The 243,793-nt window shown below is 38.0% G+C and overlaps 2 protein-coding genes across 7 annotated transcripts; both read right to left on the reverse strand.

Annotated features, from left to right (window-relative positions):
• Positions 1–13,701: 13,701 nt before the first annotated feature.
• AKAP11 (A-kinase anchoring protein 11) lies at positions 13,702–56,469 on the reverse strand. 5 transcript variants are annotated; one of them, XM_053934657.1, is made up of 12 exons: positions 56,445–56,469; positions 47,686–47,793; positions 41,930–42,046; positions 38,727–38,774; positions 37,976–38,110; positions 36,880–37,144; positions 31,779–36,435; positions 29,845–30,000; positions 25,993–26,076; positions 25,238–25,284; positions 22,628–22,788; positions 13,702–18,106 (listed from the first exon to the last, which is right to left on the reverse strand). In XM_053934657.1, the coding sequence occupies exons 2-12, from the start codon at positions 47,743–47,745 to the stop codon at positions 17,960–17,962; spliced, it is 5,877 nt and encodes a 1,958-aa protein (XP_053790632.1). In that variant the 5' UTR covers positions 47,746–47,793; positions 56,445–56,469; the 3' UTR covers positions 13,702–17,959. The 5 variants fall into 5 exon arrangements, with proteins under 5 accessions (XP_053790632.1, XP_053790631.1, XP_053790634.1 ...); XM_053934656.1 differs by having other exon boundaries at positions 25,993–26,106; XM_053934659.1 differs by lacking the exon at positions 29,845–30,000.
• Positions 56,470–81,489: 25,020 nt separating this feature from the next.
• Positions 81,490–230,738, reverse strand: DGKH (diacylglycerol kinase eta). Of its 2 annotated transcripts, XM_053934309.1 has the most exons (31): positions 230,614–230,738; positions 224,115–224,300; positions 150,538–150,648; positions 148,260–148,340; positions 132,632–132,736; positions 132,172–132,304; positions 125,605–125,711; positions 124,380–124,505; positions 123,137–123,239; positions 121,277–121,439; positions 118,754–118,862; positions 118,310–118,449; positions 116,650–116,734; positions 114,196–114,281; positions 112,690–112,789; positions 111,171–111,444; positions 110,591–110,719; positions 107,063–107,197; positions 105,153–105,270; positions 104,608–104,718; positions 104,355–104,451; positions 101,750–101,857; positions 98,770–98,883; positions 98,346–98,480; positions 97,107–97,273; positions 95,869–95,974; positions 94,931–95,023; positions 90,622–90,741; positions 90,100–90,208; positions 88,547–88,677; positions 81,490–82,753 (listed from the first exon to the last, which is right to left on the reverse strand). In XM_053934309.1, the coding sequence occupies exons 1-31, from the start codon at positions 230,668–230,670 to the stop codon at positions 82,664–82,666; spliced, it is 3,729 nt and encodes a 1,242-aa protein (XP_053790284.1). In that variant the 5' UTR covers positions 230,671–230,738; the 3' UTR covers positions 81,490–82,663. The 2 variants fall into 2 exon arrangements, with proteins under 2 accessions (XP_053790284.1, XP_053790285.1); XM_053934310.1 differs by lacking the exons at positions 88,547–88,677; positions 124,380–124,505; positions 125,605–125,711; ... (3 more) ...; positions 224,115–224,300; positions 230,614–230,738 and having other exon boundaries at positions 82,630–82,753; positions 132,172–132,291.
• Positions 230,739–243,793: the final 13,055 nt, after the last annotated feature.

The raw sequence follows: 243,793 nt of genomic DNA on the forward strand, positions 1-243,793 counted from the left end.
TTTCATAAATAATCTATCCATCATGACAAATTAGACAAATGCTCAGAAAAATTTGATTAGAAGAAAAGTGCATTGTTGATACAGCACAAATAGGGGTTTCCTTGTATTTGGATTTTCAAAGAGCATTGATTTTTGCAACATTTCTGTGTTAGATTTTTACCTCTTCTGTACAATTTGGTGTCTTAAGAGATAAATGAAAAAAGGTGAATGCCTGAACTGGGATCCAGATGGGCCTTTGTCCTCACTGCGCAAATCTAACCCCCTTTTTATAGAAGGCTTATCCTGGAGACAGCCTCTGTGGGAAGTCTGAAACTGTGATGGAGAGCAAACCAGCTCTTCAGCATTGTGGATAACTGGGCCTCACTTCCCAGCCCTTTTTTATTTGACAGTGTAAACATACCCTTAGAATCCTTCCACTCTTCCAGTTGCCTCTGCAACTGGACAAGTACATCCAGAAGCCAATTCAAACTTTGGGAGAGTTGCCTTATCTTCTTTTGGATATGCCTCTATGACTCCATTGTGTATAGTGAGAACCAAGGCAATTCGGTAACTACATCATCTTGTAAATCTAGCCACTTTAAAAAGAGAGAAACAAACTGAGATTCTTGTGGGACTTATTTTTTCTTTTCCTTTCCAAAATATTTGAAGATTGTTGAGGAATACATTTGGTCCAGGTAGCTCAGTGTCAACATACAGTGGGCGCTGCAGGTTGAGCTCTGGATGGTGGGAGCCCGAGGCAAGAGGCCATGCACTGCAGACTCTTTGCACAACAAAAGGGCACAGGGACCTGTGGCACCAGCCAGGTGACCAATCACTCAGACACGTAGCAGGAGACAAGGATTCAACTGGAAGAATCCAGATTTTTGTGCACATTGACGCTGTGGGTATAAAAACCCAGGATTTCTTTTGTTCAGGATCCCTTCTCGAAGGTACCAGCTCAAGTTATTGCTGCATCATGATAAAATTTCTTAAAGGAACCAGAGGCTTGAGACTCTGCTGTGGGAAACCTGGGGTCAAACCGGTGAGGAAACCTGGTCTGACTGTGGAGTGGGTCTGTGGGGAGCCAATTGGGACACATCAGTCACTGGAAGCACACCATTTTGTGTAACAAAACTCTATTGTGAAGAGGCAAAATGAACCTTTTCTCAACAATCTATATGCAGAAGTGCTTTTATGCAAACAGATTCAATAGCACCTATGAACACAGCTAATGAAAAAGAGGAATTTCTCTCTAGTGAGAATATGGAGTAGGTCCAAATCTCATCACACTTCCTAATACAGGAAGAAGTGTGAATTCTGTATTTTAGGGAAGTTATAGCTCAGGCAGCTATTTAGGCTATCAGGTCAGATGACACCTCCATGCTGTATGACAGCCACAGATATCTGTGATGCATCTCATAGAGAAGATGTATGTCAAAAGCCTGGAATGGCAACTGGAGAGTTCTACTCTTTAAAAAAACAATGAGGCTCTAGAACCCAAGAATCCTTTAGAACTTCAGAGGATATGGGTTAATATTAATACTAAATTAATCTTTTTTTCTTCCATTTGGATTCTGTCAAGCAACTCACCAAGTATCCTGCATCCTCCCAACCTGAGGGAACAAATGTTACATGTTGATGGAAAGATGTCAGAAGAAAAAAAATTAAACCATCTTCCTGTGGTAAATTTTGATTTTGTTGAGAACCACATTTTCCATTTTTAAGATAGAATTTCCAAGCAACTCTTAAGTATGGCTAAAAAACATATCCACAACCATCAGGAGTCGTTGGTTAGCAAATGGAAAGAAAGCTCAGGTTCAAAACAAACAATGTGGGTTTGCAACCTTTTGAGGTTTCATTGTAGGTATCACAATAAACACCCCTTTTACCCCTAACACCCAACAGCAAGAATTTGTTCATTGTCTCAAATCTCACAAAGAAAACAAAAATGTGAGCTCTGAATGTTCAACCACCAGCAAGAAAATAAAAACAACACAGAACACATTCTTTGCACATCTCTCAGTTTTGACTGGTTGGGGTCCTGACTCATGAGTGTTGAAAGTTTGGGGTTGCCAAAACTGCTTTTGTTTGTCACTAATAATCACTCATCCCAGGGAACATGTGGTTTACTGTCTCATGCCAGGCCTCCAATGCTTGGGGCTGAGGTTCCTTGGTGAGACAGCCTCTCCCAGCTCCAAGACATGTTCTTCCGCATTATCAGAATATTTTATTTTTTTAAGCATCAACTGTAAAACAAATAGGTCTTTCCCTTGATAGACATTATGATTTTTATTTTTTTTAAGATTAACTTTGTTAGCCACAGAACTTTTGCAATGTTTCAAGACCACTGATAACTGACCAGGATGGAAAAGAACACAAGTACATGCAGCCTGCTGTTTATTTGGTTTTAATTACTTTCTCTGCTATGGCTAGAGACTTCTGGAATTATCCTCTTTGTGGAAATAAAGTTAGGCAGTTGTGCTTTTCTATCAAAATAACTAGCTTAGTCATAAGGCTTGGGGAAAAAGTAACACAGGGTGAGCTTAGAGTTGTATTGAGTTGTCTGGTAAGCAAAGGTACATGCTTCAGAAGTGCCCAGGTAAATTGCATTTTCTAATGTGTTTTCATTCTCTACACACTCTCTGATAGAACAGTCTCGAGATTAGTAATTTGGTTTTCTATATTGCCTCTTATAGGCAGATTCAGGCAGTCCACAAATACCATCTGGCCCAGAGAAGGCAATGCAGAGTTCTTTTATGGCAGCCATTCTAAGAAACTCCCACAAGAAAATACTCCAGTTCTTTTTTTGCTTGGCAGTATCTCTGCACAAACAAGCAATTCCATTTCAAGCTCTGACTACAACTGATGTCCATTCCCTGCTCCCAGTTTCTTCCAGGAATATGCTGATCTCAGAACTACTCCAAAAAAAGCCCTTCAAGATGGTCATATAGACAGAAATTTAGTGCAAATATCTTATGGGACTGAGCACTTAATCCAAAGGCCCAGATGCCCAGAGTGGGACTCAACTCTACTAATATCAAACAACTACTGTATAATCATCCCAGTACAAGAAAGAAAAAAATTACAGTGTTGTCATTCATTGGAACAACCTCCACAGGGGCATGGTGGTGTTGCCATCACTGGAGGTTTTCCAATTAAGACCAGACAGGGTGCTAGATAACCTCATTAAGGCTCCCTTCCCCCCAAAATATTGGACTAGATGATCTTTTGAGTTCTCTTTCAGCCTGGACTGTTCCATGATTCTGTGATACATATCAACAAATCAGCTAGTAATCCAGACTCCTTCATGGTTTTAAGCTAGTGAAAGGACTGAAAAACAACTTTTATGGGAAGTGACTGAGAGAGTTGGGGCTCTTTAATTTGGAGAAAAGGAGGCCCAAGGAAGACCTTATCACTCTCTAAAACCACCTTAAAGGAGGCTGTATGAAGGTGGGACTCTCATCTCCCAGGTAACAAGTGACAGGACAAGAGTAAATGGCCTGAAGTTGTGCCTGGAAAGGTTTAGACTGGATATGAGGATAATTTTCTCCACTGGAAGGATGGTCAAGCATTAGAAGAGGTCGCTCGGGGAAGTGGTAGAATCTCCATCCTTGGAAGCATTCAAAAATATGTGGATCTGGCACTTAGGGACATCATTTAGTGCTGGACTTGACAGTACTGGGTTAATGTTTGGACTCTGGGATGTTAGAGGTCTTTTTCAATCTTAACAATTCTATGATTCTCTGTTGCTCTGATTGTTAAAAGAAATAGAGACATTTACTCTGTTTTCAAATGTCTCCAAGAAATGAAACATATCATGCTCCAGAAGGAGGTTTTGTTTCCCCTGAGTCCTACAGAGAACTTAGAGCAGCTGATTCCAAAATAAGTGCAAGGTGAATCACCTTATGTGCATGTATTTCTCATAAATGACATTTCAGCTCTGACAGAGACTTTGCTTGTGGAGTAGGAGTCTTCTATTACATTGCAGGTTTTATGGTTGGGGTTTCAGCTATACCCCAAATCTCTGCTGTAATTCCAGACTGGAGAGGGAAGGGATTCAGAACCTTATTAAATTCAATGGGAAGGCTAGTACAATTCTGCTTAAGCAATGTCTAAAGGATGTTGACTCACAGGAGATCTGTAGACAACTGAGACACCTCTTGCTGTTCCCACACTTGCTTCTTGGTAGGAACATTGCTCCCAGAAAGAATGCACTTGCTTCTATGCCTGTCTCTTCTGAGGGGGGTTTAAACCACCAAGGCACTTACACTGCTACAGCAAAATTTGACTTTACAGTTCTAACCAAGCCTTGCTGCAAAATACCCTGTGAATGTCAGAGTGAGCAACAGAAATAAGAGGAGCGTTCTGACTGGAGTACTATAAATTGGCTTCTTCCCTGAAGACAGAGAATGTCTTGGCCTCCCTTCTAGGTCTGCTTGTTAGGTATTTTACACATCTCATTTAAGCTGCTTTGGAGAAAATGCATAACAGTTGTGTTAGAGCTGACAAAAGGGGGTCCCAGGCCCATTCCTGGAATGAAGCATTAAATGCTTTGGAAAATGTCTTTCCAGGTCCACCTTAGCATACAGATCTTAGCCTTACTCTTCATTGGCTGGAGCTTTATGTTGTCAGCCATGCTAAAAGGAATGGAGGGGGGATTTTATTAGAAAATAAAGATATCCAGCAGCAGATCAGGTATTTCACCCTCTCAGCCATTCAGAAGTTCACTGCAGAAGTTTGCAGTGGGCACACAACAGGACTCATGGCAGGTCCTCAGCCTGTCCATCAGTGGTCTCAAGCTGCCTTCACACCTGCGGACAGGCAAACCAAGAGAGGTAGTCAGCAGTGGGCTTTGGGCTGAGAGATGTCTGCATTCCTCTAATGGGCTGATAAGACCACTTTCAGCATGAAGCAGTACATGCTAATATATTGTCAAATACTGGTTTTTATACACAGGCCAAGGACATTGTCCTGCATATTTCTGGGAAGTTAAAGTTAAGTGCTGTAAAATTAGAGTCTAACAGAAGAAATAGATTTTGTCTTCATAAACACACTGATTTTAAATTCTGATAGTAATTTCTTGGTCTCATAAAGTAAATCTAATGACACCACTGTGTGTTTATTTTTGACTCTGAAACCTAAAAAAAGCCAATAACCCCGTAAGGAGTCCTAGCTATTTATTTTCCTCTTGATTCATACCCATTAGTGTATCAAAGTGGCAATTTTCCAAACAGGCACTCATTTTGACAAATGCATTTTACTGACCCCTTTTACAGAGGGCAAAACTTGGAGGGTATGTAGAAGTTTCTGTAGAAAATGACCTCACTGTTAAGTAGCAAAGATGCCAGATATCTCCATCTCAGCCATCCATAAGTCATCTTGATTTGTCAGATGCATTGGCTTTTATAAAAACTCAAGGTAAGAACAGCCATGGGAATAACAAGCCCCAACAGCTTCATTTTATGTTTCTAGCAGCAGTCAATAGCAAAGGTGTCATCTTCCCACATGATTCTTGTACTTCCAAAAATCTTCCTTTATTTACATAATGCCATCAGTCTTAAAAGACTTTCCAATAACTATAAATTTCAGTTTAAATAATTGCCTAACTGGAAATTAGGACCAGGATTTTCAGCATTAAAATCCTTAGACTGCAGCCATCTGTGATGCTTACACAAATGCATCTCTCCAAGTAACTCAAAAGCCTTGTGAAACTGCAAACTTAACACTCTTCCTTCTCTCTCCATCTAAAAAATCCTGCCAAAAGCTGGGATTGGTGGCACTGCACACATCCTCTAAAGAGCTAAAAATTGTGGACTGACAAGCTTCCAGCAGCAGAGTCCATATCCTGGAGCTAGATATGCAGAACTCTGTTTATACCATGCACACATCTTCAGCTGGGCTTAAACCTGGGCGTTTGCACATTCTTGGGCAGTTTAGGTGTTCAGCTAAATGTAAGCTAATGCTTATAGCCAATTTAAGGAACAAGCAGACAGGCACAGAGTAGATAATGCCAAATTTGATGATGTAAGTAGTAAGCACGTCCATCTTTGACATGCTTACTGTCAAATCTGTTACTACTATTGGACTTCACTAGGCCTGTAGTTTTACCTCTATCTGGACTTTTATTTCTGGTTCTGCAAAGTGTGACCTTTTCTTCTTTGGTTGCACACTGGCTGGAGGTGCACGTGCACAAGCTAGGAGATCCATACCTTTCTCCAAAGATTTATTATCAAGCACTCACCTTACCAGCAAAGTTGTCTGGTTTCATTTTTTGCATTAAAACTATGACACGTTATGTTGTCTATTTTTGCTGCTACTTAGAATTCCCCAGCTCCAACACCTCTTTGCTTTTCCAGTAATCTCTTCCTCTTCACTGACCCATATACCCACAGTTCAGCAACTGAACCATATTGGGTGCACCACTGGTGCCTGTGGGTAACCTCATTCACCTCTTGGCCAATTGCTCTTCTCACTCTCTTGCAACACTTATCAAATGGGAAAATCCCCTTTGCAGTAACCCACCTCTATCATCTTCACAGCTGGGTAAATCTGCATTTTCTTTAATTCTAGCATTGACATAACAAATTTCCTACAATCTGGAATTGCCACTCCTACTGTGGTGAAGAGAAAGGTGACAGGGTTTTAAAGCAAAGCAAAGATTTTTGAAAGTAAATTCAATTATGAGCCAGGTTTTACTCTGGAAATTCAATTTCCAGAGCAAAGTTATTAAAAGTTATTTATTTATGCAGAAAAATTTAAAGAACTAAAAATGGGCCAATATCCTCTAAATGGTCCCAGGACATTACTTATGGGATATTGCAGACGCTGAGTCTCTCTGACAGTGTTTTTGATCAAGTGAGCATGGGAGGCAGGTGGAAGATGTGGAAGATCACTTAAGGCTACTGAAAATAAAGACACATCTATCTCACAGATACAGTTCACAATAAGGACCTGATAGGAAAGATTTAGTTCACAAAATGTCAAAACCCACAATTTTACTTGTTGCACCCAGGGTTCTATGTTCATCCTTAATGTAAAAGATGTAACAATTAAAACTTCTTACCTACTAGGAGAATACATCTCCAAAGGAAAAAAAAATAGATCTGAGTATAGACAATTTTCTTAGCATATAAAAGCCTTATTTTTGTGTCATTCTTTTCCTTAAAAGGCTGTTGGAATTGTCAGTGATTAGTACAAAGATTAAAGCTGAGCAGAAGAACCGGTATAAAACTATGTGTAAGCTAGAGAGGTACAGAAAAAGGGAGTAAAATAAAACAGCAATAAAAACAGGACCGGATGTACTCACTCATCACTAGACATGTTATATGATTAATCACTTGTCCTCATTGTAACAACGAAGCCAGGAAATCCACAAAACCTCAGTATGTATGTAACAGTGCATTTCTAGCTAACAAATTACAGCTATCAAGCTACAGAGAGAAGCATGCACTACATTTAGTATAATTTAACATACTGGCCTTGCCTGAAAACCTGGCAAAGTCTGCTATCATGCAAGCCTATAGCATCAAAGCTCTGTATTTCTGTGAGGGTGAAAATTCAAGCATTTAGCATTTACATGAGATTCAGCCAGAAAGACCAATGACCGGGGCAATTTGCACAAAGTAGTTCATCGCGAAGGTGCTTGTGATGGTCCAGTCTGGCCAAAACATCCATGGCTAACCATAAACACAGCAAACATTCTAAACAGGTTGTGGTGGCGTTACCTGGAGCCAAAGCACAAGCCTGGCTGCATTTTATGTCAAACCACTGACCAGCCCTGCTGCCGCTTGGAAAGTATGGCCGACATCCGATTGTGGGCCGCCCCGTGAGGTTCACCAAACCACCAGCAGGAGAGTGGTTATGCTGCTTTCTTCAAAACATTTTTGTGGCTTTCTTGAGGGCATGGTATTTGTCAGGTGAGTAGCACAGCCAGGATGGTTTTATCTCCTTGTTGCCATTATATGTGCTTCAGTACCATCCCAGAGGCCTCTCTTCTGCTCAGCTGTGAATAGTGTATGAAGAACCATTCTCTGGAGGGGCTGCAAGCATCAGAACACATTCTAAGGCTAACAAGGAGTATTTTCAGTCTGAACTCCCATACACCAAGAGGAAATACCCAGTTATTTATGTAACTCTACCTAAGGTTTTTTTTTTTTTTTTTATTTCAAACATAACATGAAGAACATTTTTACCTTTTATACTGCAATTTTCAATCACGTCAACCCCTTACCAATACATTCTCAGTGGGAGAGGACTACAATTCTGAAATGGTTACTTCAGGTCTTCTCAAGGGGTGGTTAATTAGCTGTTAAATTAGCTCTCTGCACCTAAATTAACACATCACCACCTGCCATACATCATCCTCTGCCAAGGAACTCTTTCCCTGGAGCCTCATCAATCAAATTCAGCTTGGCAGGAGACTTCTTGTTTTCGTAGAGGAGAGAGGGAGACAATTCCCACCACCTCCCTGAGCAAAGGGCAGGAGGCAACAGTCAGCTTCACAAAATAAGAAACAAAGAAGAATAAGACAGTAGACCTACCCAAAAGATCTTCCAGAAGCCCCCTGTCAGAGCTGAGCAGAGAATTCCCTTATTCCAGGCAATCACAGTGTTATAAACATCATATATCTAAATGCAGTCTTTAGTGTTGTGGCTTTTATTAAAAAGTCATGCCTTTGGGAAAACAAAACAAAGAGGGATAATATCATGTGAAATGTTAGGTCCATTTATTTCTAGTGTTATCTTTGGGAATTCCTAGACTTTCAAGTAGCCACGGGCTTGCTACTGCCTTGAAGGTGAGTCATCATTTAGAACAGTGCAAGACTTTTTATCCTTTCAACTCCCTACAGAAAGGTAAAAAAATCAGTCAGGTACTTCAAAGGATAGGATGGTTTGGGTCAGAAGGGACCTTAAAATTCATCCAGTTTCAACCCCTCTGCTGCAGGTAGGAACACCTTCCACTAGACCAGGTTGCTCAACCTGACCTTGAACAATTCCAGGGATAGGGCATCCACAGATTCTCTGGGCAACCTGTTCCAGCACCTCACCATTCTCAGAGTGGAAAATTTCTTCCAGATATCTGATTAAAATATCTGATTAAATCTCTCCTCTTTCAGTTTAAAGCCATTCCCCTCTTTCCTATCACTACATGTCCTTGTAAAAAGCCCCCCTCCCAGCTCTCTGGCAGACCCCTTTAGGTACTGGAAGATGCTGTAAATGCCTCCCCAGAGCCTTCTCTTCTCTAGGCTGAACAGCCACAGCTCTCTCAGTCTGTCTTCACAGGAGAGGTGCTCCAGCCATCTGATCATGTCAGTGGCCTCTTCTGCATCCACTCCAGCAGGTCCATGTCCTTATGTTGGGGGGCCCAGAGATGAACTTACAAAGTGATTAACTTCCAAATGATGAGGATTTTTCTCATCAACCAGTTTGGGACAGTCCCTGAGTGATTTTCACATTTGCCTGAAAAGGTCCACAGTTTGCAAGCATTATTACAGGAAAGTATTTGAAATTGTAAAGTATTAGTTTTATAATATTTGGGAGAGTAATAAAAACGCTAACTGTTACGGGATTTGGTAAGTACAAGAAGTCACTGTGAATGTCCAAAACTCTTCAGAAGAGCCCAGGATCATTGTTCCATTTTACAGACTGACTCCTTCCAACAGATTTCACCTTCTTTGAGAGTATCAAACCTTCTTCAGGGTCAATGAAGTGTCTGCAGCATAGGACTTGAGATTGGGAGACCTTTTAGGAACAGAGAGTAGTATAAAAACCAAGTCAGTGAAGCAAAATGCAGAAATACCATGGAATAGGTGCCAAGGATGCTATGTGGGGTCAATGCAATCCATAACCCCTGCTGAAAGGTACTAGTTAGACTGAGAAGGTGGACTAGTTAAAAAGTCCCACCCAGTAAGGACACTACAACCAAAAAGAAAGAAAACCTTGGCAGCCTTTACTCTTCTCAACAACCCAAAACTGTAGAAATTGCACATTTAAAAACAGATACGGAATTTAGGACACAACTGTGTTTGAACATTTGACTTGCAAACAAACATGCAAACTGTCTTTTGACAGTTGGTAGGAAATGAATTTAAGTTCAAATTATGTGAGGTCCGGGGTCAAGACTGTGTGGCGACCACAGTTCATTCTCTTTCATTTTCTCCTTGTTAATTAGAGACAATTTCATGAGCTTTAGCTTTACTGCACTTCCAATCTAATTACTGGAAAATGTTTACATTTTAAGAAAGAAAATTGAAAATGAACGATGGAAACAATGAACCTTCTCATTGCTGCCATGTATTCAGATTAATGGTTATTTCCCAACTTAATCTAAATCATTCATCCAGTGTAATTTGGATGGCAGCAAGAAGGATGACTTTTTTGTGTACTTAATTTTTTTCTTAACAGTTGTGGCAAGCTAATACATGGAGAAAAAGAAAGTAAATCATATTTTAAACACACAGACTACAAGATGGGCATATACCATAAGCAGTGCCATTCCAACACTTGCAGAAGACCAAAGAAAGAAATCTCACAAGATAATTTTAAACAAAAATTACCAAATTCTGTGAAACCATGTCTCTAGGAGCCTCTTACAAGCACTTTGATCATACTGATGAGGACTCCTTGGGGAATTTCCAACACCCACCTCTTTATTTCCTCAGGCAGTCATAAGAAAAGAGGTTTTGTTGAAGATGCCAGCATGTACTAAGCTTGTCAGGATGTTTCAGGCTTAACTGTCTGAAGACTCTGATTGCCCTGAAGATAAACTATTCACATCGTGGTTTACAGCAATAAATTAGGACGCAAGCCAAATTCTGAACCTCCTAAGCTAAAAGAATGAAAAATGTGTATGATCTGTTGCCACAGAAATATTAGTTAAGCATCTCACAGTCCTGTAACAGCTTGGATGCTCTCTTATTCCCAGTGCTTTTTAACTCCAATGGATTTAGCTGTGAACTGCAACTCTCTGATACATACTGCATAACATACTGTGAAGAGTTCAACAGGACACCTGAGTATCACCATTTCTCTTGACATAATTTCTCTGCTTCTACAACTTGCTTTCTACCATGCCATATTCTAATTTTCTACAGAAACATCATGCATCTCCTCTGAGCTACAACTTCCAGAAGAAGCAGATGGTTCTTTGTTAAATTTCTGTCCATATTGATAGCATTTTCACAGCATCATGTCTGATTTTGTGTGGTTATCAGTCCAGTTGCAGCATTTGTTCACAGCAAAATACTATGGGGCAATAATATGAAAACATGACCTTCTTACCTCTTGAGTATTTGCTATTAAAGGTTACTATCTATCTAAATTGAGACCTGATGCAACTGGGTGACACAACAGGGATTTTGCCAGCTTTCCAAAGGACTGAGTTCTGCCCTGTGTCTGGAAGCCAAGCAGCAGCACACTACACATAGAGCAGCACGAATTATGGAGTATGTTTGAGTTACATTATTCTTCAGTATCAACTTAAAAGTTACTTTTAGATCAGCATAAAATCCAAGGGTTTTGCAAGCAGTAAATTGGGTTCCAAACCAAAGCAACCACAGATTACTTTCCTACAGGAGTGAAAAACTCAGCCAAAAGCAAGTTTAGCTCTTCTTCACTGCTTGATGATTTCTGGTAGGCAAGCCTTGTTCCATAGCCTCACAGCTAAGACTCCCCTTGCTGGTTTTTAACCACTTCCACCAGACAAGAATAAGAAGGCCAGAAGTCACATCAGGACAACAGAGAAGGGTCAAAAGAGAAGCTGAAGATGACAGCTGCACTACAAGACTTGACAAGGGACAGAAAAAAGGTAGAAACCAGCAACAGCCACAAGGGAAGTGTAGGAAGAGCCTCTGGTTTAACTTAGAAGTTAAATGAGGTGGAGGCTGTACAAAATAAGAGATTGGAATTGAGTGGGCTACAGGGACAAATAGCAGAAAGAAGTACCATATTATCACACACATTCTTTTCTCAATATTCCTCTGATTCCTGGTTGAAGCACTGGAATTCCAAAATCCTAAGTCAAATGAGTTGCACAAGTGTTCTCTTCTGCCCTTTATTAATCAAATACAAACAAACCAACCCAAGTAAATGCATGCAAAGCTCCCTCACAGTCCTAACAAGCAGCAACAATTTTCACAGGCATAAAGGCAATGCAGACTATATGTCCTGACTACATAAAGGTCCTAATTTCAGTTTCTGCAATTTCTGTGGAAAGGTGCTGCCTGGTCATGTACTAGATAGCCAGTGCTCTGACCACAGACATGGCCTCATGCTTGTCACTGTTGGTTCCCTTGCCCCAAGCAGTCACACGCTTCATGGTTTGCCTCAACAGCAGGGGAAAGAGACAGCATTTGATTAATATGGTGCTCAATAACCAGTAAGGTCAATGATCTGGGTACATTTCTGCAGCCTTGGCATGACTCACTTTCTGTAGCCACCTTCCAATCAGAGGCTCAGAGCAATAGCCAGCATGGAATTCAGTCACACCAGAAGCTCAGGCTAGGGACTGAGAGGAAGGTCTGACCAACAGCAGCAAGAGATGGAGTAGCACACATGTTGGCCGAAGACTATGGACAAGCTGGAGACTTAACTCTCAATTTAATACACCAAGGTTAAACAAAGTGCATGGATACTGTTCTGTGGTTGAATGAAGCCAGCCAGATCCAGACTGCTGAATGAAAGAAAAATAAAGTCCAAGGCAGGAAGAAAAAAGCTCAAGATTTATCCTCCACATGAATATCTTCTTTCCCTTTATGAAAATTTTTTCCTTGATTCCAACTCACTACTTGCCTTTTTTCACACATACAGTATTTGAAGAGTAAGTTATTTGCTTGCTTCAGTTAACATATATTTTCCATGTGATTGACCATGGGGCACTACCCAAACAAAAAATCTTTGAAACAGATATGGTAATGAAACACAAGAGTGCTCCTTTTGGAAACAATCTCAAAATACTAAAGAAACCTCCTTAAACAACCATTGCAAAAATAATCAAGGAGAGTTACTCATGCTTACTGGTTTTAATGTAACTTCAGCAAAAATTTCCTAATTCTTGAAATAAAACCCAGCTGAGAACAGTAGACTCACAAGTTATACATCAAAAGACATTAGGACAGCTATCTGCAACAGCAGGACTTCTAAATCTTAGAAATGGTACTGTGCACATCATCTCTGCTCAGCATTACTATTTTAGGGTACTTGACAATATGCTGTTTGGGGCATTTCACAAATTCCAAAACACTTGAGGATAGTAAAGAGGCCTGCAAAATGTCCTGTTTCATACATTTTCACTAGCAGAATACTCTTGGATTTGTCCAGAAGACTAAAGCTGAGTTTGAAGCTAGTGTCCCAAATATTGGACAAAGCAACCTCAGTCCACACGGAAATATCAAGGCAACCTTACTAACCCAGCTTCCAGGCAAGATGGAGCTGACTAGTTCTTACATCCCCCTTGTGAGGTGAGTAGAGTCCATGTGACACTTTACTGCATGTCAGTGGAACTGTGGGCTCACCTTTCAATCCAAAGTCAGTAAAGCAGGGTCCTCACCCCTTGCAGGACTCCAATTTAACTCTGTAAGAAGTATGCCATCTACTGATGCACTATTTACTACACCCTCCCTCAAGTGCCTTCCTCACACAGCCAGCGACCAAGACTGCTCATAGCTGTGTTCACTGAAAGAAAAATAATATCCATGAATTTACAAGAAACGACAGCACTCTCCAAGCCAGTGAAATGTGTTTTATTTTAAGCCACTGCTAAAACAAGGATGAATTTAGTGCAACCTGGAGTTCATAATCTGAAAACTGAATATAGTTAAATTACTAAAATGGCAAAACTTGTCACCATTATACAGTACAAGACCTTCATATTCATTGAGTACAGTTACATAAACATTTAGTTATTCAAACTGCTTTTGGTATACAATTGCATCACTAACTGGGCTGTGAATTACTGTAACACTGCACAAATAAGCAGCAGTTCCAGCAAATTATAATAAATTTTATTATTAAATACTGTTCAGACATTAGAACAAAGGCCCTCTAAAACTACAACACCAGCTATACAACAGGAATGTACAAAGATGGTACAAAATAAAGTGACTACAGTGGCTGGGCTCTGTACCTGCCTCTTCAGAGCTCAAGTACAGTAAATGCTTGACAGTAGTGGCTCTTGCTGAAAAGCCAAATTTCTTACAATAAAAATCATTCCTGAATCTCGTATTTTTCTTTGCAAATTGACTGTCTAGAACTACAGGGGTTTGCGCTGGTGTTTATTACTCACTGTGTTCCCATCTCCAACAATTTGTCTCTCTTCATAGAAAAGGTCCCAGACAAAGTTACATTAGAAAATGTAACACCCAAAATCTGATACCATTTTTGAGAGACCTAATTAGTCTCGGAATGTGGGTTTCTGTGTTTTGGTTGGCTTTTTTCTAAAAAGTTTACACAATCTTCTAAAACTCAAGAACAAAGATACTACAGAAATTGTATTCACGTACATTGTCTGAGCTGCCTTTTCACATCTTTGTTTTGAGACAGCAAATCCTCTTTAATTTAGAATATGGGTTTGAGTTTTGTTGTGTTTTTATTTTAAGGCTTTATGCATACTTTGTATTATTTATGCACCCCGTTCTGAGTATTTAAACTAGTATTTAAGTATGGCCACTTATAACTTGCTTTACAGAGGGACTGTTTCTCAAAGTGCTTTTTCTACAGAATCTTACAAAACACCACAACACTTCCATTTTTTTAGAACACCAAATGTATTTATAAAGTGTTTGGGTGATTTCTGAAACAATAATATCCTAGTCTATATTTTCCTCAACATAAAAATTAAATTACCAGGGTTTCCCATACAGAAAAAATGCAAGATGAAACAAACTCTACCTTATTATGTTTGTTTATAAGCATAGCTGTATGCTTTAAAGGGACCAGAATGTGGCCCTTCATGTTTTTACAGTTTTCACTTACGTTTCTGTATTTGTGGTCAGGAGTTTTAAACAAACTCAGTAAAAGTATAATTTAATTCCTTGCATTAGCAAGGAACAGCTTTCTCACTAATATGGCAGACAGTACCAGTTAGATACAGTAAGACTACAGTTTTCAAAGATTATTAAAATTATTCAATTGTAATGATTTTGCCAGGCTAGATTAATGCTTTTTAACTTCATACAGAAGGAAGAAAGTCAAGTCATTCCGAACAAATTTAAAACAATTTGCGTAGAAAACGGGTTTGGGTTTTTTTTGGCTTGTTTTCAGTAAAAATGAAGTATTTTATAACATTTTTCTCATGAAAATTTGGAAACTATGCTACTTTCCTCAGAGGATAATAAAACCATTTCTTCCTTAATGTTACACCAATCTATAGTTACACAACATATTTGATCCAGTCTGAAAACAGGATTCCATTTATAAAAAAAAATTTCATTGTAACTGTTGTCCACTTAACTTTCTGAATAGTTGTAAGCTTTGTGAATAGCGCAATCTTCTGCCTTTCTCCAAAAAAGGAAATGAAATGAAAAAGCACTGCACCAGTTTACAAAATCCATCATTCCTGGATTTGAATAAATGAGTTTAAAAAATGGCTGTTCCTGCAGTGTTTTTTGTTGGTTGTGTTGTAGGCTTTTTAAAAGGTATGGTTTTGTACATTTGCAATACCTTCAATATCTTTCTCACTGTACAGAAACACTTTACTATACTGTACTGTATCCTCATGTCTTGAAATTCCACTTGGTGAGAAAAATTTAGTCATGAGGCACTGCTTTTAGCATTTTATTTCCTTGACATTTCAATTTTATAGGTAAATTTGAACAAGTATATTATTGGTGTGTTATGGGTAAGGTGTTATAGCCAAGGAATTATTTCAAATTTTTGTCTAAAACAATACTGAAAATCAACCTTAAAAAGAAAAGAAAGAAAAAAAAAAAAAAAAAAAAAAAAGGGGAAAAAGGAATACAGGGGGTTTGGGAGAAGAAAAAATCCAGACAACCTTTGTACCATTCTTAAAAAATACTTGCTACTAGAACTATCTTCCAAATATAGGAATTAAATAACTTCCCCTGACATGCTTGGGCTCTGGAGAAAAATCATTCCTGATGCCTGGATTATATTACCTATAACAATACAAAAGACCTTGAAGTGGCTTTTGGTCTTTTTGTCACATACATGGATTTTTCAATCAGTGAAATTATATATGAAGTGAGGAAATAAACTGAGCATAACAGAACTTTAATTTAGTGGTAGCAGTTTGCACCAGGAGTTCACAGCAGTGAGATCTCATACACATACAGATAAATAAACCCTGTGTGTGTTCACATGTGTGAACACATATATGTGCAAAAACATGAAAAATCTTTGGCTCTGTAAGAAAGGTGAACTTTGTGAGATCCAAGGCAGAAATCCAGATGACAAAAGAGGACCAAAACCAACCATGTCTCTGCATAGAGGACAGTGGAATACTTTCCTGAAACACAAAGACACTGCACGAACAGTGCTCTTCAGTTTACCAGTGTGACACTTCATAGCAATTCATGGGGTAGGGGTAATCAGAACTGTACATATGCCATTAAAAATCAGGAATAGATTTGGAGACCATATCTCTCCTTGTTTGGGATCACAAAACTGTGCACCACAACAACAGTATATTTTTATGTGAAAAAACTATTAAGATTTTTTTGTTCATCCAAAATCAGTAACGCTCTGTGATTATTTGCCAAGTTTTAGGTGGCAACCTGGTAATCACTAGCATGTGCCTTTGTCTCTCAAAGGATATATAAAAAACAAATGCCAAAAAACATTTTCAAACCACAGGATAAGTGAAGGCTCAGATTTCCCTTCACACAGAAAGGCAAATCAGCAGCATTGGTGAGAAACCTGACAAGACTGCTAAAAATATTCAATTAAAAGTGCCTTTAAAAAAAATTCAGTGAAGGTAGTTAACAAAAATGAAAAATCAATTTGCAAGAAATTTCCCCTTTACATTTTATTAGCTTTCTTTACCAAACACTTCTGTGCTCACTGAGTAACAAAACTGTCTGTATTCATGAAAAGAAAATTCATATGTGGCTGCTTTGAAATAAAGAATTAAAACTATTCAAAAAGATGGCCAAAATCCTCAGAAATTTCTATCTCCTACTTTTAACACATCTGCATGAGAGACGAATGTACAAATTCTTTGACACAGAACTAGTGTCATAAAAGTATCTGCATACAAAAGCCTCAGTAAAAAATTTAGCAATTTAAATCTGATTGGCAAGCTTCAGGAAACCTTGCTGAAGAATTACATAAGAAATTATGCTCAACTTCTCACTCTGCCCTTCTACCAGAAGTTACCAGCTCTACATGAGTCAACAAATTCATGCATTTGCACCTCAGCAATTTCAGAGCAGACTCTCCCATCTTTACATAAAGTTAAAACTGATAAAGGCAGCTATGAAGCCAGGCTGTATTAAGGGGCTGCTTGGGCAGGTCACAATTTCCTTCTTGGCAATGCTGCTCTTGGGCACGTAACACCTGGCCAAGCTAAATAATTTTTCCACTGTCTGCAGCAAGGTATTCCAGAGCAGATTCTTGCTGAAATCAGTGCTCTTCGTCCTGCTGTGAATATAGCACACATAGGATTGAGAGAAAGAGCTATCCTGGGGTAAGGGGAATCCTGAATATCATGTCTGAGACTGTCTCCTGTGGACTACGATCAAAGGTTGTTGATAGACAAGGGTTGTTCATAAATATCTCAGTGGTATGAACACAGCAGTAAATACAAGTTATGCATGGGTGGACAACACCGACTATGGACTGAATAAACATACCATGTGCACAGTATCACAAAGCACAGCACAGCTATTTTGACTTTCTCCTCAAAGTCTTTTAATGCTGACTACTACTTAAACATTCACTAGTTTAATTTTACTTTACACATCTGTGTTCCTTCTATCTCCTTTCAGAAGAGGAATGAAGTGAAGAGTGTTGCATCTTTGGATTTTTCAGACATTTTCCAGAAGCCAACTGACCAGAGATTTACTCAGAGCTTGCTCTCCATCAGATGCCATCTCTATAATTTCACAATATTTCAGCACTGCTTGCAAGAGATCTCCAACTTTCCAATCTCTTTCTCTCAGTCTTCTGGAAAGCTAAAGGGGAAACAGGGGAACACAAAGCAAAATATTTTGACTGGGACATCCTGATTAAGTTACAGAAGTTATTCTTGAAACATTAGGTCATAAGAGATCAGTTTTAATGAGTTAATCATTATTCCCACATCTATAAAAACAAAAACTTCCGCAAGAATCAAGCACTTTTCTTTAGTGCAGTCTTCACAAAACTTTCTTCTGGAGGGAGCACCATTTTCAAATTATGTGGTGCCACAGGTATGAGGGCTGTGGTTCATCAAGACTGCAGAAAACAGGAAATTCTGAACACAAGATTAAGACATTTGCCACCCCTCCCATGCCAATAATGCATGTATAAAAAGACAAAACTCTGTCTTAATAAAAGGATGTGGATTTTCCTTTCACAACATATAGTGTGGTTGGGGTGGCACAGACACTACCCTCAATGAAAACAGTTTCTTCAGAGTTGGGAAATTATAACATCTTGGGGAACAGGAAAAGGTGATGATTAAGTTAAACTACTACTCAGGAGCAGAGATCAGTGTAGCTGAAAACATTTCTTTTCCCCCAGGATCCAAAGAAAAAAATCTTCCATTGCTGATGTGTCAAGCTCAACTGTATGTGTAAGAAAGCCTGCCCTAAGGAAAGAATGAATTTGACAGCTTGCCCAGGAGTAAAAAACCTAACAATTTTTAGTTTAAATAAATAAACAAATACCCACACAAAGTATTCTCTGTAGCTTTCTGGACACCTGTCAGTGCTGAATTTTGTAAACACAGTTTAGATAGCCTACTTATTCTTTGGAGCTGTAAATTTTTACCCCCTTTTATAGTCCCTACCAAGACATTCCATATATTAAGTTTAAAAAAAATAATACAGTCTTCAGGGAAATATTTTTCACAGCTACAAAATTAAAAATTCATATAGTTTCTACTATGAGACCTGTCAGATCGCAATATAAAGTTCTAAAAAAAAATAAAAAGGAAGACAATCTTTCCCTGCTTCTTTACCTAGCTGATGTTCCAACTGCAACAAGGCAGGTGATAGGACTGACAGAAAGAATATGGGCATAAAAACATGTATCAAGCAATTAACTTCTTGAGAAAATCATTAACCTGAACAAGCAAATATCCTCTCTAATCCTGAGCATAATTTATTCTGAACACTGGAAACTTTTCTCAGTGGAAATTAAGGACATCTTTTCTATACAAGAAGAGACTGAAATCTGTAGTATTCCTGTGAATTTTAAAGCAGGGCACAGGAAGTAGGAGTTTTATAGTCTACAACATGCAATTTTGTAAATTATGTTTGTTGGTTTATAAAAGAAGTTTTTTATTTCCTCTGCCAGAGGAAAGTGTGGCTAATGTCCAAATACCTACCTCAGCAAATACAATATAAAAATTTGGTCCAAATAGGTTTTCCACCATGGTAAAACTACAGAACTGGCACCTAAATTTTAATTTTAGGTTTAATCTCACTATTTCTTTAGATGACCAATCTGTTTCTTACTGTTAGACAAGTGAAATATTAGAGTTTACTCAAAATAGAAATCTTAAAACAGGTAGGTAAGGTCTCATTAAAAATGGAATACATATTAGTTTCTAATCCAGGCACTTGCATATCCACATTGTCAGGCATCTCACAGAAATCAAGATCTATTCTAATTTACTGGTTTCTTGTTATCCTCCTAACAAATGTATTTTGTTCCATACACAGCTATTTAACGTCTTTCTGCCTTGCTGAGCATAACAAGTACCCTTAAGTAAGAGTTCATACCCAGCTGCAGCAAGTAATACCCTGCCTGATACACGCCAGGAGCACTTCTGCCTTTTCTGCAGCCACATCACATCAGCGGCTCATTACCCTGCTGCGATCAGCTAACACAAGCCTTTCCTCCCTTCCAGAACTCACCAACTGCTTATACAGCAGATGGCTGTTTCCGACGAGCTCTAAGCCCCGGCGGGCTCCCCAGGAGTCCGAGGTAACTCCCGAGGCTCCTCAGGAGATGCCCCAACCCCGCGGCTGCCGAGGGACCAGGACCGCGGCCATGGTTTCCTGCTGGGCTGCAGCGCCCTCTGGAGGGGCTCGCTCAGCTTTACAAGAGCCGGGAATGACTATTTCCAATTTAATTCCGTCTGCGTCGGACATTCCAATTGGGAAGTGGGATGGAATAAAAATTAGGTAATCATTCTCTCCCTCCGGGGAGGGAAACAAAATTTCAATTTATTTTAACATAACTGCATCTGGACAACTGAAAATAATCTATCTAACTAACTGAAACGATTAACTACTGTAGCATTTTCAGGACTGCATGACTACTGCCTGCCCCGAAGGTCTCACATTCAAGTGTCAACTCAGTATCAATTTATGACTGAAGTGTCAAGTAGAAAAATATTATCATTTTTTAGGAGGGCACACTGCTATTTTCCAGAGTGCTCTTCTTGGTATGTCCTCTTGTTAAGGTAGCTGAAGTCATGCTCAGATGCATAGCCAGTTAATATCCTTCCTGTGTGTCCTGGAGCATTGCCTCAAGTATCAGCACCACAGCTCTGTAGTCTCTTAACTCAGAGCTGGCCAAAGAATGAGAGACTCATGGAAAAATTTAAGTAAGAGGTGCCTGCCATCTCTTTTGTGTCTTTCATATTATACTGTTAGATACACGTGTCTCAGATACACAGAAAATAAGCTATTATTAACACTTGTGGGTCCTACCACTATTCTACCTGAGTATTTGCAATATGCACGGAACAGATGAACAGATCTTCAACAGAAGGCAAAAACCTTCTTGAGGTGAGAATGACTGTTATCCTTAACCCCGACTCGTTGAAAAACAACTTCAAAAACCTCCAGAGAATGCTCAGCCAAGCATGTGAGAACAGAAAAAGTAATGTATTTTCTTTGTGTTAATGCACTTATAAACGGTAACAAAGAAGAAACATATTAATATAAGGAATAAACCCAACAATTTCAAATAGCACAGAAATGGAGTAAAGTATTCTCAAACTGCCTTCCAGTTTACAGAAGCACAAAGTCCACTCTGTCAGAACTAATGTACAGCCAAATATATTCTTGAAATAATTCTAAATCAAACATACCAAGCTCCAGAAAAGGAGCATAGGGCATATATTTCTTATGCCAAAATAACATTTCCAAACTTTCTGGGTTATTTCAAATAAGAATGCAAAACTTCCTACTCTTAAAATCAAATACACATTCCATACAGTTACATAGGCAGAAAAGCACTTCAAAATTATCATTCTCTTTGTGTGAGGAAGGCAGGAGCCTCTCTCAGGAGAAGGCAGACCAGGCACAATCCGGGTTGGTCTCTAGGCCCCTTTCACATTCTTACCAGTCTCCAATAACTAAGCACTGTCAGTGCACACATCCATCCAGCTCTGGGAGGCTGTTTTGTCATACTGACCTTTACCTCCCAGTAACTCCACTTTTTTCCTGAACTGATGATGTAAGCTTTGGGAAGCCCCAAGCTAAAGAGTCAATATTAAATTTGAGAACTGAGAGCAAGCTTTTTCTTCCTTAATATACTGGTAAGTACAGTAAGTCATTTTTGCCAATATCTTAATTGTTAAAATGCTATTAATGGCATCACATTACCAGTTTTTCACATTATCAGGTTACAAACTACAAATATTTTATAATTACCATTCTTATGAACCTCATCATTATTGACAATGCCTATATATCTATTAAGTTAGCCTTTCCATAACAAGGTAATGTTAAAGTCATTTCTTGGTTGATTAAATAATATAGGTTTAATGTAAGAAAATCCAGATTATCATGTGTAGTTTGATGTGCAGCCATGAAAGAATCATTTTTATGATTTTATTTTATTGAAATAATAAGTTTCTCTCATGTGTTTCTGATGGAAATACTCAGGACAGTATTCACACCAAAATACTGAGCCTTTCCAAAGACACGCAAATTGCTAATGCCCAGTTCTTTGAAAGTCTGATTAATAAAACAAAAGTAAAGGCACCTAACAATAAAACAATCTTATTGAGAGTTCTTTGTAGTAGTTTTGGATTTAGTAGCTTACAGAATAAAGACATAATATTTACTTCAAAACTAAATTTCCTTCTCACAAGAAAATGCATCTTAGCTATTAAAAAAAACCCCAACAAAACATAAACAAAAAAACCAACCCTAAGAAGAACACATTAAGTTAGAAAAAAATCTGCATGACCAAGTTCTCAGAAATATTCAATTTATAAACAATTAAATACTAAGTAAAAAATGCTTGAAAAAGTATAATTTTCACCAAACAGAAATGATATAATTGCATCCTTTTTGGAGTAAAACACTTGTAAGTGAAGAAGTGAAACAATCAGCTTTGATGACTACTGGTTTATGTATGATTTATACACAGGTGAAATATGCTGTTCCATTTTGACCTCTCAGGATTTAAATAATGGTTTTCCTCAGCAGTGAACAGCAAATGAAGTAATAGCAGCTGGTATATCACAGCAAATGGATGTCAAGGAAATCCTTTCCCTTTCCCACCACCCATTAAGCCTCAGTACTTACAAAGACAAATTCCCTTGCAGCAGTGTCACGAAAGTGAAGATCAGACACCTCTGTTTCAGAAGCTGCCAGCCACTGGAGTGCTGCTCTGAGCTGTGGGTCCACTAGATTTGGTTCCAGATCAATATTCATTATTGATAAAGTTTTTCGTACTTGCTCCAAACCTAACATTAAATATAAAATAAGCAAATCTATAGCTTCAGATTGTTTCAAAAAAATCTCTGTAACTCACTGTTTATAGACTGTATTATCTAATAAAACCTTTGATTTAGTATACACAGATAATATGAAAGGAAAAAAATAGTATTGGTCTCAAGTGTTTCAAAATTTTCCCCTTAGGAAGTACTGCTTATCTCATTTCCAACTGTGTGCAAACATAGCTACATATTAAAAGATACCTAAACTATAATGTATATTCCAATGCCAAGAAATTTAGCATAGACTTTCATAAAGTGAACAGCAATGGCTCTCACGTGGTCCATCAGCTCCTTCCATTTCCAGCTGCTATTTTTTGCCATGCCTTCATCTAACTCATTTTAAGAAGTGTGTATTTCTGAATTCTTTCCTGCACTGATCAGACTGCTTCTTGAACTTTTCCAAAATATACAGCTGGTTTTACTGAGGCATATCCAGTTTTTTAACATTTCTTTTACAGCGTAAGTTCCAAAAATTTTACAGCATTGCAAGAGTAGTTGTGTTAATAACACTTAGGAACTACAGTCAACTTCTGTTCCCAAACTGAGTTTCTGTATCCAGCTACCACAGAGATCCTCTGTCACACTCCCAGAAACAACTAGGCACGTATGTAGTGCTCTTCAAGCTGGAGTCACTGCTTCCAGACTACTGAACTTGACTCTAGAAACATGGAATATAATAGCAACAAAAACATATATTCATGTTGAGTTTACCTCAATCTCAATACTCTTCCAACTAAAGTTATGAAAATTGAGGTACATAAGGTATTAATTTCCAAGTGGCAAAGTCAAGCAAGTTGAAACAGATTCCCCAGAAGTAAAAGCAAGAGAAAATTTAGAAAATTTAAAAAGAGCAAAACTGTAAAACAAAACAGTGCTTTCCGTGGCTAACAGATTATTTGTCTAGGAGCCCCTAAATTTAACTTCTTTAGAGGAGAAAGAACAATTTTAGAAAAAATTATGATAGTGGGTGAAAAACATTGTGGTAACACTGCTGGGAAATTTTTGTACAGTTTTTAGTCTTATAAAATCGATGTACATTTGATAATAAGGCTTTGATTCAAATTCTTTGGTGACCAAGGCACAGTCAGCTTAGAAAAAGCTAGACATTTCCAGGTATGACATGAACAGAACTTCCAAATGTACAAGACCAGGAACAAAGTGTTCTACCCAGCACACTGTTTAAACAGTCCTACAATTGCACAACAGAAAGAGCCTTTTCAAAACAATACTGAGAAGGTGAGGAACTTACACTGGAAAAATTTCACTAGAAAATCCTTAATACAGTATAAAGCAGTCTACTGCACTACAGACAGTAGGTGACACCTAAACCACGTAAAGAAAAAAATCCAATCACTATCCTAATTGAGCAATTTGAGTATTTGAGATGCCAGAGCTTTTTAAAGTTGAGATCAAAGAAAACAAAAACATATTAATAAAGCAGATGAAACCTACAGAGCAGAACATATTTTAATTACAATTATTCTGAGAAAAGAAATACTCATTAATATAGCTTTATTTTCTTATATCCTTAGAGTCACATCTCATTTAATACAATGAAGAGATGTTGGTTACTTATATACATTTTCCAGGAGCTTAAAAAGAGAGAAAAAAACTCCAAACCAACCAAAACCCCACATATCTTTCTGCTTACACTACGACTACTTGAAGATGTGCAACAAAGCAGAATATCCTCTGTAAGGAAGTAGCAGAGGTTTCTGTAAATGCTTATTTTATCTTCAGAACATACCCAACACAAAAAAGAGCTCTGTTACAACTTGTTCTAACATCAGCTCATCTTAAAACAGTCTTCACACACTGTGTGTTCAGGCTGTTCTCAGTTAACAAACTTTGGTGCATCAATCACACTGGAACCAGAGCATAGAGACCTTCTAACAAACCACAAAGTTGTAACAAGATTCTGGATAGACCTTATGTTATACCTCACCAAGAAGAAAGAGAAAATAGCAAATGCATCAAATCCAAGATTTTTATTGTTTTTTCGTGACTCTCTCCCAAGATTAATCTGCCCAGTTTGAGTAACTTCTTCAGCATTTTGAACACAGCCATGCAGATGCATTGCCATGGCTCCTAAACAAATATTTTTTTAAAAAGTTAAGCTCTGCATATAAATTCACACTTTCAACAAGCTGATCAAAGTTCCCTACCTTATGTTAATAAATTCATGTAAGCATCAGTAAGTAACTAGCACTTCCCAAAGGCTGCAAATTTCAGCGTATTAAGAGGATTATGTAGGGCATTAATCAAACATTCTGACGCTTGACTGACATTCATTATGATGAATAGGGATAATAGAGTTGTCACCTTGTTTTGCAGACTACAAAGGCAAAGAATTAACAAAAAATTAATGTACAGTGCACAGGATAACAACACTAGTATATGCAGGAACTGACAGTACCTTCTACAGCATCCTTAGAATCTTCATCTTTATCTTCTGTTCCATCACTGTATTTTAATTAAGAAAACAAAAATTTGAATACAATCCAATATATGCAGTAAACATAGTAAATTCTAAGACTGTAATGAACGTTAAACAACAAGAAAATCATAAAAGAATTAAGGAGTGATCATGAAAAGCAGCTTTGCTTCTCACACCATTTCATGTTGTAAACAGACTTATCATCAATGTCACAAGATTTTCTCTTAGGAAAAGAAGAGAGAAGAGAGAAATGAGAAAGGTGTTAAAGGTGCTACTTATTGATTTTAATAGTTTTGCTTTGTATGTGAAAAGGTTCAGCCACCTTATATCATAGATATGAATAGCTATAGGTAAGCCTAAGTGGTCTATAAAAACCAATTACTATGCAATTCTGAAAGTTTACACAAGCTAAAGGGAAAAAAACCCAGAAATCCTGTAGGAAGCAATCTCTAGTCTGCATGAAAAAAAGTAAATCTAAAGACTTATAAAATGCAGGCAAGAACATGCAAAAAAGGGACCCTTTTGCAAGCAAAATACATTAATCAGTTTTAGCACAGAAAAATTTAATCATCAGGGTGGATTAATTAATGAAAAACTCATATTGTGATTAAGTGACAAGAGTGTGAATAATGTATCAGCATAAAAAATGTACTGTATTTTTATTTTCAAAAATGATGATTTCATGCATTAATTATGAGGAACCCATCTGGTTTATATTTCTCAACTCAACCAACCTGTCTGATGTTGGAAAGGATAAATTCTCCTCATACATATCCCCTTCTAAACCAAGACTGCTCCAGCTACTGCTGTTACCATTACTGCCAGGAGAAGAAGAGAAGACAGCTGAACTAGAAAAGAACAATAGCTCAAACTAGAACCTTCATTTTCCTTACAACTCTTTTGTTAAGACATTTAATGCAAGAGCACTGAAACCTTCTAGGTTTACAGGAACAAACATGACTCTCATTGCTATCCAGAGCAGCAATGTGCACAATAATGCAAAACTAGCAGGTTTCAGTACACTGGTGAAAGTATTAATTTGTACTCATTAATTTTTCAGATCAGTGCTAGCAGGAGTTCTGTCCTCAGGTCTAAGCACATTGCTTATTATTTCTAAAAGCTAACAATCTCAAAAGGATTACTCATAAGAAAATAGATTACATCTGTATTATTTGCTTAAGGAGCAGCTAACAGTTAATAAAATTATGCATTGTGAAGACAACTTCACATACAAAATCCTTCCATCTCACTCCAAAAACCCAGAGAGAAGGAATTCCTAGAATAAAGAATTTTTTTTAAAAAAATTAATACTGTTCTGCAAGTTGATCTTTTAAAAAAAGGAGGTTTATAAATCTATGAAAACAATACTGAAGAGATTACTTCACTCACAGTTCACAAAAATACTGCATTTATTCTATGACTACATTCAACCTAATGCAAAAAACTGAAAAAACTAAACATGTTCTTACACTCATTAATTTCAGTCAATATAAATAGGACAATTTGTTAAGCCTGTCAATATGTGCAACACTGAGCAACTCATATGATTAAATCTCATTCCCCAACTTCATACCTCCCCCAGAGCATGTCTGGAAGCCTTCCAAGAACAGGACTTCCAAATATCCAGCATTCTTCAACAAAGTAGACTGTCTACTGGAGATGGCATGAGAAGTCGTGGAGTAACTGCAGAGAACAACTGCAAGAAGATGCTTTCTCCACCTAAGTTTTATGTGACTGTTGAAGCTCATTTCCACTCATGGCAAACAGCAGAATGATGGAAGAAAACATTTCAAGAGGCAGACACTGATCTATTTCAAGTGTTTGCCAGTAACATTATCACCTATCAGTGTCCCTTGTTCTCCAGCATGCCTGCTTGGATCCCAATTTCAAAACTGAACAGCAGGTTAGCAAGTCTACAATACAAACACACTCAAATAACATGAAAAAAGTTTAAGAAGTTTCAAGTGCCTTATTCAGTACATTATTGCTTATTTAGACTACATGTCCAAAGAAAATTCAAAGAGTTCTCTTGTTAACAAGAAAAAAGAAAATTACAGAGCAGAAGCTTCTGAAGAAACCAACTTGCAGTGAATGCAATCCTGGTCTAAAAAACATTTCTCAATCTATTGTGTGAGACTATCACACTTTATAAGAAATATTAAATTTGTCTTAAAATTGTTAAATTACAGGTATAAAAAATTAATATATCAGTATTAAATACTTTGCACTCACAGTGCCTCTTTCACCGGAAGTTACAAATGCAAAACAAAAACAGAAGTAAGAGCTGCACTGGTCTACAGACTAAAAGGTAAAGAATTCATAATCTAACAGAGTAACCTCTGCACCCTACTGTTCTGATTAGCTAAGAGACAATGCACTTTACAGAGCTCAATCTTGGTCTGAAACAATCATATATCTTGAACCATATGATTACAGTGAGGTATGAGAAAGGGATGAGACCTTTTCCTAATTAACAGCCAAATTAGCAGTCTTTAAAATAAACCCCTGTTCCACAAAACAAGCAAGAAACAGACAAAGGCATTATAATGCCTCTGTAATGGTTCATGCAGCTCTTCAACAACAGCCAGCAGAAGAATCATGAGAAAAGCAAGATGCTTCTGCTCTGAGTTATAAACCAACCTGAATGCTGAATGAAAAGCCTATGTCTACGTCTATGCTTATACCTACAAATCAACTAGAGAGAAAGCTCAAGAACTTTTTAATTCTAAATTTAAGTCACCAAATTTAGCATGAAAAGCAGAAGACACAAGCACTTCCCTGCATAACTAACTAGCAAGTTCTCTAAATACTTTTGATCTTAATAGAGCTGCCCACAGGATGCAGTGAATTAATTTCTTGTTTTGCTTTGCCTGTGCATGGCTTTTGCTTTACCTGTTAAACCATCTTTAACTCAACACATGAGTGTTCTCACTTAAACTCTTCCAATTCTCACCCCCATCCACCTTGGCAGAAGTGACTCACTGGCTGCATGGGACTTAGTTGTCAGCTGGGGTTAAACCACAACAGAATATTATTACTGAATCTGGTCTTGTTACAGATCTCCCCCTGGCTATCTTTGTTTACACAGGGCAACAAGCCCAGATCCTTCCTTCCACCTGATAAACCTCAGCAACACAGATGAACACACGTGCTGTGACCAAGCCACAATTAGTTCTGTAAAACCAGCTGATCAATTTGCACATGCCTGTTTCCACCATCAACACCTTACTATCCAAATTATGCCTCCCCTTCTATGACTAACATGTTAACTCAGGTCATTCCTCCTCAAATGAGCCACAGATTTTCTTCCAAGTTATAAAAATTACCTTCTTTTCATTTACATCTGTTTTGGGAATGATAAACAAATAACAAAGACAACACAGGCACTACTGGTCCAGATTTTTTTTTATACTTTTCCCCTTTATCAACTAATCTATATTTTATTGTGTAACTGGCAATATAGCGAATATTATCCCTTATACATGATTTTCATCATCATTTTCACTTCTTCAAGAGATGATGTTTTACTAAAATAATTGAGTTAATGCATTCTTTTACAAAATTATTAAGGTGTATGAGTGATAAATTGTAGTAGTGGTTTGATTAAATTATTTAGTTAAGCAAAACATGAAAAATACTGCAGACATTTAACTGAGTAGTTTCACATTGGTACCAAATAACTTAATTAGATATTACTTAAACAAGCATGTCTCCCATACTTTCTTTAATCTCAGCAATACTGGAAGTACTAACTAAAGAAAAAAATCTCCCATTTCTGCTATTCTTCAACAGAAATTCTGAATTTTGTTATATCAATCATAAAAAACTAAGTTTACTCATTTCTCATACATTCCTTATATAGAAGCTCGGGCCACAACTCTCAGTATAATTCTCCCTGGAAACAGGCAGAGACATTGTAAATTTTAGACCTGCCATTCTAATCTTTGTTAGTTATCAGGCAGCCAGGAACCAGTGGAATCAGTGAGAATCTCTCTAGAAAAAGTTACTACCCTGAACAGGTAAGTTCCAGTATTACAGACCTGCAAGCGCATGGTTGGCAGTATATAAATACTCCACCAATGTCAGTTAGAGCAGCTTATAAATTCCAGTCCCAAAAAAGACAAAAATAGCTGTAAAAGCTCATTATGCAAATTAAGCTATTACATTTTTTCAAAAATAAATGAATTTACAGAAAACATTTTCTCAAGGATTAAGTTTTAATATTTTAGAGCACAACTTATAAACTCTATTTTCAAGCGGTATTTTACATAGGGTGGTTGTTTTTAAAATGTTTACATCTTTTGATAATACTTAAATTTTATATGTACAGTTTTACTTGATGTGATTCCCTGGCATCAATGACAATGCACTCTTCATATATTTTACAAAGTATGAACATTCATGGCCAACAATATTTTGTAAGAAAACAAAATCATGATATTAGAGCCATTTTTAATAAAAAAGCCATTGTGTGTTCAACACAAAAATAATCTCTTCTCCCCCAAACCCTAGGAGAAATATCAGTTGATGACAAGTTATTTGATGTCAAGGTAACTTTTTAACTATACTAGCATCTTTATAATTACCTGTCACTTAGGTGAAGAAAACTGCTGCTCTCATCAGGATGTTCATCTTCAAAACTTAGATTGGACCAACTCCCAGTGCTATCATCACCAATACTAAGACTCATTTGCTGGCTAACAACAGATTCAACAGAGTGAAATCCTTCTCTTCCAACAGAGCTAAACAAAAATTTAAGACAAAAACATCACTGCATTTCATGCTGATCTGTGTTTAGTTCATTCACAGCAATTTAACTCCATTCCAAAGACATTAAATTCCACTGGAAAAGAAAAGGTGGGAAATCCCTTAATTTTTGCCCTATTTTTAACACAAGAAATAGTGCAACCAAATTAATCTGAAACATCAATAGGCTTATATCAGGGATTGCTATTTGGAATTCTTTCATTAGAAAACAGAGTGGTACAAAGAATTCTCTCATTTGGAATATTATTTGCCATGAAGCACAGAAGTCACTGTAGCCTTGCTGACTGTGTATCAAGGTACAATTGTCAAGCAGAAGATTTACCATTTCTGAACTTGCTCACCCTAGGACAGCTTGGCTATTCCCCCTGACCTGCCTTCAGTACAAGCATTTAAGTGGTCTGCTACTGAGGGCAAAGTGCTTAAATATAAACTGGTGACTAAAATATTAGGATTCCATTTTTTACAAAGTTTTCTGCAAAAAAAAGATTTGTTTTTCTCCTTCAAGAAAGTGTAGCAATGCATGACTTGTACAGAATTTTTCCCCTCAGGAAGTAAGTTTAATTTTTCTATTCAAAAACCAGTCAAGCAACCATACCCCATAGAAGTCAATCTTTAGAAGACACTTTAAAAAACTCATTTAAAGAAGTTTGAATTCCTTATTAAAACAAACACACAAACAAACAAAAAAAAAGTGCCATCTTTGATACCATAGGTAGAGGAAAACATCACCACCACTTTCTTATTTCATCACACATCAAGTAAAGACTCAACCCTGTTGTGCAAAGACCAAAAATATACTCAAGAGCACTTTTATGTTGTTAGTATGTATGTGTTCCATATCAAACCTTGAAAAATTTAGTTCAGTCCCACTGTGGCCTTTAGCCACTGAACATACAAAAATCAATTTATTGTTCATCATGATACCCCTCAAGAAACCAGTGTGAGGAATTCCCCTCCAAAAAAAAAAGTATTAGGAATATAAGTATTACTTCAAAATGAAAAAAAAAGAAAAAGGTACAGATTGCTCTGAAACCTGAAAAGATTTCACTCTGATCACAGCACAATCTGTTTCAGGAAACAGCTGTTTGTCACAAATTTACTGTGGCAAATAGTTCCTACTTATAGACTTAGTAAATGAAACAGTATGTTACTCTTTGCTAAATACACAAGAATTTAAAAGTCAATTCCTTCGTTATTGTATTACTATTTTATAAGCTGAAGTGTGGTTTAGTAATTTGATTTTTCTTAAAGTAACAGGTTATTTTTTCTTTTACTTTTTTCCTAGGAGTAAAGACACTATCACAACACAGCCATAATAAAAAAAAATGAAGTCTTAATACTACAAAGCAATGGCTCATTTGACCAGCATCAGATGCTGAAGAGGAAGTATGAACAGGGAACAAACCTGGATTCTGTCACGGCTCATAGATCAACAAAACCTGTAAGGGCTAGTATATGCAACTGTAGGTACTATTTTGAAGTTGAAACAAAAAGTTCCACTTATTAGTCACCTACTGGAACATATGTGTGCTAATATACATAGCATCCTTGATTTCAAGCTCAAATAGGTGAAAAAAAATCATTTTTTCCCTAGTTCTGAGTCATTTAAATATAAGAAGAAAAAGAAGACATTCAGAGCATAAAGTGTATCTTTCTAAGAAAATATATATTAAAATTCCTTCTGAGCACATATTTGTATTAACAATTCTTTTTCTGGTACAAAATTCAAAAAATAAGAGAAAAATAGTATTACCTTATGGTAACTGCCTGACCAATATTAGTCATAGCTGATGTCATTATTTCAGTAGTAAGGCTTTCAGCAAAACTGACTCCATCTTGTCCAATACCACTGTCAGCTGTCAGACTTGTGTAACTCAGCTCTCTTTCTGCTTTCTCTGTGGCTGCAGTAGCCCCCTTGTCAGCAAACACTGTCCTCTGTTCTACATCAACGTGAATTTTGGGAATATCGAGTTGATACACTCTTGAATTTTGACAGGCACCACCCAATCCAGAATGAAGAAAATGCCTCACTGGACTGCAGGATCCTTGTGCAGGTAGATGATGGGACATATTTTCTCTACAGTACCGATGTTCCTTCATACTGCAGCATCTACACACAGTTCCAGAAAAAGGAGACAGTTTCTCTGTGTACAAGAGCTTATCCCCATTTTTTCTGGTTCCAGACACATGGAGAACAGCTGACTCTAAACTCATTTCTAGAGTATCATCTGCTACTTTCCTAGCATATTGTTCTATAGCTTGAATTATACCTTCACTGTAGCCATTTTCATTTATATTACCTGTACTATGATAGAGTTTATGATCTGGGGAGAAAGGAAGAAATGTTCTAGAAAACCGTGTTTTAATGAGATCCCCTGTGACTTCATCAAATTCAGTCTTTTTATACAGACAGGAATCTGTAAGAGACTTTGGCAAACACGCTCCAGACATTTTCAGTTTCTTCCTGACATCACAAGTGATACTGTGAGCAAGGGATTCGGAAAAATGTAACAACTCTGTACATTCCATTCTCTGTGCGCAGACACTCCTCTCCAACATTTGGCTTTCACAGCGATGAATGCTGCTTTTCAGCTGCTCAACTGCATCTTTATTCCCTGCTTTGATCAACTCCAGCTTACCATTTACCTGTGCATTTTGCCCAGGAAATGTCTTTTTGCTGTATCTGAATTTGGTTTTTCTAGCAGCTTGCTGCAAGCCTGATTTGATAGACCTGTAAGCAAGTCTGCTGGCGTACTGATCCACTAACAGCTCAGCATTACCTCCTTCTCTTTTCAGAACCCGGATAACATGATCTGCGTACTCGTCAGTCACACTTTCACAGCTCGGGTACTTGGAAGTCAAACCTGTCGTGCCTGAACCTTGTGGTAAAGGAAGCCCAGGTGAATCTCTCCCCCCCAGCCACTGGTCCTGTACTGGGCCACACCATTCTTTTGAATTACCATCTCTATCACCTTTACTCAAATAAAAGCAATCCACCTGGCAGTTAACCCGCTTCAACCTCAACAGCTTGCAATGCCTTGATTTCACTACTTTCTTGGCCTCATTGATGACTTTTCCTGCCATATCCCCTGCATAATTCCACAATGAACTGCATGTCTCTTCTGGGATATTTACAAATGCAGTATATCTGCATCTTTTCTTTTGCATCCCTAACTGAGCCTGCCTGCCAGCTTCTCTTTCACTTGTTTTACCACCTAAATGGGAAGCAGCCATTTCAGTCGCTACTGAAATTATGTGGCTAGCTAAGCAATCTGCATACTGAATTGTTTTTGCTGAATGCTCCTCTTTCTCAACAGCCATTTCAGAATGATCTTCATCTTCACTACTCTCCACTTCTTCAGAAAGCGACCACATGAGTTTCAGCATAAATTCCTCATTTTCCAAAGAGTCATGTTCAGTTTCAGACGAATCAGTAGTGGATGGATTGTAGGGTGTAGAAGGTGGTGTTGCGGGCGCAAATTCCTTTGCTAATTCTCCCTTGAGTTTCTTGGACAGTTTTTTTAGGTTCCTTTCAGAACTACCTTGACATGGTACTAGAGGAGTCGGTGGGGGTGTATCGGGCATTAAACAGGTATTTCCATGTTTCAGACTTGATTTTTCTTCTATCTGCAAAGCACCTTCACTGACAAACATCTCTGAAGGAAAGCTATTTGCATGCAGAAAACAATCAGTCAGCCTATAATTCAAAGCTCCTGCTGATGGTTTCTGGGTATCGCTTTTTTTGGAAGGCTTGTTTAAGCATGTTATTGAACAGCTTCCTGCGTCAGTACAGTCCTCTAGAACACGCGTAGCCGAAGTTACAGTGGAACAAGGAGGTGGTGATTTTGAAGAAAAATTGTTTCCTTTTTGATCCTGCCAAGAATCTTTAGATTCTAAAATACACTGAAAAGAGTGAGTTGGAGTAAGAAATTTACACGGATTATTCAAAGGCAACTGTTGTTGTTCCACAATTATAGAAACATTACTTTGTTTCTCAGCTTCTTGCTTCTTTATCACACATTGTTCTTTTCGATTGGTATCTCTATAAGTCTGTGAGCTCACATTACATGTTAAACTCTCACTGGTGTTGCATAACACAGTTTTACTTTCTTCCACAGATTGTTTTATAACATACTTGGCCAAATGATCTGCAAACATGCTCTTGGGGGAGCCTTCACCAGTATCTTGCACATAAGGCTTTTTATCTATTACTTTTCTTGTTAAAAAATCTGAATACTCTTCTACTGCTTTTGTTACTCTGGATGAGGTTATGGTTTCATAAGCTTCATTTACTATCATATCTACCATAGTTCCAGAGAAAGTATTAATGCCTTTTGACCCACTTGTTAATTCTGAATTACTGTTCATTCCAGATCTGTTATTTGTTAGTTTGGTATCATTCTGGTTACAGAAAAGGGATGGAGTATTTTCCGTACTTTGACTGTGATCAGAAGTTAGATAAATATTTCTGAAAGAAGCCAATTCCTCCTCTCTCGTTCTGCTTGTGAAAAATGGATGAGCGGAGTCTTTGAATATTTTTGTACTGTCATCAGCATCTGGAACAGTGGATACTTTCACTTTGTAAGCATCAGAGGAAACCTGTTGTTGACAAAGGGCTCTTCCAGCTAAGGGCACAGGTATTGAACTCACAACACCAGAGGTACAAAATAGAGCTTGCTGTACTGTATATTCTTTCTTGGAGTCTTGGATTGGCTTTTGTGCTACCCTATCATTAAAATTAGGAGAAACTGTGGACGTCTGTGTTGACTCTAACATACTTTCTGCACTTACATATTTGATATTGTCCATGGAAACACTAATGGCTGCTTGTGTTGTGAAGGTCACATCAACCTGAGATAGTTCAATAAATGCCTCCTGAATGACAGATTCAGACAAATCTCGGGCATAGGATCTTACCACTTTGTTTTCATAATCAAATGATGAGGACTGTGCATTAGGTGTTGATGGATATGAAAACTGGCATACTTCCATGATTCCTTCAAACACAAGTTCTTCAGCGAGGTCTGCTGCAAACCGTGCAACAGTGTTGTTAAATATTTGTTTCTTTACCTGATGCAATTCTTTCAAAGCACCAGTTATAGCTTCGCTCACCAAAAAGTTTGCTATGCCATTAATGGCACGCTCCTTCAGCGAGATTGCTCTACGTCTTCCAATCTCATAAAAAGCCATTTGAAAGACTGAAGAAGTCAACCTAGAAGCCAAATGGCAAAGTGCATTTGTGCATGAAGAAACACCTTTCTGGAGGTCCTTAAATGCACTGCCAAAACTTTTTTCAACCAATTCAGTTGCAAACTTTTGAATGCTATCTCTTATCATTAGTGACTTATGTTTAGATTTTGTTTGCTTCTCTGGTTCCTTACTAGTTTTCATTTTGAGATCTGCAGCTTGCCTCTTCTTCCCTTTTAAAGTCACCCTTTTGTGTTTTGAATCATTCTCTGCACACATTTGTTCTGATGAGGACTCAGAAAAAAGAACAGAACCCAGTATTTCACATGAAACACTGTCAGCATATGCTGAATAACTGTCATAAGCTGCATCACGGTGACTTTGACCTGTCCCATCTCCACCAAGATTAATTCGACACAAGCATTTGGAAGAACCGCAACTCCCCAGGGGGCTGAAGGCCGATGTTCGAATGGGGCTGAAGAAGCCTCCGTTCTCTTCCGCTGATGTTTGAACTGGGCGAGGGGAATCCGGCACCTCGAAGATGCTGCTGTACGGTGATTCTGGCTTACGAGGAGTTGGTTTCTTTACATTGGCTGGAAGAGTGGGACGATCAAACTTGAATTTCTGAGGATTCATTGTAATGCCTGCAGAAGACAATTTTTCATGTGCAGTCCTCCTTTTCTGGGCAGGATTCCCTAGGATTGGATCCTTAATAATTTTACAAGCGTTTTCCAAGGCTTGTTCCAGCTCATCAAACTGATCAAAACTATCAAAAAATTCACTCACTTCTGAGTCTGAATCCTCTATACCATCTTTTACTACTGGAATTTTTGGCAGCTGAAGTTTTGCCTTCAAGCTTTTTTGATACCCTTCTTCATCTAAGAAGATGATGGGGCTTGGGCTGGAGCAATCTGACTCAGAGGATTCAGCTGGAGAGGAAGAAAACAATGTTTTACGTAAAAAATTAACACTTTGATCAGAAGGATTATATGGCTTATAGAAACTCCTTTGTATCCAAGGATCAGAAATTGAGGTTGTAACTGAATTCTTTACTGAGGACAGCTCCTTAAGTCCCAAAATATCAATCAAGGTAGAAGATCTGGCAGATGATTTTCGTTGTGCAGAACCCACAACCATCTTTGAGTCAACAGCTTCTAAACATTGAGCAGGGATAGTCTGTGAAGCAGCATCTCGATGGTTTTGAGAAGTAAAGCTGCACGTACCTGAACAAAAAAAAGAAAAAAGGTAAAAAGAGATTGCTTCAAAACCAAGAATTTCCACAGAACAACAGCAAACAGATTTTAATGGCAACTTCTGGGTTTACTATTGTTGCAAAATGATAGCTCATCATTCATGATTAAAGCAATCTTTCATTTTCTTTAAATCCTATTATACAAATCTAATCATTGACAAATTAATGTATTTTTTAGCACACAAAGTAGAACAAGATTTTATTTGATATCCATCTGACACTGATATTAGAATCTTTTGTTCATGAGTAAACTGTTGTGAAAAGAGCAAAAAATTAATTTTTCAGTTGCATAATATCCCTTTAAAAAGCATGATTAATGTAAAAATAAATTACAATTTATTTACATTTACTTTTTTATTAAATCCTAACAGCCTAAATTTCAAATACCAACTTCTACAAGTGTGCAAGAACTTACCAGCACTTAGGATCTTTGAAGGTTCGTCTTCATCTAACTGTTCAAAAGCAGTGACAAAATCATCTTCAATTGAAGAAACTGACTGATTGGTGTCATCATCTTCTCCATGAGTTGTCTCCGTTTGATGTTTTTGTGAAGAGTTTATTTCCACTGCATAACTTATGCCTGCGGTATACTTGCTTAGCAAGGTGAATATATAATCAACTTTGATCCTTGGGAATGAAGGAGACAGTCTCATCACACAAAACACTTCAGGAAGCTGATTCTTGAAAAAGAGAGCAACAAGAAAACAAACACAGCAATCTTCAAGGGATTCATTCGATGCATTTTTATGAAGAGTAAGTAATTTTAAAATATTTTAAATACAAGGAAATTAATTCAGCAGTTTGTGTAGAGTGATAGCTAGAATGACTTCTTCATTCTTGTAAGGTCTGCATTCTGAATAAATCATTGCAATAATGTAACACAACCATGATAACATGTACTCAATAATCTATTAAAGAATTCATGTTAAAAATTTGTGGAGGAACACAGTATTCCAGAGCATGTTGATGCCATATAGTATTTCAGTTTATAGGATATCTGTTTCTTCGAGTTACCTTTAATCTTACATGCAATATTTGTAATTGGAAAGAATATAATTAGCATGGTAATAATGGGAACAATATAGAAATAAAAAGAATGGAAATTATATCATTAACAGCATTTATATATATTTTTTTTTTAAGAAAAGCGATCACTGAGTTTTATGAACACTGGACATTCCCTTAATTTTGGGCACCTCTTTTTCCAAAAAAACAGTCTGCTGAAGACAAAAGGTCTCTGAGCAGAGCAAATTTCATATTCTTTCCAAATTGCCAGTGAACAGGACCATAGCATAGCAGAAGCACAGGATCAGCACCATAATTAAATATTTGTTAAGTATTTTCTGTAAACAATACAACACAGTTTATTTTCATGAAACAACAGAAATATAATATTAATACTACTGTGGCTAAGATGGCCCAAAACCAAAAGCAAGACAGGGTGTAGTAAGTCTAAACTCTTTAGGCAAAATGTAATGCTTCTGACATGCAAGAAGACACAAAAAGTTTACCTGATGTTTCATGACATAAGGTTTTCCTGAGGTTTTCTTTAAGTCTTTTAGAAACACAGCCTCATTTTCTTTTAGTTTGCGCAACTGGAGTGATTTCAGAACATCTGAAAGCTCTACAGAAACAGCTGACAGCTCCTGAATTTAAATAAAAACCATTGAGAATACAAAATCAAAAAAAGAGAATGCAAATGACAATGGGGATGATTTCATACCTCCCCTAAATCCTAACAGCTGCTAATTCTAATAAAGTTTTTCTTTTCTTACCTGTATCTTACTCTATCCCTCACTTACTCTCTCAAACCGTAAAGCTTGTGTACGCAAGATTTAATTCAGTCCATATTTGGAAGATGACTAAAAGTCATAAAGCAGAACCTTGAAAGTGCTGAAAAGCAGCTGAACGTCCTACAAAATACCCAATTACACTGACCTCAGCTCATGATGATTTTCAGTGGGTCTCTACATAATCTTTGTGTGCTTTATTGGAACAGTATTCTAGCTCCCTATCACAAAAACATGAACAAGGCACTTCTTTAACATGACCTTGGACAATCTTTAGATTTATGAGAGAGTATATAAAACACTGATTATCATATTAAAATAATTACTTTCAAATTTCAATGACATTTGAAATTTAGGCTTTTAAATACTCAAGATACATCTATTCCATTTCTTGAACACCAAATTTCCTCCATCTAAAAATCTAGGTGCTACTTAGAAGAAATTTTCCAATATAGACAGATATATACTGTACCTGCAAGTGAGCAGTATCCATCCCTTCCACAAAACCTATAAACGTAATCTGTAAAATAAATACATGAATACATTCAAGTACAGTAAATTTTTTTTGTTGTTCCCTGCAGATATTTAAGAGTTAAAAATTCAGCAGACTTTAAGTTAAAGCTTCATTCTATTGCCACAAAAACCATACCTTAGGGCAGCACAGCTTGCTCAAACAGTAGCACACAGTCACACATAAAGAATGGTAATGCTATTCTATTTGACTTGAGAAAGGTTAGATCAGACTGAAGAGCATATACAACATTTCAAACTCACTACACAGGAATTATTCTAGTGGCTGGTATATACAGAGCAACACATAAAAGCTTCATTACATCTGTTAAAATAAAGACAATTTTGCAAAGATCAGTGCTCATCCATCCTTGCTTCAGGCTGGGCACATATAAAACAGTTTCAGTCAGAAATCTGTCCATGCTGATAAACTGTTATACATTTGGATATACTGAATAGAGTATAGTGCCAACACATTATGCAATTTACCAAGTAAACTGATTAGCCTGAGGCCAAAACACAACAGATTACTTAAGCCACATGTTTGCATGCCATTGCCAAGTAAAGAAACCCTAACATAAAAGAATTAAAATATTCAACCTACAAAAAAAAAAAAAAAAAAAAAAAAAAAAGGTCTTACCAGGCTCAGGAACCTAAAGCATGCCAGAAATATCAGTTTTACCTCAGGTTTTTGTGCTTGTGGACAAGGGAGATGTTTTATCACATATTGTCCCTCTTTTCTGTCTACAGGTGTTTTGTGGCATTCAAAACAAACAGACTAAAGAGCATCAGTCATTGCTCAAACTTTGTTTCAGACATCAGATTTCCTTAGTTCTCATTATTATTTCCCTAATAACAAATCCGGAGGCCATCTGCATACTCGAAAAATACCAAGACGTTTATTTTCAAAACAAGGGTGTCAGAAAATAAGCTTTGCTTCCATTTTGTAGATACGGAATAAAGCACAGAGACGAAATACTTCCACTGATGTTAGAAATTTAGTTTTATATGCTTTCCATTTTTTCAGAGCACTATGCAATAAACTGTTTTTAAGCCATAACTCATAAATTTGCAGCAGCTACTCCAGTTACTCCAAAGAACGTCACTATGTTTATACTGATATATTATTAAATGGTTCGGCTACCTGCTTTTATAATACACAGAATCTAAGTACAGAGCTAGAAAAAAGAAATGGCCAGAATTCTATTTTGAACTTTTTTTTTTGTTTTGAATTTGTCCTTTCAAAGTGTGAGTAAAAAAGAAACCCCAAACTTTATTTTCAACTGAAATCATGAAAATTTTTCAACATGAAAAATTCTGTCTTGTTTATATCAGGGGGTATCATGCTGGAAAAAAGATCTTATTCTTCCAGTTAATATCTTCCTGCTTACATCCACTTATCCTTATGTCAGGTATGACAAGATCATAAGAGAAATAATGCTTCTCCATAGCACTCCAAATAGCTCCAGACAAATTACATGCAGCACTGTATTCACTGTGTTAGCTGTGAAACTGCTGTTTGAGCATTGTTACTCTTCAACTCCTACACCTGCTCTTCAATTCCTACACAATTCATCTGCACAACATCTGCAAGACATTCTTCAACTTCTACATTTTTTAACTGTACAGCTGTCTAAGAGACCACTACTGACTCCATCTATTTTTGCCTCGATGATGAGGCTAATCTGGATCTCTTTATTGTGGTCAAACTCCAGTTTTCACAGAAAAAAAAAATCACCTTTTAATACCTTGAACATGTCAGAAGTTAATACATCAGTTCAAAAGTTGTTGGGGAGTAGACCAAGGAAATAAAAAGGTCATTACAAGTCCTTTCTTTAAACTAAAAATAAGTGTATGAGACACTGTATTCGAAGCTTAAGCCATGGGTACAAAGGAAATGGTACAGGAAAAACAGTTCTGCTTTTCTCAAGTCTGAGTTCTTCTAACGTCATCTTCCATATAAGTATCTTTTTTCTATATTTTCATAAGGAAAAAATATGTGTTCTGTGACAGGATATTGACCCTCTTACATTTTAACCAGAGGGCTCTTAATTGCTTGATCTCCTAAGGTAGCTAAATATAGTCAACTATCTTTCTCCACAGGGACTACCACTGCAGGCATATAAAACATGTTCCCAGCTATTTGTCAGGTATTTTCTACAAGACAAAAAAACTTGCATTGATTCTAAAGCATGGTCTGCCTGATCAGATAAAGACAAGGTTTTGCTCACACCTCCACTGCATAACTCTTCCTCTTTACCTTAATCTGTCATAGCTTTCATCCTTCACAAATTCAGTTTCTTGCCTGTTCCCCAAATGTCTCAACCTGACTGTATCCATTCAGTTGCACAACCTTTGCTGTTATCCAGGCAACCCTAACTCATCAACCTGCCTTTGCTACTGCTTTATGCAATTATCACTCTCCCCATACCACCTCCTCAGTTGTCTTTGCTTCAATTCTCCCTATCTCAGCTTCTCTGCATGGCTCATTCAGGTCAGCCTCTCCTTCTCTAAGCTCCTTGTTTGACCTGTCAACTACTAATTAGAAGTCTTCTAAAACCCATAATCCAAGTTACATGGTATACACTGCTTTTACTTTTTTCTTTTCCCTTTGGGGAAGTTGTTGTTAGCCTTGTAACTCAAACAGTTCTAGGAATTCCTCCTCACAGCTTCAGATTTACCTATACAGTCCCACATTCTGTCAGGTCTACCTCATCCAGACCTTGTCCAGCTTTCAGACCATTCATAATCACATAAAGTAAGTCTAGACCTGCAATTCTGAGGCTTCAGCTTTTATCTTCACATCTGAATCAAAGTGTTCTGCTACTTTGTTAGGATATCATCTATACATTGCAGATCACAGCAGTGCTCACAAACACAGTACACCCAAGTCATCTATTTACACACCCTGGTTTTCTAGTTTCATAAATCCTCTAAAGCAGAGAAATGTCACCTTGACATTTCAAATGTCACCTTGAAATGTTACAGCCTTTTTAAGACTTCAGTGACTAAATTCAAGAATGACAACAGGGGGCATAGATTTTAAGGCCAGTAACTTGCAGCATTGTTCCTATTTACTATCCTGCAGCTTTCCATACTGTTTCAAGAGACATTGTTTTCTATCATAGCCAAAAAATATATATAAGTGGAAATATTATGGCAAACCTCAATAAAATTTTCTTGCTTTTCCTGATTTAAGCATTCCTCTGCCGATACGTTGCATAACTCTTTCCTGCTGTGTAGCAGTGACTTCATAGAGTGCAGGATACTTTCACCAAAACTCTGAAAAACAATGAAAAAAAATTTAAGAAAAAATGCATGTTCTGTTTCAATATATGGTCCATCAATCTATTCCCTGCTCCCCACAAGTTTTGCTATTCTGATTATTATTTAGAATATTTTGTACATAAATCACCAGGTTTGAAGTTTAAAGTTACTTCAGGACATGAAGCTGAAGCAGATACATTTTCTTCAAGCAATACTTTTATTCCAAAATAGTCTGACATTCTGTATTTAAAAAAAAGGAAAGATGAGAACACACAGAAAAAAAAAAGAACAGATAAATCCAAGAAGCAATTCAAATCCCATCTATTCATTGCATTGTAGCCTCTATATGGAACTTTTCCATCACCTTTTCCTTAAATAGGATGAAAATCAAATTTAGCCAAGAAAAGTGGTAGAGGTGGTTCAGAAGTCAGAGGGGAAGAAAACTAACTAACAAACAAAAACACCTGAGAAAATCCACATACATTCTTTCCCATTCCATGAAGAATATAAAACAACAGTAGCTTAATCCCATGTTAATACTTCTTGCAACATTTCTGGAAATTACACTTATGGTGACATGCAAGCACCCAGGGATGGCAAAAAAAGGCTGAAGAATCCAAGACTTTCTCCCAGCATAACAAACCATAGCAGAACAAAAGAATCAACACTATGAAGGCAAATAAGACTACAGAACAACAAAAGCTGGTTCACTCAGCTTGTAAAAAAGACATTATCATCTCAATTGTTTTGATGAAGTCCACAATCTCTTCTTTTTTTAATTTAAAATTTTCATCTTCTCTAGCAAATTGGAAGGTTAAGAAGACAAATAAGAACATCAGATGGTTAAAAATTATTAACCCAATAATTATTCTCTACAAGACTGCCCAGTTAAAAATGGCATGAGAAATCAGTTTGTCCAACTTATGACAAAGTATTTCAAATTTGCCTAGCTTCTCAAACAATAGCAGAAGTGCTAGATAGCCAAATTTGGACAGAGAATGTTTTGCATTTCTGGTACTCCCACAACAAAAACAATCCCTTTATAGTAAAAAGTGATTTTACATATTACAGTTGAACCTCAATAAAGATTTTATTTTTCCTCTGTATAAAAAGCAGTATCAAATGCTACCATGTTGAAAGCCAAATTATTAGAGCAGGGCCAGTGACACTGTGGTTGTGCTCATGGCAACACAAAATTAGGAAAGCAGTTCTAGAATGAACAGACAAAAGCAAAACAGAACTTCAGGGTCTTTGAAATTGCCAAAATAAATTTCAGAATGCTAGCCAACAAGGCTCGGACTGCCACACTGACAGTGTGGTCAAGTGACATTAAATAAGTCAAAACAGGAATTTTTATAGAAAAGTAACAGCTGAACTATTTCTTAAAGTATTTTAGGCAGTTATTGGGTCATCTGAAATAAATTAATGATGTGCTCACCTAATTTCCACTTTTATCTATTCCCTTGCCCCCACATGTTCAGCTACAATTTGCTCCCACTTTGTACTTTCCTAAGAATGCTGTCAGTGCCTTTCTCTAATTCTCTGGGTCTTCCAAATTTATAGGAGGCTACAATACCAATTGTTGCTCAAAGACTGTTCCCCGGTAATTCTTTAATTCATCTTGTACAAAGTAATTTGTGAAGCCAAACAAGCATGTTGAAATGTCTCATTTTCAGCTTTTACAATTATTCAGTCAGTCACAACATTCAAAACAATAATTAGGGAAAAAAAGAAATTCATATTACATGATCTGCTAATCTTCTGCAAGCCAGCACTGCTCCAGTTTGAGCACTGAAGGGATCATTGTTATTCTCTAGTTGGCTTTTCTAAAGCTACAAACTATTACACACACCTTGTTTATAAACAAGTACCTTTCCCTAGTTCAACATCTGAAAGGCAGAATGGGTAACTAAGAACAAGAGCATGATATGAGGAACTACTGAGGTGAAGTACAATTCAACATTTTGTAGACTATTAAGTTGAAGTGAGAGAAAAAGAAAGATGAAGCAACTGGAAAAATGTCCCTAAGGTTTGGAAGGACCAGCATTCAAGACTATATGCAGTTCTGGTAGCCCATGGTGGCACTATGCAACTGAAGAGATAAAATATCCATAGCTAAAATGAGGAGGAATTAAGTGACATATGTTCTTCAGATCATATTAATGAATATAAAAAAAACTCAGAATGTGAAAATAATAACCATATGGAAATTAACAGCCACACTACGTACACAGAAGAAAAAATCCCATCTCTTTGGACTTCCATAGATCACTTAAATATATGAAGCATTAACAAAACCAGACAAAGAATTAACCAAAAGAGCTGGTTTTGGAAATGAAGACTTTGCCTGGATGGAGATAATAAAGGGAGGGTTTTGAGAAGAGTTGATATAGGTCAGTAAGTAACTTCTTCAAAATTTATCTTGAGACTGATGTCAAGCATAATCATCATTAATAAATTTAATAAGGAAAATAAGTAAATATGAAATAAAGACTGTTGATAATTTGAAGTAAGCAGGTGTCATCATCTAAGAAGGAGAACAGCAAATCATACAGAAAGAACTTGCTCAACATGACTGTTTTAAAAAACAACCGTAAGAAATACAAAGTTGTGTCCTTAAAAACTAAAAGCAGCCTTTAAAATAGAATTGCAAATTCACAAGCTGGGAAATAAAATACCTTAACTGACTTCCTGATCATGGTATAGCAATGAATGAACAGTCAGTATGATACTGCACTGAAAATAGCAAACATGCATCCTTTAGTGAAAGAACTGACATCGGAATCACTGAGAAGGACATCCTGTGTAATTGCACATACAGTATTATCCACATGTAAAAAGAAGATTAACTCATAACAAGCAGAGAAACTAGGACTATGAAGGATAATCACTGGAATGCAGAGGCTTTCATACAAAAGCAGACTAAAACCTTAGTTTACAGAGTTTCCAAAAACCAAGGCTAACAGAGGACAGATCATCAATTGTAAAAAAATAAGAAGGGTGAACATCAGCAAATGAATAGAAATTATTCAAGCAGAAGAATAAGGATATCCATAAACAAACAGGTATCAATTTGCTGTGAGTAGCTTCAGCCTGAAATTTTTAAGTCTCAGTTATTACTGTAGTGTGGCTCAAAAAGACAAAACCAGCGGTAGGTTTGGGGGAAGGTGTTTTAAAGCCCTCATTAACTGAGAGGCTATATTTAGTAACCTTTTGATATTCTTATTGTTATCAAAATTTTGCTTGTGAGAGCAGAGGACTGGACCCTAAATTTCAGAGAAATCCTCCTATCCAACAGGCAACGACACAAGCTCTCTCACAATCCCGAACTAGGAGACAAAACTACATTAAAAACTGAAAACTAGCAAGCTCCCAAGACTATCAGCTCAGTTTAGGTAAGGACAAGAGGTCACCTTCAATGAAAGGATGTAATTTTTTAATAACTATTACACTTCCAACGTACATCAACATATGGGCAAAGAACACCCAAGCAATCTATAAAGCTCTACTTGGTAGGCCTATAGGACTTAGTATTCTTTCCTCACATAAATTCTTGCAAGAAATCCTATTTCATTCACAAGCACAGATTTCAAATTTACTAATTTTTGCCAGGGGAAAATCAAAAGTACTGTCAAGGTGCTTCGACATGAACAGTGGAAATCCTTGTCACACCTCTAGCTCAGCTGAGCAAAAAAGATTTGCATTGTTTCAGCAAATAGAGAAGTCATTATCAACATATCCATCACAGTACATTGGAGGAGACATTTCGTCTCATGAAATGTTTTATAAAACAACTGCTTTCTAATATTTCAAACAACCTTTAAGATGCCACCATCTCTAGAGAAATGAAGTGCAGTACTGGACAGTCACACTTCCTGTGCTCTTAAGTAACAAAGCAGTTCTTCCTGATTTCATCTGTTCTAAGATTTAAAGGGACTGAATATTCTGAGGTAATTTTGTAAAAATAGAAACTAAGGCTTTAAATATGCACACCATAACTGTACTCTGACTTTAAAGAGCTACTACTGCAACAATTCCTGTTAGCTGTGGCAAAGTATTACAGAGAGGACAGGAATCAGACTGCAATCTTCTGTAAATCAACAGAAAGTGAAACACAGTGCAGTTCTGACCACCCTACTGCCTGGCTCTATGAGAATGAGAGTTCCACACCATAATCTAAATAGACACCTCACAGGTAAACATCAAGAGGAGGCAGCCACAGATCAAAACAATGGAGTTTGGCTGCAGGAAGATGCAGAATTCTGCAGGAAGGGTTGAATTAACGTTTCCAGAACCACGCAGTCCAGAAAGCTTAATAGCAATTAATGGAGCATATCACAGAGGTAATATTTTAAGCAACTGTTAGAATCAGTGAGGAATCACTGGTCACTGTCATTATTAGAGAGATGCTTCTGTAACCCACAGGTCTAAAAACCTGGTGAGGCAGGGAGGGTGGTATTTGTTTTGTTTAGTAAATTGAAACAGAAAAACAAATAAAGGGCAGATTTTTAAAAGTAAAGGGCAGTCCTTTAAAAGTAAGTTTATGTTCAGTTTAAGGATGCAAAATTATTTGACTGTAGTTAAAGATTTCTATTGGAGACGGAGAGCCCTCATAAACCAATAAAATACCAGGTTTTATACCATGTGTCTTAAAGTGAAAGATTATCATTCATAATTACAAACTGCTTAATGTATGGCAGTTAACATTCCATGTCAGGACCTAGAACAACTGACTAGCAGCCTGGTTGTCTCACAACACCTTCCCTCTGCCTTCAAACAGGACATACACCACAGACACTGTTTCTTTAAAACAACAAAATCTGCTCTTGAAATAAAATAATGTAATTTTCACATGATGAGATGCTTCCTTGCTCAGTTTCTCCTCTTACTGTTGCAGCAACTTGTAAATAAGGAAGTTATTAATAACCAAAGAAGACGTAGAAAATTACTCATCTGTGTTCAACTATCTAGAGAAATACAGTTAGATAAATAAATTTGTTCCTTCAGGATAAGCTGCAACTTTCACTTTATTAAGAGCTCATAGAAGTTGCAAGAAAATTTTAGGAACGGTATTTATGTTCTCCAGTTGAAGTGACAAAATTTAAAAAAATAAATAAACTTAATTTAATATTAGAAATCCCCACTAATATCTTTTGTAAGTGCTAGATACATTTTTTTTTCACCAAGGCACTTTCTAAATGTTCATGCAAAAAGAAGGATAAACCAGACAAGACACCAAGATCTAACGATATTATAAGTAAGCTCCAATACAGGCTTCACAGAATTCAATAAGACTATATAGTCATATTTTAATTTATTACATATAAACTCAAAAAATCTGCTCTAAAATAAAAGCTATATTCTAATAAACAAGGTGAATTCTAGGAAATTAATACATCACAATGTTATCACATCATCCTGAAAGACAAAAGCACCCTTTCCTTAAAAGATGCTGTCTCTTTAGTTCAATGACACTAAATATACCAGAATGCAAAGCAAAAGCAATTTCTTTGTCTCCCTGAAATGTCAAACAACCAAAATTAAAACATATTAAACCCCCCCCACAGAAAAAACCCAAATAAACCAGTTCACTTGCTTCATTATTAGATCAAAAAACTCTGAAATACTATATTTATTTAAATACAGATAATTACCTTTTCAACAGATATTCTTGATTTCATGCGATTGCCCTGAGCCCTGGCGTACATGTCCATGATCTTACCAATCTTGGTATTTGATGAAATATGTCAGCTCAAAAATGCCTGCAAAAACCATTTATATTTGATTACTTTATATTTATCCATTTAGTTCACATCTACTCTAAAAATGCAAGTAGACAAAAGAAGAACCAATAAAAACAATAAAAAGCATTTAAAGATTAAACAGTACACCATCCATACTGACAGCTGCCTTTAAAAAAGTACTGCCTTAATGACCTTCAAAACACGGCATGAAATGCAGAACACAGACACTTAGCAGTAAGTTTCAATGTTTTCCTTTAACTAGAATTTCAAGGCTGCATTGGGGGTGGGGAGGAACATTACATTAAATATTGATTCACTGTCACTCACATGCTGGAAGGTTTTTCAGCAGGTTCCTGTACAATACAATGCACTGCAACCACCCTTTAACTATCGTGGAAGGCAAATGTACAACTCAGCCACCCAGCCAATGGGCCCAGCCATGTCTGTCACCCTGAGGTACTACAGGCTAACGTGGATCGTCACTCTTGTTCCCTGGCTCTGCTCTGGGCAGCCCAGGCTCTGCTGGCAAAACACAGCAGACCACATGCATTTACCAGCACTCTCAACTGAGTAGGTCACAAGAGTTTCTGCTCCAGTCAGCTGCCCTTATTTACCCTAAGTCTAATTCTAACAACAAGAAGAAAAAAAAACAGTTATGGACGTATTTTTTTCAAGTTTCCCTCTTTAATCAGCAGGAATGGATCCAGTTTGTTTCATTCATCTTTGAAGCCACCAAAATAGGCAATACATATAGAGTGTTAATAAAGATAGAAAGCATGTGGTGAGCTTTTAAGTTCTATGGAAGTTTTAATACTTAATCTTTTCCCATGGTCACACAATTTAATCAGGAAAAAGAACTCCTAGGCTATATAAAATAAATGAGTCAAGGAGCAAGTACATGTAAAAATGACTGTAAAGATAAAGAAAATAAACGTCACAACATCAGAGTATGGGTCTTCACACAACTGACCAGACTGGTTTTCTTGATCTCATCTCAAGCACATACTTAACCTTTATATGGGAAATAAAGTTTTATATGGGTTTGGTCTTGAGCATAAGTCATTTAAATAAGAAAATCAGTAGTGTCATCAAGTAACTACCTTCCTCCATCCCAGCTCCTCTAAAAGTAAAACTTCTTCAAGAATACAATAGCAAGAGATCATTACTAGCTACATCTGTACCTAAGAGATTATTATTAGGTACAATGTGAATACATTTCACTTCTGTTTCTGCTTTCCTTCACAAAGATGAACTTGCTAGAATCTTAACAAAAGAAGTACACTTAGGCAAATAAACTGCAACATTTTCATCTCTAAAGCACAGCTTCTCTCAATTGGATGCTTAAAGTTCGGAAAATTCAGATAATTGCATGAAGCAGCCAGGTGCATGATCCACAGATTACAGATATATAAGTATAATAAATACAAATAAAAATTAATTTCACAGTAAACTATGGCTAGAAGACTAAACACAACAATGATTCTGCGAAAAGTCACATGTTGAAATGAAAAAATCCACAAAACAGTATTGGGCAATAAAAAGATATCCACTTCACCTGTCCCTACTGCTCTATCTTAAATGGCTAATCCAGTAAAAATCCAAAGCATATTGGGGAAATACTCTTAGACATTCCTTGTCCTAAGAAAAAGCCATCTACAGAAAAAGTTGGGTTTTCACACAGATACTTCAGCTCTACAGTTTTGCATGGATCCCTCCTTGCAGCAATTTTAACAAAGCTCAACACAGCACGCTATGGAGCTGACCTTCTAACTTTGTTGGGTGCTGCCGTGTTTACTCGGGTATGGCAGTGCACAGTTACAATGTAAACTGCCTTCAGGTTAAGCATTTTCCTGTGTCATCTGCTACTAAACTCTGGAGACCTGAACATCAACCTGTAGGGTCCCCTACCTACAAAACAAACAGACTTGTAAATCACGGTATGAAGACTGAAAAATCCTGGACAGAAACCATACAGGTTTATCGCCGTAACACCACAATGTTTTGTCTTCTCTGCATCCTGTCCTTCAGTACTTGAATAATACAGGTCCTAATATATACACCTATAGTATACCACCTACAGCTTCTCTGCTCTCTGTCACACACGTCAGAGAAATCTGAAGAGTCCCACTTGTCCAACAATGCAGCAAAACCTGAAGGTTTTCTTTTTAATATGTAAAATTATTATCCATTTTCAATACAACAGTGGTTCAATCACGTGAGAAGTACACAAACATTAATACTAAATGAAAAGGAAGTGAAAGCACTGACAACAAAACAGCCTGGAAGTAGCTGATCTGTATAAATAAAACCTACCATTGCTTTTACTTCTGGATATTGAATTTGACTATTAAATCTAATTTCCTTCCATTGTTAACTGAAAAAAGGGAATAAATGGCAGGAGCATCAGATATAAGAGGAACAGGACTTTCCTGTTACTGAGTAACTATTGTCAGACACCAAAAAATGGGAAAAAATTGATCACACAATTAATGTGGGATGGAACACTTGTACCATCTTTACCTTTTTAGCAAGTTGGATCACTTTAAATGCACACAGCATGGGCAACACACAAGAGGAGTTGGAAGCCTCTGTGCTGCTAGGAAGCTACAACTTAGTTGCCATTACTGAAACTTGGAGGGAAAAATCCCACAGCTGGAGTGTGGTTGTGGATGGCTAAAGGCTGTTAAGAAAGAAGGGACAGGCTAGGAAGGAGGAGCTGAATGTTGCTCTCTACAAGAAATGGACAGAGTGTGAAGAGCTGTCTCTGAAAAACAGCCATGAGCAGGCTGAAAGCATATTGGCAAAAGAAACAAAATCAGGTATCAAGTCAACCTGGTGGTCGATCCAGGGAAGCCTATTGAGGAAGCCTTCTTGCTCCAGCCACAAGGAGGCATCGTGCTCACAGGCTCTTGTCCTGCTGGAGGCCTTCAACCACCCCAAAATCTACTGAAAAAGTAGCACAGAAAGCTGTTTTAGGAGAAGACTCCTGGAATGCATGGAGGATAGCTTCTTAAGACACACAATAAGACAATCCTGACCAGAAGGGATGCAACACTGGACCTGTTAGTCACCAACCCAAGTGATCTAATCAGCAGTGACAAGCTTGGTGGAAGCCTGGGCCATAGGAGTCACACACTGGTGGTGTTTGCAGCCCTGAGGGACATGGAACAGGCAAAGAGTACGTTCAGGATCCTAAATTTTGGAAGAGCACACTTCTGGTGTTCAAGGAGCTAAATCCATAGGATCACCTGGGAAACTGTCCTCAGAGATATGGGAGCAGGACAGAGCTGGCAGACTTTAAGGATGCTTTCAATAAAGCCCAAGAGATACCAACCCCTGGGTGTAAGAAATCAGGAAAGGAAGGCATTGGACTGGCATTGCTGAGTTGAGACCAAACTAAGAGCAGCTGAGCTCAAACTACAGGGCAAGGAGATGAACAGACAGCAGAAGCAGGGACAGGTATTCTGGGAAGAGTACAAGGACACTGCCTAGTTTTGCAGGGATGAGATCAGAAGGCCAAGATGAGGCTGAAGCTGAACTTGGCAAGGGATGCGAAGAATAAGAAGGGCTTCTACAGGTATGTCAGAGAGAAATGGAAGGTCAAAGAAAATGCACTCCCACCACAGAACACAACCAGCAAACTGGTAACAACAGATGAGATGGCTGAGGTACTCATCAACTTTTTTGCCTCAGTCTTCACTGGCAACCTTTCTTCTCACACCTCTCCAGAGGATGGACTGGAGGAGCAAAGAGATCATGTTTGCAACCACCTGAGGAACCTGAATGTACTTAAGTCTATATGATCTGTGGAGACACATCCCAGAGTTCTGAGAGAATTGGCTGATGTAGTTACCAAGTCACTCCATCATATCTGAAAAGTCATGGCAATCAGGTGACTGGAAAATGGGAAACATTGTACCCACCCTAACAAAGGGTAGAAAGGTAGATCCTGGGAGCTACTGACCTGTTGGTCTCACCTCTGTGCCTGAGATGATCATGGAACAGATGCTCCTAGAAGCTGTGCTAAGACACATGGAGACAGGGAAGTGATTCAGGACAACCTACACAAGGGCAAGTCCTGCCTAACCAGCCTGGTGGCCTCCTATGATGGAGTCATTGCATCAGGGGACAATGAAAGAGCTACAGGTGTTCTCTATCTGGACATCCATAAAGGCTTTTGACATAATCCCCCAAAACATCCTTCTCTCCAAATTGGAGAGATATGGATTTGATGGATGGAATGTTCAGTGGATAAGAAGCTGATTGGGTGGACCCATCCAGAAGAGAGTAGTCAATAATTCAGTGTCCAGATGGACACTGGTGACAAGTGGTGTCCCGCAGCAGTTCACAGCAGGACCAGTGCTATTTAGTATCTTCATTAATGACATAGACCAAGTGAATCAAGCGCACCCTCAGCAAACTTGCAGATGACACCAAGCTGAGTGGTGTGGTTGACATGCCTGAGGGATAGGATATTATCCAGGAGGACATGGATAAGCTCAAGCAGTGGATCCATATGAAATTCATCAGGTTCAACAAGACCACACTCAAGGTCCTGCACCTGCGTTGGGAAAATTTCCAGTGTCAATACAAGCTGTAGAATGAACTGATTAAGAGCAGCCCTGAGAAGAATGACTTGGGGGTGGTGGTGGACAGGAAGATGGACATGACCCAGTAATGTGCAAGCACAACCCAAAAAGCCAACCACGTCCTGGGCTGCAGGAGTAGCCAGCAGGGTGGTTCTCTGATCTGGTGAAACCCCACCTGCAGTGCTCTTCATCCCACCTGCATCCAGCTCTGGGGTCCTCAGTGTGGGAAACACGTGGACCTGCTGGAGCAGGTCCAAAGCAGGGTCACAAAAATGATCAGAGGGATGGAGCATCTCTGCTATGAATACAGGATGGGAGAGTGGGAGTTGTTCAGCCTAGAGAAGGCTCTGGAAGACCTTACAGCAGTGTTTCAATACTTAAATGCACCTTATAAGAATGACAGGGACAAACTTTTTAGCAGCACCCGTTGTAATAGAACAAGGAGGAGTGACTTTAGACTACTAGAGGGTAGGTTTAGTTTAGATACAAGAAATCTTCTACAATTAAGGTGGTGAGGCACAAACACAGGCTGTCCGGAGGTTGTCGGTGCCCCATCCCTGGAAACATTCAAAATCAGGCTGGGCAGAGCTCCGAGCAACCTGATCTAACTGTAGATGTCCCTGCTCTCTGCAGGGTAATTGGACAAGATGGGCTTTAAAGATCCCTTCTAGACCAAAGAACTCTATAAATTTATAAACCCATTTTTCCAGTGATTTGCTGAAGAACACTCTTCTCATCAGAGCATGCAATAACCATTTAGCTAGCTTTTCCATATACATGTATCCTTGTTTGAATATATGTAAGGAGCAAAATTAAATAATCAGCTTAAGGGAATCCAACAGGAAATTTGCTATGGATTTAATCTCTTTGTGTAAGTCTATCCCATGCCTAAATTTACTTTAAGTCAGTGTGTATTGACAAACCTTAGCTGGCAGAAAAGAAGAAACTTTATCTTTTTTCTGTAAATGTGCTGAGTAAATCTCTTCAATTGCTACAGAGACATAACTGGATATGTGCACACCTATGTTAAACACATACAGGTTATGACAAATTTGAACAATAAATTTAAAATATATGTAATATGGCCTTATTAAAATTAAATTTCAAATAAAAGGTTCTAGGCAATGACAATAGTATATCTATATTATGTTTTAAAAAGGAGGTGTTTTTAGTAGTACTAGAGCAAAAATAAACATCTTTCTTTTAAAGAAAAAGTACTTTTTTTTTTTCAGCACATGGACCTGAATTATCCTAGAAAACTCTGATGATGATTTGCAAAAGCCAGGCTTAATGAAACACTAAGCTTTGAATGATTCATTCTAAATATGAAATCTAAAAATACCTTAAGAACAACACTCTTTCAGAATCATTAAATCATCCAGGTTGGAAGAGGCCTACATCATTATCTAGCCTAACCATCCATTTCCTCTGGTCCTGTCACTGCAGGCATGGCAGGCAGAAGAGACTGACCCCCACCTCACTACACCCTTGTTTTAGGTGGTTATGGAGAGCAATGAGGTCTCCTCCATGCCTCCTTTTCTCCAGACTAAGCACCCTCAGCCACTCCTCATAAGATGTGTTCTACACCTCTCACGAGCCTTGTTACCCTTCTCTAGATGTGCTCCAGTGTCTCAATGTCCTTTTGGAAATGAGGGGCACAAAACTGAACACAGGATGCAAGGTGTGGCTTACCAGTGCCAAGTACACGGGGACAATCCCTGCCCTGGCCCTGCTGGCCACACTATTGCTGTTACAGGCCAGGATACCATTGGCCTTCTTGGCCACCTGGGGACACTCAGGCTCATGTTCAGCTACTGTCAACCAGAGCGCTCAAGTCCCTTTCTGCCAAACAGTTTTACAGCCACTCTTCCCCCAGCCTGCAGCATGGAGGGGGGTTGTTGTGACCAAAGTGCAAGACCCGGCACTCAGCCTTGTTGAACCTCACACCACTGGCCTCAGGCCATTGATCCAGCCTGTCCAGGTCTCCACAAAGAGCCCTCCTACTCTCAACTAGATCAACACTCCCATCCAACTTGGTGCTGTCAGCAAACTTCCTGAGGGTGCACTCAATCCCCATGTCCAGATCATCAATAAATGCTAAACAGGACTTGCCCCAGAACTGGCCCCTGGGGACACCACTAGTGACTGGCCTCCAGCAGGGTTTAGCTCCATTCACCACCACTCTCTGGGCCCAGACATGCAGCCAGTTTTTTATCCACAGAAGAGTACTCCCATCCAAGCCACGAGCAGCCAGGTTTTCCAGCAGGATGCTGTGGGAGATGGTGTCAAACACTTTACTGAAGTCAAGATAGAGACCATCCACAGCCTTTCCCTCATCTAAGCAGGTCACTTTGTCGTAGAAGGAGATCAGAATGGCCAAGCAGAACCTTCCTTTTGTAAATCTGTATTGGTTGGGCCTGATTCCCTGGTTGTCCTGCATGTGCATTTATAACCTTACCAAACAATTGCTATTAAAAACCAAATTAAGCAAGTGTACACTGATAAGCAGGAAGAATAGTCTAATGAATCCTTTCTCATTTCTAATGATTTATCAGTTTCATCGATCAGGTCAGCAGTCTTGAAAGTCCAGGTATGAAACACAAGTTGTCTTAACCACAGCCACCCACATGAACAAAACACATCAAAAGCAAGCAAAATACATCATTTATGGTACGCAATAATGACAGGCTGGGTCCTCTTTTTCTTGCTTGGTTTTAATTCTCTTACATTGTATTTCTGTCACACAGAAGCAGCAATTTCAAAAGAATCAATAATTTTCTTTTCCTACATCATCACTAGCTAGTCATCACCCACAGCCTCCCTGCAGTCCTGGGTCTCGATTCTTAAACACTTCCTGGGGAAAAAAATGTTACTTGATGTACTAGGGCTATGCATTGGTCTGGATTTTGTGGCTTATGCAATTAACTTTAAGTTTCTGTACTTCAGTCTGTTGTGTATTTTGTACATAACAGAACCACATTAAGTAAGGTGGGGCTATTATTGCCTAAGCTGCAGCATTTTCTCAAGAAAACTTACTCCCACCTAGAGAAAATTTCACCAGAGAATACCTTGTTTAGTTCTCAAGGATTAATTAAATATAGGTGGTATCATCACTAAAGTCTAACTGTACGATTCTGAAATAATCTTACAAACATGAAACCATGTAAGACTCTTCCAAGTGTAACCTGGATAAATTTCGAGCATTGTTACAATTTATTTCAGTATCACTGATCTTTTCCAGATACAATGTAAGTGGGATTTTTTCCTCCCTATCTCACTCTGGCAATACATCAGAGAGGAGAAGGCTGTATCTTTAAATACAGTTCGGATCTACAGTTCACCCTTCTTCTCCCCTTTTGCACACTGGATTTCTTTTGGAAACCAGAGAAACGTACTTTGGTTGTAATAAGAGAGCCAAAGAAAGCCCCTCAAAAGAGCCAAGAAAGCAAAGGAGGAACGCTCCTTGTTCCTCCTCCCTTGAGGGAGAAGAGGAACTGGGAGGAGGACATGCGGCCGGCGGGAGGGAGGGAGGGCGAGGAGACACTTCTACAGCGAAATGTTGAGAACAGGCTGAACTTACTTAACCCGTGCGCACCGACCACAACCCAAACAACGCAGGAGGGAACGTAAACTCAGGGAGCCTCCGTGCACCGACTACGACTGCACAAGCACGAGTCAGTCAAGTCCCCACCGGAGATTGCGGACGGACAGACCTGGCCACGGGGACACCGCGGGGGCGTGCGATCGCGATCCCCGCACGCTGGGTCCTGGAGCCGAAGCGCCGCGTTACCCCCTCCTCACCTCGTGTCACCCCGCGCTGCGGTCCCGGGGCCCCTGGCCTCGCCCCTGGCCCGCTGCAGGTGACCGGTGGGGCCCGCGGGAGCTGCGCTGCCCCAGGAGATTCTTCCCCGGGAAGGGCGGCGGAGGATGCGCCTCCCCGGGAGCCCCCGGGCGACCTGTGGCAGCGAGCCCCAAGTGACAGGCCGCCGGCGGCGCCCCGCCCTGCGCCTGAGTTCCCCTGCAGGGCGGCCCGCGGGGGAGCGGCCGCAGGGGGTGGGAAGAAGAGCGGGCGCTGCGTACCTGTGGCTGTGACCGCCGCCGCCTCCTCAGCGCCCGCCGCCCGCGGCCATGGCGCCGCAGCGGAGCGGCCCCGGAGCGGCCCCGGAGCGCCCGACCGGACCCGCCGCCCCCGCCCCAGCCTCAGCCGCCGCCCCGGGCCCCGCCCCTCCGGGCCCGCCCCGCCCCCGCTCTCGCGACGCTTCCCGCCCAGCCCCGCCCCCGCAGCCGCCGCCGCCGCCGCGCGCTCCCATTGGCGGGAAAACGGCGGCCGCCCCGGAAACAGCCGAGGCGGCGGCGGAGCGCGCGCAGGAGCCGTGCCGGCCGCGCCCCGAGGGCGGGGGGGCCCTGCGCTCCCTGCGCTCCCTCTGCTCCCTGTCCCAGCCCCAGCGCCTCCCCGGGGAATGCCCGGCCGCGGGCACGGCCTGTGCAAAGCCCCTGGGAGCCGTGTGTCTGCCGGGGGCCGGGCTGTTCCCGCTTCCTCCGTCGGGGTCGGGGGCTGCTGCCCACTTGGTCGGGGTCCCCTCTCATGGCCGGCCGGCGGCCTCAGCACGGGGCGTGGGTTGGAGGCTGCAGCCTGGCTTTAGTCGGACGAGGCGCAGACAAGATTCTGAGACCCTTTCTGAAAATCCCGTGCCCCCTTCCCTTCACAGTGCCGTCTTAAATTCAGTGCTGCCGGATTTCTCAGGGCATCAGGTGTGCATTTAAGCCAGCAGATACGCAATTGATTTTCACCTCCTCATGAGCTGTTCTGCTCTGTGCATAGGTGTAGGTGCTGTTGGGGCTTTGGATTTCTTTTCATTTGGATTGAAGCAGTAATCTCATGTAGCTTCCCAGCATAAAACTCCGTTCCGGTAACAGCAGGAGCTCGTCCAGGCACTGACCTGGCAGCAGGGACACAGCGAGGAGATGCGTTGAATAATGCACAATGGATCTGAGCAGTGTGGGCTGACGACTCTGTCTCCCCACAAAGGAGAGACTCCAGGGGCCGGGGCAGGCCTTCCTCAGACCCGGCATGTGAGGGTGAAGCTCGCGGGGAGCCGGAGTTCCGCAGGTGGGGACGGGGCAGCGTGTGCCTGCAGCGGTTTCTGCAACGCAGAAAAGAAAGAGACCCCAATGCTACATTCAGAAAAAAAAAAAAAAAAAAACACCCAAACTTCGTTTACTAGGGAAAGGGTTAGGGAAGAAAAAAGTCATTAAAAGAATGCTACCCTTGTAGCTTTTTCGATGCTGGGTGATTTCAAACTCTAACCTGCTCCATGTTACAGAGACAAAGACAGAGAGAAACTACCCTAACCCCCTAATAAATTGCACTTTTCTTCTGGATACCACCTAAGACCTATAAAAAAATAGGAGAATTTTTTTGCTACTGGCTCTCCCTTACTCTTCTAGATAATTCCTGCTTCTGCCTACCTGCTGTTTTTACTTAAGCTGCGGCTTTAATTTCTCTTTAATCTTTCATGAGTTCTATAATCATTTTAGACACTTCAGAAGTCAGGGGGTCCGTATTAATTTTTCCCAACAAGTTTTTTACCCTAAAAACTACTAAGCTATGCAACAAAGCCATGCAAAAACTACACAGATAAAAGAAACAAAAGATTGTTTCTAAACTGTGTCTCATTCTGCCACAAGTGGGACAAATAAACTGTTCCTCATGCTCCCAGTGCCTGCGGGTCCCTATGGGATGGAGAAAAAGTAAATGAATAATAGCCTCAAATTTAACTCAAGTTAGTCATCATTTCAGTACCCACCGAGACCAGCCTGATTTGGACATACACTGTCTTTTGAACAAAGAGATTTTAACAGTTTGCTCGTTTTCAGCTTAACAACAAAATACCTCCTTTTGACCAACTCCATCATTAAATACACTTCTTAGTTTTTGTGAAAGATAAAAATTCTGTAAGAGGGTGTTGTTGTTTTTAATATATCATTGGTTTTTATGTATCAACAGTAAGTAATAAATTACAAAACAAAATAGCTGTGGAAGCAATGTAAACATGAAAAAGCATGCTTTAAAAATAAATTCAAACCTTTTATTCCCTTTGTTTTAGAATTCCCCTTAGACTGTTCAGAATAATGAGTTCCTATGGCTCCCTGCCAAAACCTTGAGGAAAATCAAAGCTTACCCTCATCAGGAAACTATGAAACATAACCCATGGCATGACATTGTTGGTCACAAAAAAAATTGTTTTTTTTAATACAATAATAAAAATGGGCATAGCTTTGAAATAATGATTTTTTAAATTATTTTTTTACAATTTATTTAAATACTGCCTGTGGTAAAGCACAGGAAACTTGTCTGGTCAGCCAACGCTTCTTAAAATTTATATTAATTATGAAGAAATACAGTGTTGGTTTCTGGGCTCTAGTATTTTGTGTCCTGTGAATTTTATATTTTTCAAGGAAGGGTCTGATGAGTCAGAGTCCATCCCACTGAGCCCAGCCTGGGAGGAGGGCAAGCCCAGGACAGCCCCAGCCCTGGGGCATCAGGCACTTGTGGGGACAGGGATGGGTCTAGGCCAGACTGGGTCACCAGTCCACATGTGGGGGTCAGGATCAGGCCCATGAAAGGAATCAGCATCAGGCAGAGCTGACCATGCATCTCTGATGTTTTCTGCCTGCTCATTTGGTATGAGAAATAGGCATCTTTAGAATCTTTTTGTCAAAACTACTGTCATGTCCCTGGTACTATCCTGACTCACTGGCTGCACCTTTCTATTAAACTTGGTACTTCAGGATCACTGGCTCGGAACAATTTGTTCGGAGGCTGTCTCAGAGTGAGTTATATGTCATGTCTCTCAGGTATTGAATGCCAGTTCTATAAAAGGTGTTGAAGATCTGTGGAAGATGTTGAAGAAATAGTCTGTGGCTTTATGTGACTTTTATTTTATCCATTTTTTAACTAGTCACTTACTTATATTTTCCCGCTCAGTACATGAAAACTACACAGTTGCATGACTGTGTCAGTGTTGTTTTGTTGGGGTTTTTTTGATGATACTTCCTCTGGAAAATGTCCCTCTATAACTAAAGCTTTATAAAGTTCAGGCCAGACCTGAAATTATATCCTATAAGCTACACTTATTATAATAAGGATTGCCTTCACAAGGGCAGATGAGTAATTTATAGTATTCTTCCTACCTTTAATAGGAGGAGCATATTCTTCCAGTCTTAAAATCTGTGTAAGCCTTTTCCATTGATCCCATTGCAGGAAGCTGGGAAGGATCTGCCGTGCTTGAAAATATTCCACCCTCCTTCTTCCATCCCCACCCCCTCAAAATAAAAATCTAAAGCTCATAGCTCACAATATAATAATTTCATTAATGACTTCTAGTGGCTTATCTGTTTGTAGCATACCCTTCAGCTCTCCATCCCAGCTTCCTGTTCCTGCGTCTGCGCTGACTCTGGCCTGTGCCAGCGTGAACATTTGTGAAATCAAGCGATAAATGAGATTGAACTGAGAGGACCAGAGAACAACCTGCTTTCCTTCCGTTTTGCTGATCCAGTTCACCGACTTAATAAATGTGTCAGCGTGGCACTGAGGACAGCACAGACACAGCTGAGAACAGACACAGCTTAAATGGTCTTCTTCTGCTGCAAGTCCACACCCAGGCATTGACTTGCTTTGCCATTAAGTTCCTGGTCAGTGTCTCCTTGAAAACACTGCTGATACCCCTGACACCTCCAAAACTGGAACTCTGTGTCCAGTAATTCTGAGTCATCTTGTCATAAACCTGGGCTGGACTATGGTGTTTGTCTCCAGCAAGGGTTGGGTTTATAGCATTATGGTATAATGTGATGGCATTTTTTTGGTTTCTCTTCACCAAATCCTTCTCAAATCCATTGTTTCCTGTGGCATGTTTGAGGAGTCCTTTTTATTTGTATGCTTGTGGTATTTTAACTCATTCTTTTTTCAACAGTGAAAACGCAATAATCTTCACTTATGAAACTATGTTGCAGTTATTACTGGTTCCTCTTTCCCTGGAGTTTGATCTGTAACCTATGTAAGTTTCCAAAACAATATGCATAAAGGATGTCATCCACAGTGCTATACTGAACTGGCCAGTAATGTCCTGTTGACAGATGAGTTCTGAGAACCAGCCTAGGAGACCTTTTAATGCAGAATGGAAAGCATCACATGCTAACCTTATCAAAAGATGCATTTTACTCCATAGAGACGGTTGCAGATGCTATGAGATTATTATCAAAAGCCTTGGAAAGCTCCCTGGATTCACATCCTGTCTGTGCATTGTGTTTATTAGAGGATGTGATAAACGCCATCACTGTGTTACACAAGACTATACAATAGTAATTGGAGCTGGCTGGGAAGTGAAATTTTTATTCTACAGGAAATTCCAGCTTGTCAATATTTTGTTTCATCGAGTGCTGGAATAAAACGTGTTGGCTCTGCATTCTGCAGCCTTTCTGGCAAAAATGGAACAATCTATTTCTTTGCCAGCTGACAAGCCTGGGAAGCCAAGAAACCAACTGAGCAGTCGGTCTGATGCCAGGGAGCTGTATAGCCAGTCAGCTGAACTACGGTAAGAAGCCAGCCTGGCCAGCAGCCACAGCCAAATCATGGCTAGAGCTTCTGTAGAAAGTTTTAATGGAACCAGGGCAATCCAGAATTTCCAGTGCCAGTCTGTTCAGTTAGAAGATGGCCAAACACCCTCTCAATAATTGACTCCTGTCAGGAAAGGATGTAGCTCTACTGTTCTTTCTGGTCCTTATGTGTTTCTTTCTTCAGCTTTTGCCGTGTGACTTAGGCATATATCTATTGCTTGTATGAACAGATTAAATCTAAGAATTTTCCTTAAGGATTAATGATGATACCCAAGCCCATGAGGGAGTTTTCAGAGTGTCCCTCATTGCTAGTTTTCTGACTGTCATTTAAATAACCTTGTGTGTCAGCAGTACCTCATGGCATCTGCCTGTGTATGCCCTGCTAATGAGAGTTATACAGTTACTGCAGGCAGTACAGTGTGAGATTGGTATAAGCACTTGTCTGCTATCAGATAATGTGCTGTCTCCTTGTCTTCAGCCCATATTTGCAGATGAATTTAAGATAAAGTTGCCAAAATGCAATAACGAGGCAAAAATATCTTCTGATCTAGGGAAGTGATACTGATCTTTATCGGGAAGTTGGTGATGTGGAGGTCAGCACTGATATGGAGAGCATCCTTCTCTGTCAGAACTAGCTGTGCTCAAGTACTGAGCTAAATGTAACCCTAAACCTAAACATTATTGCAGGATTCTTGTAATGCTCCAGTTATTTTTCCCTTTTGGTGTGTTTCTGGGAAGGTATCAGATCAGTTTGTAAAAAAAAAAAGCTACATCTTTGCCCTCCTTAGTTCATGGTTATGACATCATCATAAAAGGTATTTTTCAAATGTTTTTTTTTTTTAATGTTTAGATAATTTCTATTGTAGGATAAATCTTATAATTCCTTAGATCTGCAGACATTGTACACACTATACACAGCTCTTGTTTGTTTACGGTTGCTGCCTATACTTCCTCTTTAAAGCCCAGAGATGTCATATACCATCCTTACCACAACTGTGGTAACTCCAGGGAACAATGAATTCCCTTCTAAGTGTTCAGTGGTAATTAAATTTTCTGCAACTTCATCTATGTAAGTAGTCTCTGATATTCCTGCTGTGAAATTAGAGGAAAACCAGATGCTTTGCTGAGACACATTTCAAACCTTGTGGCTTCCACATGTAAACAAATGTGACTTATTTTCTCTCTCAAATTCAACTACTGTGGAGATGCTACAGCATCTGGATTCAAAATTAATTCAATGTCAGTTTTCAGCGACCTTTGTATTTTCTAAGCATGGCCCAGTTTATTACTGGTTTTATAGAGTTTATTCTTGAACTGGAAATCATTTTCATAGTGAGTATTTTCCCACAATGAAAATAGTTCTGTGTGATGTTTATGATGTGCTTTATCCTTCATTTCTGTTGGAATTGTTACACAGTTTGCTGTGTGCTGCTGCAACATATCCTGAAATGTGCTCTTCATCTCAGATGAAATAACTCAAGTGTATGTTTAAGGTTTAAGTCAGTCTCAATATGACCATTTGGCTGGTCTTGTTTATATTCCACACATGAATAACTGCTGCTGTGTGTCATTTAAGTCCTTCTGATTCTCAGTTTCCTCCGTGTTGCCACATACTCAGAGATTATTTAATTTCCCTTCTGATTCTGTCTATAATAGAAATGCTCATTAAACATGAGCACACTTTAATTATAGTGTTATTGTCTTTTTCCATCAAAATATTGACTGGAAACTACCAAGTCCTTACATGTCTTGGATGGACCTCTCAGCAAAATAGGAGTGTTCATAGCTCTTCCCAAATTTTGTTTTCAGTTCTCTCTCCCTGAAAAAAAAAATAAAAAAGGAAAAACTAGGAGTGACAAGGAAACCATCACCTAGAAGTGCCTCGTTCCTCCATCCACATGATTGTATAATATTGCTGTATACAAAGGATCCTGAAAACCTCATGTCAGAGAGAGGGAATTTTTATCATATGGGGGTTGCCATTGTGAAAAAGTCACTGTACAATCCTTTCCAAGGACTTCTTTGTAAATTACTGTTTGAAGACACAAAACCTTGGCCAAAATTAAACACAAAACAGAAATACCTGAAAGAAATGCTGTGAGTTCTTCCCTACCTCTGTAAGATTTCTGAGTAGCTGTTTCTGAGCTGTCTTCACTGAAGGCAATTTCATTTTCCCAATTAAAGTTTTCTAGGTACGTTTCTCAGCTCAGAAATGTTACATTTAGACGGATTACTGAGAGCCAGATAAATTTATTTTTTAAACTGCTTTTAAATTGAAGCTCACATGGTTGTGACAGTAAATTGAGTTTTTCAAGAGTCAAAATGTAGCTTAAAATTATATATCCTGGTAACATTGTATTTTACTGGGTATTTTGGACCTACTGCCATTGAACCACAGTCCATGGTCCAACCTTTTGGACTATGTACCATTGAAGTATTAGTCATTCTTCTAATTAAGGAAGTTAATTTTTAATTTTGTTGAAAGGAAATTATCTTCTTTGTGGTCACTTATGCTTTAAAGCTGTGGATGTATTTATATAAAAACATAATATAAATATATATTTTTGTATATAAAGTCAAAATCTTTTTCATCAGTCAAAAGGGGGCATTGCCTCTTTGCTCAGTTGCAAGAAACTGCATTAGGAATATTTGAAAACATAATAAAAGTGTTTTAAAATCAAATTGTTTGAACTTCAACAATGTGTCATCATTTACAGCTGATAAAACATTGTTCTGTCTATAAATGAATGGAAAACGAGAATTAATATTTGCTTTTAGATAACTGCCTGGGTCATACATTACATAATAAAACAGATGTGCTATAGATAAATCAGAATCTAATCCTGAAAGCTGAGTTGTAAAAATATTAATTTATTTTTTTCCTTGTCTGCCAAAAAGTTTCTAGAATTACCAGTAGCTTTAAATTTAATCAGCTTGGAGTACCTGGAAATGTTGAGGCTTGTCCCTGCAAGTTGGTTATCTTGAGAGATTGCAGTCAAAAGGTTTATTGAAAAATATGCTACTAAAAGTTACATAAGGATTGATCAATTGTGATTTTTGGTTCCTGAGGGGCAATGAGGATGGGATACAGGAAAGAAATCAGTGGCTGAAGCACTGGTAATATTTGTATCTCTTTATGCTAAAAGGTCTGTGATAGCCATAAGTGTTGAACCACCCAATTCTTTATGAGTATAATAAAGCCACTGAAGGGTAAGTTACAATAACATATTGATGATGGATTCTCTAGTAATATAGCCTTTAAAACACATTTTACCAAAGGAGAAAAATAGAAATGGATTTCCATTCCCCTACAAGCCCAGCTTTACTATTTTTGTACCAGAAAATGAAATTACATTGATCTGATTTGCTTATTGGCAAAATGTGTTCATTGTTCAGGATTTTTCTGTGGTTGAGAGCTGATGGATATGAATGATTTGTGTGGGGAAGAACTCCAGGGTTTCAGAAGAATCACGGAGGACTTTGCATGTGGCTCCTGCTAGGAAGCGACCCAATGTTTTGTTTTCCCATCTTGGTTGCCTCAGGCTCTGGCAAGACAGGTTTGCTCAAAGGCACCGATTCTCCTCCTGTCTCCTTCATTATCCAGGGAGGAGGAGCCTTTTGCAGCTTTGCAGCTTTAGGGCTCATTTTTCCCTATCACAAAAATAGAAGTTTGGGTTTTTTTAAGAGGGCTGGTTTTAGAACACACAAGGCCACTCCTGATAGCTGGTATGTGAAATGAGAAATGTGCCAGGATCCAGAGTACAAATTATAGCTTCCTGCCTTTTGGCTTGTTTTTAATTCAAGGCTGGTTTTTTTGGTTCCCTTCTGTCTCAGGTGTGCCAGGGGAGGATAATTTTTTTAAATGTAAATTCATTTGATGAGATTGCAGAAACCTGATAGATATTGATGATTGATTATGAGGCTGGATTTCCAAGTAAAATTAATTACAGCTTTATAGGTGGTGAGTTTTAAGATATTTGGAAATTTGAAATTAATATTTATAATTAATATGAATAATAAATTGCAACCACATCGCTTTATGGTGTATTCGAGGGTATTATATATGTGTATGTGAGTGAAAAATACACATTGTGCTAGAGAAAATACATTATATTCATTAAAATAAAGTGTTCTGCTGAGGCTTTTTAGTGTGGGTGTTCTCCAGTTCTTTTCAGGAAAGATAATGATGCACACTGCAGGTGAAGAAGACTTGTCAGGATGATACAGAGCTAATGTGAAATGATCCCAAGTCAAAAGTAAAGTTCTGCCAACAGGACAAAGCATTGGGGGAGCAAGATTTCAGCCATTTTTGTTTTGAAAGAAGCTTGTTTAGAACTCTTCTTCTATTAAATTTCCTATCACTACAGAAATGTCAGGATTTCCATCCCAGATCCAACAGTCCAGCCTGTATTCTTGGCTGTAGTTAACAAAAGATATATATGAAGGTGCCCATTATCCAATGCAGACCAAATATAGGAAACATTTATTTATAACTTCTGTCATTCAATAATTTTCTCAAGTTTTATAGTCTAAGACATAGCTTTTCCAGAAATGTTCTTGTTATTAATGAAGATTAGTTCTCTATCTAGTGTTACATTTCCTTTTTTCTTCATTTTTAATAAAAATAAGAGCTCTACACATCTTTAAAAACAGATTAGAATGAAAAATAACTGATTTTTCATTTTAACTAAAAGTCTAAACCCCAACAATAAAGGGAGAATATTGCCATGCAGGACTGAATTTAGCCGTGCTATACAATATCCAGAGCTGCATAGTTCAGAATCTACACTTCTTAGACATGCACAAAACACTCCAAACTCACCTATCACAGAGAGATTTATCCAATTTATCCAAAGCAAAATTCAGACAGGATTTACCTTCACCAGAACTTAGACATTCTATAAGAACTGCCACAGGACCATTAATAACAGCAAGTGTCTGGGTCTTCTCCTTGTCTCACTGGGAGGAGGAAAAGGAAGCTCCAGCAAAATGCTGGGATAAAGTATCTTCCTGGGACACTGGTTACATGTCTAATCATACAGCTACAGAATTAGTAACATCATTCCAGGCTGTGCCTTCCGGCTTTCTTTGGAGATGTCACATTCCAGTATGGCTACTACTGGCTCATCATTTTTAATAGTCCATGTAAAGGACCGGGGTATATTTTTTTCCTCTTATAGTGCCCTGGTGTCAGTCTGGAGGATGAGAAGCTGTCAGTGTTTTTACCTTAATCCTCTTTTTCTCTGGTGAACCTGAGGATGAGGTTTCTGCCGACTTGCTGGTGGTGGTGAAAAGGGAATATTGTTCTCTCTTTCTTTTTTGTCTTTCCTCTTTTCTCCCAGTACTGCTCCTCACTGGGCCACTCCTGGTGCTAGATCCTTCTACTCTTGGTTTAGTTCATTAATCCAGCTGGTCCAGTTCATTGTCATGTTCCTTGATGCTTCTTGGCCATATTAGGGCATTAATGCAGGTTGACAGAGGGGTCTGACAAAACCCAGTGCTGGAGCAAAGCAAGTAGCAGAGAGCCAGACAGGAAACAGGCCTGTGAAATCAACAACCTGAAGTTTCTGTTATTTTAAGTTGCATGGTGGCACAGTTTGTTTTGAAAAGTAGGTGAGCAGCTCCATGGTTTAAAGGGAGTGCAAATGAGGGAGGGAGCAAACCAACGTGCTGGCAGTGGGCTTCTCTCTGTGCTGAACCTCTGCAAGCACTAGGTGGCCTGCTTTTAAAGGAAATGGGCAATCCCATCCGTTTCTGTGTGAAAGAGAAGATGAAAGAGATGTGTGAAATTTGCACAAGTTGTGCATCTATTTTATACATCGTGCTAGTCATGCTAAAACTTCATCACTCTGTAAAACACTAATCCTGTGTTGAAAGGAACAGACACCATCAACACTGGCGTTGGGTGCCGTCAAAGACACTTAGGCCAGAGGAGAATGGAAGGTAAGAGATGTAGTTGACCTGCAAAGTGTGGGATTAAGACAAAGAAACTGCATTTTGTCTGTGGTATTTAATGTCTTCTGGGAAACTCTTCCTAACAGTTGTAATTTGTGTATCTCTCAAAGAAATGACTTCTATTCTGTTCCAGTAAAAAGAGTCAGTGCAAAAGGAAAACTACAGGCCTTGAACCACTAAATAAAGAAAATAAAAAATCAGTTAATATTGAATGCAAACAAAGCTTTGGTGAAATAGTAAGTGATTTAACAAATTTCAACAGCATCATTACACATATCTTATTCTCACTGATACCTTACACATCAGGATCACTCAGTGCCAAAAACTAAGGTGCAACAGATTTTTAACATGGCATGCACCCTAAAAGTCTTTTTTCTCTCTTTAATTTGGGAGGTGGGAAACTGATGGCAGCAACAAATGAGCCTGGAAGCTAGAATGGGAACATTAATGGATGGGTAAAATGTCATGTAACATCTTTTCAGCACTGTGATTCCTCCAGGCAAACCCCTCTACCAACCCAAAGGCAACCTGATGGTCAGATTCCCACAAATAACAAAGCAAGTAGGTCTACAGGGTCTAGTCCTCTATAAATTAAGAAGCATTATTTCTTTCCACTCCCCCAGGGATTAGTCTGGATATCAGAAGCATTTAAACTGAGTATTAGCTAAACAGATGTAAAAGAACCACAAGGGTTTATGATTCAAGTTTTTCTCCATTTAATCCAGCAAGGGAAAAAGTCTTTAATAAAAGCCCAGATTGCCCAGCCAGCTAAGAAAACCAAGGACATTGAATCTTGTTTTCAAAATAAATATGTTTTGAGAGAGGATTTATATTGAAAAAATAAGCCATGATGTATTTTTGATCCTGCTAGTAAATGCTAGATACGATAATTTAACCTGTATTTAAAAACTAGTGCTTCCATCAAAACTTAATTGAGCTTAATCAGCCATTAACAGTAGTTCTTATTGACTGAGAAATAAATGATGATTGATTGGCGTGACATAATTAATTGTTATTGTAGTTTTCAACAATTTAAGCTCATTTGCCCAGGCTACTCTTTCCACAGTGTTTGAAAGATTTAATTAATACTCATGTCAATAATTTAAATAGGCTTAAGATTCTGAGAATTACAGAGTAATCATTTTCATGGCGGAGTGGTCACAGAGAGATATATTGAAATTATAATTCTGAGAACATTTGATTTGTAAAGCAGTATATACCTTCTTAAGACAACTCTGTGAAAGTTTTACACTGCAACTGTAAAATTTTTGCTGTTCATTATGTTTCGAAGGAGCAGAGCTGGCACAGGTATTGTCCCCTCCATCTCTCCCTGTGTAGCTGTCTAGTTCCTTTATAAATTCTCTAAGGAACATACTTGATTTTTATTCATATATAAACTCATTCGGTTATTTTCTTTTGATGAGGTAAGATAATAAATGAAAGACATGAATTCAACTGGCATCTGGAAGAATATTTTACAATATGTTTGATGCTGTTTGATGCTCTCCCTCCTCTTGATCCAGAGCGTCGCCCCTGTCCCTATGTTTCCTTGGGTTTATGATCTGTGGGGTACCTGAAAGAAGATGCTCAAAACACAGTGGTTTGGAAGGTGAAGACCCAAAAGAGAGAAAGAGAGAGATGAAATGCCAGAGCAGAATTATGTAAGCCTCATCTTTATAGAAAGTACTTGAAAAAGAAAACTCATTTTATAACTTCCTGTTCTATTCAAGTGCGTGGGTTTTAATTTCAGGAAGGGGTTGCCCACACACTCCAGGTAAGGCACTCCCTTCTAAACTTTGCTCTGCCTTGGATGAAGAGTTGGCTCCAGAGCCCACCTGCTCCTCCCACAGTTTACAGAAGCTGGTGAAGGGGAAAGAATAGGATCAAAACTTTGCTACCAAGCTTTTAGTGCAGGTACTCTGAAGTGACCTCTGAACCTACCATCCTTAAAAAAGCAGCTTCCCCTCACTCAAAAAAACCCCCACGTTTTGGGAACAGCCCCATGTCATCTTGAACTTCTTAAACATTTTTTCCTTTTTATTGACCTGAAAATAGCCCCCTAAGATTTCTGATTGACTGTATTAACACTTTTAAGCAAGTTAGTTGGAAAACAAGTCATCAGGCATAAATCAGAAGAACATACTCTTTCACCACTTGCAGGCTCCTGTGTGACTTGACCTTCAGAGTACTGATGGCTTCAACAGCGGGTGGGAAACGCTGTGCCCAGGAAGTCTGAGCAAAGTTGTGCTCCCTCAGAGGAAAAAAACACACCATAGGTTGAATCGTGACACCATTAGCAGATGATTATTATTATTGTTACAAGGGCCATGTGTTAGGGATTCAGAGGTATTGCATGTCTGATTATAATTAATGAACTCCTCTACTCAGAGGATAGCCTGACTGCCGGGAGAACACATATCTGCTGTTACATTAATGTCACTAGGCAGCAGATGGATGATTTTTTTTTTTTTTTTTTTAATGAAATTGAAGAAAGGAAATTGAACTTGGCAAAGTGTAATTAGGAAATGACGGTAGGTACCTGAGTAGGGCTGAAGCCTTTGAGCCATGGGAGATGCAAATAGCAGCTAAAGGGCAGAGGGGAGGAATGAGTTCAGAGTGGCAAGTGCAGGCACAGCTGTGCACTGCTGTCAGGGAAAGGAAATGGAAACTGAAGCTAGAATAAAAAATCCTGCTGCCTCAGTGAGGCATCTGCCACATCCCAGGATGTCCAATTTCATCACTATGACATCTCTCATCTCTCCCTCTATAAAAAGAAAGATGCACTTCTGTGTAGATCCCCTTAGTTCTCATCTGAAGGAGGAGGGCATGGGCCAGCTGCTGCTTTCATTCATCTGCGAGCATTTGGCCAGGACAGAAGCCATTGCACCTGCCTTGTGTTTTGTCATGCTTTCAAGACAGATTCAACCCACAACATCTTCTTACCACTGGATGGCTGGGGATGAGTGAGGTCATGACTCCACTGACATTTTTTATTTTGAAAAAATATAGTTACTAATATGATCAGAACTGCATTCATGTAATTAGGAAAAAATCTGGAATAACTTCAAAGGAAATGGGCCAAACTACTAGTTAAATATACAACCTATTCAGGTTAATGTCATACTCCTATATCTGCCTCCAGAATGGGCAGATTTTAATCTAAACACAAACTTTTGGTGGCTTGAATAGCATAATTTAAAAATAATTTTTTTCTCACTTTTTACTATGCTCACTGTTCCAATATTTTAATATTAACAAGAAATACTAATACTGCACCAGTTTCCTTTTTGCCCTTGTAGTTTATCATGCCATCCCTACTAAACCTCTTCAAATAATTTGCTACTATATTTTGTTTTAGAGAAGACATCCATGCAGCCCTTTTTGATAAAATAACTCTGAGCAATAACTCTGTTAGATTTGCTTCAGCACTTCCAATTTCCATGCTTGCCTGTCTACAATCTTCTTTTATTTTTTTCAGATTTTTATTAATTTAGTGATAGGAGTTAGCACAGTTTCAGACTTCATCATCAGATATTTGGTGTCACTGAGATGAACGGATTGATTATATGCCACAAGTATTAACGTGGGGTATGAACTGTTCATTCATTTACCAAACTTCTCTCAAAATTATTAAAAACCTCCCTCAGTGCATCTTCCAGGTTAAGGCTTATAATCCAATGGCTTTTTTTTTTCACATTCTTTGACTTCTTATTCACAGAAAACTAATTTATGGTCAAGATGAACTGTGGGAAGCCTACCTTACTGTGCAGTCTAACTTCTAGAAGAAATTCTGGGGAGTTCCCAGTGTCCAAACACCACCACACCCCGTCTCCTCATGTACTGCAGAGTGCCATCCCTAGTGGTATCCCCTACTTTACCCCATGAGTTATTGCTCCTACTTCAGTCTCTCATTTATACGACAGCTTTGATTATTGAAACCAACTATTTCAGTTTGGCTAAAGAAATTAAATCCTCCCAAAACACACCTAAAATTAAAGTACAGGCTTCAATCCTAAGAGAACTGTAAGCACCTGGAATTCATGGTGCACTGAACCCCCCAGGACTGACCTGTAAGCTTTCTGGGTTATCCATAAAATTGCCTCTCCAATGTATGATCATTCAGGACAATGGGATCCCAACCACAAGACAACTTCATCAATCACAAGATTACAGCCTTCATGAACTGACTTAGGTTTCTACACACTATAATTTTCCTTCTGTATATGCCACTGATTGTGGTTACTTTCACATCACATCTTGTGCTAGGTACCAGCCTAGTAGCTCACTGACCTATAACATGGCAGCTGGTGCTTGCCTGCAGACTGGCCCTCTGGAATCAACCCCCAGGAGTGTTTATCAGGGCTGGTGCCAGAGAGGCACAGCCCATACTGCTGAGGAAAATCGTGTTTGCTTTACTGCCACTTACCCGTGGAAAAAATATGTGCTACTGAATGTTCTGTTTTAATGGCTATTGTTACCATGGATGCAAATGCAAATCTGTTTTTACACTTAATACGCTGTGTGGCAGCAAGATCCAGTGGAAGATCCCTGCAAATGTAAACACCTACATGCACAGTGACCTACTTACATCTGGGTTTGCACATAGCTATGTAGAGGAAGTATAAAAGCTGTATTCAAAGCCCCTAATTTAAAACGCTTTTCAGGCAGTCCCTGGCAGACTGAGTAGAAATGACACTTGATAGTCATTCATCCAAATTTTATGTAGTTTTGAGTTTTCTTTTAAATTCCAAAGTCTTAGAATGTGCCAAGGAGTTGCCATTGCATTAATTTCGATGGGGAATTCCGGTTTAGATTTGATGACATTGGTAACAGCCCACATTTTGAGTGGACAAGACCTAAAATTCAGTGTCATGATGTTCAAACATTTCCACTGATTTCTAGACACAAATAAATTCAGGGACTTATATACATTGAATGCATTCTGTTTATTTGAGAAGGAAGATCTCATACGAGTGCCTCTTATGGAAGGCATCTCTTATCATGTACAATAAAATCAACCATTGCTTCCAGCAGAATACAAAAATACACATCTCAGTGACTTCCATACAATAATAAATATGTAATCATGCATCCAACAATAAAAAGGCACGGAAAACTGGTCACTTAGTAGTCATAAAAATTACTAACTATATTAACAAAGCCACCCAAATTATCTGTACAAGGAAATGTAACAATATATTCCAAAGGTGAAAACACATAAAACATCTTTAAAATAGTATATGCAATAAATACCTCAATTGTTTTTATATATTAAAAATAAAACTGTGCCATTGTAAACAGTATGTAAACAAACAAAATTCACTGTTCCTTACCATTATTACAAGTAAATAAAGCCAAAAGTTACACCCCTGCCCTGTTAGATATACTTCATTGGCAAGTTTTGTCAGGCAGTTTAAAGTTTTACTCTTTTCTGCAGCAAACAGAGCCTGCTATGTGTGAATTTCTAAGTATTAGAGCAATTGCTAAGCTTTAAAACTGATTACCCAGGACATAGTAGGTCATCAAAGAGAACTGGAACTAGGAAAAGCAATTCTTGCAGTGTTATGGACAGAAGTCATTTATTTTTACTACATATAATAGTGTGGGTAAAACTCAGCGGTTTATATAACCCTGCTCTCCTACAGGACTCAAGGGGGCTGTACAGAGGTGGTGAGCATCCCTATTCCCTTGGGTGGAGAAAGTGAGGTACTCAGAGGTTAACTGCACTGCCCCAGTCTTATACCAGCTCCATTGGCAGGAAACCAAAGGCAGAAGCCAGACCTTCAGCCACTTCCTCCTCATTTCCTCAGATATCACATGGCCTCGCAGACAAATAAAGGTGTGTCCTGAACTCCAGTCCTGATTAGAATTGCAGAAAGCCAACCAACACGCAAAAGGAAAGGTTGCTTGCTTGGCACCCATCTGCCCCCACTGACAACCACAGAGCCTTGCTACCAAGTGAAGCAGGAGCACCATAGGAGCTTTTCCCCCACTAATCTGTGGTCAGAGCCACATTAGCAGACTAACGAGCCTAGACAGAGCCCTGTGTATCCTTTGCAAGCCTATTGATTGCCTCAAATGTCTATTCTTTTGAGGTCTTTTTCTACAGCCAACAAACTCCTAGAGAGTTCAACCAAGGTGCATACTTCCTGCCTTGTTAGCAAGGAGAAGGATAGGAATCTGAATATGATCCTTTCTTAAACGAAATTATAGGAAAAGATTCCTGGAAGTGGTGGGCATTTGCACAGATGTCTTCAGAAAGAGCCTTGTGAAGGAAGGTGTCTGCTTTGTTATTTTTTCAGTTTTTGATAACCTTGGCATAACTACATCATTTTACAAGTCTGACTACCCCTGGGATGACTATCTATGATAAATATAAACTTACCTGTTCCCAACAAATGTATTTCAAAGTGCATGACAGCTCTTGTTTGAAAATGGTATTTTAGCCTTAGATGAAGAAATTAGGATGCATCTATTTAGCTGTTTCACAGCCATATGGTTTTTTTTACAGGAAGAATACACTTTGAGCATACATAATTAAAAGATACCCTGGAAAGGGATTTAGGAAGCGCTGCATTATGGTATATTTCCTCCTTGTGCTATTAAAGAACTGTTCCTTCTGCCTCTAGACAAGTGATTTCTCTAATGTCAAACAGTTGCCTGACTTGCCTTACCACTTAACGTTTTCATCATTTTAACTGATCCATGGAATATAAAAAGTCATTCAGCACACTGGATCTGAAGATACCTCCATGTCTTGATGAGAAGCTTAAACCCACTTTTTTTTTCCCCAATGAAGTACTTTTGGATAAGGTACTTCAAGTGTCTTATACCAGATCTGCAAAGACAGGTGAGCTGCATGAGATCAGTAGGTACAGAAAACAGACAAGACTACTTTTTATTTATCAAGGAATACTTCTTCACATTCACCTGCCACATTGCATTCCCTCTTTGTGAGAGGAGAGAGGCATGAAAGGTGATCTCTTTTTAGATGATTCTGTATTAAATCTTACAAAAGTTTTTTAGAAGGTATTTTCTTAGATATATTCAAGGACCAGATCAATGAAAAATTCTGTACAGTCTCTGAGGCATATATTCCCACCTGTGTTGTAGTTTGCAGGTTCCGTAGAAAAATCCAAATAGAAACTGCAGATTTCACATTGGGGAAAAAATAAATACATTTCACTCATTACAAAAATTATCACAGTAGGAAAATAGCCAGTAAACAATAGATTCAGAGGAGTTTAATCTTGGCCCCAGTGAGATCAATGGGAATTTTGCCAAGGATTTCAAAAAAGCCAAAATATCACCCAGAATCACATACAATTCTTTAGCTGACAACAATCATAAACATCCTGCCACCCCATTGTATAAGTTAAATATTAATAAGCATCTGTAAACATCCTGCAATTTATCTGATATAAAAAAATACTATAATAAAAACAATGCAGCATCTCAAGCACTGTATAGTTTTAAGTTTTTTTGGCTCTACACACAAGTTGGCATTGTTATATTGGGCAAAACCAGGGTATGTATATACATCTCTATGTACAGGTGTGCTCTCACATAAACACTATGAACTAGGTACTACATATCTACACACATCCACACAAATACTGGCAAGAGAATGACAGTCATGGGTATGGCACGTAAAAGCCTACCCATGATCAATTTGAGGATTGCTTTTATGTGAGGAGCAATTTCTCTCCAAGAAAATAATCTGTAGGCTTACATGTAAATGCTATAAGTGGAATACAAGAACAATCTCCAAGGGGCCTAAAGTACTGTTTAAAGCACAGCATATGCTTAACTCCCAAAAGATTTATATCATTGCAAAGATGACGAACTTCCTTGTGGAATGAACAGGAAGAAGGGGAAACAAAGGGCAGAAACTACTGAATACATGCCAGATTTTACTAAACCCGTTAGATGCTTTCATCTAACAAACCATGTTAGATGGTTTCATTTTCAATTGAATATAGGTTTGGACTGAGTGGAAATCACATGTTTCAGCTCTTTGCTACAAACTGCCATTTAGACACAAATATATGAGTTATGAGTTATATATGAGTATATGAGAACTAGACAGTGTCCCATTTCTGCAACGCTTCCATGCGTAGTTCATGCATCCCCTCATGCATGTAAGTGAATGTTACTACAGAATTAACTAACAGCTGTCCTTGACTGAATACCAGTGTAAGTTACAAGTCTGGCTAATGACAGAAATCACCCATGCTGGGCTGGGATCCTCTCAGAACCTTTGAAATACCTTTAGATGAAATTTACCTTTCTTAAATGCCAGAACATACATTAAAAATACATTAATGCAATTCCATAGCACTCAACATTTGAAGATACCTGCTCTAGACAGACAGATGTGACAGTGAGAAGTTTCACTAGTTCATTAGTGACTGATAGGTTTGCCGTCACCGTGAATTAAGACAAGAAGCTGCTAATATTGCATGACGTTAAATTATTTGTGTGTAATGACAGCAACAAAGGGCCAGAGGGAAGGTGCAGAGATCAGGCCCCCTTCATCTTTCAGGAGCATCTCAACAGTTTGTACTCCTTATGTATAAATCCCATCTATTGCATCTCATCTGCCACTGTGAGTATCACCTTGCCCTTTGATGATCCTGTCGACATACAAGCATATTAAATTTCTAAGGTAACTGGCAGCTCTAGGGAAGTGCCTAAAAGAGTTTCAGCTCTTTTAGGATTCAAAGGATATGATGTAAAAAGGTGGCTAATGAAACAAATTATTTCAGGACAGGTTCACAAGCTGTGCTCCTTGAGTGGGAAAAATGATAATTTTTGTCAAATATGGACAAACATTTTTCAAGGTATCTGATTTAAGGAGACATAAAACCAAGACAGAAAGTACAGACACCACAAGTGACAGATGCCTGTAGAAAATCCTCTGGAATGTGGCTAGGCACACAGTCCAAATGCCTGTTTCAATGTATAGACATGGCATCTTGTGAGAGGACAGTGCTACTAGGAACCTTCACAGTGAGAATCTGCATGCCTGTGTGCTCCTTGTAAACCTTCCTAAACTATCCAAGTAGAAAATCTTGTATCCTTGAAATTCTCATTAAAAGCCTCCAGGCCCTACCGTTCAGCACACGTGCTCTCCCCATCCCTGAAAAGCAAGACCAAGCAGCTTTGAACGTCTTTCCTCAAGCTCCCTATTCACAAAAGAATTGACTGTGACCGCAAAGGGAATTAGTCCCAAACAGAGCTTGCTTACACTAACACCAGGAGAAAAATATAATTGTATCTCTAACTCTTACCCTGTTACTGGCACTGTCAGGTTATTAAACTGGTTTTTATCCAATGAATGCTTTAGTTTAAAAAATTTGGGACTTACAATGCTAATTCCCTTTAAAAAGTCAGAAGGGATTTGGGGCACTGTGGAAATTTTATTTTTGGCTTTACACACAGTTTCTACAATGAAAACAAACCATCCAATTTTACTTCATTTCTTCCTGTTCCCACCTTCCAGTTCATACTCTTGTCTAGCTATACCTGGATCAAACATAGCTCCCTAAAATAGTTGTTTCCAATGAGTTTGGAAAAAGGTAGTTGCAAATTACTTAAAATTTTGTACCACATCGCGTTTATATTCAGTAGCTTTTCAATCCTAACACTAGTCTTTGAATAATACTACAAACTATATTTTCCCAAAGTATTTGTTCCACAGAATAAAATATTTATTGGCCATTTGGATATTATCCTACTAATAGCTACCATAATGTTCAGTATTTTCAATGTCTTACACAGCTGGTAGAGTTAGCCAAAACATTTCTCTTGCCAAGGGCATTCTGGTAGCTCATGTTAATTGTTAGACAGAGCTTCCAGCAGGGACAACAGAAATATAACTTAAAAGATTTTAATCCACCATGGTTATGCTAGGCTTTGGAGCCTGAAGCCTTGGTGTATCTCTCCTCGAGCACCCTACACCTTTTCCCTGGCCTGCCCGTCCAGCTCTTCTGAACAGAAACCATAGAGAGACATGCAAGGGTCTCATCTTGCCAGAAGCTGGGAACTCATTCCAGACACAGGAGCTGGGAAGCAAGGTAAAAACATTAATAAAAGCATGATTGGTGTTAAACATAAATGAGGCACCAGCTTCTTCGGCCCCACTAATACAAGGAATAGGTTATACAAACTCAAAATCCCATCAGAGAGCTCATCAAGATTTTGTCAACTGGGAAACAAGTCTTTAATTATTTAAAAGAGATATTTGTACTTCTACCACATGCACATACGAATTTTCTGTTGACTGTTCTGAAGGTGATAGGTCTTTAACCACGACAACTAAATTGATTAAAATTTGTCCAGGAATACTCTTGGGTATGTATTCATCAGCATTTTGCTTCTTTGCAAAAGTGTTAACAATGCTAATATTTTTTAATTTACATATGACAAAGGGATGATGTTTGAAGATTAGTTCTATGCCCTGAAAAAAACCCACAAACCTTTCAAAAAAATTTTTTTTTCTGTTAAAGTATTGAGGGTGATCACTATTAAGCCTACAGAAGTTGCTATGAATTTTGGTATTAGCTCCAACTGGCTACAGAAATAGTCCTCTCTAGATGGTTCCAAATGGATTCTAATTTCTGAGAAACACACTGGTCTTCTGTATGGCAGAAACAAACAAATACATAAGCTAATACTTAACAGAGCTATGAAATGCAAATTCTACTAATGCAACAGTAGTAGAAAACAACTATAAATTCTTTTTTCTTTTTGTAAAAAAGATCCATTCCACACTATACTCTGGATAAAAATACAGGAATTTATACAACCAGTAAAGATTTTATATTGATAATTACCAAATGATGCTTTATCAATTCTGCTGATGCTACCATTCATCTCTGAAGAGAAAGCATAGCTATTTTAAGCCCCATCCAAAGCCTAAATCCTGTCCAACCTCCTTAGATTCCTCAAGTCATCAAAAACTTGTTCCTTAAGACAGCAATACAGTCATGTACAGTTCTTGCAAACATTAAATCCTCACAGTTAGAATAAGCAGCATCAAACCTTGATGATATGAAAATCATACCACAAAACATACAAATCCATGAAAACAGAATCAAAAATACAGGACAGTTGGTGTTATAAATGTATACAGGATGCTGCAGTTAAGAGGTATTTAAGTTATTGGGGTGAAAAAATAAATTTAAAATGACTTCTTTAATTTTCTTTTCTGTGGCTCTCACTTACTCAAGACGAGATGATTTCCTGGTTGTAAGCTAAACAAATTGCTCCAGCTCAGTTATCCTCAATGAGATACATTCCTTGTGACTTTACCTTTCACAAAGACTTTTTGCACTGCTAATTATTAATTATCAGAACTTTTGAACTCATAGGCAAGAATTTAATATTTAGGGGCACAGAGAAAGCACTGCAGAAACAGCTGTAAACACTACTAATGCAGTCATTAACAGGAAGCATCAAGCAAAGTGGAATCACCATGGGGGGTTTTGTCTTGCATGTACATTCTTACAACTGTTTTTAAAGTAGGACTATGGAACATCCTCTCATATTTGCTTTATATATTATTTTTCCATTACATGTGAAAAAGGTCTCCTGCCAGTCTTCCTGAAATGAAGACCACATGCACTGAAAAACACTGATAATTTTACCCTTGAAGTAATGTTCATTATCAAGGCTTTATGAAATTTTCATTAATAGCATGAGCAAGTTCAATTAAAAAGGAAAACTGGCAGGTTATCTATTTCTCTACAAAAAACATAGGAAAATATAAAATGGACATTTATGAAGAAAAAAATCAATACCTCTTCTTTGAATTACAGCAATGCAGCATTGCAGTATTAATTACTTTGGGCAGGGATAGAGAGATAAAGATGATTTCTATTTATTATTTACAGGACCAAGAATGTTAATTCCAGTCCCAAAACATGAAATACTGGAATTAAATAGTCTGGGAGGGTTTTTGATCATATGCTTTACACTTTACTGTTCTTCCAAGTTCAAAGCATTTTTCTTTGAAAGAAAGAGACATTCAGGAGAAAAGAATAGTGATTAAGGGGAGAGACATAAAAATGTATCAAAGAAAATTTTCCTTTGCCATCTTATAAAAAATTTGATTTCTGAACCTTCTTTTCTTTGAAGTATTGCAAAACATCTCCAACACCTACAACCATGAGTTGGCTTGATTTCACTCCGTTTCTAAAAAGAAGTCATGATGCTTTATAAAGGCAAAACTTGCATGGCCTAAATCAGAGATTGCTGCAGCAATCAAATACAGTGAACGGAGAAAATCCTATTTGAAAATGAAAAAAGAGCAACTTACATTTAGCAACCTGCTGCCATTTTAAAACATGCAGTTCTTGTGTTCCTCTCTCTGAGGTGTAGAGCTTTTCATCTATCTGAATATCAGCCACTACAAAAAAATGCAGATTACTCTGTACTCCCTTCAGGCTTTAATGTATACTGACCACAGAAATCGTGCGTATTTGACTGGGGGGGGGAAATTTAATCCAGTAAACTTTATATAGGGATTGTCTTGATAAATCTAGCATGCTGAATCAGGGTCCACAGGCTCTTGTTTCCTAAAAAGCTAACTGCTTTTAGGGATGTGTTAACCTTGGTTTTGTTGAAATACTCGGATGTGTGCTTTGAAGCACTTTTTACAGCAAGATTAAATTAGGGAGAATACAGTTCGTTAAAAAATATGTAGCTATTTATGTACTTAGTTCTAGGAGCTGGGACTTTTACAGCAGTAAGGAAAAAAACCCAATACTTAGAATAATAATGAGAGAGCAACACTGTGTTCAGGTCTTCAAAAAAGCCACATCACTTAAACACAGTTACAACCCACAACCTCCACAGAGAATTCCTGTAAAAATATTTTGAGCCTCCCTGTCAGAAGCATTTGCACTTTATAGCCAACACTAGTCTAAGGCATAGAGTTGCATAAAATTTGCTCTCCTGGGCATCTAATAAATACAGCATAAACTATACAGTTTTTCTTTTTCCTACTCACGTGTTTAAAAAAACTGCTTAGGACAATAGAAGTTGAATTCTTTGGTGGCCATTTAGAAAAATGAACATCAGTCTGTTGTCCTATACTGAGGTAATTTGAGGAGTGCCATAAGAAAGTTGTGTTACAAACAACATTTGCCCATCTTCCCTGCCCAAAAGCAGCTTCCATTTTTTAATATACTCAGCGTAGATCTCGACAGTGACTTGAAGAGATTTGGTTCCATAGCCCATCTTAATGCATTATATACAGCAAGGCTGAAAGTTTTAAAGAGACTGTATCTTACAATCAGGAAAGCAAAGAAAGTTCTGCTATGTGTTATGACCTTGAATAGACCAGAAGATTAGCTGTGTTGTCTACTGTAACACCAATATGCTAAAATGCTGCCACATGTTAAAATACAGCGTAGCTTATGGAGAACCAAAGAGAAAAGGAAATAAAGCTTACAAAGACTTGGCAGATGCCACCTGAACGTCATTAAAGGGGTGAATGTCAAGTACATTAAAATAAAACCAAAACCAACAAACTCTCCACTGTTTGCCTAACTTTCCATTTTTTCATATGCTTTTCATACAACAGTCTGAAAGTCATATCGTTTGGCAAATGCAATTTGGTTGTTTTTTATACAAAACCTAATAGAAAATAGCCTTTTACTTTTGTTTGTTTACCAGAATAATCATTATGTCCACAGAACTTCCAGAGTGGTGCCTTTTGAACCTACAGCAGCAAGAAAACAAATAACTACAATAAGAAAAAATTAAGCCTGTTTTGATTATTCTGATTTTTTTTTCTCCAATAAAACAATGAGGATAAAAGATTTTACTTTCCAAGGCATGAGTCCCATCTACTTGCCATGGAACAACTCCTGTCATATGCATGAGAAATGGAGGGCAAAACCAGGATGCAGTACTTGACATTGGCCCCTTTATACAAGAAAATAAGTTTTGGTAAAAAACAAACTGAAACAAATGAAACCTTACTCTGCTGCCCATGAGGAAAACATAAATAGATGTTAAGATACTCTTTAAAATGCAAGAAACAGCAAAGCTATTTGAGTAAGTGAAAGTCAAGTGTTCCTTGTGCTGCAATGACATATTGCTAGGAACAGCAAGAAGGAAGCAATTCTGTGCAAGTTTTCTGGCAGGTGGTGCAAAGTCATCTCATCTCAAACATTTAGGTAGGATTTGTTTTGTAGATATCTGAAATTTATTTTCCAACTAGATTAATACGTTTGAGAAAAGTTAACCAGGAAATTAAATTATGAACCTGTTTCATTTAAGTAAAGTGTAAATAACCTTACAAACTCTGGTCTAGAGCAATTTCTAAACAAAGATGGTTTTAATTTTTTTAACCTGTTTACACTCATGGATTACTGTCTTGCATGTGATTCAGCTTAGCATGCATAGCCTATAACCTTATAGTCTGTTTTTTTTAAATTTTTATGGTCTACTGATGGTGGAGTGCTGTCAAGAAAAAAAAATTGATACCTTTTTAAAGAAATGCACACAGATGCATTTTTAAATTAGTAGTTAATTAGCAACAAGTAAAAGTTTACCCCACAAAAATCAAATCAGCTGCTACATTTTAAATATCTTCTTATGTATGATATATAAAATTAAATTTTCCTTTAAGAAAATTTCATTAATATTTAAACCTGCTTTTGAACAATAGAATAAATAAAACCATTAGTGCCTACAAGTTCAAATATGCTACAGATGTTTAAGATAACCGAATAACTACATTAAAATGCACCACAAGAAAATTCTTTATCATTTTCCATGCAGGAAGCCAATTGATGTTTTTGTGAGGTACCGGTCTTTCAAAAAGTCTCATAAGTTAGTTACCTGATAAACCTTCTGTACATGATATATTTAAAAACCTAACTGTACAGTGTTTCAATCATATATAATCTGCTGAATATGGCACAAATGCTAAGTTTCCACACCCACACACCCTTTGCCATAGAACACATTTTAGGCATAACACAACACTGAAGAATAGAAAAGTGCCTGAAACTGGAGGAAAAAAAAAAAAAAAAGACACTCAAGTAGCAATAAATTAATCTCATTCAAACCAATAAAAAAGTTGTTCAAGTGTTTAAAGTATCAGATGTGTCATGCAACAGAACAACAGACAATTCAGGCAGGCACACCATGCATTATAGTTTGCATTCATGGTATCACGAGGTATCTCTCCCCTCTTCTGCATGGCCAGCGAGTGCTGGATACCTGCGGCACTGCCAGGCTCACGTGTTGAACCTTCCAAACCTCCTGGTCTCCTGCACAGGAGGTTTTACAGAGCTATGCCTCGGAAGGAAAACCAGATGACCTCATGCTGTACGGTGGCATCTTGCTGCAGCATAAAGAGAGGCATACTGAGCTGCATGTAAGCAAAGCAATCGTTCCTTGACTATATTTTCCAGTCAGTGCAGTTCACCATCAACCAATCAATTTACCAATATGGGCTTATCCGAGCTGGCCAATTTGCACACCAAGAAAACATCTTCACAGAACATATCACCTTTTCCTTTTTGTTTTGGCACAAATCCTTTTGTACTCTTGCTGCAAGTTCTTCACCACACAAGAATGCAGAGATGCTAGCCTGTACAAACACCAGTGCTTATTCTTCCATAAACTACAAGGACAGCCAAGTGCCTGCAACAGCTTTGCTTCTCCAGCAACTTTCTCTTCTCTCTTTAAGAAAAGCACCAGCATAATTACACTTCAGACAAAGGGGTGTTCTTGCTGAGCTCTTTAATTCCCTGGAGAATTCGCTTCATATGACCCACTTTCGTTATCCCCAGGTCCTACAGAAAATTTAAAAATAGAAAAAGAAAAAAAGAGAAGAAGAAAAAGAAGGAAGTTTACTTTAAAAACAGGAAAAAGAAACCCCAGTGATTATGACCTATCCATGCAACAGATGTCTAGAAATGTGCTCACTGCAATCAACACTAATCAGGAAGTGTTAGCAAGAGTTGCTTTACAAAAAGACTGCTTACAGCATACAATGAATCCCTCTCTGTCTGGCAGACAAAAAAATTACTTACCTGCAACAGTGACAAACCAGAGCACTTCAATATATGTCAAAACCGTCTTTGATTTGACTTATAAATACAACCACCTTTTACAATTTCTGGCAAAATAGAGAACAATCTCCCCCTCCTCTCTAACACAGCAATCAAATGCTTGGTAGAATGTGATGGACTGAAACTTCTGTCCAGCAATGTCACTTGATCTGAGGCCCTATGATGTCTGCTTTAATCAACAAACACATATATCCCCAGTTTCTCAAGGGAAAGTGGATGTAATGGCTACAGGCATGTAGGACAACTTCCCTTTAGAGAGCAATAGAAAGAGTAAGCCTTTGTTTTTCATTTCAAAAAGGTTACATCTCCTAGCATGGATGTTCCTGATTAGAGAGCTGGAAGAAAAATTCTCAGAAACACGATAGTCATATCCCAAAGGAAATGTGAAAAGCACAAGAGTAAATCTCCTTGTAGCCACTAAATCATTCACATCAGCTGAAATGTTTCTATTATTGGTTTCCAGAATCATCTCTGTATGCAACAACAGACAAGAATTTTTTGTAGCAAACTTCTTCCAGTATTAGTAATAGCTTTAGCAGCATCCTTTTTCAATTTTGGCTGGTCCAATGATCAGAGAAACAGAATGAGATGCCCAGCTGTGCTAATGATCTCTCACCACACTAATGAATTTTCAGCTCAGTCTGGTGGAAACCTGCTTTTCTTATCTATAAAACTCAGCTATGAAAAAGTCTTTAAAAAACATGTCTTAATGGTGTTGAGCAATCAGCAGAGTCAAACACTAGTTATTTGTAGAATAAACCTTATATGAATAGATTGTGATTAAATAGCTAAAATATTAGGAAAGTTTCACTATTTTTCTGAAATAGAAATAATTTCATTTTAATAGGAAGATTTTTCCATTACAAAGACATTAAAAAGAAGGGAGTGCAATTAGGCAGCTTGAAATTTTTTTCTCAAAAAGAGTGGAAAATGAAAACATATCTATTACTCTGTACGTACTTGACACAAAGACTGTATCTACATTTCTACAGCCACAGAGACGTCAGAAAAATCTGTATTCTAGATAACTATAAAATGTTAGCATGCATTTTATTTCAGAAGAAAGGGGTGATAAAATGGGCATGAATTAATTATTTTATTATAAAGGTAGCACAGCCAAGATTAAACAGATGGTTTAATTTTCAGAGAGTCAAGACTGAATTCTGGTTATGTTAGAGAGAAAAAATATTTGGTTGTTTCTTCAGTTGAAAACTATCAGCACTATAAAAAGACAGTCATCCTTTACAGGACTTTGGCACAAAGGCATCAGCATTAAGGAGTTCAACATTTGTTCATAAAATTTCCCAAACCAAGTGCTGTTCATAAACTACCTGAAAAAAACCTCCTGATTTTCCACATCACATAAATTTATATTTTATTTTCACTAATAGTCATCTCACTTATAAACAAATGTAGTACTAATTTTTAAGTTAGGAGAGTTAATGTAGCTAGTAGTCAAATTCATCCTAAAATGACAGTAATATTTATAATTTTACATTTCTGTAATATTGTCCTTTTTATGTTAAACTTAATTCTCAAGTGAATTAAAAAAAAAAAAAACACACATGACTATTGAAACTAATGAAATAGCCTACTTGCTATGTGGAAGAAATTCTACATAAGGGAAAAACCATAAGGATACTTTCCAAACCACAACAAACCACACAATTTAAAGGTTAAGAACTTACAAATTCTTCAAAACAAATATATTTTCATGAGTAGAACTTCTGTTGGATAAGCAATATAGTAAGATGCTGCCAGAGTTCAAAATCAGAAGAAAGAAACATATTATGAAATTCCAGAAAAACTCAGACACTTTTCCCACCAGCCTTTGTAAAGCATTTCACAATACCTTTGATTCAGAGACAAGAGATTTTGGGTTTATTTATGTTCCAGCTGAAGTTGCTGTAATGCGTATCAGAACAGCAAGTTTCAAGAACCTCATCAAAAAATTTGGGGACCCTTTCCTACTTTTCCAACGGGAAAAAAAACCCAAACAAAAACTCAAAACCAAAAACTTTTGGGTTAGTGGAAATGAGAATTTATACAGTCATAACACTAGATGCTATTTGGTATTCTCAGTTTACTGCTTATGCAGAAAAGTTTGCTGAAATTTTCTCATGTCAGACTAAAAGGATCTGCTACATCAGCATATCATGCATCATTCAAAGAATAAGATCCTCAAATATCTCTGCATATTTGTGCATGAGACATAATCTGTCCATATCTAATTGGTATCTAGTTAACAAAAATTCAAATAAACTACAAGTTTTGAGGAAGAAACTCTAGCCAGAGTCTGAAGAAAAAAAATAGCTTTTCTTTTTTCCCAGATATGGCCTTAGAACTACAGTATCACCTCTCCTCCTGCTCTCCCTAACCACTGTACCATTTCCTGGACATTTTTTTGGCCAAATGTAGCACCACTAGCAAACAATTTATATAAGAACTCCTTTATAATAATATCTTCTAAATGTGAAATCTACCCTACTTGCATCCCCAGTGTAAAAGGCCATTTAGCATGTCTGAAATCTAACAAATCTTACAGAACATTTTCCGTAAAAGAACTTGGCATGTTCTTTTATGCACATGCTACTGCAAAACACAGGGATGAAGTGTCACAGTCCTTGTCACAGATTTCAGTCTGACTAGCACTGCTTATCAAGTTGATCTGTGGCATGGAAAGCCTTTCTCCAAGGAAACCAACATTGCTATGGAGCTTTAAGGAGACATCATCCCCTCGTCCTACCAAATGTGTTGCAGTTCTGATTTATGACTAAGCTGCCTGCACAGGAACATGGTTATCAATGCTAAGAATGCCAATGTTTATTTCAGAAAAATCAGTCTAATTTTCAATAAGTTTGCTTGTAAAATAAAGTTTAAAAAAAAAAGTCACAACTAAGCCTTCTTTCTACAGTTTCTACAGAAACACAATTTCCTGCCCAGCCATTCATCAAACAAAAGAAAATCATATGAGTGTAAATTTTTAACATCCCCCTAAATGAAATCAGGCATAAGAGGGCAGAGAAAGATCATTACTGCAAGGACTGAGAGGAAAGAAGTATTCTGGTTCTTCATTTGCCAGTTGCCACACAGAGCTCCCTGAGAATGGAATCCACAAGCAGAAATACAGTTAGAAGTGCCTAATTCTTCTGTCAGTGTATCAATCTGCTCCAGCAATGCGTGCAAAGGAAGAGTGTTTCATCAAATCTTTCTCCATACTGCTTTTTATCTCTACTTTTGACCACAAAAAGAAAGGTGGGCTCAAAGGATTCAATTAAAACAGGCAGCAATTTTTCCTGCTGCAGACATGAAAGGTAATAGAGATAAATGTATTGCACATGAGTTAGGAGCTCATGAATCAATGGTAATCTCATTTAGCTTGTCAGGAAGCACAGGCCTTGCAGTGGAGGAGAGGCTGCAGACAGATTATAGCTTGCAAGAGCACTGAAGGCTCATCTGCAAACCTCCACAGCCAAAGGGAGGAAAGATTCACAGGGCAGCTTGTGATGTGTTCCTCAATTCCCAAGTACCACATGACACATTTTGACACCAATTCAGGTCACTGGAGAAAACTGCAGGCTGCCTGAGCCATCCTTAATTGGCTCTCTGCAGATACCCTGCCCCATCATCAGCAGGATGAGCACTAAACTCTGCTATTTAATTCAGTGCTGTTACACAGAGTGCAAGCCATGCCTGGCCAAAAACCTGGCCTGGCTTATGAACAGCATTGATTTGGAAGCTCTCAGCATCTGTTAATGAGCACATGGGGCGATTCTGGAGCGAGATTTTGGTTAGCTCAGGGCATGCCCTTGGCCACTTGTGTAGAGCAACTCCTTGTCCTGCGTGTCTCCAGGCAGCACTGCACAAAGGAGACAGTAGGCTCTCTGCATGCCCTCTATGACAAGCCTTTAGATATTTCATGGCACAGACCTTTGTGGTGGGATTTTATCTACACTGAACCAACATGAGCCTTAGCAACAGGGATAAGGGGTTGATAATTACCCCGCTGCAGATATTTATTTGGTTTAAGTGCCAGTCCACTGGGCATGCAGTCAAATCGGTACTCATGAGAAATAAGGCATGGCCAGAAGCCATGTCCAGTTTAACACTGATCTTACCCACCATATTTTATTCCAACAAGTTGGACTTTTAAAATTTTCTGAACATTTTAGCAAACCTATACATTTGTATGATGCTGAGTTTCTCAGTTGAATTTTAAGTTTGTTCAGCACTCATTTAGAACAGGGACTTGCAACATCCATCACTGGAACATTGTGGTGGATTGCTTGGACAGTCTTCTATTTCTAAAGTTTTGCAGGGAGGGACCATCCTGAAACTGTCCCTCCCTTGTCAGAAACTGAAAGAAAGTAATTTAATTTCCATGGAAAGAAGCTTAGGCAATCTAATACCAAAAAGAAAAACAATACACAACAGCCAGATTATCTCAAACACAGCTATTTTCAGCAGCTGCTTTCTATTGCAACAGTCACACAATGCAAGCACTACCTTATAACATCAGGATTTCACACTATATAAAGAACTTCACATAAAATAACACGTTTGTATGAAAATATTGTCTCTACCTGGAGACTACTGCACTGTGGCTAGAACAATGACTTGCACTCTAAATGTAAATCTTTGCAATTTATACAATAACCTATTTCCTCTCTTACATGCTAAAAGCAGTTGCAAAACCCATTACCAAGAACTCATTACTACCGAGTTCCTGGAAAAAGTCATTTAATGAATCCCCAAAGATATAGCCACTATTACATATAATGGATGCACTTAAGTCATTCCTGAAAAGGACCAGCAAGCTCAAATAACAGCCTCAAACTGCTGGATAACATTCCTCCCTGCAAAATTTATCTATCTGACCTCAGAGGAAAAAGGTTTTACAATTTTGGAGTTGAAATAAAATACTCTTTTTAAAAAAAATCTATACAGCCAAAATCAGAGGTCGGTCACCAATGAGAAAACCTATTTTGACACAAAAACACCAACGCCATGTAAGCCAAATATTGCAATTTATTTAGCTACTTATCTCTCTCACATCCACTATATCCAATACATACACAATAAATCATGTGGAGCAGATCAGCCCCTGCAGGAGATAGATTCAAAATAATTATAACCACCATCAACTGATCCGTACTGATCATGTTTAATGGAAACAGTGAACTCTTGAAGAAAACATTATATTACACAGATGGCAAAAAGATATCAAATGTGCTTCTCCTATGCCTTCTGACATAAACTGCATTTACTGCATCATATCATTCTACATAAAGTGAGGGGAAAAAAAATTTTTGGATAACACAGATATTCTTGGTTGTGAGTTCAAGTCAGTACTTCAGAAAGTCAGGCCCAAGGACAGCGCATATTAGTTTATTGCATATTTGCACAGTGTAAGCCAAGCTACAAGCAATGACAAGTGCAGGGAAAGAAGAAAAGTTGGTTGTTGTTTTGTCAAAGAAAATGGTCAATAGCAGAAAAGTAGCACAAAGGAAATACCTTAAGATCTCGCCTTTCCAGGTGTAAAAGCTCAGAGCCTCGGATGTCATGGCTGATGAAGATTTCTTTGTACTCTCCCAAACTGAGCAGATCCAGCCAAGCAGCAACTTCATCTGTGCCCCATTTTTGAACTACCAAAGTTAAGAGCAAAACCCCCTTAATTTCTACATGCTCAAATGCATCACAAGCAAAGGTTAGGCCAAAGAGAGTGGAAAACAGAGTAGAATTGCCGTGCTAGCAAAGGGAAAGGTTAGAGGTGTTTTTTCCACAAAAACTGACAATTTCCTTTTTACATGCAGGTTACAGGTTAGCAGTTAACACAAGAAAGTATCTAAACAAAGTTGGGGTTCTTTGCTTTGCAGCCATGCTTTCAGCTTTACTCCAGTTTCTTTAGTAAAGCCTTTAAAACCTCACATCCCAACAAATTCACATTAAACCGGCTCTAGGATCAGTGATGCAAAGTCTAATGTTGTTCTGCTTTATGCCATTAATTTATTAGTAGTCATCCAGGGAGAGAAGAAGCCTTCAAAAACTAATTAACATGTAAAATTAAAACAGCAACCATACCTCAAATATAGCAATGGCAGCAAGCAAGTCCAGTTTTAATTAACAGATTCTAGTATTCTTAATTAAGACAAAAAGTACTCCTTAAGCTACTGTGTTACACAGGCCACTAAGAAGCTCTCTGTAAAACATTGTTCTCTAAGGTTAGTTGCCCACATTAGTCCCATTAAGACCACATATATTAAAAAAATAGTTATGCTACTTATTGCTATAATTTTGCAACTTCACTCAGTGCTGATCGCTTCACTTTATAATGAAGAGAGAAATCTGATGTCTGATCTGAAACTTAAATCTGATCAACAGCTGCAAGATTTCGTGATCAACTGTTCATTTAAAGAATAAAGATATAGAAACAGTTTCAGGATCGTCTAATCACTGATTACGTCCTGGACATAATCTTAAGGAAGTAAGCTCACAAATAAAAATGGGAAGAGAGGAGGGTGGAGTTTGTTCAACTTCTAATTAAAAAATCAGTATTGACTATCATGATTTTTTTGTTTGATCTGTATTACTTACTTACGTACTTTGATCTGTCTTACTTACTTACTATAACCCACCCAAAATTTAAGAATAACTGGTTAATTAAACCAGTGTGATAAAAGTTATTTCACACCTAAAGCTAACCTGAAAAACCTGAATTGGAGTGTCACAGGGAAACAATGTGTTTACCCATGGCTTGTATGGCTATGAATAAATCAAATGTAACCACCAGCGAAGACACAGATCCTGATAAAACACATTATAAAACTTTTGTAGTCTTTTCACAGTAGTTCTTTGGTTCACTTGGGAGTATGGGGGTCCTATTAAATACTTTCTATATGCCCTGAAAGAAATATCCTAATGAAGATGCCAGTTAGCTCAGGTGCTTTCCACTTTGATTTTAGTCTTAGGTAAGTCATGTCACCTCTCACTCATGTTACCAAAAAAATCCCATAAAATCACATTTACTGCAAATGCTATGACTTTTCTTGCAATTTCAAAACACATACCAGGCTGAGGGCTGGTCTTATGCTTCTGAATTTTTTCTTTTTTAAACTTTGGCACTATACGGAACACTGTACTTCTATTGTTTCGTTTAGCATAATCCAGAGGGGGATCCTGCATGAGAAAAGAAGATTGGTTACCTTTAATTAAGAGAAAACAACAGTTAAATTATATACTTATGATGGTAATTCATAGTTAATCTCAAAAAGTAAGACCCAAATTTACTTCTGTAAAGAATAATGTTAGGATATAACTCCATACATGTTTGAATTATTAAATATAAATTAAAAATATATCTTTTATTTATTTATCAATCAAAACCTTTACATTCACAAAAGGAAATAAAGCACCAAAAAAAGCACTAAGCTTAGTGTTGCTTAGAAGGTTGTTCACAGCAGACAGAAATGATCCAGCATCACTACTGAAAGTGCCTCAAGTGATCATGAAAAACTGTAATTTACTTTTCCCTATCAAAAAAAAAAAAAAATTAAGTTCAGTTAAAATCAGAACGTGTTACTCAAACTTACCTCATCATCATTTGGTTGAAAAACATAATAAAGCCAAGGAATCTCAGCAAGTTTTCTCAACTCTATTTCCACACTGTGCAAAGCATCAGACAACAGTTCTTCATGGGGAGCTTCTAACTGCTGTTTATAAACAGCCAGAAAAAATAGTTTTAGTTTTAAAATAAGACTTTTAGTTTCATGAGATTTAACATTCAAGTCTAGATATCTTGTTACCACACGCAGACAGATGACTACTTCATGGTGAGTGCCAACTAATGGTGAAGACAAATAATCTTCCAAAGTTAGACTTTCCTTGAGAGATGTGTGAGACCACCTTCATACTACATTTAGTATGGTCCCAATCACAAAGGGATGATTGAGACAGCTGAGACTTTTGGTCCCAACCAGTTGGGCATAGTTGTCAATCCTTGTCATCCTTCACTGCACTCCTGAGTCTTTACAGAGCAAGAGTTATCTGATAACACCATTACGAGAACACACTAAAAACGGACACTACCAACAGGAGGAAGAGAAAACCTGATGAGAAGAGTAAGCAGCAGAAAAATCTTTGTATGAAAAGTGACACACAAAAATTGAGTAGATGGTAATAAGTCTCTGTTATTTTTTGCAAATGTGTTCAGATGGTTGATCACTCTCTCATGTTCAAGTATGAGGAAATGGATCTTGCTGAAGATTTCCATTCCCAAAGCCTTCCAGTGGTGATATGATACCTGCACTAGCTGTTCTAAATAGGTGAGACAGGGAGCAATAGGCACTGCTGCTGGCTGAGGGTGGAAAGAACTCCCTAGCGGGAGACAAAAAGATGAGGACATCAGTAAAGGCCAAAGGGAAAAAGAAAGTGGTGGCTGTGTAAAAACATTGGGACTTGATGATACATGTGAATTTGGCTCTACTAAGACTTTGAGAACCCCACAGAGATGCCTGTTTCCTTTAAAACTCCGGTTTGAAAACTGCTCTGCAGCTGTTGTGTGAGTGAACACATGCAGAAGAGGTAAGGCAGGCACCTGATCCCTTGAAAAGCTGTTTTGAGCTCATCTGGGATTGCCAAAACACCATTTTGAGGTAAAGAGTTGAATCCTAGACTAAGTTGCTTGGAATCATTAATAAAGCAATCTGAACATCTATTTCTTTCTTTAAAGTAAAAGTAGTCCTTAAGCAGTGCAGAATATCCTTCTGAAAAGATCTAATTCTGTTACATCCTAGTGAGTGCATTTTTTAATGGAGTTATAAGAAAATCTTGGATCTCTAGTGCTGGAAAAATATTTTGACATTGTTGGAATTCAGTGCTAAATTACAAACCCCATTAATTTATCCTACCTAACAAAAATATCTTTCCTTTGCTTCAGTAGTCTGCATTCCCATCTTTCAAAGGAGAGACCATCTTTTGTAAGATCTTACTGTCTAGTATAGTGATACTGGAAATATAAGCTCCATTTGCTATCATGTTATTTTCTCTGCTAAAGCTCAGAGAATTTGGTGTCCATAAGCAGATTTTGATCTTTCTTTTGACTTAACTTTTTTTTCCTTTTTTTTTTTTTTTTTTTTTTTGCCATTTGAACAGATAATTTGGAGCACAGGGGAAAAGGCACTTTTTGTTGAAGAAGTTACAACTTTTGTTGTGTTTTCATTTCTGAGAAATTACTCAAGTAATCTATTTTCTATAAAAGAATGAAGCAAAGAATACTCTCTTTCTCAACAAGTACTTATCTAATTGCTTGATTCTCAGAGGAAAACATTTTGCCTGGGGACAAAAAATGCTCATCTGATGGCGTTCTTGAAATAAATCCAAAATAATAATTCTGGCATAGAAAGAATCAGCAATTCAAGGCAAATTCTCCTCCTACAATATCTTGGAAAATCTTATTTCCAAGATAAAAATTCACACTATGAATGAAGAAATAAAAATAAAGGATTTTTTATTTCCTTCTCTATTTAAATTTTTTATATGAAAATAATTTATTTCAGTGAGTTTAGATAATTTTATTCTGTTGAAATGAAACAGTCTGTCATGTTTTTTCCTTAATGCATTTGAAAACTGTGCTCAGCTCCAGACTGGAAATGCTTTTTAAAATTAAAAAATGGACACAGTGCCATTGGAAAATATGTAGACAAAATACAGTATTTTTAATTTTTTCCAAACTGTATTCCAGCCATAAGCATCTGAGAGATTCCACAAATCAGGTTCATTGTCCTATCTTGAGCAGCCTGGTCTCATAGAAGATGTCCCTGCTCATGGCAGGGGAGTTGGAACTGGAAAATCTTTAAGGTCACATCCACCTCAAATAATTCTGTGATCGTACGTTATTATCATTTCACTAAAAACTTTATTTTACCATTTGTTGTGATTTAATGCTCCTATTGTTGTATGAATTTGTTAATCATAGTTCTTGCAGGAGATGGAAGGAACTACAGACTTGTTTTATGTTTATTTACAGGTTTTTTCTCTTCCTCAGGAGCTGTAAGAGCAAAACTCAATAGACAGTAAATGGCGACCAAAGAAGCAGCTTACCAAGTGTCTTAGTTTAGTTGCTGGCTGGGGTTAAACCAAATAGTATAAGCACCAAAGCATGAGTTTACTGCTCTCAAGAGCTTTGACCACAGGAAAGAGGGATGTGGGAAAAGTGAAGATGCCAAAAAATTCAAGGAAGATATGAAAGAATGTCTGTTGTTGTCAGAGGAGAAAGATCCTTAGAAGAACAGTTTATGATGGGAGTGCTGATGCATCAAGCAACATCTTACACTTCATCTCTCTCTATTTTAATAGAATAAGGGACCAACATACAGGCAACTTCAGCATTTATAAAATACATGGCAACAAAGTTAACCAGGGTGCCTTGTTACTGTGACTGTGAAATATTTGCTTAAGCGAGCACGATGTCAAATGAGCACAATGGACACCTGTGGAATATTGTCTTGGTACCTTCCAAACAGCTAAAAAAAGGGCCTGGTGTAGCATCATGAAGACATTTGCACAACCAAAATGAGAAGTACAACATGTAAAAATTCAGAAACAGAAAAATTAATCTAATTAAGCTTTGGAGCCTGAACAAGGGCCCCGTTCAACAAGACCATGAGATCACAACCTGCTGCAGAAAATGTTTCAATGGAAAGGTTTCCATAATAACATTATTTCCAAACTGTCTTGATAAATTTCACCAGTCCTAATATGGTATCACCAACTTAAATGTTTTCTTCTTTTGTAAAACAATTTAATTTACAAAAAATCTCTATTTTAATTCCCTGCTAAATCTGAAATATATGAGATTAGCAATAGCAATTTAAAAAAAAAACCCCGTAGGTGTTTCTTCCCTTTTCTTGGACAAAAACATGTAATGAAATAACTTTCCTATAAAAAAAACATGTAAAATAAAAGACGTGAACCTGATCTTTGACTATTTCTATAACTTAAACAATTATTAGCCTTTAGACTATATTTACTTTTGGTTACTCAAACAGTTTTATCACTTGTTTGTATGGTATGGAAACCTGCAGTAAGTATTATATCCTAACTCAACTAAATGAAAATATTCCTATGAATATCCATTTTTAATTACAACACTTTTATGAAAAAGCTAGTAATGAACCTGCTTTTGAATCTACTGAAAATGTAACTGCTCCTACTGAGTATGTTCTTATTGTAAAACTGGACCAGCATAGAAAACCTGACATCTTTCTTCTCTTCACAATGTCAATAGAGAAATTTTCTAATTATACATCCAGATACAATTATTGAGAAATCTTAATCATTTTAGGCACAAACACTTGCCAAAGAAGATGCAAAGTCTTCAAGTACCATTAGGGGTTTACTGAATACTTACCATAACTCCTGACAGATATTAGAACAAGAGTGATATTTACTTGCCCAGATTAGGTCTGTAGAAGTTGACTGAATGAGTCTAAACATCTCTGACCCCAGCCTCCCCTTAAACTCTGAATATGATCATATAATAGTTCTCCAGAAGTACTCTTAAAAGCTGTATCTCCAGAAGATAAATCATCTTTTTCTGACATAGGCCTCCAAGACAGCTGAGTGTGAATCAGCCTCCCAAGCATACTTATTTCTCTCCACTGACTTAACAGGAAGAGTCCGAGCAATGACTTAGCTGTCTGAGGTGACACAAGATAGATGCCAGCATAAGAGAAGATTTCAAAACTCTTTCTGATCCAACCACAAATGCAGTATAATCTTCTCTTATCAACCTTGCAGAGCTTCTTGCAGTGTGTCCTCGCTTTGGCACCAGTTTACAAAAATCAGCAAAGAACAAATCACGGATGATCTGAATGAAGGAATGAAACCATGTGGCCTTACCAAAGGAACTCTCCCTACTAGCAGAGATTCTGTTTCGTTGTGTAAGGCCTTCACATTGACAGCTATCTCCATGGCAGTGTTTCTGGTAAGGCTCTGGGGAATAAGAAGCATAAACATTCTTTGAAGTGATGCAAGTCAGATTGAGAATAAGTACTTTCACCTTACAGCACAGATCTTAAGTGCCTTCTCCTAGGAGAAATACATCAGTTTAGCTTTAAACTGACAACCTGTTCAGCACTAAGAATAGAAAGCAAAAATGTAGTATCTATTTGCTGTCTTTTCCTCAACTTCATTTATTATGACATTAATACAATCCTGAAGATCATCAGGTGATCAGCCACCATATCAATCCACGTATTACAAAGGCCAGCAGAAAAGTTGTGAATTTCATTTAACAACGACTATTGACTTCAATTTTTCACCTTATCCTTAGCAGAAGCAAGCTACTAACCATACTTCAAGAAGCAAAGGTCAACTAATGTATTTACCCTGTGTCAATTTAGGTTAGATATGGACAGCCTCTAACTAATTAATCAGTTCTGGGTCCAATCCCAGAAAACACCCAGATTATCTAGAGTGAAGAGAGAAACCAGGAAACTCATTTCCCCTCAGCCCCTTTGTCTTCTCTGTCTCTAGCACTTGGATAGCAATTAAGCATGAAAATTTCTGTGAAAGCATCCACAGAATATGACCTTTATGGCTGATCTGTTAGGTTGTATGACCTAACAGATCTGGTTCAGCCTCTGTCATGCCTCCACCCGCTCTGAGGATATGCCTGCACAGTACCAGGTAGGGAGGACACTGGAGAATGCAGAAACTGCATCTTCTGCCTTCTCATCCAACTTGTTTTCAGATGAGGACAGGGGACAGTCCCCATGCCACAAGCTTGTGCATCCAGATGTTATAGCTTATTTATATAAATCTCTGTTCTTCTTTACCTCAGGAAACCTTGGGTTGGCTTTATTTAATGCATGTGAACATGCATTAACAGCATGAGCAAGCTCCTGCTCCAAGAGGCCATGTACTTTTGCTGCTTCACAGATCCTACAAAAAATATTTAAAAAGGAGAATAATGTTTCTTAATTTCTTTAAAGAATAATTTTTGTGTACATAACTTCATCAGATGAGAAAATACACAAGAACATGTTTCACAAAAGACTTAGAAAATTATAGTCCTTTATAACAAAAATTGAAAGGCGAGGATTGCTTCAAGCAATATAGCACCTCATAGAAATTGTATCCGTCACACAGATTATTTATGATGCTACAAAATACTGAGATATATTTATTTGTCTTAGAACACTAATGCTATAAAAAAATGGACCAAAAAATGTTGGTCCTATTAATTCAAGTAAACTACAGAGGAAAACTCTAGCACATTGCAATAACTTACTTGAAATTATCTTAAAAACCCTTACACTTATTTCACAAGGCATATCCTTCAGATGTGACATGAAAATTGGCTGCAGTCATTTAAGATTATGGGAGGTCCAGCTGTAACTACAACCTCCAGACCATCTCTAGAATGGTGAAGTTTTTAAGATGTCTTGGCTAAACTTCACTGTGGGTAATTGATAAACTAAATTATTTGTCTATGACTGCAGTATAAAGAGAGTATGTAGCCCTTCCTTTCTTATATTACTGGGGATTTTGATGCTAAAGATAATTCATTGTTATGATAAAATGAATAGCAGCTTTATAAAATGTTCTGGTTAAAAAAAAAAGGTTTTTTTAATCTCAGCCTGTATGAATGACTGCAGTGTCCATCCTGCTGACTTCTAGAGTTGACTTCTAAAGTTTTTTTTTCCAATAATTCCCAATTATGTTTTTGTCTTGTCATAAAAAGAGAAGCTTCAATTTTTGCAAAGAAGCTTTCCAGTTTTCCATTTCAGTTGCTACTTCAGAAAGTTGGTTTTTACAAGAAAAAAAAAACCAAAACCACAAAACTACATAAATAAAGTTAAAAAAAAATACATAGGGAAAGCACACAAAAAGAAGTTAAGCCTTAAAAATAAAATAACATTTTTAAATTAGAAAAAAACAACTGATATGGTGGCAACAAAACTTTAATAAAAAAACAGGGAAAATGTACACTTCTAAGTCTCTGTATGAATTTTTATTAATAATTCCATCTTAGTGTCTACGTTGCCAATACAGTTTATTAATTTTACTGTACCTGGTAATAAGTTCTTCTGCAGCTTGTGAGCACAACTGGATCTGTGCAACTTCTTCTTCTGTAGCCAACTCAACAGCTTGCTGAGGATACAAGGGAGATCGAATGACAGGTTTGCAGGAATCATACTTCTGTTTGTCCTCCCAAGACTTCAGGGTGTTTTCAAAGGCCTAATCAAAATGAATTATACATTCAATTGATAGCACTTGAGAGTATTCGTTCTCATTAAAAACTTTAATTTTGCATTTTACATAAATTGAAATTATATATTATTTTAGTTAAAATTAACAAATAAACATATGCTTGATTTAATTTTATATAAATAATACTACCTGATTAAATAATAATTTTACACCTAAAGTTTTTAAATTTAGTATAGAGAGTAAGTAACTTCTGAAAGCTTGTTCTCTGTCTCCTCCCCATAATCTTCAAAATGTGTCTTCCAAACCAATAAGAACACAAAGACTGTAATAACGGTTGGACTCAATGACCTCAAGAGGTATTTTCCAACCTAAATGATTCCAGAATTTTGTGATTCTCTAACACAAGCACACTTTGTGTGGATAGCAAGATTGAAATTCAAAACTGATACAGAATTCAAACATTAAAAATGGTGGAGAAAAACCAAAATTTACTAAAATACAGTTCAAATTCCACCTGAACTCCACCCTAAATTCAGGATCCAGCTAGTGGGTGGAGAACTGAGGGGCAGTTGTACCTTTCACACCATAGTCCTAGACAAGCATGAACTCTCCAGTGGCTTTTGACTAGGTTGTACTTGTGTCTCTTCTGTCTGAGACTGGCTCATGGGGGAGAGGGAGGATTGGTAGGACAGAGAGAAATCTGCAGAAAGCTGTTCTGGAAAATGGACAGTATAGAACTTTGCTATTTATGCAACTGTGCTAAAATTTCCAGTGTGTGACTGGTATAGAGAAAAAGAAAGAAGCAGCAGACGGGGAGGGAGGGAGGAATAGATTAAATGTTGACCATTCTCACTATATATTAATAAGAATATAGGATTAGCACTAATAAAACAAATAAAATCTAACAAAACTTTGCCACTTATACAAAATACTAATTCTCTATCTGGCTCATTATAGAAATGATATCACTGTAAGTAACTGTATGAATTATATAAATAGTAATAAAACATTTTTATAAGTACTGTTTTGTTCATGTTATAACTGAAACAAATTATTACAGAAACAAATGTTAGCAATGGTAGCTCTTTCTGCAACATACTCTGTCTCGTGTTAGCATCTGAGCTCTGTTTTTATGGATGATCTTAATAACTCCTGGGGGCTGGATCCATGCCTCTCCATCGACTTGCACTGGAACCCCTTCATCACCAAGTATGGTGATCTTTACTGACCGACACTGGAAAAGAACAAACATGTTATTTTACAGGGCAATAAATACTGGTGAGACTGACAGGCCACCTGTAATCTGTTGATTACGAGGAGCTGTGGCTTCTCTCCAGAACTGTCTCAGGAATTAAGCTCTCCTATACTTCATTCATCATTGAAGACAATTTGTTACCCACTAAAAGCAAAACAATGTCAGTGCTTTATTAATGTATAGGGTGGTGGTCATCGAGAGTCCCGCTACTTGCCAGAATCCCCAGCTGCTGCCAACCATCCTGCATGCTTGCAAGTAAGAAACAAACCTGAGCTATCCTGTGGTGCTGCAGTTTGATGACTCTGGACACTGCCATCTGCATGCTGCCAAATACAGCAACAACTTCTAAGATTTTATCATCAAATGATGGAGCTCCAAATATCTGTGAGGAAAAGAAATTTTGATTGCAAATCTAGTGCTTAGATTGCAATGAAACGCAGATTCATTTACAGATTTGTTTTCAACATATAAATGCTCTAAATTCTTTACTGTAGAATAACTGTACTGTTTTTCCAAACTCATAGGAGTAAGATACCACAGACAACAGGCAAATATCGTTTAAAACAGAAATACTGATACCATTTGAAATATCTGGATGACAAGGCATATCCTTATATAGGAAGGATGGCATGTTTCAGAATGCAGATTAAAGATGTTTTTCAAGACAAGATGAAAGGCCAATTGAAATCTCTGCTTGGGTAATGTACTTAATATCTAAGAGGTTCTTGAAGGTAAATGCTTTCCTTTTCTTCTCAGAAATGCTTATCTGTTTATATTCTGAATTCTCTGGAAACCAACATCCGAGTCCATGCTCTGCTTTGTTTAACAGAGCCTTAATATTGAAGACAATCTTGTTTGTGCTGTCTAGAATTATCCACTGTTAACAAGAAAACCACTTTTGCAGAGAACAAATGTCCTTCTGTGCAGCCAAGGTGCTGAATTTCCACAGGCTCACACAAAGCTCAGGAAGTCTCGCCACCTGGTGTGCTGCCAGGGAATTCAGCGGCAGGACAGATCTCTGCTGGGTCTGGCAGGTGATACCATGCTAAGGTCACTTGGAGCTTGGCCATTTCATCTTGATAGGCAATAGGGAGCAATGAGGGAGAAAAATCAGCAGGAGAAATCACTCCAGTAAGAGTTTAATGGGTAGGGAGATCACCTCTCTGAGCATACTTGGCAGTACGCCCTCAGTTGGCACCTTAGGCAGAATAAACCGCATCAGTAACACCTGAGACCAGACTGGAGAAAATCACAGTTTCTCCATCTGATTTTTTTTTTCCAGTTTAATGGAATTTTTTCCATTTTTCACAGGAATATATTAACATCTTGAAAAGAACCAAGATCATGATTCTGCTGTTCCACGAGAAAAAGTGTGCAGAGTTCTTGATCCAGTAACCGACATTTACAGGGCTAGTTCTGGCTAGTTCTAGTTCTACTTGTGCTAAGAAAAAGTAGTTGTAAAATTTCTTTTATTTTGTGCCACCATTTCAGCAAAAAGACAGGAAACACTCAACTAAGTCTTCTGCTGTGTCTCTCCACCGGTAATATCTGTACTGAAAAACAATCTCTTTTTTCTCCTTTCTTTTCTTTTAAAGGCAAAACAATCCCTATGGACCAACATTCAAATTGACTCCTTTCCTCTAGCAGGTCATGTTTCCAGCCTGTCTTCTGGACACCAAAACAACATGCCTTAACAAGCCATGCTCATGCCAGTTAGGGTGCAGATGCCCTGCTTGGCTCACTGCTCATGTTTCAGCAAGTCAGAGCTGTCAAGGTAACATCTTTCATTTGTCCAGACAACCAAAGCCAGCAGCACTTCAGACCACCATCACCACCACCTCTTGATGAAGAGTCATTCAAGACTGCAGTAAAGCAGTGAATTATGCTCCTGACTTTGTCCAGAACAAACATGTCACTCTGCTGGCACATCTGCTCACTAGAAGACTAATAATATCAATAAAAATGCTCCAGGACACACACATTTGCTGTATAACAGTATGAAAGCTGGGACAGATCTTCTCTCTCACTGAAGCAGTACAGGGAGAAAAAAACCTCCTGAACAAGTGCTGACGAGATGTTAAAGCTTTCAAGTTCTGACTATGAACATGGACTATATATAAAAGCTTTAGATATCCATTGCCAAATATAAACAGAATTTCAATCCTCTGACATATACCAAGAATAAGAAAAGAACACTAAAACATGTCTAAATTTCTTTTTTTTACATATGTGTATATATATGAACATATATAAAACATACATATACATATGCAATTATATATGTATTATATAATATAAATGTGCAATTTTATATAATAGATATTATAATACATGATATTATGTTACATATGTTATATATAGGTATGTTTATATGTATGCATTAAAAAATGAAAGGATAAAAACTCACAAGAAACATAAAACCTTTTGGCAAAAGAGTCCTGGATTGTCTACATCAAAATCACAAGCCAGTTTGCAAGTACAGTTTTAGGTGATTCAGACATCACACACTAAGTCAGGACATGCAGATTAGGATAATCTGCTAGTAATTACAGTTGGTGCACTGTGAATGAAGTGGGTAGGGGCAGTAACATGCTGTAAGGCATGTAGGGAACCATGTGGTGAAATGTTTCTTAGGAGTTGAAAGAAAGAAGGGGAAAAAGGCACCTTAAAGTATTTTAAAGGTTCATTGAAAATAAAATTCAAAAACCAGTTTACTACCCCCACTAAATTATCAGTCACTATATGCATCAGTCTTCATTTTCTGAATCACCATCCCTCACAGCAAAGGTGTTTGAAGAACAGGAGGAAAATTAAGCTATAAACTTTGACTGATTATCCTGTCTACCTTGCTTGTTGCTAAACTATAGCAAACAGAATCTATGCTTTGGGAAACCTTATTTACAGGCATCTGTAAAACAATATAGAGAGAAATTATTTGTACCTCTGTTTATAAAATTAATTTCTAAAAATACCCATAGAGCCATTAAAAAACAAAATCATTATGCTTTATTATGAACATTTGCTGAAATGGACATGACAGAAGACAATGGACAGTAAAAATTCATGGAATATATTTTCAACAAAAATACATTCAGCAAGACAATACAGTTTGTACTGAAACATCCTTCTCAAATAAGACTTGTTATCCAAACTATATGCTACTACTATTAAAATCAAGTGAGAAGAGCAGTTCATCATATTTATTGCTGGTTTTGCCCAGAAGGTTAAGTCTTTTTAATGCTACTTACGTCATCTTCTTTGGTTCCGCCCCAGAAATTAGTCCCACCAGCATAGCTGGGAATGTTTAGCACAGCTATGCCCTGCAGGCTTGGAAGGGGGATGTACTGTCCATCACACTGTAAGGGATAAAAGCTCCTTCAGTACATAAATAATACAATAAAGATAATCAGTAAAGAGTAATTTTTAGCACATGAAGCTTCAAGAGAGCTGGCAGGGGAGGAGAGAGTCATTAAGAGGTCTGGTACAAGACTACTTCCTTCATGCAATGAAGCACCTCTAAAACAAACCCCTTCTTTCCAATCTTAGCACTGACTTTTGCAGAGGTGAAAAATATGTAGATCTACACGCTGCATTGTCTACAGCAGTGATGCTTCATGAGTCTTGAAATAAACATTTTCACATCCCTTTTTATGAAATTTCTCATGCACTTTGACCATGGTCTGTCCATCAAGGATTAAAAATCTTTTGCAGTAAGATAGTCACTCTCCCTGTGTCCACACAGTAAGATTGCCAAGGACATTACAAAAAGATTCATTTATACATTCAGGAACTAGTCTTCCATCCTATGCCATCATTCCCAAAATTGCAATTGCGACTTGTTATTTAGTCAAATCCATTTAAGCTAAGGGTGGCGGTGGGGGGTGGGTGTCAAGAATATACAAGAATATTTCTGGCATAGCCACAAACATGTGGTTAGCTGTCAGTGTTTGCATGTATTGTTGACTTCCTGTAAAAATAACTTCACTCTCCTCCCAAAAGTGCAAAGACAAATCTAGGATTGACCCCACAGGTGTCACCCTGACTGTAGATGGGAGTTGTTGATTTTGCAGGTAAGAGGTCGCTCTTATTTCCAACCATCCAGCCATTCCTTCTTACTGCTTTATCTCCCAAAACAAATAAGCAACTCCATGTCCTGCTCAACATGATCATGGCATGGCATCAATCTTACTTTTGGCCAAGAGTAAGTTTACAGACATCACTGAAATCACTCTTGACTTACAGCAGTACAGCTGACTGCAGGGGGAAGCCCAGTGATCTCAAATCATTCCACTGGGAGTCAAAAGTGCAGTCCTGCAGCAGTGCCACAGGCATGGAATTGAAACAAGTTAGAAACACAAGGTTGTAAATGCTGGACCCATTATGGACCATGAAGTTGCAGGTCAAGCTGCCTTTAATGAAGATTGCTAGATGACTGCACATTAACAGTCCACAGAAGGATCTTAAAATTATACAAATGAAAAAGAAAATGTAAAGAAATAAGGACAAAATCTATAGGACAAATCTTTATCAGGAGGAGAAAGAAATGCAAATTATTTCCAGAATGTGCTTAGTGCTCTCTTTTGTGATTTAATCATAGCAGCAAGACAGAATGTAACATTTTAATCAAGATGTGTCAATATCCAAAATATGGTGTGATATAAATAGATGCTGCACAGCAAAATAGATTTGTATTACAGTAGAAGTCTGCCTCTAGTGCCTGAATATGCAGGCATAATATATCCAATAATATGCAAGGCAACAGTAAATGGGAAATTTTTACTTGCTGACTTACAGGAATATTTAAAAAAAAATTATGGAAAGGTCAGCAGTATTATTGAATCTTATTTGAATCCAATTCAAAAGATACCTAAATTAGAATTCTACCTGCAGTATACATAACATTCTCTACTGGCATTATAGTTGCTAACTACTGCATAATTCCTTGATAATTACTCAATCCTTAGCTAACAGCAATCTGCTGCTACCAGAAAAAAATCCTCCTAAATCTCAGAGTGAGAAAGAGCTCCAGTAACCTAAAATTATTCTTTCAAAATTATTCTTTAAAAAGTTATCCTCATATAAATATCATAAACTTCTATATGAAATAGTTAGCATGAAATAAAAAGAAAAATTATGTATGTTCTCTGTCAAAATCCACCTTAGATATTCTTTGGGTGAAAAGAACAGTAACCATCCTGTAGTCTTTTTCTGCATTTGGGAATCATTTATATTACCTTTAAATTCCCATGTCGAAGACAGATTTTATTTTAGAACTTAAAAGCCAAAAAAATAACTATGTTTAGACATGGAATTTGTTGTTGCTTTGATAATATCTTGCTTTTTTTGTGTGAATACTAGAGAAGGTCTCTACTGATGTAGCTGGGCTTCTTGTGATGCATATTCAGAATCTCCTCTCTTTATCAGTAATTTTTTGCTATTTACGTGCTCTTCATGTATGTGTAGCTTTCAGATAATTTAAATTGAACCTGAAGGATTAAGACTCCTTATCTCTTTTCTTCTCTTTTTTTTATGGTCATTTCTGTGGCTGCCCTTAAAATCTGGTCTGTCTTTTGATACAGTGAACGTTAAGAAATATATCCTACCTACACAATTTATTATCATTTTTCAACACAGTAATTACAAAAAACATAATACTGGGTATTTTGTGATCTTAAAGTACTGACATTTTACTCAAAAACATGACTTGGAGGACCAACTTTTACATAGCACATCTTTACACAGTGCCTTTGAGGTCAGCTTGGGTTGATGCAAGAACGATAACAGGTTTCAAAAATAAACACTAATTCTTCACTACACATTGTGCAAGCAGCTCTCTCCATAAAAAAAATTTACCTCAAGTTGAACTTTTTGTTCTAGGTTCTTGTAAGTTCTCTGCAATAGCTCTTTTGTGCCAAGAACTCCATACCACATCATGTTTTTCGTCCGACTTCTGAAAGCAGGCAAAACAAGTTTCACATATTTGTATTTCACATTATTGTGTCTTGTATTTGTAAAAAAAAATAAATTAAGAAATTCATATAAAGGGGTAAGAAAAGAAAAGAGTGGAAACATCTTGGCTCTGTTACTGACAGAGTAATTATATTACCTGCATTTTTCAGGGTGCTCTTCTCGCTTATTATTAAATTCTAGTGAAATTTTTGCATCTAACCCAATTCCAAAGTAGTTGTTCATGACACATTTTTCTGAATATCCCTCCCTGTTAGAGGCAAAGAGAAAATCAGGTGTACATTTGTACAGAACCTGGATAAACAAACATCTTTGACCAAAACTGTGATTCATTACAGAACAGAATATGAACTAAGATACTTGAAGAGATCTTTCCTCTGAATCTTCCTAAGTAAACTGGTTTGGGCTAGAAAATCCAGCTCTGAAAGATTACTGTCCTCCTTCTCCAGGTGAACAAGGGATAAGTGAGCAAATGTCTCCCCTTATTTTCAGCTGCTGCAAAAAAATTTGCACTGCTCATAACTAACCCAGTACAATCTAGCTTGTTTTCAGACTTTGAGGACTACTGCCAAATGATGGCAAACAAGAACTTCATAATGCAAAAAAATTAGAAACTACAAAAATATAAGAAGGATGCCCTTAAGGAAAGCAAAGTAGTACATTTAGAAAAAAAATATTTCTTACAAGGAATCTGGATCCGGGTCAATAAACGGCGTAGCACCAAATGGATCGATGTTTGCTAGCAACATTTTGCTAATAATTGAACTTCCTGCAATGGAAGCAGCTAGACCAGCCCTTAAACCTGATTAAAAAAGAAAAAAAAAAAAGAAAACAACAACAAAACAAAACAGAAAGAAAATAATAAAAAAATTGTATTTGATAAATAGACAAACATATAATATAAGCCACATACTGAGAAACAAAATTCATTAAATCTGTACAGGGAAAGATTGTAATTCTATCTCAATTTTTACTACAACTGGTTATCTTTTCAGGTCTCTGGCTCTCTTAAGCAGAAAGGCAGCTATGCTGCATTGTGGTGGCTCTCTCAGCTACCACCATGGAGAAAGAAAAAAAAAACAAAGGAAATTTAGGGTTTCAGGCCAACACTCACTGGCTGGTATAGTAACCAAATGGGTGACCTAACATCCAAAAAGACTGCTAGAGCTTTTCATTCAGTTTAATCTTCATCTCCTAACTGTCCATGATTTTTCTTTTGTCCTATCCTTTGGAAGCATACATAAGGAATAATCTTACCATTTTTACAACTGGCAGACCCATAGTTTAACTTAATTTGTGAAAAGATTAGGGCCTCAACATGCCTGCTTTGACTAATATCAATTTCAGTCTACAGAATACTCTGTAATGCATGCAAACAAAGCAAAGTACTAACAGCTTTCACTTAAATTTGCCTAAAGAAAAAACATAAGCTTGGTTCCACTGTGCTTTATTAGCTATACTAATAAAGTTAATTAAAACAGAGTTTTACTAGTGCTCTCCAGTATTAATTCCATTTGGAGCAGAACAGATATTTTTTCATCTGTCAATTGAATTTAGGTAAGAACAGATTTTTTTTCCCGTTTTATAGAGCAGCTTTGTGTGGTTTCAGTTATCCACTTCCAGAGAGATATCCACAGACAATTCTTACTCAGAGGGTTGAACTTTACACAGCTTTGTCCCTCAGCTTCTTCATCCTAATGCATTGATTAGGATAAATGATAGAAGAATTTGGGGGTACCCATGGATGAAAAATTGGATGTGACCTGGCAATGTGAGCTTGTTGCCCAGAAAGCCAAACATGTGCTGGGCTGCATCCAAAGCAGCATGGCCAGCAGGGCGAGGGAGGGGATTCTGCCCCTCTGCTCTGCTCTGGTGACACCCCACCTACAGTGCTGCATCCAGCTCTGGGCTCCCCAACATAAGAAGGACATGGACCTGCTGGAACAAGTCCACAGAGGGCCCTAAAGATGATCAGAGGTCTGGAGCACGTCTCCTGTGAAGACAGGCTGAGAGAGCTAGGGTTGTTCAGCCTAGAGAGGAGAAGGCCCCAGGGAGAATTTATTGTGCCCTTTCAAAGTATAGAGCAGGTTTATAAGAAAGATTGAGACTTTTCACCAGGGCCTGCAGTGACAGGAGGAAGGGCAGTGGTTTTAAACTCAAATAGGGTAGGGTAGGTTTAGATTTGACAAAAGGAGGAAAATGTTTGGGATGAGGGTAATGGGACATAGGAAGAGGTTGCCCAGAGAAGCTGTAAAAGCCCCACCACTGCAAGCGTCCAAGGTCAGGCTGAATGCTTTTCTGAGCAACCTGATCTAGTGAAAGATGCCAGTGCCCAGGACACAGGGCTGTACTAGATCATCTTTAGAGGTCTCTTCCAACCCAAACCACTGGGCAGTTCTATGATCCTGAATATTACTTTTCACCCTCCAGAATCAAATGCGACACTTCTGCTACTTCTGGTGTTGTGCCAAATGATCAGAAATATTCTACATTATTATGCATTTTCTTCTATACAGTATCACACAAAGATGTGCATGTCGGTTCAAACGAATTCAGGTCATGAAGTAAAAGTCATTATTTGATAGCAAGCTTACCTGGGCAGATAATCCTCGTGTTAAGTACTGGGAGGTTTTCCTTGCTTGCTGCCAAAGCTGGAGCAGAGAAAGAACCTGTCTGGGAATGGATACCTCGGCTTGTACGTCTGTCAGGAGATCTTGGTGCAGTTTTAGCTGTGCAGAAAAAACAGAAGTAAGAACACTAATTAGACCTATTATGACGTTACCAATACATAATTTTTACAGCCCTGAAAATACATCAGAAGCATTAAGTTAATCTGTTACCACTCCATGACAAAAGTCCTTCCCCCTCACACCACAGTTTTTCTTCTAAATACAGTAAGAAACAGATCAGGTGACAAACACGAATTAGAATGAGCAAGTGTGCATGGCACTCCACATGATGAGTTCCCAACTTATACTTCAAGCTACCAGCAGAAGTATTATAGGTACATATTTAAATGCAAATATGTTCATATAATGTATTATATCCATCTTAAAATGCAACAGTATTTAACACTGCAGTAAGCTTCTGATAAACATATTACAGAAATAATTAAATTTAAACTTAGATTTCATCTGTTTACTTATAAATATACACATATTATACAGTATATTATAATTTATAACAATTCTAATATAGGTAGTTCCATGTCTTGTAGGTTAGAAAAGCTATCTCATCAACACCTATACTATTTTCTTCAATCAGATAAAATGGGCCCATGCCTGCATCAGATGCTGAAAAAATCAGAGAAAACTCTGACATTTTTATTTACAGCCAAACTGAAAACTGCAAGGAAAATGAAAAAAGCCATGTTCACCTTTGTCTTCTGCATTTAGAGAGATTGTGGGGGCCATCAGTTTTCCATCATCCTTTTTCACCAAAAAACTCAGAAAACAAACAAACCAGCAATTACCCCAAATAATTAACTTATTTATTAAAATTCTTTGGACATTGGATCAGTAAAACATTAAGAGATATCAATGTTTAGTAGCTGTTATTGACAAAGGCTCAGGAAAAGGAAAGGGAAGAAAATCAAGGGGAAAGAGAAGATATTCACAAAGAGTAACTGGAAGCTCAGTGAGGCCAGTTATCCTTTGGCTGCCTCTGGAGGTGACGAAGAAGGATCAGCTTTGCAGAGGGCTGACCTCAAGTCCTGTCATTTACTTTCCTGGCAGAACTGGTTTCATGCAGCCTCAGAGAATATACCAGTGCCTGCTTCAGCCTGGGGAAGTTAGTCTTTGTGCAACTTACCCCCATCAGACATACCCAGAAACCGGTGCCCCAAGGAAAAAAGTTTGGGTATTACCAAATGCTTTGCTACAGCATTTCCATGTGCATGTAGAAAACTCTCGCACAACACATGGTCACAGACAGACACTTCTCGGCTATCTCTGCTCCAAATTATCTCACATGTTAAAACTACTTCAGCTTAGGACAACAACAAACTTTACCATCTGAAGAAGCTCAGAACAAAAAAATTAAATTATTTCAAGATAATGTGATTTTTCCTCTCAAAAGATGAAAACGAATCCAGCAAAAATAGAATTAGTAGGACTAGCACGAAGACAACAGCAGGGAAACAGCACCAGGAATGTGGTGGGAAGCATAGAATGCATCCTTTTCAGTGGCAGGAGTCAGACAAATCAGGTCATGTCAATCATAACTTAGCCTGAGAGTAACATGGGTGTACTGTATGAAGATACTAATGGAAAGAAAATCTTGAGTGGGAAAATCTAGAGACAAAAGGATTAACTAGAACAAGGGTTTAGACATTGTGTTCACATCACTTCAGGCCAGGATTTGCCCACTGACGGGGATTTTTTAAAGTGATGATAATCTAACATAGAACTGTAAGTGGAATGGCAAATTCTTAACTTTCTTGTATCCATGAGTAAGATGACACACCTTTCTGAATGACCTGCTGAAGTCAAACAGAAATTATTATACACAGGACAAGGAAAAGTGGGTAAACTTTTCTGGATTGTTTTATACGAAAGGACTGACCAAGGACCAAAAATCATCTCCTTCTGACTTTAACACTTGCATAACAGCCATAGAAGTTATCACAAAATGCTACAACATTGCATGGTAGCAATACAACACATTGATTTGTATCAATGCATGACAAAACACTGTAATAATGTCAAAAAAAAAAAAAGGAATAAAAACAGCAAGTGATATCTAACAAGAGTCATTAAATATTTAGATGAAGGTATTAACATATGGAAAAACATTATCTTCATCAAATGACCAGGAAGATCCTTGGAGGGTAAAATATAATACTCAGAAGAAAATTTACATTCATTTTTCATAATACTACTGAAAAATTCACAACACTGTTCACACAGTCTGTTCTCTCTGTACTTGCAAACAAGGCAGTTGTATTAAATAGGAAAATCAGCAGAGCAGCTGTTCTTTATTTGACAGATGAGACTCACGGGAATAACTGCAATAAAGATAAACTTTTGCTGTGAATGCTCTGATAAAAACAACAGAGCCCTAATGAGTAAAACTGATGTTTCAGCAGCGATAATTGAATTCATGTTCCATGCTTTGTCCCTAAACATCTATCGTCCAGTGACAGCATTAATATGCACTCTATTCCACACACATAAGAATAACACAGCTCCCCATTTGATGCAGAAATTATACCATCAAGAAACTAGGAGATCAATAAATTTCTAGACCTGAATATCTTTATTATACAGTTATGGCAGTAGGATTGAGTCATCTGTAGGGCCAGCATCCTCTATGAGCTGCTACTGAAAAGGGACAACCAACAGGCATTGATTCCTATAACCAAGAGAAAATAAAAGTGACCAGTGAAGAGACAATCACTGGAGAAAGCCTGACATGTTTCTGGAGAAAACGTGAGGTCCTGGGTCAACAGCCCAGTGTCTCATTTCCAAAGTAGGAGCTACAGACACAGGCACCAGCTTCAGAGCAGAGCCATGTGAGGACAATTTTTGAGGATTTTAGTGTGGGTTGGGGTGAAAAAAGGAGATGCAAATCCCAAAATACTTCTCTCATTTTAACCCAAGAAGTTGCTCACCAAGTATCTAGAGGATGAGCTTTGATACCTACCAGCTACCATTCTTTCTCTATGACTCACACATCATCTTGTGGCCTCACCAGTAGTGCTTCGCTGTCCATTTTGATAATATGGAAAAGACTGAAATTTCCACTGCTAAGATGCAGCTTTTCTAGAACTTCTATGTAGCTTGAGAATCTCAGTCTATAATTGAGATATGCTATTGCCACCATCACCGAGGCTCTAGTCTTTCCTCAGGTTCATGTAGAAAGGTGAGTGTAAACACTGGATTGAATTCAGGCACTTCTCTCCCCAACAAGTGCCTTCTCAGCTTTGTAAATACGTTCCAAAAGACTGTTCATCTATTATTTCCCACATTTTTCACTTAACTTTTATTTATTCAAATCTATTAGAATTTGTGAGTAGTTTCCAGTCAAGCAGGATGCTAGTATTTTTAATTATGGAACCAACTATGCTCCAAATACAACTAAAAGGAAATGGAATATTTCTATTTTATTCCTAAATTACTCACTTGATGGAGACTCAAGTTCCTTTGTATCTTCCTCTTTTTCCTCTTCTTTAGATTCATCCAATTCTTTGCTGTATTCTACTGGAGATTGGTTCACTTGTTCTTCACTATGAGCATTCTGCTCATCCACAACTGTTATTAAGAGAAAAGACAAAATTTCAAAGATTCTAAAGAAAAACTGCATACATTGAAATAAGCACCTTTTTTTTGTAGCTTTTAGTTTTAAAATATCAACAAAAGAGTTCTATCGTCAATTCAGTGAAAAAGTCAGTCAATTCTTTACCAGCTGACAAAGATTTGCTGTCAGAAATTTTCATTTTGTGGAAGCTAATAAGTAAAAGAAATGTTTCTTTTATGTGCACACACACACATAGATAAGTAGTCACACCTGCAGAGTCATCAACATTCAAACAAGCAGCATTTCTTTTCCTTGCAGCTTGTAATAAGCACATAATTTTATCTATGTAAGAATATAGGAATCAAATTTTATAATGAAAATTATTCCAGCTAGACAAACAAACAAATAAACATCATTTTCCTATCCTATTCTACCAGTCTGGATCAAAATGTTGCTGATGTGCACCTTTTTCTGCTTGTTCAATGATCTGCCTCACAGCCTTCTTCAAGCTGTTTGCTCGGAGCATTAACTGCTGCCTTGGTTTGAAGAGCTTCTGGGAAGACTTTGAGACACACTCTGCTAATTGCTCTTTACTTTCAGACAAGGATTCTTCACTTGAGAACTCCTCTGGTTCTTCTTCCACAATGGGGGGAGCAATGCCTGGGAGAATGGGAGCAGCCTGGGCTTCTGTGTGAAGAGCCTGGAGCAATAGGTCCAGCTTTTCATTTAGCTCTGAGCACTAAGACAAAGTGGAAAAGACACACACACATTAAAAAAAATTCAACAGTGTCCATGTGAATATTTTCAGGAAACACAGTACCAGATTACATTTGAAACTGCAGGTGTCTTTAGTGTCTATGTAATTCCTTGTGTAAAATCCAAAATGAGGTTCAACATTTCGGAATATCAGATTATGAGTGGGTCTGTATGGGCTTTTTGCAGACGCTGTGACATTCAATCAGATTAGAGCAATTATAATAGAAATCCCCTACACTTAGATTCAAATAATACTCCATGCTAAACTCAGCCTGCCCCATAACTGTATGGATTGCATCCTACCCCTCTCCCAGTGACTTGCAGCACAGAAAACCACCAGAGGTTTGTCCATACATGGTTTTTCAGTACCGTTTTGAGAGGTATCTATCAGCTGTTAGACTGAGACACATGTGGGTTTTTTGGTTTTTTTGGGTTTGGGTTTTTTTTGTTTTTTGTTTTTTTGTTTTTTTGTTTTTTTAATACAGCCGTACATTTTAGCAAATGAGTTGTCACACAGCAAGTGGCTCAAGCCAGAATCAGACTCTGTCAAATGCCTCTCCCCAACACTAAGTAACTGTTCTCTCTAGGTACACAGGAAAAGAAAGGATTTTCTGTGCCTAGGAGAAAGAAAACACTCTCTGGCCTTGGAAGAGTTAAAAAGAAAAAGTAATTTTCTAAAATGTGCACCAGATAGAAACGTGAACCACAAATTGCCACTTAGCAAGTACATTTTCTGACTCTGGGATTGCCAAGGATTTTGTTTTCTTCTTTTCTTTTCAGCTCATGTAAATTTTGTATCTCATACCAAATCCTTCTGTTTTCTTTCCCAATGTTTTTGCAACATGAGCTCTGTATTTTGCAGCTTAAACCACTATTTTTAACATTGTGGTCTGTCTCCCCTTCATTCTTGCAGCATGCTCTTCATTATCCCATTGTTTTCCTGTAGCTAACTTAATCCCTGGAAGTATAACTAATGCAAAAAGAAATCCTTTTATCTCTATGTATGCTACCATGAACTTTATCCTTTATGAAGAAAGAAAGTGTAAACAGTTTAAAGAGATCTCAGAGTTTAAAGATGGTTTGGAAATAATTAACTCTATGCTTTGAACTCACTGGTTGAAATGAAAGCCAAGCTGGGCATTCTAAAGCAAAGTGAAAATTAAACACCCATGAGCTATAAACTTTAAGAACCCAACAACTTTAAACCTGAATGTAGTCATAGTCTTACTTTAATGGCCATGGCATCAGCTTCCTCTGCATTTTCCATTGGTTTTTCGTAAGTCTTCCCTATTTTGGCAACAAAATCCTTTACAGTTTCACATAATATTCTTCAGGTAAAAAAAAGGAGAGGGAAGAAATCAAATTAAATTAAACAGATATGTTTTGAATATTTAATTCTTATGGCAATTTATGTATATGTACACTGCTATGAATCATTCTTATTGGAAACTGAACTCCATGATCACACTTGCAAATTAGATGACACTCTTTTCCATAGTTTCCAAAATTGAACTGATAAGCTTTAAAACAAAAACTCTTTCACTTAAGCCTTGGCATACTTTGTATCTCAGCCTCTTATCTGAAATAAACATGACTGATTTTATCCACTCCCTTGCTTGTATACCTTCCCTAGGAGAGGACTTAGCAAACTTGCTTTCCCTTTGGTAACTTCAAACACAGTCATGCAAATTCACATGGAAAGTTGGAACTGAAAAACCATGGAGAAAATCTACTGACTTTAAGGAAACACTTCTTAGATAAAAACATATGGCCACACACATCCCATTGCACAGCTCGTGCTTTTGAAGCATATCTGTGCAAACTACAGTGGCTGCAACGAATTTTCACTGTGTAAATCAGAAAAAGACTTGGTTCTTGTTACCTGCACTGCAGACAGACAGCAAACTTACTAATGAGGTGAGGATAATTGCTTAGTACTGTTCATCTGGTTGTATTTTTCTGACAAATTAAACAGATTTAACAAGTACAGTACCGATTTAGAATCTGGAGTTAATAAAATCCTGCAGTTTAATCTTCTATATGTGCTATGTATAGTTTAAAAATGAAATTTTGTTAGCTTGCTTTTACGAGAAAAAAAAAGATGTGATGACATTCAGAGGTATTTTTAAAGATTCTATGACTGGTCTTTTGCATATTGCAAAACATAAGTTTTTTTTCATACAGAAGGTATACACAGAACAGTTCTGATTTCAGTTGATGCCCATGATTTGTCAAATTTCTCTCACTTCAAAATGTTTCAGTTTGGGGAAAAAATCCCATTAATGTCCTAAATCAGTATTGATTGAACTGAGGGCTACAACAAAGCTAGCTAAGCTAAAGCACTGCTTCAGACTGGTGAAATTGTTTGTCCTCTAAACATATGCTTTTCAAAAAATAGCCAGAAGAAATGTAGTGTGAAGTAGATCACATCTGTACATTAGTAACAGTAAGTTTTGTATTTAAGCCGTGCACTGAATTGGAATGATTTAACATCATTTTATATTGATATTGTGTGATTACTTTTTAAATTTAGTATTAAGCCATCCATTACAACTGTACCATCTAAAAATTTCGCAGAAAAGAACATCCACTCTAAAAGATATAAATCAAGATATATTAAGCCAAGCCAGTTGGCCATCCATAAGAAAAGCAGGCTTAGACAGAATGCTATTATGGTGATGATGTTACACAAGGAATTTATCCCCCACATTGTACATAAAACTGATTGACTCACTTGGCAGATGATATGACAACTGAATGCTGATCAGAATTGAGAATTTTTGCAAGATGAGCAGCAACTGAATCCTCATAAGCAGATATCTGAAAATAGAGAGAAAAGAAACTTCAATTTTCACGCATTCCAGCAGTTTAACACCAAGTAGTGAGTTTAAACACCTCAAAAATAGCAGGATTTCCATTTCAGATCTAATACAAGGCCAAGTGTCTGGCAATGAAGATTCTATGTGCATACTCTATTTTTTGTTTCAGATGTTTAATATTCAAAGTTAGACTACATCTGAGAACTTGATCCACAGTTCTTTTTCTCCTGTAGAGAAAACAGTAAGTTATTTCTAGGCTAAAATCAGTCTGTGAGGAAGAAAAGAATCTACCTTCTCATATTTATAACAACCTACATTTTTATAATCTAATATCTTTGGCTTCTAAAATAAGCAAAGCTTTCCTCAAACAAATTGCTCAATAAGAACAAGTCTAAAGTTGGCAGTTATAATCTGGAATTTTCACTTTACTGTCAGGTGGGCTCTCACTTCCCAAGAACTATAACTGACAAAGACTGTCAAACTGGTATAATGTTATCAAAACTAGTCCTCAAGGAGCAAACCATTTAGGGCTTATTCTTTGCAAGAACATTAAAAATGAGAAATTACAAAATACTCAGGAACTGGAGTACTTGGAATGGATCAAAAATGCATTCTCACACACCATATCCTATCTCAAAATAGCTTTGGATCCAATCCTCAATTTTAAAAGAAAATTCTAACAACATTCCAAATCCAAAGCTAAAAATAAATACAGTTCTGACAGCTCCATTTAAGAATCTCTTGAAACCTCTTAGCATGCTTTTGTCTTTGATTGAACAGGCAGATATACCACTTCTGTTTTTTTCTCCTAAAACCCAGCCTTCATCACAGGACTCTGACATTGAATCAGTTTTCATTTCAAAGGAGAAAACAAAACACAAACATCTGATCTCTAAGAATGAACTACTGTTTTTCAAACAAGATTTCTGGAAACCAATAGGAATTAGTCCCCTGAAACTGCAGGAAGTATTAAAGGGAAAAATAAAAGAATCAAATATGTACTTCCATTTGCTTTTCAAACTGTGGTATAATCCAACACCTACTATAAGGTTAATTATTATTTTTTTTTAAATAGCCTAACTCAGTAAATAATGTAAAAAACCCATTAAAATAGAGATTTAACAGGGTAATCAAAAGCAAATGGTTTTGTCCAACTCAAGTATTGACAGGTAATATAGCCTACAGAATACATTTTCTAAAAAAGCAGTTTTATATGAGCAAGCAGTTCCTTCCATTTTCAGAAGGGTCTAAAAAAGTTTCAAAGCCAGAAATAACTGGAACAAAATGATGATGAAGACACACTTGAAAATTTTAACTCTCTTGAAAAATTAGAGGCGATAAAGCCTTAATCTGCATTGCTGACACCAGAAGGAGAGCTGTGTGTAAAGCAACCCCCTTAAAATTCCAGCCTTTTTGCATCTCTACATCCAGCAATCCATCAAAGGTTATAACCTCCTTGCCAATTAAAAGAGCCTGAATTATTAAATTGTTCAAGAGACTGCTGATTAATTATAGCTTCTCAAGTACTTTTGAGCTACAGTTGATATGCATTAATTTTCTTGGGAATATATTATTTTCTCATTTTCAGTCAGACTTTTCATGCCAATTAATTTGATTAAAGCATCTCCCTCTCTCAAAATTGAAACCCCATCAGCTAGTACAAGCACAAATCTATCTGAAAGACAGACTTAGCTTTTCTTTGATGATGCTTAGGATTTTGAGCTCTCTCAATGAACAAAGAGAAAGTTGGGTGATATCACCTGATCAGACTCCAGCTGTAAAACACCTCTGTCTTTCTTTAGGAATACAACCCTTGCCTCCAAAATGCTTAATACAAACTCAACATAGCAGACATTTGCTTTTTTATGTTAAAAAAAAAGTATTATAAGTATTTATGTTTATTATCATAGCATATATATTATTGTACAGTAACACAGCACTAAATCATATTATTATATACACAATTATACATAATATATACTCATATATAAGAATTATCTAAAATATATATAGTATATAGTATACTGTATAGTATTATATTTCATAATAATATGACACTAGATTACATTCTTGTTTAACATGCTATAAATTCACTTTCTAACACATATTAAAATACACATATATATCCAGGAAGAAATTTTTCAGACAGCATTGCTAGAAATTCCTTACCTTCATTCCTTCTAGGTTAAATAATATAGAACTGGAAACCTTACTTACTTGAGATACACAGCAAGAAAAGGCCTTAATTCAGTTCAGTTAGCAGATCACCAAACATCTATTTTTCACACAAATGCTTCAATTATGGCTATTGTCATGCCAGAAGCTCCAAGTTAAGTACACAAAACAACAAAACAAAAGTAAAAGTGCACCTGGCACTCCTCTGATTCTTCTGCAGTCACAGGAAGAATAGAAGGCTTTGCTGGTAATTTCAGTTCATATGACATTATACTCCACCTGAAAGAAACATAAGTTTCCAGACTTAGTTGTACACTCTCTCCACTATATTAACAAAAAAAAAATTCATTGTCACACCACAGAATAGCTATGTATTAAAAAATGCAGTTTAATTTGTAGTTGTAAACTATATGGGTGAAATAATTACAGAGATTAAAGAGTTATTAAATTAGAGATTAAATGTAATAATTTGTTTTATTACTCAGATTATTTTTTAGTGATTTGATTATCAGTCTCATCTGTGAAAATCTCATGGGGCATTCAATATAGGGAATAAAGATTTTCTGGAAAAAAGCATTCACATTATAAAAGAATTTGTGTAAACATACAGCAGAAGTCAAAGGAAACTAGACATTTTCCTAAAGAAAAATCTTTAACATGACATTAGCTTTCCATCTCAACTAGAGGAGGAAGGCATGAAAACAAAGCAAATGATGAAGTGTCTTCTTTGATGTATATATATATATTTTTGTGTGTGGTACAGGACAGCACTTGACAGCATAGAGTATGAAACTACTAATAGCAACAACATCCTTCAAAGCCTGCTGAAAAGAGCAAGTAATCACTGCAGATGGGCCTTGGGAGCAAGTCTAATGAAATTAGACCAAAAAATGAAACAAAGTATTTTTTCACTACAGAAAAAGGGAAATATGATTTAAGCTACAAGTTTTTCAGAATCTGAGGATCAGTAACAAGCATTTCTCTACATACGCTGCTGTAAAGCAATCAAGTAGTCTGCAGAAAAGCTTAAAATAAAAAAAGGCTTTTTTTCTCTATTTCATTAAAATAACGTAAAGTAAAATCCCTTATGATGACATTCAAGTGTTTGGAACTAGAGCAAGGAAAGAGACACTCATGAGAGAAAGGAATAGTGTAAGAAATACTCCTCTCAGAAGCAGTGCTAGACTTCCATTGGAACAACACAGCCATCATCATCTCTGTTTTTTGGTTTTTTTTTTAATGGGAATTTCTGCCTTTATGGATGAACATTATATGAAACAAGGAGTGGGAAGATCTCAGTTTTTTTACTGAGAAACTGCCTCAAACAGAAATATTAGTCATGGGTCCAATTAGCCCAGCATCTTGTCAACAGCTGATGCCTCAGGAAAGCGTGAAAGCACACAAGGTGAGTTTTCCCCACAACCAAGGACAAAGAGCTCAGGTGTTTTCTAAATAAAGATGCCGCCATTAATGGTGTTTAATAAGCATGCATGGAGCCCCTAAAATTGCTCAAATCAGCTTTGAACCGAAACAATTTCTTAATGCTCACAACTTCTTGTAACAGGCAGTTATGCAGTTCCTTGAGCCATGCAATAAGCTGTCAACTTTCGAACATATTTGGACAGCACACTTCCTAGTTCCATCAACCACTCATCCCTCTGACTCTTTAGCTTAAAAAGCAGCCTAAAGAGCTGTCCCCATCACAACTGCAGCTTCCTTCATGATTAAGACCTGCACTCAAAAAGCAAACCCACTGAACACCAAGTCTCCAAGATGGATTTTAGGCCATCAGAAACCCAAATAAATACAATTTAAATCTCATAGTAAATGATGCATATGCACATTTAGGTTTACCTGTCTAACATTTTCGTGCTGGCTCGTTCTAGTTTTTCCAAAATCTGAGGAAGTTGTGTATCATCATCACAGGATCCTCCCCAACCAAGGACACGAGCAAGGTCATTTCCAGTACCAAGGGGTAACACTCCTAACTGACACTGAAACACAACACAGGAACAAATCTACTACTGAAAACTAGAAAGAAAATACAAGTAGTTACAAATGCTTGTTATTTCAATCAACAAATGTTAATTTCATCGCTGATGTCTAAAGCCTGTAAATCAAATTGTGCTATTCTGCTACAACTCAGCCAGTTCATAACAGTGAAAGCTTTCATTAAACAGCAACTAGTGAGTTTGCTCCATACACGGAGATACAACAAAGAACCAAGTCAAGGAAAAGGTAAGCACACAAAATTAAGCCTAGTCAGTCTAGGCAAGGAAAGTAAATATGCACACTTGCCTGCTTGTGCAAGCTGAGCTTATCAATTTCTGACAAGACCCAACCCACACTTCCATCGCCACCGCACACAAGAATCCTGAAGTTGTCAAACTTCTGAAATAACCGCAAACTGCAGAGAAAATGCAGAGCTAGTTACATCCATTAGCAAGAGAACAGTGACATTCATTAGCAATTGTTACAAGAAAATATTATGCACAGCATCTTTATATCCTTTTATTGTTGTGGGGTATGGGGATACAACGGTCTATTTAATTAACCTATCTGCAGCCCATCTGTCACTGTATATTCCACTTATACTGACATTTCTGATAAATAACATGCCAAGTTATTCTTTAAAAAAATCCCTTGATATTGTTTTCAGGATTTTATAAGTCTGATTTTATTAATATTAAAAAAAAAAACAAATTTAAGTGATAAAATTGCAACTGCTCCATGCTTCTCACTTCAGCTAGAAGCATAATGCACCACTGGGGATTTTTCACAAGAGGGTGAGACACAATGACAGGATGTGCTCCACAATACAAGTGGGCTTTTGTGGGCACAGGGCTAGTTAGCCCTGTAAGGATCATTGAGAGCAATTCTTAAACATAAGGAGATCACAACAATACACCACAAATAATACAAGTATTTAATATTATATCCTTAAAGTCATATGCTGCTTTCACTTCCTATTGCTCTTCCTCCTGTTCTCTGACTTTTAACACCTACATAATACAACATTTGGACAGTACAGAAAAGGAGGACAAGAGAGACAGAAAATGCAGAAAGATAAGACAGAGAAAAAGGAAATGAGATATGAAGAAGCAGGCAAAAGGTAAAAAACAACAGAGACTTAAACTAAAAAAAAAGAAAAAGAATAAAATTGGAAAGTATAAACTCTTAAAATACTAACAACAAAGATATTTATTTTTAATGCATGTTATTTTCCAGAAGATGTATAATTTCTGAACCATTTCTAAAAAGCAACATATCAAGATCACAAATTTTTGAGGCATTTCTATTTTTCTTGAGAAAATAAAGTCAGTTGAATATGATGGGCACATACCTATTCAGAAGAAAAGAAGCAGATATTTAAGGGGGGAAAATGTTGATACCAGAGCAATTTTCCTATCCTGAGAAAAAGGAGAAAACCCCTAGAAATACACTGTCTCACAGCATGCATTTCTGGTTTTTAGATGAACTAGGAAACAAGAAGACATCAGTGTGACCTGATGGACTACTAAGGACCTTAGTCCTTGCTAAGGACCTCTCCTTGGAAACTGTTTGGGAGAAGTACTTAAAAGTACCCAACATGAACTGCAATTTCTGTGCAAAATCAAAGTGAGCCATCTCAGTCATGGTAGAGCTAGATGAAGGAAGAGAACTTGCAAACATATTTTTCAGACTGTCTCTTTTCAAAGACTGTCTAATCAATTAAGACAAATGTTACATGTCATTATTATTACATGAACAAAATGCTAGCTAAAAGTGACTTGGATTCAGCTCAGATTATCAGGGTTATAATGAAAAGAATATTACAATTCAGAGTTAATATGATGTGTCCATAACACAGTACTAATTCTTATAATCCACAGCTGTAACCAATTATATTTGTATTTTTTATGTGTTGCATGAACTGAATTTTTGTGGATTTGCTTCATCTACTTTTTATCATTAAGTATAATTCTGCATCTTTAGGAGTACAAAAATTAGTGCTTCTAGTTGCTATAACTGGTATTATTCGGCCATTTAACCACATCACTATATCTGAGTGGAATTGAGTTAGGCAACAGAAATATGGGCACGAATTTTATCTTCATGAATGTGCAAAGATGATTGAGTTGAGGCCACCACTATGCAAATTTCATCACTATCTCTCCAACAATCAACCCTTAGATTTTGGGGAGCCTGGTGGTTTTAATTGTGTTCTTCCTCCAAATTCTTTGGGACAGTCATTTTCTTGACTATTTGCATATGTTGCATAAAGCATATTTTGGATATACTTTTCAGATGAAAAATTTTTCATGTACTTGTCCGTTAACCCACTGCAGACCCCGCTGCTGACATTTGTGTTCAGAATTTTAAAAGATACAGAGCGCATTTAAACAATAGTCTTATTCCACAGCTACACACAAAAAGGTTAGAGGAATATCAGAATTATGCATGTGAAATGGAAAAAAAGCACCTGGGCAACTGTGCACAAAGGCAAAATCAAAGTTCCTGTGATACAGGAAAACATCCAAACATCTGTAACAGTTTTGAGCCTTACCAGTTAACAGAAGTCAAAGCTAGCCAAGAGCTTTTGGTTTTGAATTTTTGAGCTTTTCTAGAAGGAAAATGTTATTCTACAAACCCTTCATGCACTGGAATTTGTTTAGGAAATCTGTTGTCTCTTAGATTTTAATTAGGAAGCCAGAGTAGATATTGGTGATAGAATTATAGCAACAAGGGGATATAACACTATAAAGCAAGGGGAACACAACACTATACTTTGCACCTAATTCCCTTGTGGAAAGGCTTGCTCAAGGTTTCCAAGGTCATTACCCTAAGTGAGGTCCTCCATTCATTAAATCGAAGACCTGAGCTGGATTTAACGACTGTTTGAATCGACGAAGAAACTTTACTCCCTGATTGTCTCCACTCTTTGAGTTAACAAAAACTAAAAGAGGACTGGCACAGGATGGCGGGCATGTGGCTTTCCAGAAACCTGTAAACATAGTTAGAAAGAATGAAATAAATAAGGTTTCCTAATATGAGCAACACAAAAAGAAATCATGGGAAAGAGGAAGATAGGGATGAAAGACAAAAAGAGTACATATTTTCATGCAAAATGTAAATGCTAAACTCAGTATTAGTCCTGCAAGGAAAACATAATTGCATAAGATTTACCAATTCTTTTTTTGTTTGTTTATTTCTGGTATTTTCAGTGCCTAGATTTAGTAAAATCCTGAAGACAATAGATTTATTGTTTTTCAACTGCTATTAACCTTTTAGAATACTTCTGAAGTCTCATCTTCACAGATTATTATCACATAATTGAATATATATATTTCAGTTACAAGTGCTTGGTTTTCAATCTTATTTTGCTTTAACTTTACTGGGTTGAATTGGATCATTCATGTCTGTATGAGCTTTTTAAGAGTACTCACAGATTTTAAAAGTTACTTGTACTCAGGTCCTCCCAGGTGGGACGTCACATAGGAGCCTTTTTTTCAGACTGTTATACTATTCAGTATAACAGAATCACTGAACAACAGAAGACCTTCAGCTGTGACTCAAAGCTTATTAAGGCCAGTGCAGGTCTTAACTAATTACAGCAGGCTCTCTACAAGGTCCTTAGTCAGAAGCACTAATGGACACTGTTGTCACTAACATGACTGGTCCATGGAGGTAATGGTTTCCCAGCAACACTCCAAAATCAGACATCACATGTATAGGTTTTGACATTTGTCTCTGGCAGTATTAAAATGATTATGTTGTTTTCAATTACTAAAAAAATACTAAAGCTACAAATAAAAAATTTCATTAAGGGATGCTAATTTAATTCCACATTATCATAATGTCTAACTTCAAATAAGGTTTGATTAATTAATTTAAATGCCAAGAAAACTAATTTCACATATTGAACAATCTTCCTGGCATAAGCAATAAATGACAGCATGATGTCTAAGACACCACAAAGCAAATAAATAGAGTGAATACATACAGCATACACAATTACTTTTGCTAACTTCATGTAACAAAATTCATTTAATTGTGTTCAAGATGTTGGTCTACTTTACCATTGACACAAACTATAAAATTAAAGCAGTTAAGATTTTGTGATACTTCTTTTTTAAATCCACTCTCTGCCTTGAAGTTAAGTCTCCCTCTGTTGATGTGTCTCTATCCTGGACCATCAAAAAGCATCTCTGAGTTTTGAGCATTTGCTGGGTTTTATCTGTGCATTGCAGGATTTTTACGCTGCTTTTCTTTAAAAAAAATAATAAATTAGAGAAGCCATGGAAGCAATTCCTCTCTTAAGCCTGGTAAAGTAGTTGTTGGATCTGAGCTGTTCAGCTAACTTATCTCTGCATAATGCAAAATTATCCAAAATTTGACAAATCACAGAAGGAGTGGTGTATGCCAGGCTGGCATCAGCCCACTTTATCTGAGAACTCTGATCATTCACTTGAAATGTTTCTAAGGGTCATAAGTAAAATGGAAGTAAATTTCTGCTGGGGCAACTTTGAAAAACAGTTGAATAACTCTCTAAAAACCTGCACAGAAAGTTATACTTCTCTCTAAATTTGCAGACTGCATTCACCTGCTCAGCTGAAGGATTTTAGCCTTGTTTATTTGCATGGATCTCAATAGTCACTGGCAGTCCAGAGGTACCACTGAACACACTACAGTACTACGTACCATCGGAGTCTATACTGTTTAGTGCTGTTGGAGGGATGATCGATACCTTACATTGGCCAAGTGGACATTTACGAGGGTACAGATCTTTACAGGCCGTGTGAACCTGCAAAAGAAACAAAAAACTGTTTTCCTTCTGCAGAATTTTGAGGTGAAAATACAACTGATACTATGTTATCTATGTTACAAAAATGGACTCATATTTAACATTTAGGTGTGGAGGGAAAAGGAGAGAGACTAGGAAAAAACCCCAAGTGTTCAACCACAGAGCCTTGTTACTAATTCAACAAAACATTGTTTTGAAGAACTTCAGCTACCCCTATAGCAGATAAGAATCATCCTTTCAAGGGACTCACTAACCCCATCCACAAGGAAGGAAGACGCAAGCTCCCAGGATCTGCGCTGATGACAGCAGGCAAAACAATAGCTCTGAACCTGCCACTGGGGCCATTCTGGAAGACATATCTGCATTAAAGCTAGCACACCTACCAAGCCAGACCCATCTCCCAAAGTTGGGTCGCATAAACTCCATATTGCAAAGGTCTTTTCCACAGATACTGGAAAGAGAGGCACATGCAGAGGTGGCAGCATTTCACCTAAATTTCAAGTCACCTCTGGAGATGCCAATCATTTTCTATGGCTCACTCACAGAGCCTTGGACACCTATATGCCAGAAGCTTCAACAATGAATCAACTGCTGACCTGCATAAGAAACCCATCTTTTTAGACAAGTTGATATAATTAAGAGAAAACAATATATTGGGGAAACGGCAGTAGTGAGTTAGAGAATTTCAATCTGCATCCTACAGATTGCCCTGAAGAAAAGTCAAGATTTTGCACTAATAAACATGTTACTATATTAATATTAATAAATATGAATATAACATATTATTAAAAGAATAATAGAGTAATAGCTACAATAAAAAATACAAGGAAGTAACATATGATTATTAGGCATAAGGAACAGGCACCTGAACATTCAGTTAACAGCTAGAAGAAAGCAGAGAAAATACATTGGAGATGACAACACCTATTAAAGAAAAGCTGCATCTGTGGGTGTACTTGAAATTGATTGTGAAAGTAGGACAGTCATTAGAAATTCTGAATGCTAGAGAGACCTGAGTTTGCAGAAGCTGCCTGCTACTACTTAATCCAAAAGCAGGTTGTGGAACGACAAAACAAAAATAATGGCAAGCACTAAAGCTGTTGAACTGCAAGATGCTTGGATGTGGCTCAGCACACCTACCATAGCTTTACACCAAAGGCACTTCCAATCTTGCAGGCGTAGAACACTGCCACAAGTCTTGTCGCAGACTGCGCATTTGGCACTGACAGGCAGGTTTCCCTCCAACCACTGGTGAGGCATAGCTATCTGTGGAGAAGGAGTCATTAGAGTTAAGTAGCCAGAAAGAGAAATTAAAGGCTTTTGTCTCTCAAATATAGGTGGATTTAAACTATTTCTCACAGGTGTACCCTTTCATCAAAGAAACAGGTATGCTGGTCAGCCAGGATAAGGGACACTGATGCTCACTCAGAAGGCAACTGAAATGAATGGACCACTCTGCTGTTCCACATACTAGGCAGAAAACATGACACCTGAAGAAGGGAGACCTGTCTCACTCATGGTAGCAATAAACCATAACACAACAGGGCAATTAAGTCCAGAGACTGTCATACAAACAAGTTCCCACTCAGTTACATTGACTACATGACACAAACCAATTAAAAATACCTGAAATTCATAAGAATAGGCAGGACAGCAAAATTCCTCTGTTGCTTCACTTACCCACTCACCATGGCTGGTGAGTCATGGCTCTCTAAAGCAGTCCCAAATGCAGTGCAAAGCTTTACTCAGTGCACACTTTGTCCCATTAATACCATGGGCAACTCAGGACACTCAGGTGTTCAACTTAGTACCAGCCTTCTAAGAAGCTTCACACCAGTGGTTCATACACAGCTGTGTTTGTAAAAATAGTCCATTTATCACAATCAACCTCTCAAAAGCTTCTGTTGTTTCTCCTGCTAATTTTAAAATTCCTGCTTTCATTGCCAAAATCCCCTCCCAATTCAGTGAATTCCAAACGGGCCTCCTGGGGAACTGCTCCAGGAAAAGAGGACAAAAATACATTGCCAAAACAGCATGGTAACAGTGCAAAATACCACCTTTGCTTAAGAGCAGCAGGAACTTCTGGGAGCAATTCTCCAGCTGCAGTGTTTCTCCACATGTGGCCTTTAAAACCTTGTAATACATCTGTAATCTAGTGCCCACAGTTGCTAGACTTGATTTTTGAGATAGGAATGCAACTTTTGTTCTAAATACCACATTAATCTTTGAACAGTGCTCAGGAAAATAGCCACCTACCATTAACTTCAATGGGTCACCTGGCAATATTTCTGTGGTTGGGCTTTGTTTTTTTTTCCCTAAAGAAGAAACAGCTTTGGAAAATACTGTAAATATGAGTAGTACTTACACCATCTTCATCTTCAATGATGTCTTTTCCAATTGAGGCTAATGTAGTCCATTTGCAGTTATTTGTTGCTCGGACAGCACATCTTTTATGTGCTTTAAACTTACACACTGCAAGACACAGATAAACACATATCCTGTGTTATTTGCTGTATTTCAGTGATACGCACCTTTTTAAAAAATTAAACACGGATATCCCATAAAATAGCCAGCTACATGTCACTTAAGTTTTGCACGCATGACACAGAACAACTAAAAGAAAATTCAGTTTACAATTACTCCAGATTTAACTCATTAAACTGGGTTTAACTGCTTAGCTGTGGCCCATGCGAAATGTGCCCTGAAGCCCACATTAGATCCCATTTTTTCGGGTGTGAGGTACAATATATCTTTAATTATGGGTTTGCCTTTTCCATTCCTCCGGTAACATGACTCAGATATCCGACTTAAATTTGTAGGAAGTCATGGGAGACTGTTTTACAAAAGTATTTTGAATCAGGAGCTCTGTTTCTTTGCTCAAAAGATGCCTTTGGGGCACCATGCTGGGCCCACTTTTCTCAGAACATGAGAAAGTGAAGGGTTTACGTGGTGATATTTTTATTCAGATACTGGGGATTACAAAATTTTCTAAGAGCCTATATCACACCAGGAAGAATCTTACTTGTTATTGCATTCTTTTTGAAAAGTCTGCTAATTGGAATACCCAGCACAAGTGTGTAGTTAGGCAGACATTCTGGCAACCTAACAACTATTTGAATTTTGTTAACCCAATTAATATGCCTAGCTAATGATACCATATTAGATCAAACAGACTGATGCACCCAAACCATGGGTATTTCTTCTACTGGAAGTCCATGATGTAATTCTATTTAGAGTGCATTATATAAATTATTTTGGCAAAGACCATTAAAGGTTTATGAGAACTAGCCAGTAGATCAGAAGTAGTAGTCTCTTTTCAAACAAATATTTGACAGGAAATTATCAAGGCTTTGGCCCATCGCTTATCTACCATTAAAAAACATTAAGCCACGGTACAAAATGTCTTGTGAATAATAAATTTTCCATTTTAATTCCACTGATCCATTGCCAGATCAATTTAAAAAGTGAATTGAGACTATGTAAGCAACATTTGAGTTTGAGAGCAATCCTCACTGTTCTGGGAGATGTGTGAAAGTAAGTGTTCAGCTCTCACCTTTTTACTTTCTAGAAAGAAAGAGAAGGAAAGAAAACAAAGACGTTTCATTGCTTTTACAGTAACTCTCCCAGTCATTTCAAAAAGCAGCATTCATATAATCATAGAATTATTTGGGTTGAAAGAGACATTTAAAGATCATTGAGTTCCAACTGCCCCTGCTGTGGACTGGAACATCTTTTATTAGACCAGGTTGCTCAGAGCTCCATCCAAACTGGCCTTGAACACTTCCAGGGATGGAGTGTTCACGACTTCTCTGGGAAACCAGTGTCTCACCATCATCACAGTAAAGAATTTTTTTCCTACTATCTAATCTCAACCTACTCTCAGTTTGAAGCCATTTCCGCTTGTCCTGTCCCTACGTGTCATTGTAAAAAGTCTCTCTCCATCTTTTTTGCAGGCTCCCTCCAGGTACTGGAAGGCTGCAATTACATCACCCTGAAGCCTTCTTTTTTCCAGACTGAACAATCTCAACACTCTCAGCCTTTCCTCACTGGAGAGGTGTTCCAGCCCTCTCATCATCTCCATGCTACTCCTATGGACTCACTCAAATAGGTCAATGGCCTCCAACCTAACAAAGGCACGGACTTGTTGCAGCAAGACCAATGCAGACTCAAAGCATGCAAATATCCCATAACTTCCAAATATCTAATGAAGCCAGATCTCACAGAAATAAAGACTATTTTCAAGTGATGGACCATGAGCAGTTTAACCATTTGAATGTTTCAGAGAATATATGCCACTGAATTCAGCTCCCTACTCCTAAATGATAAGCACTTGCTTATCAGATCAAAATACAACAAGTCAGGGATGAGGGGAAATAGAAAATTACAAATTACAAAGTAATAGAATGTTCAAACCCTACTGAGCTATGATTGAACTTGATCTCAGGAGCCCTGTATTCAGCTTCTTTCTCAACAAGGCAAGGACAAATCAATTCCAGGCTCTGAAGAGCAACAGAAAGCCACTCTATAGATGGCAAGTGACAGGTAATGTTTGCTTTGTAAGTACTATAAATAACCTACCAACCAAATCTCAGATCAGATTCTTTGAGTCACCCCCCTGCAACCTCAGTATCATGAAACAACAATTTATGTTAGTCTGAATATAAAATACTACAAACAACAATAATCTTAAGACACAGATATAACTTGCAAGCAAAGAAAGGAAAATTTTAAATCAAACCTCAGTATTAGTTACCACTATGACCTAACTTCTTTTGTCTCAGATTACACTGAATCCCATTCATTAAACAGTCTGATACCTGAAATCTTTTGGAAAACATGTAGACATATGGCTAGAAATCCACTGCCATTACTTTGCCAATGAAAGCTAAAATATGAGAAAAGTTAAATTACTCAGGAAACTTAACATTGCAATATAGTTTCTGCAGGTGTGAAGTCATTGGTTGTATGACTGTACACTCTAAGAGAACAGGACCCTCAGTCAGTGCATCTAATGGATGGTTCTCACTAATTATGGGGCTGTGCCAAACTCTGCTTCATAATAATCCTCAACAGGTATTTGCCTTATTCTAAAAGGCAAAAATCTAATGTAATACTGCTTTTTAGCCATCAATATTAATTTCTTCCTGGCCTTTTAAAATTATTGTTGTTGTTGTTGTTGTTGTTATGCCCAGTACTACTGCTACTACTACAATTAAGACTTTTTTTCAATGCTGTATATCTTCAAAGCATCAGGGACTTCAGAACAGCTTCAACTGATTTTTGCAGTGATAGAAAACAGCATTTCTGTGATTCAGGTTGCTGGTTATAAAGAATGCAGAACTACTGATTTGATAAAAAATCTTATTTAAATGTTTTCCCCAGCATCATAGAAGGGTACATGTGATATAAAGTCACAGAACAGTTCTCTACTACTCCTTCATTCTTTAACAACAAACATCCCTTCTCTTTCTTATTGCTTCATTCACTATTCACTCTCCAGGCTGTGCAGAAAATGTGGCAAGAGTATCAGAGGCAATGACTGTGCAAGCAGTGCCCATACAATTCCCTGGGCAATGGGTAAGAACAACAGGGTTTTGCGGGCAAAACCCCACAGCCATAATGGAAAAAGGCAAAGTGCACAAAGTGCATTTGCAGAGGTAATTTAATCCCAGTATTTTCTTACTGATTGACTTCATCATCCTAAAATGTTCTTACAACATTGTTTGTGCAATTCGTCACAGGAGAATGCAGTTTAAGAGAGGTTTCTCCCACTTATTAGCTATACTTGATATTCAACAATCAAGATCCTGTCATGATAAACAAAATGCTACATGAAGAAATAAATTTCTGAGAATAATCATAAACGCAATGTTCTACTGGCAATGACTTAGACAGAAATGCAGTATTGATGCAGAGTAACTGAGGTTACAGAGCTGTGAAAGAGTTTCTGTAGATAATGATATATCATTCTTTAAGCTTCTTTGCCTAAACATTCCATATTGAAGCTAAACTCTAAGGAGCATAAAACCCAAAACCCTTTCTTGATTCAGCTGATTTGGAATAATTCCTAAAGCAAGGCACAGAGATTGTAATTACTCTGTCCTAGTAAAGACTAAATGAACATTGCAGAGAGCAGTCATTTAGCTAGAACAACACAACACAGAGACAACACTGGAAAAGTAGATTATCTTTTGAGAAGACAAAAGAAAGAACATGTTGGAAGAACAGCATGGCATCTCAAAGGAGAGTCTGATTAATTTTTTTAGAAGTCTGTTGCTTGTTGAGTAGTAGCAAGAATGAAGCCTGGTTTGTTATAACTTACATCTTGAGGTTGATATACATATCAGTTCTTTGACTTCTAAAAGGTGCAAGTTCACACTATTTTACCTAGCAAATGTATTAACCTAACATCTTTTTCTACACTGGTTTCCACAAGACTTAAGAGTGTCTTCAGGGTGGCCTGCAATTAATTTGGCCAACCTTTGCCAAAGGTTGCTGGTATGGAAGGTGGCCTGAAGAAAAAGTCACCCATCATCTCCAAAAGAAATGTGGCTTGATTTGTGGTCAGACTTTTAAAAAAGCAGTTGTGCAGGAAAACAGCAATTTTAAGAGAATAAAATATTACAGGACAACTAAATTATCAAAAGCTGCAAGGTATCATCAATGGGGTTTATTTTTACCTATAGTTAAGAGTCAAGAATCAGACCCCAAAGAGTCTAAGCTACTTTCAAGACAATTTGGTGTGCCAGTAACCCAACCCACAAACAGAAGGAAGAGCTCAATTATCTCTTGAAAGAGCCTCTCATCTTTTCAATACAAGGCATAATAGAGTAGCCTGGGACCAATGACCACACAAATAATTGAATTTTGTATAGATATAAATGGATTCCCAGTATAAAGCAGTGCTGGAGGTTTGAAAAGCCAGGCATGAATATTTAAACAGGTTTTTTTTAAATTATGTAATGGGGAAAAGCAGCACAGAACAAGTCTGGGGAATGTTAAGACTCCAAACTTTCCAGATTATCCTCTCAGACTGTATAGACTGCTACTGCAGGTAAGATAAAGAAAAAAATAGTTAATTAAATGCATTAGAAGTGTGCATAGCAGGAGCAAGTATCAAACAAAAATGCATTTTTTAGATGAAGAAATTAAGGATGATGGGTTTTAACATGTATACATAATTGCAGAGAAAGTATAAAGTATTACAGTAAAAGAGTCAAATGTCAAATTATTTAGATTAGATATATAACTAAAGATCTTATTTTATTTAAAAAAAATAATAAAATAGATATAAAATAGAAGCTAAGAAGTAAGAGGAGATAAACTTATTAATAGACAAAAGAGTATCACAGTATCTACATATAAAACATTCCAGGTCATACACAATTATGAAACTGTGGAAGAGTGAAAGGAAATCCAAATCACTTTCACAAGCTATTTTTAAAGAATGAGAATGTGGATAAATGCAGCATTAGTTTGTCATAAGTTATACAGAAAGCTGACAAACTCCAAATCTGGAAATTATGGGAACTTCCCTAATGTAAAGTTAATGACAACACCCTGTATATTAAAAACATGCTTAGATGCAAAATTAGACACTGGAAAAATATAAAACTGTGGACTACAGACATTAACATTGATAATTTTTGATAAATTATCCTATTAAAGTAGCTATAATATTAACTTAGGAATGGATAAATTCTTTATGAAAGTCGTTCCTTTCCTTTGCCCGAGCAAACATAACTGTATTTGTACACAGAGGCAGTACAACTGCATTTTAGTTAAGCACATGATACTTCCATCTGTCAATAATAGACATTGAGAATATCATAATTGCCTTTAAAGTGTCCAAAGGACTTATTCACAGTGGAAAACATACACCAGAGAGGCTGGAAGTAACTATGCCACTTCTAATTTCTACAAAACTGGTTTGTCCTGTTCCTTGGCAACTGCACCATTAGCTACATTAAAAGCATGGACAATTCAGGACAATGGCTTAATGTTCCCTTTGTAAGATTTCCTTAATACATATTATTATCCTCAAGTATTATAACAGCATCAATAACAGAAATGCATTTGCAGTTGAGTTACATACTTCCAAAGAAATCAAATTATGAATAGTGTAAATGTAACTCTTTTCTGGGCAGTCAGCTATTTTGGTAATTAAATATTTCTACCGTTCATATATCTCATAAGGTCACACAGATGCTTTATTTTCTGCTGTCTCCTAACACAAGCAGAATTGTTGCCACTTTTCCACAGAACTTGCAGGAATAAAAAAATAAGCTGCTTCAGGCATATTATAATTATTTGTTAATTAAATATAATTTCTAGCTAAATGCTGAAGTCTTAGCCACACTTCCTTTTTCTTTGTGCTAGATTTCCCCTGTTGAACCATCAAACGCAGTCATCTGCATCTCTACCCTCTCACAGCATGAGAGAATTTTTAAAGCAGTAAATCAGTGTGTACTGCAGGATCAGGCAGCAGCAATAGAGAAAAAAAGAATTGGAGGGCAAGGGTCATAACACTTTGTTCAGTGTTAAGAATGCTTTTAGATTTGGGGCAGAAAATACCATAATGATTTTTTTTTTTTCAGAGAAATGCTGATTCTGCAAAGCAGTAAGACTATTCGGTTCCACTTTTTTGATGTGCAATCAAATAAATCCTATCTTTTCTTGCAAACCCTCCACCCTGTACACTCCAAACTAGTTGGTGCAACAGGGAGAAGTGTTCTATTGAAATAGGCACCTGGAGCAACAGGATGGCGAGGCAGAGTCCCTCTGCCTGGAGGAAGGTCACTTTCATGTAGAGTTTTCTCCCTTCAGGCTCTTTTGTTACTTATTATTTTCAGGATCATTACTCATACTGAACTTGCAGCCATCTGTCTACACACACAGCATGATAACCAAGGGGAAGCAATCATTGTTTTACCTTCACAAGACAGGCCGTGAGAAGTGACTCCAGAGAGGCTCTCTCTGCACACGTTACAGAAGGTGGGTCGGGCGTGGGAGCAGGCGTACCAGTTATGCATCCCTGAGAAATGTTCCACATTAAACTGTGCGGTCTAGTAAAGGAGAAGTTAAGACAAATTTGCAAGTACAGAACACAGCTACGGTCACTGACATTACGCACGGTTCCATATTACAGGGGACGACAGTGAAATGCTCCCCAAAAGGATTTTCCAAAGGGTATTTAGCCTGCTCTCCCTCCAAAATTCTAAACCGAAGTGTGATAATAAGCTCTCATTTTGCTAGTGAAGTTCTTAAGATGAAGCTTCACTCTGACATTAGACACACTTTTCACACTAAGGAGGGTGAATACTCCAGTTCCGTGTCCTGTAGCTTGATCTGTTGAGCTAGAACAGGGTGCAGCAAGAGGGATGCCAGCTTACCTCATAGTGTTCTCTGGACTGAACGGATTTCAGAGAGCTTATCCAGTCCTCCATTTCTTTTCTGTTCTCAGCACACAATATTAGTCTCCTAAATGGAGTGATTATCTGAAAAAGATAACACACCCTGATTAATCCAGATAGTAAAAATCACAACAGGCTATGATATTTAATGTACTCTTCCCTGTGAGATGATGCAAGAGGATGACACGCCTTGCAAGGCAAGATCCTAAACACTTAAAAATATTTTCTTTAATGCACTACCAGCAACAGAAGAGTGTGCTTTTCCTTGTACAGTTCCCAAGTTTCAAATCAGGCTTTGGTACAGGTCTCTGGAATCTACATTGATCATTACCCCTTCTCAGCTCTTTGTCTATGCACTGAGATTCAAATGCTCAAATGACAGGCACTGAAATGCTAAAACAGCCATTCTGTAAATTATTATTTGACTAAGACTGCAATCCTATTTCATAACTGCATCATAGCAACTGCAAAGTCCATTCCAATTGCTAGAGACAAAAAAACATACCAAAATCAAATGCCTGGAAGTCTTAAACAACCACAAAAGCTGTCATCATATTCCACTATCTTATATATTAATAATATATTTCCATAAATTTATGCACACAAAAATTTAAAACAGCACTTTTTATATCCAATTATATCAACTCAGTATAAGAACACATACAAGTCTTTATAAAAAAGGCACAGGGAACAAAAGTAAACAGTTGAAATCATACCCTACTAGGACAATTGAATGAATTCCTGGAACAAGTTGATGCTGGGAATTTTTCAGTGCTCTAGAGTTGGATTCTAGAAATCTGAAAATACTGTACCAAGGAGGTTTAGAGTACAAGCTGCTCTCCCCTCTCCTTAAACAGTAGAAAAATAATCAAAATAACGGAAAGGCAGCAGAAACTATCAGCTAACTCCTACTGAAATTATTTTGAGCACTGCATTAAAATAGACAAAGCAGTTACATACATGGCAAAGAATTTAAAACAAGTACAAGAAAATAAGTTATTTGTTTTGTTGTAGAAAGTCTGAAAAATAAAATTAAATTCTTTATCAGTATTATGCATTAATCTATTGCATAGTATGTACCAACACTTGCAAATTAAATAAAACAGAGAAAGGACCACTAAAAAATGGCAATTCTGAGTATTCTTTTAAATTCTACAAGTTAGACATTACAACATTTGCACAATGCTAGTAAACATTTATCTACAGCTGCAGTTACTTACCCAGTCCCTGCTGTAAATTGTCTCTAGCCTTGATTTGTCCTATCCACTCCTTCATTAAACTGAGCTGCACTTTAACATATCTCAGAGGCGACGTAACTGAAGTGCAGCAGGCTGCAAGTCACATGGCGGGGAGGCAAAAACCCTTTGCGCTTGCCTTTTTTTTTTTTTTAATGTACTCACTTCACATGGAAGGGAATAGTTTCTTTGTTTTCTGTTTCCTTCAATCTTGCTTAAGCTATTTAATAAGGTTTATTAGTAGGTCTCCATGGCTTTTCCTAAAGAACAGTTTATGCAAAGAGCAATGCTTCTCTCATTAGTTTGGAGCCAAACAGACGCTTTATTACTTCAAAATGTTTTTCTAGGCCAGGTCATCCAATGAAGCCAAGAAAAGTCATTAAATCATAATATAACCCTGGCTCCAACAACAATCAGCATTCTGCTGAAATTTCCAGGTTTCAGTGGACACAGAAATCTTATTTGGGCAAATACAAGACACAGATTATTTCTTATTATATAGCATGAGATTATAATACAGATTAAATAATGATAAATCCACCCGAGACTCAGCACATTATGTCCTGCCACAGTTATTACTGATTCTAACCAGTGCCATTAAGCAACAACAGCTGCACTGATTGCTGAAAATTCCTGACTAATCTTGATCTTTTCAAGTAATACTTAGATATATATTACTCCTCTCTTCAATAGTACTGGTCACAAGCCACTGTGCATCCCTCCCCCCCTCCCCTAATCTGAAATTAAGGCCCTGGTTCAGTTGCTCACACCTAGCTTCCCAGTGCCAATGAAGACACCCTTTGGTATCCAAAGTTTTGGCAGGGAGGGGTAAGTATGACAGAGGACCAGAACAGTAGCTATAAATAACCAAGGTAGGACACCAAACTTCCAGTCAAAATGCACTGTACACCCATTTATTGGCAATCAAATCACATCACCAAACACTGCTAACCAATGCATGTAAACATACCAGAAATTCATATATTCCAGCTTCTTATTAAAATCAGAGTGCAAAAAACTTAGTAAGTTCACAGCATTGCAGCAGTTTAGCAGCTCAATAGGATACTGTTGATCACATGAATATAGGATCAATTATTATTGCTACAAAAATAGAGTGGGAAGTTGGAAGCCATACATATTTGTAAATATAGTTAAAATACCTATTCTCTTTGATTTATATATTTGCAACAACAAATTTCAAGAAGGTACATGGTAACATGAAAAAAGACAAAATGCACTATATGCAAGAAGTATCAACAATGCTTGAAATTTTTCAAATAAAATAAAATAAAACAGGAACTAAGAATCCTATTTAGCTTCTCATCTATTTCAGTCTACAAAATCATGGAGAAAATATACTCTAATTATTTTTTAGATATTTCATGTAACATAAGAATTCAGGGAGCCAAGGAAACTGTTAGCAAACAAGTGTTTTTCCCTTAATGCAAAGCATTCTTTAGACTTGAAAAGTATTCCCAAAGGATGCTGAGGAGACAAAAAGTAATAATGTCCAAAAACGCATTTGAAAAATTAATCACAAATAAATGCATCATATACCATAAAAGACAATATTTAAAATCTTCAACTTATCAGGTCTTCAAAAATCCAACAATGAGTCAATGTTGGGAAGTGACTCAAGTGGCTCTGCTGTTTCTACTTCATTCTTTAATATCTGCTACTATTATTATTACACTTTGATTCAACATGGTTTTGTGAGCTTTACACTAACTCAGTATCTCAGTAGCTTTTCTTGTTTATCCGAAATGGAGATTGACTTCCTAAACTTTCTTATTTGCATTAATACAGATGGCATGCTTTTGTCTGAATGCTTACACAATGCTATGATTAACTAAGTGGGATGTTTGAAGTTCATTCACTAAAGACAACTGAACAGACATAATCAAAATTAAATGGATGTAACTGAGCTCAAACAATTTTCCTGCCATGTAAATTTAAATATAACTAGTAATTTTATCTCATTGCATGTATTCATATTCAGAGTCCTGTATATTCTCTTCTACTGACCCAAGTCGGCACCTTTTCTTCAATTACATATTACCTTTTTGATCTTCGCTGCTCCATATTACTATTTGTATATTGCTCTGGATATGCTGAACTCTCGATGGAAAGAAAGAAAGATAGAAAGAAAGAGAGAAAGATGGAAAGACAGAGAGAGAGAGAGAGAGAGAGAGAGAAGAGAGAGAGAGAGAGAGAGAAAGAGAGAAGAGAGAAGAGAGAAAGAGAAAGAGAGAAAGAAAGAGAGAATGAGAGAATGAGAGAAAGAAAAGCTCTGTAACACAATGCAAAGGAAGTGTTACAGGAACCAGTGGAAGACCACTGAGGTAACATACGAATAAGAAATAATAAAACTCTTAAGTCTTGAAGGAACTCAGGTGCCAACAGTTCACATGCTGACAAAGCAGGAGACAAATCACGAAAGATGAAGACAGTCAAAAGGTCTTAAAAAATATATAAGATTACCTTCCTTTGAAAATTTTCACCATTGTCAAGTAGCCAAGATGTCACTGCTGAATTTGGAAAAGACAATTACCAAGAGCAGATACTGCAGTATATTGGAAAGTAATAAAATAGAGGTAGTTGGAATAAAAACCACTTTTAATGCAGTAGGCACTGGGAAAGAGTAAGCATATACAGTCTTAAAAGTTGAAGACACCCAACACAAACACTAAAAAATCCCAGGAAATAAACGATGTCTGAATGGGAAGTAAAACTATCCATTACTGCAATAATGTTCCTGTTCTGTTCAGAAAAGTAGGGGGATTTTTTTGAATGGGGAATGAGGGAGAGAACAAGAGATCACTGTTCACTCTGCTACTACATAGGTCTTGCCTTAAATTGGGATTTTCACACAAGCACTACAATAATTTGGCTTCTAAAAATATACATATACTCATATATATATGTACATACACATCTTGAAATTACTTGGATGACATTTCTACAGTCAAGTTTGGGACCACTACTGCAACTTTTCTTTCAGACAACACTTATTAGGAACAAGCTTAACATCTTGAAAGGAAATAAAATTGTCATCAAATTCAGAGTAAATTTGAAAGTCCTTTCTTCTTTCAGTGGGCATAACCTAACCAGTAACAGTCTATATGCCTTCAGCCCAGTGGGTTTAGACTTACAATCTATAAAATAAAATCACAGAGAGTTTGATTAAAGCCTATTGCCTAATTTTTATTCTAATTTTTTACTATCAGCCATATATAAGAAAATACAGTCCCCACAGCTTGATGGCTCCAGTTCTAGCATCTTTTACTAATTCAAAATGAAGACACAGTGTTTGCTAATCAAGAGAACAGTGCTCTATACCTAAGTAGCTACAAAGCAGCTATTGTAAAGCATTCTGCTTCCTGCAACATGATATTTGCATTAAGGCACCTTCTGCCATCTGAGCTATTATCAGGCATTACACTAATAGCACTTTGTATGGCTGATCTTGAATTAAATTACTGATGTAGAAATGTCATGTAGAATCTGAAAGGGGCGAGGAAATGGTTTTCCCGTCCTCTGGACAGATACTTTTAAAATAGCTTTCTGGAAATAATGAAGAGAGGATGATACAGAGAGAGCACCCCAACTCTCTTCTGAGGGGCCATATTCAATGCCTGGGGCAGGAGTGTAACATTAAATGCTTCCTAACTTCTCTGTGCTTACAGATATTGGTGAGAACCTTCCAGAACTTGTATGCAAAAATCACAGTGCTAACAGTTGGACATCTTTCTAGAGTATTCATAATTTCTTGGTTTCTGGATACTAAATAACTTATAACAGTATTGTCACTGTCAAAGGTGCAAATTAATTGGTGCTTTAAGGTGAATCGTCCCTGTTATTTTTCATGATGAGTCAAGCCAGGCAAAAGTATAAATTACAAAAACAGGGGAGGAGTTAAAAGCAAGGTGGGTAATAAATGATTATTACATTTGCCTGAGTACAATACAGAATTTATAATCAGAACAATTAGCTCTGTCTTCTCCATTAAAATATTGCTTCCTTCTTTTTCCTGGCCTTCTCCTATTTCAATGTTCCCAAGCTCACAAATATTGATATAATGTGTGGTTTTGGCTCCCACAGTAAAACCTCTTAGAAGGAAAAAGAAAAGGGTTAGTCCCACACAGCATCTCCTGCAACAATACAACACCAGAACAAGTGAGCTTAGCTAAAAGACAGGACAAAAATGGTTACATCATTGAAAAAGGTAAAGGGACTACATTCTGCAGTAGAACCCAGCATTCAGGTGGCTTATCTTACACCACATTGAGCAAAAATGAAGGAACATCACCCAGAATACAATCAGGTACATGGACAAGAAAGCAATTGGGAATAGTCAGTATGGATTCATTCACCAAGGGGAAGTAATGTTTTTTCAACCTGTGATGAAACAAATGGCCTGGCAGATGAGGAGACAAAGGTGGATATCATTCACCTTGTCTTCAGTAAGGCTTTCAGGATTATCCCTTAAGCTCCTCCTAGAGAAGCTGATGAAGTATAGGCTGGATGAACAGACTGTGAGGTGTGTTGAAAACTGGTTGCATGGCCAGGCCCAAAGGATGGTGATCAGCAGCACAGGGCATGGCTGGAGGCCAGTAATTAGCAATGTACCTCATGGGACAATACTGGCTCCAGGCCTGTTTAACATCTTCATTGATGATCTGGATGATGTGGTAGACTGTATCCTCTGCAGGTTTACTCATGACAGAAAACTGGGAAGGAGTAGCTGATACACCCAAGGGTCACACTGCCATCCAGGGGGACTTCAACAGGCTGGAGAAATGAGCTGGCAGTAACTCATTAGGTTCAACAAGAAGTTCCAAGTCCTGCACCTGGGAAGGAACAACCCCAGGCATCAATGCACCCTGGGGGCCACCCAGCTGGAAAGCAGCTTGGCAGAAAAGGACCTGGGATACTGTTGCACAACAAATGGAACATAAACCAGCTACATGCCCTTGCAGGAAAATCGGCCAGTGGTATCCTAAGCTGCCAGTCCAGGGAGTGAACCTGCCCCTCTACTGAGCCCTGGTGAGGCCTCACCTGGAGCACTGTGTCCTGTTCTGGGCTGCTCAGTACAAGAGAGACATGGACACCCTGCAGACATTCCAGTGAAGGGACTGGAGTATGGGATATGTGAGGAGAGCCCTACAGCAGTTTGTCCTGGAGAAGGTTCAGGGACATCTTATAAATGTAAATCCCTGAAAGGAAGATACAAAGAGCACAGAGCTAGGCTCTTTCCAGTGGTGCCCAGTGAAAAGTCAGGAGGTAATGGGCACGAACTGAGCCATGAGAGGCTCTCTGTGAATATCAGGAAACAATGTTTGGAGATACCAAAAAGCCACCTAGACACAGCCTGGACTAGGTGGCCCTGCTTCAGCAACCAGATGACCTTCAGAGGCCACTTCCAACCCCCAAATCATTCCATGAGTCTGTGAAAACAGAATCCAGGTAAATCAAGTCATCCAGTTATGTGTCCAGCCCTGAACTGCAAAAGTATCCAGCAAAGATTGCTTTGTTCCAGTTCCCCAAATCAACCTCATGTATTCAATTTCAACCAACTGCTAACAAAAAAAACATTTTTCCTGCAGAAGTATAACTTTATAAAGAGACAGTTACAAGAAGCAGGGTAGGAAAGTTCCATGGATTTGGACCGAAGAATTAGAAATTTATTTTAAATCAGCATTTAAATACAGTAAAACCAGTAAACTATTCTTGCAAACATAAACTGGAAACTGCTATATATAGTTCAAGGCCTGCATGTTTCTTTCAAGTCCTTTCATAAAGATTTGTTCAGTATGTTAATTTCACACTGCCATGCCCTTAGCTCTGGTTTCACCAGCTCACTACACATCTATCAGATGGGATGGCTGCTCTGCATTAGGGAAAATATGTACTTATATATTTCATGGCACTAGGTGCAAATTTATACACAACAAACCAGTAAAGGACTACTTTTTTCTGTCTGAAATAACAGATTCCTGTTTAAACATCGTTCAGCTGCCTGAAGCCAGGGATCCTTGTTCACTAGAAACAGGAAATTTTTTCGAAGTTTACACCAGTGACTTTATTTATAAAATTATTTGGTAAACAGGAACTGCAGTGAGGGATACTTTCGGAGGTTTATCCAGTTATTTTAACCATTTTTAAAGCATAAATAGAAAGAAACGTCAGAGAATAGGTTATGTGTAAAAGTGCAGGAAGAATGAAATCTGGCTTATTCTTCACACATCCCAAATGCTTCACCAGTGAAAAAGGGAAATTTTCTGCAAGCTATTTTTGAAAAATTTCTGCCAAGCATGAAATGTGTGGAAAACAAACTCCAGGCAAATGCAACTAAAATCAAAATGTACAATATAGACCAGAATGGTCACGTTTTTAAGTATCTCCTTTTTTCTCTCTGAAAAGTGTTCAGCTTCCTTGTAACAGATCAATCTCAAGCAACTTATCTATGGATTTTAGCATCACAGCTGAAATGCTTTATTGCTTTCTCGTAATGAAACTTAAAGCTTCAACATCTCCAGACACTCTAGGGAAAAGGACAGTGCATCAAGTCAGAGATAAGGAGCTTAAAACTTTGAAGACCCACCCAAAGAGCTCTCAGCTTCATTACATTTTTTTGTCACTGTCAGAGGATGAGAGGGGAGGGGGAGGGGAAATGAGCAAGTGCTAAATGGAAGAAAAAACCCTAAATGCATCACAAGTGCACACTAATTGCTTTTGTTTAATTTTTCTTTTCCCAGGCATATTAATTTGCTATTTCAGTTTTCATCTTACTTCTAAACTGCCTGAATATAGAAAAAAAAATCCCAACCCTGAGTAGAAAATTGAACAAAATGGAATCCAAAGCACTTCCCCTCTCTTTCTGTGGTTTGGGTGTTGCTCAGGCTGGGAGCATCAAAAAGCCGTTATCACTTAGAGGCTACTCACCGTCTGTATGAAACAGCAGATAGTTCACAACCAGGGAAAAGCTAAATCCATTCCAAGAGTCAGCTACTGGCGCAAAGCTGAGTCATGCTGGTGAAGCCAGCAGAGGAACTTGAGCCATTTCCAGCCATGTTCTACCTCCTGGAGACAAGAAGAGGCCCCAGCACCTTTGCAGATGTCACTGCAGGACCTGTCAGCCCTGCTCTACACTGCCAACAGGGCACGCAGAACGTCTGCATATGCCATTACCCCATCTTTAAAAAGTGCCATGCACTCACCCTTCTCATAATGCCAAGGGCAAAATTCAAAATACAATGCCTCTGCGACTGGGATTCGGCTCACCAGAGGACAGTACTTAACATAGACTTTTGCAAATGTGTCTGAATTCCCAGCATCATCAGTATACATTGCTAACATCAACACAACTGGAATGCACAGGAAATTTCAAAACATACCCAAATCCAGGAGATTACTGCAGATCTAAAGGATAAAAACCAGAAACCTGCTTCCAAACACAAACCCATTCCTTGCATGTCCCTGTGGTTTATTAAAGGGAGAAGTCAAGCAAGTGTGTCTCCCTTCAAGGGAACATCAACACAGACTATATATAGACATTTACTCAAAATAGATTTTTACAAAGAAAAAAATTACAGATAGCTGTGCTCCAGAGTATTCTTACAGAACAAACCAGAAAGATTAATCAATCCAGGCTACAAACAACGCGATGTTTGCTTAGCAATAGCTGAAATCAAGGGAGTCCACCTCAAGTTTGGAACTTCAAGGGTAGTTTCTGACCCCAGGATCTTAGGAGCCTGCCAACACAGGATTAGCAAGATGATTTCACCAAACTAAAGAAGTAAGAAAGACTGAAAGAAAAGCAGCAGAAAGACCAAAGAAGAGAAAGACCTGTGTAACCTTCAGGTGAGCAGCCCTTTGAAAAAAACCAAACCAGACTGAGATAGAAGAGCATTTGAAAGAGGCTTGAGGCTATCAGTAAAGAAACCATCTCCTGATGTCCACTGAGATGGAACTGCAGTAAACTGGATTTCATAAACATGCAGGACAGCAGCAGAGAAATATCTCCACTAGAATCCATAAGCTTTCTACACTTAAATAAAGTTCAAGAGCCTGAACTCTGGGCAAATCAAGAGTCAGTAATAAAACTGAATTGATGTTAGCGTATTTAAATTTATAAAAGGAAAAAAAAAGTTTTAGAATAATTATTCCCAGCTTTAGGAATATCTCTCTTTGTCTCTTAATATCTGAAATTACAGGAGGAGTGCCCAAACCCAAAGATTAAAGGTTTTAAACTTCTTGGGAAAATGCTTGTCTTCTTTCTTCCTGATGTGGCTTGGGGGAGGTTAAGCAATTCTCACATTCCCTGAAGTTTTCGTAGTCCCTAAAGAAAAATCTCAGCTCTGAAAAGATCTCAGTGGCAAGAAAGAAGCAAAATATGTCCAAGTCCGGAGAAATTAACACTATCTCTGAAACATACTGCAAAACTCTGGCAACACTGCCAGAGTGTTGCCAAACACTCTGTCTCCCAAGCTCAGAGTGAATATTAAAAGTTAGTTCTCTAAAATCAATTAGAAGCAGCTAATCTCCATGATGAAAACAGAGCTGACTGATGTCAGAAGCAACAGGACTGAAATAAAGTGCTAAAAGCAATCTGCCTTTCGGGACTGGTTGCAATATTCAATTTGAAATCTTGACAAATCACAAGAATTGGGCTTCCAGTACAACTGGGCCACCTCCCATTGAAAACAGCAGCTGTACAAGAGGATTCAAAGATGAAAATAATTACTTTATCCTTTAAGCTGGTTCAACATAAGTCATATGCCAATAAACTTTACATCCCCAACCAAGACATAGGATACGCTACATTCAGAAATATGGATAGGAAATAAGATAATCAGAGGTCTGTAAGAAAACAATAGAAACTAGAAGAAGACAATATAAATTTTAACCACACTTGAAGCACAGTTGCTCCAATAGAATATTTGGTTTCACTAACCAATAGAAAAACCCTAATCTTCTAATAATAAAACATCCAAGGATAATCAGCATATACACATATTTTGTTTTTTCAAAATCTATCCAAATTTACAAAATACCAAGAAAACCATAGACAGCTGCATAAAGATTTTTTTGTTGTTGTTTAAAACATATGAAGCTGAATTCCTTACTTTTCAGTCCAAGTGAACTCGTATGTCTGACCAAAAAATGTGGAAATCAGAGAAAAAAAAAATTTCTGGTAACAAAGTTACATTCAGGGACTAAACTTAATGAAATGCCATTCATAATTTGTTTGGGTCTTTTTTAATATAACATGGAAAATACATTAAAAAAGCTAACTCATAAAGGGATTAATTAATTAAAGGGATTAATTGGAACAAAATTAAGTACTTCTGTTCAGAAAAGTTAAACCATCAGGCTGATTCATAATTATGTTTAATTCAGTCATTGAACTGAAAAGACCAATAATTTTATTCACCATCAGGCAATGAGATGAAAAGCTAAGGGATGTAAAAATGTAAGAAGGAATAAGAAGAATTTTTAATATGAATAAAGATTAACAGATAATAAGCAGCTTATTATTCTCCAACAAAATTTTGTGGTATGATTCTTAAACTGGAAGAGAAGTGTAAAGTAGCAATACAGGAATATTTGCAGACAGCACAAAATTTTGATTACTTAGTTTCCTCTGTTGATCTCCAAGGCACTTCAAAGTGAGCCAAGCAATGTATTAAGCAGAGAGTACAGTGACTTGAAAAAACTCAGCATTAGTAAAAACAAAGAAATACACACCACAGAAGCACAGATAAAATATTTATGAATTACAAACAGCTCCAAATTAACAGAAGAAGGATCTTAGTATCAAAATAGAGGACACAAAAAATGCACACTATGCCACTGCAGAAAACAGACAAAATTTAGGATCCATAAGGAATGTAAATGAGCATTAATTTATAAAATAATCCCAGATGTCTGTGACCTGGGCTTCCCTGAGTGTCAAGCATGTAACTTCACTTACAAGATGATGCTGCAGAATAACAATCAGGAGAACAGCAAGAATAGATAAAAGTCTAGAAGAATGTTGACAAATATTATTTACCTTGGAAAATAGTTAAATCAAATGGAGTTAACAAAAATATAAAATAAAAAACTGAGATAGTTGATAAGTTTCTACTGCCTTTGCATCATAATACTAGGTGAGAAAACTTTATTAAAGCCCAGCACTTTAAATGTTCTCTTAGGAAGTCTTTTTTTCACGGAATAAATAATCAGGACTCTATGGTCTATATGGTCTAAAGCATTGCTAAAACCAATAAATCAGCAAAAATGTACTATGTTAGACATTTCTGCAAGCATATCCAGAATCCTAGTAATCAGTGTTATTAGCTGGAACATAACGTCTCCTTTCCAGCCAGTCTCTAATTACTAAATATCACAGTAGGCTTTCCAGGATAGCAGATCTGCCTACTGCAGCTTCCCCCCCCTCAAGATGACAACTTTCAGAAGACGCATATTCAACAAAAAGCACTTGATTCAGCACCTGATTCAGAAAGCTGAAAGCAAGGTCTTACATTTTAGGTGCCCTGGATGACAAAGCTGCTATTATAGCTAAGGGAAAATCAGTTAATAACCATTGGAGTCTAAACTGAACTGAGCAATTACAGAAATATGCTTTAAAGACCTATTAATTTTCTTTTAGATACCTAAATTTAGGTATCTTTTAGATACCCACCCAGAAGTCCCACCCAGAAGTTAGGACAAGCTGAATCTCCATCCTGAGTAGTATATAGTATGTTAACTCATATTCCTGGAGGGGACCTTCCAGAATGACAGAGAAATTATTTCCTTTGTTACTCTTAGATGCAATTAGATAAAGTCAGCTATACAAATAGTGCCTCAAACCCAGTATTTTTTCATATTATTATCTCCATTATATTTACCATCAAGAAACCCATAACTGAGTTAAGAGTTTCAAACAAAAGTTTGGATGGATTAAAATACAGGTGCTGCCACATGAAGCCTGGCATTGAACATGAGACTCTAGCACAGATTTATAGTAACCCAGAGCATTTCATACTACCATGTGGCTCAACTACTGAGGGGCAGCCTGCTTAACATCTATAGATTTTTTTCCTCAGCAATGTGCATCCGTTCCTCAGCATCAAATCAAAGCAGAAGTAGAAACTTAAGCCCAAATTTCACCTAAGATAATTTCCTTTCAAAGCACAATCCATAATCATCTTTGTTGCCTAGAGGAACTTCATTATCTGAATATGCCTGTTCAAGAATCCTTTTCATATTTAAAATTCCCATTCTTTATACCTGTTAGAACAAAAGCACACCACCACTGCTCTACAAGCCCACACCTGCACACCAGAGAACACTCTTCAGCCCCATTCGGTCTCGAGTCTCGTTTTGAGAACAATAAAGAGGGTTTTTCTAAATGCACTCGAGGTATCAACAAGCCAGCTTCCATCCCTGCAAACCTAAATGCACAAGGAATTACAGCACTCAGCAGAATTGGTCACTGCCCCGTCCCATCTGCTTCTGTGCAATAGGGGTGGGAGACTGATTCATCCCAGGAGCCTCCCCAAAGGGGTAACATGCTGAGCAACTGCACTCTTCTGGCTGTGCTGAGACAACATAAGCCACCCTGCAAGCAGAAGCAAAGTTCTGGGGAAAAACATGTTCTGCAGAGTGCCCAATATCACTATGGGGACTCAGCACTCACCCATGCCAATGAACTGGCCACGGGCTGAGCAAAATCCCCCTAGGCTCCTGATGTGCCTGATGGAGAGGGTGATGCAAATCTCTCACTGGCTGCTGGAACCTCTTCTCTCTCTTCCCATAGACTTGGGACACTGGTACCTAACAAGGCAGTGGGAAGAATCCAGCCTTGAGTGTCTTATGTAAAGGCTCTGAAGTCAAGGGACACCTTTCCTTCTAGGTAACCTATTAACCTCTAGGTAAGGATGCTCAGAACTACAAAACACTTATAAACTCTTAAAAGGAAAGGTTGTGCACTAGAAACTAATTGCTAGAAGTGAGATGATCGTTCACTGAAAGGTAATATCATCAGCAGTAAGGAAAAAAATGAAACAAATGAACTGATTAAAGTTTATCATCTCTGTATTTTAATTAGCAGCATCTCTGTATTTTAATTACGTACCTCAAATTTCCCTTTAACCTCAACTTGTTTGCAGAAAGATAGCAAAAGTAATTCTGGTGAACAGTGGTATTTGGTTACCTAAAATATTCTGCAAGCTTGTGCATTACAAATAAACTCAACCTTAAATCTGTGTGTTATGACTAATTTTAGGACTTGAGTTTTATCCAAAAAAAGATCATGGAAAAACTTGACACACACACCTCTGTCTTCAAACAGACAAACTAGAGAGGGCAAAAGAAGGCAAAGCAGTAATTTCTACAAGCTGGGGGTGGGAAACTGAGGGGAGAGGGTGGGATTTAAGTGAAATGACAAATTAAAAAAAAATTAAATTATTTTTTTTAAAGGTGCATTTTCCTGGAAAAATTGTCATTTGGTGTATATTCCATCTACGTCAGTTTGTGTGAAAAATATTATCTACTGAGACAAAGAAGCAAGAGGAGTACATTAACTAGAGAAGGCTAAAGTTAAGGATTACATTCTTACTTTTTTGTAACAAAGAGAACGCTAATAGATCACATAGAACATAAATAAAAAGACCTATAATTTTAAGAAAGGCAGAATTACCTTTTTAAGATGGAAGAAAATAAAAAGGCAAAAAAAAGTTTATTTATAAGGAATATTGCTGGAGAGCTAACCACCCACTCCACCCCCAGCCCCTGAGTCCATCCCAGTGCAGGCGAGGTCAGAGATGCCTCACTCCACAGAGCTGTGTTGCTGGGAGACTGGGTTAGGCAAACACAGAGAAGGAAGCCAAAAGATTAAGCAAGATGACAACTATTACCATATTTCACAGTCAAATCAGACAACTCTTCAATCCAGGAGAGCTTTACATCCAAATAATTTTTCAAAATGAATTTGAGGACTCTTTAGAGAAAACACTGTTTGCCCTAAAGTACCCAGGACATGAAAATAAACAGTGTCTCTGAAGCTGTTAAAGCTGTAGCCAGAGATTTCTTCTTTTCACTACTGTCTTCCCCAGAAGTCTTGATACTAGAAGGAAAACATGCTTTTGGTGAAGAATGAGATGTTCAATGGGCCTAAAGGATTACAAAGGACACCAAAACACCAAATATAGAACAAGAGGAAAAAAAAAGGGGGGGGGGCAGGGGGGGAAAGGCAAAAAGCCCAAGCATCCCACTTTTCTGAAGAAGCAGAACTTCTGGGCAACAGAAAGAACCTTTCCAAAAGACAGGCTAGTACCTTACACACTCACCACCTCACCTGAGGCCTTCTGTCAAAGTAATCTTTTTAATTGCATTCTTAGCCAGTAAAGCAGCTTAGACTGACAGAACACACTGGCCTGCCAAGGCCAACACAAGCACATCTTTGAAGTGCTCTGACTGCTTCAGCAGCTGCCTGGGAGGTACCACAGCAAGGAGAAACTATGGACCTCTCATGAGGCTTGCATTTAACTGCTTTGGAGAAGAAAAACCAAGACTGGTAATATGGACTAATATGGGTCACCTGGGGAATTAAAAACATCAGGAAAATTAAAAATTAACCTTTTTAATAGAGACATGCAGTTAAGGAAAATGAAGCCATTACAGTAAGTGGGACATCTCAAGATATCCTTCGAAAGGACTTCACCAATGGTATTCCTCATAACTAGCTCATGTTCAAGATCTTTTTTTCCAGAAGTTAAGAATCAGCAGAGGAACTGTGCCAGACATTATCACTTAGTTCTAACAGACAGTTGAACAACAAATGAAGGATCATTTGTGTAAAAAACCTGTGAACTTACAGAAGTAGGGACTTATCAATACTCTACGTTCTTACACCAGTGTCAGAATCAAGGTGCAACTGTAGGGACAGCTTTTCCATGTGACTTAGAAATATATATGGGTATGATTTGCGGTAAAAAATAAAATATATTTCAATATGGGAAGAAACCAAAAATGTTATGTTAAGAAAATTAAAACAAAAACACAATTACATTTGATTTAATTCAGCAAGTCACCTCAAAGAGAAACTATGGCACAAACCCATAATAAGCACTAAATACTTAATCTTGTATTTTTAAGGCCTTCTATCATCATCTTTTGAAAAAACTGTTATCTCACATTTCTGCTCACTGAAATAAAATGTTCTATAGCTGATGTGGTATTGTTCTCATACATTAAATCATTTCCAAAAAAAAGACATTTTATTTCCAAACAGAGGAAAATAAGCAATTATGAGGATCCTTGATTTTCTTAGTAACAGTCTATTCACAGCCTTCGAAAACAGTGTTAAAATTGTTCCATACCGTGAAGCTGTTGTTGACATTTTTTGTGCTTGATTCAGCTACGCTGGCATCTGACAGGTCAACTTCATCAAATATTAGAGACTGTGAAGGGAAAAGAACATAGAAGCATTAAATTAAGTCTGAGTCCACTTCCACCTATGCTTGCAAAATGTGCTTTAATTTCATTGCATCTATTCCGACTAAAAAATAAAAATAGAAAATAAAAGTAGTGAAAAAAATAGAACACACTGATGATGTGATAAAATTTCATAACTGGCCCCTAAACACAGTCCTACTTGCTATTCTAAGTGGTACATGAGAGCATAAAAAAGGGCTCAATAATTATATTGCTTTAAAACCTCTTTTAAAAGAAGGGGGTTTTCTTACATTGATGAAGCTTTAGAGTGTCTACTGTGCAGCATAAATGCAATGTCAGAGGAAAGACATTCTCACACAGTAAAATGTAAATTAATTATTCAGTTTTAGGATGGAACCCTTAAGTCATGTAAGGAAGCTGTGATATAGTATCCATATGAGAAGATGCATCTCAAAGGGCTGAACTGATCCTCTCCACTCCTTTGTCTGATGTTCAAACAAAAGGAATTTATGTCTACTCCAAACACTCCAGCCTGTGGCAAAGCATCAATTAGGTTCTGTTACGCTCATGATGGGTTTTGTAGCACAGAGCAGTCCAACAAAAATCCCTACCATGTTTGTCCTCTTCCACACCACTGGAAGAAGAATCAATATTGGGGAAGTTTCAGCATGCCTTTGAGTATTGGCACAATTGCCTTCTCATAACACCTTCTTTTCTCATCTTTATCATATAATTACAGAGTGATTTTAGTTGGAAGGTACCTTAAAGGTCATCTACCTCCAAACCCCTTGCCATGGTCCAGGTTGCTCAAAGCCCCACCCAACCTGGCCTTGAACATTTCCAGGGATGGGGCATTCACAGCTTCTCTGAGCAGCCTGTGCCAGAGTCTCACCACCCTCACAGTAAAGAGTATCTTCCTACCTAATATCCAAATATGGATATTATGGATCCTCTTTCACTTTAAAGTCATTCCCCCTTGTCCTATGACCACGTGCCCTTGTAAAAAGCCCCTCTCCAGCTCCCTTGTACCCCTTCTAAGTAATAGAAGGCTGCTACAAGGTCCCAGATCTGTCAGTCTGTCTTCACAAGAGAGGTGCTCCAGCCCTCTGCTCATCTTTGGATCTCTCCTCTGGACATGCTACAGCAGTTCTGTGGTTCCCAAGATAGCAAGGGCACAGACCTGTTGGAGTGAGACCAAATGAGAGACAAAATATCCCATATTCCTCATTTTACAGGGTAGGCTCACATTTTTAAAACATCTCAGCATCATACTGTGATTTGAGGTTGCCCTTCTCAGAGCTCTTATCTGCCATGCTTATCTTTTATATAAACTGCTCATGGTCTCACCAAGTGCTGAAAGGTTTGACAACAGAGGTCCTGAAGTGCTGGGCTCCCTGGAGCAGGGGTGCTTTCCTTGATTCATTATACCCACACAACAGGGCACCGTGCAGCTGCAGTCCTACAGTCCCACAAGGAGAGATCTCTGTGCCTTTACTAAGAGTTTTGTTGAGAAAACAAGGCTACAGAAGATGATGGAGACCTGAAGCACCTCACCTACAGCTCCCATGAGATGCTGCAAGCCCACAAGGGTAAAGGAGAGTAACACCCACAGCTACGAAACAGCACAATCTGAGTCAGCCAAAATGTTCTTGGCCCCAGCCTTGGGAGGGAGGAAGGAAATGCCTTTCAAAGAGAAGATAAGTATTCCCCTCTGCCCACCCCCAATTCTCCCACCAAAAAAATTCAATAGATGGGAAACAGCTTTTTCCCTTATATATCAGTTTTGGCAGAAAATCAACCTATCTTGATTTCACATAGCTATTTCTATGGGCATCAGAGCAGAAGTGTTTTAATAGAATGCAGCCATAGTGATAACTTCTAAGCATTATCCAGTTTTTACTTTTTTTGACTGTCTGAGAGCCACAAAAAACCCCAGAACTTCTTAAAATGACTTTATTATTTGTCTGAATAGACAAAAAAGTTAAAATAACTGAGATAAGCTTTATATGAAAAAAATCAAGAGAAAATACCAATCTTCCTTAATTTAACCTACTACATCCTATATACAGCAGTTTTTACATAAAACAACTGTGAACAAATAATTAAATAATTATTATTATTAAACTTATTAAATGTATTTAAAATGTAAACAAAACTGAAGTCACAAGTAAATGGCATTAGACACTAATAGCACAGAATTACCTTTGAATCCTTAGCATAGTAAAGGGTACGACCTCGAAGTTTGAAATAACGCTTTTTCCACCTCTGAAAAGAGCTGGTTTGCTTCAGTAGTAATCCTTCTTTTATACTTGTCTGAAAAATATTAAAATATAGATACATGTAGAAACAGCTGCACATACAGATTAAAGTTACGCTTTTTAAAATTTATGTTGTACTTCAATATAACTGAATTTAAACTTTATTTATTCACATTAAAGTGAGCAACAACTGATGGTGGCACAACTTGGAAAAAAAAAATACTAAAACCATCAGCAGAAGGTCATTTCCAGTTCCAAAACTGATTATGTTGAGGAGAAAAACAATTTCCACACAGATACTAATTCAACAGGCTTACTTAAATGTGTCTGATTCAAGCACAAAAATTACTTTAATATAGAGGGAATAATCCAGTTTGATGCAAGTCATGCAAGACATTGAGAGTGTTGCTGAACTGAAGCCTTCAGCATGAAATCAGCTAATCATTAGAGATAATTATTATCTGGAAAGTGTGAGAACAGTAAGAGATAGGGATATTTTTACCATGCAAATCTTTTTAGGCAAAAATGACTCACTGATCCAAACCTTTCCATTGCATACTGAATCCTGTCTATATAAATCCCATTTTTTGAAATGAGTAAGAGGCAGTGTATTTTAAAGGTGTTTGCTGTTTGTACCTCTGTGTGTGGGATTCATCCGATTACAGAAACTCTCCACTTAATCAGACAAAACAACATGAACACAGAATACAAATTGCACAGGTCTCAAATTTTCTTCAGCGTTGAAGCACACAAGAGGTATGAGAAAAAGCAAGTATGTTTGGATATTATATTACAAAATTACTATTTCCAGAATATTTCCCATTTGTAATGTAATAACGTGATAAGAATCTTATAATACCATTCTAGATAATGTGGGACAAACATCATTTGAAGTTATTCTAGAGCTTCTCGAAACTTAACCAAGACCTGACCTAAAGTTTATAAACATCTTCTATTATCAGATGCTAAATTCTCTTGAGCTTTAATGCAAGTAATAAAAACACAGAAAAAGCAGAAAGCACTTTACTGTTCCTACCATTTCCTTGAAGTGAGAAACATTGCTGTTATGTATAGACATGCCACCCTTCATTTAGATAGTCCTAACGTCACAAACCAAAAATGTGGTCCTATGATCATAAAGCAATTGAATTAATGCTCTCAAAAAAAAAAAACAGCCCTCTCCAATCAAACATTGCAGATGAAAGTTTACATTTGTCACAGTTTGCTTCACATGCCAACAGCCTGGACCAGCGGATTCAGTCTCAGCCCTCCTGCCCTAGCAAAGGGACAGCAATTCCCAGTAGAAATTGCAAGGGTCTGCTCACTACACACCATTTTAAGACATTTTTCAAGTTTCTGACCAGACCCCAAAATAAGCTAGTTTTCCATTATATAAATAGATTTAATCAGTTAGCAAATACATGCACTTCTTCAAAGCTGTCTGCTGTAGCCATGCAGCACCTGTGCTTCATATTGCACTCTGAGATTTTGGAAGCTCATCACAAGGATGGGAGCAGATGACTTGTGTGTTTCTCAAGGGTCAGAAAATGTTAAGACTAGAGAAATTCAGTTCCAAGGAAATGGTACTCCACATTAATGACACTGACTTACTGGGAAAATTTCCAAAATGGAAGGAAATCCCTAAAGCACACTAGGTATACTAGGAGACACAGAACATATATTATGCTTAATACTTTTGGGAATCTTAAACTGTGTTAAAAAAAACCATAACACTCCCTAAACCCTGATGTATTACTTACTAAAGAATTAGTTAACTCTTGCTTGTCATTTTTATCCCTACTAAACCATTGTCTCCTATTTCTACTTACTCCTTAAACACCAATATCTCTAACAAGAAACCTTCAAAATTAAATCTATTTTGCAAGTCAGCCATTTGAAATTAGCCTCCTAAACCTGGCAGTAAATAACCTTGCAGGCTCTACATAATTTATTTTTGCATCAAATGTTTTTAAAAAATCTGGTAAACATTTACCCAAGAAGTAGAAGTACTTAATGAAGTACATACATGAAATTTACATTTTACCACAAATAACTATATTGGGCTGAGATTTGACCATCTTAAATAGAAAAATCCATGGCTGCAGGCATCAAAACTGTGCACAAAGCTTTATCCCAAAACCCTTAATTAACTTTATTTAGACTCTAAAATATTTAAAATTCCATCTGCCAATGAGTCATTAAGAATCTGCTAATAATGCTTTCCTGAGTCTATACCAAGTAAGAGCATTTCCAGTAATTTGAGATTGGAAGGGACCTCCCAGGTTGCTGAATTTGGGTCCTCATTATTGCCTACACACAGGTCATGTTAAGTTTTTCAAAAGCAATGATCAGGCTATAACTGCACCTTAAGAAAGTAGTTCTTTTTCTTCTCCCCATGGTAATTAAGACAGTGCTCCAAGATCTCACTGTTCTGAGAAGCCTTTTTATAATTAATCCCAGCTGGACATTAAATCTGAAGCATAAGCAATAATCACTCCAATTACATTAACTTCTTTCCTACTGTAATTTAAGAGAAACAAGAAGTACAGATCCCACAATCCTACACTGCTTCTCAGTTTTACAGAACTACCTCTCAGCTTGCCAAAACCTCTCAACTTCCCTATCCTGCATCTCGTGTCATCTAGTAGTACAATGTCCCTCCAGAAGTATAGGAGTATAATTAGAACAGAATAGAATCCCTAACAATCTTTACTATTTTAGTCATTAGTAAAAAAAATGATTGACAATATTACAATCACAACATCATAGTGTTCCACTGTGGATATATATATCCACAGCCTTTTTTCATAAAATTAATGAGTACATATGTGTTCAATTATCAAAGAATGTCAAATGCAACTCTGCATCTCCAAAATCTCAATGACAAAAAAAAAAAAAAAAATTGTGGGTATTTGGGTCACTAAAAGTGAGAAACATCCTCTTTTGTATCAGCAGATTTTAAAATGTCCAGTATATAATACCTGAAAAGTCAAACTAACTGTTTTTATTTCAAAGGAATCCAACCGCACTGCCTTACTTCTAATTCACCCACTTTGTAAAGCCCCATATTTCTGCAAAGGTAATTTTTTTTACTTCCACTGCTGCCAGAAAGACAGAAAGAAAGGAGAAAATATTCTGAATTTAGAAAATATTAATTAATTGTGGACTCATTATTGGCAACTACAAACTAAAACACTAAATGATTAAAGTCTACCCTCTACTTCTTTTCATGTAAATAAGTGGACATGCTGCACAAAATGTGTCAGGAGAGTGAATAAGAGAACATGAGGAAATTTCTGAAACTGACGGAGATGAAAATGAGAATAGGAAGGCCATAAAACAGGGCAGTCAGATGCAAACAGGAAATTAGGAGCGTGAAGAAGAATTTTAAGATAACCTTGCAACAGATGCTCATGCTGAGACTAAAATGTTCTTAAAACTTTGAAAGATGAAACACAGCTAGCAGGTTGGCAGGATCATTTTCCAACAGAATTGTGAAAAGGGTACCCAAGGATAAGAAGGCCATAGGAAAGAAGCTCATCAAATCCTCAGCATCTGTCTTTACCAATGAAGATGAAGAGGTGGTATCTCACACAGCATGTTCTCCACAACATCAAAACAGCTGCATCGACATGGAGGGCATGTAGGAAAGTACAAGACCAGCCAAATCAGTGTGTCACATGGGCCAGGTGGCATTGACCTGGGAGCCTAGAAGGTCCCAAAAGGACCACTGATACTAACATTCACTCCTGATAGGACAGTAGAGTCCATACAAAAGAATGAGCAATACAACCAGAAAAAGTCAACAGAGCTTTTGTGGAGGAAAATACTGCCCTTACCATGTGTTCAGGAGGTGTAGAGAAAAGCAAGTAGATAAATTTGACAAGGCTTCCTACCAAAGAATACTGAAGATGTGTTATTAGAACTAAACTGGGAAAAGAGGCATGTTGCGAACTGAAAGTTGTTTCAAGGAAAAAGCTAAACCTCATTAACATTCTCACATCAACTTTGAGTAAAGAAGAGATCTGTGAGTCACAGTTCTCTAAGCTCAACCACATCCAGAAATGCCATGCAATTTTGCCTATCACTTAGAAAAGCAACAAACCCAAGACAGAATATAATTTTGCTGCTCTATAACACTGTTGTGTCAGACAGTCCTGCTCTCTTTAACTCATGAAATGGGGTTAAGAGAAGGTACAGAGATGGACAACACAAAAGATTCACAGAACAGTAGCTGCCTCACAACAAGAGAGATTGAAGAGTAGAAGACCAAGGGGGTGATATGAACAATGTTTTAAAAAGCATTAAGGAAAAGTAAGGTGACTGCAGAACCATAGCTCACCAAAGCCCACAACATTATAACGAGGAATGTGACAAAACTATATTGAGATGAGCTTAACAAAGATAAAAAGTAGCACATCTTTACATAGCAGGTAGTGATTTTATGAAGCTTGCTGTCACAAGAGATTGTACAGGCAGACAGCATCAGAAGCACAAAAAAGAAGAGAATAGAAAAATTCAAGAACAGTGTAGCTGTATGAGGTCCCTTTAATTTGCCATGAGGAAGTACCATGGGAATGCATGGCCACCAGACTCACGTGCTGCTCCTGAACAGCCTTTTCTATTCCACTGCTGAAAGTGGATCATTGTGCAACCAAGCAAAAAATGTCACAGGTTGAGCTTCTACTGTCATGTAGACAGCATCTCTTTTGCTTTCAAGTCTGATGTTTGTATTTGCAAGTGGGCCTAGGCCTTCATTTACCATAACAGCGAGTATTTGGATTCTTGACAGACCAGGCAATTAAAGAAAAGAAAAGAAAGAAAGAGAGATGATATGATGATACTCTTTGATATTAACTCTCTCCTGTAATACTTCCTCTTCCTGTGACTTTGCCAAGTTTAGTTCCAGAATAAAACCAACCCCTTTCTTTTCAGTATTGGAACATTTTTAACATCTGCATAGGTATGGCTTTAGGCAGACAGTGCCTTCATTACTTTACAAGGTAAAATCTCACAGCTCATAGTAACTCAGAGCCCCTTAAAATATTCCATGTGTTCAGTGGATTGAAAATTATTTTTATTATTAAAAATGTGACAATCAAACACTTGATTTATATTAAAATTATGACTCGGGAACTCCAAGCCTGTGATTTTCTTGACAATCTCTGTATAGCAGATTCTATTACTGTCACTTAGGCTGACAGATTTTTCATTAGTTATGTCAAAATAAAAATAGATTTTATCTACCAAGAATAAAAATTTCAGCAGCAGCTTATTGCAAGGTTACATTTTTATTGAAGGCTCCTGTTCACAGTGAAGGGAGCCTAACATTCAAAAATTAAAACTAAACAATAAATCTATGAATTTAAAAAGCTAAAAATCACCAAAATAAATTTGAAAATCAGTATGTTGATGAATCAACATTTTTTAATATCAAGAAAATCTTAATAAAACAAGTACCACCAAGAACTGGTAGCTCAGTGCAGCAAGCGGAGCTGTATCATGGGGTGCCTAAAGCACAACACTTGCCTCAGCTGAGATGCCCCAGGCTGTTGCTGCTAACACATCCTCCAGGTTACATCAGTGACAGAAACCACAAACTGCAGCAAGCTGCACATGCTCGGTCTGTCACTGTTGATGACAGTTATCCCTGTCCTATTAAAGAAAAAAAACAGACCAGCTAGCTGTGAGAAAACAGCTTTCCAAAATCTCAGAATGAAAGCCAGCCACACACCCCACCAAAACACTAACTTATGATTAAGCACCACCATTTCTGTGTAATAATAAACACTACATTTCTTCAAAGTTATTCTTATACTCCATATTTTGGGGTCATTTATGTGGATGGACTCCAGCCTAAGTAAAACTCTAATACAAATAGATGCAATTATACAGCTTTGCAGTGCCCTTCTTCCTCAACCTTGTTTTCCCTTCATGATCCCTTCCAGCCTATGCTAAGGAAACAGATTTTTGCACTACTATTGTTAAAATAAATAATAATTTAAAAAAAGCTTTCAGCTTCTTCTAGTTGGAACATATGGTAATGCAGTAAGACATGAAGTAAATATGAAATTACCATCATAAATTACTATAATAAAAATATCTTAGTAGCAATATGAAATGCAATTAGCAGACTGATTTAAAAATAGAGGTTGTTGCGCGTAACAAATATGAGTAAGATATTGCCATATTAGGATACAACATTACACTTGTAATTAAAAAAATAAAAAAGAAACAAATATCCTATTTTAGATATAAAGTTGATACTAGATTGAGAATGGAGAAGAAACTTTATCTGCAGTTCAAGTATTTAAACTCCTAATTTCCACTCATGTACAGCATGTTGCTCTCACTCTCTGTTCTCATTAATCAGGGCACGAAACAGCTGCAATTCACTGAAAAAGGATAAAACATTTCATAGGACTGCAACAGAGTGCCAAAGATTTAAGAGTTTTGGTGCTGTAACACAACTCAGCTAACTTTGAGCAGTATTTCACCGCTACTATTTGGAGTTTCAGTAGTTGTTCCTTTTAAATTACACATGCTCTGAGCAGAGGGATTTAAACCAACTAAGTCTAACTGGTTTTGAGACACAAGAATATAGATGGTGCATATTTCATGAATAAAAAATATAAAAAATAAAACTCAAAAGAGTCAAAGCATTCAGTTGGAGAGATTTTTTCCTTTACCAGAATAATCTAGATTCTCTCAACTGCAGAGGTGGCATTTAATTTTAATCAAAAATCTTCATAAATGGTTTTTTTAAGGATCACGACTTCAGAAGTAATAAAAGTGAAACTATAAAGTCATTAACAATTCCTATTCTTACAGATGAGAATTATAGGAAAGAAAAAACACAGACTTGTAAACAAAGCTGCAGGACAAAAAACTGCATTTTGAGACATGACATAGCACAGAACTTTCTAAATACTTGTACTCTAACTAATGCTGGTACTGTCGGTTCAGGTTCAATATATTTACAATTAAGGAACATGGCTGTTGCAGAATCACAGAACAGTTGAGGCTGGAGAGGATCTTTGGAGATCCGTATAGTCCAGCCCATCTCACAAAGCAGTCACCTGGAGTCACCCAAGGATATCTATGTATCTCCATACATATATCTGAGTATCTCCAAAGGCAGAGATTCCACAACTTTCCCAGGCAAATGTTCAACCTGTCTCAGTGTTTAATCACCCTCAAAAGAGGGAGGGTAAAAAAAAAAAAAAGTCAAAAATAGCATTTTTCTTGTGTTTAAATGTTTTGGTTTCTGTATTTCAATCTGTGCCCATTGCCTCTTGTCCTGTCACTGGGTACCACTGAGCCTGACTGTTTTCCTTACACTCCTCAGATATTTGTATTTATTCATATGATCCCTTTCAGCCTTCTCTTCTTCAGGATAAGCAGTCACAGATCTCTCAATCTCTTGTCATATCAAAGATGCTCCAGCCTCTTAATCATCGCTGTGGCCTGCCACCGGACTCTCTCCAGCATGGTCATGTCTGACTTGTACTGAGCAGCCCAGAACTGGGGACAGCAATCTGGGTGTGTCTCACCAGGGATGAGTAGAAGATCATCTCCCTTGACCTGCTGGCAATTCTCCCAAACACAGCCCAGCATCCTGTTGGTCTTCATTGTCCCATAAGCACACTGCTTTCCAATCCACTCTGCCACACTGCTTTCCAATCAGTCAGCCAGCCTGCCCACTGCTACAGTGGGATAGGATTCTTCCTCCTCAAATGTAAGACATTGCCTTTTTTGAACTTCATGGGGTTTATGTTGGCCTATTCCTGCAGCCTGTCCCTCTCTGAATGGGAGCACAGCCATCTGGCACATCAGACATTTCTCTTCATTTTGTACTGCCCATACACTCTGCAGCTACACCCTGCATTATCATCCAGGCCTTAGTGGAGATGTTACACAGCACTGACCCCAGTAACAACCCCAGGGGTAAACCAGTAGTGACTGACCTCTAACTTAACTTAGTGCCACTAATCACCACACATTTGCTCCATCACCTTCCAAGGAACAGAGATGAGGCAGCTGGTCTGTAATTCCCCAGATCCTCCTTCTTCCTTTTCTTGAATATGAGTGACATTTGTTATTTTCCAGTGCTCAGGAACCTCCCCTAGTAGCTATGACCTTGGAAAGGTAATGGAGAATGCCCTTGCAATGCCATCAAGCAGCTCCCTCAGCACTGAGCTATGTAGCCCAGGAGGACCACTGGACTTGTGTTCATGCAGTTTAAGGGTTCCAAAACTTGATGTTCCTTCACCTTCCACCACTTTCCAGCTGGTCACAGGCACCTGGGATTTCAGAGGGCTGGAGTGAACAGTAAAGGCCAAGGTAAAGTAGGCACTGAGTAATTTGGCTTCTTTCATGTCTTTATTACCTGGTCCTGTGCCTCATTTAGCAACAGCCATGAGTTTGCCCCACTATTCCTCCTTCTACCGATGTACCTGTAGAAGACCTGCTCACTGACCTTCACATCCCTTGCTAGACTCTAGTGCAGGTGGGCTTTGGCATTCCTAATCCCACCCACACATGACTGTTTCTCTAAATTCCTTCTGGGTCACATGTCATTGCTTCTAGTTTTTGTACGCTTCCTTTTTATGTAAGTTTTTTCATAAGTGTCCTGTTCACTCATGCATTACACTGCTTTTAAGACTGTAGGACTATGACAAATTAATTCTCTCTGTCTTTAATTTCTGTTAGTTCTAAATGTGAAAGCCCTTGGAGCAAAACTGCACCTTTTTTTTCTAAGACTGCTTTTCCTAGAATTCCTTACAAATATTACTGAGGAACCTACACCTTGCACAATTTTTTTCCAATGCAGATTTTCTTCTGTGAAAAACTACGAGTTCTAGACAATGTCTGGAGGCCAAATTGGCACTAGATATTCCAGTCCCAGTTACTGTATTTTAATTCTTTTGCAGTTATTAAATTTAGTATTTTATAGCTTGGTATATTCTGGAGAAAATTAAAGTTTGTGATGTAGCACTGAATAAGTGCCAAACAGATCTTAAGTTTACTTCCAGGCCACTAACCTAATGTCTTCTGCAACCAGAGACATTATGCTGATACATTCACTTGTTTATGCAGCTACATATAAATATTACATGTGTACCTACTGAACCATTATAAATTTAGGAAACAGCTTATTACCTGTGCTTATAAGTTTCAGTATTTAAAGGAAGCTTATGAAAGAGAGACTTTTTAGGCATGTAGTGTAGGGACATGGCAGACAAGGGGGAATGGCTTGAAACTGAAACAGGGTAGATTTAGATTAGATAAAAGGAGGAAGTTCTTTACTGTGAGGGTGCTGAGACACTGGAACAGGTTGCCCAAAGAAGTTGTAGATTTCCCATCCCTGGCAGTGTTCAAGGCCAGGTTTGAACACATGGGGCTTTGAGCAACCTGGTCTAGTGAAAGGTGTCCCTGCCCATGGCAAGGGGATTGAAAGCAGAAGATCTTTAAGGTCCCTTTGAACACCCACCACTATTCTATGATTCCATGCAACAAGAATTGCAGAGCACAAAAGTGACACAGCTGGACACAGCATCTCATAAGCCTGCATTCACTGCTTCTGTAAAGATAATCTTCACATGTTCAGTTTCCAATCATAGAATCCCTAGACAGGATAATGCAGGCTGTAAAATTTGAGTTTTCACATGATCTGTCATTACAAAAATACACCGCCCTTCTTTTGTTTCTATTTGAATGAAGTCTTTATCTGTCTTTGTCAGCTATCCTTGAACTATTCCCAGAAGATATTTTCCTAAGATGTTCGTAAAGCCCTCAGTTACAGAGGTTCTTTACCACTAAAACTGATTTCCTTGTGTAAACTTTTCTTTTTGCCCTTTAAACTCATGAAGTGCTTTGGTAGGACAATGATGCAGATGTAAAGCATCAATAAATTAATTCAAAGGCTCTTACTATCTCACAGTACTTTTTAATGACAAAGCACTCGACAGGACAATGGTTATGGTTCTCTACTTGGTACATTCCAACTTTCTTTTGTTAAAATCACACTAGCTTTTCAGCAGGAGAAAATAATATGAACACACAGCCATTAAATGAGTAATAAGGTTGTTCTGCTTTTTGACCAAAGTAATTCACAATCAACCAATCAATGCCCAAACCAAATTTACATCTAGAAGTATTTTTAAACAGAACAACAATAGAAAATTGTTTTCCACAAAGGATGCATGTTATGGAAGTCTTCTATCCTGTTATGTACTAAGATTAAGCTTAGTACAGCCCTAGAGGTATACATGCTCTGAAACTTCTTAATGAAGTTTCTCACACCATCTTCAACAGCATTTATTAGTGAGAAGATCTACTCTCTTCTGGAATGCAGATCAAGTATCCTATTTATTTTACTGGCCTTTCACATAAATGTGAAAAGCATGGAATTTTTTTTTTTTAAATAGATATGGTTAATCAGATTTCCACTAAGATTTCCTGATCATGTTTCTTTGGTATCTACTCTATTCTGCTTAAAATACTTTTATCCTCATAATTGTTTACTTGTGTTTAATACAGGTACAATAAAGTTCTGAGATTCATCCCATTTCTAAGCACTAAGTACTTAAGGAACAACTGGAGTTGCTATCTTTTCCCCGCAACAAGAGCTGAAGGACTTTGAGAGATACACCCTAGAAAATCTTGCTTTTTCCTACGCTGTGACAGTCATGGAGAGAGTGCAGCCACTGTTAAGTGTTTCAGGTCAAGCAGACAACAATAGTTAAGTTTTAGCTGTGACAATACCCTTAGATGCTGCAATGATTGATGCACAACATGCATGCCTTGGGACCAGCAATTTGGAGCAGAAAGACAGGGCAGGTCTCCCAAGCACTAAACCCACCAAAACTTCTGAGCCAGAGCATCCCATTATCTTTGAACTGGAGGCTGAGATACATTAGAACTTTCTCCACATACAGAGAAAGCTATAGAAAACCAGCTAAAAAAAAATTTAAAATATATTAATCAGATCGAAGCTATATGATAAAAATTTTAAAACTACAGGATGATCCTCACTCTCCTGTAAATTAGCCAGGTTCCAAAAGTGAAGCTAGGTAATTGTGGTCTTACGCTATTGTAATTCCATGAAAAATAATTCAAACTACTTTTTATAACACTTTTCTTGTTAGAAAACCCCCTGAAGTGGAATATTTTAAGAAAAAAAGACTAGTTGAAAATGTCCTTTGACAGAGGTACTGTTTATTAATTGTTTTCAGATAGTAGATGGAGGTGCTGATCACAGAAACCTGGATGAAAGTCAAAGCACCCATATCAAGAGTCAATTTCTGAGTCACCTTAGTAATCACCTGAACTTACCAATCAATTCTTCCAACCAGATTCCTGATATGGCCTTATACCAGCAAAAAGTCTGGGAACAAGTGTGATTAATACTGCTTTTTTTTTTTTTTTCCCCTTTTTCTTTTTCATCTCACCAGAGATGCTTCTCAAACAATTAAGCCATCTGTACACTTTGTAACTTGCTAGTTAAGCTGGTTATTGTTGTCATTTTTACAGTTCCAATATAGACCATTTTTAAAATTGTTATTACTTATAATCCACTATTAAAGACTCTAATGGGGCAATAGGTTAATGAAAAACATAACTAAAACTTAATATTCTGATACATAAACCACAGTGACTGAAGGCAGGGAACAGTTTTCTTTGTATGTTAGTAGGTTTTTTTAAAGAATATAGTAGTTTTACTTTCTGCTGTCTTAAACACCAAATACGAAGGCAAGATGCTCCTGCTGTGACTTAGAGCATCCTTTTGATACCATTTATATTTGGATCAAAAATGGGCTGAATCCGGTCCAGGGCATGAAACAAGGAATTACCACCCCAAAGAGCAGCTTTAAGTAATCCAGATATGAAAAAGATTTACTAAAACACCCTGAGGAAGGAATATGTCAGTTTTAAACTAAGGCCCAACGAAAGTTATATTACTATTTGTATGACAAAAGTAGACATATACTTTTGAGAGAGAAAGGTGGTGTGATATGAGTGAAATGAGAAAGAGGATTCTTTAGGCAGAACTGGCACAAAAGAAGGGCAAAGGATAAAAAGATTATTAAGTCGAGCATCATTGATAATGATGGGAAAAGTCACACACAGATCAGCAAGGGTCTCTTGCAGTGTGAGACTACATCCTCCAATTTACAACAGCCATTTAGATATGCTATGAACAATCAACAGCTACTCATATGAACAACAGTGTTCATTATGAATAATCAATGATTGAGAAAAACTATAATTTGGAGTCTCTGCATGAATTTGTTATTGGATACATGGCATCCCTGAAACCATACAATTCAGTTGAGCTGTTTAACTCAGCAACCTAGAAACATATTCAATAAGCAAACAGGATCAATATTGAACCACAGAGAGAATGTGCACCATCAAGAGTACAGACATCTTTCTGGATAAGCAAGTCCCACCACTGTTAAACAGGAGACTGCTTACCAGTAGTGAGGAAATGTACTTTATATCAAAGTAGAACATTCCAGTTCTAAGGATAGCTGGAAGCTGGTTCTAAGCACTTGTCTGAAGAAGTTCCACAAAAAAATGAAAATACAACCAATTTTAAAACTCCACTAAAATTCCTCTAGTATGAAAAATAAGAACATATGAACTGAGACCAATTAGAGTATAAATGAATACATGAACAGTAAAACATGGGGGAAAAAACAAAAAAATAAAAACGAAAACCACTGTTTATTTCAGAACAACTGTTGGATAATATTAATACAGATTTTTTTTCACACCTCTTAAGAATGATTCATGTATTCTTATCTAAAAATCAGGATTTGAATAAGAAATTATGACCACTAACCACCTTTTTGTATTTAATGGAGATAGAGACAGGTTTTTGAAACTGACAGAAGAAAAATCCCTCTCCAAAAACTGCCCTGGCATAGTACACAATGCTAATTTCTTAATGAAAAATGCAGCAGGTTCAGTCCAGGTCTCAATGGTTGGCAAATACTATAGTTAATCCTAGAAAGTACCTTCTATAATTGCACTAAGAAATTACTAGGAAACAATGAACATTTTTGAAGTCTCTTTCTTGAGTACTTTTGTTTTTTACTCCACTTTCACATAGCAGAATATCACAGACACTTTCAATGCATACACTGTTTCTGCACATAAAAACTACTTTGAGAATAAATATTGTGCTTAGTATTATAGGAATAGTATAATACAGAATAGCTGATACCAATGAAAATCTCATGTCAATGTTATTTGTATACCTTCCGGTTTATGTTTTACAACTTATTAAAATTGCTTTAGAATCTATGCCTGAAATTTCCAGGTGTTGTTTCTCTCATGAAGCCATAAAAACTGTTGGAAACAGTTCCTAAGCAATATTTTTTCACATTATTATCTGAAAAGGAGAAGACATGCTGAGTTTTGCAGTTCCCCAATACTATCCATCTAATGTCTTAAACAAATATTAAGATAAAAAGCCCCCACATTGTTCCTCTAAAAATTATCCCCACCTTTTAAGTTAAAGTAATTGACAAGAACTTTCATTTCTTTTCATAAAAATTATTCTATAGCAAATGACCACGTGGGGGTAGTAGTGTGATGCAATGCTCAAGTGCAGCCCAGCAGCACACAGCAGTGCAAGCACTCAGGCTGGGTAAAATAAGTGCATTTCTGCAGTAGGTTTTTGAGTCTTTATAGCATTAATACTTTAACTATAAAACATACATTCATGTGGACAACTGCAGTATCAAAATCTGAAATTTTTGAGACTCAAGGAAGTGTGGTAAGTTATCCTTTCATTCCACACAGGTTTTGTTGTAGAAAACCAGAACAGCCTCAAATTAACATTTAGTGAGAACATACATAGAAGAGCTTTGGCAGTCATTTACTGGAAGTTGACATTTTCAACTGCTAAATTACAGAAGTGTAAAGATTTTTGCTCAGGCAAGTTGCTAAGTTATATATGATTAATAGCTTCTGCTCTTACATATATCTTTGAATTTTCTCTACATGAAAGAGGATGCTCAGGCTTTACTGTTATTAGAGGACAAGATAATTCCTTTTTTTTTTTAGTGTAAATTATGGTCAGTCTTTTTTTCCCTTAGTTATATCAGCCAGTATCATAAATAACTCAAAAAAGTTGGTCTTGTGAAACTCACTTGCCTTTTTAAAGATAACTATATAAAAATTTATTAGATTTGTACTGTACACAACATAATAGAGGAGAAAAAAAGGTGAAAATGGTTCCTTGCTGTATAAATAGCTCTAAGTACATAGAAGATACAGCTCAGCTAAGCATCATAACAAACTGATTGTGCCCTATCTTTTGTTGTTATCCAGCTACATTGATTCACAGGCTTTCTATTGTTTTACTCTCATATATTCTATTTTTTATATATAATAGAACACATTGCAAATATGAATTATTTTTACACATATAGGGGTCCCAAATGTATTTGAAAGCACTGTTACACAGTCAGAGCTTGCCAAGAGAATACAGACAGGAAAAGAAAGGAGTCTTGAAGTTGCCAAGCCAAGCTGAACTATAACCCACTGACTTGTTCCTCTCCAACCATTTTTCCCCTCACTGCTTTCGCAAGTAATACGTTACCAAGTCAAACTCCTGCCTTCCTACAATCTGGGAACAGTGCTAAAGCCAAAAGAAGTATTGTTAAGGGCTTGCCCAGGCTTGAAATTTGGTGCACACGATGGGAGTGTTTGACACAAAAGCGTAATAGCTGAGCAGTAACCCAATGTGCAGTCACTCTTAGCCCCAAGCAAAAGCATCACCTTCCTGTTTGCCTTAATCCCCAGCTAACAAACTTTTTTGCTGTCAGGATGATTCATTAAGTCAACACTGGAAGAAATAAAAAAGCTCAGAATGGGGCAAGGTATCTCATGACAAAAAACGATGGAGCAGGCAAATGAGGGTAGCAGCAGCAGTTACCAACAAAATTCAACAGCATGAAACTTATTTGCCACATTAACTCTCTCTGAAAAAAGAGAGGTTTTTAATCAAGAATTTCAACTGCCTGGTTAATCAATACAATGTATCTCACTTTATCTGAATGACTTTACCTTTTTTAATAACAAAATATTAATTAATATTAAATAAGATAATATTATCACTTAGGAACTAATTTGTTAATACCCTCTCCTTAAGCCAGATGAGGCTGAGCAGTTTGTTTTGGCACAAATAACACGGTAACTTAAAATGCCAGTGTTAAACATTTCAAAGGGGATTAGAAAAGCTATTCATGTTTTTAGTTTTTCACATCCTCATGTGTGCTTGCTAATTATTTTACAAAACAGTTGCTTTAATTGCAAAATAACGCAAAGAGACAATTCTTTCCCTTATAAAACTCTCCACAGTGCAGCAGAGAAAGACATTGCAAAACAGTAATAAAATAGGAAAATGCAATTTAGAGAAACTAGAGAGTGTTTTAACGACAAGATTTGAAAATTTCTTATAATTTTTTAGGTATTTCTGCCCTTTTATTTGCAACAGTGAAAGCTTGCAGGCAAAGGTGAGAGGAATAGCATATTTTTAGGCTGAGTTGCTGATATGTAGAAAACTTCACTGACTTGCGTAAGGTCACAGTGAGTCAGCACCAACAGAACAGTGGATCGAAATCCAAATCCCATTCTCAAACTACTGAATTGACTCACTTCCCACAACCAGTTACTCTGCTTGTATTTTATGCAATAACCCACTCATGAAGATGCTTCTGTAAGTGGAATTTTTCATGTTACAGCCCACTCTTGTAAATCAACCAAGGAGACATTTCATTACCTTTTAATAAACTTCTGTGATATCACTTCCCATGTCATATCGGATATCCTTGCTAAATGCTAGATAAATGAGTCAGGTTGGGCATTCCTGATGACTGATATGAAATAGTTTTAATGCATCTTCTTAGGAATCTACTTCTACAAAAAAGACTCCGATCACAAAACACATAAGCTAAAACAGAGATATCATTACATCTGTAAATCAATACACAATATTGTTCAGGAATCATCTGTTCTTGCTCAGGGAAAAGAAACAACTTATCTTGTTTTCTTCATGCAAAATGGCCATTTCAAATCCCAAAAGATCCCAATAAATGATGCCACAGATTCTGTTCATTCTCCCAACTTCATGAGAGGTCTCTTGCCAAAAAAAAAAAAAAAAAAAAAAAAAAAATGCACTTAAGAAGTTCAGAAAAAAAACCTATTTTAGCCTGAATCTGATAATCTGATCACTGAAAGCTCCAGTGTTATCTGCTGAAAGTAGGGTAGTGTCTTACTCTGCCTCCAACTGTTACAGACAACTCAGATCAAGAGACTACACAAATCCCAAGGACTTCCCTTCTACACTGTATCCAAATTTGTCAATCTTCATGCTTCAAACCTCACTGAGAGTGGTAAGAGTTGCCTCCCTGGGGTGTGATAAATGCAGCAAAGCGGCCCCTGCACAGCAGAAGCCATGCAATTGTTAGGGCTGGGAGAAGGCAATTCCATTTGGTTGGTAGGTACCAAAGGACATGCCGACCCAGATCAAGAAAGAACTCAGCTTGACTCTTAAGGACACTAGGGAGTCACATAGACTTTTCTGGCATTGCCTTAAATGCAGGCGTTTGCTATCCTTGCTCCAATTACAAAATTCTCTTTCATGTCTTCATTCACAAATGAACCAAATGCAAGGGACAAAATACTCCATTGTTAATATATTTAACTGCTGCATGTGAGAAACAGTTTAATTTCTTATCTTTCTGTTGCCATTTCCTTGTACCTCCCAAGGCTACAGCAGCATAGACTATCAGTCACATTATGAGAAGTAGGAAAGATGTGACATTCTGCCTGGACATAGTCATCACACAAAGGCTTCTTAAGCTGTATGTTAGATTGCTAGAGCAAAAATCAGAGGCATGATACAGCTGGTTGTGCTAAGCACTCTGGAGACTATGAAATGGTTACCATACTGTTTAAAGAACATCCTCATGAATGTGAAGCCCTCTTAAAGTACCTGAAAGACTATAACAAAATAATTACTAGATATATTTACATATTTTAAATATTTAAAACAAACCTAGTATGTGAGGAAATTAAAATTTATAAAACTAAGGAAAGGTAAAGATAACAAAATTCAGAATAGTAGAGAACAGGCAATGGTTATGGGGCCACATCACCTTTTCACTCTTCTAAAGATATCAGTGTGAAACTTTCTGTTACCAGTTGCTCAAGAGCTGAAAATTAGCTGCCAGTTGGGAGCACATGGGGGCTGTGAACTCGTAGGTGTTACAGCATGAAACATTCAAAACCCAGAAGAAAGAAAGGAGACAGAAGAAAAATCTACTGACAACTTCCCCCAAGGTTTTTAAAATAGCACTTTTAAAACCACTCAAATTTAGTTGCACTGGAAAGAGGTAGAGCTGTAATGACACGTGTCCATATGACAACAGACTTTCACAGGCTGTAAAAGTCACACATATACTAGCAAACTGAATTTTTGCCAGCGTAAGCTACATCAGTTGTCTAAAGAATTATAAACTGTACTAGGAAATAATTTTAACAAACTGTACTAGAAAGCTTCTGGTGGTTTTTGATAGTTTGTTTAGGTTCTTGATGAAAACATTAATCGCACTCTGACTCCTTCCTCACAAACAAGGAAGGGTTTCACAGATCCCAAACCTCTATGCAGATGTGCAGATACTGGCTGAAGATTTCCCTAAGAGCACTTGTCTAATTCTAATCCTTCCCTTGAAGAAATCAAGTCCAAAATGGTTTTTTGAACAGTCAAATTCGACAAATTAAAGTGAAATCAATGGTAAAGAATTATGAGACTGTATAATCCATTCACTTGATAATTATAAATAGCCAGAATCTTTCAGTTATAAATAGCCTGAAATGCTCTCAATTAGTTTGAGCCAGTATCCAATTCACGTTCCATTTCCAGGAGAACAACTCCAATATCAACTGTCCATGAATCTTTAAGAAATGCAATGCATTGAATGTGAGAACAGTGAAGTAAGCCCCATAAAACGCTAGTGCAGACTGTACTCTTCCACAAAAAATACTTCTGAATTAAAGACTACATTATTTAATATAGTGGTAAAAGCAATCCTTTTGCTCAAAAATAAAATACCTGTTTTAAAAAATAAACTGACTCAGAGCACAGAGTACCATAGACAAGCAAATTGAGCACTGATGGATAACCTAGGAATATATTCTTTCAGCTGTGAAAGGTAGATCTTTCCTTTGGATCAAACAGAAATGGAGGAAGTGATTTAGGAAAGCAGCTGTCAAACCCCTAATTTTACTGTGTAGATAGAGATGCAAATTTCTGATGTCAGTAAATAGAATATACTGATTTTTTTTATTCCACAACTAGACACATGACATATCAGTGGAAAAAATACCTGTTCTCTACATGTTTGATACTATTCATTGGTTGGGCAGTCGTGATTTTGAAACAAGTCTAAAAATCTTAGGCATTTTCAATTATGTATCTCAGTGTACAGAAATGTTGCGGTTTTTCTTTAGAAAAGAGCTACTGGGATCAACTTTCCAAAATTGAAAACCCTCCCTACAGATTCATTTAGTAATCCTGAAATGCCTTTAGTATCTTCCAGCACCCGCTTCCCATGACTTGTATTGTAGACATTGAGGAGAAGACAATGCCTCCACTATCAGAGAAGGCAAGGAAGTCATTATTTAGCCTTTGTACACAGCCTTTGATCTCCTTGTGTTTTACAGTGTGCCAGGTTATTTTCAATGCATCCTGCAATGGATATAAACCAAATTATCATAACTCACAGAGAAAGCACTACTTTTTTCTTATTAGAAGACCCAGCTTTATAGTCATGATCTCCAGTCAGAACACTACCAAGTATTTAAAAAGGAATGTTGAAAGACCTACAGTTTACCAAAATAAATTATTTTTCATTGCTAGTTCAAAATATTTTATGATCAATTGTTCTGAAACAGGGACTACTCACATGACAAGACAATTATGTTTGACAAACTCTAATGGAAGATAAATTTTGTAACCAAAAAAATATCTGAAAACATTATGACAAGTGTGTGAGGTTTGTAACAGAAACATCATAATTTCAGAAGGAAGTAGGGGTGTAATAAAGCCATCAATGTGTAATTTTACTTCTTCTTTGTGCATAGTTTCCATATTCTGGGGCATCTAACGAAACAGGAGTTTGTGCAATTTTTCTGCTCTTTTTTCTCAGTTACTCCAATAACGTAGACTCCTGCAATAGTTAATAAAAGCCTTCAAACATGTAGAGAACAGTTTTTTTTTCCATTACTGATGTGTCATGTGTCTAACTGCGGAATAAAAAAATCAGTATATTCTATTTACTACCATCAGAAATTTGCATCCCTATCTACACAGTAAAATTAGGGGTTTAACAGCTGCTTTGCTAAATTGCTTCCTCCATTTCTGTTTGATCCACAAGAGAGCTAGATCCACCTTTCACAGCTGAAAAAATATATAGGTTATCCATCTACCCAGTCTTCAAAAGGAATGCTGATTCCAAGGGAAGGGAAGAAGACAACTCCAAGTACATCCCCTCCTGCAGAGGACTTTGCATGAAGTTTGCTGAAAGTATTACAGCAAAAATAGGATTGAACTACATTTGAAGAATAATCACTTCCTCAAATTGCTACATTACTTGTAACAAAACATGTGGAACAGCAGGTACCTAAAACTGCTTCTGCAAATTTCATAAAACTGTGTACTATGGGACTACAGGAACCTAAAGACAGATATTATAGGTGCCTATAAATGAAAGTCATATTGCAATGCAAAAGACACTAAATAACCTGATTCACTGAGCCTTCTCTCATTGCCTTAGAAAACAGAAATATAGATGCAAGTAGTTCCTCTCCTCATGCAAAAACTAACACAGAACCACTCCCTGCTTTACAAACATTTTTTTTCTGATTAGTTCAGTCAGAGCACACCCAAACTGCAGCCACGCTCTCCCCGGCAGCATGACCTCTTACAACCTTCCTGGTAGGCTTATGCAACCAGGAAACCAATAGCAATTCTGTGTAACTTGGCTAATTTCAACCCATAAGGCCATTTTAAATTAAAAACAAATAACCAACCCCTAATTTAGAATCAGCCAGAAAAAATTATTTGGAAAATGAGTACTAAAGTACACTGAAAATTCCGAAGGCTCTAACACTTCTTCCTATTTTTCGTTCAAAAACACAAAAGTGTTTCACTACAGTTAATTGCTCCTTTCCAATTGTGAATTAGAGCATATTAGAACCTTTGCTTTGAATTAGAGCATATTAGAACCTTTTAAAAACTGGAAAAGTTTGGATGCAATGTGTGCATTTCTGTCACAATTTCAAATGAAACTTTCACCCCATGCTTGCAGTAATTGGATGCTTTATGACAGATTATTACTTCAATAGATCTTCAGAAATTGTATTTGTTTTTACTTCAACTCAATGATATCCTTCACCAGAAGACCATTTAAAAATTCATGTAATAATAGCTTCCCAAGGAAATAGAGACTTTGTGAACATTTACATCCAGACTTAAAGTAAAATTCATACATGGTAAAAATGGCAAGCAGTTTACAGTGTTGCTGAACTACGGAAAAAGAAGTTTTCATATGGACACATGAGCATGAGCTGGTAAGCACAAGTGATACACTTAATTCTTACAAAAATTCTCTATGCTGCATTCTCTATATTGAAGTGTGTATCTGCACACAGCGAAGCCACATCTCTGTAAGTGACACTGGGAGACCAGACAGGTTTTTTTTTTTTTCCACAACAAAAGAATATCTTCCCTTTGTGGCATCTATCTTCATCTGGGATGAGTAGGTTCAAAGTACTCAACAAAAAATCCTGAGTGGCAACTGGGACAAAAATTACCACCTGTAGACAACTACATGGGAAGTTTGAGGAACTTCCTGGAAATTTGAAAAGTTGTGGACAATTTAATGGCAAGATTAAGGAACTGCACACCACATACATCCTACTGCTCCAAAAAGCAGGGAAATTCTGGTTTTGAGAGGGGATGAGAGGAAAAATCAGAGCTAGAACATTCCTCATTGTATATCATACATATTGATCCCTCTTCAAAATAGGCAGATGAACAGAAGAGGACAGGGAATTTTCTGCACAGCATAAGACGGGGAACATAAAAACAAAAAGAAAGTCTCATTGATTCCACCTAAGTGATCTCACACAGGAAGAGATAAGATCTCTGGCAAACAGCTAAATTTTACTACATTTTGCTAAAAATAGCAGCTGATCTGAAGCACTGAACAGCTAAAAATGAAAATACACTGTTCTTTTAAGTGAAGGTGACTGCAGTCTGGTTTACTTTCTGTCTCCATCTGCTGGTAAGTCACACTGCCAAGTTACACAATTCAGTATATAAAACTCTGATAAGATGTCTTTAAAATATAATAAGGTGGTATAACTTCCATTAAAATCAGCAGAATTACAGCTGAAAGTTTAGGGGGAAAAAGACCATTAAAAGTTTTGCCTTTTCAATTTCATTCAACATCGCTTCAAATAGAACAGTCAGTGGTGGATGCAGTCTCCAAATGGCTCATTTTTATCACATTCAAGTAATGATTTACTTTAGAAAGAGTAATTAACATTATTTCTTTTGGCCTTAAGAAAAGCTTTCACTTTTGCCATAATTTTTAGTCTGCCCTTATTTTCTCACATAGTTGAAAATGCTTCAGAGAAAATCCTCAAGTTTATACACTGAATTATCAAATAATAACAAAACTGAAACTTCTATACACACATGCAAAGTAACTGTTTAAAAATTACTATAAAGCACCACTGCTCACCACTTTACTGTTACTTTAGTACTCAAGAGACAAATACAAATCCCTGGCTGGTCCCCAAATTGCTCTCTACTCCCACTCAAACTTTCTAAGATAAAACCTATGTCATAAACCTGTTCATAAGCAAGCTTCTGATAATGTCAAACTGACCTTAGTTTCATTGCATTTGAATTTATCAAGCACCTATTTTTGTCATGACCACATTTATAATAAGCATAGCAGGTTATGGGAGGATAATATAGCAGGGGAAAAAGGAAAAATAAATCAATACACTAAACAGGTAGACATGAATATAGGTAGCCACTGGAAGAGAGACCAGCCTGCTCAGAGGTTTCAGTTGAAGCTGCAACTTCAAAGTTACTAAAAATAATGTTTTCCTTTGGAAAAATTGATTTTCATTTACAAGCCAGTCATTGAGCTTTGCACCAATCCAATTATTTCTCTTCAAAGTACTGAAAAACAATAATTATTTGGAAATAGATTGGAAGCTAGGCAATTTGTGTCTAATATAGTAAAATAATTGCAAATAAAAAATGCAATTTATCAAAATTTGCATGATCTATATTCAACTTCTTGTCAGGTTGTAAGGTGTGGTTCAAGCAAAAAAAAAAATTTCCAAGTAATTTCCAAAGATTCGCACAATTAAACCCTGGCAAATAATGCCTTATTCACAACTATGCCCATTGATTTAGTAAAATTAATTACTTTCCTTTTTAACCCATTAATAATCTGGTTTTCATTCTGGAGAAAGCCCAGAGTTTCATCTTCCTTTGTACTGCAACATTAAACCAAGAAAATTGCCAGCGGCAAAATAAACATCATAATGCTTCATGTAAGGTTTCCAAGATTCTGGTGGGAGCTCTGTACAGAAGTATTTCTGTACTCCGGGTTACGACATTCTGTTATTTAAATATTAATAAAACAGTGATGTAAACCACATCAGAAAAGAAAACAAATCTTTTCAATTAAGTTTATTTTTAGAACAAGTCCTAGGATTCTGAATACAGCAGCATTTTCTGAACACAGTGTTTTTCCCTTAAGATTTCTCACTGGCAAGATTCCATAACCTACTCAGTTTGGTGGTGGGAGGTGAACTTTTGTAGAGAGAACAGGCACCTCAGAATACTTGTAAATGGCCAGCCAACACATTCAATAGCTGCTATAAATGTTCAGCACAATTAAAATTGCAATCAAAAGTAAAATTCCAATTTTTTTTCATGGCATGAAACACCAAGTTAGAAGGAGTACTTTCAAAAGCAATTAGTAAGTTAACTTCTGACATATACATCAAAAAAATATTAACTCACAGTATAAGAAAAATGGGGCTAAGCAGTGCTATACCAAACCTAATTTATTCAGGCAACATACAAGCTGGCCTCAACCAGATTGTCTATCACATCTCTGCATGGACAAAAAAAATTAAAATATCAAAAGCTGTTATTTTTAGGGGAAAAAATATTTCTTTAAGGTTTCTGGATAATAGCCAGCAGCACAGGGCTATGTCAAGATGATGGAATAACTCAACCTTACATCTCTAAGCATCATGGTCACAGGAAACAGAGGCCAAGGCTAAAATGTGACCCATTGTGGGAGGATTTAGTTAAGCTCTGAGTCTAAGCGGAGCAATTTCTTTCTCAAAAACAAAAACCCAAAACAAAACGTCAGTAGTGAAGTGCACAGGTCACACTACATTTGTTTAGTATCCATCAAATATCCACTCTCAATCTCTGTCATACTTCCACAAGGGGGACAATGTGCATGTCTCATGCATGTATTCCCTCAAGTGATCAGTCAGAAGTGAGACGAAACCTTAAACTTCATTACTCGAGAAGTGCAAACATCACCAAGAAAACATCACTCTGTCCACTTCAAATGACAAAGACTCTACCATACATTTCTTAGAAGCAGGATTTTTCATCCCCATGAAAACACACACCGCTGATGGACAGCTGGCATTTTAACAGCTGCATTAGTAATGCTTAAAACTTTATAGCAAGCTTTTCAACAGGAAGTGTTTGCTTATGCACAATTACAAATTCAATTAACACGGGATACAGGGAGCAAGAAGCTCCCTGCACAGTTAGGAGAAAGAGCAGAGCTCATGCCTAGTGTAGGGTTAAAGATGAAGGCTGACAGGCAAGAACCAAAGGCAGCTGTCAAAACCTCCACTTCTCCACTTTACAAAAACCATTCCTCCTCTGCAGTCGTGCCACTCCCTCTGCCCCGTTAACCAAAGGTGCAACGCGGGTAAGCACGAACAGAACGTGGCTCCATAAAGGGAATCATAAATACAATGCTCCCAAAGAATGCACAGCATGTGTAAATACTCCAAAACAAAAACTATCTGTCACTAGCATTATAGAGAGGTTTCCTAGTAGGCAAAATTCTGACACTGCTAAGAGTCAAACAGGCAAAATGCCAAAGGCAAAGTGAAAAAAAGGCAAAATTTAAAAAAAAAAATTATCTCCCCCTAAAATCCTTAAGCATGTCTCAAGTATTTTTAATGCTCATGATTCACATAGTCACGTTTCTGATTACACTGATGTGCCAAGGTTTCCATTTTTAAGTGATAAACTACAGAAGTTATTGGTCCCTCTAACTCTGTCCTGGAAAATCCAAGCATGAAAAAAGGTACAACAGGACCTACTGGAAAAATTCAGTGTTTAATATGGACCTTTTATTTTTATGGTTGTACCAATAAAAGAGTGGCAAAAAAGGAGTTGAATTTTTGGCAAAAAAGGAGTTGAATTTTCCACACAAATTACTTTGACACAAGACATATACAGAAAAAAGTCATATTTAACAAAACAAAGCTTAACAATCAGACACATCACTGAGGACACTTCTTCCAGAAATTCTAGTTGTCCCATACATGCATATCTGGAAACATTAATTCAGTGAATAGCCACAGCATTTGACAAGAAGCACAATCCCATTCAGCAAAGATCAAAGATGGGGATAAATGTCAAAAATAATCCTAATAAAAACTAGCTTTTCTTCATTAGAAGCTACATATTAGCAGCAGTATACAGGCTACATGCCTTACATGCATATATCTCTCTGAGGGGGAGGAATATAACAAGAGGCATGATACTGGATTTCATCATAGGTCTGGAAGGTAAGTGAACAACTAAAAAACATGGGGACATAGGAGAAAGAAGGAAAATTAATAACCTCTCAAAAAAAGGCCCTAAGGCAAAAGCAATGTTCATACAATCACACCACCAACAGTACGAGCCTAGAACACACAATAAGACAAACCTCATGTACATATGCTTCCTGAATATGAAACATTTGAGTAAAACTGCTGAATATTCAGCTATGAGCATAACTTCAAGACATCTTTGTAATAATTTTCCATGTAGTAAAACCACAGAAAATAAATCCTAGAGAACCTGAATGTTATGCAAGATTTCAACCTACCATAACAGTCTGAACAAATATGTTATCAAAATTAAAATAAATAATACAGAGGGATGCAAATATCTGCACTGCCACCCATCCCAATGGTGTCTGATTGTTCATTACAGCACAACAGCAATGAATGGGGACAAGCAAAATTAAGGGCTTCCTGACAAATTAGGGAACCACACCGGAGGCTATGTTCCAAAGATATTTGTTTATTGAGTTTTTCTACAATGCTTTATGCTTCTACAGAAGCAAAAGAGGTAAAAAAGAATAGACTTCTCCAGTCATTGAGAGGATACCTGCTACTTTAATATATGTCTAAGTGCCACAACTGATACAGGTACTGATTTTGCACTTTTGAAAGTACAACCACACCAATAGGCACTGAAGATAAATAAGGAGCACATCCTTATAGCTTTCAAATCTTCTTATCTTGTGTACCAAACACTTCTAAAATCTATGTTCATTAAAACACATTGTCCAACACAAGTTTTAAGTGTTTCCCCTCTGCTCTCCTCATGTCCACCAAGCATGAAGGGGGACATACAGAAGCAAAACTTTCTCACAGACTGTGCCTTTGGGTGAAAATGTATGCAAAAAGTGAAAGATTTTTTCTCAAGAAAACCAAAACCAAACCAGAGCATGATCCTGATAGCTGACAAATACCCTCCATAGACATTTCAGCTGGTGGAATAAGAAACTAGTTTTTCTAGCTTGGAACAAAATAAGTTCTATTTAAGGTCCCAAAACATGACTGAATAAAACTTCTCACCACCTGGTTCTGCAGACTTCTTTGCTTCCAAATAGTAAAGTACTGTATAGGAGGCTAAAGCTCTGACTCTACAAGTGCCCACATTGGGCCACATCTGCCTGGTCCAGATACACGCATCGAAACGGGCTTGGGATTCCCATAATATCCCAGAAGTGTTGGATCTGGCAGGTGTTGTCAGCAGAAACATGCACAAAACCTACAACCATACCTCCAGGAAAGCACAGAAGAGCCATCACAATCACTTCTATTGAGGGACATACAGAAGCATTGATGATCCAGTAGGTCACAGTTTAATGTGTCCCATGATGCAAGAAACCCATGATTGCACTCCATTCTTCAGCTGCGGGGGGCCCAAAGCTACATGTCCCTTTTGAAGGGAGGAACTTCACTAGAAACTGTTTAGTCATGAAGCAACTGCCTCCAGCAAAGCTGAAGGTGCACCACTTGGCAAAAAATACTTAGCAACGTCCAAAGGGCTTCTGAAAAATCAGCATGACTCCATGAGTCAACAGACACTTTCCCAGAAAGCATTCCATAAAAAAAAAAAAGCACAGTTTTATTTCCAGAATTAAATAAAAAATATATTTTATAGATGTATTTAGACCACAAAACCTTGTGAATTACCATACCAGCTTTACATCTGTACATTTTGAGTTTCCTGTCACTATTGTTCTTACACTGTCAACATGCCACTTACCTCAAAATAACCACCAGTACCCAAAAATAACTTTGTTTTGAATGTGTAATGCTATATTTGGCACTCATTTGTCAATTAACAATCTGGTTTTAGCACATGAGTTTATGACTCCTCAAGTCTCTTTTAATCTCTACAAGTACTTTGGGTGCTGAAATTTTTCTTTATTTAAAAAAAAACTATGGCAAAAAAAAAAACATAACCCCCTTTTAGCAGTTTAACACTCTAATATCTAGGCTGCAGACAATCCCAAACAGATGCTTCCCTGAATAACTGAGCTATTTAATGCCAATGAGAAGATTACATCTGTTTAAGGCACAACAAAAGCACATGAGACCCTGTGTTATACATCCGGATACTACCGTCATGAACAGGGAAGCAACTCTAAGTATAGCTGCCAAATTCCTCTTTTTTTCCAGCAGGAACTCCTAACTGGAAACACAGCTTCTTCCTTTTCTGCATTGACATAGCACTCCCAAAGGCAGACACAGCAATCTGTTATGCCCAGATCTTATTCAAGGTCTTCTCCAAGTCAACAGCAAAAATTCCTGTTTTTGATGGGAGAAGGTAGGCTGGGTTCCCAAAGAATTCACAGTTCAGCTTCCCTTTTAAGTACCTTTTTATCCCAGGACATACACAGTTATTCACAGCATCCTATCTCATCTTCCCACATTCCAGCTCAAGTGTATGAACAGAAAAATCTCCATTTCTGCATACCCCACTTAGATGCAAATCTGGGAGCACTCCAGAACCTCATGTTAACCCAGACACACATGAAGAATTAACCATCTGTGTTACTCCATCTGTTGCCTACTCTACTTTAGACTAGTCCAGAACAGCTTGTCACATCTCACTTTCTTGTGACCTAAACTCAGTATGTTGGGGTTTTTGTTACAAAAAACAATGCAACAGACTAAAATAATATGGTTTTCTGGGTTAGGAACAGCTGTTTCAGACAATGTTGCAGACAGATTTTTTTTGGCAAGTTACTGGTTGGCAAATCGTATTTGTTAAATTGTTTGTAGTCTGAAAGAATCAAATAAAAAGGAAGTTTCAAACACTAGACAAATAAAGAAACATAAAGTAATTACATTTAAAAAACTCTTCTTTTTTAATTCTTTCTTTAAATAGAGATGGAGACAATAGATGTAATATGCTGCATATTTAAAGCAGCTTACATGTATAAACTCTTAAGAATTAAAATAATAACTATCTTCTGAAATATGTTCCTCAAACTTTCTTCTAAACAAGCGACCAAGGCCAAAATGTCAATCATAAATAATTAGGAAACATAATTACTGTTATATTTTTATTTCATTAACATTTCTGTCAGTGATACCATTTAGGACTGTGGCATCTTGGCTCTAACTTGTGTTGTACATAATAAAATGCTCATATATTTATGTAAAATTTATTCTTAGTAGAATCAGATCTGATCCAAAAACATAAGATGTCAGAAGTTGTTATTCTATAGCATTTGGTCTCAAGGAACAAAAGTTTCAAAAAGAGACTGTGCAAATAATTTCTATATTCTGCACCTGTTTTTCTTAGCTTGTCTTTATCACAATATTTCTAAAAATAACACCTCACATCTCTTCCAAATGCTCACATGTACAACTGTGTTTGAGTCAATTTAGAGGCTTCAATGGCTCTTCGATAATGTCATCTCACAAAAGAGGAACCTGAAACAAAGAGTGGATGGAAAGCATTTATACACTGCCCAAACTTATGTCGAAACTGAAAGTAAATTAATGACTACAGACATCTTATGGAGCATAAACAGTACTGAAAATATTACAAAAAATTTTACTAAACTGTGTAAGAAAGAAGCCTTTAAAAACCAGGCTGGCAAAGGCGTGACTTGTGATTCGGGAACAGGAACTCAGGTCCCATGTGCTATAGGCTTCTTGGTGATTGTCTTAAGTAACTTTTCCTAACTTATTATACCTTGTTTCAGAGTTAGAAATAGCAAAAAATACTTTTTTATTCATAGAACAGGGAAAAGATAAATTCAGTTATTTTGATGATTCATTCGGATACAATAGCCATAGGAGACATTCTAATATCCAGAATGTAAGACAGGCAGATGTTATTGTCAGAAACTTTAAATAATTTTTATGCAATATAAATATATACTGCAGTCTATTGAACGTTTAGAAGGAACCATCTATTTTTTTAAAGAGTCTTCACATCAGATGAGAAGTGAAAACACTGCATGGCATGATGAATTTAACACAGTGTTAAATAGTATCTTGTCCTATTAGAAGTTTTTAATATAACTTCCTAAATAATTTAAGAAAGTTGTTTTATACTTATGTGTTCTGGAAATCAGTTCAGTGCCTGCACTTATGACAATAGCTTCTTAATTTACTACATAGCCTACCTATGTGAGAGCATTGCTTTTCTTCACACAAGGGAAAAAGTATAACTGTAACCAGAGACTGTCAAGAGACTTACAATACAGTTTATTTCTAAATATACAACCTTTCTGTTTGTGTTTGAAAAATTTTACATACAGCAGACAATTTTCACCTGACCAGTTTAGATGAAGAGCACAATTTTAGCTGCAGGACCCCCACAAAGAATGTTTTAAGTCTGTCTAGATTAATACCTGCAAAGTTGTACAAATCTGAACAGAAATTAAAAATTATAAAAAGGATAGACAATCTAACATAGGTAATATATGGAACAAAGCTCAGATAGACAGAATCTCAGAATTTTAATCCAAAGCAAAGCATCAAATCAAGTACTGATTTAGGGATGTTCCCAGTAGTACCTACATCTTAAATTAAAGGCATTTAAATTTTGCACTTCAAAAGCACAACCACTCAAGTTAAGCTGCAATACAGTCATCTGAATTTACAGGGGTTTTACTATGAAAAACTTGTATTTTTACACGTTGTTATAATGATTTTGAAAGTGTATTTTGGCACAGAAGCACCTTCACCAACAACTTCAGTAAAGGGAGTATTTATGTTTTACTGTCCTCAAGAAATGATTGGTTAATTATCAAGTCCTCCAACTATTAGGCTGGATGTTTTTCCAACAAGCTGAACAGCCCAGCTTTTTACCTGCATATTATAAAAGCTAGAGAATGTATGCACTGTAACCAGTCACCATGAACCCAAAATTAGCTTGGGTCCTCTCCAGAAGAGAGGACTGAGAAAGTGGGGGAAACAGCCCTGCAAACACACCCAGGTCAGTGAAGAAGCAGAGGGAGGAGGTGCCCCAGGCACCAGAGCAGAGATTCTGCTGCAGCCCCTGGTGCAGCCCATGGTGAGGCAGCTTTGCTCCTACAGCCCAGGGGAGTCCAGGGGGAGCAGAGATCCCCCTGCAGCCCACGGAGGACCCCACACCAGACCAGGTGGATGCCCTGTGATCCAGTGAGAAACCCACACTGGAGCAGGCTCCAGGCAGGACCTGTGGCCTCATGGAGAGAGGAGCCCACGGTGGAGCAGGATTGCTGGCAACACTTGTGACCCCATAGGAGACCTATGTTGGAGCACCCTTTTTGTAAAGGACTGTCTCCTGTGCAAGCCACCCAAGCTGGAGCAGTTCTGAGGAACTCTGTAATTTTCACATCAAGCTTTCTAAAATTGCACAATGCACACACCAGCATAGGCAGTGTTGCCAATAAGGCTTCACACACAAGCAAAGCAAGATGCTTCCTGGCAAATGATCTTAAGAAAGAGTCCCTTTCACTCTCAAAATGTTCATTAAACAGATCATTATGCTACCCATCTTTCCCAATAGCCACAGGCTTGGATACCTTACTCTCAGAAAAATCTTAACAAAACAGAACCAAAAAAAAAAAAAAAAACCAAAAAAAAAAAAAAAAAAAAAAAAAAACCACCAAAAAAAACAGAAGGCATTAGAGTATGCCCATCAAATACCTTAGTTCACTTTTCAGTTTTGCAAATGCACATTCCATTCTAATTCCTCAATGAAGCTGCAGCACCTTTCTCCCACCCATGTGTCCTCACCAAAAGGCTACAAAAGCATAATTTTGTCAACACAAAGGAAATACAAACCATTCAAAAATTTCACCTGGAGATCCCTTCCCAGGAAAAGACATGCTGATGGTGCCAATAGAATTGGAAAGCTCACCTTTAATATCCTAACAGTTAAACTTTCCATGTGGCACTCCAGCTTGTGACCAGGAAAGAAAAGTATCCTTTGATAACAATGTAGACTTCCTCAATTCAGTAGCTCTGAATTTCCACCTATCAACATTAACCAGGTCAGCTATTCATCAGAAGCACAAGGAAAGTAAATTAGACACGTCAAGGTGAAAAGTTTCATGCTCCTTGTCTGCCTCAAAGCACTAATGGGTAGCCTGTTTCTGTATTTCTAAGGCACGATCAGGTTTCTGGAAAAGTGTTTCTTGTATCTGTGAAAGTCATCTCACATTTTCAGGACTACCTACTCACTAAGAGTAGAACTCCAAAGCAGCATCCACTGATGAACTGCAAGTTTTCTGCCAGTCCCCTGCTGCTCTGGTTCTGCGTGCACAAGTCTCACAGCAGCCTGGTTAAAATCAGCACTGAGGAGATTTCTGGCAACTTTTCAGCCCTGATGGCTTTTTACCCACTCTATGTTCTTCCTCTACCAGTCAACATATGCTACATTGATGTTTTGAGCACAGATTGAAATTTTTAAAAGGTGAAATCTCATTTAAAGTGCAGAGTAAACCCTAATTTGGATCTTGCCAAGGATGCATACTAGTTTAAAATGCATACGTTCTGTTCAGACGAGAATTTTTACTAAGACAAAATAGACTGAAATTAACCAAATTTAAACTTAATTGATTGCTCAAGTTCAACTATACTGTTTCGAAATGCTGTTTTGTATTAATCTGTATAAGTGATCTACAAGTCCAGACATTGGGACTTTAGACTTCTGTGATTTCATTTTTGTAATTTCAGCCCAAAAGCTAAAAAAACCTGGGAGTCAGATTTAGCTTTACTGAAGTTGTATTGAAAAAAATTATGGGACATGGGATAATGATTTTTAATTACAAAAGGGTAGATTTAGATTAGAAATAAAGAAGGTATTTTTTAGAATGAGGGTGATGAGACACTGCCACAGGTTTCCCAGAGGAGCTGTGGATGCCCCATTCCTGTAAGCACTTGAGGTCAGGTTGGATGGGACTTTGAGCAACCTGCTCTAGTGAGCGGTGTCCCTGCTTTTTGCAGGGAGGTTGAAACCAGGGGATCTTTAGAAGGCCCCTTCCAATTCAAACCAAATCACTCTGTGGCTATACAATTCTCCTAAAACTGGTTCAAGACCTAACTCACTCAACACATAACCATGGAAGGTACAGACTACATAGAGAGAGAGAGATGAAGAGATCAGTCAGAGTGAGAAAGGAGAGGTAAAATGATTGCATTTGAAAACCCATTCCATAGGTCCCCAAGAAATTTTTTGTAAAATGTTTCTGGATTCACTGATTGTTTCAAAGACTGAGGAAAAGATGGGTAAGTCCAAAATTGTGGTTTTCTTCTTAAAAGCATTGACAGATTTTCTTCAAAATCAAGTAGAAAGCTGAGCTACTTTTCAACAAAATAGACAGATTCCACAGAATAAAACATTAATGCAAACAACATAAGAATGCTTACCATTAGCTGACCAATCTGTAAAATATCATACAAAAATCAATCAACTCAAGAAGGAACAACAAAACTTATTTCCATACTGCATTTTTATCAAAACACAAGGCTTATTTGCATTTGGACCATGGAGCATGGACTGGACCTCACCATCTTTCTTACATACTCCAGACTGTCACATGAAATGTTTCAAGCATTGTACATCCACCACATTAATGCTGAATACAAAATAGGATGTGGCTATGTGGTGAAGCTTTTATGTCATAGACCAGGCATAGTCATCCCAGGTCTATGAAAAAGGCATAAAAACAAACCTTCCAGAACCATTCACACAGCTAGACAGGGAACAATTCTGTGTTGTGAGCTGTTTCTGGCCACCACTCTTAATATGGGAAGGGCTTTTACATTCTTTCAGGGGTTCTTTCCCATTGCACAAGTTTTGATAAAAAGACATTAGCACAAGATGGGCACAAAACCATCATAGATTCTGGATGCCCAAAGAGAGCCATCACAGTGACTGATGTCTCAGAAGAAATGAAGCCCCTGTGAAGTGCAGCAAGTTGAGTACTGATCCACAAAAGGGAAAAACAAAGAACAAACAGGCATTACAAGTTAATAATAAAATCTAGTCCAGAACAATATAAGAAATTAACTGGGGCCTCATATGTCATTTGTCAAAACTTTAAAATCTCAGAACTTTGTTAGCATCCACCAGCATCTGATATACCAAGCCATCATTCCCAAACCTGCACCTAGAAAGGCAGCTATGACAAAGTGAGGCTTAAATTTTACTGCTAAAAACTCCAATTTTCCATGCTAGAGTAGACAACTGAAAAGGCCTATTGAGAGTCCACACACTGATGCAATCAAGAAAATCATGTTGAACTGTGATCATTTCTGTGGTCAGCACTATCAAGGTGAAATCAATTAAGACATTCTATATACGTATACACACTATGAGCTTGAAGTCCTTTGTTTCAAACTCAATTAAGCTACTAGTATCTCCCTTTTCAAATATTTGTCTGACACTGCCCTTTATTCATATTATTCTGAGGAAAAATCTCTTTTAGGTAATATTTATCCTGGCTAGAAATAAATGAGCACTTAATTCTCAGCTGTTTCAAGCTCTAATTAAAACCAGTTCCACAGCCAGACACAGACACTATTCTGAGAAGAAACAGCCTCAAGTAACACAATGTTCATTGTTAAAGAAAGTGGTTCATAAGCAATTATATCTTGTCAGCTCTAACAGTTAATCTAACCTCTTCAATGACACCCGGTTATTTTCACACTCAACATCCTGCCACAAACCAGTAATTATGGCCTGTACTTGCTATCTCTGCTGACACTGACTTGCAGACTACAGAGACATAGGCAAATGAGCTTATAACCTTAACATAACCAAAGGACACTAAAGAGGTTATTTTTTGCAGCATGACATTTATTCCTGAAATTGTTTGGCCATTAAACAACGATCGTTTCATCATTTAATCTAATTCTAACCAAGACTCTACTTCAAATGGAAAGCTTTTCCACTGGATTTTTTTTTTCTATTTGCAGCAAGTCATTAAAACAAAATTAATACATGATATAAAAACTGCAGTGAAGGAAAAAAAAAAACAACCCTGTAGATCTTATTTTGCTTCAGGGAGACTAAGATTTCTCATGCTGGAGAAGGGAGAGAAGGGAAAATTAAAGCTGCCAAGCAGTGGCTGCAGAAGACTCCAAACCTCTTCACTCACCTTCCCAAAAATAAGTGGCAAAAGACATTAGTTTTTCATGTTTGTTTGCAATATGACACAATTCATGGCAGAACATCAGCAATAACCTTGAAAAGTCAGGGAAATACTCCTCAGGAAGACCAAGGAGAAAACATCATCCTTGTTGTTAAAAAGAGGGGTAAAGAAAGAGCCAAAGAATAATGGTCAAATTATTTTTCTTACTAAAATACAGAAAAATACAATACCCGTGGGTACAGAAAAGCAACATGCTCTAAAACATTTTGACAATCCCTCATGACATGTTCATCACAAGACAAGAAGTTAGTCTTGCACGGTTGAAAAAGTGGTTGGGAAACTTTGCTTGGAAAAAACATAAATGGAAACGTGACTTTTAAAAAAGCAATATGCAATATGCTACTTACAGACTCTAAGAATTTGAAGGTCATAACTGAAAAATAGGCTGTCACAATAGCCAATATCAGCAGGTATCTGAACAGATTTTTCAATTAAATTTTGAAATGTCAACAGTACATATAAGCAAAATACACTATGGGGTGTATCATTCTACATATTTGCCTGAGAACGCAAGGTATAACCTGTGCCTGCAGACACTGCAGAAGATTTTAAGGATTTTAAGCACTAAAAGAAGGAACTGAAGAGCTGGCATGATCCGCTTCACCTGCTATATATAGTTGATTGTTAAGAGTCAGGGACTTACTGTATTACATCAACAAAATTTGGTATCTCACTTGTGATTTAAATTATTTTCCTTGAGTCTTCTCCTTTTGGCAGATGACAAGCAAAGCCACAATACAGCAAGATTTTAAAATTAATTATATTTCGAGTAGTTACTCAAGTTAAAGTTAGAAGTAGTCCTACTTTGCACTTAATGCCTGGTCCTGCAATTTTACCAGAGAAGGGTACATCTTTGGAAAGTTGTGCTTTAGTTCATTGACAAAAGTTTCATGTATGTATGTCACATATAACGGATTTAGCACATGTGACTGAGATCTAAAGAAGTCTAAAGCCTGTACCCTGGATCACGTAAGTACCAAAAGAATTTTCTGTTCTCATGAAGAAGATCTTCCTGATCTCTTTGGTCAGAAAACCATATAATTTCCTTCTAAAATACCTGAGAAATTTGAATAATGTCTACCCAATAGATTACAGTACTTAAACTTTGCTGATTAAGCCATCTGCACAAAGGGGTCAAGTGTTTAAGGAAAGGAAGAAAATGCACAATATTGCTAAACAAAATTAAGCTTTAAGACATCACCCTAATCACAAACACATATCATTAATACACTTTTTGTTTTTTTCTGTGTCTTAGTGATTCTATCAAAGGTTTCATTCCAAAGGACCAGTTCTCTTGGTTACCAAGAGACAAAATTTAAAACTTTCCTATTCCGTCTTTCATTTTTCTTTCCCATATCCACACTCTGTCAACTATCCTACTACCCCCTTCAGTGCCCAAATTTCTAATGAAAGAAAGTTCTAACTCAGCCAAGAGAACTGAAAGAATTGGAATGCTTCACAAGTCATTATACAAAAACCATTAAAGGGTTTTTTAATTGCTCTTAATTAATTTTAATTAATTGCTCTCTCACTTCCTTTTATAATGAACAAATCTTCCAATATTCAGTTAAGGTGCCACAGACAAGGGCATATCTGAATAATCAAATTCTGTTTTAAATTAGATTAAAATTTATTTACCCTCTCCATAAAATGATTTTAAAAAAAGGAAAGAAAAGAAAATTCACCAAGGAAGAGACATGAAGATAATGTGCTCCCCCATCTGCATCTTCAGGCAGAGTAATTCTTATTATACAGTAAGTAACCAAATTCCAAGAGGTTCATAAACAAATTTAGTCTAGTCAAACAATAAATGATGGTTCAGCAACTAAACAAGTTTGGATATCCATGTGCAGCTTGGAGAACTGCCTCACAAACAGTTCTTCAGAGTGCATTGTCCCAAGCACAGACATTTCACTTGGAGACCAGAAAGTGATTAAATCAAAGCATTGATTATCTTCTCTCTTTCAGAGAAATTTTCTTTTGCTATGCAAAAGACTTCTTTTCTAAGAATTAACTAAATACAAGAAGAGGAGGATCAATTCGACAATACAGGGTACACTCTGGAAAATCCTGATTACCAGCCCCATTCTCCATGAAACAGAGTAAGGAGGTCATGAGTTTATAACAGGAAGCTGCTTATCCCTCTTAGGAGAAGACTGCCTAAAAACAGGTAATGTGTTCTTCGCAGAATAAGCAGGAGATAGATAAAAAGAATATTTAAGGAAGACTTTGGTAGATGTGCTTTCCCTTCATTCCTAGAGCTCTCTAGGAACTTAACAAAAAAAAAAAAAAAAACAAACAAAAAAACAAACAAACAAACCAAAACAAAAAACACCAAAACATGTGAGTATAGAAAGCTGAGCTATAAATAGAATTTTTTCCTACTAAAATCATTACTAGAATTTCTTGGTAAAGAGCTTTAGCTGAAAGAATCCTGAGAGAAAGTTTGATACCATCCCCTTGCAGCCTGCAAAATATCTACTTCTATCCACAACACCAAAACCAAATAGAGAAGCTATATCCTGAAGTAAGCAGGCCAGCAGAGACATTTAATTATACTCTGTAGCACTTTACTATTTACACAAAACAATTTAAAAAAAATCTACTCCCACTTTTCTAATGGGAAATTAAAAGCCCCGATTATACAATCAGCAGTAGCAACACAAACATTACTGTTTGGACCATGAGAAGCATTTTACAATTATAAGGGAAAGAGAAGCAAAGAAACAAGTATCTATACTGGCTCTATCTTTATTTCAAAAATATTGTCACATTACATTCACTGAACAATTTTTTAAGTGACAAAGTCAAGCACTAAGAAACTAACTAAACCAGAAGAGCTTGGCTAAGCAGGTGTTATTTAGCTGTGTAAATGCCAAAAGTATTTTTACAGATCTGCAATTACAAAATTATACGCCATTTCTTTCCACTGAAGCCTCAACTCCCAGCAGGTGAGACAGTGAGAAGAATATAAGTTGCTCAAAGAGTAAGACAATAATTTATTTCTTTTTATCCTGATCATTTGGGGATGCTACACTATCCAGTCTTCCTGTTGGCTTCAGAACTGTTAATTTCATTTTAAGAAGACACTTTTCATCATCACATCATTCAAGCATCAGTCATGTTATCTTCTTATCTGCCCTGTGCAATAAGAACATCACTTTCCCCTTGTATAAATAAGGGCAGTGAATCACTGATGGAGCTGGGGACAGAACTTCGGAACTTGTCTCCAGTCACAGTTTTACACACTACTCATTCCCATAGTTCACTGATGGACATATCATGTAATGTTCCCATGTAATGTAGGAGAAATGGTGAGAGTCCAATTTTGCCATAAATAACATCCAAAAGGCAGACAACTTGCAATTTTAGTGGCCATCCATGCTGAAGTTGTTTTAATTAATCCTTTAAAGAGGAAGCAAGGCTCATATACAGCTTCCTTTGTATATCACTCATCTAATTCACAAGATCAGATTTCCTATCCTTGTAATCTCTGTCTTCCCTACACACATTGCACTTTCAGACTACAGCCCCAGCATCTTGCCTTCAGTCTTACCAAACCTTTGTAGTCCTGTCCATCTGTTAACCATGTATTGTAAAATAAAATAAATAAAAAACCCTGCCCTTCTTGAAGAAGTGATACTACTTTCTTCTTCCAAGTGATACCATTTCCTCCCTCCTTCCCAGTAAAACATCGTACACTGCTGACAGAAGGTGTGGGACCAGATTTTGATAAGAATATTTGTGCTCAGGCAGTGTTTTGACAAGCTGCCAAAATTTTGCAGACAACAAAAGCAACAAGAGAAAAAGAATATCTGTTTTCAGTCTTTTGTAACTTAGCTAAAAAAACCCTCTAGGATTTCAAACAACAAAGAAAAAGCACTTTTTTGGCTTTGCAATTATCTCTGCTGATTTCCAAAGGTCTGCAGTAAATAATAGACTTAATAGAGGTACAAAAACCTTTTTTAATGAAAAGTGTTAAGACAAACTAGACAAGAATAAAAGGACATCAACTGCAGACTCTTGATGCCCTTAAAGTGTAGTTCATCAGACAGCAGCAGTCTGAATTCAAGCAGTAGCCGTGGGCCAGATAGTGTACAAATCCCAAATTTATCTCAGTGAAATGATACTTCCACTTCTGAGCAGTGTTGACCTCATTTCTTCCTTTCCCATCTCATACTGTTCCTGATCTATCAAACACATGCAATTAAAATAAAATTGTCTGAGGCTGTAGCATTTCTTGTATATGGTTGATTTTTCCTCTCTGCGCACCAAGATAAGGCAGGGAAAGCAGAGGGAGCCAGCTACAAGAGAGAGACAATCTCTGAATTGGTAGCTACTGAAAGTGCACCCGCTGCCACCGAGAACCAGCAAAATTTTGATCCCAAGTGTTGAACTACAAAGAAAACTGCACAAAGACATCTCCATGGAGGTTTCTATGGAAAATATTCTACAATGCAGCTTCAAACAGCTTGGCAGGGGGAGCAGAGGGAGGGAGAGGGAGAAGGCAGGGAGGTGTCACACAGTCAAAGACTCCAAACTTTATGTAACATGTGACACTGAAATCTCCTTGTTCTTGTGCCCAAAATATTAAACATGGTGAGAAAACAGCACCCTTTCTTCACCAGAAAATGTGGACTAGAGAAGATGATGATTAATTGTTTCAAAAACACATATGACTGACTTTTCAGTAATCCTGTCAAATCATCCTCTTAACATTACAAAACATTCACACAGAGCCATCTTTCTTCAAAACTTTCATTATTTAAATGTTTTCAACAGGTTTGATTTGACTCTGAATCTTAGGGAATTCACTGCTCTGAAATGCCAATATACCATTAGACTGTCCTAAAAGAGACAGCACTGCTGCTAATGACTCAAGAGGGATTTGTGTTCCTCTGCACACGTAGTCATATCATGGGTCAGGGACAAAATGCACATCTTTATCCTAGAAACTATTCTTGAAATTCAAGCACTTTCCCCTCAATGTCTGATTAGCTACTAGAATTAAACTTATTTTGCTAAGCATAGACACAAGGCAGTCTCTGATATAGCTAAGGTTTGGTCTATTAAAGTCTTTGAGAAATATGATCCAAGGTCTCTGCTGTCCCTAAAATTAAATTTGGGATGTTGAATATCCAATTGAATAGGACAGGGGAGAATGGCTTTAAACAGGAAGAGACTAGGTTGAGATTAGATATAAGGAAGATAGTCTTTACTTGGACAGTGGTGAGGCACTGAAACGGGTTGCCCAGAAAAGCTGCTGATACCCCATTCCTGGAAGCATTGAAGGCCAGGTTGGATGGGGCCCCAAACAACCTGATCTAGTGAAAGATGTCCCTGCCCATGGCAGGAGAGTTGGAATCAGATGATCTCTAAGGTCCCTTTGAACACACACCATTCTATGATTCCATGCAACAGGAACTGGAGAGCACAGAAGTGACACAGCTGGACACAGACACAATGTGGATGTGGAGAAATGCTACATAGCTCTTCCCCCTGTGGCAATCAGTGGCCCACATGTAACGGCAGGGACAATAAAAGGGGATGAGTATGTCCATTTTCCCTCTCATAAATATTCCCCAGCAGTGGTATGGGAAAGAAAATCTATCAAACACTATGCAAGAGGAAATCACCTCTCATTTTTCACATCAAGCACAGAAATAATTTAGTCAATAGAATATTCAATCACAAAAGAGACACAGGCTCTTTCTCTAGACTAATACACCCAAGGAAAAAAATTAGCTGATGTTTAACTGTGCTTTCAACATGTACTGAAGACTACAGCTGCATCCTCTTTTGGAAGGATGGGATAAACTCTACTAACACGGCAAAGATGGAAAATGTTATTTTACCCACTGTCATCACTTCATTAGATTACTCCCTACTGTTGAAAGATATAAAACTTTTTTCTCTAATGAGTTTTATTTTGTGAATCATTAGGCTTCTGCCTTTGCAACTCAGAATCCTTACCTGCAATTGTACCACAGGCCTGATTTAAAGCAATATGATAAAGATCATAGACTGGAGTGGGTTGGAGGGGACTTTAAAGACCATTTAGCTCCAATCCCACTGCTATGGGCAGGAACACCTTCCACTAGATCAGGTTGCTCCAAGTCCCATCCTATCTGGCCTTGAATACTTACAGCAATGGGGCATCCACAACTTTTCTGGCTGACCTGCACTAGTGCTTCACCACCCACTTTTCTTTCTAACATCTAATCCAAACCTGCCCTCTTACCATTTAAAACCATTGCTTCTTGTCCTGTCACTCTCTGCCTCTATAAAAGTCCCTCTCTCTCTATCTTATAAACCCCCTTAAGGTACTGTAAGGCTGCAATAAATTCTCCCTGGAGCCTTCTCCATGCTGAACAACCCCAGCTCTCACAGCCTGCTCTGCTGTAGGGAGGGTTTTCCATCTTCCTGGCCCTGCTCTGGACCCACTTTACAAGGTGCACAACTTTGTGCTGAGGAACCCAGAGCTGGATGCAGTTCTCCACATAGGGTCTCACAATGGCAGAGGAGAAGGAGAAGCTCCTCTCCCAACCTGCTGGCCACACTGCTTTTGATGCTAGCCAGGATGTGGCTGGCCTTCTGGGCTGCAAGTGCATACTGTTAGCTCATGTCCAGCATCTCATGTCCAGCTTTTCACCCACAGGAATCTCCAAGTCCTTCTCTGCAGGGCCACTCCCAGTGACTTCTTCTCCCAGTCTGTACTTGCCCCAACACAGGTGCAGGACCTTGTACTTGGACTGTGTGGACAAAGCACCTCTCTTCATACTCTTTTGTTCTCCCTGCAAAACCTGATGCAGGTAACAGGCAGCACAGTGGGATCTGTCCCAACCACTCCCCCTAGTCTGCCCTTTTCTTTGATATATTATATATCTCATATATATATATATATATATATATATACATATATATATATATATATATATCCTTTGATATATTAATGTAATAGAAATATTTGATGTGCTTTATCCTGAAGTGTCTAAACCAAACCGGACATTATCCTAATGGTGCCCATTTTGCTCTGCTGATTATAAAGTGGAAGTGACTGGTTCAATATTAGGAAAGATGAATATTAGCTGTGACTGTCATTTTTGCTGGTCTAGACTCATTTCTGCTTTGCCTTTTTTATTCTGTTTGCTTTTCTTTGCCAATTCTCTCTCTGAGTTACAAACTCCAATATCTGGTATTCATGCTTACCAAATGTCAGTTGGATTCTCTGCATGAAAAATACAATATCTTAGTTAAATAAAATAAAACAAGCAAACAAAAGCCATGCTCATCACCACCCCCAACCCAACTCACAAACACAAAAGCTAATTATAAATGTAACATTTAGATCAAGAGGTTAGGTTATGGTAAACTTCAAGATTTATTTTGATCAAGGCAAATGAAAGTTAGTCCTGACAGTGAAAATCCAAGTAGATGACTTGTTTTTGCAGAATTCTGTCTGCATACAAATTTCCATAAAGATTGATGATGCACCCAGTGTAGGGATTAGAGCCACTGCAAAAGAGTGATAAATAAATAAAAAGATCTAGACTTTATTTATTACTAGTGTAGGTGTAGGTATTCATCATTATATTTCTGACTCCTGGGATTTTTGCATGTGCATTATAAGTGTTCATTTCTGCTTTGCTCCTGTATTGCTTAGCTACTTCCTCCCTTTGAAGATGGTCCACAAGAAAGATCAGACTCTAACCACTTATTTCTTACATTCTTCCTCTTTAATAAAGTGTATTAAGACTGGGATTGAAGCAGCTGAAAACATTATTTGTAGGTATCTTAGTGGTCATGCCTCAGCAGATTGCTAGCAACAACTGTAAGTTGTTTTTATCTGAGGTCTCTACACTTTCAGAAGAGACTGACTGTATCAATTCCTGCATTTGATAGTTAAAGTGAAAACAGGAAGAGGAGAATATAATGGTCATCCACAAAAATACATACACAGAATTAACAGAACTACATTAGACCTCCCTAAAGAAAAAGTTACTTTATGTTGTTTTATTTATGCTTCAGTGATTAAATCAAATTGTCTCGGTTTGAAAGACAGGTGTCTGCTAAGGAAGGCAGAAGCCTCCCTTGGAATGGAATATGTAAACCCTTCCCTCTGAATTATTATAATTTTGAAATTAAGGGGCTCTCGGGCAAATATGTGAGAATAGGAATAACAGTTTTTTATTAATATGTTTCAAAAAAAAAAAAAAAAAACACCACCAAGAACTCCTAAAACCCCAACACAAATAGATCTGAATTCTTTTTCTGAAAAAAACAAAAACTGTTCTAAGAATCTCAATAATTCTGAAAAGCTGGAAATCTAAGATTAACTTGGTCAATGGTTGAAAATACATTCTCTGATCTCTTGCACTTTCTCATCATTAGAAATACTACATGGGCCAAGCAAATGTGCTGATGGATTGACTATTTAAATCTATGTGATATTAAACTCTTTTCAAAACGTACAGCCATATGTCTAATAAAGCCAAGAATGTCAAGTACTCCTTCTGTTGGCCAACCTTTAATCTCATGCTCCAGATCACTTCAGGCAAGCTTAAGAAATCTGTCAGTCCTCACACGCCCTCACACGCTGGACTTACAGTTGTACGCTCAAAAGGGAAGGTATGAGGACATCCAGCGTTGAGAGCAATGAAGAGACACATGTCAAAAAATCCCAGTCCGGCTCATTTGGTAAAAGTTGCATCTAGCAGGATGTTTAAAAATGAACTGTTTGTTCCTTAAAGTAAACCACTGGAACATTAAAGCAGAGTTTTTAAAATAGCTTTTTCTAACATTCAAGAATTTACATTTTTATGTCATTCTGTATTTACAAGCAGCTTTTCTACCAAAACATCAATTTGAAATTAAAAAACCACTCCAATCAAAGGAATGATCACTGGGCAGCAGTGAGCAGAAATTAATTTTAAAAATAAGTCTATTTGAATATTCTAGCTATTTAAACAGGTATTTTTTCTTAGAAAAAAGAAGTAACATTAATATTACATGGATGACTCCTCCAGATGCTACCAGTTGTTAGGTGAAAGTGTCTGCTGCTGTACACAAACAAATGTAACACAGAAGACAAAATTAATACAGCAGATAACAGAGAAACAGATCACTGATTAAACTTGTGTTTAATATCTCTGACTAATGCTCAAGGTGTACATACTGCCTTACAGTTCTTAACTCAGCAAACTAAAACAGGCAAAGATAAAACAAAGTTTTTAAAGGTTTGCGGTTTTTCCCCTATAATAGTTATCAAAGTAGATTATGAGCAAAATAGAGGAGCAAAATCAAGGCAGAATATGAATAGTATCATTCAGTAGACTATGAGCACAATAAAATTGAGATGATCAAAACTATACAAAACCAATTATCTTTTTACATCACCTAGAATACACTGCACAATGAATTTACGATTAAATCTGAACCACAGATCAGACCACAGTTGAAATATATTTTAACTCAGCATACAACTGGTTTTGAAAAGGATTGTGGGTCGGACGTAAAGGTGTTTTAGATGGAAAGCAGGCACAATGCTAAACTATAAAGATTAGTATGGACTATGAGGAACATTGCACTAATGACCTCACAAAAATACTACACTAAAGACTTGTTTCTAAAACATATGTCTTAAAATTATTTGAGCTAACCAATCAAGTTGATACATGAAAAGGAAATTTCCATTTATCAGTCTGATTACCCTACTTAGCTGTCTCCATCACTGGATCTCATATTGGTATTCATCAGCAGTTTGTTTAAGAAAAGGCATTTGCCCTCAGACCCACTTTAATGGTTTTAATATTTTCTTACAATGAACTGACAGGATCCCAGTTAATGCAGTAAGATAATTTAAAGTCATGACTCTGTTTACTCTCTCCCTTCAAGACTCAAAAGAAAAGTTAGCCTCAGTTCTCATTGTAACTAGCAATTCAGTCCCCAAAATAGATGGAAAATTGGTTATTATTGAATAGTACTTATGCAGATTCTTATATATAAGATATATATATACATATACAAGGAAAATTCAGTAACTAAGGGGACAGTTATACCTCTAGTAACTCAGTCTTAACCACACAGACACATACAAAAAAAAAAAAAAAAAAAAAAAAGCTAATTAAATTAAAGGCAAGACACTGGAAATGGATAATTAGAAAATAACCATGATCCAGAAGATGCTGTCAACTTTCATCTGTAGTGACTCACAGAATACTAACAGAAAGCAGTCAACTCCATCCACCAATTACACATCTGTTTAAAAGCTGTAATGAAGACATGGCCTTTCTAACCAACAATCATGTCCAAATAATCTTCTCCTCTGTGAGATAAAGCAGGGATGCCACTACATGTCGATTCATCTCAATTACTTTTTTAGGGGTAAAAAAGGAAGAGTGGGGAAAAGAGAGAACAAAAAAATCCTCACATGCTCCTCTGCTGCAAAATACGTCAAAAATCCCTAACACCCCTAAATTCCCTAAAAATTTCCATGCATGCCTAATGCACACATTTAGCATGCACAGATATATACACACACAGACACATGTTGTGTGTATGTTGGTGTACAGTCTATATGTCTACAGAAGGCTCCATGTATCCATATAATACAAAAAAACCTCAACATATAAATATCTATAAAAACTAATGTGCTGATATGGGTTGAGATAAAGTTAATGTTCTTCACAGTAGCTAGGAAGGTGCTAAGCCTTAGTTTTTTGCTGAAAAGAGTATGAACACAGGTATGTTTTTGTTACAGTTGAGCAGTGCTGACAGAGCATAAAGCCTTTTCTGCTGCTCACGCCACCCCCGAGAGTGAGTGAGCTGAGGGTGCACGAGGAGCTGGGAGGGGACACAGCCTGGACAGCTGACCCCAGCCAGCCAAAGGAATATCCCACAACATGTAACAAAATCACAGAAATATGCTGAGCTGGAAGGGACCCTCAAGGATCACTGAGTCCAACTCCCAGCCCTGCATAGGACCATCTCCAAGAGTCACGCCATGTGCCTAAGAGCAGTGTTCAAACGCTTCTTGGAGTCTGTCAGTCTGTAACTGCAATGAGGTCTCCCCTCAGTGTCCTCTTCTCCAAGATTAACAGATCAAGAGGTCTCAGCCACTCCTCAAGGCCCTCCACCACCTTTGCTGCCATCCTTTGGATGCTCCCTACAGTGTCACACTCTGCACAGAAACCTGGGGAAGAAGAAGGAAGGGGCAGAAATTCAGAATGATGATGTTAAGTGACCATTACATGTTATGGAACCCCACTTCCCTGGAGATGGCTGAAAGTCTGCCTGCCCATGGGAAGTGGTTAATGAATTCCTTGCTCTGTTTTGTTTGTGTGCACCTTTTGCTTTACCTATTTTAAACTGTTTTTGTCTCAGCCCATGAGTTTTCTCACGCTTAGCCTTCTTCTCTTCCCAACTCCACTGGAATCAAAGAATCACTAGGTTGGAAGACATCCTCAAGATCAGAGTCCAACCTGTGCCCCAACACCTCAACTAGACCATGGCACTGAGTGCCATATCCAGGCTTTTTGTAAACACTGGAGAGGAGTGAGCGAGCGGCTGCATGGTGCTCAGTTGTTGGCTGGGGGTAAACCACAACAGTCACTGCAGAAAGCAGCCACGAAGGAGCACTAGACTCTAACAGGCCAGCAAGCCCCATGGCAATTAATAGCTAAACAGCAATAACAGCTATAAATTCAATCTAGCACTCTCCTATCAAATCTGTTGTCATCTTGAACCCTTTAAGCTCCACACTGGGCGTCAAAAAAAACTCTATCCCAGCCAAAAGCAGCACAGTTATGCTTATTTTGTATATATTTTCATATATGTGAATATGCATATTAATGCATTTACATATATGTACACACAGACAAAATCTCAGTTATATCTCTTTCTCAAAATTTGCATCCCAAGAATCAGTAAATTTTGGATTAAGAGAACCAGATAGCAAATAAAATTAAATACATACATACATACATACAATGTGATTAATTTAATTTGGACTGTGGCCTGCTTCCACAGCAGAGCACATTATCCACTCTTATTTCCAGTCCTCTTTTTCACACTGCTGCTCAATACTGACAAGCATGGAAATGAGGAGAGCTACTATACTGTATTCCTGTCTCCAAAGTCCCCAAAAGCACTAATTAATTCATAGGCCATAGCTTAGAAATTTATGAAAGTGAATATCTGAAAGTTAATTGAAGCAAAGAAAACTCTGCCCTTTTTTACTTACAGGGATTACTCACTGGCCTCTTTACATCTCTAACTCAATTGCTTTATTATTTGATTCAATGCTTAAATTTTTTAAGGCTATCAAAACATATGAGAAAAATGTCAAAAATGAAAGTGCTTTCAAAACAAGTAATAGCAGCTTTAACTGTTAGTTACACCTCAAATAATTAAGCTCTCAGATTCTACCTTTACATGTCACTCCTCACCCCATATTTTTAAATTTCCTTTTTCTTGACAACACAGGCTTTTTACTCCACATCAGGTACTGACCCCCTACTTTTCATCATCCACTACAGACAGTAGGTGAAGCAGATGAGTCACAGAACAGTATAAATAAGCTATTTTCTAAAAAAATGAAACCAAGCAGTAGATTTGGGTGCAGTATCAATTTATCTCCAATTTACTGGACCATCCCATCTGATATACTTGAGCTGTGCTCCATTTCTGTGGGGACATGGAAGGGTTATCACCACCATTTCACTGACGCAGTATTTCATCCAGCTGTGTAATGCACTAAAGGAATTTGAGCAGTCTGGAGGCTTCATTTGACTCTTACCCCAGGGTTTCCACTAACTGCACTGGGACTTTATTTACTGAGGTTGAACTAAAAATTCACAACAGAACTGGCAAAACACAACAATGGATTTGTTCTCATCAGCTTAACACCTGTTTTCTGAATTAACATGAGTTATAATTATTAAACCAGAGTATTCACAACAAATAGCAAGAGCTGCCTGTCTCCAGAGTGATTGACTCTGTTTCCTACAAGTTACTGCTTTTTGCTTGCATTCATCACTTTCTTTTCTACAAATTGTAAATAGTCAATTATTTCTCAAGCAATTCATGTTTCATGTTTTTATTGATCAGCACAGTCAACTGGCTCAGCTCTGCGCATCAGAATTTCATACACTGTAAAATGCCTCAGTGCAATATGAAGGTACAGTTACTTTAAGTCCCATGAATGCAGTTGTTCTCCTTAGGATGAATAAGGAAACATTCTATCCTAGTCCCCAAACATCATCTACTCAATGCGTAACAGTCATCTAATCTGCATTTTTTTTTTCTCAGTTAGAGAATTTATTTTCTCTGTTTTATGTCCTGTACAAGCTGAAATTGTTCCCTTGAATATTGGGTCAATATCCTATAAAAATGTATAAATGAAAACTTCTTCAAAAGTAGTTTTCTGGGGGGAAAAAAAAGCAAAGATACTAAAACTGTTGGCAAAAATTCTTCCCTTTGCTCATACTGCATCCAGCTCTGGACTCCCCAGTACAGGACAGACATCAATTTGTTGGCCCTCCTCTGGATTCATACCTCTGCCCAGAGCAGCTGCTCAGTACTGCTGCCCAGAGCAGCCATGGATGCCTCATCTCTGGAAGTGTTCAAGGCCAGGCTGGATGGAGCTCTGACCAATCTGGTCTAGTGGATCTAGTGGAGGGGTTGGAACTGTATGATCTTTAATGTGCCTTCCATCCCAAACCATTCTGTGGTTCTATGCTTCTTGTATTGTAGAAACTGTTCCTATTCCTAAAAGCAGAACTGAACCTAGTGATGAAGACACATTACACTATCAAGAGGCCCAAAATAAGGAGGTACGCTTATTAAACTGTGATTTAAATTAACAACACAATCCAAGATACTGGAATCTACTCTATTGCCAAAATACTACCTTATTTTGATGGAAGTTTTAACCTCATCCTTGCTCTAGTGATAGACCAGAATGGCAGTTTAACCAGGCCTTTGTACAAATTTCAGCACCTGAGTTAAATAAAGCAGAAAGATTGGACTTTATTCTCCTTCCCACATAATTCATGCTCTACAAATAATTGGTCTTCACTTCCTGGTACACTGCAGGTCTGTTCCAACTTGCTCGGTTATAGCAACCAACACTGGTAGCACAGATCATGCCTTTCTCTCTTACTCATTCTTTCTAATCTTCCGCCTTTTCAACAAAATGTATTTCCTTTTTTTGCTAATATCTTTTTCCCCCATCTCATTTCAAAACAGATTGTTTCTCCTTTATCTGACCTTTTTAAGTAGACATAATAATCCAGTAAAATACTTAACACCAGTGGGCAGAAAATGCTCTACCTAAATGAAAGCATTTGCTTTGACAGAAAAAAAAAAGGATTAAAAAATGTGTGCCAAAAATATAAACTCCAGAATTAAAGTATTTGTTCTGATAGTGCAGTTGAAAGACACCATGAAATCTCCAATCACTCAACTGGAGATACTCTGTTTAAGTTTACCACTGGTCTGATATGACATGTAAACAATAGATATACAGACACACCCTAAGAGAACATCCCAGCTTTCTTCTCACTTGGTTCTGCTTCCTAATTCTTTTCCCCCCAGTTATTTTTGAGCCAGACCAAATTCACCACACAGGCTGCACAAACCTCCCTCTTCCTTTCCCCATTTCCTTGCTAGTTTTAAACTACTAAGACTGGTGTATCTCCCCTCTTCTGTTAAAAGGCTGTGTTAATCCCCAGTTTAACATAATTTTATTTTGTAAAATTAATCTCCAGCATGCTCAACAGAAGTTTTCCACATGTTCTTTTGGATGAGTGTGCATTAGTTAGTGGGTCCTATTTTTAGCTGTTTTGCCTTACTTTATAATGTATTTCCTTAAATAGCAATCTGGATATCAACATAGAGCACAGATGAAAAATAAAACATATTCCCTGTTTCACATATATTTGGGGACATGCAGTTTTATGCTTATAAATAGGAATATTTGAATTTAAGGAGTGAAATTTAGCATCATAAGGTTAAAACAAAAATTATTATTATAACTTGGAAATTTAAATAGATTTTTTTCATGGGAAATGAATCTACTTAATTTTAAACATTTTATTGATGGAGCTGCAGCAGCTGGTGAGGAATTTACTGGTAATCTTAATTTTACTATAAGATTTACTCTGAATCCCCTTTAAACTTGAGGCACTTCAACTGAGGTGGATAGGATCTCCCTCTGGAGGCTTTCAGAAGCATCTCCCTCTCTCTCTTGACAAGGTAAGAAACTTTATTTGGTTGCACAACAGGTTGGATCCTGCATGCAAACTCAGCCTAAAGATGCTCACCCTCTCCTTCCTATTCTCCATCACCCATACACTGACCTGTATTCCACCACTCTGTCAGCTATGGTGATTCAGCCTGGATCAATGAAATAACTGAGTTAAAAAACATAATAATTATTAAGTTATTTTCATCCCAGATCATGTCAAAGATCTCATTTACAGAGAAAACCATAAAACTGCACCAGCATAATTAAGAGAAGCAAATAGCAACACCAAAATAAAATAAAATTTAAAGAAAACACACCAAAAAACATCAAAGCAAAGCACTACGGGAGGCAATAATTTGTAAGTCCCTTCCCACTCAGAATACTGTATGATTCTATGACTCATCTCTGAATGCAGATACCAATAATTAATAGAATCAGTATGGCTTCACCACCCTAGTAGTTTGAGTGAAAAACATTGCAATGAAGACACATAAAAACAAGAACTTGCAAAACCTCACTTGAAATCAGAGGAAAGTGCAATTCCTAATGGTTTTGTAAAACTGCCCAAACCACGGAAAAATTGTAAGCTTTCTGATAAAATATGCTCTTCAGTGAAGCTGAGAGGAGGAAAAAACAGATGGAATTTTCAAGCATATTAGCAAGTCATGCAACCTCATTAGTTAACTACACTGGAGTAACTTCTTTAGCAAGGCAGACGTATCAAACACAGAACCAGGAAAAGCTCCATTGTATAATGGACTTGATAGTTTTCACGGCTTTGATACAAGTTGGAATTAACCAAAATCTTCTGCAAACAATGCAGTGCACTTACCTGTGCACTTTTTTGATGGATTCATTTCAAGTTTCCCTTTGTTTCCTTATCCAGCATTTTCACTCTACATTTTAGCAAGCAGATCTTCCATAACCGTGTAAGCATCATAGGGACAACCTATGTGCTTAATCTGCCTTAATCTTTGGGAAGTCTGACTATTCATCTATATCATAGTACATAACAAGATATGATGATATAAACCTTCCCCTTCTCCTGTGGGGATACTTCATTGACTGCAAATGGGCTTCCCATTTTTACAGTGCTTCTTGTACTACTTACATGGGAAACTTAGTCAAGACTGAGATGGGAAATTTTTTTCTTTGATTTAATTTTATGTTTAGTATTTTACAGTTTTTTACTAGAAATCTTTAATGAAATGAAGAATTTAAAGAATAATTTTTGATGATGATGATGACAATCAGAGGACATGCCTGCTTCATAGCAATGCAGACAGGATCTGCATAATAATAGACATCGATAAACCAAAGCTATTTGTTTAATACTATACAATGCTAAGAGTTGGCATTTAATAGTCACATTTAAAAGTAACTTAGGAACTTAGAAGAATGCAGCTGTGTGTTCAACAGGAAATTTATCTTGCTTCTTTGTGCTTTGAAAATGAAGTATTTTAAACAATCAATTTATCTACTAGCACACATCAATAAGTATTCAGCAACATAGTACAATACTCTCCTTGACAGGTCCTAAATACCTATTCCAACAATGTCAAGCACATAGTTATTTCAGTAAAGTAAGATTTAAAGTATCTGACTTCTGTGTAAAAAGATTCAAGAGAAAGCTGATGATCTAGCTGTTGCCAACATGTATTTTTTAATTGACATAAAAATTAAGAAAATTGGTATGAAGGCATCCACAAAACATGGAGCATTTCTCTTGTAATAACTCATTATGCAATGTTTTACACTAAACATTCATCACTAATCATTGTCATCATCATAAAAACTGGGATCAAAATAAAACCAGGATAATATTTTTGCACCTCCAGCCGCAACACAAAGATGTAAGTTTGATTCCTGCACAGCAATATTCTGGATCTTTGCTATTGTTGGTCAGTATGAAAAGTTTGAGAAGAAAACACTATGAGGAAGAGGGTAAAATAGTTTCAGGTAAGTGACATTTATATACCTTCAATTAAAGAAAATTTAAGAAGACAGGTGCTATACAAATAACAAAATATCCACTTCATACTACTAAGGTAAATCAAATACAGATAATGGCATGCATTACACAGAGAAAGATAGACAGCCTTAGATTAATACAAAAATATAATAAAAGTGACAATGAAACAAAACATAAATAATTAATAGACATAAGACCAGAAAAGTTGAGAAATATTGAAACCACTGTGATTTCTTCCAACATATAAAACATATCTGATTATAAACCATATCTGCTTTAGAAGAAATTATGCTCACTGCACAAGTTTACTGAATTAATGTTACTGCTGATATTAGCTCAGTTAAAATCCATCATTCTACAACACATTTGCCTTTATAGAGAAATCTGGTTTTACAGATACACACCTAAGAGTTAACAAGCTTAATATTCTTACAATACTTACTGCTTCACTAATTCTTTAGAACTATGTCTTCAACAAAACCAAAAGTCTAGTCTAACTCTTATTTCCCAGGAGTTTTCCCACAAATCTACAAAATAGAAGATTTCAAGTATGTACTGTGGCTATTCTGCCTCTCAAGGTTTTTATATGCCACTGCCCTCAGCCAGATCTGTTACTCGCCACATAATCTAATATAGAAAGAATTCACCCAATTGGTTAAACTGCAAAGTGAAATGCTGCTATATAAAGCAATATTTTGAGCTTCCAGTTTGGGATGTTCCATGAGCACACTTTGAAGGAAAAGAGAATTTCCATCTATGAGTAAATAAAAAAAATGACACTCCAAATATTTTCAGCTATTTGAGATATTTTTAAACATCTGCATTTCTTATCAGCATTTGCATGGTTCAGACTGGAAGGAAACATGAGATGGAGCCATTCAGGAGTTTGAAGGAGGGAGCAGCCACTCCTGCTCGTCCTCGCTGTCTGCCCTGGGGGTCAGGTAAGAGATGGGGGAGTTATGAAGAAAATAAATGAAACACAGAAAAGAAAGCATTTCTGCTCATCTCCCAGCACCTTTCATGTTCCCACAAAAGCCTCCTTGCAATGGATGACCTCTATCCCATGGGTAATGTAAGGACTGAAATATGAAAGGCACAAATGACACAGGTTTGGATCCAAAATATAGAAAACAGAGGATCATGACACATAGGAAGAAAAAAGGAGGTTGGATGCAATGACACAAGTCACTGAGGTCCAAATGCACTGGAGTGAAGGATGGGTATGAAAAAGCATGGAAGCAACACGAAAAAGTGAAAATACTGTAATATTTACTGAACAAAAGCCCTCTGCCTTCCCAGGTCACCTCACCCACTTGACACGACACCTTAACTTGTCTACACATCCTAAAAGCTTCTATTAACATCTTCAACTAGTGCCTGTATTAAGAAAAAAAAAATCTTATCTTTTCTTGTCTAAACCAGGAGTTGATTAAAGCAACCTTCTAATAAAGAAAAATCAGTTATTTATATTCCAGCTCCAAGGAATGGCATTTTCTTTTGTTCTTATTAAATGTGCCTCTTCTAGATATATTATCTATTTACTTATACATAAGGAAAGTAAAATTGCTCAGGTGTTCCTTACAAGATATATTTTCCCTGTTTTGCAAATAACAATTTTAATGCCTAATATATAGTGCTTGCCTCTGCAGAAGTCAGCTGAGCTCCTAAGTCTTGTGTAAATTCAATTCATTGATATACTTAATAAATGAAAATGCAATTCACTTTCCCATACTATTTTGATTCATACCTTCCATGAAGATATTACCAAAAAAAAACCATCACAAAACACTTGGTACTGTACTTCTACACATCAGCCTTAAACTGGTAGAACTACCCTATTAGAAGTCATTTTCATGTAGTTTCATATTCTTATTTAACCGGCTCTTCTAAGGTAATTAATACAGCATTTTAGGAGGTGCCCTAAATGCTAGGTAAGACTTGGTAACTCCCTTCCTACTGAGCACCAAACCTGTCACCTTTTTGGAAGTGGAACAGATCACCTCCAACTACTTGGAGCAGGTATGTACATTACAGCAGAAGAGAATTAATGGCTACTCCATATCCAAACTAAATTACTGTGAAGAGGGATGAGGTTAAGGAGCAATATCCTACAGAAATCCCTGACATCCATCAGGCTCCATGTTAGCAAGTCTCATTACTGACTGAAAAAAGTAAAATCTGACCAGAAAATATAAAATTATGAAAAATAAAAGGGAAGCCCAAAATATGGGGGTTGCAAATGAGAGTAATTACTTTGAAGAAGCACCTTTTTCTTTCCACTAGTTATAGAGGGAGTGAGGGTAAGGTAGATGACTAACCTTGGTATCCATGAAATGAAGAGACATGAATCCCATCTTAACTACTCCTTCTAGAGATTACAGAAGAGATAATCACATCCACAACACAAAAGCCACATTTCCCTGTATTACCTTATGTTAGCTGTATGTATTGCACAATTTTATGTAAAACAATTTGGTTTAGCAAAATAGCTTTTTAATTAATTTTTCATATAACTTTTCTGACAATCTATTTTCACCTCAAAAACCACTATGGTTTTATACTCAGACAGATGGTTAAAAGCATTTCAGATGACAGATATTATCTGTATTTATTTGCATCATAAAGCAATTTCTTGAAGGTAAAGCATTGTTAAGAGTATGAATTCTCTAATGAAAGATGTATTAATATTTGCATTTATTACGCAATTGTTCAAAAAAACCGTCTTAATAAATGGTGCATGGACATGATATGTGGACAATTTGAACCTAAATGGCAGAAGGTTAAGCTGGAAAATTATATATATCAAAAAATAGACTCCCTTTGTCTCAAAGAAAACTCCCAAAGAAACCCCATAGTTTAGACTCTTTTCCACTGTTACACTGTTTGCTATCTGTAACAAAACAGATGACGATCTGTTTTGTTTATTATCACCATTATTACCAGACACCTTTCCAGATACATCTGCTGCACCTCAACTCTGAAGGTTATTAGTTCATTACGTTATTAGAGAAGCCTAGGAGTAACCAGGTAAACAGAATGTGGTTCATTAGCAGCTTTGAACAGAATATATACTAATTCAGTGTTACAACATGTAAAGTGAATGGAATTAAGGAAAGCAATTGTAGATAATGAAATTTTAAATACTTTATATTCTATTAAGTTGCTTCCAGACTCCATTGGACAAAAGACAGACAGACAGAACCAGCAGAGTTAATTATCCCTCTTTCAGATCTTTCTAGTGAAATAGCCTGTTCTCTTGATAAATTGATTCACTGAAGTAATATTGAGATTTGAAACTAAGGAGTTCATTGAACTGCTGAATTATGGCTCCATGCAGTTTTTTCTCAGAAAACTTATGGTTCTGGCTTTGATAAATTTGTTGGACAAAAAGCTACAAAGTGAAAAAAAAACCACAACAAAGTGGAGCGATCATTAAAAATACACCTATTTCAAGGTCATCTGTGAGTTTTTACTGCCATCCAGTCCCTGAAGCCATTGACACATTCACTGGGAAAAAATGCTGGATGCTGCCAATGTATATTGTTTATTGGCATAGAGACCAAGAACTCAAATGAGTAGTTCCATGAGGTATGCATTCAGCATAAACCAAACATCATTCGCAATGAAATGATGTAACAAATGTAGAAGCTAAAAGAAAATGAAGCTGTGGAACAGAAGCAAGCACAGCGCTCCCAATAACAGGGATGGGAGGAGATTCCTAGGGCATTAACTCAGGGCACAGCAGCAAAATACTGACTGCAGAGTGTGCCACTATTCTTGAATCATTATTCCTTTGACACTGTCAGAGGTTGGCTGGCACCTGCTCCTGACAGGTGCGGGAATGCCACAGCCAATGCCAGTCCAGCCCTGATGATTCACTGTGGCAGGTGCTGCCCATCAGTTCCCCACAGAAAAGGGAAGCTGACCCCTCCAACCATGCCACTCATAGCTGAGAAACAGAGAGGAACCTTAAATGCCTGGCACATGCCCAGCCAGCGTGCTGCATTCAAAGGTCATTCTCTGGAGTCATCATATTTAAAACTCATGGACACTTACTGTATATACATTTCTTCTGGTTAAACACTTCCAATAGAAGATGTCTGTGGACACATAACCAGGACTAGGGACATTTCACAAGTCCCACAATAATAAACTACTCAAGCAACTGAGATTTCAGAAAGGACAACCAGTTCTTACCCTGTCACTTGTGTTTGCAAAATCAAAATCAAAGTTCTCTTGAAGGTAACTACACTCATGCAACAGAAGTGATCTCTTTTTAATTGCTTTTCCAATTAATTGGTTTCCAATGCTTTCTTCATTTCCTGCAAGGATAAGAGGGCCATATTCTCTATCATACCCATGAATTCACCAAGATTAAGAACTTCCATTTACTTAATTCACTAAAATGCACAGGAAGCTGTTCACAAGAAAAGATTGAAGGTTTGGGGTTTGAATTACTGGGGCAGATCTACAGCAGTCTTTTTGCTGGTAGTCTAGGAGCTCAAAACAAAACAGACATCATCCCAACATCCTTTCCAGCAAGAAGTCTTGTGATCTTCCTCCCATGGAACAGTTCAGAAGCTTCATAATGAGGTAGAAAAGACCTCTCTTTATTCCACTCCAAAACCTGTGTAAATCTGACTCTCTCTCCCCTTCCCAAGGGCTTCTATCTTGCCTCCAACTTCTCTCACAAATCATCAGATAAGCCAGGGTTGCATATGCCCTGATGGGTAAAGAGACAGATTTTCCATGTAATGGCTTTGTAACAGCCTCTTTTTTGGGGAATGATTTCTCTCTAGAGGAGGATCCAGGTTGTCCTTTGGTATTCCTAAGTTAGTCATAGCTGCCTCTTCTTCTTCTTGCCTGGCGATGGAAAAGCCTAAACATGATCTTAGCCTAAACAGTCATGAGCTGAGGTTTGGTGACGTAACAGAACCATTAGCCAGACAGCCTCCACCTCCTTTTCTCCAGGTGGGCATAGCAAAAGTCACAAAACAACTCTGAACCCTGGAAACAATACTTCATTATAATGTATAATAAACCTATAAATAGTGAAAATTCAGAACTACCAAGTGAAATATTTAGAAGCTTTGCATGCAAACCTCTCCCTAGCCACCTAAAAAAGAGATAAGGGTAAATCTCTTTGTACAGTGGCAATTCTCAGGGTTTTCCTGAATTGAACATATTCTTCAGAAGCCCTTTCATCATTTCTGTGGCTTCCCTGGTCTCCTGCAATTTAATAAAAATCAAAGGTACCAATTCCCCTTCCCCTCCCCACTCCTCACCAGGAAGCAAGACACAGAAAACAGTAAGCAAGATGTCTTCTATCCTGTTTCCCACACTCTCATTCATCTGAGGAAAAAATAGACAGTATTTGTACAGGTAACTATGAATAAATCAATTTAAATACTTCTACCATCTGTCATAGTGTTTCTTGTTTCCTAAAGCAATAAGTGATCTGAAAATCTGGTATAAGTTGGCTCTTCTTGGAGGTCCAGAAACTATTTGTGAGAACAGCCTACAAAAGTAGGCTGTTCTTTGACACCATGAAGAGGTGTCAAAATGGATGTTAAGTCTCCCAAAGCAATAAGTCTTATACCTTCATTTTCACAGCAATCAAAATCTCATCTCCTAAGAAATTACTGCTTTTTGACAGCCCATATATTAGCAGGATGTGAATATTAGCCTTGTCCTTGAACTCAGATTTATGTTAAAGGCAATATAAAGTTACTTGTTTTATTCTCCATCTTCTGCTCTGTTCAACAGTTTGTTTAAAACAAACTGTTTTAAACACTCAAATTTTCAAGAGCATTCAGCACCAACAAGTCCCATGCAAATAAGTCCCTTTGGATTTGCTGGATGCTGAGTGTTCTTGAAGAGCTGACCCAACTACTACTTCTGTACTACTTGACATACTGTTCACTGGATTTAAAGATGGCATTGACAGACAGTGCACTACTCGGGAGCAACTTTGATTGTTAGGCACACAGGGAGAGTGGTTCTGTTGTGGTACAAAAATGCCTTTCGAAATGCTACACTCTTCCGCGTATCTCTGATCATAAATGTTTCAATTACATACCTTGTACAGACTTCCATACTGAAAATAAAATAAACTTCCTGAACACCCTCGTTTTTCAAATACTTCCACAATTCCTACTTGGTTATAGCAGGTCATGAAACAGACACTTGCTCTTCTCTCTGTACTTCTGTAAACTAAAACACTTGGGAGAGGTCATTATTGAATGACTGAAGAGAATATGCCACAATTAAAATCACACAGCTTTTGCTTCTGAGCCTTTCATTAGGAAGGTAAGAATTCACTTTCTTCTGAAAACTAAAGGGGAGGCATGGACCTTCCCAGTTGTTGTCATGGATACAGCTGCTGAGAAAAATGTCATTGTACCCCTGCAGATAAATATACGTGACAACTGCTTGGAATATGTGGTGGTAAAGCACCACAGATGTTATACATTCTCACATGGCCACCAGGCTCCTCTTGAAATGTACACCAAATTAAAAAAAAATTAAAAGAAAAAAAGGAAAAAACTTTATTTTTAAACATAAAGGTTATAGCATGAAGAAAGAAAAGGCTAAGCAGTTAAAAAAATGTTGGCACTTTCATAGTTCATGATGTCATGGAGGAAAAAATATTATGGAACAATAGTGTGAGTAAAGGATCAAGTGTCAGCCCAATTTCGAGTTATCTGGATTTTGTCACTGTGTGTTATAACAGTGTTGTTAGCTACAATAACTGTATTTCTTAGGTCAATGGACAATTAAAAACAAAATAAACAAATAAAAAGGCAACAAACACACATGGGAAAATTCTGTACCAAGGAAGCTCTGATCCTCATTAGACCACCTCAAAGTGTCAGCATTTCTACTTGGACAAGGGCACTTTGAATCTACTCCTGCTTGAGCTTTACATGACAACTCTTTACTGGAGACACAGCTTACAAAAAAAATTAAGAGGTTGAAAACAGGAGTTCTTCATTGAATTGTAGAGTCCTAGAACAGCGTAGGTTGGAAGGGACCTTAAAGACTATCTAGGTCAAACCCCCCCTGCCATTTTCCGCTTCCACTGATCTCAGATTCTGAATGAAGTAAGGTGATTACCAGGATGCTTCTGGAGTGTTGCTGCACATTGCTTAGTGGTACTTCATTGTACCATGCAGGCAGTAAAAGGCAAATACTGTTCCTACACAGACCACATCAAGCTTTGGATTCTCCTCTCCTGGTCAAGTGGAAGTATACAAAACCCTCTCCAGCCTCATGTAATCTTTCAGGTACCACATTCCTAAATAAGCACAGAGAGAAGGGGAGGCAGGCTACTCCTACAGCAATCATTACTTTGAGTGAGGGAGCAAAACACCAAGGGCTGGTTAGGATGCAGAAAGGTGAGTTTGGTTGTGACACAAACAAAGACAAAGAAAAAAAGTGGAGGAGTAGAAAACAGGCCTGCAAGTAGTGTAGAATAAAACCCCCAAAATGAGGAGCTAATTCACCACTGTGCTAAGACCAAAGAAATAAGGAAGCAGAACTGACCACCCTGTTATAAATCTCTCCTCTTAAGTATTTTGGAACTGGCCTAAACAATACAATGTATTTTGCAGATATGTGAGCTATTGCTAAACGAAGCATGTTGGAACTGGAAGCAAGATAACTGCTTTAGCATGATGTAATGCCCCAACTAATTAGCTCTGTTAGGAACAAAGCCCAAGAGGGCTACACTGGACCCAGAAGGCAAAAGCAATTCATTTAGGGCTACCAAGGGCACCGCACTGCTCTCCTCCAGAGAGACACCTCCTTGAAATTATCAGCTGAAGTGGTAAAGCATGATGCAATCGTCACCACCACCACATGCAGAGGCACAGTTTTACTGGAAAAATAGTTATGAAGTACATGCTGTAAAAAGAATGGTGAGAGCATCAATTTACACCCAAAAAGGCTGGTTGTTTCACCAAAGTTGGAAGAGAGTGCCTCCTTTTGATAAGCAGGCAGAGCACAGATTCCTACACTGCTCCTTTCACCACAGGTCATGACATTCGTCCCAGTCAAGAAAGTAGCTGTTGATCAGTGTTCTGCCGTATCTGATCGTCACTGTGGCCCAGCACCCTACCCTGGTGTTCATTGCAACACAGGCCCTTTGTAGCTATCCAGTTGTTTCAGAAAAGAAAAGCCACAAGAACAGAAAACAACTTCAAACAGCTCAGTCATGGCAGGTCCCACAAGACTACTACACCTTCCTGTTTGTGTAGCAAATGATTAGGGTAATAAATGTTTTAAAATCAAAATATGTTCTTATCCTCAAAACAAATATAAAGCTTAGAATATCGTCATTTCACTCCTGAAAGATGGAAAGAAGTAGCTGGATTTTTAAAATAAGCAGTCACGTTTTTCTATTTGGCCTCCAACAGTAGCAATTAGAAACATACTAAAATCATGGAAGAGACCCACCTGAAGAAAACAAGGAAAATAAACAAGGAGTGTCTCAGAAGCTACAGATTGCAGAAAAAGAATGAAAAATTTCAGAGACCAAACACTGCTCTCAAGGCAATATTGTCACTTTTAAGATCCATGCACAGAATAAAGCCTTTCCTGTAAGCACCTCTCTTCCAGGAGAAAAGTTGTCACAAAGCCATTACAAAAGGCAATACCTGATATATGGAACTCCCACAGGTCACTTTCCTGAGCAAGCTTCCCCATGGTGTTTCTAGGTACACATGAGCAGTGGCCAGCAAAATCTACAGGCACTTAAATCCTGCTGCTTATTTGCTATAAAATTTTGCGGTGTTATCTGTTTACTATGCGTGCAGGTTAGGTGCACACTAAGAACTCTACACAAAGCACTAAAATCACACTTCTCACTCTTACTTCTACTCCAGAGATACTCCATATTTCTGCGTGTCTGGTTCTCTGTCTGAAGCAGGGGCTTACATATGAGTGATTTAAGTACTACATCCCTCCTTGCTGATGCACTAAACACCCTCTCCTTCACTAAGCCTTCATTTAAGCTTCCATTGGCTGTGATGACACATCAAGACACCCTTAGAAGCTGTAAGAAAAGTCCTGTTCATTGGCAGCATTATGCCCATGTCAAGGCCCAAAAAAAAGACTTAGAGGTCACTGAGACAGCCAGTTAAGTTAAGCATTCACTGGGATGTGTACTTCCAGTACTCCAAGACATTGCCCCAAAAAATGTGTTCTTAAATTACTTTCTTGTTTGCAAACAATCCTCTGCCTCTGCTTTGATCTATCTTCAAAAGGAAGCTGTTCCACACATTAAATTCCATTTCAACTGCACTGATGAAATGCACTTAATATCCTGCACTCTTTTACACTGAAGCTTTTAGGAACGTTAAGCAGATCTATCCCCATTGTTCAAATCCCAGGATGCTGACATTTCAAATCAAACTCTCCTCTATGCAACTTGTGAAAATAACAAAGATAACCTCCCACCAATGCTCAGGCAGCTGCTTGCCTATATGCAATGAACCCAGCACAGGTTGCCAAGAGACTGCAATGATGAGCAGTGTTTTTTCCTGAATACTCTCAAATGAGCTTTCACTATACATTATCTCTGAGCAATAAAACATGCAAGACCACATTCTTGTTTCAGTTTAGAATTCATTTTATTGCCGATACATAAAAGGACAATTTTCTTTTCATCGATTAAGAACATCATAGTATGTCTGTTAAAACTGAGAATAAGCAATTTTCAGATATATTTTCATGTATAGAAATCCCCCTTGAAAGCTCCATTCCCTAGAGTAAAAATTAAGTGCAGATTCAATGAAATTTAGGAGGCTCTAAAGAACAGAAAAACTAAGTCTATTATAAGATACTGCTAGTGATTGTCAACCTTTCTATCTAAGAATAAGACAATTTAGAAATTAAAACAAAAGCCACCATTAAACCTTAGGTGTCAGAACATTTTTCCTTATTTGCAACTATCAAGATGAATAATAATTTTATACACTTAAAGAACAAAAGTTCTTTTAGATGTGTTTCTAATACAACATTGCATACATTCTTAGGCCCTAATCATTGATCAGTTTTCTCAAGCAAAATTCAGTGCAACCAGCTACCTTTTTTTTTTCCTGTGGATACTGCGTATTTTTTGTCTCATAGCTTACTATAAATTTATTTTTTGTTTAATTTACACTACATATTTCTCCCATGAAAAAAAAACCACAGAAGTGCTCTTCCGTACATGACAAAATTCTGCACACACTAAGAATCAAAGGTTTAGTATTGCTTAACTCCTTGGGGAGAAGAGCTGAAATCACTATTTCTCCATCATCATATGCTGTGGTAAAACTGATGAGTGGTGTTAGCAACAACTGACAAAGTTTATGCAGTAGAAGGTCAAAGAAAATGGAAGATGAAGCTTGGGCTCAAACAAAAGACATAGTCTATCAACTAAACTGCACAGCTTGAAAAGCTTGATAATCATTTCTCTGATAAAAAACTCACCAGAGGGAAAGCATTAAAAGTATAACCAGAACATGAATGACCAAGAAGTCAAAAAGTCTACATTTTATCAAGTCCCAGTGCCACACATTTTGTTACTGCATTTATTTGGGTCTTCTTCTGTACCATACTCATGACTTCTGAGTCATTTTCACCACCTCCAAGAAGTGAATATCAGCCTCCATGTACAGACCCAGTGATGTTAAAAGAATAATGAAAATGGTGAATACTATCCAGGCACCCTCAACTGCACCTTGATGAACTGCACCTTCTGTGCAATCCTGGGTCATCAAATGTGATACAGAATGACACCAGAAACAAACAAATAAAAAAATAAAAGGGGGCAATTATTTAAATTCTTGAATTTCCTTTCACAGCACATCCCAGCTTTCCCAAGTCCTGAGCCCCTCTTCAAAATCTAGCTTTCAAATATTAACTAAATCAGCATACAAACAGTCTCACAGCAAATAAATCACAGCCATAGTAGGGAGCCTTTTCAATAAAAGCAATCAGGGCAGGGAGGTTTAATTTAGAGAGAGAAGAAAGACTTTAGACCTTGATAAGGCATGACATAATTCCATGCCATTGATCTGCAATCATATCGCTGTATCTGTAATGCAAACAACAAGTTATTTAGAATACTCTTAATTAGCTGTAATAAGTGTACACTGTAATATTACTGAATCTATAAATAGACAGCAACCCATCATTTCACTCCTGCCACATGTTATGAGGTATGGGAGGGAAAAATAAAGGCACTTTTCTTTTTTAAGACCTTTCTTAAATTTGTTTTGGTGGAGGGTTTTTTTTTGCTCCTGAAGGTATTTAATCAGGTCTTTAAATACTGACAAATCTTCCTCAGCAGACACAGGTTATCCTCATCAGTTGCGTAAAAGGAAGAGAGAATATCTAATTTGTAATAAATCAGGAACCACATTCTATCGATCTGTGAGACATTCAGAGAGACACAGCTCTGGGCAACCAAACGTCGCCTTGAAAACGTCCCTGCTCCGAGCATGGGGGTGGGACAGATGACCTCTCAAAGTGTCTTCCAACCCAGATTACCTTTATGATCCTGTAACAGTCATGAACTCTTTTTTTCTATAAAAAGTCCCTCTCTATAACCTCTCACATCTACACACAGTAATTTAAACTGTAGATCAGCTACAAATAACCTTGGGGTGTATTTCAAAGAAAAGGTATAATCATCTGTAAGAAAATTCAGCAGAAGCTCATATGCCTCTTGCCCTGGCTATGACTTATTTTTATTTCTTCTTACTCAAATAGCAAAATATAAGATTTCTCTGTCATTTCCAACACCTCACTGTGAGACAACCTCTCAGGGAGACAGATTTATCAAAATCTCAAAGGGTAATTTGAAATATGAGCACTTTGTAAAACTGTTGGCAGCAGATCCCTGGTTGATGAAGGAGTAGAACCCATGACGTTAACTCTTTTTATATCCTCCTCAACCAAATATTTCAAATATTAAAAAAAAAAAAAATTTTTTTTTTTTTTGCCCTAAACAGTGTAAGCAAAAAAATATAAAGTATTGGTTTGCATGCACAAACACATACACACAGAACTACTGGGCTCTAAATACTGTTCTCTATGCAAGAAGTAAGATCATCTGAAGCACACACATGATCACAACTGTGGAAAAATGCAAAGCTTAAGGAAGCTAGAATAAAAATTATGTGGTTTTTTTTTTTTTTTTTACAAAAAAAACCTATTCATGGCAGTTGCATTTACCTGGCAACAGCAGGTAACATGAGATAATACACAGAAGCACTTTTAAAGACGGGTCTTTAAATACACAGCTTGACATTGCCAGCACATTTAATAGCTTGCTTTTGACAGGAGCTCATCAGAAGTTCTGTACTTTACTAGTATCTTCAGTTCCTTTGAAATGCTGAAGAAGAAGCAGACCAGTCTTGCAATGCAGCATGAGCAGCACAGATAGAAACCTGACAACCCTCTGAAGCCTGAAGGATTCTTTAATGCCTTTTATAGAATTACCAAGTTGGGCAAGTGAAAAGCTTGTCATCTAGTAGACAGGATACACACACAGACTCTAACTTGTGCAACTTGCCTTTAAATTTCTGAAAGATTATTTGCCAGTGGATCAGGAAGGGTTGGAGACCACCAACCTAAGCAGAAAACGATCTCAGGTATAAATTTTATCTTACCTGCACATAGGTCAATGTTCTCTCTACAAAATGTTAACCAGTGGACTCTGTACAGGTAAAAGTTCTTTCTTTGCTTCCACAACCACCACAGAATCATGTTTATTAGCCCAACCTTCATTTATAACCAAATTTAAAAACACAAACAAACAAACCTACAAAAAAATCCAAGAGTCAATGAAGCTACACAAAGAGGTTTTTCTAAATTCTGGTTTCCCCCTGTAAAACCCTCATAATGCAAACTTCTAGGTTATATGAAGGTTTGCTTGAACAACTTCACTCAGGGGAAAGAAAATCAAGTTTAACATCAGATAGATGGTTCTGAAAGTTATTCCAGGTTTTGTCTGTAATGAGAAGCTGTACAAATGGGGAAAATATTTTTGCTTCCTTGAAAGTTCAGATTTAATCAGAAACAATGGTTCTTCATCTCTTGTGATTGACCCAAATCAATCACACTAGCTCCCCATTACAGATCTGCATCCCCTCTGTATTCAACCCACGCAGAATCCACATATTATAAATGTATCATTATATACAATAATAAAAAAAAAACTGTTTATACCATGAGTACCACTATATTCTTTCAGATCCTTGACTCACAAACCCCCTTTTACCCTTTGTGCTCTCTTTTATTCACTTTAATAGATCTCTGAGACTGAGGCCAATCAATGTTTGTCTAGAGAGTAACTCATGTGAAGCTCCCTGACGCTTCAGGCAAAAAACGACAATAGCTGAAAAATCAGCAAAAAGGGTGCATTAATTTTCAAGTCAATAGCTCCACAGTGAACCATCTGCTCCCAGGATTGATCAGTACCACTGAAGGAGGAGGCAGTGAAGGGTGAAACTATTAAAAGAAGCAAACTCATATATCTGCACCCTCTCCAAGACTCCACACCCAACAAACTTCATGGTCTTTGGCAGTTACTCTCCTTATGGGAACTATTGGGAGAAATCTTGCAGAGGCATAGACTAAAAGGAAGAGGGATGTCACCCCTTCTCTGTTCAAATTCCTGAAGAAACCATGACAGCAGCAGGCAGGAAAGGAGGGAGAGAACACAAAGCAAGATGTCTCTATGGGAGCGTTAAAACAAACACAGAAGTATGTGCCCGTCCTCACAGTCAACAGAGAGTATGCTCAGGGAGGAAAGAAGCCTCTGCCTGACAGGCATCTGGGCTTGCTGGATAGCCATGCTGATCCTTTCCAACAGCCTTAGCTGAACCAGAGCAAGCCACCCTTCTTACAAGCAGAGAAGCCACTGACCTTCCTCTCACTCCAGAGGATCCCAGCAGCAGTAAAGACTACCAGCAGTCAAACTGAAGCCGTTGAAACTCAGTTACTAAATTTAAGCAACCACACAACAGGACATAACTGACCAGAGCAGCATGACAGTCCTTTAGAACCACTTAAATCTCTGCAGGCATGAAAAACCTCAGCAGATCTTCCCAGCATGGAACTATGCCAGAAGTGCAAAATGACACTGAGGGCACAGCCAGTTCTCCTCAGCGAGCACATCTAGAAAGACCCTGACAAGCACAGGACACACTTCCTCCTGAGGGCTGCCCACAGAGGGGCTCCTGTTGCTTCCCACCCAGAAAATATATAGGGAGACTTGCCACCCACAAGCTACTATTCAGTTTCAAAACTCTATCCAAGTTGCTAAGTGACAAAGTAGTGCGATCTCACACAATTTGCAAACCCCAAGCGCTTAAAGGCAAGGAAATGAATTGTCCAGATCATCATAAATCTCATGCTGCCCATCTAATAAACAAATAAATGCTCATCAAACGTAAAAGCTTGCTGAATTCATTACAATAATGCTAACTCTCCCAAGAGTACAAGCTCAGGTTTTGTTAATGTGCTTTCAGTATCTAAGTGGTGAAATATTCCTAAACAAGGATATTATTCAAACAAAAAACTTAGCTAGAAAAATAATTTTTTGCTTTCTCTTCTTAATTGTGCAATGTATCATGATAATTCCTACATGGTAAAAGTTTTTTAAATCAACTATGATCTGACTTTATATACAAAATTTTTATGACCCACATTTGATGAGCACTTAAGCACCACCTTAATTTTAAGAAGTACTTAGTCACACAGAAGTGTACAGGGTGACTGAAGTGTTTCAGTATGTGGACAAATGATGTACTATAATAAATCTCTTAATTCATTTTAAATAGCATCTAATGTGGTAGTCTTATTTTTAGCATATCAATGAAATATTTCTTTTGGGTCAGCATTAAGCTTGTTTGCAGCGATAAATGCATTGCTTGCATTAAGAAAGAAGGAGGCTTCTTTTCAGTATGACATAGGGAATATAATTTATGGATGCCCCCAAGCCAGCCTTTTGGTTTTTGGTTTTTTTTTTTGTGCCATTGCTAGAAAATTGAGAGTCATGGCTTGAATTTAGTATTATCCAGCTACAGTTACTGCATGTATTTAGTAGCCTGTTCTTAGGTTTTTAAAAGAAGATTTTGGAAAATACAACTGATTTTTTCAAGGCCAGAGGGGACAGGATAAAACAGCAATGTAAAAAGGTGGCAAATACAAAGGTGAAAGAAAGAGTTCTCTCTCTTAATAAAGGCAAAGTTCAAATACCGAAGTATCAGACTGAAAAAAACACCAAACAAAACTAGCCATGCTATCAACAACTTGCAGTTGTTGACATCATTTCCCCCTACTTTACAAATAATTTAAAAATCTCAAAAATTTAATGGCCAAACAGAACAAAATGTTGGTCTTGTGGTTCCTTTGCAAGTAAGCTATTGAAATGCTCTCACAAGACAGCAAACTATGTCTTAATTACCCCTGTCAGAGGAAAACAGCCAAAACAGCATGACTACAGAGCATTCTTTTATACCCAAAACTCCATATTCAGATCATCAATGAATCCACACATTACCTTCTTGCTTTGCTAAGATTTTGAGGTCTACAAACTATATATGTTCTTGTATAAATCCTTTACCAGAAGCATGGCTGGTCAGAGTTCAAAGAAAATTAGAGGAACATTGTTTTAAAAAATATATATATATATCCTTTTGGAGTGTTCCAGAGCAAGAACATTGGTCTAAGCTGCCTTTTATTGTCTTCAGCTAGTCAAGAGAATTTCAACACTTCCCTCCAGAAAAAGGCTGTGTGATAGCCAGACTTTTAATCACTACTTCAAATACAAAACCACTGTAATTCTAGGTATTCTGCTTTAGATATCCAAACTAATTTGCTAGTCAAGCTAGTCATCCAGTAGTCATACAGCAGTCATACAACAGCGTTGCATCCTGCATTCTGATGTAACTGCTGGAAACAATTCAAAATGTTTGCAAACGATCTATATATAGCCTTACATGGATAAAGACCTGGCTATAGAATAGTCCTTTCTTGAGCTCTGGCATGGCTGTTCTGTGTCTCCAGGACTCTGCACATGAAGGCCACAAGATAAGGCATCTCAGAAAGGGATTCCCAGTTGTCATTTATTCTTGAATAAGTCTCTTCTTTTGCTTCTTAATAAACAGAAATTCTCCTTAAAGTACAAAACAAACTCAAAGTGTTTCACCCAATCTTTTTCACAAAAATGCATTCTCCAGTTCCTTGGAACAAAACACAAAATAATCAAAATCTTGTATTAAAGATGAAAGTGTGATTATCTTTTTTCCACCATCACAGCTCACCCAGCTGGCCGGGAGGAAAAAAAGGGTAATTCATGTTATCTGACAGTACAAAATAACATTAATACTTTAAAGATTACAGGGGAAAAAAAACCAAAACACACCACAGAAACAAACACCAAAAAAAAAAAAAAAAAAAAAAACTCAAAAGCAACATTCTTTGAAGACCTGCTTGCAAATACCTACTGAAAAATGTTACAAGCTCCTCCTTTCTCATACTTAGCTAGCAATTTAAGCTTTGCCAATACATGCATCACTAAAATGCCTTAGCAGATTTCATTTCAGTTTTATACAAACATGTGTCAGAATTTGGAGTGGTAATGACCACTGTGCCTTAAATAGTGTAACTCTTTCCATTCTAACCCTGCTTACTTCTACATAGTGTGTTCAGTCATTTTTAACTTCCCCAAACTATCATGTCTTTGCCTGAAATTTTCCTTTAATGGACTCTATTTTGAAAGCTAATGTAGACACACGGCAATTATGAGAAGCAACAAATATTGCACACCATTTAATTCTAGAAACTAGTTTGCTTTGTCCAGGCATACTCTAGAACAGATATATATATATATATATATATATCCATATCAAAATTTAAATATATTGCCTTATGCATACATATGTGTGTTGCATGTATCAGAAATACACATTAATGAATATTTCACTTTAAAAATAGGTTAAAGTCCCAAGGATGTGGTGAGAGAAACAAATTTGCCAGATTTTACAACAACTGTGGGAAAAAAAAAAAAGTTGCTGAGATATTTTACTAAGGATGGATATACAGTACATAAATTTAATTGCAGAATGAAAATTATGGAAAATACAAATACTGAAGACAGATATCCTGTAGCACCCTTCAGTCTGTTCTGTGAACACCACCAGGTGCCAAGAACTTGAGGACAATTGCTGTGCACTTCCTCACTAGTGACACTATGCATATTACTGCAGTTGCAGAATACATTACAAATTACAGTGCATTTTGAAGCTGTGCAAAGTCACACAATCCTAATGCATAAAAAGGATCTCCACTGGGGTAAACTTTGCTACCATGGCATTTTCCTGAGAACTTCTGGTGCATAAAAAAATTATGTTTCCTTAACCAGAAAGGAATGAGCCACTACTTAATTGAGTGAATTGGGAACCATTAAAACCAGGAAAAACAGATACATTGCAAAGAATGATGCTTATGCATTTGAACACTGGTGTCACTCACAGCACTTTACATTTAGGTGAATTAACAAGCTATGGTAAACTGAGCGAAATGTATACCAGAAACAAACAGGAAGTGACTGCTGGGACTTGGCATTGTCAAATGTCACCATATGGAAAAGGTTAGAAACTTTTTGAAGGCTCAGTTCCTAAATGGCTGGTGTTAAGGCAAATAAAACCACATTGGGGAAGTTAATTAATTTACTTTTATTACTCCATAATTATCTCAAAAAATATTAATAACTCAGATAAGAAAATGCAAGTAACAACTCTTGCCATTTAAGTAAACAACACTATATTATCTCCACTAATTATAACACAGCCATACTTCTGAACATCTCTCATGCTACAGCAATTTCATTACTAACAAAAACCACTGGGGGTGAAGGAGAGGAAGAAAGCTTTGTCCCACATACCTTACAAGTGTATTCACCTTACTCAAGACACCACATTTTTTTGCATTTTCTAAATTTTACTTTCTGCTCCAGAATGTCTGCTTCATGCAAAAATAAACACAGGCAAGATACTGAATGCAGATTTGAGAGCAAAACACATATCCAATAGAGGTTTTGCATTAACTGGACATGGAGCCATTAAAATAGGAAGCTAAGCCAGTGATAAAAGTGCTACTCTTCATATGCAATTTTTTGCAGAATACCCAAGACAAGAGTGGGAACTGTAACTGTGCTCATCTGACATCATACTTCCAAGTATCCAGGGATTGTTTCATTTATTTATCTTGTGCTGATCCTCAAGGTGAGAAAAATTCAAAGAGAAATAGTGTGAGCTCTAATTTGAGCTTTCCCTTCTCGACATGTTTTGGCTATAAAGAACTGAAGAAAGGCCATCTTTTTTCGGGAATGTGCTTTGCACTACAGTGATTAACTTTAAAGCAACTAGAAGCCAGCTGATGACAGGCAGTTTTCAGGCTGTAGCCCCAAGAACTGAAGTCATCTGTTTAAGGAAGGCACAGACTCTGCCTGTCTTAACCAGCATCTTTAAAAATGAAGAAGCCAAATTTAACACACATATGCAGAACTTTCCATTACTTCAATCTCCAATATAATCCTGCTTGGAACCCAGTATTGTCATATATGCTACTTCAAAACTGTCTCACTACAGTTTTCCAAAGTTCTCAAAAATCCAGGATGTATATTCTTAAAATGTTTTTTGGTTTTTTTTGTTTTTTTGGTTTTTTTTACTGAAACACATTTTATGTACTAAATATTCATGTCTTCCAAAATGAGGGGGAAAGGTGAGTAGACATTACAAAACCAAGAGTTGTTTCCATTAGGGATTTTGGCTCAAAAGAGCTCAAATTTCACAGGGTACCTGTCACCTATTTATTCACCAGCGTTTCCTCCATGGAGCACATACAAACTACACAGATGCAAAAGCTTCCAGATGACATTTAAAGATATTGGCTTTAATCTCACACACTGATCAGTTTTGGTCCTAATTTCCCTAAGGTACCTACTGCTACAGTGTCACTCTACAGCCAAGTATGAGGCTTTAGCAAACAGTTCCTAGTGACAAACAACATGTTGGTCTGAAGAACTTTAGTCCTTACACCACTACTTGTTCCCTCCTCCTCAAGTTGGCAGACACCAACATATGTTGATCTTCAAGTTTTCTGTTTGGAGTAATTAACAATGGCCACATTTTGACACAGATATGCTTTAAAGTATTCTAAAAATTTAAGAGGTAGATATGCATAAACTAAAACTATGCCCATAACAGAAGTTAGAGTGATGTCCAGCCATATCACCAATCTGTTTTTCTTAGCAACTGTCTGTAAAAGTAGTTCCATTGAAATCAATTTAATAGTTTGCCAAGGAAGTTGCTATCCAATGTGGGTAAACTATGGCAAAACGGGACAACAGTCTTCTAAATAGAACTGTGAACCAATAATTATCATATCACAAACAAGCAATAAACTTTGGTGTAATTACATCTGCCAATACAGTACTTTTGCTTTTCATCTTCTCATTCTCCTATTCAACCCCTGCCTTCAGCTAAATAATTAATTACTTTTATTTAGGAAGAAAAGAACAAAGAGTAAAAACTCCCTTCGAGAACTACAGATGTTAAAAGTTTTTAGGCTTCTGTTTGTGCTAGTGAAAGGGGTTTGCTCTTGTACGTATATTTCCCAAATCTTCTTATACACACATTAAAAAAAATCCACTCCTGAGTGATTCTGTCTGCAAAGTATCACCATATGGTAGCTTTCACAAATGATCAACTGTACCAAAACATCTAAAAATAACATCTTCTTTAAGTAAAACAAAAACAATTACCAGCAGAGACTTTTGGGTATAGTTCTGAGCTAAGGAATCAATACCATGTCACTGAAATGCTTCAAGTAAGTAAATAAACAACCTCTGGAGAAAAATAGCACAGTCCTTAATGGCCCACAAGCATCAATGATAAATGTAATATACATGCTTTGGGTTCTTTCAAAAGTTTATTCTTAGATGTAAGACAAACCCAATCCATTTAATTAAAACCTTAGCTTACAAACACATCCACCAAGTAAGTGAAGCTTAACAAATCTAATTTGAATGAAAGGGACTAGCTGGGTAAAAGAGCAGCTCCCTGATGTTCCTTGCTCTAGTGGTTTCATGTAACCACTGATCACCAACTACTACAACAGCAAACATACAACACCCTTAAACTAAATGGGAGTTGTCTGTCTAAATATAGCTACTTTTAAATAATGCATTGTGAGTTATAAAATAAAGTGCTACTGAATTATTTAACATGGATCTCATCTTTAACAATGATATATTACTTTTAATTAAATTGAAAGAAAGATGTTTATATTTTGAGTTGCATATTATTGTAAATTGCAACCAGTAAAGCAACATTTTAACTCCAATTATGTCAGCAGTCAGTTTTTCCTATATATATCTGATTCACAGAAATAGAACTGGGACTCAAGCTAAGATAAGCAAAAGCAAGACTTGCAGAGCTGTCTTAGATTTTCAGGCGATCCCAGCTTAGCATTCATTCACAACCTTCAGATACAGAACATCCCACCCATCTGTAACAGTTGGCAAGAATTGGCTGGGATCTCAATCTCACCAACCTCTGTCGATAACATTCATAATAGGCATGTTTTCCTTATGCACGTATCAACCTCTATGAGAGCAAACACTCAAATGCACTTAATACCACTACAGCTAATAAAAGGATCATGTTCTGTAACTTTTAAAATGTTCTGAAGACTTCCACACAGGGTGTTAAAGCTGAAAGTTTGTGTAGAACTACGTTTCCAACACAATGCAACAGTTGCATAATATTTACTATCGTAACCTTTCAGCCAGGCCTAACATCTGTAAATGCAAAATTAACATTTAGTAACAAAATGGAATGACACATCTTGTTCAGGAGGTTTCAGGAAAAAACTGCTTTCCACCTCACATAACGGAGTAACATTACTCTTTAACAATCGCTGTTTAAAGGTGGCTGCCTTTTGCACATACCCACATGGAGTAAAAGCCCAAGGGAAGAACAGCACCAACCGGACAGGTCTTCATAAACTACTAACTTTAATGGGTGCTCTGTAGAGGAAACATCACCACATGACCTATTGTGTAGAAATCAAACCCTAAGTGTGATCAGTTCAGGCCTGAATGGAGTCACTTTTCCCCTCAAAACAGACACTTCCAAGAAAAACCCTGATCTTCATGTCATTGCATCAATAAGCTCTTCCCATGGGGGTTTTGTGCAGACCCCATCACTGACTGTGGACCACACTTCGTGGTCCCAGTCATGGGATCCTTCAACACAGCAAATAAGTCTGTTTCATTATTTTTATGTTTTCAAATGCCTGCTTGTTGATTTTACGGGGGGGGGGGGGGGGGGGGGGGAATTAAATAAATATACCATCCATGAAAAAAGTTAATTCCACTGGGAAAACTTCGACAGCCCGAGACAGCAAAAAAAAAACCTGCATTAACCTAAAATTCTGACAGCTGCTTTACGCATCCAGTGCCACGAGCGAGGATGTATAGAAGTTTACTTCTCTTTCCGCGAGGTGCCTTTCAAAGTGGAAGCCGCCTTTCTCTCCTTGGCCGCACTCCCGAAGAGGAGCCCGACGTGCCACCGCGGGCTCGGTGCCTGCGGATCTGGCGGGGCGCACGGCAGCGGTCCCCGGGACCGGCGGTAAACTAGAAAGGGTGGGCGGCGGGTATGGAAAGTGGTGAGGAAGGGCTCGCTGAGCCAGCCCACCCGCGCCGCAGGGTGGCAGGGTGGGATCCCCGCGGCAGCGGTGCCCGCCGCCGAGGAAGAGGAGCCGGAGGGAAGGAGGGAGGGAGGGAAGCAGCCCACCGCTTCCCCCACACCCAGAACGCCCGGCAGGGCAGGGCGGCTGCCGAGACAGGCAGCTTCCCCTCCGGCCAAGCGGAGCGCCGCAGCCCCGGGGGGCTCTTCCTGCCAGCCGGGGACAGATGTGGAGGCAACAGCTGGACGGGGAGGAGGGGAGAGGAAAGGAAGGAAGAGGCACGGTTGTCTCACAAACACCCCCCCACCCCCCGCCGCCGCTCCTGGGGATGCGGGAGGGATGCAGCGGCCGTGCCCCCAGCTCCGGGTTAGCCCCGTTTTGGGATGGCGATGGAGAAACCGGCCGTGAAAGCGGCGGGGCTGGCCGGCTCCTGCCCCCCTTACCTTGCTGCGGATCTGGCCCGAGGTGGACACTTTCCGGATGAGTTTCTGGGGGCCCTCGTGCTCCCCTTCGCTGTCCGACGACTCGTCCGCCGGCCCCGCCGCCGCCGCCGGGGGTTGGGGCTGGGGCTGCAGCGGGATCCCGGCGCCGCTCATCCCCGACTCGGCCCCGGCCATCTTCCCGGACTCCTACCGAGAGAAAGCACACGAGCCCGGCTCAGCCAGGGCAGCCGCTGCCGCTCCCCTCCCCGGGGAGGAGGAGGAGGAGGAGGCGGTGCGGGAGGGTGGGGAAAGAGGCGGTGCAGGGGGGCGGGGACGGGGGCGGTGGCGGCCGGGGCTCTGGCGGAGCGGAGCGGAGCGGGGCCGCCCGCCCGGCCGCCATCTTCCGCCGCCCCTTCCCACGGGCAGGGGCCGCGGGCCGCGCCGCCCGCTCCGAGGGACCGGGGCACGGCCATCCGCCGGCGGGCGGAGCCGGGCGGACGGGCTCGGCCCCCTGCGCCCCTGCCGACGGGAAGCGGCCCGGGGCGGCCGCCGGCTGCAGGGGGCGCCGCCGCCGGTGCCGGCCGGGCCGCCCCCGGCAAGAGGGTGCCCGCCCCGCAGGTGAGCGCCGGGGCCGGTCCGGGCGGCGAAGCAAGCGACGGGGAGCGGGGAGGGCGCCCGGCGCTCCCGCACCTGCCGGCGCTTCCTCGGATGTCCCGGCGTGGCCGGGAGGTGGGGCGCGGCGCCGGAGCGAGCACCGCCCGCCCCCGCCGGGCGACCCCGTGCGCGCCGTGCCAGCCGGTGACACTCGGAGGGCGGCGAATGCCGAGTCCTGAGCGCAAGGACGGCGAAAGCGGGCGGGTGCCGTGCCCGGCCCTGGCCCAGACCCGGCCGAGGGCTGTGCCGCTCTCGCTTGGGAGCGCAGGATTTCTCTTCGGGACTTGGACGGACGGCATCTGACGCGATGGGCTCCTTATCTGTATGCTATTCCTCCAGCCAGCCAACCCCGTGGTAACTATCCATCAGCGCCAAAGCCTTGGACAGTTTTAGTAAATGCATCTATTGCTTTCCAGTGATTTTCTCATAATAGCTTAATTTTCTTGTTGTTCTGTTCATTTTTGTCTTTGTGAAAGAGCAGCCCTTACTTCTGGGGAAAGAAAGGATCAGTTTTCCTTTTTCATCTCAGATCTGGCAGCTCGCACAATCTTGAAATGTCACCACATGTTCTGAATTGTGGGACTTCAAAATTATTGTGGCTTGTATGTAGTCAGTGTTCAAAATAAGTGTTTAAGTCACAGCAATACTAAATAAAACACACAACTCCTAGCTGCGTGGACCGGATTAAACATAAGAAAGCAATCAATGCTTGTGGCTTCTATATTCCCACAATTCTATTTATATTTCCAGAAAGGGAACTAACATCTCTTAACATGCTAATCTAATGCCGCAGTACCTAAATACAAAGCATTTAATGAGGAAAAGTAAACAACTGTACAACCTATCCTACACTGCAGACACCTTGCCACAGTCTGAATTTCAAATATTCCAGAGTTTTTATAGTCCAGCGTTTTAGCGGGGTTTTTATTTCTAGTAGTGTAGGGGAAAGCAATATTTCCATGAAGCCTTGAAGTTCTTACGGCTTAGTTCTGTGTTACTGCAGCAGATACTTCAAGTACAATTCTACTATCCACCTCCACATAGGACCAGTTGTGGAGGTTATATTTTAAAAAATATCAAAAGTAATATTTAAAAATTCAAACTATCTATTAAGTTCTATTTTAAAGGAATTTTGATCAAATTACCTACATGCTCTATCAAAATATTAATAAGGCTTAAATCCTATCATTAATACCTCATCTCAAAATGATTGTGAAACTAAGGACTAATTTTGTCTTATCTCACTCTTCACCTGAGAAGGAGTTCTCCATTTTTCAAAACATGGGATCAACCTTAAGCAGGTGCAAGTATGCATTGCTGTCAGTAGGTAAGTTTAGGGCACAGCTAGGAAGAAAGATAGTTAAAAGCAATGTTTATGGACACTGTGTTTTCCACTGTCCTTTCTTCCTCTTCCCCATCTGAATTTCGGGAATAGCAAATTATGCCAGAACATGTCTCACTGTAATTCCTTAATTCTTTTGAAGGTAAATATCACTTGAATATTGCAAGGGGACAAGAAGACATAATTTCCTAATTAATGCTAATGTGTTGCACATAATAGTAACTGTGATTTGAGAAACACTTGGTGCTAACGGAACACAGGCAAGACTGACTACACTTAATTCAACTGAATGAAAATAGTGCTGGCTGAACAATAGTAGTTACTGTTAGAATAAATACAATTCTTCAACTTCTGTTCATTTTTAGAGCTTAACTATGAGCACTAGTAGTTGCACACTTTCTGCACCATACAGAGGACGCCATGCATGTTCACCTGGGCTACCCCAGTGTGCTCTTCCTCACTCCTGACTATCCAAACACAAAAGTGTGGTTACCAGGAAAGAAGGCCCTAGACTTTCACTTCCAAGCAAGTCTCTTTCATCATATCTTGGTAAACTTCAGAGCGCTATGAAAAAAACAAAAAGTACTAGGAATGTTCTCTCAGGTTACTTAATGTGAAGATTTTAGTAGCAATAACCTAAGTCTGCAAATGATAGAAAATGTCCCACAAGAACACTTCAACAAGAATATGAGAACATGGTTTCTGTGAAGTGTGTAGTGGATTCTGTGAAATTACAGGCTTTAAAGTATGCAGTTGTTTAATGTGTACAGAGTTCTCCAAAATGGAGAAACCAAGTGTTAAGCATTGTTGAAAATACACAAGTTAGTCACTCATGTTAGCATAGCCAGTTGTTTCTACAAATATATACACTGTCCAGGCACAAAGACAGTTTTAAAGATATCACTATTTCCACTTGTTCTTCTTTTCAAAGTTATTAATAGATAATCAGGGTCCAGTTCCAGCCTTTACCCAGATAAAGCTGCCTAAAGTGGCAGTGAAATTCACCTCAAAAAGGACTTGCAACTTGACTTCTATCCCTTCATCTCACAGCTGGATTTCTCCCAAGTGATCAATGTCAGACTCAATATGAGAAATATTGGATAGCACGTTTCAGCCCAGTGACCACAGCTACAAATACTCTGGCACAAATGGTACCACTAGACTTCTGCAAGTTGGGCTCTTGAACAATGTGGGACTATATGCGGCCATTAAAAACACGTACAGTATTTGCATGTGCTGTGTCTTTCACGTAACAGTTTCACACTTCTTAGTGATGACCTTAAGTTTCCTAACTGAAGCAAGGGAGTAAAAAGCATAAAGAAAGGTTGGCATTTAAAGGAAGAAACTCAGACAACAAAAAACAGCTCTGCTGACATCATTTGTGCTATGGCAATTAATATCAGCTGATAAACTGCCCTTTATGCAATACATATATACATACACTGTGATATTACACATTTAACATACATATATACACTGTGAGAACATTTTAACTCAACCACATTAAGTCCCCATAGGACATGTGTCACTAAAATGCATATGCAATATAGAAAAAAATCCAAATACACATGCACTCTAGCTGCACTGAAGATCATAGTTTATAATACAGATTACTGCGCTATTTGATTTCAGCCCTAAAACTCATTCCCATTGTAACAAGCATTTTTACATCTTTTTTTCTAAGTCACTTTGGCATCTATAAACTAAAGGGTAATGCTTTTCTATCCTTCACCTCAGAAAGTTGTTCTGAGGGAATTTGAATCAATAGTGTGTCAGATTAATAATGCATTATTCACCATGTTTAAAATATTTTATTGACTCTTTCCTAATTTTGGTGGTTAGTGATAGCTATGGTTTTTAACTGGGCTCCCCAGTCTGAAAAAGTTCATTTTAAGATCTGCCTGTCTGAACTCCCTCTGCAGATCGAATTAGTGATACTATTCTTTCTTGACTTCCTTACTTAGCAAAGAGGAAGCCAAAGTATAACAACATGTATCCATACCACTGTTAAAGAAAGTAATTACATCACTTGTGGCTGGTTTGGGATTAGCCAAGGGAATCCTGTAACCTCTAGGTTACAATATTAAGGAAACTACTAAACTATGTTGTATGCTTTGAAGTGAAAAGATCCAAACCAGGGCAAGTAATAAAAGTAAATGGATGCTTTGTGAATGTGTTAGGACTTATGTATGCATTTCAAAAGTAAGATAAAGGCAAGACACAGGTCTCATATGAACTATGAAAATTGTGTCTAGAGCTTTGTAAGTCACGTGTTATGCACATTTTTACTACAAAGCCACCAAACCTCCCTTGCAAGAATGCAGGGTGAGCTTTACATTTTAAATCACTTTTACTTAGCTCCATCATGGGGTCTTACACAACTCTTACTGGATTCAGGAAGAGCTTTTCCATTAAAAAGTGTAGTGTGAGTTAAGGAAAGGACTTTTTAGAAATTTGAAGTAGTACACAGACAAGTCCAACCCTGATGGGCAAAGGACTTGTCGCTGCATTTAATGTCCATCACTTATTTCTCAGAATAGCTATAGGATGAGCATTTCCCAATAATCTGATAATTTGCACAGATTCAAAACCTGCAAAAAATAGTTTTCCCTATCTTACTGCTCTTTGTTTCCTGTTTTAAAAGCAGGGGAGAGAGTATACTATGTTTTCCCTTTTCCCTTTCATCATTCAGGTCTTCACCTAAATCTCCTTTTGCCCCCATTATCATAAAAAGCCTGCTTATGAGCAGATGGAGAGAACAATGTGGCTCTTGCCACAAAGACCATGTATTTTACCGGCAGGTTACCAGGTAAAGGATTGAGTGGATCAGCTGAAATTGGAGTCTTGTAAAGGAAATCGGTGCAGTGGTTAACCTTAAAACTGCATTCATGGATGCACTCTTTAACAAATGCAGCAATGAAATGATAAACATGACCCAAATCCTGGCCCTTACTGGGGGAGGGGGAAATGGAGAAAAAAGAAGATGTGCTCCTTGTTTATCTAAGCCATGCACACAGAAGGAAACAGGCTTGGATGCTTCAGCCAGGATTCCGCATTTCCAAGCAGAGAGGGGCTGCAATCCATCTGCCTCCCGAGTTTCAGCTGAGTTTTGGATGACGACAGCAATTTAAATGTCACTGTTTAATAGGATAACGCATTCGTAGGAATTGACTTCGCTGCCTTCCTCCCACGATGTCTTCATCTCTCCAGGCAAAAATCTCAGGTTTCCCTTGCCTGATCCTTTCAATGTCATGAAAGATCCATGTTACCAGAACACACATACAGCTGTTTTCCTTATCACAGCTGCATCTCCAGCAACAGTTTCGGGGCTTGAGGACTGCAGAGGGCAGCGAAGGGGGATGTTCAACTTAACAACAAATACTAGGTCAGTAAAAATATATTTGTGAGGGCTACAAATCCTAACAGGGAAGGGAGTTAACTTAGTTTGTTGTGGGTATCTCCAGGGCTCCACTGCTGCTTTCCTGAGGGTGCACACACCAAGCCATGCAGAGAATGGGTCTCCCCCATTTGCTCTTTAAAACTGGGCTTACAAGTAAAACCTGGACCAACAAAACAAGTTAGCAACACATGGCACAGCCATCTAAAGGGGAGCTTGGCAGTGGCACGGGTCCATGCTTCATGTTGCCTCGCCAAGTTCAGGGCCAGAGGCAGCCTAGCCTTGACCTCTTAGATAGCCTGAAATCTCCCAAGCAGCTACACAAAGCCTATTTTTAGCCCTCCCTGCCTGATGTGTGTGTGTGTGTGTATGTGTGTTTGCACAATGGAGAAAAGCCCGGGAGCGGGACCAGGCTGCCCTGAAAAGGGAAATCTGATTTTATCGCCTGCTGAGGATGCCGGTGACATGATTTCCTTTGGTTGGAAGGAGGGTCTTCCAGTTGCTTAAACAAACCGCAAGGGCACCTCACCGCAGCTTTGAGCGCTCCCGTCCCTTCGTAGCGGCCCAAAGGCACGCACTTTCCCAAAAGGCAGGGTGACAGCAGGGTACCCCCCAGCACCGTCCCGCTTTGCCACTGCGATGGGAGCAATTCCCAGCCTAGCTCCAGAAGAAAAAGGTGGGGGAAAGCGTGTCTCTTTCTGAAAGCTGCCTCCCAACGCTGCTTGGACACGTTGCTTTTGCTGTGCTAAGAGAAGGAGTTTAACGGTGTCAACATCCAACCCACCCCCTTCGACAAAGTTGAAGGCAAGGCTCTCGGGGGTAAACCCAGGCTTTCCACCCGGGCAGTGAAACTCAGAAAGGGCAATGAACTCCCCGTCTCCCAGAGGGACGAGCTCGTCAGCAAATGGCCAGACACGGCGGGGGCGAAAGGCTCCCACCCCCCCGCTCCCTGCGAGGAGGGGACGAGCGCCGGCGGCAGGGTTCTGCTGTGGAGTGGGGTCGGAAGAAGGGAAGGGGGGGGCTGGAGGGCACAGATAAGGATGATAGCCCGACCCCCCGGCTGAACAATACAGGCAGGAAAAAGGGTAGGAAACGCCTGTGCAACGGCAAGGCACGCATGTACCTACCAGCTCCTCCCAGGCGGGGCTGCGGGCGCTATAGGAAGGGTACTCATGCTCCTCCATCACCCCTGAGCAGGTCCCCAACCTCCGCGGGGAGAGCGCCGACGGGCAGCGGAGCTGGGTCCGCCGGGCTGAGCCTCCCTCCCGCCGCTGCCGCTGCTCCGGCTGGCAGCGCTTTCCCGGCGCCGCTCGTCCTCCCCCCACCCGGCCCCGCTCCTCCCTTTTCTCCCCCGGCTATGTCCAGGCCCCCTCCTCCCTCCCCGCCCGACTCCCTTCCCTCCCACGGCCACCGGGCTCAGCCCCGGCTCCCGGGGGAGCCGGCCTGCAGCTGCCGCGCCGCTCACATCATCGCCGCCTCCCGCCCCCCGCCCGCCCGCCGCGCTGTCCCGGCCGTCCCGCACGCCCGGCCCTCTCCCTCCCGGGAAGCCCAGCGGATCACGGGCAAATCGCCTTGGGCGTAAGCCGGTTTACGGCTGCTCCTGCTGTCAGCGTCGCGGCGGGGCCGGCGGGCGAGGATGCGCCCCACGGCGAGGGGAGAAAGCCCCTCGGTGCGCCGGGAGCCGCTCCTGCCCCGCGGGGACACGCTGCCTCCCCTGGCCCCAGGGCTGGCCCCGCTGGCCTCGGTGCGGGACCGGAGCGCGGGGTGTGCGGCCCCGACGGGCCCGGCTGGGTGCTGCGCGGCGCCCCGGAGGAAGCATCGCCTCTCCCGCATCACCCTGCCCCGAGCCGAGCCAGGAGGGGACCGGCGTCAAGGCTCTGGTGCTGCGACAGCCCTCTGGCCCCACTCTCCAGCGAAGGCTCCGACAGCGCAGTACTGGGGTTTTGATACCCTTTGGTTGTTAAATTGAGGGTGAAACGGCACCTCATTCCCCCACAGCAGCGCCGGGTGGTCCCACGGGCACGTTAAGAGAAACTCGCGGGAGCTGGGACACGGCATAGCCGCTGTGGAACAGACAGCACAGATGTGTAGGCCATGTCTAACACAGGGGGGTTCTAATTCCCAGGGCCACCATGCCAGCCTTATGGAGCAGCAGGATTTCTCTGCCCTCCATTACACCTTTTATTAATACACAGCGTGTATACTTTAGCCTTCTCGGTTTACTAGATACCAGCATCCCCTTGAACACCAGCCAAAACATTACAATTCTTCAAGTGGATGTTGTATCTCCTTTGAACTCAACACTATCACTCTTTTTTTTTCTCCATGTTGTGGAATAGTGGGATATGTGAAAAAGTAGAACTGGTGGGGAGAGAGAAATTGGGGATTAGTCACCATTCAAAATAATTGTGTTCTTCACTCTACTTTCAGCCTGCCCTTTTGAATTTGCAGCTACCACGTTTGACTGCAAGTTATCTTTAGATCATCTGCTTGGTAAGTGCAAACATGGACAAAGAAATTGTATTGCATAAGAAAAAATAAAGGAATTTGTATTTGTAATAGGTTTTTTAATGCATTTACATTTTCATTGTATTTTAAAGCTTTTTCATACAAAAAAAAAACCCACACAGACATCTGAGCTTTCACTTTTGTAAAATCCATCTATTTACAAAGATGTAGGAGTACTATTGGTGCAAAAAGATGAATCTACTCATCTACTTATCTACTCATTTAACTAAGGCTATAAAACACTCCCATGAAGTTGGGATGGTGTGCCACTAAGCCAGGCCAAAAAATTGCCACAGCAGTTCACCTCATTTGAGGAACTGAAACTGCTGCACTTCTTCCAGATGCAGAAAAAGGAACTCTTTTTGTTGAGAATAAGTTTATCAGCAGTGAGTTGATGAACTGCCTTGATGGTAAGAGTGTAACCTCAAAAGGAAGAAAACAAGATGACTTAGAATATTTTGGGTTTTGGAAGGCAGCTTTCTGAAGGTAATGGTGAGCAACAGTTGCCCAAGGATGTCTGGTCTCCTTCCCTTTGTTCCCTGAATGTGAGAGACTGCTGAGGAATGTCATGTTATAAAGGGCTTTACACTAAGAAGGAGTGTCAGAGTAAGATTAGTCAGCTCCCCTCCTTGCCTCATGATGCACCAGAGGATCTCACATGATGGTTGTTTACACCTCTCAATATCTGGCCTCTTTAGCCTTGGTCATGCTGGAGCTTTGTGGCAAAAGTCACCTGCCATGAAATATATGTCATACACAGTCTCGCATTCCCTTGCTTGCTGAACCACAAAAATTGAGTCTCCTAAAACTCTAAGAGTCTTGAAGTTCTTCAGTTCACATGCTCTAAGTCCCCTTTTGCCCTGAAATTCAGATTCTTACTGTGCCTCCAGCCCCATTTTCTGTTTCTTCTGCCCTGAATCCTATACCTATGACTAGATATGCAATTGTGCTCACCTCATTCCATTCCCTAGAGTTCAAACCTTGGTTTCCATAAGTGGAAAGCTAGTATAGGCCCCAGAAGATTATAGCAACCTACTTAGGTTGGAGGTGTATTTCAAGGTCTTGTTGAATATGGACAGGCATCAGTTGCTGCACAATTACTGCTGGGTCTAAGTGCAACCTATGCAATGCAATTCAACTCAGCCCTGCCCTTTTGGGCTCCTGAATGCCAAATCTGATTTTTCAGTTTTCTGTCAGGGTGACAGATTTCTGTCTTTGCTAAGGAGCCCTGCCCTGTGTGATTTCCCTCTGCTCACTGAGTCGAAGAGCACAGTTCATGATGAGACCGAGGTCTCTCTGCTGCTTGACTGGTTGAAAATCACAGGCCAAAGGTTTTGCTGGAAAATGTAATTCTGTCAAAGCCAACAAAGAATTTAAAGATAGATGTCAGAATTACAGGATTATTGGGGTATTTTTTTTTCAGGAGCACACTGCTGCATTTAGAGAGGGCCAAGGGAACTGAATTCAGGCCCAAGGCAAGGATGTGACAACTAATCATTATGGGGAAGAAAATACCTAAGATATGTTAGTGAGGGGTAGAGGAGCTGCCTGCTAGAATGAGGAGTGACCAACTGTTTCCTTTCCTTCTCCTTGGACTGGAAGAAGAACCCACATGAGGCAGCTGTAGCAGGAGCAGTGGTTTTCCTATCAGGTCTACCAAACTGTATCAAAACATCTCCAACACAGCCTGGGGGTCAATTTCATTTTGTTCTGATTTTTTTATTTTGTTCCAAGTCGTGTTGTTTGTTTGGATAATTTGGGGGTTTTTTTAAATATTTTCCAATTTTTTCTACTCAGTCTAGATATTAAGGGTTTAATTTCTTGGTAGTAGTCTACTCCATCTAATGTGTTCAAATATGCCTCATCTCCCTCTGTCTCTTTTGTTCCATGCTCTCAATGACTCAGTGAAAACTTGAACAACAAATCAAATGTTTCATTATTGACTTTTTTTTTACATGAAGTAAATTGAAAATAGGCTGCATTTTCTAAGTAAAATATTTTTGATATATTGGACACACTTAAATATATGAACTTTGATTCCGGTGCTGTGGTTGGACATTCACAAGAAGGTCCCCACCACTTCAAGCATTTCCTTTCTCTGGGGGTGGAAAAAGGAGCTTTCAATTTTTTTCCTAAGTTGAGGTAAAAAGACACTATAAGAATGAGTTTTTTAATATTTTTCTGTATTTTTCTACCAGCATTGCATTTAGCATACATGACATATCAAATATCCACTAATTATCAATTTATGCTAACATGAAACTTTCATCTTTACTTGGCATATAGTGTCAAACCTAATTTGAGGAAATTATTAAGGAAATGTTGTTCTTCATTCTCCTCACTGTAAACATGCCGGATGGCCTTTTTTTTGAAAAATAATTTTGCATAACATTTGTAGGTACGATTTCATCAACATGGTAGTTGGGTAGTTCCTGCCAGCCAGCCAGGTAGTAACAACCTGCACCGGGTCATTAAAATGAAAAATGTATTAAAAGCAAAATATACATACCTCTCTGGTAATCCTTCAGATAGAACTGAAGTTACAAAGTGGGTCATTTAAAAAATAAAGGCATATTTTTTCAGTAACATCCTGATAGTTGCCTTGAAATCCACTACTTTCTGTTTGTAAGAGCATCTAAACTCTTGAGCAAATTCTGCATTTCTCCCAGTTTACAGGGCCTACTGCCTGGAACTCACATTGGCACCTGAGGAATGTTTTTAGCCCACAGTTTTCTTTCATGGACTTCCTCCAACATGTGCATTCTTCTTCATTATTATTATTCCTCTCATTAATCAAACAACTGCTTCAGCACATAAACTACCTGTAAGCACCAGCATGGTTTTAAACAATTCCCTTGATTTTTGGGTTTTACAAGTGGGAAATCATTTATGCAGCTGGAAGAATTACTTTCTAAATGAAGTGCTTTAGAAAGAAAGAAGTCACTGAGAAAAAGCCTTAGGAAAAAGGCTTTACTGGAGCAGCCGCAGAGATGTGGAAGGGCAATCTACCATCCACTTCATTTTCCTCCCAGCATTTTTATTTCCCCTTCTAAATTCCCCTGCCCCCACCAGTGTCAGCACCTCCTGCTTGTTCTGCTGGCAAGGAGAACCACCTCAACACCTCCTTCTGAGTGCCAACATCAGGGACTAACATTGTTGAATAGTATTTTCCTTATGGACTTTATTCTGAGACATCTGGCGGGGGAGGAGGAGGGTGTTTTTGTCATCCCACCCCTTTGACTGCTCCGACTTTCTGCTGAAGTCAACCGATACCCTGAAAGTCAGAAGGAAAATGACATGAAAACACAGATGGCAGTAGGTGGTGCTTGCTCAAACTGCTGCTAACCTTCACTAAGCACCTCTGCCAATGCTCCTGGCTGAGGCCATGTACTAATTCATTTTTTAAGGACATTGGTGAACCAATAGCTTTGTTTCATAAAAACATCTTTGGAAAGAGTAATTCACTCCAATCTCTTAGACCCCTGATGACCAGGACTTTAGATCTTTCCTAGAGGATGTAGTTAGTAAATGACCTAAACCTGCTGCCCACAATTTTTATCTCATTCCCCATAAAATGGTTTCACATAAATGAAACCATTCCATGCATCTTCACTAATAACTTTTGGTAGGTTTTAGAGGTTGTTGTCACATACCAACCTCTCAACCAACCTAATTTCATTCTCATCATTGACCTCTCAGTCACACTTCAGAGATGTTGCTTGTGGCTTGCTTGAAATGCAGTGCCCATTGGACACGATGCTCCAGCTGAGGCCTCACCTTAAATAACATGAGCCTGGGTTTGCCCAGGTGTGATGGACATACTCCTTCATTGATCATCCTGACCATTGATGAGGGTATTCAGGCATCCTTCCTGTTTGTTTGTAAAGCAGGACTTCCTCCTGGTGGCATCTTTTTAGATCTGTGAGCACCAGGGAATATTTCAGGTGAAACAGGGTTTCCTAGGAAAATACCACATCAGTTTCAAAAGCTTCAGTGAGTCTACCCCATCCACAGTCCTGATTTGTTTGACATTATTTGTCCTTGAAAAGCCTGTTAATTATTAGTTACACCCCTCCCTGGTATCTTCTATGCAATTAGAAACATTTTCTTTTTATTTTGTGACGAATATAAGTTTATGTGATGGATCAGTAATTCCCAAGTTCCTTCTTTTGATCCTTTTTTTAAAGTTTCACTTCCTAATACAAGACCTGAAATGATTATACACAGGATGTGTTCTAACCTCATTTTTACATATGAGCCAAACATCTCTAATGGAGCTTTGCATTTGTGATTGCCCACTTTGGGATGCCTGGCACAAACTTCTGTATCTGTTACTCTGAACTCATTCAGACCTTGCAGATACAACTTTCTGAAAAACATTTATTCTAAAAGAGAAAGCGAAATTACTAATAAAGCATGAAGGTTACTGATGTGATATTTTAAAATCACAGAAAAAATAATAAATATACTACTTCTGAAATGCTCAGAACTAAAGTAAAGGTTTTGGTTAAACAATCTCTAAAAAGCTAAAGAAAAAGAGGAATGGAGAAAAGCACTTTGCTCTTAACACTGAAAGAGGAGAAAATAGGTGGCAAAATTATTTGTTTTAGCTCACCCAACAGCCTGGCACTTAGATGGAGCCATTTATTTTACTGTGTTCCAAAAAGCACAGTATTTCTTTCCAATTACAGCAAATCATTATGTAACATTCCTACTTTGGTAATTTTTCTTTTCTAAGTCTATCAAGGTACATATTCAAATAAAAATTAAAACAGATCTTTTTTTTCTTCAACTCCCCTGCTTAATAGAGGAAAGAGACAGAATTTTCCCAGAGGACTTTTATTACTTGCACAAATGAAAGGAAGAGGCAACTAGATGTGTGAATGTGGTGGGTGAGTATGAATGCATTCGTGTGGCCAATCTGAAAGTAACATGATGGACTCACATCCATGGTCCTGGTCTTCTTTGGAGATAAGCTAGGGGATACTGAGACCAATATTGTTGTCCTAGCAGAAAAGAAAAAAACTAGAAAACTAGTTTCTCCAAGAGCTGGTGGATGTAGTGCTGAAAACCAGAGTGTTTCTGTGGCCAAGCCAGTGAGGTATGTGTTTACTTCTAAGGATGCAGTTTGTCCCATTTATTTCACTTCTAGCACATGCTGAAAGAACACAGTCTCTGTGGGGAACCTTGCAAATTGACAGATTTCAGAAGAGAAATATCTGTTGTATAAAGAAGCTATGAAAGAAAGGAAGGAAGATGACTATGAGAAACAGTAGAGAATGAAGGATGTGCATGTTTACTTTTCTAAAATGATACATTTTTCTGACAGTAATAAATAAAATATGTTAGTAACTCCACAAAGACCAATATTAAGTAAAACAGATGCTTTTAGCAATTGAGTCAAGTATAACAAGATTAAAGTAATTCTTACTATAAATCCTGTAATTTAAATTCAATTATCTCAGGGACAAATCGCTCCACAAAGTTTTTCATAGATTCTATTAACTTAATGTGGAGTTGAAATTCTGGCATTGCTCTAATAGTCTTCCCATATTACTTTCAAGGGATCCCATCAGATGGTTTGTATAGCTATTTTTGCTTTCTAATAAAGAGAGGGATTAACATGACTTAAAGAAAATAAATTTTTGTTAATTTAACTTTATTTATAAGTTATATTTCTAATTTAAAGAAATAGTTTTAATCCACAAAATAGCGATAGGGAATGGGAGAACTCCAAATTAACCTTGGTTAGATATAACCAAGACTAGTTTAGATAAATGAAAAACTAAACAAAAAGGACATTTCTGTATGTTTTACATTAGAAAAGCTGAAATGTGCAAGGGTGAAGCTGTTAATGGGTCCAGAACATGGACATCATTGTGTTATTTGCCACAGAAGTTGCATTATTCACAGAAGTGAATAATGTTTGGTTTTAGGGAAAAATATTTTATTGTCTTAGTGAAGCTATGCACAGTTAAAATTTTTATATTACTAGTACTGCAATGAGGTGTAATGAGCAAGTATGTGTTACTATTAGGGACTTGCAGCTTTAAGGAGGTTTTTAATAGAATTTATCAATCTCAGTTACTACTGCCAAATAAAAGCATATCTGGGCATGTACACTTCTACCCCCTCCTTGATATTTTAGGACCAACCATATTCCTTAGAACCTAGTTGGTCTTAAAATCTTCACAGTGTGATGAAATAAGACTAGTGATATTTTTCCAACAGTCCTGGAAATCTCTTGTCACTGGATGGAAGAATTGTGACTGCTGGTGGGTTCTGCCAGCCCAGTCCACAGAGGGTGTGGAGCAGTGGGAAAGGCAGGTTTGTCCATCCTGCTGGGATGCTGTGCAGAATGGGAGACAGATCTGTTTGCTCATGTCACTGCGAACAGATCCACCAGGCTGTGAAATACCTGAGGAGCTAAATCTTCCCTTGTGAAGAATGGTGGAGTGAGGCAATGGGGACTAGCAAATATATTTTTATCAGGTTATTAGCAAAAAGGTAAATTAAGGACAAAGTCTGAAGATGCTTTATGTTGTTCTGTACTTCTGCAATGTCAGAACAGTGATAAAATTTACAAGCAACTTTTTTTCCTGTGTGAGGTTTGTGAAACCTAGAGGGGGTTTCATGTTTGCGACCTGGTAGGTGAAACTATGCCAGGTAGAAATGTTTGTGGTTTGGATGGAAAAGTACCAATCTGATAAACCTAGAAGAGATTGAGCAGCTCCTGGTCAGCCAGATTTATTAGGCAACAGTTTCTAAGATGAAAGCATCTGAATCCCATGGAAACAAGCAGAGAAGGAGTTAGAGATGGGCAGGCTTTAAGTGATAATATTTGTAGATGTCATGAAGACCAAGAGGAAGATAAACCATGAAAATGGCAAATCGCTGAAACAAATTATTTGTGTTGGCTGGTGAGGTGAACATAAGCAAATGTATTTCTAAACAGAAAAATGCAAATACTGGAATAAAAATGTTGTAGAAAATATATATCTTTATCTGTGGAAGAGTGGCCCACATTTCAGCAGTTTGTAGAGAACTGTTGCCGTTGGGATGGATCACATTGGAGAAGTCTGTGGAGACCTGTCTCCAGTGGGGGGGACCCCACACTGGAGCAGGGGAAGGACTCCTCTCCCTGAGCAGTGGCAGGAACAACATGTGGTAAACTGACCCTAATCCACTCTCCCTGTCTCTTTGAACCATTGGGAGAGGAGATAGAGCTGGAAAGGAGGGAGGGGTGGGGGTAGGGTGTTTTTAAGGTTTATTTCACTTCTTATTATCTTGCTCTGATTTTGCTAGTAATAAATTCAACTAACATTCTCAATTCAAGTCTGTTTTGCTCATGTTGGTATTTGGTGAGCAATCTCTCCCTATCCTTATATCAAACCATGAACCTTTCATTTTATTTTCTCTCCCTTGCCAAGCTGCAGAGGAAAGTGATAGAGTGGCATTGGTGAGTGTCTGGCATCCAGCCAGGGTCAACCCACCATAGCAAGTAACATGTCCTGTAGCATATATGGTGTATAATCTTTTCTGACCAGATAATCAGCAGGGAATCTTTTGAGTTTTTAATCACAGAAATATGATGTATTTCCTCTAGGTTAGGGGGAAAAAATCAATTTTATTAGGGCAAGTAAGGGCATACAAATATCCTTATCCTGTCACAAAAGCAATATATTTTATCATTAAAGGAGGTCTGGGTCACAATAAATACCAGAGTACTAAGAATTCTACAGTTGATGCATGCTTTCTGCATCTTCCATCTTATTCTCCCAATGATCTCCTGGATAGCAATGATTGAAGCTGTCTTTTTATTAGATATGACAGCTTCCACTGATGAGGGTGGTTGTAATTCTCAGTGAAGACCAGATGTTAAGATGAAATGTCTTCAGTTCTCTAACCACAGAGTTGTGGTTTTTGGTAGACTACTCAGACAGTGGTTCTGTGATCATTAAATACCAGCTCTACAGAGCTGTACATCATTTAGCAGTACAAATTTGACAAAAATCAGGCAAGAGCATATGATTGCATTTCAATTGGTTTAGCCAGAGCACATGGCACAGTGTTTACATTCACTTTACAATTTTATGTTTATTTTATGCTGGCTTCAGGAAGACAGCATGAAGTTAAAGTTGCCTAGACAGAGAATTACACGCTCCGCATTAAATCTACATTAATCTGCTAGGACAAAATTCTCACTTCAGTTTATTGTTAACAAATCAATGGAATGACTCTGCACCCACATAATTATTCCCACCCGCATTCTTATAATTACAGTGGCTTTGAGATTTGACACTAAGTTCCCAAAAAAACAGATTCACTGTGTTATTAAACCACAGCTTGAGAGCCAAGCTGGACTGAGAGTGTAAAGAGAAATACCAAAGAGCAATCTCATTGTGCCTCCTCTCCAACAACACATGCCAAGCCCTGGGATACCTTTGAATTTGCCAGTGATTTCTGAAAAGAAAAAAAAAAAAAAGGAAGGAAATTCTTCAGCCATAACAGGAACACTTTCAGGAAAAGAGCTGGAGTTAAGAATGGTTTACTTTGAACTTGTTCTTTCAAAGTCAAGTTTTGTGTCTTTAGCTGTAGAGCATTATTTGGAAGAGGTTAAATTCCCTCCAGTTTGACCTACATTGAGTTCTGCGGTTTGGGAGGGTGCTGTGTGAGCTGGGCACACCAATTAATTTAAAGGATGGTAGTAGTCTTAGTAAATGAATGATGTAAAAGAATATATGTAAAAATAACTTCTTTGTCAACTGGCTGAAAAATTTCAGAAACCATAAAGGTGAGTTGATTGGATGTTGGATCACAATGATTATACTATTATTAAAAGCCAAAAGAAGCTGTGGTGACAAAGACTTGCTTTGAAATTAGCTTGGGAGGGAGTGTTCCATAACACTCAGGCAATAAAAACACTAGTGTGGTCAGTGTAAGAATGGATTTTGGTGAACTGATTTTTAAGGAAGAATGCCTTGGCCAGTCTGGGATTACAGTATCAGAATTTATGATGTAGGAAACATGAACAACAAGGACTTAAAAAAGACTGGTCAGATAATGAGCACAGTCTTTGTGGTATAATTCTGGAATGAGACCACTTAACCTTCATGGAGGCAGATGAACATATCTCTGTGATAGCCAGATCAGGTTCTATGTCATTGCTCTACATTTTGAAAATTAAATCTGCTTCAGGGCATGGAATAGCCCAGAAAGGGGAGCTTCACCCCTGATCTGCTGAATTTCACACATCTTTTATTATGTGAATCCACAAATGTTGATGTCCTTATGAAGAGTCATTAACCTCAAGGTAGATAGAACAGTAACATGCCAACTCCTCAAAGCACAAAATTCAGTGCTACCTAGATAATCTTTGAAGACCCTTGAAAGCACCACCTAACAAAAATATGCAGGAAGTTTGATAGTCTTTTTCTTCTTTTACTTGAAGATTAAAGAGCTCCATTCTCTTGTAGTTTTGAATGCAGAGTCTCTCATACACTCATACAGTACATAGGATAAATCTTGCCTGGGTTTTTTTTGGCTTATTTTCATTCTACATTGAGAAAATACATAGCTAAAAATACTTCGGGATGCTTTCCAGGGAATACCACCCATGTGTCCCTCAAGACTCTTCTTTAATGTTCCTTAACCCACATGGTATTCAACATTTCCTGTGACAGACTGTGCCTCCACAAATAAGCTGCACAAGTTCCTCATATGAGCTGTGCACTCTATACAGTGGAATAATTGCCTTAAAAGAATGTGACTGCTACAAAAAGCAGTCACAGAGGTAGGCAATGCCAAAATTAAGGCAGTCTGTGCAAACTCAATATGGTCCTGCTGTGCAAAAGCCTAGTCTGAGCCAGTGTCTCATCACATGTTTTTATCTCTTGATTCATTCCAGCTACAGGTACATCCAGCTATTCAGTGGATGAGAAACCACTTGCTATTTCTTGATATTCATAAGTTTCATCACTCATCTTAGTGGCTTATTTCCTTATACTTGCCATCAAAAAAAAAAAAAAGTCAGTCGGCATGAACATGGCTCACTTCACAAATAAAATAGGCTCTGATCTTCGCTGCATACTTTCCCTCATTGGTGTGGCAAAGCTGTGCTCAGATCATCTACATTTTAAGGAATTCCCCTGCTGTGTTTTCAAACACCTCCCTTCAAACAACAAGGCCCTGTTATCACTAACAGTGGAAAGCATTATGCAACCCGAGCTACAGATGCTACCAGCTGTTTTTCTGCCTCACATAGTATGCCCTTCACAACTGTCATAGGAAGGAAAACTTGATCCTTACATCAGCAATATCTATTCTAGAGCTGTATGCCTTAAACTACCAGGTGGAGTTATTTTCTTGGGTGAAGCACAAAATCCTGCTTCTCAATGCACCAAAGATCTTCAGTGAATATCCCTCCTTCCATCATCGTTCTTGGCTTCAGACAGCTGAATCCTATAGCACGGGTCCCAGGGAGAAGCAGACTTTCATCTAAATACCAGGTCTGTGTTTTTTCTATGAGCCAGCAACTATCAGTACCAGGCTGCAGAAAAACATCCCAACACCCAAACCCTTTGAACAGGGCATAAAAGACATTCTGTTTGAGAAATTAATGGAAAACCAGATGTCTAAATGGCTGCAAAGCGGTGATGCTGCTATTAACGATGCAATGATTAATGATTCCACGTATTTGGGATACAGTTAACTCTTTTCATAGACTCATCTAGGCATATAAATAGAACTTGCATGATTTGACTTCTTCCTAAGCCACACAAATAGCCTGTTTTGCACTGGGTTACAACAGATTCAGAGACAAACAAGTCACTGATATGCAGAACTTTGCAGAACCTCCCTTAGCATTAAAATAGGCAAAACATCACCCCACCACCCCCAGACCTGCTAGGCTAATAGCGAAAAAAAAAAAAAATAGCACCATAGCTTCAAGAAGCCTCAGAACACCCTGCTCTGGTTGTTGCAATCTTTCTGTTTGGCCTTTGAAGGAGTGAAGCAGCCCTTTCACACATCTTCTGTGGAGGTGTGAAGAAGATGAGCCCTACCAGCCTATTTTAAGTCCAGTGTCTTTGAGAGAGAGGAGGCTTTCTGGAGTTGGGAAGGAGAGCTGCAGACTTTGCCCTGAGCTTGTGTTTTGTACCTAATGATATTGAATGGGTCTTCAAACAGGGCTGTGCAGAAGCTGTAAGATGGTTTCCCTCCCCACCACTATTTTCATAAGCTGGTTGTTTACTATGAGATCAAACATGTTACTCATTTGTGTCATACCATCTCAGCTATGACTCCTTTGAAGTGAAGAGGTTTACAAAGGTCATGCACAGTAGTCTGTAGCCTCCACTTTCTTCAGGAGCCTGAGTAATCTGCAGTTACAGGGATAAGATGCCTGATAATTCTCCCTCCAAAAAGACAGGGTAAAAGCATGCAGAGCCTGCCTAGCGCTGATAGCATTTTTACACGTTGAATCGTTGAAGCTGAGGAAGCTGCAGCTGCCAAAAAAATGGGAACATTTTTAAATTAAGACACCACACAGGCCCAGGAAAATTCTGATTTAGCAAATGAAATGAGGACAAACAGCAAAAGAGATGTACTTCATCACTGATTTTAGCAGCTAACTTTCCCTCAAGGGTGCATCAGGCTTCTTTTTTATTTTCTAATCGACTCTCCTGCTGGGTGTAGAAGCGGGAGAGATGCAAGACCTCAGTCATCCATTCAAATCTGGTTCACACCATAGGTGTGCAGGGGAAGATCAGTCCCATCACTCTGATCCTTGTTTTGCCATAA

Source organism: Vidua chalybeata, chromosome 2 (genome assembly GCF_026979565.1).
Source record: "Vidua chalybeata isolate OUT-0048 chromosome 2, bVidCha1 merged haplotype, whole genome shotgun sequence".
In the NCBI taxonomy this organism is placed as follows: Eukaryota; Metazoa; Chordata; class Aves; order Passeriformes; family Viduidae; genus Vidua; species Vidua chalybeata.

Excerpts from the sequence above, each read along its gene's own strand:
- AKAP11 (XM_053934656.1), bottom strand. The coding sequence starts at position 47,745 with ATGGACATGTACGCCAGGGCTCAGGGCAATCGCATGAAATCAAGAATA. Across the intron at positions 38,775-41,929 it reads AGCAAGAAAATTTTATTGAG|ATTACGTTTATAGGTTTTGT; the intron begins GTTTGCCATAAT and ends TTTATTTTACAG. Across the intron at positions 25,285-25,992 it reads TCCTTTCCAACATCAGACAG|TGATGGAACAGAAGATAAAG; the intron begins GTTGGTTGAGTT and ends ATTAAAATACAG.
- DGKH (XM_053934309.1), bottom strand. The coding sequence starts at position 230,670 with ATGGAGGAGCATGAGTACCCTTCCTATAGCGCCCGCAGCCCCGCCTGG. Across the intron at positions 148,341-150,537 it reads ACTATGCTAAGGATTCAAAG|TCTCTAATATTTGATGAAGT; the intron begins GTAATTCTGTGC and ends TTCCCTTCACAG. Across the intron at positions 111,445-112,689 it reads CTGATGCCATGGCCATTAAA|TGCTCAGAGCTAAATGAAAA; the intron begins GTAAGACTATGA and ends ACTTTGTCTTAG.